The sequence below is a fragment of the Homo sapiens genome, chromosome 12 (assembly GCF_000001405.40).
Source record: "Homo sapiens chromosome 12, GRCh38.p14 Primary Assembly".
In the NCBI taxonomy this organism is placed as follows: Eukaryota; Metazoa; Chordata; class Mammalia; order Primates; family Hominidae; genus Homo; species Homo sapiens.
The window spans coordinates 42,267,168-42,555,525 of NC_000012.12; the positions used below are offsets into that span (position 1 = coordinate 42,267,168).

The 288,358-nt window shown below is 40.3% G+C and overlaps 3 protein-coding genes, 1 long non-coding RNA gene, 1 other non-coding gene and 3 pseudogenes across 62 annotated transcripts in view, besides 18 other annotated features; 3 read left to right on the forward strand and 5 right to left on the reverse strand.

Moving 5' to 3' along the window:
- IGF2BP2P1 (IGF2BP2 pseudogene 1) lies at window positions 19,663–23,162 on the forward strand (annotated as a pseudogene).
- Window positions 32,291–32,380: an enhancer, noted in NCBI's record as "active region_6210". NCBI's record gives its function as "activates an Ori minimal core promoter by ATAC-STARR-seq in GM12878 lymphoblastoid cells {active_cell/tissue: GM12878}" and the evidence as "EXISTENCE:reporter gene assay evidence [ECO:0000049][PMID:35858748]".
- LOC124902921 (uncharacterized) lies at window positions 35,988–39,385 on the reverse strand. The gene is made up of 2 exons (XR_007063280.1): window positions 39,307–39,385; window positions 35,988–36,230 (listed from the first exon to the last, which is right to left on the reverse strand). It is a non-coding gene; the product is annotated as an uncharacterized LOC124902921 (long non-coding RNA).
- A 5,533-nt stretch (window positions 39,386–44,918) lies between these two features.
- On the reverse strand, window positions 44,919–58,927 carry ZCRB1 (zinc finger CCHC-type and RNA binding motif containing 1). 2 transcript variants are annotated; one of them, NM_033114.4, is made up of 8 exons: window positions 58,757–58,927; window positions 56,852–56,937; window positions 55,251–55,279; window positions 50,620–50,731; window positions 50,173–50,280; window positions 46,707–46,819; window positions 46,523–46,598; window positions 44,919–46,031 (listed from the first exon to the last, which is right to left on the reverse strand). In NM_033114.4, the coding sequence occupies exons 2-8, from the start codon at window positions 56,933–56,935 to the stop codon at window positions 45,900–45,902; spliced, it is 654 nt and encodes a 217-aa protein (NP_149105.3). In that variant the 5' UTR covers window positions 56,936–56,937; window positions 58,757–58,927; the 3' UTR covers window positions 44,919–45,899. The 2 variants fall into 2 exon arrangements, with proteins under 2 accessions (NP_149105.3, XP_016875613.1); XM_017020124.2 differs by lacking the exon at window positions 56,852–56,937.
- MIR7851 (microRNA 7851) lies at window positions 56,533–56,692 on the reverse strand. Its single transcript, NR_107005.1, has one exon. It is a non-coding gene; the product is annotated as a microRNA 7851 (primary transcript).
- Window positions 58,623–58,672: an enhancer, noted in NCBI's record as "active region_6211". NCBI's record gives its function as "activates an Ori minimal core promoter by ATAC-STARR-seq in GM12878 lymphoblastoid cells {active_cell/tissue: GM12878}" and the evidence as "EXISTENCE:reporter gene assay evidence [ECO:0000049][PMID:35858748]".
- A 72-nt stretch (window positions 58,928–58,999) lies between the features above and the next one.
- On the forward strand, window positions 59,000–181,454 carry PPHLN1 (periphilin 1). 41 transcript variants are annotated; one of them, XM_011538459.2, is made up of 14 exons: window positions 59,000–59,062; window positions 65,493–65,535; window positions 68,716–68,807; window positions 84,718–84,882; window positions 87,994–88,055; window positions 107,696–107,907; window positions 117,773–117,829; window positions 120,289–120,368; window positions 126,403–126,522; window positions 131,687–131,827; window positions 174,148–174,262; window positions 175,474–175,574; window positions 178,806–179,123; window positions 179,425–181,454. In XM_011538459.2, coding segments are annotated over exons 2-14 (1,491 nt in total). In that variant the 5' UTR covers window positions 59,000–59,062; window positions 65,493–65,534; the 3' UTR covers window positions 179,452–181,454. The 41 variants fall into 41 exon arrangements, with proteins under 41 accessions (XP_011536761.1, XP_016874928.1, XP_016874923.1 ...); XM_017019439.1 differs by having other exon boundaries at window positions 178,824–179,123; XM_017019434.2 differs by having other exon boundaries at window positions 178,806–181,454.
- Window positions 82,027–83,023: an enhancer, noted in NCBI's record as "OCT4-NANOG-H3K27ac hESC enhancer chr12:42742996-42743992 (GRCh37/hg19 assembly coordinates)". NCBI's record gives its function as "activates a minimal SCP1, AML or CMV promoter by ChIP-STARR-seq in naive and primed H9 embryonic stem cells {active_cell/tissue: H9 hESC(naive and primed)}" and the evidence as "EXISTENCE:reporter gene assay evidence [ECO:0000049][PMID:30033119]".
- On the forward strand, window positions 131,383–131,484 carry RNU6-249P (RNA, U6 small nuclear 249, pseudogene; annotated as a pseudogene).
- On the reverse strand, window positions 163,652–166,189 carry LOC100132797 (FMR1 autosomal homolog 1 pseudogene; annotated as a pseudogene).
- PRICKLE1 (prickle planar cell polarity protein 1) overlaps window positions 189,590–288,358 on the reverse strand; it is a 132,990-nt gene continuing 34,221 nt past the window's right edge. For 2 of the 17 annotated variants that reach the window (NM_153026.3, XM_017018840.2), the window contains exons 2-8: window positions 205,218–205,397; window positions 203,079–203,192; window positions 202,283–202,420; window positions 201,459–201,662; window positions 199,027–199,213; window positions 197,228–198,091; window positions 189,590–193,498 (exon numbers count right to left, since the gene is read on the reverse strand). In NM_153026.3, the coding sequence (NP_694571.2) occupies window positions 192,642–193,498; window positions 197,228–198,091; window positions 199,027–199,213; window positions 201,459–201,662; window positions 202,283–202,420; window positions 203,079–203,192; window positions 205,218–205,349 (2,496 nt within the window). In that variant the 5' untranslated portion in view covers window positions 205,350–205,397 and the 3' untranslated portion in view covers window positions 189,590–192,641. Of the gene's footprint in view, window positions 193,499–197,227; window positions 198,092–199,026; window positions 199,214–201,458; window positions 201,663–202,282; window positions 202,421–203,078; window positions 203,193–205,217; window positions 205,398–215,617; window positions 216,449–216,590; window positions 216,844–217,106; window positions 217,154–257,697; window positions 257,880–257,981; window positions 260,717–288,358 lie in introns of those variants that run through there. The other 15 variants (XM_047428327.1, XM_047428335.1, XM_047428334.1 and 12 more) reach the window with 15 other exon arrangements.
- Window positions 197,598–198,797: an enhancer, noted in NCBI's record as "BRD4-independent group 4 enhancer chr12:42858567-42859766 (GRCh37/hg19 assembly coordinates)". NCBI's record gives its function as "activates an origin of replication core promoter dependent on BRD2, P300/CBP, MED14 and CDK7 cofactors, and independent of BRD4, by STARR-seq in HCT116 cells {active_cell/tissue: HCT116}" and the evidence as "EXISTENCE:reporter gene assay evidence [ECO:0000049][PMID:35650434]".
- Window positions 202,337–202,436: an enhancer, noted in NCBI's record as "active region_6212". NCBI's record gives its function as "activates an Ori minimal core promoter by ATAC-STARR-seq in GM12878 lymphoblastoid cells {active_cell/tissue: GM12878}" and the evidence as "EXISTENCE:reporter gene assay evidence [ECO:0000049][PMID:35858748]".
- Window positions 202,447–202,496: an enhancer, noted in NCBI's record as "active region_6213". NCBI's record gives its function as "activates an Ori minimal core promoter by ATAC-STARR-seq in GM12878 lymphoblastoid cells {active_cell/tissue: GM12878}" and the evidence as "EXISTENCE:reporter gene assay evidence [ECO:0000049][PMID:35858748]".
- Window positions 208,174–208,243: an enhancer, noted in NCBI's record as "active region_6214". NCBI's record gives its function as "activates an Ori minimal core promoter by ATAC-STARR-seq in GM12878 lymphoblastoid cells {active_cell/tissue: GM12878}" and the evidence as "EXISTENCE:reporter gene assay evidence [ECO:0000049][PMID:35858748]".
- Window positions 212,011–212,100: an enhancer, noted in NCBI's record as "active region_6215". NCBI's record gives its function as "activates an Ori minimal core promoter by ATAC-STARR-seq in GM12878 lymphoblastoid cells {active_cell/tissue: GM12878}" and the evidence as "EXISTENCE:reporter gene assay evidence [ECO:0000049][PMID:35858748]".
- Window positions 213,596–213,796: a silencer, noted in NCBI's record as "peak1687 fragment used in MPRA reporter construct". NCBI's record gives its function as "represses an SCP1 promoter by STARR-seq MPRAs in K562 erythroleukemia cells {active_cell/tissue: K562}" and the evidence as "EXISTENCE:reporter gene assay evidence [ECO:0000049][PMID:32103011]".
- Window positions 214,110–214,721: an enhancer, noted in NCBI's record as "OCT4-NANOG hESC enhancer chr12:42875079-42875690 (GRCh37/hg19 assembly coordinates)". NCBI's record gives its function as "activates a minimal SCP1, AML or CMV promoter by ChIP-STARR-seq in naive H9 embryonic stem cells {active_cell/tissue: H9 hESC(naive)}" and the evidence as "EXISTENCE:reporter gene assay evidence [ECO:0000049][PMID:30033119]".
- Window positions 215,746–215,815: a silencer, noted in NCBI's record as "silent region_4364". NCBI's record gives its function as "represses an Ori minimal core promoter by ATAC-STARR-seq in GM12878 lymphoblastoid cells {active_cell/tissue: GM12878}" and the evidence as "EXISTENCE:reporter gene assay evidence [ECO:0000049][PMID:35858748]".
- Window positions 215,936–216,055: an enhancer, noted in NCBI's record as "active region_6216". NCBI's record gives its function as "activates an Ori minimal core promoter by ATAC-STARR-seq in GM12878 lymphoblastoid cells {active_cell/tissue: GM12878}" and the evidence as "EXISTENCE:reporter gene assay evidence [ECO:0000049][PMID:35858748]".
- Window positions 216,206–216,255: a silencer, noted in NCBI's record as "silent region_4365". NCBI's record gives its function as "represses an Ori minimal core promoter by ATAC-STARR-seq in GM12878 lymphoblastoid cells {active_cell/tissue: GM12878}" and the evidence as "EXISTENCE:reporter gene assay evidence [ECO:0000049][PMID:35858748]".
- Window positions 216,326–216,585: a silencer, noted in NCBI's record as "silent region_4366". NCBI's record gives its function as "represses an Ori minimal core promoter by ATAC-STARR-seq in GM12878 lymphoblastoid cells {active_cell/tissue: GM12878}" and the evidence as "EXISTENCE:reporter gene assay evidence [ECO:0000049][PMID:35858748]".
- Window positions 216,772–217,680: an enhancer, noted in NCBI's record as "OCT4-NANOG-H3K27ac hESC enhancer chr12:42877741-42878649 (GRCh37/hg19 assembly coordinates)". NCBI's record gives its function as "activates a minimal SCP1, AML or CMV promoter by ChIP-STARR-seq in naive and primed H9 embryonic stem cells {active_cell/tissue: H9 hESC(naive and primed)}" and the evidence as "EXISTENCE:reporter gene assay evidence [ECO:0000049][PMID:30033119]".
- Window positions 218,470–219,209: an enhancer, noted in NCBI's record as "OCT4-NANOG hESC enhancer chr12:42879439-42880178 (GRCh37/hg19 assembly coordinates)". NCBI's record gives its function as "activates a minimal SCP1, AML or CMV promoter by ChIP-STARR-seq in primed H9 embryonic stem cells {active_cell/tissue: H9 hESC(primed)}" and the evidence as "EXISTENCE:reporter gene assay evidence [ECO:0000049][PMID:30033119]".
- Window positions 243,471–244,218: an enhancer, noted in NCBI's record as "OCT4-NANOG hESC enhancer chr12:42904440-42905187 (GRCh37/hg19 assembly coordinates)". NCBI's record gives its function as "activates a minimal SCP1, AML or CMV promoter by ChIP-STARR-seq in naive H9 embryonic stem cells {active_cell/tissue: H9 hESC(naive)}" and the evidence as "EXISTENCE:reporter gene assay evidence [ECO:0000049][PMID:30033119]".
- Window positions 286,018–286,517: an enhancer, noted in NCBI's record as "H3K4me1 hESC enhancer chr12:42946987-42947486 (GRCh37/hg19 assembly coordinates)". NCBI's record gives its function as "activates a minimal SCP1, AML or CMV promoter by ChIP-STARR-seq in primed H9 embryonic stem cells {active_cell/tissue: H9 hESC(primed)}" and the evidence as "EXISTENCE:reporter gene assay evidence [ECO:0000049][PMID:30033119]".

Here is a 288,358-nt window from a genome sequence, read left to right on the forward strand (position 1 = left end):
TCTCCTTCTTGTCGCCCACAACGTGGCCAGTGGGAGGAGAGGGGGTGTGTTACAGCCCTGTTTGTGTTACAGCCCTTTCAGTCCCACCATTCAGCAGGCCCGGAGTTCTTGTCCTGTGTCTAGGAAGAATGAGGTACGGGGACAACTGGAGGGTGAGCAAGGCAAAGAGGTGCTTTATTGAATGACAGTACAGGTCTCAGGAGATCTAAAGTGGGTAGCTCTTTCCACAGGCAGGTCATCCCAATGAGTGCAGCTCTCAGCGGAGAGGAGTCCCAAAGTGGGTAGATCCTATTGGCATATGGGTAGATCCTATTGGCATATCCGCAGGCAGGTCGTCTAGACATTTCCCTGAGTCTGGCTGAGTCCAGGGTTTTTAATGGGTTCAGAAGGGAGGAAGTGCATGCTAATTGGTCCATGGGTAGGCCTGGAAAAAGCACCAGTTCTCACTCCCTGCTGTGGACTCCACCTTAAACTGACAGTCCGGCCCCAGGCTTCAGGCTGTCCCTGGCTTGAGGGTGGGGCTTCACTGGGGACCCATCCCTTTCTGCCCAGGAACCTGTCTGCCTCCTGCCGCCATCTAAATGTCACCCATGGCACCCAGGATGTTTGTACCCAACACTGAGCCACCCTCAGCCCCCCTTGGCCTCCCTCCCGTGCTTGTTGGCACCCAAAGTCTGGAGGAGGCTGTGGTGGCAGGGGACTGGTATGTCAGCTCCTGGGCTTGGCCTCAACTTTGCTTTGAAATCGGAGCAGCCACCAGGGACAGGGAGAGGCCAGGCAGCGGGAGCAGGCACTTTTGAGCCTGCGGGGGCAGGGGGCTTCCTGGCCCCCGAGAGCACGGGATGCCTGGGTCCGCAGCTGTGGCTGAGTGGCTGCAGCTGCGCCCAGGAAGGTGGGGCTCCCACCTGTTCCCAGCTCTCACTGGCTTCACGGAGCATACAGCCCTGACCACACCTACCCCACTGCAGCCAGTGTCTTTGCAGCGGCTGCTCCAGATGAGCCACTGCTGCCATCACTTACACCACTACTGGAGCTGCAGTATGTTCACAGAATCATTATTTGCTTTCTAAAATTCTAATAATGTCAGAGATATAGTCAGCATCTGAGTTTATTTTTTATTTATTTATTTTTTTAGACGGTATCTCGCTCTGTTGCCCAGGCTGGAGTGCAATGGTGCAATCTCGGCTCACTGCAACCTCTGCCTCCCGGGTTTGAGCAATTCTCCTGCCTCAGCCTCCCAAGTAGCTGGGACTACAGGTGTGTGCCACCACACCCGGCTAATTGTTGTATTTTTAGTAGAGACAGGGTTTCACCAACATGGTTGGCCAGGCTGGTCTCGAACTCTTGACCTTAGGTGATCTGCCCACCTTGGCCTCCCAAAGTGCTGGGATTACAGGCAAGAGCTGCTGCACCTGGCCAGAATTTTTTTTAAATTTAATTTTATTAGTATGCAAAAATAAAATCTAATATTGCAAATTCCTTAGCCCTGGAAAGGAAAAGTTTTGTACCAGGTTTTTAAAAAATTAACAATTTCTTTAATAACCATTTTATGGCCTCATTCAGAATTTACCAGAATGCTATTTTTAAAAGTTTATGAAGGCTGGGCATGGTGGCTTATGCCTGTAATCCCAGCACTTTGCCATCATGCCCAGCTAATTTTTGTATTTTCTGTAGAGACGGGGTTTCACCTTGCCCAGTCTGGCCTCAAATTCCTGGACTCAAGGGATTCTCCTGTCTTGGCCTCCCAATGTGCTGGGATTACAGGTGTGAGCCACCGCATCCAGCCTATCCTATATTTTGAAGTACCTCTTTGTACGTTCTCCTCAATAATTCCCTCTCCCAGTGGTGGTTGTCCACCCACCTCATCCCTTACCATGCCTTTTGGAGCACTCTCCACAAACAAACCAACCATTTTCTCAAGAACATTGCATTTCCTTTAGAGTGTTTTACTCTTTGAATTGCCTGCTAGAAAGCTCAGGGCCAATTTTGTGAATAAATTTTACTTTCTTCTTTGTCTTATAATCTTATTCTCCCTTCTTCTTTGCTTTGTCTCTAATACTTTAAAAAAAAAAACTTTGCTGTGTTGTTAACATATTTGTAAAACCTCCTTAGTACCTTTTAGAACAACACGAGATTATAATGAATGAATACTCTGGCACCAGCTGCTAATTGTCTATCCAAAATCTTGCAGCCATAAGAAAAAAATGAAATCGTCCTTTGCAGCAACATGGATGCAGCTAGAGGCCATTATCCTAAGGGAATTAATGCAGAAACAGAAAACCAAGTATCACATGTTCTCACTTATAAATGGGAGATAAACATTGGGTGGTACACACGGACACAAAGATGGAAACAATAGACACTGGAGGCTCCAAAAAAGAGTAGGGATGGAGGAGTGCAAGGGTTAAAAAGCTAACTATCAGGTACTATGTTCACTGCTTGGGTGATGAGATCATTCGAAGCCCAAACCTCAGCAGCATGCAATATACCTGTGTAAGAAGCCAGCGCATGTACACTCTGAATCTAAAATAAAAATAAATAAATAAATAAATAAAATAACCCCCAGAGAGCCAGATAGCTAGCTGGCTCCACTATGTGAGAACACAGTGAAAAGGTGCCATCTGCAAACCGGAAAGCAGGCCCCCACCAGACACTGAGTATGCTGGTTCCTTGATCTTGGACTTCCAGCCTCCAGAACTGTGACAAATCAATTTCTGTTGATATATATAACCTTTCTTTCTTTTTTTTTCTTTTTGAGACAGAATCTCTGTCTGTCACCCAGGCTGGAGTGCAGTGGCACAAACTCTGCTCACTGCAGCCTCTGCCTCCTGAGTTCCAGCAATTCTCCTGCTTCAGCCTCCCGAGTAGCTGGGACTACCGGTGCCTGCCACCACACCCAGTTAATTTTTTTGTATTTTTAGTAGAGACAGGGTTTCACCATGTTTGCCAGGCTGGTCTCAAACTCCTGGCCTCAAGTGATCCATCTGTCTTGGCCTCCCAAAGTGCTGGGATTACAAGCATGAGCCACCATGCCCAGCCATCTTTCTTTACTAATGGAACGCGATTTTGCTCATTTATTTTGATCAATGTGCCCTAAATCAAACATAAAGTTGGGGGTGGTCATAGTTGACATGACTTTAGCCAATGAGATATAAACAGAAGTCTACTTCAGAGTTTCCAGAAAAACTATTGTTTTACTATTAAAAGGGGGCAGAGTCAGGCTGAGGGTGGTGGCTCATGCCTGTAATTCCAGCACTTTGGGAGGCTGAGGCAGGCAGATCACTTGAGGTCAGGAGTTCAAGACGAGCCTGGCCAACATGGTGAAACCCCATCTCTACTAAAATTACAAAAATTAGCCGAGTGTGATGGTGTGTTCCTGTAGTCCTGCTACTTGGGAAGCTGAGGCAGAAGAATCACTTGAACCCAGGAGGCGGAGGTTGCAGTGAGCTGAGATCGAGCCACTGCACTCCAGCCTTTGCAACAGAGTGAGACTCTGTCTCAAAAGGAAAAAAAAAAAGGGTGGGGAGGACGGGGAGGGAGGCAGAGTCAAGTAGGCACACACTTTGCCCTTTTCTCCACCTCTTCTTCCTGTCCATATCCAGAACATGATGCTTGGCTTTACAGCCTTGGTACCATAAAATTGAAAGCCACATGCTAAGAACAGTATCACAGGAAGCAAGCAGGATGTTTCCCTGATGATCTCAGGAAACTGCAGTGCCAACCCTGAAATGCTTATTCTTAGACTTTTTATTTCATAAGGTCAGTAAACTCCCTATTTGATTAATCTGCCCTAGGTCATGACTCTATTACATACGACCAGATACAAACCTAACTCTTACATATTCTCTATCTCAGTTTTCCCCTGAATGTGTCTCCCCTGCTCTTGTCTTCACTGGCTGCCCTCTTATCACACTTTGTCTACAACCCATTGAGAAGACGTTGTTCATCCTCTCACACCCTATGAAACAAAGGCCACGGAGGGGGTGTCATCAATCTCCTTTCTTTTTGTCAGTTTTAGACTTTTATTCTTCCTCTCCTATGTAAAATCACTTTCTTCTTCAAGGTTCACACCATTGTTTTCATCTTTCAACACTCAGCAGCATTGTGATTACCCGACCTCTCAGGAAATGTTCCTCAATCTTGCTCTCTATCCAGAATTTCATAATCATTCTAGACAGTTGCAATATTGATAGTCAATCTTTTTTTCTTTTTTCTCCTTCCTTCCTTTTGTGTGTGTGTGTGGTTTTTTGTTTTTGTTTTTGTTTTTTTGAGATGAAGTTTTTTGCTCTGTTGCCCAGGCTGGAGTGCAGTGCCACCATCTTGGCTCACTGCAACCTCTGCCTCCTGGGTTCAAACAATTCTCCTGCCTCAGCCTCCCAAGTTGCTGGGATTACAGGCACCTGCCACCACACCCGGCTAATTTTTTGTATTTTTAGTAGAGATGGGGTTTCACCAACATGGTTGGCCAGGCTGGTCTCAAACTCTTGACCTCAGATGATCCACCTGCCTCAGCCTCCCAAAGTGCTAGGATTATAGGCATAAGCCACCACACCCGGCTGGCTCGCTCCTTCCTTCCCTCCCTCCCTCCACTCCCCTCCCTCCCCTCCCTCCCTTCCTTCCTTCTTTGAGACAGGGTCTGTCTCTGTCACTCCAGCTGGAGTGCAGTGGCGTGATCTGGCTCACTACAGCCTTGACCTCCTCCAAGCTCAGTTAATCTTCCTGCCTCAGCCCTCTGAGTAGCTGGAACTATAGGCACAAGCCACCACACCCAGCTAATTTTTTAACTTTTTGTAGAGACGGGGTTTTGCCAGGTTGCCCAGGCTGGTCTTGAACTCTGGACTCAAGCAACCCTCCTGCCCAGGTCTCCAGCAACCCTCCTGCCCAGGTCTCCCAAAGTGTTGAGGTTACAGGTGTGAGACATCACACCCGGCCTGATATTCAGTTTTGATCTTGAAGTTTCTTGACTTCCTTCAATCATTCCAACAGCCTGTTCTCAAAGCCACATTCTGGGCTGTGCCACCTCCTTGAGCTCCCATCTGTGATTTTTTTACATAAAGATCTCTTAGAAATTCAGTATAAAGTTAATTTTTAAAAAGATTTTTTTAAATCAGCAAATATTTGCTTACAATGTTTGCAGTTGTGAGAAGTGTGGACAAATCTTACCATTTATTTATTTATTTTGAGACGGAGTTTTGCTCTGTCACCCAGGCTGGAGTACAATGGCGCGATCTCCGCTCACTGCAACCTACCCCTCCTGGGTTCAGGGGATTCTCCTGCCTCAGCCTCCCGAGTAGCTGGGATTACAGGCATGCACCACCATGCCCGCTAATTTTTGTATTATTAGTAGAGATGGGTTTTTGCCATGTTGGCCAAGCTGGTCTCAAGCTCCTGGCCTTAAGTGATCTGCCTGCCTTGGCCTCCCGAAGTGCTGAGGTTACAGGCGTGAGCCACTATGCCCAGCTTTACTGTGTCCGGAATTGGTGGGTTCTTGGTCTCACTGACTTCAAGAATGAAGCCATGGACCCTCGTGCCGAGTGTTATGGTTCTTAAAGGCGGCGTGTCCGGAGTTTGTTCCTTCTGATGTTTGGATGCGTTTGGAGTTTCTTCCTTCTGGTGGGTTTGTGGTCTCACTGGCTTCAGGAGTGAAGCTGAAGACCTTCACGATGAGTGTTACAGCTCATAAAGGCAGTGTGGATCCAAAGAGCGAGCAGCAACAAGATTTATTGCAAAGAGTGAAAGAACAAAGAACAAAGCTTCCACAACGTGGAAGGGGACCCCATCAGGTTGCTGCTGCTGGCTTGGGCAGCCTGCTTTTATTCTCTTGTCTGGTCCCACCCGGATCCCGCTGATTGGTCCATTTTGCAGAGAGCCGATTGGTCTGTTTTACAGAGAGCTGATTGGTCCGTTTTGACAGGGTGCTGATTGGTGCATTTACAATCCCTGAGCTAGACACAAAAGTTCTCCACTTCCCCACTAGATTAGCTAGATATGGAGTTTTGATTGGTGTATTTACAAACCTTGAGCTAGACAGAGTGCTGATTGGTGCATTTACAAACCTTGAGCTAGATACAGAGTGCCAATTGGTGTATTCACAATCCCTTAGCTAGACATAAAGGTTCTCCAAGTCGCCACCAGATGAGCTAGACACAGGGTGCTGATTGGTGCATTTACAAATCTTAGGCTAGACACAGAGTGCTGATTGGTGCATTTACAAACCTTGAGCTAGATACAGAATGCCGATTGGTGTATTCACAATCCCTTAGCTAGACATAAAGATTCTCCAAGTCCCCACCAGATTAGCTAGATACAGAGTGCCCATTGGTGCATCCACAAACCCTGAGCTAGACACAGGGTGCTGAGCAGTGTGTTTACAAACCTTGAGCTAGATACAGAGTGTTGATTGGTGTATTTACAATCCCTTAGCTAGACATAAAGGTTCTCCAAGTTCCCACTAGACTCAGGAGCCCAGCTGGCTTCACCCAGTGGATCTTGCACCAGGGCCACAGGTGGAGCTGCCTGCCAGTCCCGTGCAGTGCGCCCGCACTCGTCAGCCCTTGGGCGGTCGATGGGACCGGGCACCGTGGAGCAGGGGGCAGCACTCGTTGGGGAGGCTGGGGCTGCACTGAAGGGGGAAGGGAGGCACTCAGGCATGGCGGGCTGCAGGTCCTCAGCCCTGCCCTGCAGGGAGGCAGCTAAGGCCTGGCAAGAAATCAAGCGCAGCGCCGGTGGGCCAGCACTGCTGGGGGACCCAGCACACCCTCCGCAGCTGCTGGCGCGGGTGTTAAGCCCCTTGCTGCCCAGGACCAGCAGGACCGGCCGGCCCCTCCGAGTGTGGGGCCCACCAAGCCCACACCCACCCGGAACTCCAGCTGGCCCGCAAGCACTGGGTGCAGCCCCAGTTCCCGCTCATGCCTCTCCCTCCACACCTCCCCGCAAGCCGAGGGAGCCAGCTCCGACCTCGGCCAGCCCAGAGAAGGGCTTCCACCGTGCAGCAGCAGGCTGAAGGGCTCCTCAAGCGCAGCCAGAATGTTCGCGGAGGCCAAGGAGGCACCCAGAGCCATCGAGGGCTGCGAGGGCTGCCAGCACGCTGTCATCTCTCATTACCACTTTATTTTGTATTTGCTATGTGTGTTTTTCTTTTATTGTTTCTTCTTCTCCCTATTTTTCTTTTTGTTAGAGTAGTTGGAGTCTATTAATTTATTTTTATTTTAACTGTTTAGGGGTTATAGATTCTACTTCTGTTTTAGTAGTAGCCAATAAGGTTTTTCTTCACAGTTTTATTGAGGTATAATTATATATTGTATGATTTACTCATTGTAAGTGGATTATTCTTCAATGAGTTTTATTACATTTATACAGTTGCACAACCATCACTACAATTCACTTTTAGAACTCTTCCATTGTCGGCTGGGCGTGGTGGCTCACACCTGTAATCCCAGCACTTTGGGAGGCCTAGGCGGGCAGATCACGAGGTCAGGAGATCGAGATCATCCTGGCTAACTTGGTGAAACCCCGTCTCTACTAAAAATACAAAAAAAAAAATTAGCCAGGTGTGGTGGTGGGCGCCTGTAGTCCCAGCTACTCAGGAGGCTGAGGCAGGAGAATGCCGTGAGCCCAGGAGGCGGAGCTTGCAGTGAGCCAAGATCGTGCCACTGCACTCCAGCCTGGGCGACAGAGCCAGACTCCATCTCAAAAAAAAAAAGAACTCTTCCATTGTCCTCTAAAGTTTCTTTGTGTTTGTGTTCAATCTGCCCTCTGCTCAGTCTTAAGCACACACTGATTTTCTTTCCATCTCTACAGTTTTGCTTTTTCTAGAAATTTCATATAAGTGGAATCATACAGTGTATACTCATTTGTGTCTAGCTTCTCTCATTTAGCATAATAACTTTTTTTGAGACAGAGTTTCGCTCTTGTTGCCCAGGCTGGAGTGCAATGGTGCGATCTCAGCTCACTGCAACCTCTGCCTCCCCAGTTCAAGCGATTCTCCTGCCTCTGCCTCTGAAGTAGCTGGGATTACAGGCACATGCCACCAAGTCCGGCTAATTTTTTGTATTTTTAGTAGAGACAGGGTTTCACCAGTTTGGTCAGGCTGGTCTTGAACTCCTGACTCCAGTTGGCCCACCTGCCTCGGCCTCCCAAAGTGCTGGGATTACAGGCGTGAGCCACCACGTCCGGCCTTAGCATAATAATTTGAGGTTCATCCATGTCATTGGCTGTATCAGTCATTCACTCCTGTTTATTGCTGAATAGTATTCAGTATGGATATACCATTCTTGTTTATCTATTCATCAACGGATGGATATTTGGATTTTTTTCCAGTTCTTGGCTATTATGAATAATGCTGCTATGAATGTCGCTATAGTTTGGATATTTGTCCCCCCAAACCTCATGCTGAAATTTTATCCTCAGTGTTAGAGATGGGGCTTGACGTGCAGTGTTTTGGTCACAGGGGAGGATCCCTCATGAATGTCTTTGTGTCATTCTCATGGTAATGAGCGAATTCTCATTATATTAGTTCCCACAAGAGCCGGGTGTTAAAATGAACCTGGCACCACACCCCACTCCCTCCTCACCTTGCCCTCTCTCTTCCTTCTCCCTCTATGTGATCTCTACAATGCCAGCTCCCCTTCACCTTCTGCCATGAGTGGAATTGGCCTGAGGCTTTTGCTGGATGCTCAGTCTTCTATCCAGCAGAACTGTAAGCCAAAAATACTCCTTTTCTTTACCCAGCCTCAGGTTCCTTTATAACAACACTAAATGGTGGCTTGGTTGATAGGCCTGAGGAATTGAAAGATGAGAACCTATTGCAACTGGCTGAGGAGGCAGGGCAGAGATGCAAGAGAGATGCTTCTGCTTTGAGAAGTAACTGCATTCCCCTGTGACAGAAGCCAAAGGCACATGACTGTCAGGGATGAGGTGTGGAGCCCTTGGGAGGACTATCAGCCAAGGGTCATTTAAAAAGTGCTCTGGTGACTGGGCACGGTGGCTCACACCTGTAATCCCAGCACTTGGGAGGCCGAGGCAGGCAGATCACTTGCGGTCAGGAGTTCAAGACCAACATGGTGAAACCCCGTCTCTACTAAAAATAGAAAAATTAGCTGGGCATGGTGGTGAAGACTTGTAATCCCAGCTACTTGGGAGGCTGAGGCAGGAGGATTGCTTGAACTCAGGAGGCGGAGGTTGCAGTGAGCCGAGATTGCACCACTGCACTCCAGCCTGGGCGACAGAACAAGACTCCACCAAACAAAACAAAACAAACAAACAAAAAACGTGCTCTGGCCTGGGAGGGCTTCTGTCAAAGGTAAAGGAGGTTCTCCCCCAGCCCCAAGAGATGGTCTGTGTGAGTGGACTGAGAATCTACAGAAGAAGCAATGGCCACTGAGGAAAACAATTTCATCATAGCACAGGCAGTTGAGTAAATATAAACCTAAGAACCTAAAAACACGCCCGCGAGAGAATCCGCTTTAAACACTTGCAAGCCTAGAGAGCATGCTGTCATCCTAGAGTAGTATCAGTCACATAAGAATTCTCCACACCCCCTTTCCTTTCATCTCTTCTTGTGCCTCAACACTCAAGGGGCCAGAAGCTATGAGTGTCAAGTTGAGGGAGAAGAAACAGAGAGAAACTCATCACATCTCCTCTTCCAGGTGTGGGGAGGCTGGCCTGAAGTTGGCTCTAACTGTAAGAGTGAAGATTTCATTCTAAATCAACTTTAGATTATAATCTTACCAAAAAACTGGAGATGCTAATTTCCATATTCGGACTGTGTTTTGCGACTTAAAAGTGGGCAGAAAACTGTCTATTTTCTAAGGGATACCTAAAAAGTCCTGGGGGCCTCTTGGAGCTCTCAAGGGGGCAGCAAAACTACTTTCCTCATTTAATAAATGTTAAAGGGATGGTGGTAAACTACATAAAGCTAGGTCATCAATTACAACCCTTGGGTTGAGCTTGTTAAATAATATGGTTACAATTTCCGTATCTGTTGTTATTTCTAGAGATTTAAAAATGGAGGGTGTTACCGCTCATGAGATGTATTTTTTAAAAAATGAAGGAGACGCTGGAGGATTTAAATAATCTAATCTTTTTACCTCTGAAATCTTATTTTACTCTGATTTCTGAAAATACCTTCCTAATTTTCCAGGATTCTTACCCTTTCTCTATTTTTACTTCTTATCTACCAGCCTAATAAATCTTTGTTTTTCCTCAACTTGGACTCGACTTCTTTCTTTTCCATCCAAGATGCTCTAGTGCATTATTCCGACTTACTATCCCATTTCCAGAATTCAACCAGCTGTTGTATCTCATCCTTGCATTAATTCTGCAATCTGCCTTTTCTAGTCTACATGCAGGCTACTGTACAACACTAAAAGAAAAAAAAATGTATTTAATCCCACATCTGGCAAATTCCTAGTCTCCAAACTCAGCTGGACTCCTAGTAATTATTTGCAGACATTTAATACATTCTTGGATCTGTTCCTTCCTCCACTCACTTTCATAGCTATTGTAATTTTTTCCCACTCATTTCAAGCTCTGTGCCCTGAATGAATTTGTATTTCATAGAAAGCACCGAAGTGGCTAGGCGCAGTGGCTCATGCTTATAATCCCAGCACTTTGGGAGTCTGAAACAGGCAGATTACTTGAGACCAGAAGTTCAAGACCAGCCTGGGCAACATGGCAAAACCCTGTCTCTACAAAAAAATACAAAAGAACTAGTCTGGCATAGTAGTGTTTGCCTGTAGTCTAAGCTATTCGGGAGGTTGAGGCGGGAGAATCTTGAGCCTGGGGGGCTGAGGCTGTAGTGATTCACGATTGCACCACTGCACTCCCACCTGGGCAACAGAGCAAGACCCTGTCAAAAAAAGAGAGAAAGAGAGGAAGGAAGGAAGGAAGGAAGGAAGGAAGGAAGGAAGGAAGGAAGGAAGGAAGGAAGGAAGGAAGGAAGGAAGGAAAGAAGGGAGGGAGGGAGGGAGGGAGGGAGGGAAGCAATTTTTGTGACCAAGTTCTCTCCTTCTCAGTTCTATCTACAAATGTATTAATATTTCCATCTCCTTCCCTATTCCCTCTTGCCTCAGCTGGACATTATTTCCCCCTGGATGAATCTATTCTGTTCACTTGTGCTCTGAGTCAGTCTGCAGGCATTACTAGTGGTTCTTATTAAAATGCAGATTTTGATTCAGTAGGTCTAGGGTGGGGCCTGAGATTGTGCATTTCCAACACATGATGCTGATGCTACTGGTCCATAGACCACATTTAGAGTAGAAAGGCTGTTATTTGATATTCCCTTATCTCCTTTTGCTCTACCAATTATCCTTTCTCCTTGCTTTATTTCCAAATTCTCTAATGGCTTTTCAGGATATAAAATGTTTGAATTTGTCTGATCTTAAAAAGTCTGTCTCCAAAATAGGAACACTTTTACACTGTTGGTGGGAGTGTAAATTACTTCAACCATTGTGGAACACAGTGTGGTGATTTCTCAAGGATCTAGAACCAGAAATACCATTTGACCCAGCAATCCCACTATATACCCAAAGGATTATAAATCTTTCTACTATAAAGACACATGCACACATGTGTTTATTGCAGCACTATTTACAATAGTAAAGACCTGGAACCAACCCAAATGCCCATAATGATAGACTGGATAAAGAAAATGTGGCACTATACACCATAGAATACTATGCAGCCATAAAAAAGAGTGAGTTCATGTCCTTAGCAGGGACATGGATGAAACTGGAAACCATCATTCTCAGCAAACTAACACAGGAACAGAAAACCAAACACCTCATATTCTTACTCGTAAGTGGGAATTGAACAATAAGAACACGTGGACACAGGGAGGGGAACGTCATATACTGGGGCCTGTCTGGGGGTGGGGGGCAAGGGGAGGGAGAGCATTAGGACAAATACCTAATGCATGAGGGGCTTAAAACCTAGATGATGGGTTGATGGGTGCAGCATACCACCATGGCACATGTATACCTATGTAACAAACCTTCACATTCTGTATATGCATCCCAGAACTTAAAGTATAATTAAAAAAAAAAAAAAAAGGCTTTCTCCAAAACATTTTCTAAAGTCATCACCCAATCTCGCACTTTACCATCTGGATTAGTTATCCATTGCTGCATTACAAATTACTCTAAAGTTTAGCTGAAAATTAAGTTTCTGTAGGTCAAGAATCTGGGTGTCAGCTGGGCGCAGGGGCTCACACCTGTAATCCTAGCACTGTGGGAGGCCCAGGCAGGCGGATCACTTGAGGCCAGAAGTTTGAGACTATTGTGGCCAACATAGCGAACCATGTTTCTACCAAAAATACAAAAATTAGCCGGGCGTGGTGGTGCATGCCTGTAATCCCAGCTACTCCAGAGCCTGACGCATGAAAATCGTTTGAACCCAGGGGGCAGAGGTGGTTGCAGTGAGCCGAGATCGCGCCACTGTACTCCAGCCTGGGCGACATAGTGAGACTCTGTCTCAAAAAAATAAATAAAATAGAAAATAAATAAATAAAACATGTCTAAAAAGATGGAAGCTAAAAAAAAAAAAAAGAATCTGGGTGTGCCTTAGCTAGGCACTCCACCTTGGAGTCTCTTACAAGACTGCAATCAGGATGTCAGCTGGGGGTATAGTCATTTCAAATTTGTCTAAGGGAGGAACCATTTCTGAACTCATTCATCTGGTTGTTGGCAGAACTGAATTCCTTGCAGGTTGTTGGACTGAGGGCCTTAGTTCCTCATTGGCTATTAACTGGAATTTTCTATCAGTTCTTTGCCATGTGGGTCTCTCTAGGGCAGCTCACACTGTGGCAGCTGGCTTCCATCTGAGTGAGCAGAGACTGTACGAAAGGGCAAGCAAGATGGAATCTAGTCTTCTGTAACCCTTGGAAGTGACATCCTATCACTTCGCTGTAGTCTATTCTTTTTTTTTTTTTTTTTTGACAGAGTCTTGCTTTGTCACTCAAGCTAGAGTGACGTGGTACAATCTTGGCTCACTGAAACCTCCACCTCCCGAGTTCAAGTGATTCTCCTGCCTCAGCCTCCTGAGTAGCTGGGATTACAGATGTGCACCACCACACCTGGCTAATTTTTGTATTTTTAGTAGAGATGAGGTTTCACCATGTTGGCCAGGCTGATCTTGAATTCCTGACCTCAAGTGATCCACCCACCTCAGCCTCCCAAAGTGCTGGGATTACAGGTGTGAGCCACTGCACCTGGCCATCCACTGCCACTTCTTATGCTACCATCATGCTTGCTACCACCTGCCTTCTCCTCCTTTCAAATAGGTTACTTCCATGTTACTTCTACAGGCAGGGAAAACAGGGACTGACTGAAAATCAAAAGGGCTGTCTTTTCAGCCAAGTTCATGAGCATTAGTGCAGAAATATTACAACTTATCATTTATCACAGCGATCCCCCTTATTTCCTACTTCTTGTTTATATTATAGAGAAGAGAAGTTGTTGGACCAAAGTCTTTTAGACAAGTGAAGTATAATCACATACTGCAATAAAAAAAAAATTTATGTCAGCTATGGATATAGTTTCTATGTGGGGAACTAGACTATATATAAATCAATAATCCAATACTTAAATCTGAATAAGTTATGAATGACTCTCTCATTCATCCCATTTTCCACTTTACCCCCAGCCCTTTCTTATCCTACTTTTCTATCACTGCAATCTCAAGAATAAAATAGTGGGTGCAGGTTATTGTATATAACTGTAAAAGAGAAGACTAGACAAAGTGTAACCCAGCTGGGTGTGGTGGTACACGCCTATAGTCCCAACTACTAGGGAAGCTGAAGTGTGAGGATCACTTGAGCCTTGGGGGTCGAGGCTGCAGTGAGCTATGACTGTGCCACTGAAGTCAAGCCTGGGAGATGAAGTGAAACACTGTCTCAAAAAATAAAAATAAAAAAGAATAAGTATAATGCCTTTACTTTCCTATCTAATAATATTTAGTGGCAAGATCATGTGAAATCAGTTGGCTGGGTATGTACTTGTCCCTCCTACCCCTGATATAAGTTTACTGAAATAGGAATATATTTAAGTAGATATATCACTTATACTTTTTAAAGGTCTATCACAAGCTACTTGACCCCTTCCTGAAATGAAAACAGAAACTAAATCCTATGGACAACCCTATATGCAAGTGAGCTGATTAGCTCTGCTAACATAGGGCAAATAGTTTTTGGAAACATCTTAAGTGACAATATTCTCAGGAGCTGTCCATTAGCCTAGGTAAATGTGAAGATACAGACACAAGAGAAAAGCAAATAACCAATTAGAATTGGCTGTGAGAGCCTCGTGTGGACAAATGCAACAGAAGCAGTTTCCACTGGAACTGAGGTTTGTTTATTCTGCTTATCTGGAGGCAGAACCAATAATCCCAATGATCCCAGAATGATGATAACTGTTTTTCTACATTTAAAAAGAGCCAATTAGGGCTGGCACAGTGGCTCACGCCTGTAATCCCAGCACTTTGGAAGGCCGAAGCAGGTGGATCATGTGAGGTAGGGAGTTCGAGACCAGCCTGACCAACATGGAGAAACCCCGTCTCTACTAAAAATACAAAATTAGCCAGGGGTGGTGGCACATGCTTGTAATCCTAGCTACTCAGGAGGCTGAGGCAGGAGAATCATTTGAACCTGGGAGGTGGAGGTTGTGGCGAGCTGAGATTGCACCGTCGCACTCCAGCATGGGCAATGAGCAAAACTCCCTCTAAAAAAAAAAAAGGAGCCAATTAGCAGAACCTTTGCAAATGGGCCAATTCCTGCTCTTAGTATCAGAATACAAATAAAGCTTTGCTGATTTAATGCTGATTTGTCATGTGCCTTGAATTGTTTCATATTAGCAGAGACAGATTTACATCCTTTCTTATGCTTTCTGGCTCAGTGCTTTTTGCAACCACCTGAATGCACTTAAGAGACAGAAGGGTGACGTTCATATTTTGAGAACAAAACCAAGTGACCTGACCTTAGCTTCTGTCAAATGTCTCTGTCAAATGCCATGTTTGCAACCTTTAAAACTAGTGGAGGAACATCTATAAGGCTTTATGTACCAAAATTGGGGCTGCTACATAGCACATCTTTGTTGGATTTCACAGAGACCTCTATTCAGCTCTCCCTTGATTTACTTCTTTTAGCTCAAGCTGATCTAAAGCTTAATTATCTTTAAGGACTCTGCCTTTTCTACTTATCTCCACTAGTTTTTATTGTGTCATTGTGCAACTTGGTTTCTGTCCTTGGCCAATCTCAGATTCTGCTTTTGCTTTATTTTACTAGGTCTCATTGACCTGCTTATACCCTCCTCTGTATCTGGTTTCAACTTTTGACCTGCTTTTGTTTTGGCTCTTCCCTAACAGTCTGTAGAGACTTTGATCCATCATGTAGCACAAGATTACGGGAGCTACGTTAGAACACTGTCAGCTGGTTTATCAGCCCCTCTGACCTCCTATCTTCTAAAATGATTTTATTTGTAGGCTTGTTAGTTGAAGCTGGCTGACAACCTTGTATTATGACCTTTAAGTAAGAATCTTGCTATGGGATTGGATAGAAAGTAATGTTTCTTCCCTCAGTTCCCATCCTTCACGTTTTTTACCATGAACGCTGAATACCCATGGAAGATAGTGTTTAATTTACTAAACGAATGCAAGCTGAAGCAGCCTTTTTGAAATAATTTGGAGTTGTTATTTCACAAAAACAAATGTGGAATGATAGACCCATTAATTAAAAGATAGAAATTCAAGAGAAAAAAGTCTCAATATTTTTTCTTCAAGTAATTAATGACACCATATGTGAAGCTAAGTGATTTCTATAATTTGCAGATTTGGTCTCAGCTAAGAGCTAAAACTGTTCATAGCAGCACTAAGGAGGCCTATACCCCTACAGGGAAATTATAAAATTTTATATATTTTAACTCTTTCACTACTGCCAACATTCAGCACATAGTGTTTTCTTCCAATCTTAATGGTTTATTTCATTTCATTGTGTTTGTTGTGGGGATTATTAAAGCAGTCACAACAGAGCCTAGCACATAGTATATGCTTTTGCAACTTTTTTTTGAGGGGGAGTCTCCCTCTGTCACCCAGGCTGGAGTACAATAGGGCAATCTCAGCTCACTGCAAACTCCGCTTCCCAGATTCAAGTGATTCTCGTACCTCAGCCTCCTGAATAGCTGGGATTACAGCATCTGCCAGCACGCCTGGCTAATTTTTGTATGTTTAGTAGAGATGAGGTTTCACCATGTTGGCCAGGCTGGTCTCGAGCTCCTGACCTCAAGTGATCTGCCTGCCTCAGCCTCTCATAGAGCTGGGGTTATAGGCGTGAGCCACCACACCCAGCCTGCAATTTTTTTGAGACTGGGTCTCGCTTTGTTGCCCAAGCTGGAGTGCAATGGCACTGTCACAACTCACTGCATCCTCAACCTCCCAGGCTCAGTTGATCCTCCTACCTCAGCCTCCTGAGTAGCTGGGACTACAGGTGCACACCACCACACCTGGCTAATTTTTAAAATTTTTTGTAGAGACAGGGTCTCACTATGTTGCCCAGGCTGGTCTCGAACTCCTGGGCTCAAGTGATCCTCCTACCTTGGCCTCTCTCAGTGCTGGGATTGCAGACATGAACCACAGCACCTGGCTGATCTTTGCTATTATAATATGTTAAAATTATAAAAATGGATTAGCATCAAGATAGTGCTGAAAGGTATTTGACTAGGAATGTCTGAATTTGGTCTTGGGCCTGTCACTCCTTTCTGTGACAGTGTTGAGGAAGCTATTGCACAATGGGGGCAAATCAAGACAAAGTCATATTTCATTGTTAGCTGTATCTTTGGCTCCAAACCTTAATGCAAAACTCCAGAGAGCTGGACCAGAAGAAGTGTAGAATTCCACTTCCTTAGGCTGGAGGCTACAAACACCAACACCCAAAGCAAGTCAAATGGCACATCTAGTCTCTCCTTCCTGCCTCATCATCTCATTCACCCTCAAGTTTTGAAATTTGCCTTTCCAGTGGTATGAAAAGGACACCTGCCAGATCTAGAGAACAAGGGACAAATACGAGCAAAAAGTTGTTCACTGAAAATAAAGGTATCTATCCCAGACCTTCCTGTGTCAGGGCAAAACACTAAGTTTGTGTGAAAAAAAAAAAAAGCAAAAAAAAAAAAAAAAAAAAAAAAAAGCAAAGAGAACAGAGAAAGGGGAAGTGGTTTAGACTTCTACCAAGTCCTAAGTGTTCCTTCCACATCCACATGGGTGCAGAATTGAAAAGAAGGGAAAGAACCAAATTCAGTTTTGAAAATATAGCACTAGCTCTTATTGCCATCCCAGTCTTCTTAGGGCATTTGATAAATGGCCATGCACCAAGCTGCTAGCTGCAGATCATGCAATGTTCATTAACCAAACCAAATCAAACCATAGAAAACTGCTCCTTGCAGATTGAGTTAAAGGACAAAGGAACAGAACAAAGAGTACTACCTTCGCCCATGGGCAATAACTGTCTTCCAGGATTGTGAAGCTGATTGACAATAATGTATGTAATGTACATGGCACATAGTAGGCTCTCAAATTGTAGTTATTTTTCTTTGTTTTGCTATTATTATGAAAGAAAAATCTGTATGCTAGATACAGAAATGTACAAAATTGAATGAAAAGCAAAATTTATATAGTGCTTGATATAATAATTATATCTCCCAGAACTATAGCAAAAAGTGATTGACTACTTAGAACTTAAAATTTTAAGAGCGATTTTAAACTGTTTTCTCTGAAATTGGTAGCTACGGGTGGTCAAATACAGTACTTGGGTATAGATTTAAGAAACTTAAAATGAATACAGAGTTTGACAGTTATGTTCCATGTAGAATTAAGTCATATTTAGAATTTGACTGGGATGTTAGCCAAAGAAATTTGCTATAGTTTCATGAGATAAAATTATAGCATGAATCATCATCTCTCTAGCCTCTTCAAGTAAGATTTTTTTCAAAGGATATTTTAAAGACAAACACAGTTCATAATTTGATGTATATGTGTTTCTGCAATTTGAGTCTTTAATTTCAAGTGATATGGTAGAGAAAGCATACCTTTTCAAAAGCACATTTTTGGGCTTATTAGATGAGAACTAAGTAAAGGCATGCAAAAACATAATTTTTTTTCTATTTAAAAGAAGACAGGCCAGGCATGGTGGCTTATGCCTGTAATCGCAGCACTTTAGGAGACCAAGGCTGGGGGACTGCTTGAATCCAAGGGTTCAAGACCAGCTGTGGGAACATAGCCAGACTCCCATCTCTACAAAAAAAAAAAAAAAAATTGGTTGCGCATGGTGGCATATGCCTGTAGTCCCAGCTATTTGGGAGGCTGAGGCAAAAGGATCACTTGAGCCCAGGAATTTGAGGCTGCAGTGAGCTATGATTGCACTCCAGCCTGGGTAACAAAGCAAGACTCTGACTCAAAATGAATAAATAAATAAATAAATAAATAAATAAATAAATAAATAAAATGAAATATAAGGAGGCAAAGGTAATAGTTTGACATTTTTCCAGGCTAAGCTATCATTTAGACAATATAGAACATAAAAATATAGATAGTTTGACGAAAACTCAGATACAGGTAGTTTGGCCAAACTATCTGTATTTTTATGTTCTATATAAACATGGTTATGAAAGAAAATATAGATAGATATCTTTATGAGCAAAGATTTTTAAAATGAATTATCATATTTTTGACAGTATAAGACAAGTACAGAACGTTGGGAAAACTTATTCTGAGATCATCATCTAATACTGCAGGCATAAGACATTTAAATCCAACTTTAGAAGTCCTGATGTTTGTGTTGAAGATGAAAATACAGGTTTTAAAAGATTAGTCGAGTAAGATTGTATCAGCGTTACTAGATATTTTTTCATTTATACTGGAATTTTTGGTTGGCTAAACTTTCACAATAAGTCAATTTAATCTTTCTTTCTTTCTTTTTTTTTTTTTTTTGAGACGGAGTCTCGCTCTGTCGCCCAGGCTGGAGTGCAATGGCACGATCTCGGCTCACTGCAAGCTCCGCCTCCTGGGTTCAGGCCATTCTCCTGCCTCAGCCTCCCGAGTAGCTGGGACTACAGTCGCCCGCCACCACGCCCGGCTAATTTTTTTTTTTTTTTTTTTTTGTATTTTTAGTAGAGACGGGGTTTCACCGTGGTAGCCAGGATGGTCTCAATCTCCTGACCTCGTGATCCGCCCGCCTCGGCCTCCCAAAGTGCTGGGATTACAGGCGTGAGCCACCGCGCCCGGCGAGTCAATTTAATCTTTAATCTTTAAAGTTATCATAACCTCTGAGTAATAGCATCTGTCATTGTGCTGAAGTTAATTGTGGTTCCCTTAACAATTGCTTTTTTAAAAAAAGTATTAGAAAAAGAGACTAGTAAGATAAAGCCCAATCTAACTCATACAGTTTAAATAAGATGAGTTATTTAGACTGATACTGCATAAACTTAAGCGTCATCTGATATTGCAGCCATAAAACATGTAGATGACTTAACTTCTCTGTGACTTGGTTTCCTCATTTGTAAAATGGACATACCTCATTCAATTCTTGTAAAGATTAAAGTAGAAAACACGTTTAAAGTGCTTCAAGAGGGGAGCCAGGCTGAGGGTGGGGGTGGGTGGCGGGGAGGCGGGGCGGAGGAGGAAGAAGAGAGACTAGGGCAGCAGAGGAGGCGAGGAGCGCAGGGTATCGGGCGGGGGAGCCGCCGGCCCTCGGGGAACAGACGGATGATGAACAAGCTTTTCATCGGGAACCTGAGCCCCGCCGTCACCGCCGAAGACCTCCGGCAGCTCTTTGGGGACAGGAAGCTGCCCCTGGCGGGACAGGTCCTGCTCAAGTCCCGCTACGCCTTCGTGGACTACCCCGACCAGAACTGGGCCATCCGCACCATCGAGACCCTCTCGGGTCAAGTGGAATTGCATGGGAAAATCATGGAAGTTGATTATTCAGTCTCTATAAAGCTAAGGAGCAGGAACATTCCGATTCGAAATATCCCTCCTCACCTGCAGTGGGAGGTGTTGGATGGACTTTTGGCTCAATATGGGACAGTGGAGAATGTGGAACAAGTCAACACAGACACAGAGACCGCTGTTGTCAACGTCACATATGCAACAAAAGAAGAAGTAAAAATAGCCATGAAGAAGCTAAGCGGGCATCAGTTTGAGAACCACTACTTCAAGATTTCCTACATCCCGGATGACGAGGTGAGCTGCCCTTCGCCCCCTCAGCGAGCCCAGCGTGGGGACCACTCTTCCTGGGAGCAAGGCCAAGCCCCTGGGGGCTCTTCTCAGGCCAGACAGATTGATTTCCCACTGCGTGTCCTGTTCCCCACCCAGTTTGTTGGTGCCATCATCGGAAAGGAGGGCTTGACCATAAAGAACATCACTAAGCAGAGCCGGTCCCGGGTAGACATCTATAGACAAGAGAACTCCAGAGCTGCAGAGAAGCCTGTCACCATGCCACCCCAGAGGGGACTTCTGAAGCATGCCGCATGATTCTTGAAATAATGCAGAAAGAGGCAGATGAGGCCAAACTAGCCGAAGAGATTCCTCTGAAAATCTTGGCCCACAATGGCTTGGTTGGAAGACTGATTGGAAAAGAAGGCAGAAATTTGAAGAAAAATGAACATGAAACAGGGACCAAGATAACAATCTCATCTTCGCAGGATTTGAGCATATACAACCCGGAAAGAACCATCACTGTGAAGGGCACAGTCGAGGTCTGTGCCAGTGCTGAGATAGAGATTATGAAGAAGCTGCGTGAGGCCTTTGAAAATGATACGCTGACTGTTAATACCCACTTCGGATACTTCTCCAGCCTGTACCCCCATCGCCAGTTTGGCCCGTTCCCGCATCATCACTCTTATCCAGAGCAGGAGATTGTCAATCTCTTCATCCCAACCCAGGGTGTGGGCGCCATCATCGGGAAGAAAGGGGCACACATCAAACAGCTGGCGAGATTCGTGGGAGCCTCCATCAAGATCGCCCCTGCGTCAGCGGAAGGTCATCATCACCTGGCCACCGGAATCCCAGTTCAAGGCCCAGGGACGGATCTTTGGGAAACTGAAAGAAGAAAACTTTTTTAACCCCAAAGAAGACGTGAAGCTGGAAACCCATATCAGAGTGCCCTCTTCCACCGCTGGCCGGGTGATTGGCAAAGGGGGCAAGACCGTGAATGAACTGCAGAATTTAATCAGTGCAGAAGTCATCGTGCCTCGTGACCAAACGCCAGATGAAAATGAGGAAATGATCGTCAGAATTATCGGGCACTTCTTTGCTAGCCAGACTGCACAGCGCAAGATCAGGGAAATTGTACAACAGGTGAAGCAGCAGGAGCAGAAATACCCTCAGGGAGTCGCCTCACAGCGCAGCAAGTGAGGATCCCACAGGCACAAGCAAAACAACGGAAGAATGTAGCCCTTCCAACACCTGACAGAATGAGACCAAACACAGCCAGCCAGATCAAGAGCAAACCAAAGACCATCTGAGGAATGAGAAGTCTGCGGAGGCGGCCAGGGACTCTGTAGAGGCCCTGAGAACCCCAGGGGCCGAGGAGGGGTGGGGAAGGTAAACCAGGTTTGCCAGAACCACCGGGCCCCTCCTCCTGTCCCCCAGGGCTTCTGCAGGCTTCAGCCATCCACTTCACCATCCACTCGGATCTCTCCTTAACTCCCATGACGCTATCCCTTTTAGTTGAACTAAAATAGGTAAACATTGTTCAAAGCCAAGCAAAATGCACGCCCTTTTTTGTGGCAAATAGTCTCTCTACACGTGTATACATATTAGAAGGGGAAGATGTTAAGATATGTGGCCTGTGGGTTACACAGGGTGCCTGCAGCGGTAATATATTTTAGAAATAATATATCAAATAACTAACTCCAATTTTTAATCAATTATTATTTTTTTCTTTTTAAAGAGAGAGCAGGCTTTTCTAGACTTTAAAGTCTTTCTTTAGAAGGTCTCACCGTGTAGAGAGGACCTTCGAGGCCACCCACACAAAATTCACCCAGAAGGAAATTTTGTCGGAAGGACACTCACAGCAGTTCTGGATCACCTATGTATGTCAACAGAAGGGATACTGTCTCCTTGAAGGGGAAACTCTGTCACTCCTCATGCCTGTCTAGGTCATACACCCATTTCTCTTTGCTTCACAGGTTTTAAACTGGTTTTTTGCATACTGCTATATAATTCTCTGTCTCTCTCTATCTCTCCCCTCCCTCCCCTCCCCTTCTTCTCTATCTCCATTCTTTTGAATTCCCTCATCCCTCCATCTCAATCCCATATCTACGCACCCCCCTGACCCCCCTCTGCCAGGCAAAGCAGTGCTCTGAGTATCACATCACACAAAAGGAACAAAAGCGAAACACACAAACCAGCCTCAACTTACACTTGGTTACTCAAAAGAACAAGAGTCAATGGTACTTGTCCTAGCATTTTGGAAGAGGAAAACAGGAACCTATCAAACCAACCAATCAACCAAACAAAGAAAAAATTCCACAATGAAAGAATGTATTTTGTCTTTTTGCATTTTGGTGTATAAGCCATCAATACTCAGCAAAATAATTTCTTTCTTTAAAAAAAAAATGTGGAGGAAAGTAGAAATTTATACAAGGTTGTTGACCCAGGGCGTTAAACTTACAGATTATTTTAACGAGAAAAACACACAGAAAAAAGCTACCTCAGGTGTTTTTTACCTCAGCACCTTGCTCTTGTGTTTCCCTTACAGATTTTGTAAAACTGACAGTTGGAGCATTTTTAAAATTTTTTTAATAAAAAGGAGTTGAAAAAAAATAAGATATCAACTGCCAGCCTGGAGAAGGTGACAGTCCAAATGTGCAACAGCTGTTCTGAATTGTCTTCTGCTAGCCAAGAACCTATATGACCTTCTTTTGGACAAACTTTGAAAATGTTTAAAAAAAAGATGACAAAGAAAAACAGAGAGAGAGAATATTGGAGATCCTGAATTTTAATAGGATGTGCGCCATTAGGGCTTTTTGCGCTAAAGGATGAACATGTACTGGTTTATATGAACAAGCCATTACGCCACCAGACTGCAATGCCAGTTTCCTCTACGGCAAACAGTGTTTGTTCTGTGACAAAAAAAAAAAAAAGAAAAAAGAAAAAAGAAATATATCCAGCTAACAAGAAAAAATAAATAAAGTGCTTAGAATGGTTCTTGGCACGCTGTAAGCATTTAATGTAGGATATATGTTATAAGTAGCAATAATAGTATACGGGAAATAATGGCTTAATATATAGTTATATGAATGCAAACAAAGGGCATATTGTTTTATAATTTATCCACCTAAAATTTGAAGGACCCATTTATATTTCCCAATCAACAAAATAAAATTTCTGAAAAATACCCAATGCATGATTAATATTTAGTGAATATTCAGTAATACGTAATTAATGCCCATTAAGCATAGAAAACAAAAAAATAAACTTAAGATATTATACATAATACATAAAGTACTGCTTATCATTTTATCTCACTGATTTATTACTTTGTTTAAGTAATGGGTCAAATAATGTTTCCCTGAAAAACAAATATTAAAATATTACAGTGTTAGGCTAAAAGAGGCATTAATCTTCCTCCCCAACGCCAGGATTTCCATATACTTTTATATTTGGTAAGGCAAATAATTTCCAATAAACTATAGCAGTATAATAGGCATAATTATTTTTCCAGACTTGCATAAGTTATTAATCACTCTGAAAAAAAATTTTTAAGAGACAGAGTCTCACTCTGTCATTCAAGCTGGAGTACAGTGGTGTGATCATAGCTCATTGTAATCTCAAACTCCTATGCTTAGGAGATCTTCCTGCCTTAGCCTCCAGAGTAGCTGGAACTACAGGCACTCATCCCCACATCTGGCTAATGTTTTTATTTTTTGTAGAGATGGGGTCTCACTATATTGCCCAGGCTGATCTTGAACACTTGTCCTCAAGAAATTCTCCTGTCTTGGCCTCCCAAAATGCTGGAATTACGGGCATAAGTCACTGTTCCTGGCGATTTATTATTAACTCTGCAGGATAACTTCATAAATTTTGGTCTTAAAACATGGTTTTTTGTCCATTCTACATACATTGTTTTCTCTCATTAATTCCAACTGTATTAATATGCATTCAGCCCCATTTCTTATCCTCTCTTTAGAGTCTAAAATGGATTCTTTCATGTCCAGAGGGAGAAGAATAAAAGAGTGGCAGCTTGCTGGGTGCAGTGGTTTATGCCTGTAATCCCAGCACTTCGAGAGACCAAGGCGGGAGGATTGCCTTAGCCCAGGAGATTGAGACCAGCTGAGCAACATAGCAAGACCCCATGTCTAGAAAAAATGAAAACATTAGCTGGGTGTGGTGGCATGCACGTGTAGTCCCAGCTACCTGGGAGGCTGAGGTGGGAGAATCACTTGAGCCTGGGAGGTTGAGGCTGCAGTAAGCTATGATTGTGCCACTACACTCCAGCCTAGGTGACAAAGCAAGACTCTGTCTCAAAAAAAAAAAAAAAAAAAAGCAGCAAAAGTGATAGAAAAATGGGGTTTCCAAAACTCCGGGGATTAATAAGAAGAAAAAAAACAAGAAGGGAAAATGATGGCATAAAACAGAGAGTAGAAAGAAAAGCACTGAGTACAACCCAGTACTGATCCTAATCTGCTCTCATGTCTGACTACAAACCTTGGAATTGTCTGCTGGAGCGACAGTTATCTGAAGATGTAAATGGATTAGACATACAAAATAATTCATTTGCATGGCTTCATGTAGTAGTGTTGGCTCTCTGCTGGGAGCTCAGCTAGAACTTTCCACAAGTGCCTACATGTTTCTTGCCTTTTATAGCAAGATAGCTGGGGTCCCAAAGAGAGCATCTTGAGTGCTGGAATTTCCACAAGCATTTCAAAAAGCTCAGGTAGAAGTCATAAAACTTTTATGATCTAGCCTTGGAAATCACAGAACATCATTTCCGATGCATTCTATTGGTCAAGCAAATCACTAAAGTCAGCCCAGATTCGTGGAGCAGTTGGACTCCATCTCTCAACTGGAAGAGTGACAAAGAGTTTGCAGCTATCCTTAACCAACTGCAAATATGAAAAAAAAAAAAACCTCTAGAAATGAAAATCATTATAATCAAAATTAGGCACTCAGTACAGGAGTTTCACAGAATTTTTGACAAAGTTGAAGGCTGAGCTCCCAGAATATAACATCCCAAAGATTAAAAAAACAAAAAAAATTTTTGGCTGGGTGCAGTAGCTCACGCCTGTAATCTCAGCACATTGGCAGGCAGATCACTTGAGGTCAGGAGTTCGAGACCAGCCTGGCCAACATGGTCAAATTGCCGTCTCTACTAAAAATACAAAACATTAGCCAGGTATGGTGGCGGGCGCCTGTAGTCCCAGCTACTGGGGAGGCTGAGGCTGGAGAATTGCTTGAACCTGGGAGGCAGAGGTTGCAGTGAGCCGAGATCATGTCACTGAATTCTAGCCTGGGCAACAGAGCCGGACCCTATCTCAAAAAAAAAAAAAAAAAAATTAAAAAGATGATGGAAACCAGAAAAGAATGAAATAATTTTTTCAGTGAGCTAATAATAATAATAATAATAGTAATAATTGTCAACAACATTTTATGATGAGAGAAAATATTCTTCAAGAATGTTTTACACAAACAAAAATTAACATAGTCTATCACCGGCAGACCCAAATTAAAGGAAATACTAAAGGGTATTCTGTAGGCAAAAAACAAAATGATCATAGATACAAAGTTCCCAGGTGCAAGAAGGAATGAAGAGCACAAAAGTGGTAGATATATGGGTAGATCTAAATAAACATGGACTACATAAAACAATGATAAAAATTTCTTTCCTCCTTTATTGGACTTACAAGAAACAATATGCAGGAATGGAAATGCATGATAACACTAGCGTATAAACAAGGGAGGTTTGGAAGGCCGAGGTGGGCAGATCACCTGAGGTCAGGAGTTTGAGACCAGCCTGACCAATATGGAGAAACCCCGTCTCTACTAAAAATACAAAATTAGCCGGGCATGGCGGCTGCATGCCTGTAATCCCAGCCACTCTGGAGCCTGAGGCAGGAGAATCGCTTGAACCTGGGAGGCAAAGGTTGCGGTGAGGCGAGATCGCATCATTGCACTCCAGCCTGGGCAACAAGAGTGAAACTCCCTCTCAAAAAAAAAAAAAAAAAAAAAATTAGCCAGCCATGGTGGTGGGCACCTGTAATCCCAGCTACTCAGCAGGCTGAGGCAGGAGAATCGCCTGAACCCAGGGGACAGAGGTTGCAGTGAGCCGAGATCGCACCACTGCACTCTAGCCTGGGCAACAGAGCGAGACTCCATCTCAAAAAAACCCCAAAAAACATAAACAAAATAAAACGAGGTAAAGTACTAATTACCATTAGAATATGGTATGTCATTTTTCAAGTCCAGATATAAGCCGTTATACTTACTGTAAATTGATTTTCAACAAAGGTGCTGAGGTGATTCAATAAGAGAAAGGATAGTTTTTTGTTTTTGTTTGTTTGAGACAGAGTCTAGCTCTGTTTCCCAGGCTGGAGTGGTGCAGTGGTGTGATCTCAGCTCACTGCAACTTCTGCCTCCCGGGTTCAAACGATTCTCCTGCTTCAGCCTCCCGAATAGCTGGGATTAGAGGCACCTGCCACCACACCGGGGTAATTTTTGTATTTGTAGTACAGTCGGGGGTTTCACCATGTTTGCCAAGCTGGTCTCGAACTCCAGGCCTCAGATGATCTGCCCGCCTCTGCCTCACAAATTGCTGGGATTACAGGAGTGAGCCACCGTGCCCAGCAGAATAGAATAGTTTTTAATCAACAAATATTGCTGGAACAATTGGATACCCACATGCAAGACAATGAATTTAGACCCTTGCCTCATACCATACACAAAAATAAATTCAAAATGGTTGGGCACAGTGGCTTACGCCTGTAATCCCAGCCCTCTGAAAGGCCGAGGTGGGAGGATCTCCTGAGATCAGGAGTTCGTGACCAGCCTGGCCAACATGGTGAAACCCCGTCTCTACTAAAAACACAAAAAAATTAGCTGGGCCTGGTGGTGCCCACCTGTAGTCCCAGCTAGTTGGCAGACTGAGGTTGGAGAATGGCTTGAGCCTGGGAGGCAGAGGTAGCAGTGAGCCGACATTGCTCCACTGCACTCCAGCCTGGGTAACAGAGTGAGACCCTGTCTCAAAATAAATAAATAAATAAATAAATAAACTCAAAATGGATCATAAACATAAATGTAAGAGCTAGACCTATGAAAATTCTGCAAGAAAACATAGAAGTAAATTTTCATGGTCTTGGGTTAAGGCAAAACATCAAAAGCACAAATAATAAGATAAAAATACTAATAAACTGAACTTCAAAGTTAAAAACTTTTGTCCTTCAAAGGACACAGTAAGGAAGTGAAAAGACAAGCCACAAATCTGGAGAAATATTTGTAAATCATATACCTAAGAAGGGACTCATAACCAGAATATATGAAGAACTCTTACACCTCAGTGATAAGAAGACAAATAGGCTGGGCGTGGTGGATGACGCCTGTAATCTCAGCACTTTGGGAGGCTGAGGCTGGCGGATTACGAGGTCAGGAGATCGAGAACATCCTGGCCAACATGGTGAAACCCCATCTCCACTAATAATACAAAAATTAGCTGGGCGTGGTGGTGCGTGCCTGTAATCCCAGCTACTTGGGAGGCTAAGGCAGGAAAATCACTTGCACCAGGGAGTCGGACATTGCAGTGAGCAGGACGTTGCAGTGAGCCCAGATCGTGCCATTGCACTCCAGTCTGGCAACAGAGCGAGACTCCAGCTCAAAAAAAGAAAAAAAAAAAAAAAAAAAAAGAAAAATTCAATCATCTTAACTGTACAATTGAATAATTTCTTAGTGATTTTACAGAGTTGTGAAAACATCATATTGGCATTGCTTCCACTTTTCAGCCACTATGAATAACGTTTCTATGACCATTTATGTACAAGACTCTGGGTGGACATACATTTTTATTTTGGGGGGTAAATATGTAGCAGTAAATCTGCTGGGTAAAAGATAAATCTAGGTTTGATATCACAACAGATAAAATAGATAAATCTATGTTTGATATTTTAAGAAATTGTCAGACTATTTTGTAAAGTGATCAAACCATTTTACACTCCACCGTGCCCGCCAAAATGAGTGAATTTTATGATATGTATATTTCACCTCAATAAAGCTGTTAATACCCGGCGCGGCACCCGTAATCCCAGCACTTTGGGAGCCTGAGGCGGAAGGATCCCTTGAGTCCAGGAGTTCGAGAGAAGCCTGGGCAACATAGGGAGACCTCCTCTCTGCAGAAAATTTTAAATAATTAGCCAGGCGTGCTGGTGCAGGCCTGTAGTCCCAGCCACTTGGGAGGACGGCTTGAGCCTGGGAGTTCCAGGCTGCAGTGGACCAAGATTGTGCCACTGCATTCCTACCTGGGTGACAGAGGAAGACCCTGTCTCAAAACAAACAAACAAAATCAATAAGGCTGTTAAAATTTTTTAAGGAAAATAATTATTCTATAATCTAGAGGATAATATCTAAAACAGAAGCAAAATAATGCATATTTTCCAGGCTAATAGAGGAAAGGAAATAGAGGAAAGGAAATTACAAAAATAATTTTTATTTTATATTTATTTATTGTTACTATTTTTGAGACAGGGTCTAGCTCTGTTGCCTAGGCTGGAGTGCTGTGGCTGATCTTGGCTCACTGCAACCTCCACCTCCCAGACTTAGGCGATCTTCCCACCTCAGCCTCCTGAGTTGCTGTAACTACAGTTGTGCACCACCACAACCGGCTAATTTTTGTATTTTTGGTAAAGACAAGGTTTTGTCACGTTGCCCAGGCTGGTCTTGAACTCTTGAGCTCAGGCAATCCACCTGCCTCCACTTCCAAAAGTGCTGGGTTTACAGGCGTGAGCCACCCAGTCCAGCCTACAAAAATAAGTTTTTTTAAAAAGGCGGCCAGGTGCGGTGGCTCATGCCTGTAATCCCAGCACTTTGGGAGGCCAATGTGGGCGGATCGTGAGGTCAGGAGATGGAGACCATCCTGGCTAACCATGGTGAAACCCATCTCTAGTAAAAATAAAAAAATTAGCCAGGCATGGTGGCGGTCGCCTGTAGTCCCAGCTACTCGGCAGGCTGAGGCAGAAGAATCGCTTGAACCTGGGAGGTGGAGGTTACAATGAGCCGAGATCGCACCACTGCACTCCAGCCTGGGCGACAGAGCCAGACTCTGTCTCAAAAAAAAAAAAAAAAAAAAGCAAGAAAGGGGACTAAAAGGAACATAAAACAAGTAGGACAAATACAAAACACATAGATTTAAGATCAAATATATTAGTAATAATGTTAAAGTATAAATGGACTGTGTGTTATTTATCTATGGGCTCTCAGCTCCAAATTCACCCTGTTTTCTGCTCTGTGAAAATGGTTCTGGGCCTTTTAAGTTTTCTCTTGCCAGATGGCACAGAAACTATCAGTAGAGGGCGCTAGAGAGACATTGCAAAAAGAAAAGGTTTTAACTTCCGGGGGCCCCTGCACTCCATCCTGAGGTTCCTGCAGCATGCTCCCCTTCTTAGCATCCAGCTTCTGTGGCATACATCACCTTCCCCCTTTCCCTGGCACCCTGGTGTGAAGAATTCCAGTAAGTTCCAGAAGGTGGATTTCTAGAAAGTTCCACCCATCTGGCACCAGAGAGACTTTTTTTTTGCCATCTGATGAGCCATGGCCATGATCTCTTTGCCCTAGAGTGGCAGGGGTGTGAGTTGTACTTTTCCTTGGATGTTCTACCCCGGGGTCTAGAGTAGTGGCTGTTCCTTTTTTTTTTTTTTTTTTTTGAGTCAGTCTCACTCTGTTGCCCAGGCTGGACTGTAATGGCGCGTGTTGGCTAGGCTGGTCTTGAACTCCTGAACTCAAGTGATCCACCTGCCTCAGCCTCCCAAAGTGCTGGGATTACAGGAGTGAGCCATGGAAACTGGCTGTGGCTATTCCTTTAACCTGCTATATTTATGAGAATTATCTTTGCTTCTTACTAATCAATCCCTTTTACCCCAATTTTATTTAGTACCATTAAATAACATTTAATAGTAGTATTATTTTGGGACAGGGTCGGCTCTGTTGCTCATTTTATTTAATACTTCTTTATATTATATTTCCTCTTCAAATTACCATCGTGGTCTCTGACTCTTGATAGGACCTAGACTGATACATAGACTAAAATGTTCTAATTAAATACAGAATTTTTCAGAACCAATTAAAAAAAATACCCAAATGTATTTTGCATACAAGAGGCATAGCTGAAACATCATAATACAGAAGGATTGAAAGTAAAAATATGGAAAAATATATAGTACAAAATGGCTGACCGAAAGAAGCTGTTCTAGCTGTTAAGCAAAAGTAACTACCCTTATAAAGAGGAGCACTTTATAATGATAAAAAGGTTCAATTTACAGGAAGGTATAAAAAAATTCTGAATTTCTATGGTGACTAGTAACATGGCCTTAACAAAATATAAAGCAAATATGGACAGAACCATAAGAATAAATAGATACATCCTTAATCAGAATGGAAGATCTTAATACTCCTCTGTCAGTAATTGATAAACAGAAAAGAAAATCAGTTCCTAGATTCAAAAAATATAATTAACAAACTTGCTTTTATTACTTGCTTTAATTGCTTGCAGAATTCACATTTTTTTTTTTCTTTTTCTTTTTCTTGTTTTTGAGATGGAGTCTCACTCTGTTGCCCAGGCTGGAGTGCAGTGGCAGGATCTGGGCTCACTGCAGCCTCTGTCTCCCAGGTTCAAGTGATTCTCCTGCCTCAGCCTCCCGAGTAGCTGGGATTACAGGTGCCAGCCACCATGCCCGGCTAATTTTTGTATTTTTAGTAGAGATGGGGTTTCACCATATTGGCCAGGCTGGTCTTGAACTCCTGACCTCAAATGATCCACCTGCCTCCATCTCCCAAAGTTCTGGGATTACAGGCGTGAGCCACCACACCCTGCCCTCACATTTTTTTCAAAGATGAAAAGATCATTTATAAAAGTTGACTATTTGTTGTGCAGTAGAGCCTAAACACATTTCAAAGGACTGAAATGATATATAGTACATTTTCTGACCAAAATTAACCCAATCTAGCAATTTATTATACAAGATAATAGAAAATACTCATATGTTTGGAAATTTAGAAATACATTACCAAATAACTCATAGATCAAATAAGAAATCACAGTGGAAATTAGATAATATTTTGAACTGAATTATAATAAAAATACAGCTTATTAAAAGGTTGTGTGATGCAGCTAAAGAGTACTTAGAAGTTAATTTATAAGCTAAATGTGTATATTAGGAAACAGGAAACGAATCTACTCATTCATTTCAGGAAGTTAGGGAAAAGGACGACAAAATAAAGCCCAAAAGGTCAGAGTAGGAAAAAATGCAGATAAGAGTAGAAATTAGCAAAATAAAAAATCCCATAGAGTTGAAAAGATCGACACAGCTAAAATTAAATGGATAAACCTCTGGTGAAACTGATAAATAAAAATGAAGAGAAGACACAAATAACCTTTTGTTCTAAGCTTTTAAAAAAGTCACTAAGAGGAAATTATGAACAATTTTATACTAACAATTTTTGGAATGTTAGAAAAAATGATCAAATTCCTAGAAAAATACAACTTATCTAATATGATACAAGAAAACTAGATAATCAGGCCAGGTATGGTGGGTCACACCTGTAATCCCAACACTTTGGGAGGCTGAGGCAGGCTGATTACTTAAGCCCAGGAATTCAAGACCAGCTTGGGCAACATGGTGAAATCCCATCTCTACAAAAAAGACAAATATTAGCTGGGTGTTGTGGCACGTGCCTATAGTCCCAGCTACTAGGGTGGCTGTGGTGGGGGAGGATCACTTGAATTCGGGAGGTCAAATCTGCCGTGAGCCATGTTCGTGCCACTGCACTGTAGCAAGACTCTGTCAAAAAAAAAAAAAAAAAAAAAAGAAAAAGAAGGAAGGAAGGAAGAAAGGAAGAAAGGAAGGAAGGAAAGAAAGACAGACAGACTAGATAATCAAAATAATCTTATAGCTGTTAAACAAATTGAGCCCATAATTAATTGCCACACAAAAAAAGCTTCAAGTCAAGATGGCTTTCCTATATACTTTCAAGCAACATTTAAGAAAGAAATAATGCCTATTAAAAAAAATCTGTATTAGAGGATGTAAGACCAATATAATGACCTTGACACCAAAACTCAACAAGAACATAATGAGAAATGAAAATGAGAAGACTATTATGAGAAACTAGAAACCTTTCAGAAAGTAGGTGAATAAATTTTTTTTTTTTGAGACCGAGTTTCATTTTGGTGCCCAGGCTGTAGTCTAAGATCGCGCCACTGCACAAAGAAAAACAAAACAAAACCATAGACTGGGTGGCTTAAACAACAAACATTTATTTCTTACAGTTTTGGTGGCTGGAAGTCTGAGATGAGGGTGCCAACATGGTCAGGGCCCTCCCACTTGTTCACAGACAGCTGCCTTCTTGCTATATCCGCACATGGTGGAGAGAGAGAGAGCAAGCGCAGGTTCCTTCATCTTCCAAGGGTACAAACCTTATCATGGGTGCTTTATCCTCATAACCTCGTCTGACCCTAATCACCTCCCTAAGGCCCCACCTCCAAATACCATCACATTGGGTGGGGGCTTCAACACATGAATTTTGGGGCGGGGGACACACACATTCAGTGCACAGCAAAAAGTATAGGGATTAAAGTATGCTGGTTATTAAGGTATTGTCTTTCACCTTGAGACCTGTTTTGTGATGTTGGTTCTGGGATTTTGCAAACCACATTTCTTTGCCAGTTGCTTTTCTGCTGGGGTCTGTCTGCAAGAGTCCCTGAGTCATATGGAAATTCTGTGTATATGTCTCTCTCTCTCTCTGTGCTGTCTGTGTGTGTGTGTGCATGTGTGTGTGTATTTCTGAGTCATCTTGTACTCGTCTGGTAAGTAGTTTTCACACATAGAAAGCCCTAATTTAGAAGAAACCTCTGAATTCTTATTTTCAGTATTATTAGAGATAAAGAGAATAAGAGATAAAACATTTTTAAAGGATCCTCATTACTTCTTTTTAAAATATATAGCTGGGCATAGTGGCTCATGCCTGTAATCCCAGCACTTTGGGAGGCCAAGGCGGGCGGATCACCTGAGGTCAGGAGTTCAAGACCAGCCTGGCCAACATGGTGAAACTAAAAATACAAAAAATTAGCCAGGAGTGGTGGCAGGTGCCTATAATCCCAGCTCCTCTCTGAAGGCTGAGGCATGAGAATCACTTGAATCCAGGAGGCAGAGGTTGCAGTGAGCCGAGATCGCACCATTGCCCTCCAGTCTGGGCAATAAGAGTGAAATGCTGTCTAAAAAAATAAATAAATAGGCTGGGTGTGGTGGCTCAAGCTTGTAATCCCAGCACTTTGGGAGGCCGAGGTGGGCGAATCACCTGAGGTCAGGAGTTCAAGACCAACCTGGCCAACATGGCAAGACCCTATCTCTACTAAAAATACAAAAATTAGCCCAGCATGGTGGCTCATGCCTGTAATCCTAGCCACTCGGGAGGCTGGGGCACGAGAATCGCTTGAACCCTGGAGGTGGAGGCTGCAGTGAGCAGAGATCATGCCACTGCACTCCAGCCTGGGTGACAGAGAGAGACTCCATCTCGAAAATAAGTAATAAATACATAAATAAATACAAATAAAATAAAATACACATATAAGGCTGGGTGCAGTGGCTCATGCCTGTAAACCCAACATTTTGGGAAACCAAGGCGGGAGTATTGCTTGAGGCCAGGAGTTTGAGACCAGCCTGGGCAATGAAGCGAGACCCTGTCTTTATAAAATTTTTTTAAAAAGCTGGACACAGCAGCATGCATCTGTAATCTCAGCTACTCAGGAGGATGAGGTTAGAAGATCACCTGAGTCCAGGTGTTCAAGGCTGCAGTAAGCCGTGATCATGCCACTGCACTCCAGCCAGGGTGACAGAGACAGACCCTGTCTCAAACAAACAAATACATCAGATGACATCTCCTGAAACATGTTCTGTTCTAAGGAGTAATTTACACTCACTAGGATTAATCTGTTCAACCTGTTAAACTACTAAGAGAGCAGTAGACAGGTGTGTTAGTCCAGGTTTATATTACTGTGTGACCTCATCCCTCTATTTTGGATCCAGAGATGTTTCCCCTCTGGATATGATCAGTTTCTTTGCAGTTGGCTTGAATTTCAAACCCCAGATTCTGCCTGTAAAGTTAATAATACTCTGCTTCTAATTGTATAAGTTTTCTCCATGTGGGAACTTAGTATACAGACTTTTCCCCATAACTACAACTGAATACAGAACAGTGATCATGCGACTTCTATATATCCTGACCACACTTCTGCCTTTGTAATTTGAATTATTTGGCACTATGAACAGCATTTAGCATAGTATTTTTCCATTTTTTTCCTTGGGGAATGAGACAAAGATGAGGTTGTGAACCAAGCTGACAAGGCTACTCTAGCTTACTTAATTAAGTACAGATGGTCCCCAATTTCCAATGGTTCAACTTAACAATTTTTTGATTTTATGATGGTGCAAAAGTGATACTTATTCAGTAGAAACTATACCTCAAGTAACCATACAACCATTCTATGGTCTTTCCTAATAGTCTAATATTAATTGAGAACTTTTTTGAGTTTCTAGAAATCAAGGCGGTATTAATAGGAAACAGCTATGCTTCCGACAACTTCTTGAAAATACTGTCAGGGTCGAGGTGGCTTCCTCATGCTGCCTGGGCAATTCTTCTTGAAATGCCATGGCTTGCCACACTTGTAGCAGTTAACAGGTGTACCCTGGGAATTCTGGACTTAGTGGGCTTGTCTGGTGGCCATTAAAGCCTCTGTCTCTTTCCTGTATTTCCTGTCTCTCTCCTGGGCCTTCCTATCTCTATCATAAAAAACCGAGGTGGCTACTTTCAGGAGGTTCTCCAAAGTACTATCTGGTCCCAGGGCCTGTTTCTGCAACTTCCTCCTGATATCAGGGGCTGCCTGAGTAATAAATTTACCCTTTAGGATAAGTTATCCCTCGACAGAGTCAGGAGATAGAGAGGTGTGCTTTACAAAGGCCTCTCCTAGCCTTTCCAAGAAGGCAGTGGGATTTTCATCAAATCCTTGGTCTATCATGGATAACTTGGTATACTTAAGAGGCTGGCCGGGCACAGTGGCAGGGTCTTGGGAAAGAGGCAGATCTGACAGTTTAACTTTTGTTTGTTTGTTTGAGACAGAGTCTCGCTCTGTCGCCCAGGCTGGAGTGCAGTGGCGCGATCTCGGCTCACTGCAAGCTCCGCCTCCTGGGTTCACGCCATTCTTCTGCCTCAGCCTCCCAAGTAGCTAGGACTACTGGTGCCTGTCACCTCGCCCGGCTAATTTTTTTTGTATTTTTAGTAGAGATGAGATTTCACCATGTTAGCCAGGATGATCTCGATCTCCTGACCTCATGATCCCCTCACCTTGGCCTCCCAAAGTGCTGGGATTACAGGCATGAGCCACTACTCCCAGCCTAGTGTCACATTTTAACTCACCGTTCTTCAACTGTATCCTGGACAAGCCCCCAGATGAAACTGGAGAATTCCTTGACCCCCCTCACAGGACATGCGACAGGGTATGGCTCATCTGTTCAGTCACTGCCATGGCTAAACCCCTTATAGGAAGGGGAGCACACAGACAGACAGGTGCAGGAGCCCAAGTGGGTGTGTGTTACAGTGTGCCCTTTTGGCCTTGCCGTCCGTGGACAACTTCAGTGTTAACCAGCTCAGTGGACCCTCTGCCTTTCTGCAAGGGCACAGGGCCAGTGTGACAGCTCTCTATATGCCAGGCTCTTGTCCAGCGTCCCAGAAGAATCAGGTCACACACGAACTTGAGCGATGAATGCAAGGGTTTTATTGAGCAGTGGAGGTGGCTCTCAGTGGGATGGATGGGGAGCCGGAAGTGGGGATGGAGTGGGAAGATGATCTTCCCCTGGAGTTTGGCCATCCAGCTGCTGAACTCCTGTCTGACCACCCCAGCAGAACTCCTCTTGGCATTCAGAGATTCCTCTTCTCTTTCTCTGCCATGTCGTTCTGCTGTTCATCTGGTTGTCTTGTCGTCTCCTCATGTAATTCTGGGGTTTGGGGTTTATATGGGTAGAGGATGGGGGGCATGGTGGGGAAGGGAGGAAGGAAGGAGGAAGGAAGGAGGAAAGAAGGAGGGAATGAAGGAGGGAGGGAGGGAGGAAAACAAACCAGGAGGAAGAATGCTTAAACTGACTGTGCAGCTATTGCAAAAGTTCTCAGGTGGGTGCCTGCCTGTCTGGTGAATGTGAGAGACAGTAAGGAGGCCACAGTGGCTATAGTAGACAAACCTAGGAGGTGAATTGTAGGTGATGAGATGAGAGAGACAGAGCCCTTCTTTTGGAACTTTATATATCTAAGTCATTGTTAAAACTTCAGCTTTAACTCTGGGGAAGATGAAAAGCCAGGGGAGACTTTTGAGTGGAGGGTTATATCTGTCTTACTTTTTTTGAGATGGTGTTTCGCTCTTGTCTTCCAGGCAAGAGTGAAATGGTGTGATCTCGGCTCACTGTAACCTCCGCCTCCCAGGTTCAAGTGATTCTTCTGCCTCAGCCTCCCCAGTAGCTGGGATTACAGGCACCTGCCACCATGCCTGGTTCATTTTTGTATTTTTTTAGTAGAGATGGGGTTTCACCACATTGGCCAGGCTGGTCTTGAACTCCTGACCTTAGGTAATCCACCCACCTCGGCCTCCCAAAGTGCTGGGATTACAGGCATGAGCCACCGCACCCGGCCTGTGTTACTTTTAAAAGGATCACTCTGGCAGCTCTATGCAGAGTACTTAGGAGGCAACTGCAGGTGGGGTACAGTGGCTCATGCCTATAATCCCAGGAGTTTGGGAGGTTGAGGCAGGCAGATTACGAGGTCAGGAGATTGAGACCATCCTGGCCAATGTGGTGAAACCCCATCTCTATAAAAATACAAAAATTAGCTGGGCATGGTGGCGCGTGCCTATAATCCCAGCTACTTGGGAGGCTGAGGGAGGAGAATCCCTTGAACCAGGGAATTGGAGGTTGCAGTGAGCTGTGATCACACCACTGCACTCCAGCCTGGCGATAGAGTGAGACTCTGTCTAAAAAAAAAAAAAAAAAAAAAAAAAAAAGCAATTGCAGTAATTCTAGTGAGATGGTGTCATGGGCCAAGGTGATTGCAGTAGATTAACTCCATATAGCTGAACATATTTTAAAGACAGAGCCAACAGCTTGTGACTTAGTTGTGGGGGTATAAGAAAAAGAAAGGAGATGGCCTGGCATGGTGGCTCATGCCTGTAATCCCAGCACTTTGGGAGCCCAAGGCAGGCGGATCACAAGGTCAGGAGTTCAAGATCAGCGTGGCCAACATAGTGAAACCCCATCTCTACCTAAAAGAAATACAAAAAAAATTAGTTGGGCATGGTGGCGGGCATCTGTAATCCCAGCTACTTGGGAGGCTGAGGCAGGAGAATCTCTTGAACCTGGGAGGTGGAGGTTTCAGTGAGCCGAGATCATGCTACTGCACTCCAGCTTGAACAACACAGCGAGACTCTGTCTCAAAAAAAAAAGAGGAAACGAGGATAACTCCAAATTCTTTGGCCTCGGCTAATGGAGTTAACATTAACAGAAATGGAAGCCAGGCATGGTGGTTCAAAATTGTAATCTCAGCACTTTGGGAGGCTGAGGTGGGAGGATTGCTTGAGCCCAGGAGTTCAAGACCAGTCTAGGCAACGTAGGGAGACCCCAACTCTACAAAAAAAAAAAAAAAAATAGGTGGGAGTGGTGGCACGCAGGTGTAGTCCCAGCTTCCTGGGAGGTTGAGGTGGGAGGATCACTTGAACCTGGGAGGTCAAGACTGCAGTGAGCTATGATGGTGCCACTGCATTCCAGCCTGAGCAACAGAGTGAGACTCTGTCTCAAGACGAAACCAAACAGAAATGGGAAAAGTTGGGAGTATAGCTGGTTTGGGAGACCAGGGATTCAGTAGTGGACAGATAAGTCTGAGACCTCATTAAACTTCTAAGTGGAAATTATTTTTAATTTTTTTAAAGAAAGCACTAGGGCATGATAGATTTAGTCTTTTAACTTTAAAATTTGTTGGTTATTCCAAAAATGTTTCCACCTACAGAAAAATCATTAAGATATAATAAAACAAATTGTTATTCTTATGCACGTAAAATGAAATTTAAAACCACCATCTCCTAGTTGATAAGGCAGTACTATATATATATATATATATATATATATATATTTTTTTTTTTTTTTTTTTGAGATGGAGTCTCGCTCTGTCACCCAGGTTGGAGTGCAGTGGCACGATCTCTGCTCACTGCAACCTCCACCTCCTGGATTCAAGGGATTTTCCTGCCTCAGCCTCCTGAGTGCTGGGACTACAGGCGCGTGCCACCATGCCTGGCTAATTTTTGTATTTTTAGTAGAGACAGGGTTTCGCCATGTTGGGCAGGCTGATCTCAAACTCCTGACCTGAGGTGATCCATCCCCATTGGCCTCTCAGAGTGCTGGGATTACAGGCGTGAGCCACTGCGCCTGGCCAGTCATATAATTTGAGTACTTTTTTAGAGAAGCATCATAGCATAGAGATAGTATATCGACTCTAGAGCAAGTTTGCTTGGCTTTATTTCTTTTATTTTTAAAAATTTTCTTTGTATAAATTTATGGGGTACAAGTGTTACATGTATATATTGAGTAGTGGTGAAGTCAGGGCTTTTCTTCTTCTTTTCTTTTTTTGAGACGGAGTTTCACTCTTTTTGCCCAGGCTGGAGTGCAATGGCCCGATCTCGGCTCCGCAACCTCCGCCTCCTGGGTTCAAGTGATTCTCCTGCCTCAGCCTCCCGAGTAGCTGGGATTACAGGCATGCGCCACCACACCCAGTGAGTTTCTACTTTTAATAGAGACGGGGTTTCTCCACGTTGGTCAGGCTAGTCACGAACTCCCGACCTCAGGTGATCCGCCCGCCTCGGCCTCCCAAAGTGCTGGGATTGCAGGCATGAGCCTCCGCACCTGGCCTTTTTCTTTTATTTTTAAATTTTATTTATTTATTTATTTTTGGTAAGTCATGCATAGGGCTTTTTTGTGTATCCATCTCCAAAATAACATACATTGTACCCTGCATTTAAAACGTTATCGTGCTACTTACTGGCTGTGTGACTTTGGGTGAATTACTTTGCCTCTCTGTGCCTTAGTTCTGTCATCTGTATAATGATGAAAACAATACCTAAAAGGGATTCAATTATTTCATATTTATAATGTGTTTAGAACAGTGCCTGAAACATAGTGCTAAATATGTGATATAATTTGTCTTTCAGATAATTTGTTAAAAGCCATTTTTAGTATTTAACTTATCTTAAATATACTTATGAGGCTCTAACCAAACTATACCATCTCTATGAAAAAACAAGATTATGTGTTTCACATGAAGCCATGCATCTTGCAAAGATGTGCTGATGAAAAGTGCAACATGCACTTCAGGAATCTGCTTTCTATAAAAGCTTTTATGTTTCTGGTCTGCTTATTTCTAGGTGCCATATCTTAACTAAAAATGTTAACTGGTTGTCTTTATCTATAGCAGTATATAAGGATTCTTAAAATTTGGATCTTATAGATGGAGTGTTTTAAAACAATTGATAGTGGCTTACTCCCATTCTCTGGACTGAGGGCTCAGTCTGACTGCCACTGTTCGCATTGTTAGTTTAAGTAATAGTGCTGATCACACTGCTTTCCAAGGAGGTTTTCACTTTCTTCCATATATATTTCTTTTCTTTCTTTTCCTTTTTTTCTTTTTCTTTTCTTTTCTTTCTTTCTTTTTTTTTTTTTTTTTTTTTTGAGACAGAGTCTCTGTTGCCCAGGCTGGAGTGCAGTGGCATGATCTCAGCTCACTGCAGCCTCCGCCTCCTGGGTTCAAACAATTCTCCTGCCTCAGCCTTCCAAGTAGCTGGGATTACAGGCATGGGCCACCACACCCGGCTAATTTTGTATTTTTAGTAGAGACAGGGTTTCACTATGTTGGTCAGGCTGGTCTTGAACTCCTGACCTCTGGTGATCCACCTGCCTCAGTCTCCCAAAGTGTTGAGATTACAGGCGTGAGCCACTGCGCCCAGGCTGAATCTTTATTTTCTTTGTGTGCTCTGCTCAGCCGTCTCAGTATTCTGCCCTGGGAAATGTTGAAAGGAGGGTTTTAAGCTTAAGATTCTTTTTACAGGATAATTTCCACATTGATTCCAAACTGAAAATAGATCCCGCGTTGCATAGGAACACTTTCACTCTATGTAGTCGGGGTGGGACTGACTCTCTTCCTTATTTCCAGGAATGGGGACTGTGACAGAGACCTAGCCAATCAGGGCTTTCTTGGAACTTTTGCTGGGACCACTGGGAAAGGGGTTTTCTTTGTTGGGATTCCTACCTTTAGAGATACTGGTGGTCATCTCTACCACCATATGAAGAAAGCTTGTTGAGAAATAAAGGAAGTACAGAGGAAAGCGGTGGTAAGACAAAGAAAAATAGATTTCTAATTATATTTTTATCTCTTTTATCCATTTCTGAAGCTGAATGACTTAGTTATATGATCCAATAGTTTTCTCCCCACTTTAAAAATTACATTTCCAGCCCTCCATCAATGATTGAACCTAAGTTACTGATCTATGGCATATTCTATGTAAAGCTTTCAAGTACTTTTCTAGGTATGGTAATCAAGGTTTTAATATTTAAGCATTTAAAACATAGTTTTTAATTTTTTAAATTAAAAACAGTTATTTTTTATTTTTATAAAGTCAGGGTCTCACTTTGCTGCCTAGGCTGGTCTTGAACTCCTGGCTTCAAGAGATCCTCTTGCCTTGGCCTCCCAAAGTGCTGGGATTATAGGCATGAGCCACTACACCTGGCCAAAAATATTATTTAAATTCACTTTTATTTGTTTTTTAGAGACAGGGTTTTACTCTGTTGCCCAGCTGGACTTAAATTCCTGGTCTCAAGGGAACCTCCCACCTTAGCCTCTCCAGGAGCTGGGACTACAGGTGCATGCCACCACACCTGGCATATATAAACACACATCTTTAGCATATAAAACAAAGGAATAAATTAACATGCAAAATTTATAAATGTCATATGTGGGCATAATTGAATTTCATGATAATCTGAAAACTGTAATTGACAATTTCAGAATAAGGCATCTAGTCAAAAAAGCAATGAGTAAATAAATGACTGCAGAAGGAAAAAAAAAAAACCCAAAAAACCATTAGTCATATCCAGCAAGAAGGGCATTCTCTGCTAGACAAGTACTTATTAGAAACTACCAAGTTGGCCTGGCACAGTGGCTCAGGCCTGTAATCCCAGCACTTTGGGAGGCCGAGTCAGGTGGATCAGTTGAGGTCAGGAGTTCGAAACCAGCCTGACCAACATGGTGAAACCCCATCTCTACTAAAAAAATAGAAAATTAGCCAGGCATGATGGCACACACCTGTAATCCCAGCTACGTGGGAGGCTGAGGCAGGAGAATCGCTTGAACCCAGGAGGTGGAGGTTGCAGTGAGCTGAGATCATGCCATTGCACTGCAGCCTGAGCAACAAGAGTGAAACTCTGTCAAAAAAAAAAAAAAAAAAAAAAAAAAAAAAACAAAAAAACGGCCTGGCGCTGTGGCTCACGCCTGTAATCCCAGCACTTTGGGAGGCCAAGGCGGGCAGATCATGAGGTAAGCAGATCGAGACCATCCTGGCCAACGTGGTGAAACGCCGTCTCTACTAAAAATACAAATATTAGCCGGGTGTGGTGGTGCGTGCCTGTAGTCACAGCTACTTAGGAGGCTGAGGCAGGAGAATCGCTTGAACCTGGGAGGCAGAGGTTGCAGTGAGCCAAGACTGTGCGACTGCACTCCAGCCTGGTGACAGAGTGAGACTCCATCTCAAAAAAAAAAGAAACTACCAAATTTACAGGTTCGGTCTCTTTTTCTGAAACCGTAGGGGATAGATAGATTTTCAAAGCCAGAATTGTTCTTAAAGCTCTCTTTTGTGGTATGCTTGTTTGGGTTTCCGTTGTATTAGAGGCTTTCCTCAAATGTTTGTTGATGCTTATGTGTCTGTTCATATTTGAATGTGAAGCACTGAAAAGCTGAGCAGAGCATATTTCACTAGCACTGCCTTGGGCATATCAACTTGGAGGTCTTTATTACTGAACATTTTCTTTAGGGCTAATATCTCAAGCTGTATGTATTTTCTCCTGGGGAAGGACCCCTCCAATCCCTTGCCTGAGGTGGGAAAGCTATCTTAATCTTATCCTGGACATAGATCGCAGGGAAGGGGCTTGCAGGTGTGATGGTTCAGCATGACTTGGTGGGCTGTGGGGAGGGCTTGTTGGCCTAATTATACTTCACAAAAAATTTTTAGTTATGTTTGCACATTTTTTTCTATGCAGTCCTGTCACTTGAGGCATATTTTTTTTTGTGTGTGATAAAATATACATCACATAAAATTTACCTTTTTTTTTTGAGACAGAGTCTCGCTTTGTCGCCCAGGCTGGAGTGTGGTGGCATGATCTTGGCTCACTGCAACCTCCATCTCCCGGGTTCAAGCAATTCTTCTGCCTCAGCCTCCCAAGTATTTGGGACTACAGGTGCACACTGCCACACTCGGCTATTTTTTTCTATTTTAGTAGAGATGGGGTTTTACCTTGTTGGCCAGGCTGGTCTCGAACTCCTGAGCTCAGGCTGTCTGCCTGCCTCAGGCTCCCAAACTGCTAGGATTACAGGCATAAGCCACTGTGCCCGGCCCATTTTACCCATTTTTATGTGTACAACTTAGTGCCATTAGGTACATTCACAGTATTGAGCAACCGTCACCACTAGCCATTTCCAGAACTTCTCATCAACTGAAACAGAAACTATGCATTAAATAAATAGCCCCCCTTTCTACCTCCCTTCAGACCCTGGTAACCTCTATTTTCTGTCTCTATGAATTTCACGTTGCCTATTCCAGGTGCCTCATGTAAGTGGTATCATACAATATTTGTCCTTCTGTGTTGCTTTAACCTTCTTAGTTTTCATATAACTCAGGTTAAGTAAATCGTCTACGATCAGCAGCTTTAAGTGGCAATATGGCCATAGAAACCTAAGTGTATCTGTCAAAAAAAAGAGCATACTCTTAACCATTCTGCACTGCTACTTTAGCAGTGAGCATTTCCCCCTTCCATATGCAGATATGTATCCATATATAGCAAGTGTTTTACACTTGACATTGTATCTGGAATGTTTTCTCATACAATTAAAAATTCTTTGAAACATTTTAATGCTTCCTAATAATCTATTATTGTGAATGCATCATGCTTTAATTTGCTGTTGACAATTCTTTTTCTTTTTTTCTTTTTTTGAGACAGAGTCTCACTCTGTCACCCAGGGCTGGAGTGCAGTGGTGCGATCTGGGCTCACTGCAGCCTCTGCCTCCCTGGTTCCAGCGATTCTTGTGCCTCAGTCTCCTGAGTAGCTGGAATTACAGGCATGTGTCACCATGGCTTGCTAATTTTTGCATTTTTAGTACAGATGGGGTTTCACCATGTTGGCCAGGCTGGTCTCGAACTCCTGGCCTCAAGTGATTCACCTGCCCTGGCCTCCCAAAATGCTGGGATTACAGGTGTGAGCCACCGTGCCCGGCTGACAATTGTTTTGAATTTTAAATAATATGTTTGTACATAAATAAATACCTGCATTTCTGATTAGAACCCTAGGATAAAATAGAATGTAATTTCTAGTTAAAAAAATAGAACATACTTAACATTTGATATTTATTGTTAAATTACCCTTCAGAATTGATCCAGGGCATGTATGCGATACCACAAGTGCTTTTAATGCCATCCTCACCAACACTGAAGTGTTTTTTTCCTAATTAGGTTAAAATTGATGTATCACTGGTTGTAATAGATTTCCTTAATAAGTAATGATAAACTTTTTTACTTTTTTTTTTTAAAGACAGGATCATGCTGTTTCCCAGGCTGTCCCGCCTCAGCCTCCCAAGTAGCTAGGACAACAGGTGTGAGTGGCTAATGTTATTTTTTGTAAAGACAGTCTCCTTATGTTCCCCAGGCTGGGCTCAAACTCCTGGCCTCGAACACTCCTCCTGTCTTGACCTCCCAACGTGTTGGGATTACAGGTATGAGCCACTACACCTGGCCTATTTTATCTTCTAACTATTCTATTTGTCACTAATTTATTTCCTATTAGAGTCTGTTTTCAGGTATTCATAGAAACTTTTATATATTTGTGGCAAATCTTTTCCCAATTATTTGCTTTAAAATGGTAGGCCGGGCACAGTGGCTCATGCCTGTAATCCCAGCACTTTGGGAGGCCGAGGCGGGTGGATCACAAGGTCAGGAGTTTGAGACTAGCCTGACCAACATGGTGAAACCCCCAACTCTACTAAAAAAATACAAAAATTAGCTGGGTGTGGTGGCACGTGCCTGTAATCCCAGCTACTTAGGAGGCTGAGGCAGGAAAATGGTCTGAACCGGGGAGGTGGAGGTTGCAGTGAGCTGAGATCGCACCACTGTACTCCAGCCTGGACGACAGAGTGAGACTTCGTTTCAAAAATAAATAAATGAATAAAAATTAAAAAAAAAAAACAAACCAAAACTGTTGTGGTATTTGACTAATGGCCAAACAGATGGTTGAGTACTGCATTCAATCATTGTCTTGTTGCAATCTGGAAGATTCTTTGCTGGTGGGTGGTTAACACTTTGTAGTTTTCAAAGTGGAAACACAAGATTTTATAATGAAATTTCAAATATCTTTTTAATATATTTTTTCTTGGGATGACAATAATAATATTACTATGATAGTATTAACTTATTTCTATTGCTTTTACTAGTTAAAAAAGTAATGGGCATTCTTACAAAGTTAAACAATATAGAAATATACAAAGCAGAAAATTAAAGGCTCTCTAATCCCATTACCATATACCCACCTGCAGACAGAATGGGAAGATTTAGTCATAAATACAAAGACAATACATGGAAAAAAAATAGACAATTATTAACTCTAGGAAAAAACGTAATCATAGCATATTCCTTGGCTCAGAAATGAAAAGTATTTACTTGGTTATTAAAAAAGATATATATGGATTCCCCCAAATTTTTAATACAGCCACATTGGGAATATTGAGGAAGGTAGGAGAAGTATAAGAGATTGAATAATTCTCCTTTATTCTTTTATTAAGTGACTGAAATATATGTACTTTATTTAGCTACATGTGTGCACATGTAAGTAGTTTCTTCTAGGGAATGGAATTTGGTGCTATGGGTAGGGCAGACAAATAACACCTGTGTTTGATTTTAAGCCTTTTAGAGCTATGTTACTTTATATTTTATAGGTATTTATAATTTATTTTATAGGTATTTACAATTTATCCAGATTGGGATAAAGCTACAAGAAATATGATGACAAAACACCCATATTTAAAGACAAAATTCTCTTGAAAAGTTTATTAATATAAGTAACAATAAATCATTCAACTTTTCGGTCTTCAGGAAGTTTGTTTTAAGGATTAATTTCAGAAGTCCTCATGTAAACAAATCAGGCATGAATAAAGCCCTTATAATGAACTTTTCAAATAAATTTTTAAAATATCTTTTTTCTTGGGATGACAATAATAGTATTAACATGATAGTATTAATTTTTCTTATTTTTATTAAAATTAGCTCTTCAAGATTGTTACTAACAAATCTTGATTTTTATTACTGTGCTGGGGCAAGATTTTAATCACTAAGTTCTTCCTCATCACTGAAATATGTGCTTTTCTTTATCCTTGGGCGTCTTGAATCATCTGATGTTGAGGGGACTCCTGAACTGGGTTTCCATTTTTTTTGTTCTTCTTCAATTTTGGCTTGCTGTGATTCAAAAAACAAAACAAAACCAATAACCTGTTTAATATTATTTATGGTTCATTAATTCAAAACATGGCAAAAACATACCACAAATGCCATTACTTCCCACCCTCCCAGTCCATGCAGACAATAAGATCTGCTCCCTTCCCCTGAGTTCTGTCTCATCTCAAAATCTTACACAAAATTATCCTAGGCAATTTCTTAAAAAAATCTTTTCTGTTGGGCTATATTCACTTTGAGCAAATAGTTCTGCTCATTTCTTTAATGAAAAAAGATTAAGATAGTAAGTGTTGTGGGGCCCTTAAAATCTAGGAAGAACCAATGGGAACTTTTCATTCACACTGGCTAAGTACCTCAGAGAAACAGCTTGTCTCCTAAGGCTTAGGAGGTTAGGGGGAAAAAGAGAGGTTGCCATGAGGTGATCAATGAAGTAAGCAAGCACTATAAACCAAGTCAACTATTGTATGATGCCTTTTAAAAGAACAATTTAATACCTGGAATGCTATGGCCTGACTGAGGCTGTCAAGAGCAGGATCCTCCCCTTCATCTTCACTTTCTTCTACTTCCTCACTTAAATAAAGAAAAACAAATTGGAATGTAACCAACCAATAATCAAAAGCAACCAACCAAAAGACAAAAGCAACATGATGATGTATTTAGTAAGAATAATATACATACATTTCTTCTTCTGGTTCAGGAGCTTTCTTTTTTTTCTTTTTTTCTTTCTTCTTTGGAGGCTCACGTTCTCCGAGCATATTTTTCGGACAGGCATAACTTAAGTGTCCACTTTCCTTTTGTTTCCCATTAAAAAGGAAAGGAAAAATACCATATTTGATGTTATTTATAAAAACTTGCCTGGTACCTTATTACTAAAAAGTTTTCAAATTTAAAAAGGAATATTCCCATACTGGGACTATACAGAAGACATTAATGATAAAACCCAGTACTTTAATATTTAGAAGGTGATATTATAACTCTCAGTTATTTTAACATTTAGGACTATTTAGTAGTTTTACTAAGAGTAGTGGTAGTAGTCTTCTTTCAAACATTTAAATCTCAAAATTCAAGATATAAAACAGTTTGGTCGGGCGCGGTGGCTCACGCCTGTAATCCTAGCACTTTGGGAAGCCGAGGTGGGTGGATCACCTGAGGTCTGGAGTTTGAGACCAGACTAACCAAAATGGTGAAATCCCGTCTCTACTAAAAAAAAAAAAAAAAAAAAAAAAAAAAAAAAAATTAGTTGGGCATAAGTGGCACACACCTGTAGTCCCAGCTACTCAGGAGGCTGAGGTAGGAGAATTGCTTAAACCCAGGAGGTGGAGGTTGCAGTGAGCTGAGATCATTCCGTTGCACTCCAGCCTGGGTGACAAGAGCAAAACTCCGTCTCAAAAAAAAAAAATCAAAATTTAAATGGATCATTTACCCTAAATGTAAACATCTTAAGTTATTGATAAAACGAGGATAAAACTATTCCTGTTAATTTCCAAGATGTTGCTTAATACTCTGTTGGGCTGGGCAGGCTGAGGCAGGTGGGTCACCTTAGGAAGTGAGTTCAAGACCCGCCTGGCCAACATGGGGAAACCCTGTCTCTACTAAATATACAAAAATTAGCTGGGCTTGGTGGCATATGCCTGTAATCCCAGCTACTCAGGAGACTGAGGCACAAGAATTGATCGAACGCGGGAGGCAGAGACTGCAGTGAGCTGAGATTGTGCCACCGCACTCCAGCCTAGGCAACAGAGCAAGACCCTGTCTCAAAAAACAAACAAAAAACCAAAAAACAAATGGAAAATTTCTTCCTCACTTTTCCTATGAATTACTTCCGTTTTTTCCCTTTTATATCCTGACTACACTTGCACTATCCAATTACAGTAGTCACTAGCCAGCCAATGTGGCTACTGAGAACTTGTCTGAATTGATACGTACTGTAAAGGTAAAATACACATTGGATTTCTGAAGACTTAGTAACATACGTGGCTTGCATTATATTCTCATTTGACAATGCTGGACTAGGCTATTATTCCTACTTAGCTAGAACATTGATTTGTAAAACATAAGAGCTCAACTATAATCTGGACATCAGCTCACTACAATTCCATTTAAGAGGTTATGTCAGGGTAGGGTGTGGGGACTGAGCCAAGGTTAGAACAATAGAAGGGAACAATAATCATGCTTTTCCAGTATATTTGACAGAGCAGACAGACTGTGCACTTTGTATACCTAGGACATAGCCCAACTTAAAGAGGTTACTTACTGTTAATGAGCTGCTGAGAAAATAGAGACACATATCTGAAACTGTTTTGGAATAATATTATAGCAAAAAAAAATTAACATATCCCATACTAAAAAAGGATTTAATGAAATAACTTGAGAAAAACCAGGCTAGGTCAATATAAAAAAGTTTTTTTTGGAGGGAGGGAAATTAAATATAAAAATGTAAAAAATATAACAACTCTATGGATCCATAAACCAAAAGGAACCGATTAACAGATTCATCTAGGATTTCTCAGATAATTTAATATTTACTGTGAATATGAAGATATATACTAATCTGAATATAACTACCTTCCCTCCCTCCCTTTCTTTCTTTTACAAAACTCAAAACTTTGGAAAAGTTTCTAAAGTGTTTACTTAAGAGGTTTTAGAATCATAGGAATTGACAGAATCAGTATGTATCCAAGCAACTGCTTGCTCACTCTTTCTATTCATCCATCCATCAGTCTGTTTATTTAGTTATCTTTTTTGTCGGGGGTATGGGGAGTGACAGTGGGGTAGAGGACCTCAAGCCATTTCCTTGCATCTTCCATGTGATTTTGTAGCCAGGACGGTATCTTTCAGTGATTCTCTCCCCAGTTCCCCATTACTACCTCTGGACTCTGTTTTTTAAGTATTTTATTTTATGTTTATTTTTATTTTTGAGACAGAGTCTCCCTCTGTTGCCCAGGCTGGAGTGCAGTGGAGTAATCTCGGCTCACTGCAACCTCCACCTCCTGGGTTCAAGCGAGTCTCCTGCCTCAGCCTTCCAAGTAGCTGGGATTACAGGCACCTGCCACCATGCCTGGCTAATTTTTTTTTTGTATTTTTAGTAGAAACTCAGTTTCACTATGTTGGTCAGTCTGCTTTTGAACTCCAGACCTCAAGTGATCCGTCCACCTCAGCATCCCAAAATGCTAGGATTACAGGCGTGAGCCACTGTGCCCGGCCTGTTTCTTAAGTATTTTTATGGTCATTTTACAAACTTACACCTGTGAGAACCAGACTAAAATTCTCTTGGTACCAATACAGACCTTATACAAAATTATTCTATGGCTGTCTCTCTCTCTTCATCACCAAAACTTTAAATGGATAATGACAGATCATGAAGAGAACCAAAGAAGAAAATGTGGGGATAGTTCAGTTACAAAACACTAGCAATACTAATAGGAAAAAATAAAAAACTTCAAAACACAATATCCCATAGAGGATAAAGTCACATGATAATGTTGCTATTGAACTGTGACTTAAAAACTGTTAAAGAAACAGGCAATATCCTATTAACAAAAATTTATGAGTTACGAAAATCTTGCAAGACAGTGACATAAGTAATCAGTCTAACACTTTTAAAACTAGTGATTTTCAAAGATTTAGGAACTAGAGAAAATACCACTTTGTATTACCCAACTCAGGTTATCTTTACACATTGCATTTCAATTGAATTTACTTTGATGAGTTTAGAGACCCTAACAACTAGGCCAGGCACCATGGCTAACACCTGTAACTCTAGCACTTTGGGAGGCTGAGGTGGGAGGACTGCTTGAGCCCAGGAGTTTGAGATTGGCCTGGGCAACATAGGAAGACCCTGCCTCTACAAAAAAATTTAAAAATTAACCAGGGTGTGATGGTGCATGCCTGTGGTCCCAGCTACTCAGACACTGTGGTGGGAGGATCAGTTGGGCCCGGGAGGTAGAGGCTGCAGTGAGTTGTGACTGCATCACTGCACTGGGTGACAGAGGAAAACCCTATCTCAAAAAAATAAATATTAAAAAATAAAGCATTTTCATAATCTGGTTTAGCCAGTCAGAAGTTTTGGTGAGCAAAAATAAAAGACTGATGTGAAAAGTATCTTAAACTATGGAAAGTTCCATTAAGTTTTAGGTTTACTTACCCCACATTCATAACACTTAGATTTATCAAAGTAGTTTCGCCTTCGGATGAACTCAGCTGCTCTTCCATTGTCAATAGCAATGCTTGCTTTTATCACTCTACCAAATAACTAAACAAGAGAAAAATGTAAATGTAGAATGTATTTCACTGAAACCTAAAATTAATTATTTAATCAATTTTCTCAAATCTTCAATTCCAGTTTATTTTGGATTTTTTAGCAATTGTCACTTAGGTGTGATAAATTCTATTCTGTAGTATTCTTATTCCTGAGATTCCACCAATGTTTTGAGAACCCAGTAGTTTGACCTCTTTTCTTTCTATAAGTTAGATATCTTAAGAATCTACTGATATCTGCTAGACCTGATGATCCACTATATCCCCACATTTTTGGCCTGGATGAGCATAAAGGCTTTGGGGCTAAAAACCTTGATGGAGATGAATAGCTTACCTGTTTGTTGTTTATTGCCCTGGTACAGTTTTGTGCAGAGTCTTTATCCAAAAATAAAATAAATGCAACCCCTTTACTCTTCCTGGTATCTTTATCTTTCATGATGGTAACCCTTAAAGCATAAACAAAGAGTTAAAAATGAGGCAGCAATAAATAAAACAGATACTAATACTTGAAAAATTCATTTTAAAAAGGGCTAAAAATTTATAAGATAAATTAATACATTTGAAAAATCAGCTATCTCTTCAAAGTCAAGGGATATCAAGAATGGAAATGGGAAAGGGTGATACTGATTTAACAGAAGTGAGCACAGCTATGATTAGGAGTTAATCAGAGATTGAAGGGTGAAGTAAAGAAATTACAGAGACAATGAAATCTTAAAGTGTAACCACAATCCCTCTTCCATGCTAACTCCCTCACCTTGCAAAACAAAACAAAATAAAGGTATACTTTACACAAAAAGTAAAATGATTTATTTATTTTTCTAAGTGTTAGAATCAAAGTATATTCTTAATATTCTTTTAAAGAATCTTCAGAAAAATAAGGAAAAAAACCCTCCAGAGCTGGTTGTGGTGGTGCGCACCTGTAGTTCCAGCTACTTGGGAGGCAGAGGCAGGAGGATGCTTGAGCATGGGAGTTTGAGAACAGCCTGGGCAACATAATGAGACCCCGATCTTTAGGGAAAAAGAATCTCCAGTTCTGTGGTTTTTAGCCATACCACCCACCAGGGTGTACCTGAGTGACAAGGAGAGTTATGAGAGCACAGAGCCTGCTCTTTCTCCTGCCCCATCCACATCCCTAGTCATGGAGGCCCTTGCCCACCGTATGTCATTTAACATAGTTTAAAAACAATGTTCAACAGGGCTCTTTGGAGAAATAGCGGATTCCAAGGCTACAGCAGGGCAGGTACAAGAGGAGCTTGGAACATCTTATGCCAGAAGGTAAGAGAGTGCAAGAGTGCGTGAGCGAGTGAGAGAGAGAGAGACGGAGGGAGGAATGAATGAATGAATGATGGGGCCAAGAATACAGCAGCCAGCTGGAAGGAGCTCCCACTGGCCAAATCAAGGACAATTTGAGCATCAAAATAATTCATTACAGTAATAAATTATAAGCCACAGAGAAGGTAGGAATTTATAATTCTTACTGATAAAAGACCAATAAATAAGTGGAGGAGATGGGAGGGAAGGCTCTTGCTTACAACAGAATGCCAAGGGATGACTGGTGAATGTAGAGGGAATGCTGGAGTTGGAAAAATCACCAATTTGACAGAAATATTGAATAAGGTAGTTGCTTTATGTTTTGGAATTTTTCGTAATGTTTGTGAAAGTTATCAGTCTTTTTTTTTAAAGTAGTATTTCAAAAGAAGTATTGGCTTTCTACATCATCCTCAATTAATGATCTCTCATCTGTTGCCTCTTTTCCAATTCCACTGCTTTTTTCTTGTCCATAGGGGCATTACTGTTTTAACAGTCTATTCTTATTGGTTCCTTTATGGTAATTTTTTCTCTTATAATTTTCTCATATCCTTAAGTAGTCTTCTACTTAAGGAATAAATAAAATCACACCATTCCTTTGTTCAAAAATCTTTGGTTCTGTAAGTTGCCTATTCTTTGTCCCACTGTCAGTATCCTTGATGATTTGGCTCCCATCTCCTTCATCTTTCACTGCTCCTTCCCACGCACACACTATGAAGTCTACCCAAAAGAAACCACTCAATGCTCCAGTAGCATGGCCTGTATTTCCCCAAATTTGTGCCTTTGTTCATACAGCTTCTATCTTCTTCCACCTCTGAATCACTGCTCATTAAAATTTTCCTCATTCTTTCGGGGTTCAGGTCAATGTGTCAGTTTCTAATAGCTTCAACTGGATATAATTTCTCCTCCGTTATGCTAGTCTCTGCTGAATTGTGTTATTCATAAACAATGCCTCATCTCATCTATTTTAATGTAAACTCCTTTAAGGCTGTCTCTGTAATCCATATGTGCCCAGCTCAATATGTTGATTGATAGATATACCTTTATATTCAATGGGAAAGACAGACCAAAAAAATGGGAAAAGTAGTTTCTAAAAGAGTACATTGTGTGTGTTCATTCATTCGGTCACTCAGTCACTCTGTTAGCCTCAAGCCCATGTGCTAAGCACTAACAGTAGTTTTTACCCTCAGGAGAAATCTTACAGTTTAGTGGTAGAGACAGACCAACAAACCAACTATCATACAATACTTTGATAGAGATACCTTCTGTGGTAACAGAAAAAAAAAATTACATCAGAGATTTAAAAGGACAAATCTACTGTGACTCCCATGTTTCTGGCAAGGGAAAAGAGGTAGATAATAGCACCATTTCCTAATATAAGGTATATGATGTACTTATTTAAGCACATAATATGAAGCATACACTATTTTGGGAAACCTGAATGTCATCCATAACACCTCCTTCTTGTTCACAAAGTCCTTATACGCAAAGTAAGCATATCACTAAATAGTACCCACTTTGCTTCCTATACACATCACTATTACCCACTTTATTTCATAATGATCTCTGAAATCTGACCACCTCTCAAATCTGACCAGTCTCTATATCTCCACCTGTACTATTTTAGTACACATTTCTCCCCTGGGCTACAGTTTTAGATTCAGACTGGTCTCACTGCATTTGCTTTTTTCTTTTTTTTGCGATGGGGTCTTGCTCTGTCCAGGCTGCAGTGCAGTGGTGTGATCTTGGTTCACTGCAACCTCCACCTCCATCCGCCTCCTGGGTTCAAGTAATTCTCATGCCTCGCCTCCCAAGCAGCTGGGATTACAGGTGTGTACCACCAGGGCCGGCTACTTTTTGTATTTTTTGTAGAGATGGGGTTTCTCCATGTTGGCCAGGCTGGTCTTGAACTCATGACCTTTCAAGTGATCCTCCCACATCGGCTTCCCAAAGTGCTGGGATTACAGGTGTGTGCCACTGCACCCAGCTGCATTTGCTTTTGTTCCCCTCCAATCTAATTTCTACATTAAGCCAGAATAAACTTTAAAAAATTTAAATCATGTCACCCCTCACTTAAAATTCTTAAATGATTCCTGATATTCTTAGAATGAAAACCAAATACCTTGGTAACCTGACCAAGAAGTAAGATGAGGAACCTGCTTCCATCTCTGGAGCCACCTTGTGCTTTCTCCCCCTTACTCACTCATCTCCAGTCACATTGGCCTTCTTTCTATTTCTTGATCTCACTTTATTTTCTCTTGCCACAGGGCCTTTGCACAAGCTATTCCCTCTACCTGAAATATTCCTCCCTTATTTTTGCCTACTTAACTCTTACTCATCCTTTAGGTTTCCACTCAAAAAATACTGACCTAGGTAAGCCTTCCCTGGCTCTCTAGACTAGATAGTCTTCCCTGTTTCTAGGTGCTTATAACTCTCGTGTCTTTAACTCCATTGCAGTTTCATGGTTTAGGACTATATATTTATATGGAGATCCATTCAGAGATTCTAACAAAGTGGAAAAAGAAAAAAGGTAAAAGGGAGTGGGCTCTGAAATCTCACTGTTGGATTCAAATATTTTCTCCACCACTAGCTAGCAAGATGACCTTAGGTTTACTGTGTGCTTCAGTTTCATCATGTATAATACTGAGATGATAATAGTACCTACCTTAAAGGGTAGTTGTGAGAATTAAATAATACACATAAAGAGATTAGAACAATGCCTGGCATATATATGTGCTCATTTAAGTATCACATACCATCATCATTACCAGTGTTTGGACTGATGACAATGACTTTTTAAAATCTGAACACCCAAAAATTTACACAGAAGCATTTTTGATAATGCTTTTTTAATAGCAAAGTAACTGTAAAAGAAGTTAGTAATTTCAAGATGCAAAAGAGCTTCAACTGTTTAATATCCATTTATGGAACACTAGAAGAAATTAGCCAAGATAAATATGCTCAAAATTCTTGGGATTTTAAATTTATATCAGAATCTATATTGGTTACAAGAAAGTTAGGATGACAGTATCCTGTTACTTTTTTGCCCCATAATATAGTTGCTTGATTTAAAACAGTGAAATACGAGAAGTTCAAGTTCTTTTTATTGTTCCTAACCCTCAGCCCTGTTATCATCCATTACCATTTTTGCATGTTTCTAGTCTTTCCAACGATCTCCAAGCTATCTCTGAAGGAAGATAATATGTTTTCTATTTAAAAGACTCATAGCATCCTGCAAGTCAGATGCACTGAAATATTTGTTTTTACACTATTTATATGAAAAAAAACAAAACAAAAAACCACCTATTTATTTGAAAGTAGGTTACTTATAGTATACTTGATAACACACTTCCTAGTAACCAAAATATTTGTTTACCATTAGCTATGAGGATGTATCTTTATAGCACATGGAAAGACATTTATGGTATGTCAAATTAAAAAAGAAAAGAAAATTGTATGTATGTAATAGTCTTTAAGAAAAATTGTCTACATGTTTATGTACATGGAAAACCAACTAAATTGTCATAAAAATGTTAATAGTATTTTCTTTATTATATCAAGCATGTTTTATTTTTAAAAATCTGTCATTAAAAAAATGTAGAAGCAAATTCAGATAAACTTTTAAATGAAGTTACAAAATTTAATGTGAATACTTACTTTACAACTTTGCCATACTTGGAAAATATCTGAAACAAAAGACCAAATATTTACAATTTATTTTAAAATCATAAAACATCAAATTTTTAGGTTGCAGACATTGACCAAATTCTTTGTTACAGTTTATGAATAATTTCAGCCTTCAGTCTATAAGACAGGCCCTAGGAAAAAGTTTTTTTTGGTTACTAGAATAATATACTTACTGTTGTTGGAGTCACATGTATCTGTCTGTTTCTAAATTTGACAATGGAGTAAATACAGAGAAAAAAACTCACTCTACACATGTGGTAGATCTAAGGCATACATACTGGACAGCTGCTGTGTTCCTGAGGTATACCCATGGCAACTATCAACTCCATCATAGTGCCAGATACACCTGTGCTTCAAATGTCAATCTTATGGAGCAGCACTTTTCCAATTCTACCCTCACCACTACCTTGTTATTCCTATTAAGCAATCCCTGTTTGAGAAGGCAAATCCTTAGACTGCTTTATTTAAAAAACAAAACAAAACCTCATAAAATAAGCTTTTATAATGAAAAATCCATTTCTATCAGTCTTCTTCCTCTGCCCACCATTAACATGTTGGTGGAACTTTATACTTGGCTCTCTCTTCTGTTACTTTTACTTTATCCTATGCAATCTCATTTATTTCTACAGTTCCAGCTCATTACCCATATACTAAGAGTTCCTATTATATAAAAAGTCTTTTAGAATGTGTTAGTATATGCAACCAATAATAACGAATTTTTTCGTTCTATGATTAAGCTGTATAATGCTGGAATGTAAAATAACTGGATAGCAGTGTTAGCAACACTGGGTTCTGAAGGCCAGTACAGTCTTCTATATAATACTTACTAATGGCTTCTTGTTTCATGCAGAGTGAAAGCCAGAGTCCTTACCATGATGTAAATAGGTCGTATAAGGCACCTCGAGTGGGCTTACCTAAGATTACCCCTCTTTTTCTGAAATGTTTGTCCTCTAGAATTTGCACAGGTGCCTCTTACTCGTTTCAGGTCTTTATTCAAAAGTCACCTTCTCAATAATGGCATTTCTGACCGCCCTATGTAAAATTTCACTTCCATTCCCAACTTAACGTTCAATAGCCCACCTTTCCTGCGTTATTTTTTCTCCTTAGCACCTAACATCTTAGCATCTCCTTAGTATCTAACACATAATTTGACTTAAATGTTCAATAAATATAGCTTCTATTTTTTTTTCTTTTTTTTTTTTGAGACAGGGTCTCATTCTGTCACCCAGGCTGGAGTGCAGTGGTGTGACCTTGGCTCACTGTCGCCTCGACCTCCTAGGCTCAAGCAATCTTCCAACCTCAGTCTCCCAGGTAGCTTGTAGAGGCATGGTGGCACACACCTGTATTCCCAGCTACTTGGGAGGATGAGGTGGGAGGATCACCTGAGGGGGCGGGGAGGCTGCAGTGAGCCATGATAGTGCCACTGCACTACAGCCTCGTGCCTCAGTGACAGAATTAGACTGTCTCAAAAAAAGAAAAAAAAAAAAAGGAAAAAAGAATTTGCCAGGGAGAACTATTTGCTTAAGGTTATCTGTATCTCAAATAGCAGTCACTCGATAAGATTTACTTACCCGGTACAAGTCATTGTTTGTCAGGGAAAAAGGCAAGTTGGATACATACACTGTGCTCTTACTTGGAGCCAATCCACCACTCATTTCTAAAAGTGAAAACAAACTTATCAGCAATCAGTCTAAACCAGGATTCTTTTTTTGTTGTTTGAGACGGAGTTTCCCTCTTGTTGCCCAGGCTGGGGTGCAATGGCGTGATCTCGGCTCACTGCAACCTCTGCTTCCCAGGTTCAAGCAATTATCCTGCCTCAGCCTCCCGAGTAGCTGGGATTATAGGCATCCACTACCATGCCTGGCTAATTTTGTATTTTTAGTAGAGACAGTGTTTCACCATGTTGGTCAGGCTGGTCTTGAACTCCTGACCTCAAATGATCCACCTGCCTCAGCCTCCCAAAGTGCTGGGATTACAGGCATGAATCACCACACCTGGCCTAAACCAAGTATTATTAATTCCAAATAAAACCAATACATCAGACCAGTCTGGGTATTATTTGGAAAAAAACAAAAAACAAAAACCAATAAAGTATTAACAATCACCGATTTAATTATGCCAGATGTGTACACCTTCCTTACATTTTAGGAAGTTAGGAACAATGACTCCAGCAGGCTGAATTAAGGAATTCCTTTTTCCCAGTCACCACTTAAAAAAAATTCTTTTTTGGTTCTTCTTCTTTCAAGTATTCTTTATACCAACACTTTCAGTGCCAGATTGTATGGGTAGGGAGACGGGTTTTGAACAGATGAAGGAAAAACCCTGAGGCTACTCCTAACTTCCACTCAGACCATGAGCAAAAAAAATGCTCTATTGAATATGTACTGTATATGTACATTACCTGCACCTTGCTCACCCAGGTCAGAAAGAGCATGGGGACTCAGACAGAACCTTAGCCACTGATTTTTGCTAATACACAGTCATGCTATGCTTAATGAAGGAGGTATGTTCTGAGTGTTACGTGATTTCACAGTGCAGACATCACAGGGTGTACTGAGACAAACCTAGATGGTCTAGCCTATTGCTCCTAGGCTACAACCTGTACAGCATGTTAATGTAGTGAATAATGTAGACAGTTGAAACACAATGGTAAATATTTACATAGCTAAACACAGAAAACGTACACTAAAAATATGGTACAATGTATTACACTCTTAGGAGACCACTGTGGTATATGTGGTTTGTTGTTAATCAAAAAGTTGTTATGCTGTGCATGCCTGTACTATGGCTGGGTACCTTTTTTGCTTGTCTTAATATTTTTTTTCTCTGGAGTGGTGTGTTAAGAGGAAAATTTTCTTTTCCCCTTTTAGTATGATGTTAAGGAGTAAATTTAAGCTTTATGTATCGACAATATAAACTTCTTTCGAAACGCTAATTTTGCTTATTGCCAAATTATGAAATGATACATTATATAAATAGGCTTGGTGCCTCGAAGAGACAGACCTGTAGGTATGTGTGTATATGTATATAAAGTTTACAAATGTAATCAGTAATTTTCACATCTTATCTTACAAAGTCAGCAAATTACCGTGAAAATATCAGGCTCAACCAAATTCAAATTTCTGATTTAAAAAGAGCGTGCGGTGTGTATTTGAGATGGGAAGATCAACCATCACAAATGGAAAAATACTGACTCTATGGCATGCCAATTCGTGAAGGAATGAGAAAACTGCCTCATGTTTGGTGTTATGGGGGAATTATTTAGAAAACTTCAGGAACTCAACATAGATACGTCGCTTTTTAAGTTTCTCATTTGAAACTATGCGTTACACGTTCTGCTGAGAGCCGCGAAGGCAGGCAGAGGTTAAGGTCCTGGAATAAAAAGGGTGGCGGGAGAGAGGGGCAGAGCGTTTTGGCAGCCGAGTCTGGGGAGGGGGCCCCGCAGGAGAGAAGGCCGCAGCTGAGGAGGCGTTTACCTTCAGGTGGGTTGGGCCTGGGAGACCAGAAGAGTGCGAGCCCTCGGCTCAGCTGGGGCTCAACCCCGACTCTTCGTAGCCGCTCGCAGCGGCCTTGGCATCACGAGTCCTGGGAGGGGTCAGGCGCGGAGAGCAGATAATAGCAGCCACGGTGCTTCTTCCCGACTGTTTGAGATCCGGGCCCCGAAGGCGGGCCCAGAGGCGAGCGCTTCGCTAACGTCATTGCGCGCGCCGGAAGTACCTACCTGGGATAACGGCGGCGAGCGGACGGCTGCATTTACGGGGTCTCCCGGAGGGCCAGAGTCGGTGAGCGCTTTTTACCTTTCCCAGAGATGGATGCAGAGCGTGTGCGGGCTGCTAAACGGGGGGGAGTGGGCGGGAGTTTTCTGTGTCGGGTCCTGGATTCTCCTGCCTTTGAATTGTGTGACAATTCTGCCCATGCGGTTGAGGGTGGAGAGACGCAGTGGAGTTTGGAATAAAGGGAAGTATTGAGTCTAAGATAGGGGTTCGCCTCTCTGTAGCGCCTTAATATGCAAGAAGACGACTGAGCTAGGTAACTTCAGTGACCCGAGAGGAGTCAGGAAGTCGGTAATTTTACTGAAGGTGTTCACGGTACCCAGCTATTAGGCACTTTGGGAACTACAAAATAAACAGACCTTTTATGTTTTGTTTTGTTTTGTTTTCTGGTGAAGATCTCAGTCTAGTTGGGGAGACGAGGTCAACTTGGGGAGAGTTGGATTCACAGAATGACTCATCTTTAGTATGGGTATGGACAAGTGTTGATCTTCTTGGCACCTTTTCTCTTCCTGTAAATCTATAATGGCTACGCACTGCTTTTTCTCTAAGAGGCCATAACATGCCCACCATTCCTACAGAAAAATCAGAACGTAATGCAAGGTAATTTATACTTCTGCCTACCAGCACATACAGACCAGGCCTCTAACCACTCCCTGGGAGCCTGCGTTCCAGCAGCCTGGAACCCACAGCCTCTCCTGGAGCCTGCACAATCAATCCAGAGTGAAGCCGATGTCTTCTATAGAGACGGAAGTACAATCCATCCAGGGCGCAGCTGAATTTTGAGAGGCCTGAATGCCTCCGTGGCCGACAGGAGACCGCTGGCACTAATTCTCTAGGCATACTTGTGGCCAGCCAAACTTACCATGCTTTACATCTCTGTTATCCTTGGTTACCGCCCAAGATGTAAGCTTCTGTGGTCTTCTGTGCTATAGTCTCATTTCCATGCTGCTTTGTGCTTTCTTTCGACTTAGGCTATCACTGCTTCTTCGTTTCTTCCCCATTTAACCCCTCAACACCCCATCTGTGCTTTCTGAAACCTCTATTTCCTGCTTAAACTATTTTACATATTCAACTTCTTTAGTGAAATTCTCCTTCATCTCCTAACCTTAACTATTGATAACACGTAGATTTTCCTGCCAGCCATTTCAGTTGAGCCCTTTCTCTGACCCTGCATTTAAAGGTTGGGCATGGCTGTAGCCATGTTGAACGGATTTCAATTCCTCAGAATACTTTCTTCCCTCAGTATCTTCACAAAGGCTCTTTTCTCTCTCTGGGACATTTGAGCTCCCTGTTTCCTCCTATCTTTTTCTGGATAACTTCTATTAAAGATCTGAGTTTAGCTGTCACTTTACTTGAGGGGTATACCCTAACTTCCATAGAGTTAGGTATTTTTGCTATGTACTCTTAGCTGTCCTGCACTTCCCTCACGGCATTTATCACATGTATCTTAATTGCTTCTTTGCCATCCCTACTAAGCGAGACTGTCGGTGAGGGACTGTGTTTGTCTCGTTTATCTTTGTAACTCCAGTAGCTAATACAGTTCTTGGCACATAAGACAGTCAGTTATTTCTTGAATGATTGCAGGTGCTGAAGGTATGCTGCAGAGATCAGGCAGTTAACGTTAATGAATACTTCACCCTTAGAAGGGGTCACCTGCCACTCAGCTACAGCTGATTGTGGCTATGTGAGAATATGATCCCAGTTTTGCCAGAACATCTAATTTTTTCAAAAAAAGTTGGAAATACCATTTTTTAAAAAGCATCCTCTCCCAGTTTTTAAATGTTGTCAGTGGAATAGAATTTTATTAAAAAAAAAAAAGTGGGTCAAACACAAGTCTCATATGGCCTATCAGTCACTAGTTTGGAATCTGTTTTAAGTCTTGTAGGGTTTATATAATGGGCTTTGTGGAGAATAATAGGTTTTGAGTTGGGCCTTGATGGACCGTTGGATGTTGAATGAGAGAATGGAAAAAGATATCCCGTTTGGAAAATAAACAGCTCCGTGGTAGTATGTGTTAGTCTGTTTGTGGCACAGTAAGGAAACAGGCATAATTATATGCTTTTGGAGAGAATAGAAGGTTAGATATAATAGAAGGAGGCATATGGAAGATAGAAGTTTGGATTTATTATGGTTAATAAAAAACCTCTTGGATTCTTGATCCTGGAAACTTCACATTATGAATATGCGTTAACAGTTGATTATCCTTTTTTAGGGTAAAATGGAGGGTAAAACACTGGAAGGAGGCTGACCGGTTAAGGCCTTAACTTCCATCCATATATGAAATAAAATTCAGATTTATAAATATTATATGTAGGCAGACATCTGGCATTTTTGTTTACTTGTGTAATTTCAGTTAATTGATCAATTATAATGGACAATCAGGGATCTCCTACTAAGTTTAGTGCAGTACATTCGGGCTTATAAAAGAAGTATCCTTAAAGCGTTGGAAAGTCAAGTGACTTGTGAAACTAGTAGAGAATGCAGTACTTTTTATTTTTTTATTTTTTGAGACGGTGTCTTGCTCTGTTGCCCAGGCTGGAGTGCAGTGGCACGATCATGGCTCACTGCAACCTCCATCTCCCAGGTTCAAGGGATTCTCCTGCCTCAACTTCCTGAGTAGCTGGAATTACAGGCATGTCCCACCATGCCTGGTTAATTTTTGTATATTTTTTAAGTGGAGACGGGGTATTACTATGTTGGCCAGACTGATCTTGAACTCTCAACCTCAAATGATCCGCCAGGCTCAGCCTCCCAAAATGGTGGGATTACGGGCATGAGCCACCGCACCCAGCCCCAGCATCAGTTAATTTTTTTTTTTCAATGACCTTAACTAATTATGTTCTAAAATTTATGTTTAGTTGTCTGGAATTTCAATTTTTTTTTTTTTTTGTGTGTGTGTGTGACGGAGTCTCACTCTGTCACCCAGGCTGGAGTGCAGTGGCGCGATCTTGGCTCACTGCAAGCTCCCCCTCCCGGGTTCATGCCATTCTCCTGCCTCAGCCTTCCGAGTAGCTGGGACTACAGGCGCCCACCACCGCCCCCGGCTAATTTTGTTTTTGTATTTTTAGTAGAGATGGGGTTTCACCGTGTTAGCCAGTATGGTCTCGATCTCCTGACTTCGTGATCCGCCCCCCTCGGCCTCCCAAAGTGCTGGGATTACAAGCGTGAGCCACCGCGCCCGGCCTGGAATTTCAAATATTTTCTAATAGAAACATTAGAATATTAATTCACTCTGAATACTGAGCACAGTGTGCAAATTGTTCTAGGAGCTTAATATTCATCAGTGAACAAATAGACATTCCTGCTTTTTATTATTATTAGCATTAATAATCTAAGATACTATATAGTGTACTTTTAATACAGATTAAACCCTCACTACTAGAAATACTACTAGTAGAAATATTACTAGTGAGGGACTAATGTGTATTAAAAGTACATTATGTGGTATCTTAGATTATTAGTGCTAATTAAAGATAGCACGATTGGGGGATCTGTTATAAGTGACATTAAGAAGGTGACATTGAAGGGCAGGAAAGTTAATTCCACAGATACCTGGATGAAGGGTGGCCTGCCCCTCCACACCTGTGGGTGTTTCTCGTCAGGTGGGACGAGAGACTGAGAAAAGAAATAAGACACAGAGACAAAGTATAGAGAAAGAACAGTGGGCCCAGGAGACCAACACTTAGCATATGGAGGACCTGCACCGGCACCAGTCTGTGAGTTCCCTCAGTATTTATTGTTTACTATTTGCACTGTCTCAGCAAGGGGAATGCGGCAGGAGAACAGGGTGATAGTGGGGAGAAGGTCAGCAAGAAAACGTGAGCAAAGGAATCTGTGTCACAAATAAGTTCAAGGGAAGGTACTATGCCTGGATGTGCACATAGGCCAGATTTATGCTTCTCTCCACCCAAGCATCTCAGTGTAGTAAAGAATAACAGAGCAGCATTGCCACCAGCATATCTCGCCTCCAGCCACAGGGTGGTTTTCTCCTATCTCAGAATAGAACAAATGTACAATCGGGTTTTATACCGAGACATTCCGTTTCCAGGGGCATGCAGGAGGCAGAGGCCTTCCTCTTACCTCAACCGCAAGAGGCCTTCCTCTTTTACTGATCCTCCTCAGCACAGACCCTTCATGGGTGTCGGGCTGGGGGACGGTCAGGTCTTTCTCGTCCCACGAGGCCATATCTCAGGCTGTCTCATTGGGGAGAAACCTTGGACAATACCCGGCTTTCCTGGGTAGAGGTCCCTGCAGCTTTCCGCAGGGCATTGTGCCCCTGGTTAATCGAGAATGGAGAATGGTGATGACTTTTACCAAGCAAACTGCCTGTAAACATGTTGTTAACAAGGCACATCCTGCACAGCCCTAGATCCCTTAAACCTTGATACCATACAACACATGTTTCTGTGAGCACAGGGTTGGGGCTAAAGTTACAGATTAACAGCATCTCAAGGCAAAACAATTGTTCAGGGTACAGATCTTTTTTTGTTTGTTTGTTTTTGTTTTTGAGATGGAGTCTCGCTCTGTCACCCAGGCTGGAGTGCAGTGGTGCAATCTTGGCTCGCTGCAACCTTCGCCTCTCGGGTTCAAGCGATTCTCTTGCCTCAGCCTCCTGAGTAGCTGGTACTACAGGCACGTGCCACCACACCTGGCTAATTTTTTGTATTTTTGGTAGAGACGGGGTTTCACCATGTCAGCCAGGATGGTCTCAATCTCCTGACCTTGTGATCCGCGCGCCTCGGCCTCCCAAAGTGCTGGGATTACAGGCGTGAGCCACCGTGCCCAGCCATGGTACAGATCAAAATGGAGTTTCTTATGTCTTCCTTTTCTACATAGACACAGTAACAGTCCGATCTCTCTTTCTTTTCCCCACATCTGGAGAAGAATATTCTGTGCAGGGAATTGCCAGTGCAAAGACCTATGTTCATCTGAAGTTTGAGGTCAATGTGACTTTGCTGTTCAGTAACTCTAGTTGGCTATCAATAGTTGTTGAAAGAATATAAAAAGCGAAGGAATGAGTTTTGGTGGGGAGGGGAAGCTATTTATCCTGAGTGTATTTAATAATGGAAACTGACTAGATTGGAATGCAGAGTTACTATAGCCTAAGTTGCTACTATAACCAGTTTGGTTAAAATGAAAAAACAGATCCATTATCTTGACTTTGGATTCAGAGTGTTAATGGTTTGACAGAAGGATATTGCCTATGACTTTGTTTTCTCAATTTCCATGACACTTTTGCTTAGAGTGCAAGTCCTCCATAATCTCTCAGCCCTCAGTTGAAGTTAACATAACAGTGGTTGGATAGCCCAGTGGAGTGCTCTAAGAAAGGCTTCTTTTCTTTCTGGAATTAAATATCCCATGATGGTATATTAAACATACCGTCTTCATTGAATATGGCATAAGAGAAAGAGATTTTTATAATCCATAACCAGTTATTAGCGCACTTCTGAATGAAGCTTGTATTCTCCACACTGAGTTCTAATTCTGTTCTTTGCCTAATTGTGATGTAGAGGGTCCTTCTATTGTTCTGTTGATTCTTCAGTTTGAATATCTTGTTGGCTTAGATAACTTTTCTGGAGTACCATCGAAACTGCACTGATATGAGGAGATGTAGTGATGATGTGGCAGGTAACATGATCACTCACTGGGAGTCTGAACACCTTTGTATAAATGTAACTGATTGGTCAATTTCCTAAGCCTGGATAATATCATAAACAACATATGCCGCTAATCAGGAAGCTTGCTGTACTTATCAGCTATTTTTAAATCCTTTAAAAATTACAAGGTTCTAGCATGGGGGCAACATAGTAAGACCATGACTTGATAAAAAATAAAATTAGCCAGGTGTGGTGGTATGCCTGTGGTTCCAGCTACTAGGGAGGTTGAGTCGGGAGGATCACTTGAGCCCAGGAGGTCAAGGCTACAGTGAGGTGTGTTTGCCCCACTGCATTCCCGCCTGGGCAACAGAGTGAGACCTTGTCTAAGGAAAAGAAAGAAAAAGAAAATTGCAAGTTTCCATTTGAATATAAGGTGATATTAGTGTATTCTGTCTTCTAATTACCATAGGAGATGGTAATTTTCATCATACTAAACTATGGAGGTATTTTGAAGTCATTGTTTACAATAACAGCTAAAAACAACCTTAAACATCTAGTACAATCTCAGAGATAAGGATAAGAGAGATGACCTGCCCAGCTCTCAACTGGCAAAATTCTAGACTAGACTTCTAGGACTAGAATTCTGTTATTATAATTTTGTTCTTATGAAACTTGGGTGGCCTCTGGTGGCCAAAATGATATCTTCTATTTTCAAGAGTGTGTTTGAAGCGAGTTTGGCCTGAGAGTTCTGTTTATACAATTAATGAAGATTTAATTATTTCTCTATATTGGTTGGTTTATACAGACACAAATCTTTACGTCTGTATTTCCCCCCCTTACAGGAAATTGTTGAAAACGTTAAATTTGATTCCTAAAAGGACTCAAGTAAGTATAGTATAGTAGTATTTAATATAGTAGTTATTGTTACATTTTTTGTGGGACACCGGTAAATTTTAATATTTCAGTATTAAACTACATACTATTTCTTTAGAACTCTTATTGTTTATTTTTCTCATTTATTACAAAACCTTATTTTTATTTACATTCTCCTTTAGTATATTAATTTACATTCATCATTTTTATCATCACTTCACATGTTATGCTTATTGAATGATTTTCAGGAACTTTAAAAACAGTTACATACTTTTGTAATACATAATAGTATATATACATTATGCAGTAAAATATTCATCCTCTGCCCAGCTACCTAGTTCTCCCCAGAGGCAATTGCTGTTGCATTCTCTTGTTACTCCCAGGAGTAGTCTGTACATATGCATATATATTCATACCTGGTCTTTTTACTGTGCTTTTCTTTGCTTAGCAGTATATCTTGGCAGTCTTTTCATATTGTTACTGGGGTTACTTTTCTTTGAAATGGTTTGCAAAAATACTCCTTTTGTATAAATATAATTGATCAATTTACAAAAGGAATACAAAATATTCCTTTTGTATAAATGTAACTGATTGGTTCAGCAATTTAATTTGTGCTATTTTGATGGATATTTTAAGTTCCTTTCAATCTTTGCTATGCAAGTGTACAAGTATACCTAGAAGTAGAATTGCCAGGTCAAAGCATATGTGTTTTTAAAATTTTAATAAATATTGCCAAATTCTTCCCAATCTGTACCAATTATACTTCCTTTTTTTTATTTTTTATTTTTTATTTTTATTTTTATTTTTTTTGAGATGGAGTCTCACTCTGTTGCCCAGGCTGGAGTGCAGTGGCACAATCTTAGCTCACTGCAAGCTCCGCCTCCCGGGTTCATGCCATTCTCCTGCCTCAGCCTCCCGAGTAGCTGGGACTACAGGCGCCCGCCACCACGCCCAGCTAATTTTTTGTATTTTTAGTAGAGACAGAGTTTCACTGTGTTAGCCAGGATGGTCTCGATCTCCTGACCTCGTGATCCGCCCACCTCGGCCTCCCAAAATGCTGGGATTACAAGCGTGAGCCGCTGCGCCCGGCCAACCTCCTTTACTAACCTATGTAAGTGTTGCTTTCCTTAATCTCATCACTGCAGTTGGATTTTTGCAGAGCTTTTGGATGAAAATAAGTATGCCATTATAGTTTTGGTTTTCATCTTCTTTATTTTGAAGGAGGTTGAACATCTTTTCAAAAGATTTTTAAGAGCCATTTGTATTTTTTTGTGAACTGTTTGCTTATATGTCTGTTTTTCTTCTGGGTATAGCTATTGACATTTTTCCCCTTTGATTTGACTTTACTTCATTGCTGTTACTATTTCTCTGTACTGTATCTTAAAAAGGATAAAATCTAACTCTTTAGACTGAAACCTTTAGTGGATTCAGTAAAGGTGGGGGAGGAGGAGTAATGTTGACAATTTACTTCCCTTTCAAGCTTCCATAGTTCTTGCACCTAAAAGACTGATTGCTTGGAATCATACATTATTAAATGAGGTCTTATTGTAGACAGAGAATTCAGTTTTATTCATGCATAATGTTAAAAGCTAATTTTTTTCTCTTGAATGTGTGTCTTGAGAAAAAGTTAATTTTTAATTTAAAGTAAGATTTCCTAGGCATCTTTGGCTAGTTAATTCATTATATTGGGTCTGTTTGTATTAGAAAATATTATAGTTGTGTTTTTGCAGAGAAAATTGGTTGCTTTGCTATAATAATATCAAGAAAAAAAGTTGCACCCTTCTTCCAGCCTTTAATTTTTCCTTAACTTAAACTAACTGAACCATTAGAATTCTATAGCTGTTCTGTACTGTCAAAATGGAGTAGCTATCTGTTTGCCCCTCCCTTAGTATTACATTATAAGGAGCCACCAAAAATCTTTTGACATTAAGTCTTTTTTGAAATGTGTTTCTTCTTCACATATCTGTGCCCTACTTTCTGTGTACTGAAAGGTACTAACTTACTACCTGGACCATTTTCATTTTTTGCTCATGGTGGTTCTTCTGTACATCAGGATGGTTCACAGTTCTTGGCTTAGAACCTGCTTCATGATTGCTTCACTTTCTCCTGGTTCTTCTCTGTTAACCATTTGTCATCCACTCCAGAAGTTGTGAAGCTACTGCCTGCAAGCGCTAGCCTGTTTTTGTAAATCCAGTTTACACACTTATACATTTATGTGTATTGTCTATGGGTGGAGATGTGAGTAGTTGTAAAAGAGATCTGTGACCTACAAGGCCGAAAATATTTGTCTGATCTTTTGAAGAAAAATTTGCCAACTTCTGATTTATAGTATTGCCATTTCATATAAATGGTCTCTTTTCCCCTACCCTATTCTCATTTTCTCTTGTTTGCCTTGTTTACCTTGTCTTTTGTCTGTTCAGTTTCTATTTTCATCTCTTCTTGTGGCTATATACCCTTGAATTCTTTAACACCATATTCACCTTCCTCAAAGTAGGAAGCATTTATGAAAAGAATACACCGTCCCACCCCCCCCTTCTCTGAATCCCAAACCTGAAAAATGTTGACAGAACTTTTAATTTCACATTTTGTGAGGTGGCTTTTGCATTAAAATAAATTTATAGCGTTAAAAAAATCAGGAGTGGTTTCTTTCAGGGATTGTTGAGTGTGTTTTTGCAGGATTGTTCTTTTAACACTTTTTTCAGTTAAAAACACATTATTTAACATAGAGAGAGTAGATATATATTAAATGAAGACTGTAGAAAAGCAAAAAACTAATGTTATTTATACGAACTATTCACCAGGAAATAGGAATAACTTTGCCGATCAGCCATTTAAACGATTCATTAAAAAATGAATCGTTTCTGTTTTTTGCTGTAGGAGAATGAAGAAGTATTTGTGGTCTGAAGTGTGCCACCAATTTCCTCCCATAATTGATGGCAACAATCTCTTTGAAGCTTTAAATAGTCTTGCCTAAGAAGGAAGATAGGGCTTTCCGTGTTTTTTTTTTTTTTTTTTTAAAGAAAATCTCAAAATTGTTTGGAAGAAACATTCTTTCTTTTGGTCACTTTCATTTTTTTTTTTTCTCTTAAGATCTCTGGAAAATATTTGTGTTGGAAAGTAATCATTTACTCCTTCCTTACCTTTTCTGTTACTTCCTAGTATAAAATCCATAATTCTTTTTTTTTTCTTTAGTGGCTTACAGAAGAGACGAAATGTGGTCTGAGGGACGATATGAATATGAAAGAATTCCGAGAGAACGAGCACCTCCTCGAAGTCATCCCAGTGTAAGTTACTCCTACATATTGAATGATTCAAAAACCTGGTGTCTGAATTAATTTGATACACCAAAGCTAGGCCTATTAACAAAATCTTCAAGTGTCAGAAATTTACCAGTGTAGTTTACAAAAGAGATCAAGCTTATCTTTTAAAAGTTAAAAGTTCAAAAATAAAAGACAACATTTTATTTAAGTAGAAAACTTATTATTTATATTTCTTGTTTAAATTTCTAAAATGAAGGGTTTATATTGAATTTAATTTGTGAACAAAATTACAGATTTTATAAAGATTATACCATCAGTTAGCAAAGAAGTATTTGAGTACCTGCTCCTGCTGTTATTGGCTGTTACCTATTTTTTTCTATATTCCTAAAAATGTTACAAATTGAATATATGAAATTCTAAAAGTAGGCTTTCATTCTAAGAGAGGAGAACTCTTCCTAGAGTGGAAACATGTTAATATCCCTTGTTAGGATTCCTGCAGGTGTGCTGTCCTGTGGTCAGGCAGTCTGACTGGTAAGTAAGAATGCCTGGAGGCTCAGGGTCAGGCAGACAGGCAGCTTCTGGTGTGCTGTCCTACTTCTTGTCTCTCGTTGCTCTGGGAATTGGGAATTTTGAGCCAAGCCTTTTCTAAGCCCAAAGAACTTACTGTTTTGTTTACTATTTCCAGTGCTACATCTAGTACTTAGCAGGTAATAGAAGCTCAATATTTATTTGAGTGAATATGTGTACTGACTCCCCAGAATTCCCTGTGGAGGTCTAAAGGAGGGTTTGGGGAAGGTTAAAAAGCTAACTTAAACTTTTGCACAGACCCATTCTAAGCACCAAGGGACTAAGGTTGTGGTGATAGTATATGAATATATTATAGATTCATTATATACCATCAAAAGCCACAAATATTTATGTCTACGTTAGTTATTTTTTACTTATGTAACATTTAATCCTATAGCCCACTTAGATGGGTGGTATCGTCTTTAGGTTTGTCGTTGTCCTAGATTACAATCCAGGTTGGGGTTGATTTAAAATGATTTAAGATGGAAAAAATAAAGATGCCCATTATACTTCAGGATGGCCAGACTTAATTATTACTATATGTCATTTATTTCCAGGTGAATTTGTAGACTTCATGTTTTCAATCAAAATCCCAATGTTTTTATTTATATTTTTTACTTGATAAGGTTATTCTGTAGTTTACCTGTAGGGAAAAGGGATGACTTTTTTCTTTATCTCCCCTCTCCCCTCTGCCACTCTGCCAAGGATATATCCCATTAGGAATTGTTCTGTTTTTTTTTTTCTTTTTTCTTTTTTTTTTTTTGAGATGGAGTTTCACTCTTGTCACCTCAGCTGGAGTGCAATGGCGCAGTCTTGGCTCATTCACTCTTGTCGCCCAGGCTGGAGTGCAGTGGTGCAGTCTCGGCTCACTGGGTTCAAGCGATTCTTCTGTCTCAGCTTCCTGAGTAGCTGGGATTACAGGTGCCCACCACCACACCTGGTTAATTTTTGTATTTTTAGTAGAGATGGGGTTTCACCATGTTGACCAGGCTGGTCTCGAACTCCTGACCTCAGGTGGCCTGCCCACCTTGGTCTCCCAAAGTTCTGGGATTACAGGCATAAGCCACCATGCCTGGCCTCTTTTCTTTTTTTTGAGGCAGTCTTACTCTGTAGCCCAGGCTGGAGTGCAGTGGTGCGATCTTGGCTCACTACGTCCTCTACTTCCCGGGTTCAAGCGATTCTTGTGCCTCAGCCTCCTGAGTAGCTAGGATTGCATGCCACCATACCTGGCTATTTTTATTTTATTTTATTTTATTTTATTTTATTTATTTATTTATTTATTTGGAGATGGAGTCTAACTCTCTTGCCCAGGCTGGAGTGCAGCGGTACAATCTTGGCTCACTGCAACCTCTGTGTCCTGGATTCAAGCGATTCTCCTGCCTCAGCCTCCTGAGTAGCTGGGACTACAGGCACAAGCCACCACGCCTGGCTAATTTTTATATTTTTAGTAGAGACGGGGTTTCACCGTGTTGGCCAGGCCGGTCTCGAATTCCTGACCTCAAGTGATCCACCCCCCTCAGCCTCCCAAAGTGCTGGGATTACAGGCATGAGCCACTGCCACTGCACCCGCATCTAATTTTTGTATTTTTAGTAGGGACAGGGTTTTGCCGTGTTGGCCAGGCTGGTCTCGAACTCCTGGCCTGAAGTGATCTGTCCACCTTGGCCTCTCAAAGTGCTGGGATTACACGCGTCAGCCACCACTCCAGGCCCCATTAGGAGTTTTAAATTCTGTGTTTTGAAGATACTTAAAAGGGTTTTCTGTGTGGTTATGCCATCAACTGGGCACCAGTCTGTAGGATTGTGTGCTTTATTACTTTGGGACTGGGGAAAGCAGGTTATTGTATCGATTTAAGATTGTAAGATGAGTAGTGGATCCAGGGGATAAGGATGTTGAAGGTGCTGACCCAGAAAATTATTGAAGTAATACACCATTTGGTGTTGGCTGATAAAGAAAGAGAGTGAGGCTGAGAGGGACAGGAAATTGAAAGAATGAGTGGTTGAGGGACAGGAAAGGCTTAGGAAAGGCTTTGGTATGGTAGAAAGATAGGCAATCGGTATTTTAGAGTGTGGGGTTTCCAAGATGGAACAGTTTTGAGTGAAGTTCAGTGTGTGACAATGAGAATAGAGAGCTAGTGTAAGTTACTGGAGTTGAGAGCAATGAAACTATTAGGATAGACTTTAGATTTGTGATTTAGATCAGAAGCTCTCAATCCTTGTTGTACGTTAAAATTTCCTAGAGAGCTCTTTAGTAACACTGTATGGGCCCCGTCTTAGATAATTAAATTATTGTCTCTTTGGGTGTGATGTGGACCTCAGTATTGTTTAAAAGTTCAAGTGATTCTTACATGCAGAATTTAAAAAATACAGATGTATTTGAATTGAAGTCATAGTGACAGGAGTTGAGGTAAAAATGACAGGTGATGGAAGTCTTTAATGAATCAGCATATTGCGGAAAAATCTAAACAAAACCATTTTCATTTAATATTATCTGTGTTTGTGTAAATATGAAACAGAGGCTTCTTATCCCTCATAAAATAATTTTATCAGAAGCAAGCAGGTAGGGAGATATTGTCCTTAAAATCAGACTAGATGTATTCAGCTGTCTCTTAAATGCCTAAAGGTAAACCTTACTTCCTTAAGTTAACTGGCTGCTTGGTTCCTCATGGAGGAGCCTAGATTGTTTTTCTCTTTTTGAGAGCACAGGACCTGACCAGACCTTGTACAGGTTCATTTCTCTCCTTTTTCTTCAATTCCATTAGATTGGTCTTTCTGTTCCCCCAATCAGCCTCTCCTAGTTTATACAAATCCTTCTTTCTGTATATCCATATCCCTCCTTCCCAAGACTCAGGTGCATTTTTTTTTTCTGGTGCACTTGGCCTTATTTTGGTTAGTAATTTAAAGCCTTCTCTTTCCCTCAATACATTGTACCCCTTAGATGGCTCTTGAAAATTATCCCCTGTGCCTTCTGTGTTACACCTGCATCTTAGTTAAATAAAGTGTAGATTCTTAACCTTTTTTTGTGCGATGGATCCCTTTAGCTGTCTGGTGAAGCCTATGGATCCCTTCTCAGAATAACATTTTTAAACCTATAAATAAAATGCACAGAACTAAGTGCACTTACATTTGAGAATGATTATCAAGCTATTAAAAACCAAATTTGTGATACAGTAATACATAGTTCTTTAGTAGGTCATTAAATATCAAAAGCTACTGGTGGTGGTTTCATTGCTGTAATTTCAAAGTAGTGATGAGTGTTACAAATGATATTTTGCAATACCTGTAACAGCTAGATGTAACATGGTATAAAATTATCTGTGATCTCTTTTGGTAACAAAGTCACAGATACATCTGCTGTTGTTATTATCTAAAGTTAGTTGAAAAAAGTAATTTTGTGTTCACATCTCATTTAATGGACCCACTGAATCTTTGGGTTAAAGTAATTGAACTAGAAATGTAAATAGTTATACTTTCTTACTTTAATAAAAATATAACTTATTAAAAGCTTAAGGCTGAATACAGTGGCTCTTGCCTATAATCTGAGCACTTTGGGAGTCCGAGGTAGGAGGATCACTTGAGCCCAGGAGTTTGAGACCAGCCTGGGCAACAATGTGAGACCCTGTCTCTACAAAAAATTTTAAAAATTAGCCATGCATAGTAGCGCATGCCTGTAGTCCCACCTACATTGGGAAGCTGAGGCAGGAGGATTGCTTGAGCCCAGGAAGTTGAGGCTGCAGTGAGCTGTGTTTTGTGCCACTGCGTTGAAGCCTGGGCAACAGAGGGAGAGATCCTGTCTCAAAAAAAAAAAAAAAAAAGATTTAAAAATATTTGCTTAGATAATCTAGTTATTTTAAAAACCATATTAGCATATCATATTGATGTATATGAGAAAGTTCATAAGAAGCATTATTTGTAAGAGCTTCAAACTGACAACAAACCAGATGTCCAACAGTGAAGTTGATTGTTTAAATTATACACCAATGAGAATCAATGGGCTACTGCCAAGTGCAACAACATGGATAAACTTCACAAATATAATATTAAAAGAAAGAAGTCAGTCACAAGAGTTTATTCTGCGTGTTTCATTTTATGTAACATTCCAAAACAAGTGAAACTAGCTGGGAAAGTGGTTTCTTTTGGGAAGAGGCAGTAGTGACTGGGAGACCGCACAATGAACGATTTTGCTGCGCTGGGAATATTCTCTTTCTTAATCTGGGTGGTACTTACACCTTGTGAAATTTATCCATTTGTGATTTGTACACTTTTTTATATGTATGGCATACCTCAAAAGTTTTGAAAAGGCAGATTTTTTTTGCAAAATATAAAACTAGTTAAGTTGATAACCCACTATCGTTAGTGCTTGGAATAGAGGAAGGTAACATTCTATTTTGTTTTATGTATTTGAATCCTGTTCTTTATCAAAAAACAATTTTACAGAATTTCTCTCCCTTTTTTTCTTTCTTTCTTTCTTTTTTTTTTTTTTTGAGATGGAGTTTTGCTCTGTCGCCCAGGTTGGAGTGCAGTGGCATGATCTCAGCTCACTGCAACCTCTGCCTCCCAGGTTCAAGCGATTCTTGTGCCTCAGCCTCCCTGAATAGCTGGGATTACAGGCGCCTACCACCACGCTTGGCTATTTTTTGTATTTTTTAGTAGAGGTGGGGTTTTGCCATGTTGACCAGGCTGGTTTCAAACTCCTGACCTCAGGTGATCCGCCTCGGCCTCCCAAAGTGCTGGGATTACAGGCGTGAGCCATCGTGCCCGGCTTCTCCGTTTTTTCTTAGTACACTCTTTGCCCCATTTATGATCAATTCTGATACAAAATAAATGTATTTGAGGAACTACTAGATGTGATATAAAGTGCAACGTGAAGTGGTGACTGTTGGGAAGGTAAGGTACCTTCTGTAGTAGTATGACCTCGTTAATAAAAGCAGCTGTTTTCTGAGTTTCTAGCCTTGATAAACCTGAAAAGACAATTGAACACTAATATACTTTGGTTTTGATGTTAAATTATACTTAATTTGAGTTTTGGCAAACTTATCCTCAATATACAGCTTAACAAATGTACCAGTCATTATTTTAGCACTTTATGGTATGCTTTTAAATTATTATTATTATTATTATTTTTTGAGGCGGAGTCTGGCTCTATCGCCCAGGCTGGAGTGCAGCGGGCGATCTCGGCTCACTGCAAGCTCCGCCTCCCGGGTTCACGCCATTCTTCTGCCTCAGCCTCCCGAGTAGCTGGGACTATAGGCACCTGCCACCACGCCCGGCTAATTTTTTGTATTTTTGGTAGAGACGGGGTTTCACCGTGTTAGCCAGGATGGTCTCGATCTCCTGACCTCGTGATCCGCCTGCCTTGGCCTCCCAAAGTGCTAGGATTATAGGTGTGAGCCATCGCGCCCAGGCGCTTTTAAATTCTTTATGTATAAATAGTAAGTCACTTTTATAAGGGGCTTTCACAGAAATTTTTATTTGGCCTTAAACTTGGGTAGGTAGGTAGCAGACTAAAGTTCAAAGAAGTGCACTACAGAGATTTTGTATGTAAATATATATGCTTCTTCTATAGGAAGGAAATCAGTCACCACAGAATATCTACACTTCTAGGTACCTGTAAAGCTCTTGTTTTTAAAGCATGCTTTCTGTCTTTAAACCTATAATTTCTATGAGCTTAGTTATCTGATTTCTTAACCTTTATCAAGTTTTGTGACAGAATGGCATTCATTCATTCATTCATTCATTCATTCGTTCATATGTACATACACACAGGGTCTTGCTATGTCATCCAGCTGAAGTGCAGTGGAGCAGCCACAGCTCACTGCAGCCTCAGACCCCTGGGCTCAAGTGATCCTCTCACCTTGGCCTCCCAGATCGTTGGGATTACAGGCATGAGGCACCATGCCCAGCCCAGAATGGCTTTTAAATACATGTAAACTTCCACTTATGGGGTTCCAGCTTCTTAGCCTGTTGGAGAACAGTTAGGTAATATGGAACATTTTAATGAAGCTGCAACATAAAATGTCGATTTTTTCATTAGCTTATTTGAAAATGGGAGAGAAGTTCCAGTTTCAGAATTTTTAAAAGTTGTAATGTTTGGAAATTAGGATCAGAGCACTAGCAGTTTATATTCTGGGCAATTACAACAGAGCTGGGGCTGAAGCAGTCCTATCTGCTTATCCCTGCTTCATTTTTCTGTTTCTTTAACAAATACATTATTTTGCATTAAAAGATTTTTCTGGTTTTGGCAGCAGCAGGGAGAACAATATTGACTAGTAGTGATGTCAAGAACAGCAACACGTTATTTTTCTGTCACATTTGTGGTAAATATGAGTTACATAATTAGTTTTTGTAATTAAGTAGTTAAATAACAATATTTACTTCCTTAGATTAATTGAATCTTTTTTATAATTCTTGTCATTGTTTATTTCTCTCTCCTAGAGAGTTTGGCCAATCAAAAATAAATCCTTTAGTAAATCCAGAACATGATTTTGTTAATATCTGAGCCTTTATAGGGAATAGATGGGATGCATATCAGTTCCACCTGTTCTCAAATGTAAATGTACTCAAACCATAATCCAGACATTTTTCTTTTGACTAACTTGACAGTCAGGTCTACTTAATTTAGTAATTCAGTTATATACATATTCCATATAACATTGTTTAAAATGTATTAATGTTGAAATATTTTTTCTTTCCATTCTTATTTCATGAAACACTTTTATTCAAAATCTTCACAGGCATATTTAAATTTCTGTTCTTTTTATGCCCCACATATTATTATTGTTTTATACAGTCATCAGTGTTCATGTAAATTTTCCCATGTAAGTACAACTTCCCAATATTTTATTATGGAATTTTTCAAACATACATCAGTCAAAAGAATTTTTATAGTGACCATCCATATACTCCCCATTTAGACTCAACTATTAACATTTTACTAAACTTGCTTTATCATGTATTTATTCATGCAATTAATCCATCTATGTTTTTGAATACATTTCAAAGTAAATTGTGGACAACAGTATCCTTCCCGTTAACTACTCAAGCATATGTATTATTAGCTAGAGTGCAATTTTTTAATAGTTTTTTTTAATGGGAAAATTACATACATGAAATGTAAAAAAAGTGTTTCTTTGCTGAGTTTGATTTAGTAATGTTCCCTTCTGTAGAGTTGCCCTAAGAGGTGTTTTACTTTCTTTGCTGACAGAATTGCAAGGACTTAACTTTCTTTTTGTTGTCACTGTTTTCAGAAGAAATGTGATCAATTCTTGGCTACATTCTCGAATAAGATGCCTTAGCTCTCTGGGTCGATACCAGTTTTTATGTTTTTGACACACTGTCACCAAAAGACGTTGGAATGACTCAGAAACACCAATATTTCATTCAAGAATCAGTGAGTGAAATAAATCAACAAGTGCTAAAATAAGAATGTATGTCATAGACTATAGGGATCAGAGTTAGGAAATTACAAGCTTATGAAAGCAAAAGCCTACCAGCCTGTGTAATAGAATATTTTAGTTAGGTGTGGTTTGTATGGTACTTTTCTGTAAAAAGCATGTGATGCCAGAAGTAAAATAAAATTGAGATAGCAGGGTATAATATATATATTATGGATGTGGTGCTTACTGTGTGCCAGGTGCTGTTCTAGGTGCTGGGAATAGAGCAGTAAATAAGACCAATAAAGGTTTTGTAGGCTTACATTTGCATTGTAAGTTGATTGTGATAGGACATAATGGCATTGATTATTTACATATGCCATCGTATTTACTTCTTTGGTAGGTTAGTGTGTTTTCGTTGTTATTTGATGTTTTATAAGGGGAAATATCAAGCATATAATAACACACATTAATGTGATCAACTCCCAAAGGAGAAATCGACTATCAGCTTCATTGCCAATCTTGTTTTGTCTATGCTTCTACCACTTTCTTCCCTCCTAGATTATTTTGAAGTAAAACCATGATATCACACTTAAAATGTCAATAAGTATTTCAATATGTGTTGCTAGAAGATAAAAATGTTTGGGGGGGATGGGCTTAATACTTTTACTTTTATATTAATACTTTCATTTTAAATTAAATGATTTTATGTGAAAATGAGTAAATTTTAATGACATATTGGAAAAGAAATATTTTTAAAGAAACATGGTAATTCATACAATTTTTACCTAGTTACTTATGAGATTTAACAACAGTGTGGATTTTTTTTTTTTTTTTTTGAGACAGAGTCTTGCTCTGTTGCCCAGGCTGGAGTGCAGTGGCATAATCTCGGCTCACTGCAACCTCTGCCTCCCAGGCTCAAGCAGTTTTTGTGCCTCAGCCTCCCATATAGCTGGGATTATAGATGTGTGCCACTAAACCTGGCTAATTTTGTGTATTTTTAGTAGAGATGGGGTTTCACCATGTTAGCCAGGCTGGTCTCGAATTCCTGGCCTCAAACTGATCTGCCCCCCTCAGCCTCCCAAAGTGTTGGGATTACAGGTGTGAGCTACCGTGCCCAGCCAGTGTGAAAAATTTGATACAGATTTTTATATTGAATCAAATAACCATCAACTTGGTGCTTTTACTTACTAAAATGAAAGCATTTCCTGTAACCGATAGGTATATTGGAATGTATGGCAAATTAAGAAGTAGCTGATTATTTTCTAACAAAACCATTTCACCAGTTGGAAAACTAGGTATTTTATTCTGACCAGATTCTCATTAACGTAAGCAAACCAAAGAATTCTTATTACACACACTTAGAGGGTCTTGTAGTAGTAATCTTAGGGGTGAGACCTCATCCCTAAGATGATGACAGATTTGAAAGTTTAAATTTCATTGAAGTATAACTTTCCAAAAGTATTTAAGTTTATGTGCAAGTTTTTTTTTTAATACCCTGCCAGAGTAGGTAAATTATCATTAGATAGACCTTTCATTTTAAATGAGCTACATATACTTTTTATTTTTGGTCTGACTGATCATACCATTAATACTAACACCATTAATACTAACTTTGGAGTAGCAAATCCAATAAATTCTATGCATATTTTTTGGAAATTCTAGTAACATCCACAGAAAATTCTGATCTTTTTAATAAGGATACTTATATAATCATTAATATGTAGATATATATTAATATTTATATTAGTATGTAGATATTTTTAATAAATAGAAGCAGTGAAAATTGATATCATTGATTGAGTAAATTGAGATTTTATATTTAAATTCAAGATTTGAAATATCTGCATTTGAAATAATAGAAATGTTTCAACTCCAATGAGTTTATTTTTTGATTACTTGAAAATGACCCTGTTAACCTTTTAAGATAGTCTTTACAAGTCATAATTTTTTTTTCTGGTTTGTATATTATGGTGCCATTGTTTTTCAAGGTATTTTCCTCTTTTTTCTTTCCATTTTTTATTTTTGTTTACTTATTTTTAACATTAAATTTTATTGTGTATATTTGAGATTCACAACATGATGTTATGGGATACATATAGATGCAGGTACACATGGATGCATATTCATAGTACAGTGGTTACTGTAGTGAAGGAGACAAACATATTCATCATCCCACATAGTTACCTTTTTGTGTGATAAGAACACCTAAAATTTGTATATTTCACAAAAATTTCTAATGCAATACAATTTTATTAATTTTGGTCCTCATATTGTACATTAGATCTCTAGACTTATTCATCTTACTTACCTATTTTGTATTCCTTGACTTACCATTCCCCATTTCTTCCCCTACCCGTGGTAACCAGTTTCATCCTCTATCTCTGTGTATTTGAGCTCTTTTTTGTTTTTTTTAAATTCCACATATAAATGATTATCATGCAATATTTTTTTGTGTGTGTATCTAGCTTATTTCACTTAGCATAATGTCCTTCGGGTATATCCATGTGTTGTAAATAGCAGTATCTCCCTCTTTTTATAAGGATGAATAATATTCCACTAATATATTTATATACCAGATTTTCTTGATCCATTTGTTCATCCATAGGAACTTAAGTTGTTTCTAAATTTGGCAATTGTGAATAATGCTGCAGTGAACATGGAAGTGTGAATATCTTGAACAGGTGGTGATTTCATCGCCTTTGGGTATACAGTATACCCAGAAGAGGGATTACTAGGTCATGTGGTAGTTTTATTTTTACTTTCTCTAGGAATTTCCATACTGTTTTCCATAATGGCTGTACCAGTCTACATTCCCACCAACAATGTATTAGGGTTCTCTTTCTCTCATACCCTCACCAACATTTGTAATCTCTTGTCTTTCTGACCATAGCCATCCTTAAGGGTGTGAGGGGATATCTCATAGTGGTTTTAATTTGCATTTTCCCTGTGGTTAGTGATGTCAAGCACCTTTTCATATAACTGTTGACCTTTTTTTAAAAAAATTATTATTACTTGGAGATGGCATCTCACTCTGTTTTCCCAGGCTGGAGTGCAGTCACCAGTCAGCTCACTGCAGCCTTGAACTCCTAGGCTCAAGGGATCCTCTCACCTTAGCCTCCCAAGTATCTGCGATTACAGGTGTGAGCAGCTGCACCCAGCTGGCCTTTTTGTTTGTTTGTTTCTTTTCAACTAGCATCCTGGTGTAGTCAACATAGAGGTGGCATGAACCAGGCCAGAATGCCAATCAGCTATTGGCTACTGTTCTCCCAGAAGTGTAATGCTTGCCTAGGTACAAGGCAACCTAGAAAGCTGCCTACAGCTGGGGAGCTGGCCATTTTTATGTCTTCTTTGGAGAAATGCCTGTTTATGGTCTTTGTCCATTTTTAAATTGACTTTTTGCCAATATCTTTCTAAAATGGAGGTTCCGAACATTTCAGTAGTACCTTAAGTCTGTGTACCTATGTTAGCATACAGAAAGGAAAATTACATGTTTACAGCTTAATGTAAGATTTGCATAAGAATTTCAGTGTTATTATTTGTATTCATGTCTGGCAATGCAGGTAATAAAAATACTGTTTGAATTTCAACAATATAATCTTTTTGAAAGGGGCGGGCGCAGTGGCTCATGCCTGTAATCCCAGCACTTTGGGAGGCGTAGGCAGGTGGATTACCTGAGGTCAGGAATTCGAGACCAGCCTGACCAGTACGGTGAAATCCTGTCTCTACTAAAAATACAAAAATTAGCTGGGCATGGTGGCATGCACCTGTAATCCCAACTACTCGGGAGGCTGAGGCAGGAGAATCATTTGAACCTAGGAGGTGTAGGTTGCAGTGAGCTGAGATTGCACCACCGCACTGTAGCCTGTGCCGCAGAGTGAGACTCCATCTCAAAGAATTTGAAAGGGAAATTCTGAATTCTTTGCCACTCATCATAGATTTTATTGGGAACAGAAATCCTTGAATGATATACCTGGATAAGACACGAACGCTTTAAAAATACAGTCCTCTTTGCTACAGGCTCCTGCAGTCATCTTTGTTTCCTTAAATCTTTTCATATAGCTAGGGAGTTTTCTTTAAGATCAGGTATCTACAGAGCAGAGATAGTATAATGTACATATATTTGAACACTTTCTCGAAATACCAACTTGGTCTTTATAGCCAGGTATAAGAGCTGTCATTGAATTTTTGTTTTCTTTTGCTGATTAAACAGCTTTTATTTTTATTTTATTTATTTTTTTGAGATGGAGTCTTGCTCTGTTGCCCCAGCTGGAGTGCAGTGGTGCGAGCTCAGCTCACTGCAGCCTCTACCTCCTGGGTTCAAGCGATTCTCCTACCTCAGCCTCCTGAGTAGCTGGCACTACAGGCATGCACACCTCACCTGGCTAATTTTTTTTTTTTTTTTTTTTTTTTTAGTAGAAACGGGGTTTCACCGTGTTGGCCAGGCTGGTCTCAATCTCCTAACCTCAAGTGCTCCACCTGCCTTGACCTCCCAAAGTGCTAGGATTACAGGCATGAGCCACCATGCCCGGCCTTAAACAACTTAAAGAATGATTGTTTTCATTTACCTCAGTTGGTAAAGCAATTTTTCTAAATAAGTAACTAAGTGTGATTTGAATTTTACTTCTGCCAAAGTTTTACCAAATACATTTTACAATCCCCAGATAACTTTCTAATAACTGGGGCAGTTGAACAAAGGAACAGAGTGCTTTGTAAAATAATAAGCTCTCTATTCATAGAAGTGTTTAGGCATGCATAGTCACCCCACCATCCCTCCAAATAATCGTATACAAACAAACAAGGATATTGTGTAATGGATTGTTATGGTTTATTGGAATTTGGAGAAGTCAGTTATTCTGATTTTATGAGTGACAAATTTTCAATTAGAAATGATGTAAATTGTAATTTTACTAATTTTGGCTTAATGTCAGTTTTTTTTTTGGGCAGCTTAGTACTTAAATTTAATTGAAATCTCTGTGAAAGGTAGTTTGTAGAAGAATGAGTCAGTATATTCATTTGTGTATCATATTTTATGTAAATGTAGAATATATCTTATAATTTAATATCTAACATACTAAAGGAGGTAACCACCTTACATCCCCATGGGAAAAATTAGTTAGATCTTTTAAGCTCTCAAATAAATACAAACTACTGATTTTATTTTTTCCTGACCCATTGACAAATTTCCTAGCTATTGAGAGATTTGAATAGTATATAGTCATTTAATAACAATTGAATTGTTGTAGTCATTAGGGCTAAGAAGTAATTTAAGGAAACAGTTTGAGATACTTAGTATTTTTTTCCGTAGATTTGCACAGTAGTAATGAATATAGCAAACATTTTTTGAGCACTTAGTGTGTGCCTGAACACGGTACTAAACACTTTGCATTCCATTTCTCATTTAGTCCTCACAGTGCCATGAGGTAGGTGTTAGTATTAATTTCATTTTACAGGCTCAGGGATGATAGATAAACAGCTCTGAAGGTTGGGCTTTATATTTTGTAAGTTTTGTTTTGTTTTTTAAATTTTTTTAGTATTTATTGATCATTCTTGGGTGTTTCTCGGAGAGGGGGATTTGGCAGGGTCATAGGACAATAGTGGAGAGAAGGTCAGCAGATAAACATGTGAACAAAGGTCTCTGGTTTTCCTAGGCAGAGGACCCTGCGGCCTTCCGCAGTGTTTGTGTCCCTGGGTACTTGAGATTAGGGAGTGGTGATGACTCTTAACGAGCATGCTGCCTTCAGGCATCTGTTTAACAAAGCACATCTTGCACCGCCCTTAATCCATTTAACCCTGAGTTGACACAGCACATGTTTCAGAGAGCACGGGGTTGGGGGTAAGGTTATAGATTAACAGCATCCCAAGGCAGAAGAATTTTTCTTAGTACAGAACAAAATGGAGTCTCCTACGTCTACTTCTTTCTACACAGACACAGTCACAATCTGATCTCTCTTTCTTTTCCCCACATTTCCCCCTTTTCTATTTGACAAAACCGCCATCGTCATCATGGCCCGTCCTCAGTGAGCTGTTGGGTACACCTCCCAGACGGGGTGGTGGCCCGGCAGAGGGGCTCCTCACTTCCCAGACGTGGTGGCGGGGCAGAGGGGGCCCTCCCACCCCCCAGAGGGGGTGGCCGGGCAGAGGCGCCCCCCACCTCCCAGACAGGGCGGCTGCCGGGCGGGGGCGCCCCCCACCTCCCAGACGGGGCGGCTGCCGGGCGGGGGCGCCCCCCACCTCCCAGACGGGGCGGCTGCCGGGCGGGGGCGCCCCTCACCTCCCAGACCGGGCGGCTGGGGGAGGCGCCCCTCACCTCCCAGACGGGGTGGTCGCCGGGCAGAGGCGCTCCTCACCTCCCAGACGGGGTGGTGGCCGGGCAGAGGTGCTCCCCACATCCCAGACGATGGGCGGCCGGGCAGAGACGCTCCTCACTTCCTAGACGGGCTGACCGCCAGGAAGAGGCGCTCCTCACTTCCCAGACTGGGCGGCCAGGCAGAGGGGCTCCTCACATCCCAGACGATGGGCGGCCGGGCAGAGACGCTTCTCACTTCCTAGATGGGATGGCAGCCAGGAAGAGGCGCTCCTCACTTCCCAGAGTGGGCGACTGGGCAGAGGGGCTCCTCACATCCCAGAAGATGGGCGGCCAGGCAGAGACGCTCCTCACTTCCTAGACGGGGTGGTGGCCGGGCAGAGGCTGCAATCTCAGCACTTTGGGAGGCCAAGGCAGGCGGCTGGGAGGTGGAGGTTGTAGCGAGCGGAGATCACGCCACTGCACTCCAGCCTGGGCAACATTGAGCATTGAGTGAGCGAGACTCTGTCTGCGATCCCGGCACCTCGGGAGGCTGAGGCGGGCAGATCACTCGAGGTCAGGAGCTGGAGACCAGCCCGGCCAACACGGCGAAACCCCATCTCCACCAAAAAATACAAAAACCAGTCAGGCATGGCGGCGCGCGCCTGCAATCCCAGGCACTCGGCAGGCTGAGGCAGGAGAATCAGGCAGGGAGAGGTTGCAGTGAGCCGAGATCGCGGCAGTACAGTCCAGCCTCGGCAACAGAGGGAGACCCTGGAAAGCAGGAGACGGAGAGGAGGGAGAGGGGGAGACCATGGCAAGCGGGAGAGGGAGAGGGGGAGGGGAAGAGGGAGAGGGTTTTGTTTTTTTCCAGATTAGTTAATTCATATTGATCTTATGTTATATCAGGCTTTACAGTTTTTTTTTAACATATATCTCATTTGATATTGATTGATGTGTCATGAATGCCCAAGACCAGATTATGTACAGATATATGTTCTGTAGCTCTCTACTTCTTTCTGTGGATAATCGTTTTTGTTATTTTATAGCAGCTACTAACCTAAGACATATGTTCTCCCTGCGTCCAATTCCCCAAGTCTCACAAAAAACCTACTCATTTTTTAAAACATTAACAAGGTATTCCAGTACTTTGAAAATTAGTTCAAATTTTATATCAGCTTTTATTTTGCTTCTAGACCTGTAAAGCCAATCTCCTCCCTCCATTACTGCTGGAAAAATAGCAAAATGTTTCCTTTTGATCATTCTGGCTCAATATCATCATTAGCTGTTGCTTGTGGGTAAATAGCTTATATTTCTTCTAAATAGTATAGTAGAACAAATATGAGAGCTGTCTTACATAATTTTATTTCTAAAATTGTTAGGCAATTAGGGATAGAGCTACTGTAACATTCTGTCTTAAGTTTATTTTTTACTAAAATGATAATATTGTATTTTTTCTTTTACTTATGATTGGTTTTCGCATTGCTGCATGTCATTTTGAACACCTGGCTTTCTTCGTTGAACAACTTGATTTCCTTTAATCCATGTGAAGACCTTAGTATTAGTTATATTTATGTTATTTCATTAACGCTTTTGTTTATACATTTAGCTCATTCGATTAAGGGTAAGAACTCCTGTGCTTTTTAAAAACCTTTCCAAAACCAAATAGAGAAATTAGTCATTTGTATATATTTCTTTTTGTCTGTTTTAGGATGGCTACAATAGACTAGTTAATATTGTGCCAAAGAAACCACCACTGCTAGACAGACCTGGTGAAGGAAGCTACAATAGATATTACAGTCATGTTGATTACCGAGACTATGACGAGGGCCGCAGTTTTTCTCATGATCGAAGAAGTGGTCCACCTCACAGAGGAGTATGTAAATTTCCCCCATGTACTAATTGTTATTTCTTATAAGTTTAAAATTAATGTAATTTAAAAATTTATGTGACGGCCGTGAAAGCAGTTGAATAAACACTTTCTGCTTGATGCTCTCATGTGAATTGCCTGCTGGAGCTGTCAGATGGGACCTAATAGTCAAGAATCTTGGGGTACTGGACAAAGTAGGTAAGCACTCTGGGTGGCACTATCTAAATGAAATTAATTCCAACCAGCCTGCTTTTTTTATTCCCCTAAATTGGCAGGGATTTGCAAAACCATTTAAAGGTAATCTGTTGTCTTAGTACTTAATAAGTGATGAGCAGGTGGTTACCATTTCTTACTAGATAACCCACTTAATTTTTTTTTTTTTTTGAGACAGAGTCTTACTCTGTCCCCCAGGTTGGGGTGCAGTGGCGCGATCTCGGCTCACTGCAACCTGTGCCTCCTGGGTTCAAGTGATTCTCCTGCCTCACCCTCCCAAGTAGCTGGGATTACAGGCACGTGCCACCGTGCCTGGCTAATTTTTGTGTTTTCAGTAGAGACAGGGTTTCACCATGTTGGCCAGGCTGGTCTTGAACTCCTGACATCAAGTGGGAGGTCACTTGATGATCAAGTGGGAGGCCCACCTTGGCCTCCCAAAGTGTTAGGATTATAGGTGTGAGCCACCACTCCCAGCCTAAAGTCTATTTATTAACTGAGATTAGAAAGCACTCAAAACATCGTCATAGGAAGCAATTTAAAAATGTTAGCTGGCTGGGCATAGCGGCTCACACCTGTAATCCCAGCACTTTGGGAGGCTTAGGTAGGTGGATCACCTGAAGTCAGGAGGTCGAGACCAGTCTGGCCAACATGGTGAAACCCTGTCTCTACTAAAAATGCAAAAATCAGCCAGGTGTGGTGGTGGGTGCCTGTAATCCCAGCTACTTGGGAGGCTGAGGCAGGAGAATTGCTTAAACCTGGGAGGTGGAGGTTGCAGTGAGCCGAGATCGCGCCACTGCACTCCAGCCTGGGCGATAGAGCGAGACTTTGTCTCAAAAAAAAAAAAAGTTAGCTGCTATTATTACTATTACAACTCGCTTCTCTTGAGCATTCTTAATAATGTAGAAGTATGTATTTAATGATGCAGTAATCTGTAGTTGAACTTAATACTATTCTGTGATGGAATTCCTCTGTCCTACCTTGCATGTTTTCAGTATTCCTTAGCTAGGTTGTTTTCCCACCTTTTCTCTTTTTCCCCCTTTCCTACTGTATAATATGACAATTAACAGTACATATTCAAACCCTGTTTATAAAATAATTTGACCTCACATTGGCTGTTGGAATTAGTTTTCATACTTTACGCTTGAAGAAATGGAGGTAAGGTGATTTACTTAGGATCGGTATGTATGGGAGTCTGGTTTCTCTTACTACTGCATCATAGTGACCCCTAACAATTCCAAAGTTGTAATGAGACTATTCAGTGTTTTCTCGTGTTTGTTTCTAAAGTTTGGGGTTTTATAGCTTTCTTAGTTTTCACAGAATTGATTTTTATTTTATTCAGCTTTTGAATGTCATGCTGCTTTTTGTGGTCCTCATATTTATTACATTTTTATTTTATTTCAGTAGCTTTTGGGGTTCAAGTAGCTTTTGGTTACATGGATGAGTTGAATAGTGGTGAAAGTTTGAGATTTTAGTGCACCGTCTCAGTTGTTACCACTTTTATGAAAATCCTATGTGAGTTTTCTATTCATTGGACCAGTTTGTATTTGAAACCTCATGAAAATGATTTTTTTTCTAAAAACTTGTAGCATAATAAAGCTTCAATGGCAGTTTTTTCTAATATTGTTACCAATTGTGTTTGTCTTTATACTTTTGTGTGTATAACATTTTTTCTTTAAATTCTCTTCAAACAAACAACAAGCATACTTGTGATCCTTAAGAGTCTCATGACACTAATTCTTATATAGAGTTCAGTTATGTAATGCAGATTACTTGATTTAATATTTTATTAGCACTGTTAAGTTTTGAATTGTGTTTATATTTAATATTGAGATGGAAAATGATTATATTTTATTTATATAAGAATAGAGTGTGTGATGCTAAAGAGGAAGATGAGGATATTTATTTTAGACGAATCCGTTTTCCTGATACGTAATTTGCATATTGTATTATTCTATGTATAATTTTATTTATTTATTTTTTGAGACAGAGTCTCATTCTGTTGCCCAGGCTGGAGTGCAGTGGCAAGAACTTGGCTCAGTACAACCTCCGGCTCTTGGGTTCAAGTAATTCTCCTGCCTCAGCCTCCCGAGTAACTGGGACTATAGGTGCACGCCACCGTGCCCGGCTAATTTTTGTAGAGATGGGGTTTCACCATGTTGGCCAGGCTGGTCTCGAAATCCTGAACTCAAGTGATACACCCTCCTTGGCATCCTAAAGTGCTGGAATTACAGGCGTGAGCCACTGCGCCTGGCCAATTCTGTGTGTAATTTTAAAGTAATTTGGTGTGGATTGCTATATGGTTCTTTTTTATGTACCTTTGCAAATATGTCTTAGAGAACAAAATGTGCTTTGTTTGATTAATTTTAAATTTATTTAAACTTAAATAAATTTAAATCTTATTCTGATATAGATTATCAATAAGTGACAGTTTCTTATATTGTTTCCAGTTTGGTTTTTAATTGAAAATAAGGTGAGAAAATAAAACTTGAGCAGGAAAAATGGGAAAGTAGCAAGTTTTTCATTGGGCTTGAAACTGAAAATTGGTGAGAGAACTTGACAGAAGGAAAAATGTGAGGTTGAGAAATGTGTGCTTTATTAAATTTAGACTTTGTTCTCAAATAGCCCTTTACTGTTGTGATATTGATATATGTATCTTTGGCAATTAGCTTGTTTGAGTCTACCAAAGAAATAATTTAAGCATTTTAATAGAGATAAATGGTACCACAGGTTCTCAGTCAGTCTACTCTTTCAGTTGTTGAAATGGATGACTTGCTGAATGTTTTTCCCTTTTTATGCCTTTGAAGTTTAGGGAAATTCGGTCTAGTTTCTGGTAGTATTGTTAGATATGTCCCACTTGTCCAAAATAATGTAAACAAATAGCTAAGTAGCTTTTTTATGTTACAGGATGAATCTGGTTATAGATGGACAAGAGACGATCATTCTGCAAGCAGGCAACCTGAATACAGGTAAAAGGATAAAAATAATAGCATAAGTACTTTGATACTTGACTCACTGTGATGTCTGCTTTGGAAATATAGACTCAAGGCACATAGATGAAATATTTTACTGGGATTTTAAATTTTGAAAGCAACAAGCATTATATTCTTTTTGTGACTATGTAGTATAATAGCACTGATAACTAGTGTTCCACATCTCTTGGCATTTTGTAACTCATAAAAAAATATTTAAAAATATTTGGGCCTGGTGCGGTGGCTCACACTGTTAATCTCCGTGCTTTGGGAGGCCAAGGCGGGCAAATCACTTGAGGTTAGGAGTTTGATACCAGCCTGGCCAACATGGTGGAACCCTGCCTTTACTAAAAATACAAAAAAAAAGAAAAAAAAATTAGCTGGGCATGGTGGCAGGTGCCTGTAATCCCAGCAACTAGGGAGGTTGAGGCAGGAGGATTGCTTGAACCTGGGAGGTGGAGGTTGCAGTGAGCTGAGATCGTGCAGCTGCACTCCAGCCTGGGCAACAGAGTGAGACTCCGTCTAAAAAAAAAAAAAAAAAAGAACTATTGTGATTTAGTTTTGCAATCTAATTATTAAATTATTAATGTGTGGTATGGATTATGAGGTTTGCTTAATTAGTATTTGATTTGATAGGTTTGCTTAATTAGAAAGTAAGGCTTTTTTTCAGAAGTATTCTGGGTTCTTACAAAGTCTATTATAAGGCATCTCAGTTTCTTTAATTAGTGAAGTCCTTTTGGGAAACACATTTTGCAAGGGCCTCAATCGTTGGCTTTGATTACTTACAGAGGGCATCTAATAGAATAGTTGTGGGAAAGAAACGATGGACACATTTAAATTGATTGATAGTTTTTGTTTTTAAATGACATCACAGTGGTGGTATCGAAAGTTGTAAAAGGAGCCTTGTAGAGATTTCTTATGAACTATCAGGGAAAATAACCCCAGTCTCATAGAGAGTGGCAAGGCATCAACTGTCACAACTCCAAAGATGCCAAAAGTAGACAAGATTCAGTGGATCAGAGCAAGACAGATTTTTATTCACAGCACAGCAATCAGCAGGAGGATCAGCATTGTAGTGTAGGTTCCCTGTCCCCAAATCCCACAGGGCGATGTGATAGGCACAGATGGTGACTGTGCACACAGTGGGATACACTGTGGCTGTGGAACCCAGGGTCAAGAGCTTGGTACCTTTTGTAGAAAGCAGAAAGCAAGCTAGTCCTCCTTTCCCTGGGAGTGACCTGCCATAGTAGTCACATTGTGGTCACCTTAACCTATTTAATTGTCTCTGTAACCAGCTACAGAAACTGTTCAGTGTCAGTGGATAGTTAGGTCTTGGAATTTGGCATACATGGCAATTATGTGCAGGGACATTCAGAACCCATGGCAGACTGTTTCTTCCAAAAGAAGCAATAGAATAGATGCCGAAAAAAATGCTTTGATAAAATTAATCACCAAGTAGTTATAAAAATAGCCAGCTGGGAATGGAAAGAGAATTTCCTTGACCGGGTAATTGGGCATTTGCTGTACTGAATGGTAAAATTAGAAACATTTGCTTTAAAATCAGAACAAAACAATGACATCTAGTCACTGCTTCCACTCAACATGGTAACAATGCCTACAGTAAAGCGAAAAATAAATAAGTTGTAGGAATTAGAATGAAAAACGCAACTACTTAAAGATAATATAATTATGCAGAAAATCTAGGAAAGTCTATAGACTGTAAGAACTATTATGAAATTAGCAAGGTCCAATGTAATAAGATCAACTATCAGCATAAATTAGAAAATTTGTTTTCAAAATACTATAGCATGAAAACTGTAATGAGTGATAGGAATAAACTCACCAAAAGAGTATGAGGCCTATACAAGGAAATTACAAATCATTTCTAAAGGAAATAAAAGTGAATCAGAGTAAAAGGAGAATCATGACATCCTTAGCGAGGAAGACTCAGTATCATATAAGTGTCAGTTCTCCTCAAATTAAGGTGGTAATTCAATTTGGTTCCAGTCAAAGATCAAAATTTTTTTTATTTTTTATTTTGCACGGAAGTTGACAAGTTAATTTTAAGACTAATATGAAAGAGTAAAGGGCTAAATGGCAAAAATGCCTTGAAAAAGATGTGAAGACTCAAGATACCATATGTGCATAATTATAAAGCTGTAGTGATGTAAACAGTGTTGTACTGTTGATGTCAAATAGACCAGTGAAACAGAATCTGCAAATAAACCTAGATATATCTGGAGTTTGGGGTACAGTAGCAGTGGCATTACAAATCCAATGGAGAAAGAATGAACTTTTCAATAAATAGTGTGCTGGGACAAACATTTCAAAAACATGACATTGGAAGCTGATATATCCAAATAATATCTGACATAATTAAGACCTATGTGAAAGGCAGAATTGTAAAACACTTTTAAAAACTAGATCAGCTAGTGGCTTATCTTTCTCCTCCAAAGAAATACCTCCCAAGAAATTTATTTTAGCTTAATTGTTTTTATTTATTTATATTATTTTTTATTTGTATAAATTTGATGGATACGAGTGTAGTTTTGTTACATGAATATATTGTGTAGTGGTGAAGTCTGGGTTTTTAGTGTATCCACCACTTGAATAATGTATATTGTACCCATTAAGTAATTTCTCATCCCTCACTCACCTCCCACCCTTCCAAATCTCTGTCTCTCATTCCACTATGTCCATATGTACACATTATTTAGCTTCCACTTATTAGTGAGAAGTGAGAACATTCAGTCTCTGACTTTATGTTTCTGAGTTGTTTCACTTAAGATAATGGCCTGCAGTTCCATGCATGTTGCTGCAGAAGACATGATTTCATTCTTTTTTTATGGCTGAATCGTATGCCATTGTATATATGTACTACATTTTCTTTATCCAGTCATCCATTGACGGACATTTAGGTTGATTCTATATCTTTCCCATTGTGATTTTTCAGTTTGTAAAATAACAGTTTTTATGTTAATTTTAATTTTCTCTTCCTGTCTCTTTTTTATAACATTTTGTGTATGTATATAACATTTTACATAAATGAAATAAAAACATATATATAAATCTCTAATCCCCACAGCCATGATAACATCTTGGTATAAGTTCTTCTATATTTTTCTCTATATTCATAAACATTTAGGGTTTTTGATTGTTTAATTGAGTCTTTTTTTGTTGTTTGTTTTGAGACAAAGTTCTGTCACCCAGGCTTGAATGCAATGGTGTGATCATGGCTCCCTGTAGCCTTGATCTGTCAGGCTTAAGCATTCCTCCTGCCTCAGCCTGCTGAGTAGCTGGGACCACAGGTGTGTGCCACCACACCCATCTATTTTATTTTATTTTATTTTTTAACTATTTTGTAGAGATGAGGTCTCACTTTATTGCCTAGGATGGTCTTGAACTCCTGGGCTCAAGCGATCCTCCTGCCTTGGTCTCCCAGAGTGCTGGGATTATAGGCATGAGCCATTGTTCCCGGCCAAATTGAATCTTTTTAATGGTCAAGTAATAGTCCATGGTGAGGATATGTCAAATAATTTAGCTGGTCACTCTGTTTACAGTACAAAACAGTGCTGCAGTAAATTCTAGTACATAATATTTTCATGAAATAGTACTTTAGTTTTTACGAGATAGGTTACTAGAAGCAGAATTTCTGGGTCAGTGGGTATATATATGTATTTTAAATATTAATAGATGTCAGTTTGCCTGCTAAAAATGGTTTAACATGTGTGTTTAATTTTTTTTAATAAAAATCTTAACATTTTAATTTAGATAATTATTTTTCTTTCTTATTTACTAATATAAGTAGTTTGAAATTTCCTTTAAGTAGTGCCATGACAGTATCCCATGATTCTGATATATAGTAATTTACACAGATTCTGACATACTGTATTCTAATTATTCTGTGATCACAATGTTGCCTGTACTGTAATTTTACTTTCAAAATCCATTGATTATTAATGGTTCATTAGTTGATCAGCTTCCATAACTGTACCATGGGCATTAAAACAAGGTATATTCTCTGTTTTCAGAGTATGGAGTTCATTCTGTATGGTATATTCATTCATTTATTAAATATTTCTTGTGGTATCTAATATGTCAAATGCTCTTCTAGTCTCTGGGAATATAAAGCCTCTGTCTTCATGTAGCCTACATTTTAATATGAATTATACATATTTAACAAATAACAAAACATAATTTTTACAAAGAAAAAGCAGGGAATAGAGAGTATTTGTACTGTCCACACCTGCTTGTGTCTTCACTTGACGTCTGAGTTATCTTCAATAATGTCTCAGGTTTTATGCTATCACAGTAGCTATAGCTTTTACTGCCTGGCATCTATCTGGCTTCTGTAAGCTGTTCTCTGTATCAGGTGGGCTCATTGACGATTTCCTACTTGAAAGACTTTGTGAACAGAAAATAGCTGTTGTTGTAGAAAAAGATTTAATGCATTGTGAACCGTGCAAAGAGAATTGTTACATCTATTGGTAATGTTCTGAGCAGTTAGGAAAGCCATGTCAGTATTTTTGTTTTTGTCAGTGGGGTGTACAAAGTGATTCTTTGTGCTGTAGGAAGAAAATATTAAAAGATTTGAAAAATTGACCAGGTGTGATGGCTCACGCCTGTAATCCCAACATTTTGGGAGGCTGAGACAGGCAGATCACATGAGGTCAGGAGTTTGAGACCAGCCTGGCCATTATGACAAAACCTTGTCTCCACAAAAAATACAAAAATTAGTCAGGCATGGTGGCAAACACCTGTAGTCCCAGCTACTCGGGAGGCTGAAGCAGGAGAATCACTTGAACTCAGGAGATGGAGGCTGCAGTGAGCTGAGTTCACCCATTGCACTCCATCCAGCCTGGGTGACAGAGCAAGACTCCATCTCAAAAAAAAAAAAAGAAAAATTGCAAGAATAACTGAAAACTCCTGTAACCCTTCACTAGAGATTTCATTAATGTCTCCAGAAATGTCCCCAGTAATGTGCTTTATAGCAAAAAACTTGAATCTGGGCTCATAAATCACATTTTCATAAGCTTCTTCAATCTGGAACAGCTCCTTAGTCTTCCCTTGATTTTTATGGTTTAGTGTTTTTGGCAAGATGAATACAGGGCAAGTTTTTTTTTTTTCTTTCTCAGTTTAGGTTTGTCCAGCGTTTCTTCATTTCTTCATGATTAGAGATTAGGTCTAGGTTATAGGTTTTTGCCAGGACAGTTCCTGAAGTGATGCTGAATTCTTTTTTTTTTTTTTTTTTTTTTTTTTTTTGAGATGAGGTCTCACTCTTGTCACCCAGGCTGAGGTCTCACTCTGTCACCCAGGCTGGAGCGCAATGGTGTGGTCTCGGCTCACTGCAACCTCTGCCTCCCAGATTCAAGTGATTCCCCTGCCTCAGCCTCCAAGTAGCTGGGACTACAGGCGTGTGCCACCACCGCTGGCTAATTTTTGTATTTTTAGTAGAGACGAGGTTTCATTATGTTGGCCAGGCTGCTCTTGAACTCCTAACCTCGTGATCTGCCCACCTTGGCCTCCCAAAGTGCTTGGATTACAGGCATGAGCCACCGCGCCCAGCCGCCGAATTCTTTTTCTTCCTATAGGCTGCACATGTTGTTTGTGTCCTTATTGGTATAGTTGACTTTTATCACTTGTTTAAGATGGAGTCTGCAAAGTTTCTTTACTGTTAAGTTGTCCTTCCCCCTGAAATTGCTTTGTGTGGAGATACTTTGAAACTATGTGATTGAATCATTTCCTGTTCCACTTTCAGCTGCTAGTTTTAGCATCCACTGATGGTTTTGCCTGAGTTAATTATCAATATTATGGACATAGTATTTATGTCCCCCCAAATTCATGTTGAAACCTTAGCCCCCCATTATGATAGTATTAGGAGGTTAGGCCTTTTAGGAGGTGAGATTTGGTCATAAAGGTGGATTCCTCATGAATGGGATTGGTGCCTTATTAAGAAGAGACATAAGAGCTTGCTCTCCACCATGTGAGGATACAATGAGAAGACAACCATCGTCAGACCAAGAAGAAAGTCCTCACTGGACACCAGATCTGCTGGTACCTTGATCTTGGATTTCCCAGCTCCAGAACTATGAGAAATATAAATAGTTTGTTGTTTAAGCCTATGATAATTTGTTACGGCAGTCCAACCCTACTAAGACAAATATAATGGGTTTTAATGGGTGGTTAGCCCATTCTTTCTATATTTATTATGCTGGCATTCTATTGTAAGGAAGAACATTCTCCTCACCTCTTTACTCCCTTAAAACAGACAAAATTTTGTTTATATATGTATGGACTAATAGATGCCTATTTTATTCAGTGAGTTGTAATTCATTGCTGTCACTATTTTGATGCTTAAATTTGGCCAGTGAGAGTCCCTTCAAGTTAGCTTCTGTGGTTGGTTGGTTGGTTGGTTTTGTTTTTCAAATATTTGCTTGTGACAATATATGTAACATAATAAAGTATGCCATTTACACAATTTTTATGTACACAATTCATGAGCATTAATTCTATTGACAGTGTTGAATAGAATTAATTTAATTCTGGTGAGTACAGAAACCCACATTTGAATTGTTTTCAACTTTTGGCATTGTGAATAATGCTACAGTGAACATTGGCCTACGAATACCTCTTTTGAGTCCGTGTTTTCAGTTTTTTGGGTACATATGTAAGAGTGGAATTACTGAATCATATGGTAATCTATGCTTATCTTTTTGAGGAACCATCAAGCCATTTTCCCTAGTGGCAGCACCATTTTACTTTCCTGTTAGCAATGTATAAAGTTCCCAGTTGCTCCACGTTCTTGCCAATGCTTGTTATATTCCATGTGTTTGTGTCTGTATGTGTGTAACCATCCTCAAGAGTGTAAAGTCATATCTCATTGTGGTTTTGATTTGCATTTTCCTAATGATGACTAGTGGTGATGAACATCATTTCTTGTGCTTATTGTTCATTTGTATATCTTTGGAGTAATGTCTGTTTTGAGTTTTTTGATTTTTTTTAACTGGGTTTTTTGTCTTTCTGTTGTTGAATTTTAGGAGTATGATATTAAACTGTATGTGATACATGATTTGCAATATTTTCTTCCATTCTGTTGATTGTCTTTTTACTTTATTGATAATATTCTTTGATGCACATTTTAAATTTTGATGAAGTCCAATTTATCTAATTTTTTTCTTTTGTTACTCATGCTTTTGGTGTCATATCTAAGAATCCGTTGCCAAACCAAGGTCATCTGTGTTGTTTTGACATGTCCACGTCATTCTTTGGTCACCTCTTTCTGACACAAGATGTTTCAGTCTCTTCTTAGGCTTCTCTGCCTCACTCTAAATTCAGGTGTTTCTCCAAGGAGCACGGGCCTTCTATAGTGGAGAGTGATTTTTTGAAGCTAAGAATCTGAACACACAGACACACACACAGACTTTTACTTCTGCATTTATTTTTATACAGTGTTTATGTGTATTCATGACTATGAGATCATGGCATTACCTTTTCTTTTATTGCATACTTTTATCTCCTTTTTCCATCTGTGGGAAATCTGGCTCCCAGTTGTTAGGAGAGACAGTCCTCCATGGGTGTCTTGCACTCCTGCACATCTTGCCAAGATATGCAAGACCCTGGTCACTCATTATTCAGGGTAGTTCTCAGAGATGTGTTTGTAATGAGCAATCTTGAAGGCCAGAGTAATGTCTCCCTGTTTGTCAAACAGCAGGCTTGCTTATTGCTTGGTGTAAAAATGGTGGGTTCCTTAAGTTCAGTGTTCCTCAGTTGTGACCCACACCCACTGCATGTGCCACATTTATCTAGGCTTATATCATGTTACCCCTGGACTTGGTACCAGAGAGAACTGACACAAACATGCCAATGCTTGTGTTGCTATGCTATGAGTGATAAAGTTTTTTCTCTGACCCAGAAGTCTGCTAGGATCCAGGAAACAGTAACAGTCTTAATTTATAACCTTGTAGGTAAGGCAAAGTCAAATTCCAGACCTGACACCAGTATCATCACTGTGTTTGTTCACACCCCTAAATGTGATTATTATCCTGACCCCATGAGTCTTTCTTATTGCTCTCTCCAGCACCTTTTTTAAAATTAATTAATTAATTTAAAAAAAAATTTTTTTTGTAGTTTGCCACCACTGGGTGGGTGTTACAGGGCCACCTTGCATTCACACCATCTTCCACAGGCCTATTACTGGCAGTGGAACTTTATACTCTAGCTATTTTTTTTTCATTTTGTTATGTGTTTCATGCTGTGGAACATACTTTATAAATCTAGTATACGTGTATTAGTGGTTTATATTCAAATGTGTTTTACTAATGGAAGCGTGGAATCATTGGAAGCAACTAGATTAAATAACAGCTAATGGAAGAAAAGAGAATGTGTCAAGTTTTCTGTCATTTTCCCTGATGCCCACTCCCCACTGCCCTGCCCCGCTCTGAAAGTGATCACTTTCATATTTGGGCATGCCTGGTGAAGTTATCTACATTTCAAGTGTGTCATCACCTGCTCGTCTTGTTTCTGTATTTACACAATGATTATATTGTCTATTTTTTCAAAACATACTTATAGATGAAATTCAGAATATATCAGGATTTATTTCATTTTGTATCAAAGAAACATGCTATACTCTACCAAGAGTTAGTGACTTAGAATGAGGTTGTTTTCAGGTCATTTTTTCCCCCTGTAGTTATGAGATCTTATAATAAACCTTAGCGGTCGGGCTCAGTGGCTCACACCTGTAATCCCAGCATTTTGGGAGGCTGAGGTGGGCAGATCGCTTGAGGCCAGGAGTTTGAGACCAGCCTGGCCAACATGGCAAAACCCTGTCTCTACTAAAAATACAAAAATTAGCCAGGCATGGTGGCACGTGCCTGTAGTCCCAGCTACTCAGGAGACTGAGGCATGAGAATTGCTTGAACCTGGGAAGCGGAGGTTGCAGTGAGCCAAGATTGCACCACTGTACTCCAGCTTGGGCAACAAGAGCAAAACTCTGTCTCAAAATAAAATAATAATAGTAATAAATCTTAGGATGGAACTGATTTGAAGTATTATATAATGTTGAAAAATATGGAACAAGAGTGTCATCAAGTGGCCAATATACTTTACTTTTAAATGCTAGGGGCTGGGTGTGGTGGCTCACACCTGTAATCCCAGTACTTTGGGAGGCTGAAGTGGGAGGATAGCTTCAGCCCAGAAGTTCGAGACCAGCCTGGGCAACATAAGGCGACCCCATTTCTACAAAAAAAATTAAAAAATAAGTTGGATGTGGTGGCATGCGCTTGGTACCTTTGGAAGCTGATGTGGGAGAATTGCTTGAGCCTGGGAGGTTGAGGCTGCAGTGAGCTGTGATCACACCATTGCACTCCACCCTGGGTGACAGAGTGAGACTCTGTCTCAAAAAATTTTTAAAAAGGCCAGGCAGGTGGCTCATGCTTGTAATCTAAGCACTTTGGGAGCCCGAGGTGGGTGGATCACCTGAGGTCAGGAGTTTGAGACCAGCTTGGCCAACATGGGGAAACCCCATCTCTACTAAAAGTACAAAAATTATCTGGGTATGGTGGCATGCTCCTGTAATCCCAGCTGCTCGGAAGGCTGAGGCACGAGAATCACTTGGACCTGGGAGGCGGAGTTTGCAGGCGAAGGCGTGCTGTTGCACCCCAGCGTGGGCGACAGAGGGAGACTCCGCCTTAAAAAAACAAACAAAGTTCTAGTTGGAAGATCTCTTAGTCCATATCTTATGCCTGGAATACTTTCGTTTGTTCTACTTTTTCTAGAATGCTTTTAACTGTAAACATGTGATTTTGTGGAAACAGCCTTGAACTTGACCACCAAACTTCTAATCTGAACTCAAGCAGGCAGACAGGTGTTTGATTTTTTGATAGGATAGAAGAAGAGGTGATATGGAAAATTCCTCAGCTTAAGTCGCAGTGTCTGTGGTTTTCCGTTTCCACATTTAAAATAAAAGATATTTGAGGTTGTACTTCACTTATTCTTAAGCTTGCCTTGCTAATTACCTGGCTGCTTTCTCAAAATAATTCTTGAAATCGTAATTCTTTTTGGAAGTCCCTATTGACTAGAAAGGAAGTAGCCAATATTTTATATGAATATTTGTGTATATTTGGATGTGGGAAGGAGAGAAAAATGAGGTTCAGAATAAGAAGTAAATGCTTTCCATCTCCCCATTCTTCCCTTCCCTTGTATCCCTTTCTCCCACTTTGTCGAATTTTACTCATAACCGGTGAACATATGTCTGCTGACACTGAGGGTTCTATCACCGCTTACCTGGTTTGACTGATGTGAGGGGCGGGAATTACCTTGGGGATTTGTATTAACAGGAGAATCTGAGCTTCAAAAATCTGCTTTTCAAATAAGCATCTAAAGTAATCTGCAATCACAGATGGTTCAAGGACCACATTTTGAGAGACAGTGCCTTATGGGGTGTTAGTTCTTCCCTTCCTCCATTCTCCTGATGACTTTGCGTCTTTTATATGCCAGCCAGTATAGCTGGAGTGTTTGCGATATAGCCAAAGACACTGTCCTAACTCTCAGGCTGTGTACTCTTTGATAATAAAAAGCATCAGTTTCGTCAGATGTGTTTTTTGGAGGCCTCATAATCCTGGTTGTATTGTTATTTATATTTCTTCAAAGGCCCTTTTTGATTCATCGTATAGTTCATTGTATTGAATGCATTGTATCATATATGTTGATACCTTCATTTCCAACATAGCTAGAAACCTATAGTTTTGAAAGCTTTTGTTGTAAGTTTTCTCTCCATGGTAAATGGACCTTTGTCTTACTTGCAGTTTTTACCTGGTGATTTATGGAACAGTATTAAAAATATGTCCAGACTTTAATATACTGTTTCTCTATTTAGCATGCTTCAGGGTTATGGATAAAACAACAAAAAAATCCTTAAAATCGAGATGATACTTGCACAAAGAAAATTATACTAGTTGATACTGAGTGGTTTTTACAGCTAACCACTAGTACCGGACACTTTTTTTTTTTTTTTTTTTTTGAGACAGAGTCTCACTCTGTCGCCCAGGCTGGAGTGCAGTGGTGCGATCTCGGCTCACGGCAGCTTTCACCTCCCAGGTTCAAGTGATTCTCTTGCCTCAGCCTCCTGAGTAGTTGGGATTACAGGCGTACGCCACCATGCCTGGCTAATTTTTGTATTTTTAGTAGAGACGGGGTTTCACCATGTTGGCCAGGCTGGTCTGGAACTCCTGAACTCAGGTGATCTGCCCTCCTCGGCTCCCAAAGTGCTGGGATTACAGGTGTGAGCCTGCACCTGGCCTTTCTTGTTTTTTTTTGTTTTTGTTTTTGTTTTTGTTTTTTTGAGACAGGGTTTCCCTGTCCCTGTGTTGCCCAGGCTGGTCTCTAACTCCTAGGCTCAAGCAATTTGCCTGCCTCAGCCTCCCAAAGTGCTGGAATCACAGGCCTGAGCCACCGTGCCCCAGTGAGTTGGCATTTTAAACACAGGTTTTAGAACTTTCCTGGAGGCTGAGTGAATATTTTTAAAGATTAAGTGTCTCCTTAAGCTTTATCATGAATAATATGCAACACTTGGGTTTGGCTAGAAATCACTAGGGATTTAATGGTCCTAAAAAGGGAAATACTACTCTGGCCCATAAATCAAGGTTAAACTTCTAGGGTCCACACAGAGATAAAATATTAGATAGGACTGCAAATATGACTGTCAGAACGCCTTTCTTATCTTCATGAACAAGTTTTTTTTCTCTCTCTGTACACAGCCATACATTCATGTCTGTAAATACCTGGCTTTTTTAGGCTCAGTTTCACAAAATGTTGCAGAATGCTTTTAATTCTTTCTCATTCTTCTCATCACAATTAACTGTTGAACATAGTTTGCACTAGTTTTCAAATGTCAACCATGAGAGTTTCTATCTCAGGGAAAAAAGGAGAGATTATAAAAGAATTCCACTAATCCGTAAATGAGAAAGGGTATCTTGATGTTTATTACTGTTTAATTTTCCTTCCAACACTAACAGAGGTACATATACAGCTACTATGAATAATGGTGAGTACTCTGTGAATACTCTTAGGTACTAGTGCACATGATGTTAGTTTTACAAAACAGTTGAGTCCTATTTCTGTTAAATTTTTATCCCCTAGTATAAAAACACAATTTATGATAAATCAGGTAAAAATGAAAAATCAAAGTCTTAGTTTCTTTTTTTTTTTAATTAAGACACCATGGAAAGGTCAAACTAAGCAACCTTATGTCTTACCTTATATCTAAACAAAACCCTTTCCTAGATGTAATTCTTTGGCACAGTAACTGATTAGAGGAGATCATTTGCCTATTTAATAGAGAAAACTTATTTTAACTTTGTTATCTTAAATATTAATATTTAGTGAGGTGATATTTTTCGTCTATCTTCCATTGAATTATCTTCGTATCGTTTGTCTGTTTTTTATTAGTGTGTTCATCTTATTCTTAGTGGTTTTGCTAGCATTCATTAAAAGATTAAAAGTAAATCATTATTATTATTAAGTTTTTGAAACAGAGTCTCGCTCTGTTCCTCCAGGCTGGAGTACAGTGGCGTGATCTTGGCTCACTGTAACCTCCGCCTCCTGGATTCAAGCCATTCTCCTGCCTCAGCCTCCCGAGCAGCTGGGACTACAGGTGTGCACCACCATGCCCGGCTAATTTTTGTATTTTTAATAGACACAGTGTTTCACCATGTTGGCCAGGCTGGTGTCGAACTCCTTGAACTCAAGTGATCCATCCCGCCTCGGCCTCCCGAAGTGGTAGGATTACATGTGTGAGCTACTGTGCCCAGCCAAAAATAAATTATTAAATATTAATATTTAAGACTGGCATTGATGTTGAAATTTTCTCTTTTAATTGGAAATGTACTTTAAATCTAATTCTAATTTTCACCTTAGAGGCCTTTCTGTATATAGTTTATACTTGGTATTTTGATACAAAATGGCTCTTCCTGCATACTTACAAATTTTTTTTTCTTACAGTTGTTTTGGGTGGGTGGGGGATCTTTTTATTCTGTCTTTTCCATCCAAACATTTAGCTTTTCAATTCACCTGAATTTATCATGATATGCGTTATAATAAGAATTGATTGCTGTCCTCCCCAAATTGTCTCAGTTATATAAAATATTTTAAAGCTTGAGAGTCCATGTATTCATGTAAGGTTAAAAATGAGATAACTGATGATGAAAAGACTAAAACCTGAAATTGTAATATAGATACCATTCATGTCAGAATTGCTATGTCTGGAGAGGTTAGGAAAATGAAGCTCAGAGAGGTTAATTATAATAAGGTCAAAAGGCCATATATAAGTAGATGAATTAATTGTTGAATCTGTATCTGCCATTAAGGAGTAATCTGAGATGTGGAACTCTAAGTAAATGTGTTTCTCAAAGTTATTTACTCACAGAACCCCCTTTTATGTTTTGTAGTAGAATGGGAAATACTAATATTTTGTGGATTAGTGTTCTATGCAACATATTTTAAGAAAGGCTTTTTGTCAGATCTCTGGTAGAGAACAAAATATGAACCAGCCAAAACATTTCTATCATTATTTAATTTTTCTTTCCAAAATACAATTAAACTTTTAAAGCACAAAAATTTTAAGATATTGGTAAAAGATGGGGTGAAAAAGTCCGTACCTTTCTTGATATTCTGTGGGAAATATGAAGCTGTAGGTAGCCTCTTTCTTCTTTAATAAATTGTGCTTGAAAACTTTCAGGACGTGCGTAATTATTTAGATTGGAGGTTGACAAATTACAACCCATAGGCCAAATCTGGTCAGCTGTCTGTTTTTGTAAATAAAATTATATTGGAACACAGCCACGCCTATTTTTTATATGTTATCCGTGGCTGCTGTTGTGTGTCAGAGGAATGTTGAGAAGATGTGATGGAGACCATATAGCCACAGTGCCTAAAATATTATTTGGCTTTTGAAAGAGCAAACATTTTCTGACCCCTAGTTTAGTGAGCTGCATTTTTGCCTACTTTACTTCATATGTTTTATCTGCATAAAGATTCTTTTACTGAAGTTCTCGGCATTTCATCCTCTGTAAAGTAAGTTCCCTGGGAAGTCAAGCTGAAGTCTTTTTCTAGAAGCTTTATTATGGCTTGGTTTTAAACTCTTAGAGACATGCAAGATTCCATAGTTTTGCTTTCCTGAATGACATACAACTATCAGGCACTTGTATTGGCATGCCTGGCTCTTTCTTGCTGCAAACCTTTTACTGGTTTAATGGAAGTAATACCAGGGTATAGGGTAAATAGACATAGCTAACATCTTTTGAGTGCTATATGCCAGGTTCTGTTCTAAATTTTTAACATATATTATTTTGTTTATTCCTCACATCAACTCTGTGAAGTAGGTATTATTATTATCCCCACTTTATAGTTGAGGGAACTAAAGCGTAGGGAGATTAAATAACTTGGTCAAGGTCATCCAGTTGTTAAGGAATGCAATGAGATTTGAAACTTTCCCCCCAACTTACTTGCCTCCTAATTCCTTGATTCTTGAGATGAGTTCGGGCATATTTCTTCCTCCTCATTACTTTCTCCAAGCCTCTGTTTCCACGTCAACTTTGAACGTCCTCATTTACACCACCCTGTCTTATTGTATTCTCTGATGAATTTCCAGGAGACCATTCCTTCTTCCTTGATGATTACAATTTCTGACTCACAATCTTCTCTATCCAATCTGCCTCTGTATCGTGATTTAATGCCATGTTTAACTCTAGTTGTTTCTTGTATTTTTCAACTTTATATATCCACAGGCATGGCCAGGCCTTACTTTCATCACTGGGAATTGTTTTGCCGTTATCATGAACTCTGAATTTCTGCTTTCTGACTTCTGAACGGTTCACTTACATACAGCCCTTACATGCTAGTGAGCTTCTTTAATTCAGTCCTTTTTAACATTTCGTGTGCATAGGAATCACCTGGAAAGCCTTATGCAGAATCCTGAGTCACACCCTTAGAGATTCTGATTCAGCTGGTGAGGGTTGATGCCCATGAATTTGCATTTCTATCACCTTTCCTGCAAATGCTGAGGCAGGTAGGTCTATGGACGTACATTTTGAGAAGGATTGCTCTAATTAATACTTTGCCCCAGAGGATCAGTAAAACTTTCTAATTTGCATAAAGCCTCCATTCACATTCTTTCTTTACTTTTTTGATGACTTCTGTAATTACTGAGACAAAGGCCTTTTGATGAGAACTCTGTTGTATTTTATTTTCTTGAAATAAGAGTTTTTCTATTTATTCTTTTCATATTCTTCTCTTCTACTTAGTCCCTTTGTCTCACTTTCTCCAGTTGACTTTTGGCTCCTTCTTTACCATTAACATTTTTGTGTCTTGCGTTATCAGTTTCCCCTTTTATAGTGAATTGGCTTTTTTCTATCAGCCTTCAGTAGTGGTCAAATAAGCCCCTTTCCTCAAAATACCATTCCTTCCCATCTTCCCTCCTTCAGCCTGTTTTGGAAGAAAAGTTACAGCTTTTAACTTCTTCACTAGCTATATCTTAATTTCTTGCAATCTGCTTTGGTTTCCAGAATTTTACTGGACTCTTGGACTGACAGATCAAATGACTTCTAGGTGTTTTTTGTTTTGTTTTGAGACAGGGTCTCACTCTGTTGCCTAGGCTGGAGTGCAATCTCTGCCTCCTGGATTCAAGCAATTCTCCTGACTTAGCCTCCCGAATAGCTGGGACTACAGACACACACCACCACACCCAGCTAATTTTTGTATTTTTAATAGAGATGGGGTTTCACCATGTTGGCCAGGCCTGTCTGGAACTCCTGCCCTCAAGTGATCCGCCCTGCCTCGGCCTCCCAAAGTGCTGGGATTACAGGCGTGAGCCACCTCGCCCAGCCTGGTGTTTTTTTTTTTTTTTTTTTTTTTTTTTGAGACAGAGTCTTGCTCTGTCACATACACTGGAGTGCAGTGGCACGATCATGGCTCACGGCAGCCTCTCCTGTGGGGCTCAAGTGATCCTCCCGCCTCAGCCCCCTGAATAGCTGGGAGTACCAGTGGGTGCCACCTCGCTCAGCTATTTTTTAATTTTTTGTAGAGACAGGCTTCTCTATGTTGCCCATGCTGGTCTTACACTCCTGGGCTCAAGCAGTCTTCCCACCTCTGCCTCCCAAAATTCTGGGATTGTAAGCATGAGCCACTGCACCCGGCCAACTCCTAGGTCTTAAATGCATAGTCTCCTCGAGACTTGCAGTGTTTGATACTATCATTTCTCTTTTTAAAAGTTTTCTACCTTTGCTTTTTACTCACTGCTTTTTTAAGGTCTTACTGTTCTAACTACTTCAGTTCTTGTTCACATAGTACTTTAATCTGTTACTGCTTTTTCTAAAGTTTGTGATGCTTTTCCCACCATCTAAATCTATGCTGTCCAATATGGGAGCTACTAACCGCATGTACCTTTTGAGCACTTGAAATATCGTCAGGTTAGACTGAAATATTCTGTAAGCATAAAATGCACACTGGATTTTTAATATTTAGGTTGAAAAAGAGAATGTAAAATAGCTTACCAAATTTTTTTAATGCCAATTACATGTTGGTAATACTTTGGATATATTGGGTTAAGTAAAATAAAATGCTAAAATTAATTTGACCTGTTTCTCTTTACTTTAGATATGACTACTTCTTCTGTGGCTTGGCTATATTTCTGTTAGATAATATTAATCTAAATCTCATCTTTCCTTAAGACCTGGATCAGTTTTCCATCTATTTACAAAGTTACCTTTGTAGCTTTGTACCAGCCTTCTTAAACATTTGGTCCTCACCCCCTCTCACCCTACTCCCCCTTCCCAATATACTTAGCTTCTTCAAAGCAAGAGTAATTCCCTATAGTGCTGTTCATATGGTGGACACTATATACATTATATAATACACACACACATATCTGAAAAAATGGCTAATATTACCACTTTATCAAAAAGGATACTTATGAAAATTGAGGCCTGTTGTGATGTTTTTGCTTAAATTGGTGGGGAGCAGAAGAAGGATTGATGTGAAGGGGAGAAGAGACATTATTCTACTCTGAGCTATTGACATTTGACACTTGACATCCCCCAAGTGTATCCTGCCACCTTAGGCCACTGATAGCTCTGTACTGCTGTGATTTTACTGCCATCTGGTGTCAGATTAGGAAACTGTAGTTCAGCATTTTGTCTCTTCAATAGAGGAAGGTAGGCAATCTTTCCTCTCTATCCTGTAAGCAAGTTACCAATAAGAGCTCATATAATTTCAATGTAGGAAACCTTTATTTTCCTTGTTGGAATACTCTTTCCTTGGCTTCCATGATAAATGCATTCTCCTTTCTAATGTTTCTCTGTTCTCCCATTCTTCGACAGCCCATTTCTCTCTTCATGGTAGAGTTTTTTTAGCCCCACGTTCTAGGCCTGCTGTTCTTTTTTTCCTTTGCTTTCCTCTATACCAGGCTTTAAGTACTGCCTATTTACAGACAAATTTATATTGATAGCCAAAAATGTCCTCTGAGTTTGAGACTAGTATCTTTAGTTGCTTACCTAGATATTACACAAACATCTTAAATATAACATGCTCCCATCAAAATGTGGACCTCTCACCTGCATCCTCATTTCTTAAATTTATTTTTCTCATTTCATTAATCTATCATGCCAGAATTATGGGAATCAGCTTGGCATCCCGTCTTTCACACTTTATTAGTAAAACGTTAACTACATCCCATTAAGTCTAGAGGGTATATTCTTGTATATGTAAAATTTGTGACCCCTCACCTGCTCCTGTCCCATCTAAGATACCACTGTCTCTTGCCTGGACTAAGTTAGGTTCCTCGTTAGTCTCTCTACATCCATTCTTGACTGCATTCACATGTTTTATGTATATTTGTCTAATGTCAGCCTCTCCTATTAAACCGAGAGTTCTGTGATGGCAGGGACTGTGTACATTTGGCTCACCATTGGGTCCCAGCACCTCACACAATTTCTAAAACCTGTTTATTTAATACCCATATCACCACTCTGGCTAACCAGTGCTGTTGGTATGACCCTTGTAGTTTTAGTGACTAAACTAGTGCTAGAATTCCTTAATGCTCTATTTCATTATTAGTGTTCTATACCAGTTCATTTACCATAAATGAATTTAAGCTATTTTCTGCTTTTTCCCAGGGAAACTTACTTGTGTCTGAAGGGACAATATATTTGGGGTATTAATCAGCTAGTGTTCAAATGAACTTTAGGACAACAGCCTGTTTATATCCTATGGACTGCCAATCAAGATGCTGAAATGATTTTCCAAGCACTTGAAATTGTATGCTATTGGTATGTCTCTTAGCACTCTTCTGTCTGAAATTTAGTATTCTTTAATGTTGCAGTACATTTGTTAAATCATGGATTAAAACCTGTTTGACTCTTAAGTGTTCTTTTATTAGAGGCTTAGTTGATGATGGTTTCATTTAGTAATTTTGATTTGGTTTGACATTTTAAAATGGTTTTGCTTTATAAGGTTTTACTACTAGGGCTTACTTGGTGCTTTGAGTTGATGGTATTTCTCAATAAAGAAATTTAATTTATAAAAGTAGAGGTGATTTATAAAAAGTAGTTATTTAGAGATGGGCAACAATCTATGTACTGAGGATGCACACTCAGCAAGAATTTAATAGGTATATAGCAGGGTTTCTCAGTGTTGGCATTATTTACATTTTGGACTGAAGAGTTTTTTGGTGTGTAGTGTTGGGGGGCATGTCCTGGGCACTGTAGGAAATTAGCAGCATTCCTGGTCCCTACCCATCAATGGTACTCTCCTCCCCAGTTATGATAATCAAAAATACCTCTAGACAATGCCACATTGTCCTGGGGGTGGGTGGGCAAATTGCATATACCTTGAAAACCAGTAGTTTCTATACTTAGAAGGGGATAATTGGCCATGAAATGTCTTACTTGGGAAATCTTTGGCATTTCTAAGTGTTTTTGAGAATGTGGTAGCTGTGTGGTGTATTGTTAATGGCAAAGAGAAATGGAAACTATATGACAGTATGTTTTTTACATTTTAGAATTTGTGCTTGCCTAAAATAAAATAACTTTTGCATTAGCCACCTGGTTCTGTTCCAAACTGAAAAAGGGTACATTCTAAATCATATTTCACTGATACTGTTTCATTTTGTTAGCTGACTTCAACAGTTAGGTAGTGATAGAAAAAGAGAACCAAGAGTACAAATTTTTTTTTCTTTATTTTTGAGACAGTCTCGCTCTGTTGCCCAGGCTGGAGTACAGTGGCGCGATCTGGGCTCACTGCAAGCTCCGCCTCCCAGGTTCACGCTGTTCTCCTGCCTCAGCCTCCCAAGAAGCTGGGGACTACAGGCACCTGCCACCACGCCCAGCTAATTTTTTTTTTTTTTTTTTTTGTATTTTTAGTAGAGATGGGGTTTCGCCGTGTTAGCCAGGATGGTCTCCATCTCCTGACCTCGTGATCTGCCCGTCTCGGCCTCCCAAAGTGCTGGGATTACAGGCGTGAGTCACCGCACCCGGCCCCAAGAGTACAATTTAAAGGGTAGCTTATAAGCAGAGCTTTTGCCATTGTGCTTGTATATAGAGGATAGAGTATAATTAACTTATTTTATGTTTTTTTTTTTTTCAAAGGGACATGAGAGATGGCTTTAGAAGAAAAAGTTTCTACTCTTCCCATTATGCGAGAGAGCGGTCTCCTTATAAAAGGGACAATACTTTTTTCAGAGAATCACCTGTTGGCCGAAAGGATTCTCCACACAGCAGATCTGGTTCCAGTGTCAGTAGCAGAAGCTACTCTCCAGAAAGGAGCAAATCATACTCTTTCCATCAGTCTCAACATAGAAGTATGTATTTTAAGACTTTATTTTTTTCTCTCACAGTCTCCTCTGATGAGAATGTACTGAGTCAGATTTCCTTCTAGGTGTAAGAGATTTATTTTTTAAACTTTTTATTTTGAAAAATTTCAAACTTACAGAAAAGATGGTAGAATAGTATAACAAACACCATACACACACATTTTTTTCAAACTATTTGAAGTGGCATTCTGCATGACACTTACCTTTAATTTCTTCAGCATGTAAAAGGTTTTTTTTTTTTTTTTTTCAGAGTCTCGCTCTGTCTCCCAGGCTGGAGTGTAGTGGCACGATCTTGTTTCACTGCAGTCTCCGCCTCCCGGATTCAAGTGATTCTCCTGCCCCAGCATCCTGAGTAGCTGGGAATACAGGTGTGCACCACCATGCCCGGCTAATTTTTGTGTTTTTAGTAGAGACGGGGTTTCACCATGTTGGTCAGGCTGGTCTCAAACTCCTGATCTCGTGATCCGCCCACCTCTGCCTCCCAAAGTGGTGGGATTACAGGTGTGAGCCACTGCTCCTGGCCAGCCTTGTAAAATTTAGAGTGAAAACCTCTCTTACTCTTTTCCAACCCCCAATTTTATTTTATTTTTATTTTTATTTTATTTTATTTTTATGTTTAATTTGTCATGCCTGAACCTACATGACATTCTGTACAATCTTAGCATGTCATGCTGGCTGAGTTGCTTAGTATGTGTTTGAATAAATTAATGACACAACTACTTTTCTAGAGAAAGCATTCTTATCTTTCTAGACTCTGCAGCCTGCAGTAGAGCTCGTTCACATAACAGTTCCTTGTGCCTTCTATGTGCAAGGCACTGTGTTAATATTATACAATGATGTCCCTGTCACTAGGGAACTAGAATATATGTTTATATTTCTCACCAGCTAATACCAACTTTATCAATATGTTTATATATAACTTTGATACAATAATTGATATGTCATAAATGAGTTGACATGAGCATGTCAAGGTGAGAAAAATTAATTCACACTCTGAGGATGTAAGAACATGTCATAAAGGAGATGACATTGGGCTCAGCCTTATTTCAGATTTCTACAAGTAAAGAATTGTCTTCTAGTTAGAAGGAATTATGAGCCAAGGTGCAGAAATCAGAAAAGTCCAGGATATTTCCTTTTCAACGTCCTTCTCATTAACTGTCTTTTTTTCAAATAATAAGAGTTTTAATTTAACAGCCTTTGCCTCTTACATGATGAAAGTGATGGAAAACCATTTGGAGTCATCAGATTGTCTTCCCTTGAAGCTGTTGCAAGATTCTTGAGTTTAGCAAACATTTATTGTCTACTCTTTGCAGAGATAGATAGAGTGGGGCTTCCCAAAAAACATATTTTTGGATACAGGTATATTAATGATGATGCAGGAGATAAGAAGGTTATTTTAAGGATTTAAAACAAACACAGGCTGGGCACAGCAGCTCATGCCTGTAATCCTTGCACTTTGGGAAGCCAAGGTGGAAAGATTACTCGAGCCCAGGAGTTTGAGACCAGCCTGGGCAAACATAGTGAGACCCCTGTCTCTCAAAAAAGAATTTAAAAATTAGCTGGGTATGGTGATGTATGCTTGTATTTTCAGCTACTCAGAAGGCTGAGGTAGGATTGCTTGAGCCCAGGAGGTTGAACCTGCAGTAAACTGTGATCACGCCACTGCACTCTAACCTGGGCAACAGAACGAGACTATGTCTCTAAAAATAAATAAATAAATAAGTAAATAAATAAGCCACTTCCATATATATATCTGATTGTCCAAAATGTGCTTGGGACAGTTCTGGGTAACTGAAAGTTTTATTGTGGAGATTAATGTTAACAAGTATACAAGTATTTTTTCTTTTGCTTCTATATACCCCATCCCTACCACATAAAAAAAACCTTAAGAAGATAAACAATCTGTAAGCCAAGCTTGTCCAACCCCCGTCCTGCAGGCCGCGTGCAGCCCAGGATGGGTTTGGATGCAACCTGACACAAGTTTGTAAACTTTCTTAAAACATGAGGCTTTTTTGCGATTTTTTTTTTTAAGCTTACCAGCTATTGTTACTGTTTGTGTCTTTTATGTGTGGCCCAAGATGATTCTTCTTCCAGCACACCCCAGGGAAGCCAAAAGATTGGACACCCCTACTCTAAGCACTAATGAATGCTCACATGCACAGACATATCCAAAATTAGCCAGATACCATCTAAGACCCTTAAAATTTTTTCTTTCTTTTTTTTTTTTTTTTTTTGTCTGAGACGGAGTCTTGCTCTGTCACCCAGGCTGGAGTGCAGTGGTGTGATCTCAACTCACTGCAACCTCCACCTCCCAGGTCAAGCAATTTTCCTGCCTCAGTCTCCTGAGTAGTTGGGATTACAAGTGTGCACCACCACGCCCAGGTAATTTTATATTTTAGTAGAGACAGGGTTGCACCATGTTGGCCAAGCTGGTCTCGAGCTCCTGACTTCAAGTGATCCACCTGCCTCAGGCTCCCAAAGTGCTGGGATTACAGGCATGAGCCACTGTGCTCTGCCCTTACGACCTGTTTTTGGGATGTGTATGACTTAAATCCATATCCAATAATGATTTTCATTAAAGAAGAAGAAAGTATCTTTGGAAACTGATTATGAAAACTTTTTAACAAAGCATGAGTAAAAGAAGCTTGAGGTTCTTACTTGAAAGCTTGTAATGAAGTTATTAAAGATAGTTATTAGTGAATTAGTCTTATTTTTTATCCTCAAAAACAGAAATTTTGGGGGCGAGCATCTTCTCTCTGTTGACCTGCTTTGGGCCTCTTAATGGCCAAAACTCTAAGATCTTGAGATGAAATGTGGTTGAGCCGTAACGTGATGCTCCTGTCTTAGGATCTCCAATATCCTTCACTCATCCTTTGAGAGCTCATACCTTTAATATTTGGGGTAATTTAAAAATAAAGTTGGTAGACTAAAATATGGGGTAAATTGAATGAAACAGAGCATATGACTTTATTAATGCCTGCATCTAGCTATCTATCTATCTTTCTCTTTCTTTCTTTCTTTCTTTCTTTCTTTCTTTCTTTCTTTCTTTCTTTCTTTCTTTCTTTCAAGTTATTTAGCTTTGAAAGTAAAGTTCTTTGATCAAGAAAAAGTTTGTTCTGGGAAAACTCCATTTTCAAGTATTCCTTAACTACTTGGGCTGAACTATGAAAATTTTTTCTATTTTCCCTTCCTGTTTTCAGAATAGTTACATAAGATAATCTTGCAAAAAAGTGAATGGAGGTCATATTTTAAACAATAAATGGGAAAAGTAATTATTTTACCTATTTCAGATACCAGTTTTTGCTTTAAATGTCACAAATATTGCAGCACCTGGCTTTTTTTCAAAAGAGGACTGAGACACGGGGTTCTGCACTTATCAGTCACTTAAGCTGGGATAATTAGCCACGTGTTAAAATTAAGTTTTCTAGTATAAATTGAAATTTTGAAAAAGACGTAAAATATTATTATAAGTATAAATAACAGGTTAAAATAATTATGCCCTCATTAAAAAAAATTAATTTTTTCCTTTTTGTTCATACTTTTAGATTAATTTTTCCTATTTTAATGATCATTATTGGTTTGTCTATAGTGATTTTACTACATTTTTAAATTCAACTGCTTATTTCCCATTTTGTGCTCACATACATACACACACATTTAATTAAATCTCTTCTAAGCCTTTTGAGTTAATCTTATGGAACTTTGAACTACTTCAAACTAATTATCCTTCTACATCCAACTTGTTTTCATCCTGTACTTTACTTGCAAGAATATTCTTACTATAACTTAGTTGGGCTGACCTGGATATGCAATATTATTTTTAGTTCCTTTTTGTTGTCCATGTTCACATGCTAGCAGTGCAGATTGTCCCAGTTAACCTCATGTCCTTTCTCCCTGTGTATTATGATACTTTCCTAGGTAAAATTGTTTTTTTTATATTTACCTTGTATATTTTTCACTTGAAGTTTATTTTTATTATAATTAATCTAAATATCTCCACATTTGTCAATTCTAATACTTATTTTCTTTTTTTCCCTCTTTGAAATAATCCCATGTTTTCCTATCTTACCCTTTGTCATTTGCCTTTTATTTAAGCTATAACATTAAAAGTGATGAAAAAAATCACTAAGTTCAGTCTCCCACACCCATTTTTTGTTAAACTGTTAGTATTTCTTTTGATAAATTTACTAAATCACAATCCAGTCCTTTTATGTAGCTCATTCTTTATAAAAGAATTAAAATCTTCTTCAGTAACATCTACTTAATACTAGTTATTCTTCTTAGAGCCATATATAAAGATATTTCTTCCTTTTATGTTGTAACCTGTTACATATTGGAGGAGTACTATCATATTCTTCATGTTTTTTTTTTCCAGGTTTAAATATATTTGGTTTATTTTGCTGTTCCTTTTATTTGTCATGGTTTCCAGACCTTTTGCTTTCCTATTTTTCCTTCTGTTTCCTGTAATTTGTAACACCAGAAGTGAATTTTTATTTTAGCAACCACATTTCATTACTGGATTGTAGGCAACTGAAGCCTAAGCTATTTTCACATATAATACCATTAAACAAAATGCCTCTTAGGCTGTACTTTTTCAGGTGCAATTGTATGTGTGTAGTTAATGCATTGAAAAAAAAACTAGAAATACTACATTTTATCTAATTAACTTTGGCTTATTCTGTTTTATAGAATTCTCAAAATCTCATTTAGTGATTCTGTATATTAGCACCTGATAAGAACAGCTTGTATTATCTGCAAATTAAGTATGCTGGATGTGTTTTGTATCAGTTGTTAATAATTTATGTTGAGGAGCATAAGGCCAACTGTAGAAACCTCTAGAGATCTGTTAACCTGAACCTTTTATCAGCATTGTTTGTTGCTATTCAACAATTATGATCCTTCATCTTTACTATTATCTTATTTTCATATCCACTTGAGAATCTCAAGGAAGACCCTGTCAGGTGTTTCTTGAAACTCTTAAGTTATAAAATATTTCTTCTATCAAAACAGTGACATAAAGATTATCTTGCTTTGTTGTTGTAAATCCCCGGTGGCTCCTAGAGATGAAACTACCTCTCTGTTAATTCATTCTAAACATTTGCTAGGGATTAATCCCAAATTTACCAGAGATGCTTACATATTTAGGTTCTGTGACATTTTGGTTGAATTTTAAAATACTTTTACTTTGCAAGATTTGCAAGTTTATTGTTTATTTTGTTTGTTTGGCCTTTGTTTTTTCTGTAGCTCTAACTTTGGGCCTAGCTTCCCTTATTTTTCTTACGTCAACAGCCATTATTAAGAATAGAAGATATTTTTTAAAAAATACTGTTAGTCATTAGTGTTTAATTCTTTCAAAAAATACATCTAAGAGAACTGAAAGTGTACAGTAATTAAAAGTACTGTTTTGAGACAAGTATATTTGGAAGATAGAGTCCATTTTTGAATGTCAATCTAATAGAAAAAGACATACGTCTTAAGAGCAGTTGGCTATGAATAAAATTTGAAGTCTCCATGAATTTTTTGATTATAGCTGAAATTCTTTTTTTAAAAAAACTATTCTAGACTTATTAGTAATGTAGCCGAAATTCTGATAAAATCTTGAAATTTAGTTCTGCTTTTAGGTGAAGGCTTTTCTATGCAGATTTGAAGAGGTAATAGGAATATAGAAATAAGGTTTTATCATCAGATCATGTATATTAGGCAACAGGAAGAGAGGATAAAGTCATTCTCTTAGCAACAAAATATCCTAGCATTTCTTGGTTTGAAGCCCACTATGCTGTGTTCAATACTTACATCTCTTAATCAACAAACATATATTGAACATAAATTGTTTGCCAAGCGAGACAGATTCAATCTCTGCCTTCTGAGTTTATGATCTAGTCAGAAAGACAAACAAGTAATTAAATAGGAATAAACATTTTAGGTGACATCTGAAGGGTTAGTAGAAGGTGAAGGATGCTAGTGGAGAAGGTTTATGGGGATGAGTTACATCATATGGAGTCCCTAAAGTATAATTTAATAGTTCCCTGAAACATTTTAGGCCATCACTTGATCTAGACTATTAATGCACTGTTGAATTAGATTCTATAACATATTCTTCTTGTTTGAGGATCCATTGTTTACTCACAAGAGAGCTTTGGCTATGAGTTTTCTAGCTAAATCCTAGGATTATAGCTATAGCTTTTCTGGCATCTTAATGATCAAGGTTCTAAAACAGAAATCAATTAATGCCATATGCATAGGCATTTTATTATATCCCTGTTTTAGGACTTAGTATATTCTGTCAGTAGCAAATGTTCATAATGTGTGCAGATGATGTTTTCCTTATATGTTTAAAAATGAGCTCACGTGGTTTTTAGCTGATGTGTTAAAGGAGAACTCTACTCAGAAGTGTGCTTCCAAGTATTCAGTCAGTTGGCCTTTGCTTTAAGTTGTTGCAACTCTGACCTCCCCAAAAGTTGGATCTTGAGGGAAGCAGAGGTGATGCAATGCTTTCTCTGCCCCTCTACCTGTTTCTTTTCTCTCATTTTTTGGTGTCTTTAACATGAGAACATTTTTCTTGTGTCTCTCCATTTTCTAATTCATATGTTCTTGAGTAAATCAGTAGATCTCTGAGAAACATGTTCTTCCTAACCAGAAGTCCCAAATTCCCACATCTTCATCCATGATCCAGTAAAAAATTTTCTTATCATCTGTGTAGCCACATTTTCATTTATTTATATCTTAATTTCTCTTCATATCTTCAGCTGTTGAAGAAGAGATGAAAGTACTGTCTGTGTTGGTGAAGTTTGTTTCTTGATGAGACTTGCACTCAAATATACCTGTTTTGTCCCTGTTTGCCAAGCACTGCGCTAAGAATCTGATAGTTTGCAAGACATAGCCCCTAACTTTATCATCTCTTATGATTATGCTGTTTTTTTTCCCTGCAGTGTCCTTTTTTTCCTACCTGGGTTATCAGTGATGAATAGCACTTGATGTAGGAGGATTGGATAAATTTGGTTAGATTTATCATTTCTTTTCGCAGGAAAACACAGCAGCAAGAAAGTGTATTTCTAAAAGATCCTGTTAGATTGCATTCAGCCATTGCATTCAAGGAGTCACCAAATACTTTGAAACTCTTGCAGAACTTCCTGAGTGTGTTGTGTAATGTTAAGCTGCTTCTCCAGCTTTTGATTTTACCTCAATAGGAAAAACATTATATGGAACCAGTATTTGAAATTCCTTTTTATTTCCTTTTTTTCCATTTATTCTTTCACTCATCAATATATAGACAGGGATTTTGATTTCTGTACTGCCACTTTCAGAATTTTTTTTCTGGTTTCTTTCCTCCTTCCTAATGTGGAACCCATTTTCTTTTGCAAGTCACAACAAAGGCAGGAATGTTTTCAACCTTTTTACCTTGCTCTCAAGCAGGGAGGTAGTGTCTGCTTACAAAGATCATGTGTGAGATGAATTTGAGGTAATGGCTAAATAGCTAACGAGTAGCAAGCCTGTTAGTTAGAAGGCAGAACAATGAGTGAAAGAGGCAGATTTTAGAGACTTTTATATTCATTGTATTTGTTGGAGCCAAATAAAAATAGAAAAAAAGATTAAGGTTAGTAGCAACACTCACATTTAAGGAACAATAACCAACAAAAACGAAAGAGGAAGGGGTAGCTATGAAGATGTAAGGGTGCAAACAGAAGTACAAAGATACGAAAAACAAATAGCAAAATATTAAGAAAAACTTGTTTATAAATCATTAAAGTGCTATAGTAGAGGATAAGAAGAATGAGACCTTTTAGTTTTACACGAGCACATCAGCGGAAACTTTGGGATGAAGAGTTTTAAGTACAGTGGTGGTGTTTCTATTATCTCTTGTTGTGTTACAAAAAACAAAAACAAAACAAAAAAAACAAACAAACCCCAAAACTTAGAGAATTAAAACAATAATTACTTACTTGTTCATGACTGCAATTTAGCTGGGTAGTTTTACTAGTCTATTAGAAGATTGTTAAATAGTCCAAGCCTACCTAAGACAATACTAATGGGAATCTGTAATTATATGTGGTAATACCTACAGTGTCTCTGAAGTTTGGAATCAAAATCAAACACATCCACAGCAGTGTGTTGGTAAACTGACTCTCCAAGGTTAAAAAGATAAGATTTGTAGCATTTGCTGATATCTGTGGAGTGTAGATTCTCATCATAGTTCAGCTACCAACATGGAGTAACTGAACACAAAGTTTCAAAGGGATGCATGCAATTCACTCTCAGGAGCTAATATGAATTGGCCTAAGGCTCCAGTAGCTTTCTCTGAAATATCACCATTATCTCTTGATTCAAGAAAGAATTTGAGGCAGCTTAATGAAATAAACACTTAATAAAATAGGATTAAATAAGTGGAGGAGGAATTTTATGTAAAAGGAAAATAAGAATAGGAAAGTAAAAGTAAGAATAAAGTTGGTAGTACATGAAATAAATGCCCATTATAAGGCTCTGAACAGTTGCTATAGGTGAACTAAGGGTTTGGCCAAAACAAAGCTAAAAGAATCAAGAATAAAGTTAGTAGTGCATGAAATGATTGTCCATCATGAGGCTCTGAGCAATTGCTGTAGGTGAACTAAGGGTTTGGCTGGTCGTGGTGGCTCACGCCTGTAATCCCAGCACTTTGGGAGACTGAGGCGGGTGGATCACGAGGTTAGGAGTTCAAGACCAGGCTGGCCAAGATGGTGAAACCTCGTCTCTACTAAAAAATACAAAAAAAAATTAGCCAGGTGTGGTCGCAGGTGCCTGTAATCTTAGCTACTTGGGAGGCTGAGCCAGGGGAATTGCTTGAACCCGGGGGGCGGAGGTTGCACTGAACTGAGATCACGCCACTGCACTCCAGCCTGGGCAACAGAGTGAGACTGTGTCTCAAAAAAAAAAAAAAAAAAAAAAAAAAAAGCAAGAATCAAGAATAGTGTTGACAGTGTACCTCACATAAAAACAAATCAGCTTATCAGGAGAAACAAAACTTGCTGGATGCCAGAGAAAGATAGTGAATAATGAGAAAAGGATACTGCTTCCTCAACATTATTGCAAAAGTAAGATGGCAATATTTTCATGATGTTTCTTGAAACATTTTAAGGCAAGATGCTGATAGTGCCAAAACAATTCAGAAAAAATGTTATTTTCTCAGAGAAAAAAAAAAAGTAAAATTGGCAACTTGGGATCTGTAGTAGAAGGATTTGAAGTCATTGTTATGGAGTTTGTATCTTACTGGAAAAATACCTGGGAGCCCTGACTACTAGTATATTTAGGCTGTTTAGAAAGATGATTCCATCCATGTCATTAAGAGTTTGCAGACAAGGAAGCTAACAAAATATATCAAGATTCTAAGTGTGGGATAATTAGGGGCTCAACCAGTGTCCTTTTTTAACTGGTAGGGGTGATCCATCTTTCATTTTTGACTGTGTATGCAGGTGTACTCCTTTCTCAGGCCTTCCAGTGTCAGCTTTATGGATGGAGAGAATTCGACTAGGTACTTTCAGTGATGAATAAGATGTGATCTTTGTCTTCAACTTTCAATGTCTTGTCTTTCTATGAACCTTTTCTCATTCCTTTCTGCCCTTGTTATCCTTGACTGGTCTTATCCTGACAGTTCCCCTTGGCTTCTTGCCTTAAATGGAGATTTTTTTCTCCCATTATTTATTCCCCTTCACTGGTGATTGCTCAGGCAGCCCAACTTGAAAGTAGGGTAGGAAAGAGTTTAGGGCCACCAGAAAATGCTCAGAAGCCCCTGTTCTCATCACTCCTACTTCTGAGTTCTTCTCTTGTTCCTCTTGGGCACAGAGGTGCTGCTGTTAATTCCTCCCTGCCCACCTTTCCATAGAGTCCGTGCGTCCTGGTGCCTCCTACAAACGGCAGAATGAAGGAAATCCTGAAAGAGGTGAGTTTTGAGCTAGACTCTGATTTGGGATTGTGAAGGGGTGGGAGACTTGAACTGATAGCGGTTATGGAAATGGGGAAAGTGTATAACTGCTCCATTAGTCTATTGTGAGAACCACAGTTAGCAGTAGACCTAGGTACTAGGATTTGGGGGGCATTTGTGGGCTGGTATCTGGGCTAGCCATTCCTGGATGGGAATAGCCATTCTGTAGGAGGCTGAGATCTGTAGAATAGACAGGCCATTGGAAGATAGGACCTGACAACAGTAGGATCAAGTGATTTCTGTTTACTCTTTTTGTGTTCTTTCTTTTGCCATTTGTATCATTGTTTTCTTTATCCTTTGCTGCTTGCTTTCTGCTCCCATTGTTGCAACAGGGACATATGAATATATGTGGGTATATGATAAACCTCCTGCACCACCCTTCAGTGTTCCTTTGCTTTTGCACATGAAATTGGTTGATAACGACTTAAATTAGCCTTTGGGCAGCTAAAATCAGGAAAGGTCCAAGACTATACTTCGGGATGATATGTTTGTAAAGGAAACACTAAGCAAAAGATCAACAGCTGCTTGTGACAGGTTTTTTTCCCCTCTGTGTCTAGCTGATAAGTGCTAAAGAATTGAGCCTGTAATTATGCCTTTAATAAGCATAATGTGCTATGCTGATTGGTCCAGTGCCTTGTCTCCTTTGAAGGGATTGCTTATCTGAATAGGATTGGGAGGTCATTGCATCTTAGGTATAGAAAAGTGAGGTTCATCTTTTTATCTGATTTTCGAGTGCCTACCCTTTTCTTGAAGGACTTGAGCTAAGTAGGCCACAGATATTTGGAAATGAATAAGCTATAGCACTTGTTCTTCTGGGAGCTTTTGGTGTAATGGGATACACTGACACTATCACACTATGATGTGAAATTTGCCACATGCAATGGAAATACAATAAGGAATGACTTAAGTATATCATGTTCTTGGCCATTTGGGATACAGTAGTGGTGCTTTTGAGTTTTAAGGTCTACAAGAACTTTTAAAGTTGCTTAGGGTGAAAGCCTCTTGTAGTACCACAAGTTAAAAGACTCTAGGGCTGTATCGTTCTAAAGCTGTTGGAGCTTAAAAACTGGAATACTCAGCCTAGGGCAGGAGTCCTCAACCTCTGCACAATTGACATGTAAGGCCAGTTAATTCTTTGTTGTTGGGGTGTCCCCCATAGCAGGACATTTGCCAGCATCCCTGTCTTCTACTAAATATATGCCAGTAGCCCTCTCCCACTTGTGACAGTCAAAAATATCTGCACATACTACCAAATGTCTGTGGAGGGGAGGTGCAAAATTGTCCTCAGTTAAGAACCACTGGGCTAGAGAAAGTGTTTTGGGTCTGTAGGACATTAGAAAGGTGTTATTCACCACTTTCCTAGGTGGTTGGAAGTCTTTGAGCCTCCAGGACCTTATTTATCTATCTTGGCTGTGGCAGGAAGAGCTTAAGAGGCTTTTTGACTGAAGCTGGCTTTGCCTCAGTTTCAAAGTCGTTTTATCTCTGCTTTTGCTCTTGACTGCTTTGCTGTTAATCCACTGTCCAGTCTCGACCAGCTTCTGTGTGACTCCAAATTTTATGCCACTTTCTCTTCTCATGTTATTAATTTTGTTAGTTTTTCTAGCAACAAAGGGCAGAGGATTATATATTTGGCACATATAGACAATTTAATGAAATGTTTTTCTGTAACAGCTCACTGTTATTAATTTTTAAGAGTATATTTAACTAAACCTATCTTTTAGGGAGTTGTTGAACCTGCTAAAGTACTATTGTTTAAATGTATTTTCTGGCTCAAGTTTCTATAAAAAATAATATACATACAGCACTATGTGAGTAAAGTGACTAAAGGTAAAGATTAGTGACTTTATCTCATACAGGTTTATTTTTAACCATTTAACAAATATTTGGGCATTCATTAATGCCAGGCACTGATTAGTGCTCTGAATTATAGCTTTCTAACTTTATGTTTAAAACTGTCTAAACATTTCAGGAATATCTGCTAAAGTTCCTATGTAGATCCTCTTGAGCTACCCCTTGATTAACTAGTTCTCCTCGGTATCTATATAATAACTACCTTTGTATTTTTATTGTGATATATCAAAAATTAGCATTTAGGAGCATGGAAGAAGTAGCATTCATGGTTTTAAAATATGTTTTGCCTTTCTTGAAGTCTCTGTGGCTCCATGTTTACTTACTAGCAGTGCTGTGGCCTAGACTGGCTTCTATGATATCCTTTGGTTCCAGGTTATTTCAGATTGTTGATGGTGCTTAGCCTCTGAGAGGTAGTTTTAGATATTAACCTATTTAATGTAATAATGTAATGAAAAGTTTTAGTACTAAAATAAGTGTATGACCCCCACATTAATTCCATTACAAAATTACTTTATCAAAAACAAATTAGCTAGAAAAAAAATTACATCTTATGTTTTCTTATATAGATAAAGAGAGGCCTGTCCAGTCTTTGAAAACATCAAGAGATACTTCACCCTCAAGTGGTTCAGCAGTTTCTTCATCAAAGGTTTGTTATATTTCTAAAATCAGTTTAAAGAAGAATTACAAATTGAGATGGACTGACTAGTACAGATGCTTTTATTCTTTACTGTTATGCCAAGGGAGCTAATTTGCTGCATTTAAAAACTTAAATTTTTGGCTAGGTGTGGTGGCTCATGCCTGTAATCCCAGGACTTTGAGAGACTGAGATTGTAGGGAAAAGAAAGAGAGATCAGACTATTACTGTGTCTTTGTAGAAAGGGAAGACATAAGAAACTCCATTTTGACCTGTACCCTGAACAATTGCTTTGCCCTGAGATGCTGTTGATCTGTAACTTTGCCCCAACCTTGAGCTCACAAAAACATGTGTTGTATGGAATCAAGGTTTAAGGGATCTAGGGCTGTGCAGGATGTGCCTTGTTAACAAAATATTTACAAGCAGTATGCGTGGTAAAAGTCATCGCCATTCTCTAGTCTCGATAAACCAGGGGCACAATGCACTGCGGAACGCCGCAGGGACCTCTGCCCTGGAAAGCCAGGTATTGTCCAAGGTTTCTCCCCATGTGACAGTCTGAAATATGGCCTTGTGGGATGAGAATGACCTGACCATCCCCCAGCCCAACACCCGTAAAGGGTCTGTGCTGAGGTGGATTATTAAAAGAGGAAAGCCTCTTGCAGTTGAGATAGTGGAAGGCTACTGTCTCCTGCCTGCCCTGGGAACTGAATGTCTTGGTATAAAACCCGATTGTACATTTGTTCAGTTCTGAGATAGGAGAAAAACCACCCTATGGCAGGAGGCGAGACATGCTGGCGGCAATGCTGCTTTGTTATTCTTTACTCCACTGAGATGTTTGGGCGGAGAGAAACATAAATCTGGCCTACTTGCACATCCAGGCATAGTACCTCCCCTTGAACTTAATTGTGACACAGATTCCTTTGCTCACATGTTTTCTTGCTGACCTTCTCCCTATTATCACCCTGCTCTCCTACTGCATTCCTCTTGCTGAGATAGTGAAAATAACAATAAAAACTGAGGGAACTCAGAGACCGGTGCTGGTGCAGGTCCTTATTATGGTGAGCGTCGGTCCCCTGGGCCCACTTTTCTTTCTCTATACTTTGTCTCTGTGTCTTATTTCTTTTCTCAGTCTCTCGTCCCACCTGACGAGATATACCCACAGGTGTGGAGGGGCAGGCCACCCCTTCATGAGATGGGAGAATTGCTTGAGGCCAGGAGTTCACAACTAGCCTTGGTAACGTAGCAAGACTTTATTTTAAAAATTAAAAATTAGCCAGATGTGGTGGCATGCACCTGTAGTCCTAGCTATTCAGGAGGCTGAGGTGAGAGGATCACTTGAGCCCAGGAGGTTGAGCCAGCAGTGAGCTATGATTGCACCACTGCACTCTAGCCTGGGTGACAGAGCAAGATGCTGTCTCTGAAAAATAAAAACAGGCCGGGCATGGTGGCTTACGCCGGTAATCCCAGCACTTTGGGAGGCTGAGGCGGGTGGATCATGAGGTCAGGAGGTCGAGACCATCCTGGCTAACACAGTGAAGCCGTGTCTCTACTAAAAATACAAAGAATTGGCTGGGTGTGGTGGCTCATGTCCGTAATCCTAGCACTTTGGGAGGCCGAGGCAGGCGGATCATGAGGTCAAGAGATCGAGACCATCCTGGCCAACGTGGTGAAACCCCGTCTCTACTAAAAATACAAAAAAATTAGCTGGCCGTGGTGGCAGGCGCCTGTAGTCCCAGCTACGTAGGAGGCTGAGGCAGGAGAATGGCTTGAACTTAGGAGGCGGAACTTGCAGTGAGCCGAGATCACGCCACTGCACTCCAGCCTGGTAACAGAGTGAGACTCCGTCTCAAAACAAAAACAAAAATAAACAAACAAAAAAAAAAACAATTAGCCGGGTGTGGTGGCACGTGCCTGTAGTCCCAGGTACTTGGGAGGCCAAGGCAGGAGAATTGCTTGAATCCGGGAGGCGGGTGTTGCAGTGAGCTGAGATCACGCCACTGCACTCCAGCCTGGGCGACAGAGCGAGACTCTGTCTCAAAAAAACAAAAAACAAAACCGCTTACATTTTAAATAACCACAGCTTGAAAATAGCAACCCGAGTTTCTATGAGGAAAAATGGGCAGTTTTCTCACTGAATTTTTAACACAGTCTATGCCAAATTTAGTACTTATTGCTGCAACCCATATTCTCATCTTGACCATAAGCAGGTTGGATGGGTTATATCTGGTGGATTGTGCTTTTATTTGGGGAGTTGGGAGTGTAGGCAGATACCTAACATGTATGGTGTATTTTTTCTTTTATTCATACAGAAATCTTAGTAGGTACATATCTCTATTCTATAGTAGAGTGAGGGCTCAGGAGTTATTAATTTCTTAAGGACATAGCTACCCCTCACTATACCATTCTTCTCATTCCTACTTTTCTAGCATCTCAAAACATAAATCCTCAGAAATTAAAAACTTGACAAGTTGCTGTTTCCATCTGTTCTCTCCAGTTAGAAGTTCTCTTCACAGATATCATACCCTTTCTCTTAGCCATAACGGTTGTTACATCTGTTACCTGCTTTACTTCTTTTCATTCTGCCTTTTATACTTTTTGGCTTTTTAGGAAGAGTAGATATCACCTAGCGGTATATACTGGGTGTCTGGGGGGCAGCTGCTTCCCTGCCTCAGGAGGAAAAAAACAGCTTCTTTGTGACAACTTGTATCTTTGGAACTTTCCCAGAAGTCTGAGGGTTCTGGGATTCTGGATTTTGAATAGCAAAGACCAATTGGATTATGGTTCTGTCTTAAACATATCAAGGGTGCTTTACCCACCTGGAACACTGCCTTGGTTTTCATGTCAGGTAATAGATGAAAGAAGAGTAAATAGTACCTGCCTATCAAAGTCACTACAAAAATTCAAATTATTATATATGAAATATTTTCTCTGAAATATACTGCTATCTGAATATAAGTTACAACATAGAGTTTTGTGCTACATGTTAAAAGTTTTAGTGGAAAACAACCATGTTGAATTTTTAACTACTTTTGTCTGATAGTTTCATGTAGATCAAGCTTGATCTACATGCAACTGTGGCCCAGGATGGCTTTGAATACAGCCCAACACAAATTCCTAAACTTTCTTAAAACATTACGTGATTTTTTCCTTTTTTTTTTTTTTAAGCTCATCAGCTATTCTTAGTGTTAGTGTATTCTATGTGTGGTCCAAGACAATTCTAACGTGGCCCAGGGAAGCCAAAGATTGGATGCCCCTGATGTAAATGTTTGCATTTTTTTTTTCACAGACCGTGAAGTTTTTTTTTTTTTTTTTTGTATATAAAAATAGAGATGGGGTCTTGCTATGTTGCCCAGCCTGGTTTCAAACTCCTGGTCTCAAATGATCCTTCCACCTTGGCCTCCTAAAGTGCTGTGATTACAGGCGTGAGCCACTGTGCCTAGCCAGACTATAAAATCTTAAAATGGAATCAAAATATCACAATTTTAGATCCATAGTTATTTTACATATTCAGAAGGTAGCGCCCTCTTTGATTTGCCCAAGGTCACATGGTAGCTGTGGGGAGCTTTATGAGCTAGATTTCCTGATTTGGTGAACTCTTTGATGTAACATTATGGCTGCCCATATGTTGGGATACTTTTTCAGAGTTTGTTAGTTTCAAATGATAGGTTTTCGAATGTGCAGAGAGAATGACAATAAGTTATAGTAGGCTTTTGCTTCATTCTTTTTGAAGGGCAGAACGGAGTTTCACTCTGTCGTCCAGGCTGGAGTGCAATGGCATAATCTCGGCTCACTGCAACCTCCACCTCCCAGGTTCAAGCAATTCTCCTGCCTCAACCTCCCAAGTAGCTGGGATTACAGGCGCCTGCCACCACACCTGGCTAATTTTTGTATATGTAGTAGAGATGGGGTTTCACCGTGTTGGCCAGGCTGGTCTGGTCTCACACTCCTGACCTCAGGTGATCCGCCCGCCTCAGCCTCCCAAAGTGCTGGGATTACAGGTATGAGCCACTGCTCCCAGCTGCTTCATTCTTTGCTAGAGAGAAGTCATATAATTGTTTTTGCTCTTTAATTTTCTCTTAAATAGGTATGCCCCCTCACCCCCTGGAAAAAAAAACAACTTTCTTGGATATATTTGTGTTTGTATATGTGTTTTCTTCTTCTAACTAGCTTTTAAAAAAACCTTCTATTACTGAGTAATAATAAAAGTATTACTTATAATACCTTTTTAACCTTATATATGGACACGGCTTTGGAATGAGCTGTTTAAGCTTCCTCAATGGCTGTAGAATATACTTCATATAGATATATTGCTATAATATTCCAGTAAATGTAGATGGCTAGCCAGTAGTTTGATGAATTTAACAAGGTGTAGAAAAACATCAAATGACCTTTTCAGTTAAAAAAATGTCTAAGCCAGGCACGTTGGCTCATGCTTGTAATCTCAGCACTTTGGGAGGCCGAGGCAGGCGGATAACCTGAGCTCAGGAGTTTGAGACCAGCCTGGCCAACGTGGTGAAATCCTGTCTCTACTAAAAATACAAAAATTACCCGGTTATGGTGTGCGCATTTGTACTGTTAGCTACTCGGGAGGCTGAGGTTGGGGAATCGCTTGAACCCAGGAGGCGGAGGTTGCAGTGAGCCGAGATCGCGGCACTGCACTTGAGCCTGGGTGACAGAGTGAGACTGCATTCCCCCTCGCCCCTCCCAAAAAAGCCTAGATTTAAGTCCCAGCTCAGCATTTATTAATGACTTTGAGCAGGTCACCATCATTCAGTTTTTTAGTTTATGAGTTGGGATAATAAAGCCTCTCTAATCACCTTCATGGAATTCTATTTAATTAAAGTACTTCTTTTGGTTCATAGATAAAAGCACTTTATAAATGGTAGTGCCCCATAAGTTCAGTGCCCAGCACTGTCATCCACAAGAGGTATATTTGGAATCAGTGATGTGACTTTAGAGAAGTAAAGCTTAGTAATAGAAGGTTTTTTAAGAAGAGATGGTTATGCAACTAAGCATGGCAGGGCAAAGCTGATGAAAATGTATACCAAGGAAGTAGAATGGAATCAGAGAATTACCTTAACGGCCCTAAGGAAATAATTTTTAAATTTGTGCTTGACAATTCATATCTTATTTACAAAATAAGCCTTTAAACAGTACTGGGGGAATTATATCTGATCCAGAAAAGACATTTTACTTTCTTCATTTTTATATTGAGCCCATTGGCTGATTGATTTTCAGATATGTTTTAGTATAATAGATTCACATCAGTGAATATGGAAAAGAAAGAAACACTAAGGTACCAAGCATTATTGTGGATACTTCCAGATCTATTACCTCCTTCAATTCTCACAACTGCTTTGCAAAGTGAGCATTATTAACCCCTATTTTGTAAATGAAGAAACCAAGGCTCATGGTGTCGTAAGTTAGGTGTATAAAGTCATCTACCTAGCAAGTCATTAAACTGCGATTCAAAGCCAGGTCTGTATATAACTGCAAAGTCCATACCTTGTTTAGTATTGTGTGCAGTTAGATAAAGGAACTAGTAGTAGGATCAAAAAATGAAATTTAAGTTTAAAAATTTTGTGTAAGGAGTAGGATTTATGTAACTCACTGTACACTGTAATAATAGCATATCTGTACGTTTCTGTTGTATTAGGAGTTTGCTTTACTGAAATTTAGACATTACTTATTTCATTAAATATGCTTAAAGGCACAAAGTTGAAATCAGTATGATGTCTTTTATATTCTAAATATAATTATTATATGAGTTAATTGTCAGTGTCTTTTGCTTTGTTACTTAGATGAATTTCTAGAGTCTTATGTAAATGAAATTAAGAATTAGATCTGGTCTATATGTCCCAAAGGAATTGCTACTTAAAGTAATTCCATGTTGAATATTTTTGAAGGAGGAAATAAAGAATGTACCTGTTCTCCATAGAAATTTGGAGGCTTATATGATTTTAAATGTAAGTGGAGTGTACTTCTTGGTGTATTTGAAGTTTAAAAGCCCTTGAGAATTGTAACAGAAATGTTCTATTTTTATTAGGTGTTAGACAAACCCAGTAGGCTAACTGAAAAGGAACTTGCTGAGGCTGCAAGCAAGTGGGCTGCTGAAAAGCTAGAGAAATCAGATGAAAGTAACTTGCCTGAAATTTCTGAGTATGAGGTAAGGCATAATGTCTCCTTTATGTTTCACATCTGAAAGTTTTGTCTGGATTTTAAATTATGGGCGAAAAATATTTGGTTTATTCCTATACTTCAAAATATATCCTTATGGATTACAGGTATTAAAATTACCACACAGAATGATAGTCAGAATATGAATGACTCTGAATTCAGTAATCACGCTTTGTCTGAATGTTTCCTGTAGTTTTGGTGTGTAAGAATAGTATAAATATGGAGTATAAGAAAAATGCGTTATTTATATACTTCTTTTAATGGGCTTTGCTGTTAAAAGTATCTCAGGAAATCATGCTAAGCCACTAGTTATAAACCAGTGAATTCAGAACAGAAATCTAATTTGACCTTGGATTGTGGACCATATTTATATTGCTTGTTATACTTCATGCAGATTATCTCATAAATATCCCAAGAAATAAAATTATTCATTGTCTGGGCAACCCGAGACCTTGATGAGTCTTGAATACCGAAAGATGGGAACATTTTTGGGACCATAGAAAAAGGTTTATGACACGTTTGTATTAACATATTTTGAAATGAACTGAAAAATTTCTGTATAAACTGTAACATCTCTAAAAGGGAAATATAGAAATTCTGTGGTCACAATTAAGCTTTTAGATTCAGGATTTGATACTATAGGAATTCTTTGACATGACAGGTAGAGAATATAAAAATCCGTCCCGTGACAAATTATTTTTATTTGAAGGAGCATTCTGGCTTTTTGATTTACTTTTGGAATGACTTTTATAGAATGTTCTTTGATAAAAGGGATCAAGCATTGATATTGTATGTAAAAATAATACTTAACTACATCTTTATACAGTGAAAAGATCCTTTCCAAAGTAACTAATGTACACTGCTCATAAAAAGTATAAACCCTATCAGAACTTACGCAAATAGAGCCTTTCTTTTTAAAAATGCTGATCTGTCTTTTAGATATCGATTGTTCTTAAGTGGGTCAAGGTTTCCTCCTTATTGTAGCTATAATAATAGATATTTATGCATATTCTCCAGTAAATGTATCAAAAACACCAAGCTGTTCCTTCTTGGTACTTTTCCAGCACTATTTAAAAGCATGAACAATACTTTTCAGTAATACATTTAATTGGATTATTTTGGTTATTTTCTCTAATAATTTAGAATAATGTTTCTACATTAATCATTGATATTTATGCTTCAAAATTGCTGCTTTGGAATATTGGTAGTTTGTTTTATGGAACCAAAAACTTTCAAAAAGAATAATTTCTTAATACTTCATCTCCAATTAACAAGGCTTTATTAATTTATGAACATTAATAGTATATTTATCCTCCCTTCTCCCATCATTTTTTATCTCAGGTTTTTATAAAAGCTCACTACTGTTCTCAAATTTAAATATTCTGCTTGGGTTCTCTCATTTCTTGAATGCATCTTGACACTGAATAATCCATGAGTGACTTCGGATCTAGAAAGACTTTTTAAACATCTTTTTTTTCCTCTAAAATTTGCTCAGAATTCGCTAGATTTCAAATTAATGAAAAGTAAATAACCCTAAAAAAAATCTGTAAGTTGAGTCATAGGTCAGACGTGTTCTTTTGTTGGATCAAAGGCAAGATATGTGAGAGTAGCACTGATAACCATAATATGTTTATTTCTGTATGTCATTAATGTTGAACAGCAGCATCAATTTCATCCCATTCTCTAAAATATTTTTCTACTTAGATTGATACTTTTTCGTACTGGAAATCATTTGGGAAATTTTTGAGATAATTTTTGTAAACTTAGTCCCATATCATATTAATATTTTTCTCTTATTAATACTTTAGCTTATTAATATTTTGCTAATTTGTTCTCAGGCTATTGTTAAATAGTTACTCATTTCAGTGGTCCGTGCTTTTTGAGAAATATAATTTTGGCCTTGGTCCTGTAAACTGATATCTAATTTGACAGAATAGCCTGGAAAGAAGAAAGGCCTTTGATGCCAAGCAAGAGTTTGGCAAAGTACTGTGTATGTGTGTGTGTGCATGTGCGTGTCTGTTTAAATCTAATTGTGGCAATATTTTATTTTATATGAGCCTTTTAAGTAATGGTTCATGTACTTCAGAAACATTGTGTAAATTTCATTATTATGAGCTGAGATAGATAGAATGAATGCTTAAGTTTCCACCTTGTCTTCACTTGCTGCCCTCATTATAGTTCTAAGCAATTTGTTTGGGAAAACGTGTAGTTCATAGAAAGTCCAGTGAAATTGAAGGTAAATTCAATAATATACTTAAATATTCAGGCATGTTGTGGTTCCTGCCACTTTTCAGTTTTATACTTTCATCTTCTGGGCTCTACTACAGCATTTCCCAAGGTATTTGACAGCATATCTGAAGGGTCTTAATGGTCTGAGGAAGAAAAAAAAAGATTCTAGTAGCCAGTTTATTTGAGATGCTAAGTTTAAAAGAGTTAGGTTGGTTTTGATATTTCAGCACTTTTTAGAGATTTTAATTTATTATTAATATGTTCATCGGTGTTCAGTAAGAGGATAATAAAAGAGTTTGCATAATTTACCAAACTTTTGACTATGTAATTTTTTTCACAGCATGTATTTCAGGATTAGTGTTTTAAGGCACACTTAAAAAATACTGTACTAGTTTTCTTATAGTTTATTTAAATTCACTAAATATGCATTGTATATCCACTTGTGTCAGACATTGCTTTTGAGGTACCATCCTAGCCATCAAGAAGGTTGCAGTCAAGTTTTGTAGAGATATAATTTGCTGTCCTTAAACAAATAGCTGTGAGAGTTTTCTTTTGGTTGTCAGAATGAAAAGAAAATTGTTTGAAGGATATTAGAATGTCCTGGTAGATGAGACCTAGGCAGGAAGATTGTTTGAGGCCAGGAGTTGCAGACCAGCCTGGGCAATGTAGTAAGGTCTTGTCACTACAAAAAAAAAAAAAAAAAAAAAAAAAAAAAAAAAGCTGGGTGTGGTGGCCGCTTAGTCCCAGCTACTCAGGAGACTAAGGTGGGAGGATCACTTGAGCCCAGGAATTGAAGTTTGCAGTGAGCTGTGATCACACCATGGCCCTCCAGGCTGGGTGACAGAGCAAGACCCTGTCTCAGAAAAAAAAGAAATGGGGACAGCGGGGCAGGTATGCTGGCTTACACCTGCAAAAATAGTGGGACCCCATCTGTACAAAAAAAAAAAAAATCCACAAAAAATTAGCTGGGCATGGTGGCATGTGCCTGTAGTTCTAGCTGTTCAGGAGGCTGAGGTGAGAGGATCTTGCTTCTGGATGATTGAGGCTGCAGTGAGCTGTGACTGCATCACTGCACTCCAGCCTGGGTGGCAGAGCAAGACCTAGTCTCAAAAAAAAAAAAAAAAGTCTCAGTAGAACAGGTCACTTCCTGCTGTAGAGGAAAAATTTAAAATTTACGACTTATGTTGTTTTCACATATAGGGTGTTATTTTTGGCTTCAATGTCTGTGCTTATTCTGTCCCTAGTCTAGAATGACCATCTTCCATGGCTCTCTTTCAAATTTATACTCATTCAGTGGAATCACTAGTGTTGGAGATAATACAACTCAAGATCTTGATTCCACTTTTCTACCTACTATAACATTTTATGCCACTTTATATTTCATTGATGACCTTAATTTTTTTGCCTAGTGATATATGTTGAATGTATCTCAAACACTTGCTTTGTTTTCTGTACAGTACCTCGGACATATATATCTAATTGAAATACATTTAATTACTAATGAGCTCTTTTAAATTAACTGTCAGTTTTTTTTCCCCTTTTTCACTTGCTTTTTGTTTCTGAAAGCTCCTGTCTTCTCTGTTGTACTTTCTTTGCTCACCAGTTTACACATTGTGTATAGGCCTATGTCTTAGTTTTACATATTGTGTATAGGCCTATGTCTTAGTTTTGTGTTGCAGTAACAGAACACCAGTGACTGGGCAATTTACAAAGAATGTTGCTAGTGGAATTCTTTTCTTAAATGATTTTTATGCTTTTGGTATAAGTCCCTTAACATATGTAACTCAAACTTCTTTAAAAAAAAAACTAGGTTTGTTTGTTTTTTGAGACAGTGTCTGGCTCTGTCGCCAGGCTGGAGTGCAGTGGCGCTGGTGTGATTTTGGCTCACTGCAACCTCTGCCTCCCGGGTTCAAGTGATTCTCTTGCTGGGATTACAGGCACCTGCCACCACACCCAGCTAATTTTTGTATTTTTGGTAGAGACGGGTTTTCACCATGTTGGCCAGTATGGTCTTGATCTCTTGACCTCGTGATCCGCCTGCCTCGGGTTTTTTTTTTTTTGGTAGATCATACATGTATGTGTCAGAAATTCAAATGACACCAAAGTATTTACAATGTGGCTCTTCTTTGCTACTTCTTCTAAGTTGTTACTATTGAGACAACTCCTTTGATAATTTTTTCTGTAGTGTCCTTCCAGAGACAGTCTATGCATATATGTATTCCAATACTTAATCTCCCACCTGACCGTTTTAGACATAATTCACAGTATATTTATTCATTTTTAATTATTGGTCTAAAACTGAAGTGATCATTATTGATTTGTGGGGTTTTCTTTTTAATGATTTCAGTGAATTATTAGGCTACAGGAGCAAGGTGATTTAACTTCTAAAAATACAGCCTTTTCTCATATTCCCTTTAAATATATTTCTTTATTTGTGTACAACACCTCTCACTTCCATTTGGACTTTTTCTCCTCAGTATTTCGTAAACTGATCACTTAAGGAATAGTCAAGGGACAATAATTTTTTATCTGTATCTTAATATAATGTGAAATAATATTTTGGAATCGAATAGGCCTAGAGGCTTTGTCTTACCTAAAATTTAAAAAGTAACAGCCTCACTTGCTTCGGCAGCACATGCACTAAAAATTGGAATGAAACAGAAGATTAGCGTGGCCCCTGCACAAGGATGGCACGCAAATTCATGAAGTGTTCCATATTAAAAAAAAAAAAGTAGCAGTCATTTCTTCTTTAATCCATTTCACATATGCTCATTATGCATAGTGAAATGGAGAGAGTTTTCTTTTCTTAAAACATGTTAAATCTAGCACTTAATATAATTTGCCAGTTAGTGCCTATACACAACCATCTGAACTGCTCTATGTTTTTTAAGAAAATAATTAAAGATTTCTAATTCCTTTTCAAGGCGGGATCCACAGCACCATTGTTTACTGACCAGCCAGAGGAACCTGAGTCAAACACAACACATGGGATAGAATTATTTGAAGATAGTCAGCTAACCACTCGCTCTAAAGCAATAGCATCAAAAACCAAAGAGATTGAACAGGTGAGAGTCTAGTTGTCTTCATGTACATAATTTTTGTTTGTGTTGCTTTGCACATGTAAACATTTATTGAATAAATATGCTTCATTTCTTTTTCCACCTGTAACTCTAAAACTACAACTTAAAAAATTATAAAAATTGTTTGAGTTGACTTCACAGTCAGTTTGATCAGTATGGTCCCCCACCTGGATTGTTTATTTTTAAATAAAAAACAGACTTCTTTTTTACAGAATATTAATATTCTAGTTAGTATGAAGCAATTAAAAATTATTAAAGTTAATAGGGATGGGATGGAAGAAATGTTCAATGTAGCAAAATGTTAGCAAATGTTATTTTTGAATATTGGGATTACAGATGTTTCTTATGTTTTTTCATTATACTTTAAGGTAGTTTCCAAATATTAAAGGAAAAATAAAGGATACTATTTAAGTCTAGTTTTTTAGTGAAGTCATTCTGAAAAGCAGGACTTTGTTTTTAATGTGCAACTATTATGGGGTTATTTTCATTTTATGAGGATTAAATGAAGTAAATGTGAAAGGGTTTTATAAAATGTAACATTTTGTACAGGTGCTTATTGATGTTGTTACTCTCTAGTGCGTTGAATAAATGTAATTACATTGATAATAATATTCTAAAACCTATTGGAAATTAAGAACAAAGTGAAAACTTTTCTCTAGGTGCTGTCCGATTTCTACATCAATTAAATCCGTTTCCTTTTGTTGGATAGGGAATGGTCTCAAATCCTAGATGTGACCGTGTAGCTTATGTTAATGTCACACTAATGTGAAAAGATAAGAACCAGAATAGGAAATTTGTCATGCAAACCATTGGAGTTTCAAAATGAAGGTGGTGAGCAGTATCAGATGCTTAGAGGAATATAAGGAAAATGGAGACTGAGAAAATTCTGTTTAATTTGGTGATTGGGAGGCAGTTGGTACCTTTCAAGATACCAATTAAATGAGAGCATAAGTAAAAGGTTTGCTCAGTATATCTATCTTTAACACAAAGATGAATGTCTTTATTTTATATAAAATTACTGTCCTTTTTTTTCTTGACATGTTTTTATTTCCTTTTCTCCCCTTACCATAATGGATGCTCTGTGAAAACAAGGGCTTTGTTTTATCTTGTTTTATTTACTGCTACATCTGCCATCACCGAGAACAGTATGTGTAGCAGGCTTACAAGAAATACTTGTGGCCGGGCGCGGTGGCTCACGCCTGTAATCCCAGCACTTTGGGAGGCCGAGGCGGGCGGATCACGAGGTCAGGAGATCGAGACCATCCCGGCTAAAACGGTGAAACCCCGTCTCTACTAAAAATACAAAAAATTAGCCGGGCGTAGTGGCGGGCACCTGTAGTCCCAGCTACTTGGGAGGCTGAGGCAGGAGAATGGCGTGAACCCGGGAGGCGGAGCTTGCAGTGAGCCGAGATCCCGCCACTGCACTCCAGCCTGGGCGACAGAGCGAGACTCCGTCTCAAAAAAAAAAAAAAAAAAGAAATACTTGTTGGATGGATGACAGGTGGAGTCATAAACCTGCAAGTGACCTTCGAGTAGTCCCTAACTACTGTATAGAATCTCACAGCCTGTTGCTCAGGCTGTTCTCAAACTCTTGGCCTCAAGTGATCCTCCTCTCTGAGCCTCCCAAAGTGCTGGAATTATAGGTGTGAGCCACTGTGCTAAGATGCAGTTCTTAAAAGGAGAGGTTCTCTTAAGAATGTAACTGGTAGAAAAACTTGATTGAAATAACAGGGGAGAGCGAGACCCTGTCTCTCTCTCTCTCTCTTTCTCTCTCTCTCTCTCTCTCTTTCACACACACACACACACACACACACACACACACACGTGCACGCAAGTGGCTATACTCTGTATGCTGTTCGGTATTCTTAGAGATCATTCCATATTAGCCCATTATTAATAGATATTTACATCTGTTGTGAACCATGTTTTCAAATACAGTCCCTGATTTCTCCATATTTTTTAAAAGATATGCATGTATATTTTTAATGAGTAAAGCATTACATTTAAAATGAACAATTCTGGGAGGTTTTTGGTTTAATATTGTGGATGTCACATGCCAGGTTTGAGAGTAATCAGAATGTGAGTTTGCAGAGAATCTTAATTTCTTGCTTGTACCAGTCACCGTCAACCTTTCTTAAAAATTGTGTTTGTAAATACAATTAATAAAGCCTAAACCAAAACAATTGCAGGGATGTGCCTGAAAATATTTTTTAAATATATTATACTCTTCAAATTACAAAAACTTGCCATCTGTAGAAGGACGAGTCTCTCTCTTTTTATTTTTATTTGGTAGATAATAAATGAGAAAAGAACAAGTACCATGAATTCGTTTTTAAACCTCTTTGGCTCTTTCAGAACACTCTCCTAATATAATGCTGTTTTATGAAAATGTTTATTTTTCTACCTATAAGCAGGGGTCCCCAACCCCTGGGCTTGTGGACCGCTACTGGTCTGTGGCCTGTTAGGAACTGGGCGTCACAGCAGGAGGTGAGTGGCCATGGGGAGGGGGGAGGGAGGACAGGGGAGTGAGCATTACCTCCTCAGCTCTACTGCTTGTCAGATCAGTGGTGGCATTAGATTGTCACAGAAGCGCAGACCCTATTGTGAACTGCAGACACGAGGGATCTAGGTTGTGTGCCCTCTCACTCCTTCCGTGGAAAAAATTGTCTTCCTCAAAACTGGTCCCTGTTGCCAAAAAGGTTGGTGTCTGCTGCCTATAAGTATGCTATCTTTTGAAAAAAGAGCTGATTATATATTCATCAGGTAATTTATAGTTAAAATATAGATAGGAATCATTTTAGTTATAGGGAAGGTACCATTTTGAGGTGTTTTTTGTTGTTGTTTGTTTATTTGTTTGTTTTTTGAGACAGGGTCTTACTCTGTCGCCCATGCTGGAGTGCAGTGGCACGATTACACCTCACTGCAGCCACCACCCCCCAGGCTCAAGCAATACTCCCACCTCACCCTCCTGAGTAGCTGGGACTACAAGTGTGTGCCACCACTCCCAGCTAATTTTTTTTTGTATTTTTTGTAGAGATGGGATTTCACCTTGTTACCCATGTTGGTCGCCAACTTCTGGGCTCGAGAGATCTACCCACCTATTACAGGCGTAAGCCACCGCACCCGGCCCATTCTGAGGTTCTTAAACATAAAGAAATAGAGTAATCAGGGACACTTGGGGAAAGGGATTGATTATTTTGGTGTTCTTTTCTTTCTTTTAACTTCAAAACACTTATCCTGAATATTTTTTGTTTCTGTAAAGACAATTTTTATTATAGTCATAGCTATGCCAGCTTTGTTATGTGAAACTTTACTTCTTAGCCATTTAGGAACCCCTTTCCTTATTACAATTAGCTAAGAAAAATTGAGTTAATTCAGACTTTATTTTGTTGATTGTTATTAGCTTTATTAAGAGTCTGTTGTAAGTCTAAATCTACTTAATATATTTTTTATTTTGAATTCCGTACTATCACCATTTGTGCGACTATATGGGCTACTTTACTAGCTTTTCTTCGCTTTTCCCTCCAAATAAAAGGGTTGGGCTGAATAATCTTAGGTCTCTTCCTGATCTAAATCATACTGAAAATTAAAAGTTAAATATTACTTTTTCTGTACACAGTTGTGTGTAGTAATTTCATATTTAACTATAGAATTTTAAGTTTTTTTTTTAAACCTTCTTAAGGACACAGGGCTCTTAAATTAAAATAAGTTTTTAAATAACCTTCGAATATACCACTGTTATGTGTCAGTCAGTAATTAGTATTTGTTGAGTTAATGAATTGTGCAGAGCAGGTTTTCTTCCGTAGATAGGGTGTTAGATTTAATTGTAAGTGTTGTAGCTGTGGCCATTTTCTCTTCTTACAGTGTCTCATTTCAGCTACTACTCATTGTCTGATGATTCCCAACACTCACTAGCTCTTGCTGTTTCTCATATATAATCTGTTTTTGTTTTACATTTAAAGAGGCTAGAAGTAAAGATTAGTGAAATGTACAGTCTTGAAAATGTTAACTAGAGTTGTGGACATGGAAAATAATCAGCTTTTAGCATATGATGCATTCCAATGAAATTGTTTTCAAAGTAGTGGCAGCTGTATCTATTGTTGTAGGTTCAAGATCTAAGCATTTCATAGTAACCTTACATAATAGAAACATTCTTTGTTTTTCCTTTTTATCAGAGCAAGTAACCAATGTTCTTTAAAGTGCAGCTCTCACCACTATCTTGTCTAGACATCAAGTCTACCCTACTGTATTTAACAATCCATTATTACCAACCACTTGTTCAGATTTTACATACATACAGTTAGTAAAATATACTCACATAAGATGTACCTCTGAAAGTCTGGATTCCCAAAACAACTTGAAAAGAGATGATTTATTTTGACCAAATTTCAAAGAGTTTGAAAGTTACAATTTACCAGATTCTGGTCATGCTGTTACTGCAGAAGCTTGTTGAAGTAAAAGTATAAAGTTTTTATTTTAAGAGAATCTAAAAGCTATCTCTATAAGATAATTTGTATCATATTTAAAAGGAAGCATCTCTTAAAGGTAATTTAGTTATTTTGTACCTGATATCTCTTTAAGTGGGAAGCTTGATGAATCTGTTAAGATGTTATATTTACATCAAATATAAAATCTAGATAGTACAGATACCAAGTCTTATTAGAACCATACTTAAAATGATATGAGTACCTTAAGGGATGAGGCCATCTTGCACCTTATCCTTGGGGATGTTACCACTGAAACAAAAAATACCCAGTTATAAAGCAGTTCCAGTAAAGGTAATCCCCATGGCATAAACCCAAGTATAAGCTTCATTTTCTTACCTCTTCTCCTCATCCACTCTCTACCAGTGTTAGGTAAGGATTTTACCTAGTGGTTCCAAATTACTGTCCCATGCTACTCAATTTTGTTTTCTTAGGTCAACAATTTTTTTTAGTCTCTGAGTATTTTATGGTAAGGACATTTATAAATGGCATGGTATAATGAACACTTAGTGTTTTCACATCTTAGAGACCTTTTCCTCTTTTTTTTTTTTCTTTTTTTTGAAACGAGGTCTCACTGCATTCTCTAATTATAAGTTCTCTCACAGAATTGACAACCTATTATATGTGAAAGCCGTTTATGTATGAAAATTACCATACAGGTGGTTAATGGTAGTGTTAAGTAATACTTTCTGCCTGTTTCTTTGCAGCTTTGCAATATTGATTACTTTCAAATTACTTCTTAAGAATATTTTAGGCTGGGCACAGTGGCTCACGCCTGTAATCCCAGCACTTTGGGGGGCCCAGGCGGGTGGATCACTTGAGGCCAGGAGTTCGAGACCAGGCTGGCCAACATAGTGAAACACCATCTCTACTAAAAATACAAAAATTAGCCCAACATGGTGGTGGGTGCCTATAATCCTCGCTACTTAGGAGGCTGAGGCAAGAGAATCACTTGAACCTGGGAGGCAGAGGTTGCAGTGAGCCGAGATTGCGCCCTTGCACTCCAGCCTGGGCAACAAGAGCAAAACTCCGTCTCAACAACAACAACAACAACAACAAAAATATTTCATAGCAAGTTTGTGATATAGGTTTACCTCTGAAAGGTGATTTTCTGGTCAGTGTCAAGGTTTCGACTATTTGCCTCTTACCTCTTCACTTCTTTTGTTTTGTTGTTGTTTATTTCCTTTTCCCCACCTCCTTCCTAATTTGTTCAAAATGAAATGTAAAAATACTATTAAAAAATATTTGTTTTGCAGCCGGGTATGGTGGCTCACACCTGTAATCCCAGCACTTTGGGAGGCTGAAGCAGGCGGATCACAAGGTCAGGAGTTCAAGACCAGCCTCACCAACATGGTGAAACCCTGTCTCTACTAAAAATACAAAATTAGCCGGGCGTGGTGGCCCATGCCTGTAATCCCAGCTACTCAGGAGGCTGAGGCAGGAGAATCGCTTGAACCCAGGAGACAGAGGTTGCAGTGAGCCAAGATCATGCCATTGCACTCTAGCCTGGGTGACAGAGTGAGACTCCGTCTAAAAAAATAAAAATAAAATAAATTTTTTTTGCTTATTTTGGGGGACTTTGTGATTTTGCTTTCACATTTTTCATTTGGCTTGCTCTTTTTATCTCAGTGTTCCTTATCTGTTTTGCTTGTATACACATAGCATAAAAAGATTAATGTTTCCTCCTTAGAATTCTCTACCGTCCTTTTCCTAAAGCATAAGTTGTTCTCATACTTTCCCCTTCATCTGTCATCTCTCATTTTTAAGATGTGATCTGTCTTGAAACATCTGCTGTCCTCTCTTAACTATTGTTTAATTCAGGTATTGTGCCAGGAGAGAACAAATGTGTATGTTTTATATGCACTTGAGTGCTGACTACAATTACAGTGTGAGTTAATTGATATTCTCAGTCCATTTATAAGAAACATTTTAAAAGCTGCACTAAGAAAATCTCATGTTTTACTTAAAGGTAACTTGAAAGTAAACACTAGAAGTGAATTGATGATTGTCTAATGTCTGGTTTATTGGGAGCTAATTATGTTATCTTTCGTTGTTTTTCTTTCCTTACTCTTCCTCTTTCTTTTTGCATTTTTTATGTTTTTGGGGTTTTAAAAAGAAAACCATTATAGGAAATCAGACAATGCAATATATGTTATTTCTGTTTTGAATACTTATTTACATGAGTTAGCTGGGGGAATATTTGTAGGGGTTTTTTGGTCTGCCTGAAAGCCAAATCTTAAGATTTTTAATCCCTCAATTACTGGAACTTGGGGGAAAAGTGAGCAGTTCAGTGTAATTTAATTTTCCAGTTGGCTGAAGTTAGCCATGCTAAACTCTGCTATGTTTGTTATTATGTTTTGCTTTTTTTTTAAAATCACTTTTAGTGATGTATGTAATACAGAAAGAAGAGTGTTCAGAACCTAGTTGTTAATCTGAGTGATTTTTTCTACAAAGCAAATACTTGTAAGAACTACCATTCAAGGCAAGAAATAGAATATTACCAGCACCCAAGAATCCGTTCATCTCCCCTCCTAACCTTTACCCCCTTCAAGGTAACTACTAAATTGATTCTTAACATTATAGTTTAGTCTGGTTTTTTTTTTTTTTTGAGACAGAGTCTTGCTCTGTCACCCAGATTGGAGTGCAGTGGTGCGTTCTTGGCTCACTGCAAACTCCACCTTCCGGGTTCATGCCATTCTCCTGCCTCAGCCTCCCGAGTAGCTGGGACTACAGGCACCCGCCACCATGCCCGGCTAATTTTTTGTATTTTTAGTAGAGATGGGGTTTCCCGTTAGCTAGGACGGTCTCGATCTCCTGACCTCGTGATCCGCCTGCCTCAGCCTCCCAAAGTGCTGGGATTACAGGCGTGAGCCACCGTGCCCGGCCTCTGTTTTTGAACTTTATACAAATAGAATCATATGGAATATAGTATTTGTGTCTAGCATCTTTTGTTCAAAATTGTGTTTATGAGATTCGTTGATGTTGTTACATGTTATGTATCTCCTTATGGTTTTAATTTGCATTTGCCTGATTAGTGATGCTGAGGACTGTTTCCTGTGGTTATTGGCACATGAATATCCTTTTTTTGTAAAACGGCTATTGAAATTCTTGTCCATTTTTCTAATTAGTTATCTTTTTTTCAGTTGATTAGTAGAAGTTCTTTATATATTCTGAATACAAGGTGGTTATATGTGTTGTGGATATTTTTCCCATTTTGTGGCATTCTTTTGATATCTTTGGGGGAATAAAAGTTCTTAATTTTATTGTAATCTATACTTTTCAATCTTTCCTATTGTTATTTGTCTTACTATTTAAAATTTCTAGAAGCTTTTTTTATTTTATATTTTACATTGAGTTATAGTCATCTGAAAATGATTTTATGTATTGTTTGTATCAAATATAGCAGGGATCAAAATTTTTTTCCACTTGGACATCAATTTGACCCCAAACCATTTGTTGGAAAGATCATATGTTTCTCCCTACTCTGCATTGACCCCTGAGTTATAAGACATCCATGTAAGTCTGTATGAATCTGTTTCTGGACTCCATTCCATTGGTCTGTTGATCCTGCAACAATACTACCCCATCTTCATTATTATAGCTTTTATAAGTCTTGATATATGTAGAGGTAGTCTTCCTACCTTGTTTTTCTTTTTTAAGAGTGTGTCTGTACTTGGAGCTTTGAATTTTGTAGAAATTTTAGAGTCAGTTTTTCAAACTCTCAGAGACAATAAACAAAGCCTGTTGAGATCCTGGCTCAGGATATCTCAAGAAGTTGTAGTTCAGCTGGCAGCCAGGGCTACAGGGTTACAGACATGACTGGAGCTGGTAGATTGACTTCTGTGCTCATTCACATGCTGTTGGCAGAAGATTTTGGTTCCTTTCCTTGCCATATGGGCCTCTCCACAGCACTTGCTTATGACATGGCCTCCACTAGAGCTAGTGACCTAAGAGTAAAAGAGTGACACCTTAATGCTTTCATTGGTTTAGTCTCCAAGTCACATACCATCACTTCTGCCTTGTTCTGTCCATTAGAAGTGAGTCACTAAGCCCAGCCCAAAATCAACTGGAAGGAATTACACAAGGAAGTAAATGTAGTGATTCCTCAGTATCCGTGGGGAATTGGTTTCAGGACACCTCAGAGATACCAAAATCCATGGATGCTCAAATCCCTTATGTAAAATGGCCTTGTATTTGCATATAACCTACACACATCCTCCTGTATACTTTAAATCATCTCGATTATTTATAATACCTAATGCAATGTAATGCTGTGTAAATAATTGTTTGTAAATAATTGCTATGTAAATAATTGTACTGTGTTGTTTAGGGAATAATGAAAAGGAAAAAATTCAGTACATGTTCAGTACAGATGCACCCATACCCATTCATTTTTCTCCCCCAAATATTTTTGATCTGTGGTTTGGCAGTCCATGGATGTGAAACCCATAGATACTCAGAGCCAACTGTACCAGAAGGTAGGGATCACCGGGGGCTATTTGGAGAGTTAGCCATCATATCCTCCCATGATTAGTGTTATTGAAGTTAGCAGGTTTATTATTCTTTTCAAATAACTAACTTTTGATTTTATTTATCTCTTTCTTCTTTAGTATTCTTTATTAATAATTTTCTATTTTGGGCGGGCTTAACTTGCTATTTAAAAAAAACATTCCTGAGCTGGATGCTTATTGATCTGCAGCTTTTCTTTTAACATATAAATTCTGACTCTTGGCCAGGTATGGTGGCTCACGCCTGTAATCCCAGCACTTTGGGAGGCTGAGGGAGGAGGTGGATCACTTGAGGTCAGGAGTTTGAGACCAACCTGACCAACGTGGCAAAACCCTGTCTGTACTAAAAAAATACAAAAATTAGCCAAGTGTGGTGGCTTTTTTTTTTTTTAACATTACTTTTAATGGCAAAAACCACAATTACTTTTGCACCAGCCCAGTAGATTCTAGTGCATCCACACTATGGAATTTTATACAGGCAGTAGAAGGATTAACAGAGAATTACCAAAGTACATAATGGTGTATTACTTTAGTAGTTAGGTAAGTAGCATAGGAACTTTGGTGTTAGGGGATCTGGCTTAAATCTCAGTTCAACTGCTTAATAATATGTGTCTTTGGGAAAGTCACTTAACTTTTCTGAGCCTTGCTTTGCTCATCATTGTAATGGGATTGGTGACATTACCCACTTCATAGTAATGTTAGAATGAAGTGAGTATGTATATTTATGTTGCCTAAGACATTGTCAGTAATCAAAATATCTGCTATTATTGTTTTGTGGATTAGCCTGGGATCTTGAAATAAGGCAGAAATTTCAGTTAAGTAACTGATAAGTCACACTGAGAAAAAACTATTCCTTTGGTAATTCCTTGTATTGTAAATTACAGTAGTTCTCCCACTTAACTGGGTTCTAAGACACCCAATGGTTTTCTGAAACCACAGATAATACTGAACCCAATATTTTTCCTATACATACATATTTAAGATAAAGTTTAATTTATAAATTAGGCACAGTAAGAGATTAACAACAATAAGTAAAATAAAATAGAAGTATTAAAATAATGTAAAACTTGTGTGAATGTGGTCTACCTTCTCTTTCTCTCAAAATATCTTATTGTACTATAATCACCTATTTTTGGACCATGGTTGACCTTGGATTACTGGAACTATGGAAAGCAAAACTGCTGATTGGGGGTGAGGGGACTACTGTATAGTCTTTGTGAGTGGATTAAAATTTACTTCATTAAAACCAAAAAAAATGGACAACTCCTGTCACTTTTATCTAGTGATTGTTTCTTAGTAGAAGTCAAAGAAAAGGGCAGTGCAGATACTGGAGAACTGAAATGTGCAGGTTGGTGATAATATGCTGTTATATTGTCATCTCCATAATTAACCTATGATGGTAGTGATTGTATTGAGGATAATGAGACCTGATTTTTGTACAGATGTCTTTTAAAGGTTAATGTGCTTGGGAAACAGTCTTTAAAATATATAACAGCAGTGTTACTTAGGGATAGGGATTTTGTCTTTCATTTATTATTTTAATCATACAATCCCCTTGTTAGAGTGGTAAGGAATGTTTTCTTTCATGGTACCTTTGAAATAATCATTTATGGTATGTAAATTCCTTGCCAGCAAATATAGTGTATTTCCTCCCATTGAAAACTTTCCTCCCATTGAAAACTGCTTTAAGGTTTTTTTTTCTGAACATTGTCCTGAACGTATCCACTCCATTGTCTTTTGCTGTTAAAGAGACTGTACTGAATTGTGTTGCTTATTTCTATCTTTAAGATAATTGACGATTATTTATCTATTATGTGTCTGTTTTCATTAGTTTCATTGTCTTCTATTGGGGGTCTCAATTATAATTCTTGCCCCAGAGTTCTGACAGTTTTATATTGTTCTCCAGTTTTATATTATATCTCTGACAGCTTTATATTGTTCTTCAGAAGTTTCAGATCATATGAAGTCCTAATTTTATATTGTTCTCCAGAAGTTTCAGATCATATGAAGTCCTAATGATAATAAACATTTTTTAAATCTAGAGGGTTTAAATAGTACTCATTGTAAATCTCTAATTATCTGCTTTAGAAATTCTTTGTAGCTTTGGAAAAGCTTAAAGAAACACTTAGGATTCTGTCAGTAGAGGCTTTCTTACATACAAATATGTTTTCATTCCATGTTTTTTTTTTTGCAGTACATTCTCTATTGTGATTGTCAAAACTGTAAGGACCCCATGTAAAGCAAAAGAGTAAATAATGTTAAATTGACTTTTTACTTGAATCTGGCATTAAGGGAGGGTAGTTTGAAGCATGTCTGATTTTTTTAAACTTTGTTTTATTTATACTAAAAATATATTCTTATTCACTGAATTCATCAGTTGCATAGTCAACTGTGTACAACCAGAAGTTTAATATCTTTTCTTCCTACCAATAGCTGGCATGTGTTCAGATAAGATACTGCCTACCTTATTAACAGGCTGAAAGGAAAATTACCTAGTTAATCATCTTTGCATCATTTGGAATTCCTTGCATATCGTAGACTTGCTGTAAATGTTTGTTTAGCAGTTATGAATGGTACTGGAAAGGGTGCTTCAGTCTCATGTAGTTTGGCTCTGTCATTTGCTAATTCCAGCTAATGAAGATAAATATTACAGTGAGTCTTCAAGAACCTTTGCTTTTAAGCAGTTAGAAAGTAAAAGAAGCAGCAAAACTGTTTCATTCATTTGGATGCAAAAACACAGCCAGCCAGGCTGTAATGGTTTTCAAAACACACAAGATTGAGAGGATTTCTCATAAAGTTAGTACATATGACTAAAATATTTATTGAGATTTATGTAAATTATGTATTCTCATTAGATCTTTACAACAACCTGAATTGGGAAAGAAAGAAATTATTTTTATTTTAAAATGCATTTACTTTTGATATGCAGTTTCACCATAATGTATCTAGGTATGGATTGTTTTTGAAATTTATTCTGTTTAAGGTGATTTATGTTAAATTACGCCTTCTCTATCTGAGAGTTTATATTTTTCATTAGAGCTGGAAAATTATAGTGTTATCTCTTTGAATATTTAATATCCTCTATTTTCTCCTATTTTTATGTCCTCCAGTTGAAATTAGGTCGATTTTTTTTTATCCTTTCATTTTCCTTACACTTTTTTGTTTCTTTCATATCTTGTGAAAGACTATCTCTAAGTCTTTAATTGTATTTAATTTGCCATGTAATTGATCCATTGAGTATATAATATATATATATTTATTTCAATAGCTTTTAGAGTACAAGTGGCTTTTAGTTATTTGGATGAATTGTATAGCCACACTTGTGGCTGACTGCCGCAGTTACTACTTGAGATGGTCACTACAGCAGTTACTACTGTTACTACTTGAGACTGTCATTACAGCAGTTACTACTGTTACTGCTTGAGACCGTCATTACAGCAGTCACTTCTGTTACTTCCTGAGACCATCGTTACGAGACTGAACGAAGGGACGAACATAGAAATGATAACAAAAAACAAAAGAAACTGTTTTAAGGAAAGGCAACATGGGGAGAAGAAGTCTGAGATTTTATTGCATCCATCACCAAGCAGTGTATATTGTATTCAATAAATAGGTTTTTTAGGCTGGGCGCGGTGGCTCATGCCTGTAATCCCAGCACTTTGGGAGGCCGAGGCGGGTGGATCACCTGAGGTCAGGAGTTCAAGACCAGCCTGGCCAACATGGTGAAACCCTGTCTCTACTAAAAAGACAAAAATTAGCTGGGTATGGTGGTGCATGCCTGTAGTCTCAGCCACTCGGGAGGCTGAGGCACGAGAATCGCTGGCACCCAGAGGTGGAGGTTGCAGTGTGTGGAGATCGTGCCCTTGTACTCCAGCCTGGGGGATAGAGTGAGACTCAGTCTCAAAAAAAAAAAAAAAAAAAAGGGCTGGGCGCGGTATCTCACGCCTGTAATCCCAGCACTTTGGGAGGCCGAGGCAGGCGGATCACGAGGTCAGGAGTTCGAGACTACCCTGGCCAATATGGTGAAACCCCGTCTCTACTAAAAATACAAAAATTAGCTGGGCGTGGTGGCACGCATCTATAGTCCCAGCTACTCGAGAGGCTGAGGCAGAAGAATTGCTTGAACCCAGGAGGCGGAGGTTGCAGTGAGCCAAGATCACGCCACTGCACTCCAGCCTGGGCGACAGAGCGAGACTCTTGTCTCAAAAAATAAAAAAAGAAGTAGTTTTTTATCCCTCACCCACTCCACCCTCCTGCTTGTGAGTCTCCATAGTCCATTATACCACTCTGTCTGCCTTCGCATACTCAATAGCTTAGCTCTCACTTGTGAGAACATATGGTATTTGGTTTCAGTTTCCTGAGTTACTTCACTTAGAGTATTGGCTTCCAGCTCTATCAGAATTGCTCCAAAAGATATTATTTCATTTTTTTTTTTTACAGCTGAATAGTATTCCGTGGTGTATATATACCATATTGTTTCATTGGTTGATGGACACTTAGGTTGGTTCTATATCTTTGCAATTGTGAATTGTGCTACAATAAACGTATACATGCAGGTGTCTTTTTAATTTTTTTTCCTTCCGTATTGTATAAACACATGTCTTTTTGATATAATGACTCCTTTTCCTTTGGATAGATATACAGTAGTAGGATTGCTGGATTGGATGGTAGATCTACTTTTAATTCTTTAAATCTCCATACTGTTTTCCACAGAGGTTGTAGTAATTTACATTCCCACCAGCTGAGTAAAAGTATTCCCTTTTCACTGCATCCACACCAACATTATTGTTTTTTGACTTTTTAATAATTGCCCTCCTGGCTAGGGTAATGTGGTATCTCGTTGTTTTAATTTGCATTTCTCTGATGATTAGTTATGTTGAACATTTTTTCGTATGTTTGTTGGTCATTTGTGTATCTTCTTTTGAGAATTGTCTATTCATGTCATTTGCCCACCTTTTGAGGAGATGATTATTATTTTTTCTTGCTGATTTGAGTTCCTCGTAGATTCTAGATATTAGTCCTTTGTCAGATGCATAGTTTGCAAATATTTTCTCCCTTTCTGTGAGTTGTTTCCTCTGCTGATTATTTCTTTTGCTGTACAGAAGCTTTTTCATTTAATTAGGTCCTATTTATTTTTGTTTCTGTTGCATTTGCTTCTGGGGTCTTAGTCATAAATTCTTTGCTTAGGCCAATGTCCAGAAGAGTTTTTCCCAGGTTATCTTCTAGAATTTTTATGGTTTCAGATGTTAGATTTAAGTCTTTGTTCCATCTTGAGTTGTTGATTTTTGTATAAAGGTGAGAGATAGAGATCCGGTTTCATTCTTCTATATGTGGCTATCCAGTTTTTCCAGCACCATTTATGCATAGGGTGTCCTTTCCTGAATTTATGTTTTTGTATGCTTTGTTGAAGAACAGTTAATTGTAAGTATTTGGCGTTATTTCTGGGTTCTCTATTCTGTTCCATTGGTCTATGTGCCTTATTTTATACCAGTACCATGCTGTTTTGATAACTATATATATGTATATGTGTGTGTGTGTGTGTGTGTGTGTGTGTGTGTGTGTGTGTGTGTATTCTTTTGAGATGGAGTGTCACTCTCTTGCCCGGGCTGGAGTGCAGTGGCGCCATCTCGGCTCACTGCAACCTCCACCTCCTGGGTTTAAGTGATTCTCCTGTCTCAGCTTCTGGAGTAGCTCGGATTACAGGCACCTGCCACCACACCCAGCTAATTTTTGTATTTTTAATAGAGACGAGGTTTCAGCCATGTTGTCCAGGCTGGCCTCAAACTTCTGACCACAAGTGATCCGCCCACCTCAGCCTCCCAAAGTGCTGGGATTACAGGTGTGAGCCACTGTGCCCAGCCGATAACTGTAGTTTTGTAATATAATTTGAAGCCAGGTAATGTGATGCCTCCAGATTTGTTTTTGGCTTAGGATTGCTTTGGCTATTTGGGGTCTTTTTTGGTTCCATATGAATTTTAGGATTGTTTTTTCTAATTCTGTGAAAAATGATGTTGGTGTTTTATTTTATTATTATTTTATTTATTTATTTTTTGAGACAGTGTTTCACTCTTGTTGCTCAGGCTGGAGTTCAATGGCACCATCTCGGCTCACTGCAATCTCCGCCTCCCTGGGTCAAGCGATTCTCCTGCCTGTCTCCCGAGTAGCTGGGATTACAGGCACCTGCCACCATGCCCGGCTTATTTTTGTATTTTTAGTAGAGAGGGGGTTTCACCACGTTGGCCAGGCTGGTCCGGAACTCCTGACCTCAGGTGATCCACCAGCCTCGGCCTCCCAAAGTGCTGGGATTACAGGTGTGAGCCACCGCGGCCGGCGATGTTGGTATTTTAATAGGAATTGCATTGAATCTGTAGATTGCTTTTGGCAGTATGGTCCTTTTCATTATATTGATTCTTCCAATCCATGAGCATGGGATATGTTTCTTTTTCAGCAGCTTCTTGTAATTCTCCTTGTAGAAATCTTTCATCACTCTGGTTAAGGATATTCCTAGGTATTTTATTTTATTTTATTTTTTTGCAGCTATTGTAAAAGGATTGAGTTCTTGATTTGATTCTCAGCTTGGTCGTTGTTGGTGTATAGCAGTGCTACTGATTCATATACACTGATTTTGTAACCTGAGACTTTACTGAATTCGTTTCTCAAATCTGGGAGTCTTTTGGAGGAGTCTTCAACGTTTTCTAGGTATATAGTCATCGTTGACGAACAGCAATAGTTTGACTTACTCATTTTCAGTTTGAATGCCCTTTATTTCTTTCGCTTGCCTGATTGTTCTGGCTAGGCCTACTCCATTGAATTCTTAACGTTAGTTATATTCTTCATTTCTAGAAGTTCAATTTGGTTTTCTTTGCAAATTTACCTAGAATTAGATTGTTTATCGCTCATGTTATTCTCTCTTATGTATTTAAACGTTTTATAATCTGTAACTGATAATTTTAATATTAAGGTGTCAGGGTTTTAATTCAGCTGTTGTCTCTGCTGACTCTTACTCGTGGTAGCAGGTTCCCTTGCATGTATTATATTTTGCGGTTGTGAGCTTATATTCAGAATTTTAAGTATGTGTGAACGTGGACCTATGCTTACAAATACTCAAGGGCGACTGCATGTCTTTACTTAAGACCACAGGCCAAAATCTGTCATTTTTATTTTTGTTTTTATTTATTTGTATTTTTTGAGACGTAGTCTTGCTCTGTCGCCCAGGCTGGAGTGCAGTGGCGTAATCTCAGCTCACTGCAACCTCTGCCTCCCGGGTTCAAGCAATTCTTCTGCCTCAGCCTCCCGAGTAGCTGGGATTACAGGCGCATGCCACCACACCCAGCTAATTTGTATGTTTTTAATAGAGGCAAGGTTTCACCATCTTGGCCAGGCTGGTCTTGGAACTCCTGACCTCATGATTCACCCGCCTCGGCCTCCCAAAGTGCTGCGATTACAGGCGTGAGCCACCGCCCCTAGCCAAAACCTGTCATTTTCTTTGACCAACAGGCAGTTTTTGTTTTCTCATTCATCTTTTCACAGAGATCCTAGCTTTATGTAGACCCCTCAGATCCAACTCACTCTTACATGAGCTCGAGGTAATGTCTGTCATCCCTACCAGGCTCTGATTCGTGGCTCTTTGGGGCAGCCATGGCTTCACCACTGTATTAGCGTATCACTCTGATTTTTTGCTTTCTCTTCATCAACAGCTCCTGACAGTTTAAAAGAATGTGTTTCCAAAGTTTTTGACTTTTAAAAGAATGTGTTTCTAAATTTTTTGAGGCAGAAGAATTTTCTGAGAAATGTAGTGTGTTGTTTGGTCCTATCTTCATTTTACATGTTTAAAAAGCTCAAGTGACTTGTTCAAGTTTATGCTAGAAGTGGTAGAACTGTGACCACTTCTTATTTATTGCTTTCTAATATGCTTATTTGCCTTAAACTGAGATTTAAAAATTAGTTCCAGTTAGAACCAAAGAAGGCCTTTCTGTGGAAGTGACATTTGATCAGACTCTTAAAATTCAGGTAGGATTCTCATAGGTAGAGATAGGAGGTAAAAGGTTCTACATAAAGGTGAATGACGTGCATGCAAGTAGGAAAATAGGGAACTATAGGGAATAATCAACAATTATCAGTCGTTTAGTGTGGGTAAAATCATCTTACATGTGTATTTTTAAAATCTCGCCTCCTGTACAAATCTCGCCTCCTGTACCCTTCATTCTCCCATTCTACTTCCCAGTCACAGCATTTATTGCATTGAATTCACAGAGTATGAATTTTTATTTACTGTGGTAAATTAGAAGGAGCTTGAATAGTCTTGAATAATGATCACAGAAACTTTGTCTTGACTTGGTAGAAATTGGAAGGAAGTGTTCTGTTTCAACCCCAACAGGTGTAGTGCAATTCAATTCTGGCATTAACCACCTGGAATCAGTGCATACACACAATTAAAGGGCACAGTGTCCAACAATACTGCCCTTACTTCAGACTTCAGCCTCACTTTGAGAATCCCCAGATCACCTGCACTTCTGTCAATTGGCTACAAATCCAGGGTTTTCCATGACCCTGTAAGATTCAAGAATATGCTAGAACAACTCACGGAATTCAGGAGAGTGTTATACTTATGAATACAGTTTTATTATAAAGGGTGCAAATCAGGAAGGAAGTGTTCTGTTTCAACCTTAACTGGTCTACTGCAACTCAATTCTGGCACTAACCACTCAGAGTTAGTACAGACCCTACAAGTTAAAAGGCACTGTCTTCAAATAATGACTGAGAAATTAAGGTAGTATGGAAAAGGATGGGATTATATAGATTGTATTTTACTGAAATTTGTAGATTTATATTTTACTGAATTTTGAAGGTAGAATAAAGATAATAGATAGCAATGCAGTATCATTTTATGAGATAGGTGGATCAGAGCCAGATGGTTGAAAAATTTGAAAGCCAGAAAAAAAGTGTTTGAATTCTATGATGGGCTTGTGGATGAATTTTGAATACATGAGTATTATGATTAAGATGTTTGTTGGAGGATTAGATTGGCTATACAGAAATGTTTGGCTACTTTTTGAGGGAGGGATAATGAGAGCCTAAGTTAAATTGGTAGAGTCTGAAATGCAGAAGAATAAGTGCATGAGAGTTTGTGGCAGGCAAGTAAGTAAAACTTAGCGACCGATTTGTCTGTTCATCTGTTTACTTTTGGGCACTTGTGAAAGAAGAAGGGTAGAATGAGAGACTGAAGAGGAAAAACAGAATAACTGATAAAGCAAGAGGGGCTATCAGTAGCACAGATATAGGAACTAATCTTGAAAATTCGGAGAAACACTTTTCTGAGATAGGAGGAAAGGAAAATAAAGGACAACATTTTTGAGGTGGATAGGAGATGAGTTTGGGAAAGAGGCAGTTTTGCTAAGAGTAGGGGGAAATGGGATAGGGAGGAGGGGGAGTCCTATCAGCAGTTGGATTTCCTGAATTGGGCGTGCAAAGGGCTTAGAATACCCCATATGTTACATGTTGGTATGGAAGTCAACAAGAGAGACTAAGGAGTTAATAGTGGATCAAATAATTGCAGTTTTGGACTTTTTCCAACAATTCACAGCCTCCTTTAAGTAAGCGTAGAAAGGCAAACCGGATTATTTATCCATAATTGACCAAGTAAAAACACTTCAAATGTTATTAAATAAAAGTTGCCCCCTGATAAGGTGGTGAAGATGATGATTTTATAGAAAAAAAAAATGACGCAAACTTAGTCTCTTTTACTTTTTAACTCAGTGTTTATTTGCCAAGAAGTTCGACCAGTTCTGAGTAACTAGATTATTGGGACATTTCAAAATTAAAAAGACAAGTGATAATAGTTAAACTTATATCCATAACTCAGCTGAACTATTGATCATAATGCTTCTAAAGAGGGAAAAAAGAAAAAAAAAAGCCCTAGTTTTTTTTTTTGTTTTTTTTTTGTTTTTTTTTTTTTTGAGACAGAGTCTCGCTCTGTCGCCCAGGCTGGAGTGCTGTGGCGTGGTCTCAGCTCACTGCAAGCTCCGCCTCCTGGGTTCACGCCATTCTCCTGCCTCAGCCTCCTACGTAGCTGGGACTACAGGCCCCTGCCACCAAGCCCAGCTAATTTTTTGTATTTTTAGTCGAGACAGGGTTTCACTGTGTTAGCCAGGATGGTCTCGATCTCATGACCTCGTGATCTGCCCCGCCTCGACCACTGCTCCCGGCCCTCTTTTTTTTTTTTTTTTTTTTTTTTTTAATCAACGCAGGAAATGGGGAACGTATTTAAAATTTCCCACCTAAAAGGAATGAACAATACTATTTTAAAACAAAGATGAGCACTGCAGAATATTTTGAAACTCAGCCTCCGTAACCAAATGGAGTATTGCAATAATTTTTTTTTCCTGACGTGTAAACGTGTTAAATGCAATGGCTTCCCTATTTGAAATCCTCCAGTGGTTTCCCATTATACTTAGAATAAAAATCCAAAGTCTTCACCATGGCTATAGAGACCTGCTAACACTGTATACTACCTCACCCTCCAAATTTCTTTCATGTTACCCTCATGGCTCACTGTTCTGCAGTCATAGTGGCCTCCTCTCTACTGGGCATGCATTTTCCCCTTCTTGAGAGCCTTTCTTGATTATGACTTCTACTAAGCATTCTCTCTCTGGCCTCTGCTAAATGTCACCCTTTCCCTAAAATTTTTCTTTATCTCCCTGACCAATCTAAGTAGTTCTCCATCATTGAACCTACTTTATTTCCTTTATAATAACTTATCACAATTATACATTTTTTTTGTTTTTATACATTTTAAAAATATCTTTCCAGCTAAAAAGAGAGTTTCCTGAGGATAGGCACTACATGTTTTTTTCACCACTTGTACTGAGCCTTCACTTAGTAACTCCTCAGATGTTTGTTGAATGAATTAATGCTTTCTAAGTATTAAGTGCTTTATTACATTCTCTCATTTAATCCTCACAAAAGGTAAGATATTATTATAATTCCCGCATTACAAATAAGGAAACTGTATCCCACAAATATATAAAATCATTATTTGTCAGTTAAAAATAAAATTTAAAATAAAAACAAAGAAATTGGGGCTTTGAGTAGGGTTACCTAGCACCCCAAACTTAGGGCTTCATGACCATAAAATCTTCATCCTTCTGCCACATTTCCCTGTCAGCTCATTAATAGTTTAAATTCTTTCATATGTGTGTTTTAAAGTAAGAGAGAATGACATTTTAAATGCTTAGAGCATGTTTTTCTTTTTTTTTCTTGAGATGGAGTCTCACTCTGTTGCCCAGGCTGGAGTGAAGTGGTGTGATCTCGGCTCACTGCAACCTCTGCCTCCCGGGTTCAAGTGATTCTCCTGCCTCAGCCTCCCGAATAACTGGGATTACAGGCACCCACCACCACACCTTTTATATTTTTAATAGAGACGGGGTTTCACCATGTTGGCTAAGCTGGTCTTGAACTCCTGACCTCAGGTGATCCGCCTGCCTCAGCTTCCCAGAGTGCTGGGATTACAGGCGTGAGCCACCACGCCTGGCCTTTATACTTTTCTATATAGTAGTTGCATCTATGGAAATTAAAAATTGAAGAGTAGGGTGGTTTTTAGTTTCACTTTTGAAGATTGAATTGTAATTAAGTTATATCTGTGTTGTTTAGTATGAATAAGAAGTTACTTGTGTTGGTCATTTTTGGCCTAAATAGAAAGAAAATAACTTATACCTGTGGTAATATTTTTACATTTTTTCCTTTCCATGTGGCATATTTGTGGATATGAGTGGCTAATTTCCCAAGATTATAACAAGTTGATTCTTATTGTACAAAGTAGTTGAATTTGAAACCTTCATGTGTAATTATATCTGTACATGATGACTTGAATGCTAAGAAAGCAATTTAACCTGATTTCTATATGGATAGTTGCGAGTGTGTTCAGTATGTGAGGAGAATGATTGTTGCTGCTTCTGCTGCTTCTAGCAGAAATATAGGATATCATAGTCAAAACTGACTTTTAAAGTTATATTTAGGTTGTTCCAATTTAATTAACATGACTTCTTTGCCATCAAAAAATAGAGTACAGAATGCAGCTGCTACACAATTGAGCTATATGGGGTAAATACTGGCTTGAATCACTGGAGAGGATTCAGTGTTTAGAGGAAAAATTTAGAGCTTTCCTGTCACACCTACACAATGGACTGAAAATTTTTCCTTTTGTTTTTACATATAATATGTTTACCTTTTAATTATTGCTTCATCTTAATAATATACTTCTTAAATAGTGTCATCTTGAATGGTACAACTCTTGGACTAGTTTTGTTTGAGAGTGTGTGTATACTTTTTTTTTTGAAAAAGACAATATAAATAGGTTTTTAGACATTTTGAAACTTGTCTCTTTGTGTGTGTGTGTTTGTCTCTTTTGGTGTTTATTGTTTTCTGGCAGAAATTGTATGACTGTGCAGTGAAGCAGGGTATCTCTAAATGATTTTTTTTTTTTTTCTGAGATGGAGTCTCACTTTCTTGCGCAGGCTAGGGAGTGCGGTGGCACCATCTCAGCTCACTGCAACCTCTGCTTCCCAGGTTCAAGTGATTCTCCTGCCTCAGACTCCTGAGTAGCTGAGATTACAAGTGTGTGCCACCACACCCAGCTACATATCCTTCCTTCCTTCCCTCCTTCCCTCCCGCCCTCCCCTCCCCTCCCCTCCCCTCCCCTCCCTCCCTCTCTCTCTCTCTCTCTCATTTTGCTAAGCCAACTGTCAGCAAGATTCTGTGTGTATTTTTCATATATGAATAATTGGTACTAAATACTGAGAAGTTTTATTTGTCAAAAACAAAACAGTGATAACATTAGATTAGCTTTCAGGATACTGTGTTTTAGGCTTTTCACTATTTTGAAATGACATTATAATGTCAACTGTCTTCCCTGGTTGATTTCAGAACTTGTTTGTTACAATTCACCTTCCATGTAATTCTAAATCTATTATGGTTTTAATTATAATCTTAACCAAGGAATAATTTTTATTGACCACCTCCTTTTGAACAGATTTATTCACTGATATCAGTTTGCATGTGGATCAGTTGGTTAGGATGATCAAAATGTCTAATTAAAATTTGAGCCAAAGCTAGAATATTTGATTTTATAGTTTTAGATAAATCAGAGATAATTAAAAATCAACTTTTTCTCAGCCTTACACTGGGAGGCTCTGAGGTAGTTAAAAAGGAAGCAAAAGAAGTGGTTCTGTCCTCAAGATAATGGAGGAGGTAGGAAGGACAGAAAAATACATACATTTCTTAAATATTTAGAGTAACCTGGAAAAATTGATCCAGAAAGACTCTGTGAAAACTATCTTTATTTTATTGATTGATTGATTGATTGATTGAGATGGAGTTTTGCTCTGTTGCCCAGGCTGGAGTACAGTGGTCCGTTCTTGCCTCACTGCAACCTCCTGCTTCCCAGGTTCAAGCGATTCTCCTGTCTCAGCCTCCCTAGTAGCTGGGATTACAGGCATGCACCACCATGCCTGGCTAATTTTTGTATTTTTAGTAGCGATGGGGTTTCACCGTGTTGTTCAGGCTGCTCTCGAACTCCTGACCTTAGGCGATCCACCCGCCTCAGCCTTCCAAAGTGCTGGGATTACAAGCATGAGCCATTACGCTGAGCTGTGACAAATATCTTAAACAAAATTTTGAAGAAATTAGAGAAGCAGCCAGGGAAATGCAGATGGCATATGAGAGAAGGTAAAATGCTTTAGAATGTATAGTAGATAGTATTTTAATGGGTGATGAGAAAGTTTTAGTAGCTAAGATTTTGTTGAATTTAAGTGGATCAGATCAGAAGCCAGAGGAGCAGTATACTGGGAAGGTTGGAGTTTTTTTTTTTGGTGTAGGATTTTTGTTATTTTGTTTTTATTTTAATTTTACTTTAAGGAAGATGGCACCTGTGAATAAGAAAGTTTAGAATAAAAATAGGCTAGAAGCAAAACTGCTAGAAAGAAAGCTGCTGTGCTGTGATGTAACAGTGCTGTATTGGTTAGGTCTGTGCTAGTGTTATGAGTGTAGAAATAGTAAGACCAGAAGTAAGAGTGCACAGGGTCAGATTTCAGCACTAATGGTACCTCTAAAGGCATGTAATCATCCCTTTTAAAAATACTACAATAATTTAGCAGTTAATTTTTACAAATGATTTAGTGTTTTTCAGAAAATAAGTCAAACCATAAATAATAATTTCTGGACTTTTAAATACTACAACACAAATAACACTAAACCCTCAGAGAGCAAAGCCACATTTTGATGTTTATGCTTTTTATTGTGATAGGACACTGAAAATGTGTATGAGGAGAAGAATGGTTTAATGCCTTTTTCCAGGATGTGTTTATATGAAAAATTTCTGTCTATGTTGTATCTACATGAGCACATGGTAATTTTCCATGAAGTAAGGTTAAAGGGGAAATGACAGCGTACTGTTTCTTTTGGCTCTTGTGCTAAGTTGGTCAGCCTTCTGACTCTTATCTGAACCAATCAAATGTTCAGCACTGCTAAAACAAAGATTTTTATTTCTGGCTTTCCCTGTTATTCTTTCCTAAAATTGACGAGTCATTCCAGTTTTAGTGATTTTACTAACCAAAAAAGTTACAATGTTGTAAACTAATAGTTCAAATTTAAAAAATCAATTTTAATAAACATGCTACGTACTGAAAATATGTATGGCAAGGTTCATTTGATTTTTAAGGATTTCAGTAGAATTTCTTAGTTATAACACTACCATTTTTGCCCTTGTAATTTCTAATAAATAGAAATACTGAGTTGTGTTCCTTAATACTGGCTTACCCCAAATTATTTGCAAACAAAACATTAATTTGACTGGATTCCTACCTCAAATCCTTGGCTGTAGGTAAATTCTATTTCAAAAAGACTTCTTGAAAACAAGATTGATATCTTCATTTACTAAAATTTAATAGCACTGTGCTTAGTAACTAACACCCGGTATTTACCTTGAGCATAAAGTGGAAGTAGCAATATGACTAGTTGATGTAATAATGACAGCATGGTTCTAACATTAGTATGTTCATTTTTGTGCACAGTATTATTCTAAGTATTTCTCTGATTCTTGGAAGGAACTTAATATCATTTGAGAAGTCAGTAGCAGTTTATATTTGTATTGCCAACTGGACAAATCAAGATTAATTTTAATTCATATACCAATTACTCTATGAATTTTGCTTATATGGACTAGAAAATATCTACAGACAGATCTTGAAAATATGGACTTCCATTTATATATAATAGTATTTATGGATTTTCCCCACTGTACATAATGCCTTCAGAGATAAAAGTAAAATAATGAATTATTTTAAATATTAATTAATTTTAGCCTACTTTTAATCTACCTGATACCACAGTTCCTATTTTTAAAATGAAACTGTGCTATTTATATTAGTTATGAGTAATACCTTTCTTCTGGAAAGAAAAAACGCATCTTGGAAGTATTCAGAGTGGTATTGTATGTTACCTAATTGAAAAGTCCGTCTCTGGGAGAAGTATGATTAAGTAGACTGATAATATTCTATTATCCTACATTTCTATATGATGAGCTGAAAGCAGATACATTATTCTTTTTTCCAGTAGAAGTAGCAATAGCTATATTTTCAAAGGAAACTTTAAGGATTAGTAATTGTTTAGCTTTTAACATGCAAATTTTTTTTTTTTTTCTGAGACTGAGTCTCACTCTGTTGCCCAGGTTGGAGTGCAGTGGCATGATCTCAACTCACTGCAACCTCTGCCTCCTGGTTCAAGTGATTCTGCTGCCTCAGCTTCCCAAGTTGCTGGGACTACAGGCATGAGCCACCACACCCAGCTAATTTTTACATTTTTAGTAGAGATAGGGTTTTACCATGTTGGCCAGGCTGGTCTCAAACTCCTGACCTCAGGTGATCTGCCCACCTCGGTGTCCCAAAGTGCTGGGATTATAGACGTGAGCCACTGCACCTGGCCGACCATGGAAAATTATAGCCTATCTTTAATTATGTTGAATAGAGGCTTGTGAAGCACCTTTGATGGGTTTTGCAATTACATTGATGAGAACATAGATCTATAACATCATGATGGCGTTTCTGCCAATGTTAAAGCACTGCTGATAGGCAGATAGGCTGCAGTGCAAGTATAATTGCACAGGCCTGCACTGCTCCCAGAAGGCCAGGTAACATCTATTCCATGAAGCAGGCTATCATGGTAGGTATCTGGAGAAAGTTTAAAAACATTATAAAACCCACTCAAACTACCTTCAGCAAGTAAAGGCAAAGTATTGAAAATTTGCAGGGTTTCTCATGTAACAGGACAGAAACCAAATTTAGAACCTGGAACTGGAAGACCACGAGGCAACTTATTTTCTTCCATAATTTCCCTTTCTTCCCTTGCCTCCTTTCCCCACCTTCCTGCCATCCCTGTTTCCTAGGTATTCCTTGGTAATGTCAACATCAAACCAGTTTTTTATAAGTTAGTGAACTCTAGGATTCATCTTTATTACTAAAACTCTTAAATCCTGTCTTCTACAAATACATATTTTTCAGTTGGCATATAATGTAAATACAGCTTCAGGGGCTGGCCTATCTTAGGAGGTTGAGGAGGGAGCAGCTAAACAGAAACTGCCTATTTACTGGAGCTGTAGGTAATCCTGACCACCCTGCACTAGCACTTTCTGATCCTGTTTACCTCCTAGCTACCCCCACTCGCTTCAGCCACAAAAAAAGAGATTATGGCATACATTTTGAAAGTCTCCCAGAAATACTGCATGAGCAAAGACTTATTTTTCTTGGGCTGAAAAGTCACGATACCTGGATACTATAAAAAAATGAAAGTTTTTCTAAGCATACAGAATATTTAAACTATTTACAAAATTGTTACAGAAAACAAAAAGAAAAAAAGCATAATAACACGTGTAGTAACATAATACAGTGTTAAGACATGGAGAAATTTCATAGTAACAAAAGTAACTTCTACTAAAATCAGCTTTCCAATATAGAATTTTTTCCTCAGGTTTTTATTTTTATTTTATTTTATGTATGTATGTATGTATGTATGTATGTATGTATGTATGTATGTACTTGTTTATTTTTGAGATAGAGTTTCGCTCTTGCTGCCCAGGCTGAAGTGCAGTGGCGCGATCTCGGCTCACTGCAACCTCCCCCTCCCAGTTCAAGCAATTCTCCCACCTCAGCCTCCCAAGTAGCTGGGATTACAGGTGTGCACCACCATGCCTGGCTAATTTTTTTTTTTTTTTTTTTGTATTTTTAGTAGAGACAGGGTTTCACCATGGCCAGGCTGGTCTTGAACTCCTGACCTCAGGTGATCTGCCTGCCTCGGCCTCCCAGAGTGCTGGGATTACAGGCGTGAGCCACTGCGCCCAGCCTATTTTATTTTATTGAGATGGAGTCTTGCTCTGTCGCCCAGGCTGGAGTGCAGTGGTGCTATCTCAGCCCACTGCAACCTCTGCCTCCCGGGTTCAAGCAGTTCTCCTCCCTCAGCCTCCTGAGTAGCTGGGATTACAGGCGCATGCCACCATGCTCAGTTAATTTTTGTGTTTTTTTAGTAGAGATGAGGTTTCACCATGTTGGCCAGGCTGGTCTCGAACTCCTGACCTTGTGATCCACCTGCCTCGGCCTCCCAGAGTGTTGGGATTACAGGCGTGAGCCACTGTGCCCAGCCTCCTCAGGTTTTTAAAATGACTTTTATTTTTAAAAAGTTAATATGTGCATCATGGGTAACAAAAAACACAGGAAGCAAGGGACAAAGTCATCCATAATTACAAGCAGTTTACAGTTTGATGTGTCCTTCTAGGTCCTGTGTGTGTATACACGATACAGGATTTTAATATTGAAAGAAATGGGATAGTAGAGTGAATGTGCCTGGTCCACTGGATCATCTGTCAAAAGAAACTAAGGAAGAACTTGCCGCCTCTGCAGGATAATTTGAAAATGTCCCATTTCAACCATAAAATGCTCTTTAACCAACCAAAGCATAAGTAGCTTACAGAATAATAATGCTTTTCCCAGCATGGGGCAGATGGCTGATCTGACCTATTTATTTCTATCTTAGTGGCATCCCTGAAGCTATATGGAAAAATAATCCACGTTTCAAATTTCACTAGAGGAATGACTTGAATAACTTAAAGTACAGTATTAGACTTGACACCACACACACACACACACACACACACACACACACACACACACACACACACACACACACCCTCATGCATTGTCTCATGGCAGTTAGGAATCATAATCAGATGACCTGCCTTCCAGACCCCTCCAAACCAGTTTCTTTACACTACTCTTCAAAACCAAGCAAGTTCATTTATCTTTGCTAAGGATTTAGTTCAGTCAGGGCTTCATTTCTATTTTGGATTTTAATAATTATCTTGAGTTTGTAGCAGCAGTATGATAAGGAGTGAATTTGAAATCTAGGCTATGAATGTTTATTGTATTTCTTACAGTTAACTCCTTTAATCTCTCTGCTTCACTATTTTTATAAAAAAAGGCCAATAACTCCAGAGTGCTTTTGAGGATTCTGGTACATAAAATAATACAAAGGTCTATATGAAAATGTTAAGTTAGTAACTTAATACTTCTAATTTGCCAGGAATTTTTAAATGTCATTATATTTGAATAAGCAAATAAAAAGACCTTTAGAATTGTAACCCACAGCCATCCTTAGACATGGAGACCTTTGCTAGGATTCCTCCCCATTCTCCAAAAATTGTTCTTAGGTGGTGAGGCCTCCCTGAATTGAGAACTCAACTCATTGGACCCAGTAACAGTTAAAACTTCTATGTTCTGAGACATAACTTCTGTATCTTCAGAAGATAATGCGACCTATATATTGAATTGTCTCTGACCTCTTTGGTGGTAGATGAGCTGGGAAGGAAGTGGAGGGGGTGGGTCTTGAAATAGCTAAGCTGCTTCCCGCTTAGTCATTCCTGCTGACAAATTTCTCTCCTGTTGGAGAGTAACTGGGTGGATCTCGCGCCGTGCAGGTTTCTCAAACCAATGTAAGACTTTTTTTCACTTCGAGAACTGGCTGTTGCCAGTTAATTACTTTCTTTTAGCCTTAGTCAGATCTAAAATGTGACCTTTTGTACAGTCAGGACATTGCACTTTTCTGATAATATTAAATTATTTCATGAAGACTGGACTACCTCATCTGTGAAATTGTAAAAAGATTTATTTGAAGTTATTGTGTTTAAAATTTTTCTTTGGATAATTCTCAAATATTTCTTTTGTAAGAAATAGCTGTATATAAAAATTAATTCAGTGTTTACATAAGAATTTTGCCTTTTTAAGCAAAAAGAAAAGTCTGGAGGCATCACATTACCTGATTTCAAACTATACTGTAAGGCCATAGTCACCAAAAACATCATGGTACTGGCATAAAAACAAGCACATAGATCAATGGAACAGAATAGAGAACCCAGAAATTAACCCAAATACTTACAGCCAACTGATCTTCGACAAAGCAAACAAAAACATAAAGTGGGGAAAGGACACCCTATTCAACAAATGGTGCTGCCAATGTAGGAGAATGAAACTGGATCCTCATCTCCCACCTTATACAAAAATCAACTCAAGATGGATTAAGGACTTACTTACATCTACGACCTGAAACTATAAAAATTGTAGAAGACAACTTAGGAAAAACCCTTCTAGACATTGGCTTAGGCAAGGATTTCATGACCAAGAACCCAAAAGCAAATGCAATAAAGACAAAGATAAATAGCTGAGACTTAATTAAACTAAAGAGCTTTTACACAGCAAAAGGAACAGTCAGCAAAGTGAACAGACAACCCACAGAGTGGGAGAAGATCTTTACAATCTGTACATCTGACAAAGGACTAATACCCAGAATCTATAACGAACTCAATCAAATCAGCAAGAAAAAAAACAATCACATCAAAAAGTGGGCTAAGGACATGAATAGACAATTCTAAAAAGAAGACATACAAATGGCCAAAAAATATATGAAAAAATGCTCAACATCACTAATGATCAGAGAAATGCAAATCAAAACCACAATGCAGTACCACCTTACTCCTGCAAGAATGGCCGTAATCAAAAAAATCAAAAAACAGTAGATGTTTGGCATGGATGTGGTGAAGAGGGAACACTTCTACACTGCAGGTGGGAATGTAAACTAGTACAGCCATTATGGAAAACGGTGTGGAGATTCCTTAAAGAACTAAAAGTAGAACTACCATTTGATCCAGCAATCCCACTACTGGGTATCTACCCAGAGGAAAAGAAGTCATTATATGAAAAAGATACTTGTACACATATATTTATAGCAGCACAACTTGCAACTGTGAAATCATGGGACCAACCCAAATGTCCATCAGTCAACGAGTGGATAAAGAAACTGTGGTATGTATATATACAATAGATTACTACTTAGCCATAAAAAGGAACAAATTAGTGGCATTTGGAATGAGCGGGGTGAGATTGGAGACTGTTATTCTAAGTGAAGTCACTAACTCAGGAATGGAAATCCAAACATCGTATGTTCTCACTCATATGTGGGAGCTAAGCTATGTGGGGTGCAAAGGCATAAGAAAGACACAGTGGACTTTGGAGACTCAGGGGAAAAGAGTGGGAGGGGGGTGAGGGATAAAAAAGACCACATATTGGGTGCAGTGTATACTGCCTGCTCAGGTGATGAGTACACCAAAATCTCACAGATCACCACCATAGAACTTACTCATGTAACCAAACATCACCTGTTCCCCAATAACCAATGGAAAGTTTTAATACTTAATTAAAAAAAATGAAGTTTGCCTTTTTAACTTCTTTTTTTTTTTTTTTTTAACTTAAGGGACTTTCTAAGTGACAGATATCGTTTAGGGAGCTGAATTGCCATCTTAAACTGTGATCTGTTTCATTATGATGGATGTTTTGGACATGACTTGGGAAATGTGCAAATTAAGCCTACTCCTCCTTGCTTTTATTAAATAATTTTTATTATTCTCAGACACGACAATATCAAAAGCCAAATGAAATTTTATCATATTGCACAATATTTGTACCCATTTTCTCAGCATTTAGAACTTTAAAGCCTATTTTATTATGTATTTAATTGCCTTTCATCCTGTGTTCATTATGAATATTTTTCTTTAGATTTAGCCTTTTTATATGTTTTGCATCTTAGAAATTCTTTTCCCAAGCCAGTAATTGACATTGAATACAAAATTACTTTTCTCAAAATTCACTGAGCAATGAATACATTGGTTTTTTTCCTAATCAACAGTCTTTAGTTGTTTGTTTATTGCCTTTTGAATGAGAGAAAAAATGTCTACAGTGTTTCTACCATAAGTTATTTTAAGTCTAAGAATTTGGTCTTTGCCTTACCTGCTCATGTCTAGCTCCATTTTGATTGCAGTCTACTATCTTTCCCAAAACTTCCCTATATTCCAAGATTCATTACTGTTTAAACACTCTATGCTTTTTTGCTTCCAAGGTGCTTAGAACAGTTCACGCTGTCTTAGTGCTCCCTGCAACTCCCATGATCTTTTATTTGGAATAATTACAACACTTTATATTTATTTTATGGCATTTACCATATTCTGCCTTGTTGTTTGGTTATTTTTAATGTGTTGGTCTTTTTACTAGAATGTAAAGTCCTTGAACAGAGCTTGTTGTACTCTGACCAATTCCAGTGCTTTAACATAGAAGGTGAGCTCTAGCTGTGTGGCAGGCACATTTATCTGTCATTCACACTCATGTCAGCATTTGCAGATTCATTAATATCTAACCCATATCGAGAAGATGCAAAGCTCATCCTCCAGGGTCAAAGCAGAACAGATCCATCTTCATTTTATTTTGAAAATTTTTGTATACCCATCACCTGGATTCTATAATTAAGCTTTTGCTCTATTTGTTTTGTCACTTATCTTTCCATTTCTGGATGTAATAAGAAATATATATTTGGCTTCTGCCCCCATTTCTTGGCACACAGCTTGGAATCTTAAAGTGATGTGTCTTTTTGTATGTGAATGAGGTAACCAATGGCCGGGGGAGCTCCTGGATAGCCTCTGTTTAGGGGCTGATTGCCCAGGGAAACCAACCATGTGTTTAGAGAGTTGGAACTTTCAGCCTACCCCCTTGACCTCTAAAAGGGGTGGAGAGGGACTGAAGGTTGAGCCGCTCACCAAAGGCCAATGATCTAATCAACTGTGTTTTTGTGATGGGTCTTCGATTTTAGCTGCTCTTCTCTCTCTGTCTCTGACACAGACACACACCCCTACAGTCACACACACACACACACACCCTTACAGTTGATACTTGAACAACTCAGGGATTTGTGATGCTGTCCCCCCGCCACCCTTAACATTTGAAAATTCAAATGTAACTTTTGACTGTCCCAAAACTTGACTACAGATAGTCTGCTGTTGACCTATCAATAACATAGTCAGTTAACACATATTTTGTATGCTATACATATTACATATACTATATTCTTTTTTTGGTTTTGTTTTGTTTTGTTTTTTTGAGACGGAGTACCCAGGCTGGCGTGTAGAGTGCTATGGTGTGATCTTGGCTCACTGCAACCTCCGCCTTCCCGGTTCAAGCAATTCTGCCCCAGCCTCCCAAATAGCTGGGATTACAGGCACCCACCACCACGCCCAGCTAAATTTTGTATTTTTAGTCGAGACGGGGTTTCACCATGTTGGCCAGTCTGGTCTCAAACTCCTGACCTCAGGTGATCTACCCACCTCAGCCTCCCAAAGTGCTGGGATTATGAGCGTGAGCCACCGTGCCTGGCCAATACACTGTGTTATCTCTTTTTTTTGGAAGATCAATGTTTATTTACTATCTGCATACAAAAACATATTGCACATCAAACAACTGAAATTAAACAAAACAAGATAAAAAAGATACTCTACTGAAGACTAACATGTAGTTTATATAGAATAAGCCTTCTGGAAATTAGTATTTTCAGTAGTTCCAGTTATGTCTGAATGGACATGACTAATTCAGCTTAGTGTTTTAACTAAAGCTATGTTTTATTTTTAAATACTGTACACTTTAATAAATAAACCAAACAAACCCTCAAGGTGGAACAGTCACTGCCAAATATCACCCAGTGTCCCTGCAGATGAGAGTTTAATAAATGTATTCCAGTGGTCTGCAGATTTTTCTCTATAAAGCATTTAAAAAACATATTAAAACAGACCAGTTTCCAAACTAAACTAATGGAGAAATTACAGTTCAGTGCAAAATATTTTAGACTGCATTTTATTCTAGTTTTCCTCAGATGAAGAAGTGGTTGCATATTAAAAATGTAACAAAAGCAGCCAGTGCTTTCATAAAGAATATTATGTTAGGGATCCCACCTCACCCACCACCCCCCATCTGCCATATTTTGAAAAGAAAATAACATTTCTTATAGCCAGCAACTTTTTTTTAATGTTACATATACTATTCTCAAGGAACATCTGATGATTTATAACCCAGTAGGTGTCAAAGTATGTTTAACATATGATTTATTCAGGATCCCTCCCCTTTTTGAATTCCAAATGGTAGAACTGAAAGTGCGATGCAAAGACTGGCGATCCATATTCTATCTTTGGCAAGCTTGTACAAGCACTGTTGTAAATGTAATGTAAAAGAACTGTAAACTAGGAACTTCTTCAGTTTATGAAACACCATTCAGGACTGCTACTTCTTGACTGTTTTCTTCTTTTAAGGTATTAATCTTTTCTTCTCCTGGAGTATGCTGTAGCTTAGAAATGTCATTGCCAGAAGCACTAGTCGGGCTATTTATTGCCTTTTCTGAAGGACCATGCTCTTCAATCACATATTTTGCCTAGCCCATTTTCAATAACTGAAGCTGTATCAGATTCAGTCATTCCATCCATCAGAACAGCATCTTCATCAGTCCTTCGTCTACGAGACCTCGTATGACGATTAGTACTGTGATGAGATTTGCTGGCATCAGTGTCTGCAGTCTGATCTGATTCTGATTATCAAGTACGCTGTATGGATTGCTGTCTGGATCTTTGGGCACAGAACTGATGGAGGATTTGCCACCACGTGGTCCACCACGACCTCGACCCCCTGAAACACTTCTGCATCTTCCTCCTGGGCATCTCCTGCTGTCACGCTGATGTCGGCTGTCTCGATCATCTTCTTCAATGACCAATCACTCAGCTTGTCTTTACCCTCAGATTCTATTTCAGAGGGGTTAGACAGCTTAGAATTTGTACCATAACTGGAGGTGTAATTAGGGCCCTGACAACCTCTGCCTCTTCCACTATGAGACCTAGAACCAATCTGTTATGGCTGCTCATTAATCTGTAGGCATTCCATTCTTAGCTGTTCTACTTCCTTTAGATAAGCAATATGGTACTCTAAAAGAACTTGCACATTTCCAATGGTTTCTTTAGTGCCAACAAATACAAATGGAATCATACTGTCTTCTCTGGGTAGTTTATTTTCACTGTCCCCTTCAATTCTCACCGGAACCATATCAGATTTGTCCACTATTTCTTGAATAACTTTGCCATTTTTTCCAATTACTTTTCCAGTGAGATTCTTAGAAACCTGAATAAAATCCTCCACAAATTCCAAGAAACCTCTAGCCTTTTTTACAGCACCAGCACTCTCTATAGATTCTAAATGTTCCAGTGTCTTCATCTAGCTCAATGCGGTAACTCCAGGAACCTTCCTAGCTTGCTGAATGTTACTACCATGTGTTCCTATTGCCACACCCATTAAATTTTCTCTCACAACAAATTCCTCAGGAAAAGCTGCTGCAAGTTGTTTTGTGCATTCTGAATGCTTAGTGATCTCTTCATTTCTGGTCATAAGCATCAGCTTCATACAAATACTTCACAAACGCATGTCACTCAAGATGTTTACTTTCTTCACAGTTGCTTCACTGGCAGACAGTGTCATTAGCTGTGTTGTTTCTGGATGGTAAAAAATTCTGCATGCTCCTACTGCTTTCTTAAAATCTTTATGTGCATTTTCATTAGCACACGCCTCTCTCATATCCTCAGGAAAATCCACTGTGCATTTAAAGACGGTATTTTTTTTTGACAGTTTTATTTTTATTGACAGGCCAAAGTTGTTCAAATGTGACTATTTCATTGTAAGTAGCGTCACAAGCAGTATATTCAATGACATAAAATTCTCCTTTCATCATCCAAACTTTAGCCACCCACCATCCACATGGCTCTTGGTCATTTGCTCTTGAATATACCTCTACTTCATCTCCTTCACTAATTTATTTTTTTATATCAGATGGTGGAGGTAATCTAACCTCATTAAATGGAACCTGGCATTCTGGTTGCCAATTATTTTCAAAAGCAACTGTAAGGGAGTTGCTTACTTAAGGGAGAATGCAGTGGTGCGTTCTCTGCTCACTGCAAGTTCTGCCTCCCGGGTTCATGCCATTCTCCTGCCTCAGTCTCCCGGGTAGCTGGGACTACAGGTGCCCACCACCATGCCTGGCTAATTTTTTCTATTTTTTAGTAGAGACGGGGTTTCACTGTGTTAGCCAGGATGGTCTCGATCTCCTGACCTCGTGATCCACCTGCCTCAGCCTCCCAATTGCTGGGATTACAGGCGTGAGCCACCGCACCCGGCCCACACTGTATTCTTAAAGTAAGCTAGAGGAAATAAAATGTTATTAAGAAAATAATAAGACAGCATATATTTACTATTCATTAAGTGGAAGTGGATTATCATAGAGATCTTCATCCTCCTTGTCTTCACATTGAATAAGCTGAGGAAAGATAAGTTGGTCTTGCCATCTTAGGGGTGGCAGAGGTAGAAGAAAATCCACATATAAGTGCACCCACTCAATCCAAACCTGTATTGTTCAAGGACCAACTGTGTGAGATGATAGATATTACTATCTATATGTATCCCATAACATGTTGTAAACCTTAAATACACACAATAAAATTTATTTTAAAAAAACATAACACCACCAAAAGTTCAGGGTTTGGAGAGCTTCTGGGTTGCTGAACAGGTAGAGCTGCTACAAAGGTGGTATACTCAGAGTGGGCACAACAGCTCCATACCTGTTCCCCCATACCTTGCCCTACATATCTCTTCTATCTGGCTGTTCCTGAGTTGTATCCTTTTATAATAAACAGTATTTGTGGAGCTGGAGACCATTTTCCTTAGCAAACTAACATAGGAACACAAAACCAAATACCACATGTTCTCATTTGTAAGTGGGATCAGAATGATGAGAATACATGGACACAAGCGGGGGAACAACACACACTGGGGCCTGTTGGAGGCTGGGGAATGAGGGAGGGAGAGTATCAGGAAGAATAGCTAATGGATGCTGGGCTTAATACCTAAGTGATGGGATGATCATAAAAGTTGGAAATAAAAATAAATAAATGGTATTTGTAAGTAAAGCACTTTCTGTGAGCTGCTCTTGCAAATGATTGAACCCAAGGAGGGGCTTGTAAGAACCCTCAGTTTATAGTTGCCTGGTCAGAAGTTTTGGAGGCCTGGGACCTGTGAATTGGTTTCTGTATTGGGGGTTAGTCTTGTGGGACTGAGTCCTTAGCCTATGGGATCTTAACCCAGTTGGTGTCTGCTGGGGAACTGATGTGTGGGCATGCCAGAAGTGAAGTGTTGAGTATTATGAGTGAGGGTACAGTAGGAGAGGAAATAAATTACTGTTTCTTTATGTTTTTGTTTTTGTTTTGTTTTTTGAGACGGAGTCTTGCTCTGTCTCCTGGGCTGGAGTGCAACGGCGCGATCTCAGCTCACTGCAACCTTGGTCTCCCGGGTTGAAGCAATTCTCCTGCCTCACCCTCCCCAGTAGCTGGGACTACAGGTGCATGCCACCATGGCTGGCTAATTTTTGTATTTTTAGTAGAGACAGGCATTCACCATGTTGGCCAGGCTGGTCTTGAACCCTGACCTCAGGCAATCTGCCCGCCCTGGCCTCCCAAAGTGCTGGGATTACAGGCGTGAGCCACCGCGCCCAGCCCTGTTTAGGTCTTACATTTAAATTTTGTGGAATCTGGTTTTGGCATTAACTATTCTGCAATGATTACATTATTTGGAATTATTTCTTTTTTATATGTGGAATTATTTCTTTTTGTCTAGTATATTATGATTGAAAAAACTAATAAGCTGAAAGGGATAAAAAAGTCATAATTAAGGATTAATCTTTGGTTGAATTCTATATATTTATAAATTGGTCTGTATTTGTGTATGAGAATTCTATAAACATTGATTGCTGAGGCTTTTTAGCATGTCCTTAATTTATAATTGGTTTTGCAGTTGCTTCCTTTTGTGGTTGTAATAATTTCACTCACATATTGAATGTAGGCACTATAGCTCTGATCCATGTGTTCATAATGCATTTCTTAGCAACCACCAGTGTTCTTTTTAGGAGCTGTGTTTTTAAGAGGCATTGGGGCTGCAGCTTTGAGGAGGACTCAAAAGATATCTTTTTCTATTAATACAGCACAAGCAGCAACATAGATTACAATAGTTTTGACACCTTCTGCATTACTATAGACCAAAATTAAAGGGTTTAAATTTATCTCCAGTATTTAATATCAATGTGTTATCGCTTTTTTCCTGGCCTCATCAACACATTAAACATTATGAATGGTTCCTTGTATATTACGCCCCAATTGGAGTTTCTTTTTTTTAACTTATTTTTATATACCTTTCATTAAAAGTTGTAGAACATTTTACAGATGCTAATTATATTTCACAATGCTCCTTTAAAAGTTGTAAGCTTTTATTTTCCACTTTAATGGTAAAATAGTTGCAAATATGTATTTAATTTACTAGATCACCACTTAACCATGACAACTTTCCCTTCTTTTTACTCCTCAGTCCTCCATGACAACTCTGCTAAATAGAATTGTCTGCAGTGATGAAAATGTTTTATATCCTCATGTCCAGTATGGCAGCCACTAGCGTTTGAAATAGAGCTAGTGTGACTGGGAAACAGAATTAATTCTATTTCACTAATTAAAAATAAAATATAGTCACATATGGCTAGTGGCTACTGTATTGGACAGCACAGCTCTCCAGTCTCCACCATCCCAACAAACTGCTATTGTGGTTTACCTGCTAATTGCCAAATCCAGTCAATATGTTTCTTTGATCTTTCTCTGGCATTTGATTGACTGTGTCCTTATTTTATAAACTCTTTCTTTGGCATCTGTGCCTTCACTGTCTCTTGATTCTTAATTTTTCTGCGGATGATATCGATGGTTTTAGATGTCTGCACTTGGCTCTTACATTGTCTTAAAGCACACTTTAGCTATTCATTCAACATTTACTGGGTATCAGTTTTGTGGTGCTAGGAAGAACTTACTCCCTCCTTCAGGAAATTCCCCTGGCCTCAGCTGGCATTACTGCTAAAGATTATAAAATCAATCTCTTCCTCACTTGCGTTTATTTCTTCAGAAGTCCAGACTCATGTACTTAACTTCCTATTGATAGTTGGTTCTGGTTGTCTCATGAGTGCCTCAAGTGACTACTTAGTACTGAACTTATCTCCACTCCTATATAAAAGCAAAAAACCTTCCACCTATTACTCTTCACATTATCATACATCTACTGCTTCTTAATTATAATATCCCCCCCTTATCCTTAGGGGATATGTTCCAGGATCCTCAGTGGATCCCTGAAACTCAGATAGTACTGAACCCTGTGTATACTCTGTTTTACCAATCCGACAACTGAGAGGGCTACTAAGTGACTAACAGGTGGGTAGTATATAAAGATTGAATATGGGACAAAGGGAGGATTTATGTCTTGGGCAGGATGAAGCAGGATGGCACAAGATCTCATCATACTACTCAGAACAGCATGCAGTTTAAAACTTAAGGATTGTTTGTTTCTGGAGTTTTCCATTTAATATTTTTGGACTGCAGTTTACAGCAGGTAACTGAAATCTCAGATAAAGTGGGGACTGCTGTACTTGTAAAGCCTCTAATCTCATCTTTCTTTCACACATCTTGTCATATTTATTGTCCTGGCTCTCAGGAGCAGGAACCCAAAGCATAGATTCTTGCTCATTTTTCTCTTCCTGATACATCCAAAGGTTCCAATTTCTACTTGTAGCTCTTTCCCTCTTTGTTAATTTATCAGTTGATGTCTAAGCTCCTTGAAGGAGCTCTTCATGATCTCGTTTCAGGGTGAATATCCTATGCTCTAGGTGTGCTAAGCCAATAGTATTTCCCCCAAACACCGTTTCCTTTTCCTTTTCTTTGTTTTCCTAGAGAGAACTTATCAACTCTAACACCATTTTCTACTACTCCCTTCTATAGACAAAGTCAGAACAGTTGTTTCTCCTCTTTCCATCATCATCACTATAGCTGCCTTAGATTAAATGCTTCCTATGTGTCAGGCACTATTCTGAGTGTTCTGTATTATCTTATTTAATTCTTAAACAGCACAGTCAGCTGTAGGTACTGAAACTCGGGCACAAAAGTTAAGAAACCTTTTTTTCTTTTTTCACTTTTGTGTGATTATTTTTGGGAAAAAAATTTAATTTTATTTTTTGGAGCTGTTTTAGATTTATAGAAAACCTGCAAGAGCATAGAGAGTTCTTATATGCCCGTTCTCCCTACACAGTTTCCCCTATTATTAACATTTTGCATTACTGTGATACACTTGTTATGATTGATGAACCAATATTGATATATTAATATTAACTAAAGTCCATAGTTTACATTAGGATTCACTCTTTGTCTCCTACAGTTCTGTGAATTTTGACAAATGTATAATATATCATTCAGTATCCTACCATACAGTCCCATACAGCATAATTTCATCTGCCTAAGAAATGTCCTATGTTCCACCTGTTTGTCCCTTCCACTTTCCCCTGGCAACTTATGATCTCTTTAGTGTCTATGGGTTTTTGTTTTTGTTTTTTTAATAACCAGAATGTCATATAGTTGGTATCATAGTGTATAACCTTTTCAGACTGGCTTCTTTCACTTAAGATTCTTTCGTGTCATTTTGTGGCTTGATAGCTCATTTCTTTTGATGAAAAATATTCCATTGTATGAGTATACTGCAGTTTGTCCATTTATCCATTAAAGAACATCTTGGATGCTTCCAATTTTTGGCAGTTATAATAATGTTGATATAAAGATTTGTATGCAGGTTTTTGTGTAGACATAAGTTTTCAACTTATTTGGATAAATACTTAGCAGTGGGATTGCTGGATTGTATGGTAAGACTGGGTTTTGCTTTGTAAGAAACTGCTGGACTGTCTACCAAAGTGGTTGTACCATTTTATATTCCCACCAACAATGAAGGAGAGTTCTGTGGCTCTACATTTTTGACAGAAATTGGTGGTGTCAAATTTTTTTGTGGATTTTAAGCTGTGGATTTACATTTAAATCAAATTTAAATTTAAGTTGTGGATTTTAAGCATTCTAATAGATGTGTAGTGGTATCTCACTACTCATCATCGTTTTAATTTTCAGTTTCCTAATAACAAATGATGTTGAACAATTTTTCATATGTTCATTTGCCATCTGAATGTCTGCTTTGGTGAGGTGTCATTCAGTTTTTTGCCTGTTTTATAATTGGGTTGTTTCTTACTGTTTTTTTGTTTTTTGTTTTTGTTTTGTTTTTTGAGACAGAGTCTCACTCTGTAGCTCAGGCTGGAGTGCAGTGGCACGATCTCAGCTCACCGCAACCCCTGCCTCCCAGGTTCAGGTGATTCTCCTGCCTCAGTCTCCCGAGTAGCTGGGATTACAGGCATGCGTCACCACGCCCGGCTAATTTTTCATATTTTTAGTAGAGATGGGGGTTTCATCATATTGGTCAGGCTGGTCTCAAACTCCTGACCTCGTGATCCGCCTGCCTCAGCCTCCCAAAGTGCTGGGATTACAGGTATGAGCCACTGCGCCCGGCCCTCTTATTGTTGAGTTATAAGTTCTTTGCATATTTTAGATACTAGTTTATCACATACGTGTTTTGCAAAGATTTTCTCCGAGTCTGTAGCTTGTTTGTTCATGCCCTTAACAGTGTCTTTCACAAAGCACAGATTTTTAAATTTTAATGAAATCCAATTTATTGGGGTTTTTCTTGGATTGTCTTTGATGTTATATTTAAAAGTCGTCACCAAACTCAAGATCACCTAGATTTTTTCCTCTGTTATCTTCTGTAAATATTATAGTTTTGCATTTATATTTAGGTCTGCGATCCATTTTGAGTTAACATATTTTTGAAAGGTATAAGATCTGTGTCTAGATTATTTATTTTGCATGTAGATAGATAACCAGTTGTTCAAGTACTGCTCAACTTGTTGAAGTTCAATGAAGTCTTGAACGTAACTGTCAAGTTGAAGACTATCTTTTCTCCATTGAATTACTTCTGTGCTCTGTTTTAAAAGATCAGTTCACTGTATTTGTATGGGTCTGTATCTGGACTGTCCTGTCCTTGATCTTTCTGTCTGTTCTTCTGCCAATGGCATACAATCTTGATTACTGTAGCTTTAAAGTAAGGTGTGTTGTTTTTTGTTTGTTTTCTTGTTTGTTTGTTTTGAGACAAGGTCTCGCTCTGTCACCCAGACTGGAGTGCAGTGGCACGATCTCGGCTCACTGCGACGTCTGCCTCCCAGGTTCAGCTATTCTCCTGCCTCCGCCTCCTGAGTAGCTGGGACTACAGACAGTGCCATCATGCCCAGCTAATTTTTGTATTTTTAGTAGAGACAGCGTTTCACTAACACTGTCTGTTTGTTGGCCAGGCTGGTCTCAAACTCCTGACCTAAGGTGATCTGCCTGCCTCAGCCTCCCAAAGTGCTGGGATTACAGGCGTGAGCCACCTTTACAGTAAGTTTTGAAATTGGATAGTGTCAGTCTTTTGACTTTTTTCCTTTTTTTCTTCAATATTATATTCATTATTATGGGTTTCCTGCCTTTCTGTATAAACTTTAAAATCAGTTTGTCAATATTCACAAAATTAATTACTGGGATTTTCATTGAGACTATATTGAAATTTATGTAGGTCAAGTTGGGAAGCACTTGTATTTTAACAGTATTGACTCTTCCTGTCAATTCTTGGGCTATCTCTCTATATCTTATTTATATGTTACTTATATTTATTTATATTAATACATATTTATATAGTTTATATTTTATTTATATTCTATTTATTTATATCTTCTTTCATTGGTATTTTATAGTTTTCCTCATATAAATCTTGTATATATTTTGTTAGACTTATACTTAAGGGTTTTTTTCCAGTGCTAATATAAATGGTGTTGTGTTTTAGTTTCAAATTACATTTGCTCATTACTGGTATATAGGAAAGCAATTAATTGACTTTTGTATATTAAGAAATCCTGCATCCTGCAACCATGCTATAATCACATATTAGTTCCAGTGGATTTTGTGTGTTATTTAGAAGTGTGTTGTTTAATCTTCACATACTCTGAGATTTTTCAGCTAGCTTTCTGTTGTTGAGTTCTAATTCCATTGTGATCTGAAAGCATACTTTATATGATACCTATTATTTCAAATTTAAGGTTTTATGACCCAGAATGTTGTCTAACTTGGTTAATAGTCCATGAGAACCTGAGAATAATATATAAAGTTCAAAACAGGTTTCACTGGACCCAAATCAGAATGTCTGCAGGGCTGCGTTTACTTTGGAGGCTCTAGGGAGAATATATTCCCTTGCGTTTCCCAGTTTCTAGAGGCCGCCACCTTCCCAAGTAGCTGGGGTTACAGACACGCGCCACCGCGCCCAGCCAATTTTTTGTATTTTTAGTAGAGATGGGGTTTCGCCATGTTGGCCAGGCTAATCTGGAACTCCTGACCTCAGGTGATCCACCCGCTTCCACTTCCCAAATTGCTAAGCTAACAGGTGTGAGACACCGCACCCGGCCACTAAACAGAATTTGTTATCTGATCATGATTCAAACAAAGAATCTAAAGTTAGGGGCTCAGAAACTTTTTTCTTCCAACAAATAAATGAACAAAGTCATTGATATGTCTTCCCTAGCCTTTGTTCTTATTCTCATCTCTAGTCTGATGTCCTTTGAGTAGACTGCCTTACACTGACAAATGCCATGCCAAACTTCTATATTCAGTAATGTAGTTTGTTAATGTTTTCCTTCTCATTCAGGTATTGTCAGCAGATCTCATGGATAGAGGTTTAAATGGCCTCTGGTAATAGTGACAATGCAAGGGCGAGAAAGGTTCCGCTTTCTTTTTTGTGTCTCTCTTTTAGATGTCAGCATCATAATTCTGCCAACTCAGTTAGCTAAGTATTTGGCTAGTTATTTTCATTCTCAGCTAACCAGAATGTGTTTTACCTTTTAGGTTTACCGACAAGACTGTGAAACTTTCGGGATGGTGGTGAAAATGCTGATTGAAAAAGATCCTTCATTAGAAAAGTCTATACAGTTTGCATTGAGGCAGAATTTACATGAAATAGGTGAGCGGTGTGTTGAAGAACTCAAGCATTTCATTGCAGAGTATGATACTTCCACTCAAGATTTTGGAGAGCCTTTTTAGATTTTTCTGCTCAGGCTAAAAAAAAAAAAAAACAGTTTCTAAAAATTTTTTTTCCTGGATTGTGTAAATCCTTAATATATGGAATTTTTGTGATGCAGAGAAATACTTTATGATAGTTGACAACATTTCAGTATTAAATAAACATCTAAAATAGTCTGTTTAAAATGTTTGATTCAAATTTTTGTATTTTTTGTAGAGATGGGGTTCACCATGTTGGCCAGGCTAGTCTCTAACTCCTGGCCTCAAGTGATCTGCCTGCCTCAGCCTCTCAAAGTGTTGAGATTACAGGCGTGAGCCACCGCTCCCTGCCCAACACATATACCATCTGAAAATGTTAGAATTCTGAGTTGTGATTTTATTGACTTGTTGCTTGCTTTTTCTTAGGCTTTGTAACTTGTAATATGTTAAAGTGTACTATCCTAATAAACTGAATACTTTGGTATCTTAGAGAATATTTGCTTTGAGAGTAATTCTCATTCAATGATAAAATAGAGCACTTAAATCTCTGAGAGATACCTCAGAAAAAAATCCGTTTTTCCAAGTAATGAACTCAGTGTCTTCTATTACAATAATCCTGAAACTCCTGACTCTCTCACTGATGTATGAGTCTTAAATAATATCATATACAAGACTAATAAATAGAAGATGCAGTTTGAGGTGGAAGGTGAGGGATATTTTAAGTTTCGGACTGTAGGAAATCAGTCAGGGTGGTAGGAGAAGCTATAAGGAAAGACGCAAACCTTCTTGGAAGGCTGGGAGGTTTTGCAAAGCTTCAGAGAGAATAAAGCTGAAGGCAGCTAATTCTCTTACCCCGAGGCTGAGGGCGAAGAGTAGGTAACAAGGTAGTGTAAAGAAATTTATCTAGATAAGTTTGTTTACATATGTCCTCCAGAAACCAACCCTTGATCAGTGCAAGACTGCTCCCTGCAAAGGGGGGCGACAATGTTCATTACTCACAAATTGTGTTGGCTTCAGGCCTTTGGCGTTCTGTCTGTACCGAATAAATACAAGCGGCTCCAGCTTATCAGGACTGCACTCTCTTTTGGGCTGCGCTAAAGCCGGCAGTCCCCTAGCCATTCTTACACAAAATACCTGCGTCTGAATACTCCTTTCATCCGGTCGCTCGGCCAGAGTCTGCAGGACAGACTTGGCAGCAGGTACCCCCTGTGAGGAACACTGAAATGGATCACGACGGAACCCCCGAAAACGAAGGCGAAGAGACTGCGCAGTCAGTAAGTCATTGGTGCCCGCTCGGGATTTCCAAGTTCAGGGGAATTCTCAAGCTAGGGTTTCATCATGGGACAACAGCTATCCACACAACAGAAACAGTATATAAAAGTATTGAAACAACTGCTTAAAGCTAGCAGAGCCTCGGTTTCGCAGGCTCAATTAAGGGACCCAGTGCAAACTGTTGTTTCCCATAACCCATGGTCCCCAGAAGAAGGCACGCTGGACCTAGAGCTTTGGGAAAAAGTGGGGAGAAATCTTAAACGATATCATGCACAAGGGCAATGGGTCCCAGTAAAATCTTTAACGTTATGGGCCTTAGTTAAGGCTACTTTGGCCTTGCTCTACACAGAAGAGCCTAAGAAGGGAAAGGAGGAGGAACCATCACCTTATCGCCTCCTCTTCCTCCCTCAGTCCTGCCGTTACCAGATAAAGATACCAAAGAGGAAACGGAGGTTTTCCCTGAGCCCCCTCCCCCAATAAATTGGAAAAAAGACAACAGATACACTACAGCTATGGGACCCTGTTTTAGGCAAGCGGCATTAGAAGGGGACCTCTTGGCCTGCCCAGTGATACAAAATTGACAAGGCAATCAAGTATATGAACCCATTACTTTTTATGCTTATAAAGAGATAAGAAAAAGCATTAGAGAAAATGGAGCTGCTAGTAGCCCATTTACGAAAGGATTAATTAAGGCCATAGCAGACAACTTCCATATAACCCTATAGGACTGGTCAGTGCTAGCTAAAACAATTTTAGAGGCCAGTCAGTACCTCCCCTGGAGGACAGAATTTGATGAATTATATAAACAGCAAACCTCTTTCTAGTAGTAGAACACTGGCCTTTAAAGGGAGAGAAATTACAACTGAGCCAGTAAATTAGTTGAGCAATTAAAAGCCGGCCATATAGAACCATCAAACAGCCCTTGGAATTTGCCCATTTTCGTCATTCCCAAAAGGTCTGGCAAATGGAGACTTTTGCATGGCTTACAAGCTATCAATGCTAATTTGCAATCTATGGGGCCCCTTCAACAGGCTCCCTTCCCCCGCAGCAGTTTCTCAAGATTGGCCTATAGTTGTTACTGACTTAAAAGACTGCTTTTATACTATTCCCCTTGCAGAACAGGACAGAGAAAAATTTGCATTTACAATACCAGCTATCAACAATGAAAGGCTAGCTCACCTATTTTATTAGAAAGTACTTTCTCAAGCAATGCTGAACAGTCCTACCATGTGTCAGTATTATGTAAATCAGGCTTTGCTCCCCAGGAGAAAAGAATATCCTAGTTGCAAGATTATTCATTTTATGGATGATATTTTACTAGCAGCTCCAATGGAGCCAGTACTTTTGAGTTTATATGCCTCTGTCATAAGGAATACACAGTTAAGAGGTTTAATCATAGCACCTGAAAAAGTACAGATGTCCTCACCTTAGAAATATCTTTACATACTAACTTCCTGGTCAATAAGACCTCAAAAGGTTAAATTAAATACTAGCAACTAACATACCTTAAATAATTATCAAAAATTGCTAGGCGATATTAACTATCTTTGCCCCACCTTGGGCATAACTACTGATAAATTACAGAACCTGTTTTCTATCCTAAAAGGCAGTATAGCCCTAGACTCTCCTAGGTATTTAACCCCCACAGCAAAAAGAGAAATTGAGGAAATCAAGCTATTTCTCAGAGGCAACTAGATCACATAGACCCACAATACTCAGTCCAATTGTTTGTTCTTCCTATTAAACATTTCCCCTACAGGATTAATAGGACAGATGGCCCCAGGGCTGCACTTCCTAGAATAGGTTTTTTGCTCACATACCAGGACTAAAACACTATCTCCCTATATCCAGCTAGTTAGTAAAGTCATCTATACAGACAGCGGATGATGCCATCAGTTGCTAGGTTATGACCCTGATGTCATAAGAATTCCCTTGAGTAAAAAACAATTTGAAGCAGTCTTGCCCCTATCTCTAGACCTTCAGATAGCACTCTCTGATTATGCAGGCCATATAAAACATGCCCTTCCTGCTGACAAACTACTTCAGTTCTTATCTAGTACTTCTGTAGTTATTCCTACAAAGGTAGTTTCCTCCCCCATACCTAACGCTGTAATGCTTTTTACCGATGGCTCTCGTAAAAATGGAAAAGCGGCTATCTGGTGGAAACCACATAACTCCCTCACTCCATCGAGATTTACTAGTACTCAGAGAGCTGAGGTTGGAGCCCTAATATTGGCCCTAGAAACTTTTTCTGTTCAGCCCATCAATATTGTTAGTGACTCTGCTTACTCTGTTTATTTATTGCAGAACCTTGAAACAGCCCTCATTAAGTCTACTCTCGAGCCGGCCCTGTGTGCCTTTTTTCTTTGACTTCAGTAATTGCTAAATCAATGTACACATTCTATTTTTATCACACATATTTGAGCCCACAGCTCACTGCCTGACCCACTGGCTTATGGCAATGATCAAGCAGACCTGCAGGTTATGATGTCACTGCTTAACCAAGCCACCCAATCACATCAATTTTTCCACCAAAATTAGAGAAACTTAACTAAACAATGTCAACTTACCCAGAGACTAGCTAAACAAATTATCCTGCAATGCCCAGATTGCCAGCTCACAGGCACGTCCCCTCCTTCAACAGGTGTTAACCCTAGAGGACTAGAACCTAATCAGTTATGGCAAACAGATGTTACACATGTCCCTGAATTTGGAAAACTAAGATATATACATGTATCCGTTGACACCTATTCTCACCTAATTAGCGCACATGCTCTTCCTGGAAAGTCCACCCCATCTGTCATTAAACATCTTTTAACTTTTATGTTTATGGGGCAGCCCACAAAAATTAAAACTTAATAATGGTCCGGCTTATGCCAGCTCACTCAACAATTTTGTCACACTTGGAGCGTCCAACATTCCACAGGCATCCCGTACAACCCCCAAGGACAGGCCGTAGTAGAACGTGCCCACTTCACCCTTAAAAATATGCTCAGAAAACAATGGAGAATATGAGTAAAGACCCTGCAACACTACTAGCACAAGCCTTACTTACCCTTAATTTCTGAAATTTAGATGATAAATTTCAGTCAGCTATAGAAAAGCACTTTGCTAAAACCTCTCCAGACATAAAACTGCAGTTTTATGGAAAGATGTAAATAGTAATATATGGCATGGTCCAAATGTTTTGCTAACATGGGGAAGAGGATATGCTTGTGTTCACATCCCCTCAGGCCCTCTTTGGATTCCAGCACGACGCATCAAACCATACCATAGTGGGGCTAGGACCCAACCAAGTACCAGAAATGAAGGAAACGACCCTGCAGGCCCCGCAGCCCCCGCAGGCCCCGCAGCCCCTGCAGCCCCGGAAGAAACGGGTTCGTCGGACGACACAGCTTCGTCGGACGACAGGAGCCCCAGACATTACCTGGGGGATGCTGAAGAAGACAACTCAGGAGGCTGAGAGGATCCTGCTCCGAACACAGACACCATTCACTCCAGAAAATTTGTTCCTTGCTATGCTCTCTGTTGTACATTGCAACTCACGCAAGGTATTGGTCCTTTTTATTCTCTCACTTTGCCTGTTACCCGTACCTACTATACCCTATTAAGCCCATTTTCTAAATCTGCCTTTTTTCAGCCCTATTCCCTTCCCAGCGTCTAGCAGTGTGACTTTTTAGCTAGGAGGGACTAACATACCCCCAGTGGGGTTCCTCAGTAACAGCCATATGGAAGGATATGCAAAAAAAAATCTCTCCTAGAAAGACCCCCACTCCTGGGGGTCGCTTCTTAGTTAGAAAAGAATATTACTAATTATACTCATGTTTGTCTCTTGTTGTTTACTAATTCTAGGATGTAAAGCCAGAAAACAAGCAGTAACTGCTATGCCTGACAAAACTGTTGCTGCACACATCTGTACTCGTCAATCAACAAAACCTGATGCAAAAAACAGAAAAGGGGTGATGTAGGAGATGGTCAGGTTGGTAGGAGAAGCTATAAGGAAAGACGCAATTGGAAGGTCGGGAGGTTTTCCAAAGCTTCAGGAGAGAATAAAGCTGAAGGCAGCTTTATTAATTAATTCTCTTACCCTGAGGCTGAGGGCGAACAGTAGGTAGCAAGGGAGTGTAAAGGAATTTATCTAGATAAGTTTGTTTACTTATGCCCTCCGGAAATCATGCAAGACTGCTCCCTGCAAAGGGGGGCGACAATGTTCATTACTCACAAATTGTGTTGGCTTCAGGCCTTTGGTATTCTGTCTCTACTGAATAAATACAAATGGTTCCAGCCTATCAGGACTGCACTCTCTTCTCGGCTGCACTAAAGCTGGCACTCCCCCAGCCGTTCTCATGCAAAATACCTGTGTCAGAATACTCCTTTCATCCATCACTCAGCCAGAGTCTTCAGGACAGACTCCGCATGGGACTTGTCCAAAAAAACTCTAATCAAAAGAGGAAAATTTTGGAATATGCCAGGAATAGTGGAATTTTATTTTTTAAATTTTTTTATAGGCCCATATGCTCTATCTCAAGAAACAAGATGATTGTAACATGTCCATGATTAAACTATTGGCAGATTATTGCTGTGTTAATCTCTGTAGTCTAATGAGTTCTTTGTTCTGTTCTGCTGCCTTTTACGTTTTCTTGTCCTTTCAAAAGTGTTCTTGAAAGAAACAAAGCGAATAGGCAGTTAGCACAGCACAGCTACCCCTTACCAAGCAGTCTATGGAAACAACCCCTCATCCAAATCATGGGTTAGTTAAGAATCTAACTGGGGCAATTAAGATGAATTCCACTCACTTCCTGGTCACTTCAGCAGCCCAGCGGCATTGAGCCAAAATATACAATTCTGTGTTATTAGTGAGGAAACTTTAAAACTCATGTTTGTTATTACTTACTACCCAATTTCATTATCCTCCCTTCCTCTTTCCATTTCTATTCTCTCTCACTTGAATTCTGGCATTATTTTTAGTGGCCTCTACTGATAATACCTACCCTAGAGTACATAAAAATTATATTAAAAGAGGAAGTAGCAGTATGCATAATTTTAACAGATTCTATAATGGGTGCCTCAAAATATGTATTGTGCCATTCCGCAAATTTAAAAGCTAATTGAGGACAATTTTTTTTTAATTTCCTAAATGAGACCACCTTGGATTTTTATTTTTGCCATTTAGATGTTTATACTTATTTAGCTTTTATAAAACATAAGCCAAGCTAAATCCCACATAACAACTCTGGTATTCTTCCCTCATATGAGCAGTGATTTTATTTGTTACCCACCTTAGATAGACTAAGAAAGTTCTAGTCTTGTTTCTCCTTCTCCCCGCTTCCCTGGGGTTTTTCCTTACCATAAGTATTCTGGTCCGAGGGTTCAGTTCCTTTAGTCAAGATGTCACAAGTTTAAAAACAAAACTTGAGAAACTACCAAAGGCTCAGGAGTTGTCCACTTTGTTGAAATCCATTAAATTAGAGAAGTCTCACTAACAGATGTATTTAAATATAGGTACAACAAATAATTTCTTTTTCTCCCCTTCCCCAAATTACAGTCAGCATTTAAAGCTGTTTATGGCTTGCCATCAGCATTATTCTGGTAGGCTTGTTAGTGTTAAAATCTATTTGATTTTTTTTTTTTTTTTTTGCCTCTTAAAGTCTAATTTTAGGATGGATGAATTCAGATGTTTACCAGAGTGTGTATTTTACATAATGTTCTTGATTAAAAAGACTTGTTTGTAAATTATCCGTTGTTTTTGCATATGCCCAGTTGATGTGATAAAATTTTCATTGTCTTGCCATATAAAGCCTTGGTTATCAACAGGTGGAATGTAGATATTGTAAAGCTTTTTGTGAATTAAAAGTGCAAAATAAAGCAACCACATTTAAGTAGATTGTCTTTTCTCTTATTTTAACAGGGTTAACGTATTTTGCTAAAATGTGAGCTTTATTACTCTGTACTGCAAGATTACTTCTTAGTCTTCAGTTCACCTACTCAGCAGCAGGATAGAGGAAGTGTGAGAATTGAAAAACTACAGCAGTGCCCCCTCATCTGTGGTTTTGCTTCCCATGTATAAGTAAACCATGGCTACCATTGTCCAAAAATATTAGATGGAAAATTTCAGAACAACTCGTAAGTTTTCAACTGTGTGCCGTTCTGAATGAAATCTTGCAGCACCGTGCTTTGTCCCACGTGAATCATCCATTTCTCTAGTGTATCCACACTGTATACACTACCCACCTGTTAGTCATCTGTACCATTTACTCCTGACATCCAGCCATTGACTATGTCATGGTTCCATGATCCAGGATCACCCAAAGCAGATGATCCTCCTTCTGATGTATCGTCAGAAGGTCATAGTAGTGCTCATGCCTGTAATCCCAGCACTTTGGGAGGCCAAGGTGGGTGAATCACTTGAGGTCAGGAGTTTAAGACCAGCTTGGCCAACATAGCGAAAACCCCGTCTCTGCTAAAAATACAAAAATTAGCCAGGCGTGGTGGTGGGCGCCTGTAATCCCAGCTACTCAGGAGGCTGAGCCATGAGAATTGCTTCAACCCGGGAGGCTGAGGCTGCAGTAAGCCAAGATCACTCCAGCCTGGGTGACAGAGCCAGACCCTGTCTTAAAAAAAGGAAATCAATAGTAGCCTCACGCTGTGTCACAATGCCTGCATCATCCACCTCACTTCATCTCACCATGCAGGCATTTTACCATCTCACATCCCATCATCAGAGGAAGAGTTGATTACAGTATATTGTTAAAATTGTTCTCTTTTATTGTTGTTAATCTCTTACTGTGCCTAATTTATAAATTAACCTTTACCATAAGTGTATATGCATAGGAAAAACCTGGTATATATAGGGTTTGGTATTATCCATGGTTTAAGGCATCCACTGGGGCTTTCGAGCATACCCTCCACACATAGGGGGTGCTACTGTATTCACTCTGGGGACTTAGGGAGTCTTCTGAGAAGTAGTTAAGAAAGGTGGCGCCTGATACAGTAGTACTCAATTGTTGTGTAATTATGAATCTGAATTTCAAAGAATTGTAGGATCAAGGTCCTCTATCTTTGTAATAACTCCTGGAGGGCAGGAAACTTGTCTTTGGGACTCCAGTTCTTAGCATAGTTTAAAACGTAGTAGATACTCATATTTGTTAACTTAAAGGGGGCTTCACAAAGGAAATTATATTTGACCCCTGGGTCTTGGAGGAATATGACTTATTCAGGCAGAGAGGGGAAGCATTTATTAGAAATCCAGGAGGAGGAAAAGGTGTCCTGTGTCCTGAAGCTGTGTGCTGAAGATGACAGGGGACGAAGGTGGGAAAAGGTAAGTTGAGAGCAGAATGGGAAGGATGTTGAATGTTTATAGCTTATTTACCCTTTCTCTCCTACTTAATGAAATTTGGAAACGTTATCTATGTAGTATTCTTGCAAGAGATGTGGATTTCTCATAGCCCTCAGCAACTTCACAGATCTAGAACCTCTTGAAGGAAGGGGAAGCCAGATCTCCTTAAGGAAAGACTCCGCTGTACTGCCAAAATATATTTTGGTTTCAGCTTCACTTCCAGACTTTCCTGTAATGGATCCTGAGTTCCAGGGAAGTCTCTGACAGTTCTTTGGCAACAGTTTTGGAGATGATGATCTGATCATCTCTGAAGTATTCATTCTAGACAAGATTCAGTGCTGCCAGCAGCCAGCCACCCAGGTTGCTTTATAGCTGTAACCCTGCTCAGGCTGGCTCGTGGAGTTCCTGAGAGTAATGGCCACTCTCTGCTTGCCAGGTCAAGGCTTGTGGGTTATGCATGATGTATTTGTCACCTTCTTCCTGCCTGTTCTCTTGAGAGCACTGATGTATCAGTTACCCAATTCAGTGGAAAAAAAAAAAAGGGTAGGGGTGGACCAGTAACTGAGGTAGTTAACACAATCTGTTCTCCCATTTTTTTCCATGGTAATAGGGGTTGACATTGAATAACATGCCTGCCTAACTGGGACTGTATTTGCTGTTTTCCTTGTAGTTTTAGGTGTGATGAAGCAACTAAGTTTTATGGAATTTGAGTGGAAATGCTGCTAATTCCAGGTTGGGAACCTGACAACAGTGACTGTGCCTCCTCCATGTTCTTTTATCCCCTCCCAAAAGTAGCAATAGCAATGCAGCCTTGATTTTTTTTTTTTTTTGCAGAGCCACAAGATGGAAGGAACCTGCATAACCACATGGAATAGTGAACTGTTATGTGAGAGCAGAATAAATGCCTTTATTCTTTAAGCCACAGTTTTGTTTGGTTTCTTGTTATAGCAGCTTACTTTTTGCTCAAACTTATTGATTATTTTTGTCAAATAACATCTAAGCATTCACTTCACCAGTGTAGGCCCTGAGCAGGCCGCACCACTCCTGCTTTTCCATTGTAATGGAAATCTTGGGGTAAGGGACTGATTCTAAAAAAGGCTTTGAATTAAGAATTTTAAGCCGTCTTTTAAATCTTGGTAAGTATTGTTACAGCCTTGTGAACATTTGTATAGCAGCAGACACAGCCTCATTATATAGCATGTTTTTTTTTCAGCTCTGTTCCCACAGATTGATGGTTTTGTGTGTGTGTGTGTGTGTGTGTGTGTGTGTGTGTGTGTTTGTGTGTGAATTTTTTTGAGGCAGGGTCTCACTCTGTTGTCCAGGCTGGAATGCACTGGCGCGATCTTGGCTCACTGGAACCTCCCCCAGGCTCAAGCAGTCCTCCCACCTCAGCCTTCCGTGTAGTCTCAACTTCTCTTTTTAGAAAAGAAATTTCACATCTCTATTGCTATATGCAGAAGGTGCTGTTATGCCAGCTTTCAAAACAACTTGCAACCTACTGTCAAATCATTAGATTCCAGACAATGGTAATAGTACCATTAGGAATACGAACCTTAAGACAGGCATGGTTGCTCATGCCTGTAATCCCAGCACTTTGAGAGGCTGAGGCGAGTGGATGTCTTAAGGCCAGGAGTTTGAGGCTGCAGTGAGCTATGATCACACCACTACACTGCAGCCTGGATGACAGAGACCCCCATCTCTTAAAAAAACAAGTATGAATCTTTTTTTTTTTTGGAGACAGAATTTCACTCTTGTTGCCCAGGCTGCAGTGCAATGGCGCGGTCTCAGTTCACTGCAACCTCTGCCTCCTAGGTTCAAGTGATTCTCCTGCCTCAGCCTCCCAAATAGCTGAGATTACAGGCACTCGCCACCACACCTGTCTAATTTTTGCATTTTTAGTAGAGATGGGGTTTCACCATGTTGGCCAGGCTGGTCTCAAACATCCTGACCTCAAGTGATCCACCCGCCTCATCCTCCCAAAGTGCTGGGATTACAGGCATGAGCCACCGTGCCCGGCCGAAAGTATGAATCTTAAATGTTAATAATTGTTTTAGCACTTTTCAATAATGGAACCAAGCAATTGCCATCAGGAAAGCCAATTCCTAGTCTGATAGAAATCCACCACAAAGCTGATCTTGCAGAGTGGCTAGTGTGAAGCACACTGGACTCCAGGATTCAGATGTGGGTTAGGAGACCCTCCTCTCTCATTAGCTCATGCAGGTTAAGTGCTCTATCTCCACTCTGTAAAATGAGAGTGCCAGACCAGCTCAAAGGCTTCCTTCCAGCCTCAGTGTTCTGTGGTGACTGGACTGAATTTATTAGGTTAGCAGGAGCCTTCCTACTCAGCATAAAGTGTGGTTTCTCTTTTCCCTTTCACTTACCAACATATTTGCCTGGCAAGGATTCCTGAAAGGATGGAACCCTACCCCCACCCCCAAAGACCATGGATTATGGGAGTTGGGAACTTTAAAGAGAGCCTTTTAAAAATATATATTAATGTTTGGGACTTGGGGTGGGCAAGAGGTTAAACTAAATAAAGAAAAAGCAGCAGGCCGGGCACAGTGGCTCACGCCCGTAATTCCAGCACTTTGGGAGGCCAAGGTGGGTGGATCACTTGAGGTCAGGAGTTTGAGACCAGCCTGGCCAACATGGTTAAACCCCATTTCTACCAAAAATACAAAAATTAGCCAGGCGTGGTGACACATGCATGTAGTCCCAGCTGATCAGAAGGCTGAGGCAAGGGAACCGCTTGAACCCGGTGGGCAGAGGTTGCAGTCAGCCAGGATCACACCACTGCACTCCAGCCTGGGTGACAGAACAAGACTGTGTCTCGAAAGAAAAAAAAAAAAAAGAAGGAAAAAAGAAGCTTGAGGATGGTTATTTCCCTATCAGTGCATATGCTTCAGGTTTGAAGTTGGCTTTATCGCCATTAAGTAGACAGTTTGGAGACAATTACAGAGTATGTGGAGGGCAAGATATTTTACTCCACGTTATTTCTCCCCGGTTACCAGGATGAAAAGTAAGATTTTTTTTCCCTACCTCTCAGAGTCCTATCAGCAGCAATCTTAGTCTTGAATCTCTGAACATGTTGTAAGCAAAGCTGAAAAGGTGCTATGTTTAATTAATGTTGGTTCCTAAATAGGAGAGTTAAATTACCAGGTTCATTCTACTTAAACGGCTCTTCTCAAACTCCACCATGTGTACTGGTGCAGCAGCCAGAGACTGAGTCCCTGGCTGCGCTGTGGTTTTGGGTGCTGAAGTCCCTGTTCTACATACCCCCAAGCAGCTCCTCCTTACCAATCACAACGGTGTTTTCTAAAACAGCTCCAGCCCAGGCATGGTGGCTCACGCCTGTAATCCCAGCACTTTGGGAGCCCCTCTCTGGGAGGCCGAGACAGGAAGATCGCTTGAGCCCAGGAGTTTGAAACCAGCCTAGGTAACATAGCAAGATTCAGATAGTGAAATAATGGAAAAATTTGGTGCTTCTCAGAGTTCTATGAAATATTTAGTGTATTAAACCTAAAATTAAAATATTTTAAATGGCATCCAATATAGTATACTAGAGTCTATTCTACAAAAGTAGCAGAATATAAGTGTGTGGTTTTTGGTTTTTTTTGGTGAGACAGTCTCTCCCTCTTCTTGCCCATGCTGGAGTGCAGTGGCGCGATCTTGGCTCACTGCAACCTCTGTCCCCTGAGCTGAAGTGATCCTCCCACCTCAGCCACCGTGCCCGGCCGCCTGGCCGATGGTATTCTAACGCTACAGCATTATCACTAAAATTATCTAAGGTTTTAAAGTTTTTTCCCCATTAAAAAAAAAAAAAAAACTTGGCTGGGTGTGGTCACGCCTGTAATCCCAGCACTTTGGGAGGCCGAGGCAGGCGGATCACTTGAGATCAGGAGCTCGAGACCAGCCTTGTCAACATGGCAAAACTTCATCTCTACAAAAAATACAAAAATTAGCCGGGTGTGGTGGTACGTGCCTGTGTGAGCCACTGCACCTGGCTAAAGGTCACATGTATTTCTATAAACAGGAATTAGTTGTGCCTCCCCTCAACAGCTCTAAGAGATAAGGGAATCAGCTCTTAGACTACTGAATTTATAACTCAGGGGTTGGAGACTGGCTAATGACAGGCTCATTTTGTTCAACAATGTTTCAGAAACATTTAAATTTGTTGCTAGCATTTAAAAGCTGGGAGATACCTACAAAAACCCAGATTCCTGGCATCTGTTGAAAAATCTGATGGTCAAGCAATATTGTTTTTCCATGGCAGTAGTCGGGAGTTTATTAGAAAACAGCACCCCAAGAGACCAAAATGTGCCCACACTGTTAAGAACTGTTCTGAGGCCAGGCGCGGTGGCTCACGCCTGTAATCCCAGCACTTTGGGAGGCTGAGGCAGGTCAATCGCCTGAGGTCAGGAGTTTGAGACCAGCCTGGCCAACATGGTGAAAGCCCCTCTCTACTAAAAATACAAAAATTAGCCGGGCGTGGTGGCACACGCCTGTAATCCCAGCTACCTGGGAGGCTGAGGCAGGAGAATCGCTTGAACCCAGGAGGCAGAGGCTGCAGTGAGCCGAGATTGCACCACTGCACTCCAGCCTGGGCGACAGAGACTCCATCTCAAAAAAAAAAGTTCTGAAATCGGCTGCTTCGAGTGCAGTGGTGTTTACAACTAATTGATCACAACCAGTTACAGATTTCTTTGTTCCTTCTCCACTCCCACTGCTTCACTTGACTAGCCTTCTTAAAAATAATAAGTGGTTCTGAAATCCTCTGGGCACTGCTGAAATATGTCCACTCAATACTTCCAGCACAATTTAAAGCCCTGGGTCCCATCACCCAAACTGAAAGGGACCCATGCCATACATGCAGATCTAGCAGTCTCAGGTACCCATTGCAATTTCACTACCCTTTTCATAAGGCACATGATTTGTGTCTAAAGTGAGAGGGTTAGACAGCAAATGACATCTCCTTTCTCTTCTGGTACTTTTATAACTCAGGAACTATTTAATAGAAAGCAGAGTATAGGCCGGGTGCGGTGGCTCATGCCTGTAATCCCAGCACTTTGGAAGGCCGAGGCGGGTGGATCACAAGGCCAAGCATTCGAGACCAGCCTGGCCAACATAGTGAAACCCCGTCTCTACTATAAATACGAAAAATTAGCCGGGTGTGGTGCCAGGCTCCTGTAATCCCATCTACTTGGGAGGCTGAGGCAGGAGAATCGCTTGAACGTGGGAGGTGGAGGTTGCAGTGAGCCGAGATCGCGCTACTGCACTCTAGCCCAGGTAATAGTGCGAGGAAAAAAAGAAAAAAAAAAAAAAAGAAAGAAAAGAAAGCAGAGTATAGAGATCAGCAAATGCACACACAAAATTAACCCTTTTTTTTTTGGAATCCTTTTAACCAGAGCTGAAAGGAGTTCCCAGTGACTTTTTGCCAGTATTCTTCCATAGGCCTTCAGCAAAATGTTCTCCGGTGACTGCTGAGAAGTGAGGAAAATGCAACCGTTAAGGTTCTGCTTCACCCATGTAGAGATTAGATGCAATGTTTCTTATTTTTTCTTTTTATTTATTTATTTATTTTTGAGATGGAGTCTCACTCTGTCACCTAGGCTGGAGTGCAGTGGCATGATCTTGGCTCACCGCAACCTCCACCTCCCGGGTTCAAGTGATTCTTCTGCCTCAGCCTCCCGAGTAGCTCAGATAACAGGTGCCTGCCACTACGCCCAGCTAATTTTTTTGTTTGTTTTCTTAGTAGAGACGGGGTTTCACCCTGTTGCCCAGGCTGGTCTCGAACTCCTGACCTCGTGATTTGCCTGCCTTGGCCTCCCAAATTGCTGGGATTACAGGCATGAGCCACCGTGCCCGGCCAGATGCAGCATTTTAACATTTGATATTTATCAGGCTGGGTGCAGTGGCTCACACCTTTAATCCCAGCACTTTGGGAAGCCTAGGTGGGCAGATTACCTGAGGTCGGGAGTTTGAGACCAGTCTGACAACCATGGAGAAACCCTGTCTCTACTAAAAATACAAAATAAGCTGGGGTGGTGGCGTATGGCTGTAATGCCAGCTACTTGGGAGGCTGAGGCAGAAGAATCGCTTGAACCCAGGAGGCGGAGGTTGCAGTGAGCCGAGATCTCGCCACTGCACTCCAGCCTGGGCAACAAGAGCAAAACTCTTTTGTCTCAGAAAAAAAAAAAAAAAAAAAAAAAAAAAAATTCCTATTTATCTCAAGACCCAATTTTGGAGTTTAGTGACTGACCAGATACTTTGAACTCTTGTTAAGTAGATCTAGTAACAACTTTTAGAGCAACTGGGATGGGCCAGGGTGGAATGATATGGTTTGGCTCTGTGTCCCCATCCAAATCTCATCTCGAATTGTCATCCCCACCTGTGGAGGGAGGGAAATGATTGGATTATGGGGCCGGTTCCCCCACTCTGTTCTCATGATAGTGAATTCTCACGAGATCTGTTGGTTTTATAAGGGGGCTCTTCCCCCTCTGCTTCCTTCACAGGGTCTCTCCACCTGCTGCCATGTAAGACGTGTTTGCTTCCCCTTCTGCCATGATTGTATTTCCTAAGGCCTCCCTCCCCAGCCATGTGGAATTGGGTCAGTTAAACCTCTTTCCTTTATAAATTACCCAGTCTCGGCAGTTCTTTGTAGTAATGTGAGAATAGACTAAGTCGGCAACTATAGGCTTTATTTTCTTGCCAATTCTTTACAGAACTGTAAGGCAGTTGCTTCTTTCTTCCGTTGTAGATAGTCTTCTGTTATTGCTACAAACTGGGATTAATTTTTAAGCTTCAAAGTTACATTATTGCCAGACGCAGTGGCTCATGCCTGTAATCCCCTGCACTTTGGGAGGCTGAGGCAGGTGGATCACCTGAAGGTCAGGAGTTCGAGACCAGCCTGGCCAACTTGGTGAAACACTGTCTCTACTAAAAATATAAAAAATTAGCCGAGCATGGTGGCAGGCACCTGTAATCTCAGCTACTCCGGAGGCTGAGACAGGAGAATTGCTTGAACCCGGGAGGCAGAGGTTGCAGTGAACTGAGATTGTGCCGTTGCGCTCCAGCCTGGGCAACAGGAGCGAAACTCCATCTCAAAAAAAAAAAAAAAAGGAAAAGAAAGTCACATTATTATTGTGAATAAATATCTGCATTTCCTTAAGCCTTTGGCAGGCTATGTTACCCCTATCTTTTGAGAATGTACTTGAAAAGTGAGGGCAGTACCTTCACCTTATACCTGCATTTCTTCAGGCTAAGTATCACCTGTTTACTATTTATTATCCATCCTTTATAAGCAACATATTGCAACAGTCTTTTCTAAAAGGATGCCCACTTGTGGCAGCACAGGTTCTGAAAATTTCTTCAAAATCAAGAAATCTGCTAATACATTGAGAGGTTGTGATGGAACAAACACTCTCATTTACATTACATTAATGTAAATCAGGAGAATTTCTTTTGGAGGAAAATTGGCAATATCCATCAGTCTTAAATACGTAACCTTTGTCCCAGTAACTACGCTGCTCCCGATTTATGTGCACATGTGCCAGTGTAGCATAATGTATGAGGAAAGTCAACTCCATCATTAGGAGTAGGCTATTAAGCAGTCACTGAAAGAATGGGTAGACCTATATGCACTAACGTGAAATGTCCACATACAAAGGGAAAAAAGCATGTCACAGCACATATAGGTCACTACCACTTTTAAAAGACACATTTATACGAATGTGCTTTGAATGTCTGAAGGAGACACTAAAACTGGGTAAGAGTGGTTACTTCTGGGGAGAGGACCTGGGGGACTGGGATGAAGAATGGAAAGGAGATGCTGTCTCTGACTTTTGCCCTATTTGAATTTTTTTGTCATGTGTATGCACTTCCTTTTCATTGCTGATGGTTTTTTAAAGGCACCAGACCAGGGAATGTAAGTTACTGAGTGAAGAACTCTCTCACCATTGGTGCTTTTCTGAAGGGAATCTGTGTAGCCCAGATACAAACCCTTGTGTGGGACGGCTGTCCACCTACTACTCGCTGGTTTACCCATTGGACTTGTGTCTGTCCTCCCTAAGGCCAAATTTTCCCCACTCCAGTCTATATGGAAAAAATAAGCCTCTGTGTCTGAAGCCCTATTTCTGGCCTACAAGTGGGGCGTGTGGACACACGAGACAAATGGAGGTCTGTTAATGGTAGGGCAACTGCAAAATAAATCATGCCTGAACACAGGCACAAAATGGAAGTTATCTGGATACATTTGCAAAGATTTATATTCAGAAAGGTAGTTTTGTTATTTATTAAGTGTTTATTAAATGCCTCCCTAAAGGTCCTGGATGCCACTAGAACCTTTAGTTAGGACTGAGATGTATATGCAAGAGTGGCACATATCAAAATATCTGCTCATTGGTTCAGATCCAACGTAAGTTTTCCTTGAACCAGAACCTCATATTAACTTACAGTACTCAATGGCACAGCATCCTCTAATTTAAAGATTTTAAAACAAAAACATAACCAGAAGACCCAGTTTTCAAAATTGCTGTTAAAGGCCAACAAATTAGTGGGAGGGAAGGAATAAAAAGGAATAACCTCTCTTAAAATAACAAATCTACAAAGTCCTCTGCCACAAAAGCAGATCTTTGTCATTTCCCATGAGATAATCATCACCTTGCTGAAAATGAGAAAGGCACCCCCCGCAGGCAGGGGGAAAAAACCCACTCGCTGAAACAGCTTCTACTTGTTTTTACCATATATTCCAGGGGTTATGTGTGTGGAGGGGTTGTTTTTACATTTATACAGTTTACATTGCTTGACCCATAAGTAACACTTGTAAGATTAATAGGGCCATAGTTTTAAAGAGTACTTACATAGCCCCACCATGCATACAGAGCCTTTTTTAATATTGGAAAAAAAAATCAAAAAAAGTTGAATTTTCCATCACTAGGCAATGTAAATTTGACCATCTACATTTATAAACCCTGACTAAAATATAAGCAATCAGTTCATCCATAAATTCTGGTTCCCTGGCAAATCTAGCACTGCAGCGTAACAAACGGCTTACAATTCAGGGATATAAAAATATCAGCTTTAAAATCTGAACTGTACAGTATATACATTAATATTTGCACCGTTAAATTAGGAATACACTTAAGTCTATGAAATACTAAGTTATAAATAGCAATGTTTTTTGTTTTTTTTTTTCAATCTGTAGCTGGCGCTGATACAATACAATGTTTACCTGGCCAAAGAGGGTTCGAGGGGACAAGCTGGCCTCACAATAAGATGCACAGTGTTAGCTAGGTCATCGTGACAGGCATGCCTCACACCAAGACGGACTATCAAGACCTGAGCCGACCTGACTTACATAAATGACAAACACTAGTGCTTTACAAAGGTGGCTGGAGTTCTCCATCTTCTAAAATCAACATCCAATCCCCTTCAGTCAGCATCTTCAGTATTCCCTTGAGGACTGGAAAACCAAAGCAGCTACGTCCATCTGTAACGCACCCGCACCGGACAGGCACGAGATGTCACGTCCACCTGGCACCATCCAAAGAGGGTAAATTGGAGAAATCACACCTTTCAAATGTTAATCTGACACTGTAAACAGCAGTTGAGTTCTCATTTACATGGGCAAAGAAAGCACTTTAAACTATTTTCACAACTTTCCTACGGAAGAAAAGGAAACGATTCAGACGGTTAATGGCTAAGTTTTAAACAAATGCTCTGCATCACTACTTGGTTAAGAAATAATACAATTTTTGCCCTTGTGTCCCTTTTTCTTCTTGGATTTTGTTGTCCTCTGACCAAACTGAGGGGTGGGAAGTGCAGATGGTGGACTAGAAAGGTCATCTGTATAGTAGGCAAATCTCTGTGGCCGGGGTTGAGGGATTGGTTGTCCAAGAAAATATCCTTCTTCTTCCGAGTCGGAAGAGGAGGAGGAGGAAGAACACCAGGAATCATCATCCTCGCCGTAGAGTCCCAGAAACCGATTCATTCCTGGGTTCTGCAGGCCATAATCGGAAGTGGCATGGGCGTACTGTCCGTAGAGATCAGCATTCTGGATGTATGCTTGGATCTCCCGGGCACTTTTATTCTGTATAAATTTCTCATAGTTATCGGGGGTGTACAGCCGCAGTCTGTCCTTGGGAGAGTATTTTCTTTCTGTAACAAGATTCAGGGCATTGTCGGAGCGGGACTTTCTACTTCTCCGGCGGCGGTGGTGATGAGACCTGGATCCCCTCTCTTCAAAATTGTAGACGCGTCTCCGAGTCCTTTCACTCATCGGAGGCTGCCGGATTTCAATGTCATAGTTCCCATTGTCAATGACATCATCAGAAAACTTGACCTGCTGGGGTCTGGATTGAGACTTGGACCTTCTGAGCACTGGCAGATGTACTGGCTTCTCTTCAGGCAGGATTTTCTCTGGACACAACTCTGAACTTAGACTCTTTAAGGACTCTGCACTCCTGTGCAGCATGGAAGAGTTCAAAGTTCCCATATTGCTCATCTTCTCACAATCTTCTGTTTCCATCTCCTCAAAATTTTGCAGAGAATACAATGATGGCCTTGGCTTGTTTTCTCCATCCACCGAAGCCCCTAGAAGAGAGGCCAAAACAAGATGTGCTTCTCAATCATCCTAATATTCGACAGTACTTAAAAGTAAGCTACTGAAAGGAAATATTTCAAAGAAAATTTCCAATCTCAATATTTGATTAAAACCCATAGGGAAAGCCAACATGTATCTATGCCAATTGAGAAGTGGTATAAATGCAGTTATTGTTATAAGGGGTGGGCACAGCCTTTTTTGTTTTGTTTTTTTGTTTTGTTTTGAGACAGAGTTTTGCTCTAGTTGCCCGGGCTGGAGTGCAATGGCGCTATCTCGGCACACCACAATCTCCACCTCCCAGGTTCAAGCAGTTTTCCTGCCTCAACCTCCTGAGTAGCTGGGATTACAGGCATGTGCCACCACACCTGGCTACTTTTGTATTTTTAGTAAAGACGGGGTTTCTCCATGTTGGTCAGGCTGGTCTCGAACTCCCGACCTCAGGTGATCCACCCACCTCGGCCTCCCACAGTGCTGGGTTTACAGGTATGAGCCACTGCACCTGGCCTGGGGCACAGGTTCTCTTATAAGCCTGGAGTCAAAGATTAGTTAAGTAGTTACGGCACATGGCATGAGCAGCAAAACTTTAAGAGCTCTTCACAGCAGCCTGTTCATTCATTAACATAAGATGTAGAAGCTTCTGCTCCTCAATTCATTAAAGCCACACTGCTTCATTTGGAGATCTTTCACATCAGTCCCTCCTTGGTCTCCATCATGAGCTAGTCTTCCTCATCTTATACTGAGGCTAGTGGTCAGCAAACTACAGCTCAACAGCTTGTTTGTGTATCAAGTTTTATTGGAACAGCCACACCTATTTGTTTACATATTGTTTATAGCTGCTTTCTACAGTGGCAGAGCTAAGTAGTCACACCAGAGACCGTAGGCCTAAAAAGGGCTATCGAGCCCATTATAGAAAAGGTTTGCTCAACCCCTGACCTAGATCTTCATCCAGTCTTTTCTGCCTTCAACGTGTAAAATATGCCACTTCCAGATTAATCTTCTATTGAAACATTTAACAAAACAGATATTGATCTCTTTTGATATAATAGGACCCAGGCATGTTAAGATAAATACATATAGCCCTATAGACAAAGTGATACTGTTGTCAACTGGAGACTACATAACTTCGTACTTATTTTTTTTTGAGATGGAGTCTCGCTCTGTCGCCCAGGCTGGAGTGCAGTGGCACCATCTCAGCTCACTGCAAGCTCCGCCTCCTGGGTTCATGCCATTCTCTCACCTCAGCCTCCCGAGTAGCTGGGATTACAGGCATGCGCCACCACGCCTGGCTAATTTGTTGTATTTTTAGTAGAGACGGGGTTTCACTGTGTTAGCCAGGATGGTCTTGATCTCCTGACCTCGTGATCTGCCCGCCTCGGTCTCCCAAAGTGCTGGGATTACAGGTGTGAGCCACCGCGCCCGGCCCTATATAACTTCATACTTTTTAAAGGGGGCCTATTTTTCAGCTTATTATTGTCAAGGAATGTCAGCCCCTAACACTTAAATGTGTACCAAGTTATGTTTAATTCTTTTATTTATTTTTTTTGAGACAGAGTCTTGCTCTGTCACTCAGGCTGGAGTGCAGTGGTATGATCTCGGCTCACTGCAACCTCCGCCTCCCAGGTTCAAGTGATTCTCCTGCCTCAGCCTCCCGAGTAGCTGAAATTACAGGCACATGCCACCATGCCTGGCTAATTTTCGTATTTTTAGTAGAGACAGGGTTTTGCTATGTTGGCCAGGCTGGTCTCGAACTCCTGACTTCAGGTGATCCACCTGCTTTGGGCCTCCCAAAGTGCTGGGACTGCAGGTGTGAGCTACCACACCTGGCCAAATTATGTCTATTTCTGATATTAAATTTAAAACTCCTAGCACTGGGCCTGGCAGACAAAAGGTGCTTACTCAGTCTCACCCACCATTCTTCCTCAACTCCCCTTTATTGCCGGCCTTATCTTTGACAAGTCCACAGAAGCCGGGGGGGTAGCTTTGCCGTACCCTTCCTTGTCACTGCAGTGTCTGGCACAAGTTATTCCTGGCAGGAAGCAGCTACTAAGCCTTTCCTGTCTACATTACAGAAGCATTACCTTCATCAAAGGGCTGGATGTCAGTAGTTTGACTATAAAACTAGCCATGCAACAGCAACATTTCTATAATCCAAAGACTTGTTGCAAATAATTTGCATAATGTCCTAGGTTCTAGGCCTAATCTTGCCTTTAGAACCTATGTAATGTTTGGCATTTAGCCTTTTGGTAATTCAAGTTTCCTCATTTGTGAAATGCAATCATATCATCCACTCTATATAGCTCAGGGTCATTTTAAAGATAAAATGTGGATAACTGGTATGACTGTGCTTTGAAAACATTAAAGTAGGCCAGGGGCAGTGGCTCACACCTGTAATCCCAGCACTTTGGGAGGCCAAGGCAGGTGGATCACCTGAGGTCAGGAGTTTGAGACCAGCCTGTCTCACAAAAATTAGCTGGGCGTGGTGGCAGGCGCCTATAATCCCAGCTACTCATGAGGCTGAGGCAGGAGAATCGCTTAAACTCAGGAACCTGAGAGGCAGAGGTTATAGTGAGCTGATATCGCGTCATTGCACCCCAACCTGGGTGACAAGAGTGAAACTCCATCTCAAAACAAAACAAAAAACTAGGAAAAAAAAGAAAACATTACAGTAATATTTTAGAATCTAAATAAAAAGTATTCAGCTGTTTTTGAGCTACTGTCACAGGGAAATTCAGGAAGATGTTTAAAAAAAAAAATGAGCTTGTGGCCAGGCGTGGTGGCTCATGCCTATAATCCCAGCACTTTGGGAGGCTGAGGCGGGTGGATCACCTGAGGTCAGGAGTTCGAGACCAGCCTGGCCAATATGGCGAAACCCCATCTCTACTAAAAATACAAAAATTAGCCAGGTATGGTGGTATGCACCTGTAATCCCAGCTACTGGGGAGGCAGAGGCAGAAGAATCACTTGAACCCGGGAGATGGAGGTTGCAGTGAGGTGAGACTGCGCCATTGCACTCCATCCTGGGCGACAAGGGCGAAACTCCACCTCAAAAAAAAAAAGAGCTTGTAAAGTGTGTGGGCCAATTTTGGTATCTTAGAATACATACAGAATAATTCAAGCGTACAATATCTTTCAGACACAATCCAGTTGTACACTCCTTCCTCCAATCAATTTCCTTCTCTTCAAAACAGGGTAATAAAACCTATCCCTAAAGACTGCACTGTAAATATATTTTATGCACATGCACTCACCTCACACATGTGTTTGTTTTGCTAGTGTTTGGTATTTAAGTGAGGTTCCTTCCTTCCCTTGATCCATGGTTTTGAATAACACACAACTCCTACTCATGCTGAATTGCAATTTTTTTTTTTTTTGAGATGGAGTCTTGCTCTGTTGCCCAGGCTGGAGTGCAGTGGCGCAATCTTGGCTCACTACAACCTCTGCCTCCTGGGTTCAAGCAATTCTCTTGCCTCAGCCTCCCGAGTAGCTGGGATCACAGGCCCATGCCCAGCTAATTTTTGTATTTTTAGTAGAGCCGCGGTTTCGCCATGTTGCCTGGGCTGGTCTCGAACTCCTGACCTCAAATGATCTGCCCACCTCAGCCTCCCATAGTGCTGGAATTATAGGCATGAGCCACTGCGCCTGGCTTGAATTGCAATTTTTTGAATACACTTTTTAGTAGCTCCTTTTTTCAAATACCCCATAATCCCTAGATTACGTACCTGTGATATTGGACAATGCCAAAGAATCCATCGAATCCCGAACACTTTGCTCTGGTTTCAGGTCTGACAGACACTCCAGGGAATCTTCATACCACTGTGTTTCATCATGATTATACCCTGAAGCCCCATGGTCCAGTTCCAATTCCTGAAGCCTTCTACTGCTTGCAGGGCCTGGGTGGCTGCCATAAGCAGAATCGCCCAGTCCATCTTGTGACTGTGCCCAGTACATATCAGACTGGTATTTTTTACTTGCAAGGCTCTGGTTATTTTGCTTTAACTCGGTCTTACTTTTAACCATGTTATCAGATATCCAGTGCTCACTGGCTCGAATATCCATCTCATTGGGCTGTGGCTGAAAGAGGCTTTTATCACCAAACTTGAGGAGGAGCTGCGTCATATAATCTTCATGATCAGCCCATTCTTCAGGGTCTTCTGGAGTTTCCTGCTCTACTCTGCCTTTCCAAAATTCTTCACTGGCAAAACTTGTTCCTTGTCTGGAGAGACTCAGATCATCCAATTTTCGAGAAAGGGTGTCATCAGCATTGCCTGAGAGGCCAGGAAACTTGTAGTTCAGAGCAGGCGATAAGAGGAGAGACTGTCTACACTGATCTGCTGACCGGCTGCTCTTGCCCATTCGGACACTTCTTCGGGAGTCTCTTGATCGAGCTGACTGAAATGCAGAGTCGGAAGAATCAGAGGCATGGACGTCTTCACCAAGACTGCACGTTTTTGAGCAGTAAATCTGACCCTGTTTGGGAAGGAAGGGACATCCCAACAAAGAGGCTTTACACTGGGCACAAGAAAAGCAGGCTTCCGTGGCGTGCCAGTGCTGCCCGTCATAGGTCATCTGTGCATGGTCCACACCTGTTTTGAAAAGGATAGAATAAATAACAGGTTATGGTTTAATGCCTGAAACAAGGTATAAGGAAGAAACGAAGAAAATAAATAAAGATTATGGGTATGGGGGAGCTGTGTGGGTGACACAGATATAATTAATCCTCATTCTTTGTGGATTCTGTATTTGTGAGTGTGCCTACTCATAAAAATTTATTCACAACTCCCAAACTAATATTCGCAACAGTTTCATGGTCATTCGCAGATGTGCAGAGTGGTAAAAATACGAACTGAACCAACATGCACTGATCCAGGAGATGCTCAGCTTTTTGTTTCAGCTCTCATACTGTAGACAAGTGTCCTATTTCTGGTCTATCTACTGCCGCGTTTTCTGCATTTTTGTGCTCTTTGTTGGTGAGTTTACTGTTTAAAATGGCCCCCAAGTGTAATGCTGATAATGCTGAAATGCTGTCATGTTGCTAAGGGCAAGAAGGCTGTGATGTGCCTTACAGAGAAAAGACATGTATTACGTAAGCTCCTAATCTTGAGTACGGTACCACTGGCTGTGAGTTCAATATTAATGCATCAACAATGTACATTCAATAAGGCAGTGGCTTTAAGCAAAAACACACGTGAAACAAGGTTATGTATTGATGGGTTGATGAAACTGCTGTGACCAGAGGCTCACAGGAACCTAACCCTGTATTCCCCCATGAGCAATGGTTCAGTGTTCACTAATCCAGTGTTTGCAGTAACGTCACAGAACACAACTACTGCAAGTAACAAGAATCAACTCTCTGTTCATTTGTCAAAGCTCATCAGCTGGAACATTTAAGATCTGTACATTTCATTGTATGTAAATTATATCTCAACTTTAAAAAACAGAAAAAGAAAAAATAAGACTGGATAATCCAAGACAGACTAATGGCTAGGTGACAGGGCAGACGGGCTGGCTGTGGACTTACCAATATGTTCCCCACAGGTTTCACAGTACTCCGCATAGAGAGACTCAAAACAGCCACAGCAGAAGGGGCGGCCGTCCTTCATGATATACCTCTGTCCTCCCAGGACCGTTTCACACTCAAGGCAGCAGAAGTGTTTCATGTGCCAATGGCGACCCTCAGCTTCTGTGCACTCATCAGCAAAAATTATCTTCAAAAAGAAATGTGAAACCAGAGAATGAAAGAAAATCATTAGGAACTATTTTAAAGGCCAAGTAACTGCATGTTTTCCGGGCAATGGACAGACACTGGCTCTTAAAAAAATCAGATAGCTAACCTTGTTTCTTAGAGTCACAAGCTTAAATCTAACACTTGATTTAGCTACAAACTAGAGCATAAATTGACAGTGCTGAGAAAACAAACTAAATAATAAATGCTTGCTTTGACTTTAAAAAAACAGAATTCTACACCGGAGGTAATTCATTTGGTCATATTTTTGCTCCCCAATAACATTTTCTTGGCATAATCTGGCAAAGAACACATTAACACGGAAATAATTTAGTGAAATAATTTGGTGTTTTAGTAGAAAGAAAACTCATAAAAATGTCTGTGGACTCAACACAGTTATAGCTACACAGATGCTGGAATTGAGTGAACAGCATTTGTGTTGATAATGCTTTATTTGACTTGGTGGCCATCTCTAGATTAAGGACTCTTTATTTTTTTGAGACAGGGTCTCACTTGTAGCCCAGGCTGGAGCACAGTGGCACAATCATAGCTCACTGCAGCCTCAAACTCCTGGGCTTGAGCGATCCTCCCACCTCTGCCTTCTGAGTAGCTGGGACCACAAGGGCACAACCACCATGCCCAGCTAATTTGAAAAACATTTTGGGACAGAGACGGGGTCTCACCATGGGGTCTAGTCTGGTTCTTTTTTTATTTTTATTTTTATTTTTTATTTTTTTGAGACAGAGTCTCGCTCTGTCACCACGCTGGAGTGCAATGGCGTGACCTCGGCTCACTGCAACCTCCGCCTCCTGGGGTTCAAGCAATTCTCCTGCCTCAGCCTCCTGAGTAGCTGGGACTAAAGGTGCATGCCACCATGCCCAGCTAATTTTTGTATTTTCAGTAGAGACGGGGTTTCACCATGTTTGCCAGGATGGTCTCTGTCTCTTGACCTCGTGATCTGCCCATCTCGGCCTCCCAAAGTGCTGGGATTACAGGCGTGAGCCACCGAGCCCGGCAGGTTCTTTCATTTTTTTTATATTTTTGGTTTCCAAAATATGTTCAGCGGAGCATGGTGGCTCACCCTGGTATTCCCAGCATTTTGGGAGGCTGAGGGAGGTGAATCTCTTGGGGTCAGGAATTCGAGACCAGCCTGGCCAACATGGTGAAGCCCGCCTCTACTAAAAATACAAAAAAAAAAATTAGCTGGGCGTGGTGGTGGGCACCTGCAATCCCAGCTACTCGGGGGGCTGAGGTGCAAGAATCACTTGAACACGCGGGGCGGAGGTTGCAGTGAGCCAAGATTGCACCACGGCACTCCAGCCTGGGCAACAGAGAGCAACTCCATCCCAAAAAAATAAATCAAAACAAAACAAAAACAAAAATATGTTCAAATAGAACATTGTTGAAAAAAATGTATAAAGTAAATGAATGTATAAAAATAAAAACAAAGTTTATTGTCATAGATTGAAGGAGACTAAGAAGATACAACGAGTAAATGCAATGAAGCACCCTGGATTGATCTTGGATAAGAAAAGGAGCATCTGTTAAAACACTGGGAAAATCTAAACAAAGACTATGGTTTAGTTAATGGTATTACACTGCTGATAATTTCTTAGTTTTGATACATATATTATGGTTATGTAAGACGTTAGTGTCAGGGGAAGCTGGGAGAAGGGCATGCAGGATCTCTCTGTAATAGCTTTGCAACTCTTCTGTAAATCTAAAATTATTTTAAAATAAAAAGCTAAAGGGAAAAAATTTTTCCTTTCAAGCCATCATCCATTCCCACCTTCCCCGAGGGTAACTACTATTAATTTGGTATTTGTCTTTCCATACCTTTTCTGAGCATAAACAAATACATATATCATATTGTTTTTTAAATTCTTAACAAAAATGAGACCATCTACTACATGCTCTTCTGCAGCTTGTATTTTCTCACAACCCACTGAAGACATAATACTTATCAAAGTACAAAGACATCTGCTTCCCTTTCTATCAGGAAGGTGAAAAATTAATTGCGGTTTTGACCATTATGGCAAAAAACCGCAATTACTTTTGCAGCAACCAAATATAGATCATTTCATTGTATGAATGTACAGGATTATGTTTAAAACATGCACACAGAACAAAATCCAGGAAATTTTAGTATTTTGCTTGATGTAAACAGTGGAATATTGGCTTAATCTAAGCTTATTTTTCCCAGTGTGAAAGGATGAACTTTTTTTTACCTCGTCACATGCTGAGCACCGTGGTTTGAGCAGTTCTGCATGGTGCCTGCCACAGTGAATTTTTCCATCCTGATAAAAATAGATGAGGTCGACCAGCAGCTCATTACACGTGAAACAGACAAAACAGGATGGGTGCCAGCACACACCAGGGCCCGCACGGGAGGCGAACACTGCAACTTCACCTCCATTTATCTTCAAACCACACTACAAACAAATGGGTTTGAATGTAAAAGGATCATTTTTTAAAGACAGGATTCTCAGGCTTTCCTACTTTAGGATAAATCTCGAATTTGTCAGGAATGTATTTATTTTTGCTACCTCTTTTAGTGATTAAATAGCTCTTTAATGCTGGATTACTGGTGATTCTCCACTGTAAGGCACGTGTCTCAGACATACTACAACTATTTCTAAGGACGGTGTAATCTGATTCACACAAATAGTGGTTTTCCTGTGCCAGCCTCCTGCTGGATACATTTCCTACTCTGAGAACTGCCAGCAAAGATCTGAATGTCTTCATTATGTTTCTGCATCTTTTGAATACGAGATGTATCCTAGCACCTACCTCCATGCCAGGATCCTACCAAAGGCAGGATTTCACCCAATGTTTGCATAAGGGTGACTGACTCCTGCTGTCATACACAGCAGTGTAGCTAGTTACAAATATGAAACATGATTTGCTATTTAATAAAAAGCTAGGCTGTCTTTCTCTCATTTTCTGGAGGCTTTCAGGACCCACACCTCTGCTAGTCCAGTCACCTACCCCCGACTGTCCACCCCATCCACATCACTGCCACAAGCTACGCATCAGAGAAGGGGCTGCTCACCTGCTCACACACAGCATGCATGACTGCTCTGGACAGAAGCTTAATTGTTCCTCTTCCCAGTGCTTCTTTCTTCCGCTGAGCACTGAACACCTGCAACTCTTTTTTCTCCTCTTCACTCAAAGACTGGCAATACCGTACCTTCACAGAAAGCAAAACAGAAACACCACACTGAGTGCACAGTCTTTCTCACCAGTTCTCTACTTCCAGAGTTAGGGTTTCAGGAAGTGAAACAGTAAGTTTAGCTCGCCTGTGTCACACCCCCACGATTTTAAAATGACACCATATCTGAATTTTACAGCCTCTCTAGAAAAAGGGAAATGCAATGTGAAGGAATACTTTTTTTTTAAATAAGAAATGTTTAATTGAAAACCCTTATCAACACAGAATTAAAAAATATATATAGGACATTAACCTTTCCACAAAAGGTTTAAACTTGTTAATTGCCACTTTTACTCTCCATTCTACATGCACTCAACTCAACTGCAGGCCTGAATGACCATAAAGCATTCACTCTGGATGCAGGGGCTGGGAAATCTCAGGAATTTGTAGGTTCCTGATCATTGGTGGGTGGCTGCAAACACTATAAAAACCAACTTGTGTTAAGTTTATTACACTGATACTCTTTTCTCTCTTTCTCTCAAAGAATGGAAAGCTGTATTCTCTGGCCAAATTTTAACTAAAGAAAGGCAAAAGGGAGCCCTCGCCAGTGAGGAGTTGGGGTTTATGAGCAGCATCTCAATGCTTCTCATGCATTTTTTCTTCTTTTTTCTAATTAGCCTTCTTCCTGCTATTTTACCTCATTATCATGTGGTGGTAACTGGTACAAAAGCTGTTTAATCCGATGCTTCTCTCCGGGGCTGTTAACGTAAGGAACTTTTTCCTCTGGTAAGCAAGCAAAATAGAGCTGGATCTGCAAAAGAGACAGTGAGAATGGCATCAACATACAGAACTGAGCATCTCAGCTCACTTAATCTTTAAAAGTTACCTTTCCCTAGGTACAGGGTTTGGCCTCTTGTAGCTAATGAGAAGACCAGCTGAGCCAACTCAGCAGAACTGCAAACCTTCAGATAACTAGCACCCAGCTGCTAAATTGCTCTTCAGGAATGTAATTTGTAGTGACAATTAGGGACATCATAAATTATGCACCATAAAATATGCACATTTAAGACCACTCTTCCCGGTGGTGTGGCTCACGCCTGTAATCCCAGCACTCTGGGAGGCTGAGGCTGGTGGATCACCTGAGGTCAGGAGTTCGAGACCAGCCTGACCAACACGGTGAAACCCTGTCTCTACTAAAACTACAAAAATTAGCTGGGCGTGGTGATGCACGCCTGTAATCCTAGCTACTCGGGAGGCTGAGGCAGGAGAATCGCTTGAACCTGGGAGGCAGAGGTTGCAGTCACCCAAGATCGCGCCACTGCACTCCAGCCTGAGTGACAGAGCAAGAATCCGTCTCAAAAAAAAAAAAAAGACTACTCCTCCTCAGCCAGTCTTCCAAGGGGTCAGACAAGAGATCAGCAAGAGAGAGAGTCCTGGGTGAATCCTGCAAATTACTACACAGACTGTGTGAAATGGTCCAAAATCCAGCCACTACACGAACACATTTAATTTGCTCTCTGAATTTTACACAACACAAAGACAAAGGCTGTTTTGCTAAATGTTGTAAACTCTTCTTTATCAGGTTCTCTCAAACATCAGCTTTCTTTGCTTCCATGAGTGCTATTTTCTGAATACCTGAAGTCAGCCTCCCCAGGCAAACTGGAGAGAAGCCACATTGAGCTGTACTTTGCTCACTCTGAAAGGAAAACTTAATTTCTGCTTGTTTGTTTTTCTGATGTCTTTAAAGGAACATCCCTTAATGAGTACTGCAAAGGATACTGCAGAGCTGAGAAGGAATAAAAGAAAAAAAAGACAGGAGACAGGAATTTAGGGCCTGTCTACTTCAATACCTTAGTACCACACAAAACCTACCCACTCTAAGTTGTAAGAAGGGATTCTCTCTAAGTAGTTTGTCAAAATATTGCTTTTCTAACTGCTTCACCAGCACTCCACCCTCTCCCCATTCTATCAGCTCTAGAAGCTTTTTACAGTTATAAACACTTACTGAATATCAGCTACATGCGTGCCAGGTACTGTGCTATGCCATGGATAAATAAGGATACCCTATTCTCATAAAACGTCCCACCCTACAGGAAACAGAACCCTAACATCAGAAGCAAAGCAACCACATACCCCACTGTCAACTTTATTTTCAAATGATGCCTCTGCTCTTTTAATAATATCGCCAGTGATTTTCAACAAGTTAATCATTGTAAAGATATTGGGAAAATTAAATAGGCATATGGAATGTTCTCATCTTCCCTAAAATAACAATACAAACAAAGCATAAAATTAACTCTTTAATTTTTTTTCCAATCCCTGTGGTGTAAGTGACAGGCTCTTTTATATGCAAAGTTATCAAAGGTCAAACGTCTAAGCAGTAACACTTCAGAGGGTTTCTGATAGCTCACTATCTCGCTTCCAAAGCAAAAGCATTGCTGAGAACTGGCATGGAAACTTTTCTCTTTTCTTTTATTGCCTTTTTGTTGTCACAGAAGTTTTTTAAAAGGGAAATTCCTCTCACTCTCAAGAGGGATTCATCCGAAATACACATAACCAATGCATATGTAGTACTCTGGATTTCATTCATTAGAGCAAAAATGGGATCCTTATGAGGCTTCTGGAACCATGGGTACGACGAGATTGGAAACTTCCATTGAGAAACTAAATATGACCTTCAAAAGTAAAACTTCAAAGCCATACAAAGAAGAATAAGGACTGAGGAGGGTGGTATTCCAGCATCTCAGTGATGTTCTATCCATTTACAAAATAATGTTCTAAAGTCTGAACTCACACTGAAAAACAAAGAGTAAATATAGGATGATGAAGTTCCTACCTGCTCTGGTCTCAGGCCCGGGGGGACCCAGGCGTACTCCTCCAATGCACAGCCAGAGTCATCATCTGATGTGGAACTTCTCTGACAGCCAAAGGCCAGTTTGCTCATCTTGGGCTCCATCTCCAAAGGCATAAAGTTTAAAGCCTGGTTTCTCAGTCACAGGACATCAAACAATGGCTGCTGTGAACAATATAAGAAAAAACAAAGACATCTAAAACCTGAATGCATTTCTCTTACCCCCGACCCAGAGCTTTTATTGAATGCTGTTAACAGACAGCTGGGCCCAGAGAAAGTAACCAAATTACTACTGTCACCACCCCCAGGCCCCAGGCCCCCTGAAATTTAAAATTTAGAGCTATATAATTTGGTAGTAGTCTCTTTGCCAGCTCAGAATTTCAGAACATGCCACCAAAGCTAGTTTATTTCCAGGAGCCTTTAAAAGGTGCCTCTCTACAGTCGATTCCTTAGAAAAGTTCTCAAGAAAGTTGATGTGTTGACTTTCTAACTTGCCCACAAATCCTTGTGACATACTGTAAGTTGTAGAAAGAAGTGTCGGGGTCAGGCTACCTGCCTTGCCCACTACTATGCCCCAGGAAAAATGGCTCAAGACCCCACTCGGCACCCCTGTATTTCCTAAGCAATTTTTCCAACTGAGGCAGTGCTGCCTCCTGAGAGTGGGTCCACTCAGCCAAACTGCTTAGGTTTCAGATTTCTAATTATGTTTTGTAAGACACTAAACTGAGTTTACACACAAAATAGAAATAGCACAATTAAATCCTTATACTGCACATTAAATCCTCAAGCCTTTACTAAGGGCTAAAGTCAGTCAGACATTCATCAGTGAGTTCCTTCAACAAACAGTCACTGAATACAGTACTATGTGAAAATAAAATCCAGCTTGGTGACTGTTAATGTTTAATTGCATCATAAGCAGGCATTCGCTGAAAAGTTATGCAGTCAGTGCCTAGTATGTGTGAAATGTCATCAGCCTGCTATGGGCAGAGTAAGATGTAAATCCTCCTCTGAATAAAAAGCCTCCTTGGATGAAGGGCTATAAAAGTGTCAAGACAACATTCCCTGCCCTAGAACCCAGGAACTTTGCTATCACCATTTATGTTCTTTGTATCTTCTGATTATTAAAATCATCCCTCATCCCAGGGCACAAAGAAAAAAATAATAATAGCAGAACTTTCAGAACCAGATGGAGAGATGGAGCTTTTTTATACCTGGGCCTTTCACCCACAAAAAAATGATGTAAAGAAAGAAAATTATAGATAATTATCCCGACCCAATGATTTTAGAGAAAACAAGATTCAGGAAAGTCAAGAGACTTGTCCAAGGTCATATGGCTAAAAGCCAGAGTCTAGTCACACATACACACTGACATGTCAGACTTCCAAAAATTCTTCTGCCTCAATAAACATTCTTCCATCTCAGGAAGGATGTCAAAAAAAAAAAAAAAGTTCTCATTTGCTTAAACAAGTGTAAAAGGCAGTGAAAAGCCATACACTTTCAGCCTGAGACTAAGTCATTTTTCAGTGACTATCTCAATTCAACTCTAAATACTGAGTGTTGGAAAATACTACCTATTAAAACCTTTGATTATTGGCCGGGCGTGGTAGCTCACACCTGTAATCCCAGCACTTTGGGAGGCTGAGGCAGATGGATCACAAGGTCAGGAGTTTGAGCTCAGCCTGGCCAACATGGTGAAACCCCGTCTCTACTAAAAACACAAAAATTAGCCAGGCGTGGTGGTGGGTGCCTGTAATCCCAGCTACTCGGGAGGCTGAGGCAGGAGAATCGCTTGAAACCGGGAGGCGGAGGTTGCAGTGAGCTGAGATTGCACCCCTGGACTCCAGCCTGGGCGACAGAGCGAGACTCCGTCTCGAAAAAAATAAAATAAAATAAAACTTGATTAAAATTTATGGTTTTTCTTTTATAAATGATAGGACATTGAGAAAATTAACATTGTAACAGTTCATAAATGAAGGGCAAGCACCTCATAGCTACAATCTTTATTAGCAGTAGGAGCAATGCCACACATATATTATTCCAACTAATAAATTTAACTTTCATTCACCCTGAACAAGAAGTGAAGATGACCTCATTTCCTACACTACCATTGGGAGGTTATGACCTTTTAAACAAGGCATCATTTCACACAGGTGCGACTCATTCATGTCTTGACTAAGGAAAGGCTTTCTAAACATAGGCGTATTCCTCTGACTCCTCAATAAAAAAGGATGTGTTAATGAGTCAGAAAATGTCTTGGATATTTTGAAAAAACCACTCCCACATGTCAAAGGAAGAGAACCAGAGGTTAAGAATTTAATTAGTAACTCTAAAACTCCTACCAGGAGAATGAGTGCCTTCAATGAAATTTAACCCAAATCATGAAATATGAACATCTGCCCCCTGCTAAATCAGGCTAAGCAGGGAGACACTAAGGTATTTGCTCTGCAGATTTACAAAGAACATAAATATTAAATAGAACCTAAAAATTAAATGTCACTGGATTATAAAACAAGAGAAAACATCACAAATTAAGACAAGCCATGGATTTTCCAAGCCAGCACAAAGATACAGATTGCCGAAGATGTGAATTACTTTTACAGCTGTACTCCCTGATTAGCCTTTTTGTGAAAAATGTGCAGTAAATTACTATCCTAATCAAGGTAAATCAACGTTAGCACTACATGCCACCATCCCACCATCCCCTCCTCCCAATCACCTGGAAGTTCTGGCCACATCTCAATCTTACAATTCCCACAAGTTCATTCCAGCCTTTCAACAAATTACACTGAGGATTGACTGTCATTCATGCACAAAGTAAAGAGTCCAACTGAAGGACATGAGTGACAATACCCTTTTCATTACAGGCATGGCTTTCTGTTTCATTTTTTAGCAGATGGCTAACTTACTTCTCCATGCCTGGCTGGTACCATTAGTGTTACGGCATTTAATCACTGCATCAAGCAACCCACGGTAAGTGGTGTCTCATTTAACAGATGGGGAAACTGGGCCTCAGAGCAATGTCCCTCAGGGTCAATTGCCCAAGGTCAGTAAGTGGTCTTAGGACCGGTCTTGGCTGTGATCCTAAACCCCTGCAACCCCACACTGCCTCCAGGGGGGGAGTGCTGATGGAGCCAATTCCTTTTTCTTTGGTGAATCAGCCAAGCTACCTGCGCTGCAGACACACAAAATGACACAACTGGAAGGTAGTCCACTTTACCCACGGAAGGCATTTTAAGGATATACAGTCAAAAAGGATTGTAAAAATTCAATGGCCTCATGAGCACTTGGTTCAGAGTTTATTCACTGACGAAAGTTTTTCTTTTTCCTTTATATCAGAGAATACTTAAAATGACAAAACCATTCACTCGCAAGTTCTCAGAGCTCATCAAAACACAAACATTAAAAAAATGTTGGCTGGGTGCAGTCGCTCACACCTGTAATCCCAGCATTTGGGAGGCTGGGGGGGGGCGGGGGCAGACCACCTGAGGTCAGGAGTTCAAGACCAGCATGGCCAACCTAGTGAAACCCCAAATCTACTAAAAATATAAAAGTCAGCTGGGCGTGGTGGTATGTCCCTGTAATATCAGCTACTCAGGAGGCTGAGGGAGGAGAATTGCTTGAACCGGAAGTTGCAGTGAGCCAAGATCGCACCATTGCACTCCAGCCTGGGTGACAAGAGCAAAACTCCGTCTCAAAAAAAAAAAAAAAAAAAGTTATATGGCATGGCCTCCACTGGGACCAGGCTGTGCTAAGAGTTGCTACATCATCACTAGCAACTTCTTTTTTCTTTTTTCTTTTTTTTTTTTGAGTTTTGCTCTTGTTACCCAGGCTGGAATGCAATGGCGCCATCTTGGCTCACCGCAACCTCTGCCTCCCAGGTTCAAGAGATTCTCCTGCCTCAGTCTCCCAAGTAGCTGGGATTACAGGCATGTGCCACCACACCCAGCTAATTTCATATTTTTAGTAGAGACGGGGTTTCTCCATGTTGGTCAGGCTGGTCTTGAACTCCTGACCTTAGGTGATCTGCCCACTTCGGCCTCTCAAAGTGCTGGGATTACAGGCGTGAGCCACTGCACCTGGCTAATTTTGTATTTTTAGTAGAGACGGGGTTTCTCCATGTTGGTCAGACTGGTCTCAAACTCCTGACCTCAGGGGATCTGCCCGCTTTGGCCTCCCAAAGTGCTGGGATTACAGGCGTGAGCCACGGCACCTGGCTTCTAGCAACTTATTTACCTGATAACACGAAAACTTCAATTTAGATTTTTCTTTTTCCTATTTATCTGTCACCCAGGCTGGAGTGCAGTGGCACAATCATGGCTTATTGCAGCCTGTCTACCTCCCAGGTCCAAACAATCCTCCTACCTCAGCTTCCCAAGTAGGTGGGACCACGGGCATGTGCCACCACACCAAAGTTTTTTGTTTTTGTTTTTTGTAGAGATGGGGTCTCCCTATGTTGCCCAGGCTGGTCTCAAACTCCTGGACTCAAAATATCCTCCTGCCTCGGCCTCCCAAAGTGCTGGGATTACAGGCGTGAGCCATGGCACCTGACTTCTTTCTTATTTTTAAAGATTGCTTGTACTTGCCAAGAGATCCTGAGAGTCTATTCTTAAGTATATCAGTCGGGTAAAGCAGTGGCAGCTAAACACAGTTCTTACGCTTGTAAAAAGTTACACTAAAAATTATAAAGACGTGGCCAGGCGCAGTAGCTCACGCATGTAATCCCAGCACTTTGGGAGGCCAAGGCGGGTGGATCACCTGAGGTTGGGAGTTTGAGACCAACCTGACCAACATGGAGAAACCCCGTCTCTACTAAAAATACAAAATTATCCAGGTGTGGTGGTGCACACCTGTAATCCCAGCTACTCGAGAGGCTGAGGCAGGAGAATCACTTGAAGCCAGGAGGCAGAGGTTGCGGTGAGCCGAGATCACACCATTGCACTCTAGCCTGGGCAACAAGAGCAAAACTCTGTCTCAAAACAAAACAAAACAAAATATATATATATACACATATTATATATATGTATATACATATGTATATATGTGTATATATGTATATACGTATATATGTGTGTGTGTGTGTGTGTATATATATATATATATATATATATATATATATATATATATATATATATATGACCTCACAAATAACCCTTCCTTAGGCATTTAAAACACTATATGGTATTTACTTTTGTAGCACAGAAGGAAGAAGGGAGCCTGGCCATTCCTTCTGCTCTGGGTCATGGCTGAAGGTCTTCCTGAGGATACCTAACCATGGTTGAATGTGGTCTGCCAAAACATCATGCTTTAAGCCAAGCATATGAGACCACAGGTAAATCAGACCTAATAGAAAAATTCTAATAACTTTATTTTCAGGTATTGTCTCTTAAGGTTGATCACATGAAACGGGCAGAATCAGGTTTAAAAGTAGGCTGCATTATAATGGAAATAGAACTATTCAAAGTTGGGGTTATGACAGAGTAAAACTTTTTTTATGATGCTTCTTTTTTCTTTTGTAGAACCATGCTTAGATGAACTAACAGTGGCCCTGCCCTATACTTTTTTTTTTTTTTTTTTGGTACAATTTTATTTGGACGTTACTTTAAACTTCCAAAAAGTTGCAATAGTAAAAGAACTCTGATGCATCCCTTACCCAGACTCATCAATGGTTTACATTTTGCTCCATTTGCTTTTGCATCATCATCCTCCCTCCCTCTCCCTCTTTCTCTCTCATATGTATACACACTTCTGTGGGATCCATTTGAGAGTGTATTTTTTTACATTCTTTTACCTAACCACAGCTCAAAACATCAGTATTCTTGACTATTCTAAGGCAGATTTATTGTCTTGGTCTTAAAATGCTGTAGCAAACTTAATCATAAATGAATGTCAACTATGCATTAACCAATCCTGTGCTAAGTTTGGAAATAAATCAATAGGCATCCTATTTCTCCAGTGTCTCTCTATAATTTTGAATGTAAATAAACCTCATAATGAAGGAGAAAGAAAAGCAAAACAGTTTTCAGAGATGGGTTTGTTCAGGTTCCAAATAGTCTGACCATTAAGGAGGTGTGTGGAGGGCACAAAACCTTTTAACAGCTACCACCACCATCAAAGATGGCATTGGGAGGGGGTGGTCAAGCACAAGGAACTGCTGTTAGAACTTAATTCTCTAGCAGGTTCATGAGTTCTTTGCAGACACTATTTTGAAAACTAAAAGCCTACTATCAGAGTCAAGTAGAGAAATAAATGTCAAACAGAAAAGAAGGGTATGGTCACAAGGGAGGTGAGAAAGAAGCCCAAGGTCATGTAGAGAGAGCTGGGATACTCTTTTTTTTTTTTTTTAGAAAGGCAAGGAATATCATGGGGCTATTCCATGCAATAGAAAATGGAACAGTTCCATTTCCCTCCTTTGTCCTTTCTCTCGCCTCTTCCTTCAAAATAGTTAAATAGCTATTTCTCATCATTAAAAACAAAGACAAGCAGCTAACAGATGTAAGACTTCTCAATCATCATTGTCAAGAGAACATCTGACCCAAAGGATAAGGGCTATACTTAGGGAATGGAATCTGATGCTCTCAGCATTCAGTAAACTTGGTCCTGATGTCTTCAAAGCTTTGACAAGTCAACAAACATCTTGAGACCTGATTTTAAAAAATAGCCACTATTTGCCTTCCAAAGATGGTCTAAGGATGTTTTAAAACAGAAAAGAATTTCACGACCATAAAGAATTAAAGCTCCTATTGCAACGTACCAATTGGCATTGCTGCTTCCACTGGGACTAAACAGACTTTCTTGAAGCTAACCAGTGACAAATGGAATTGAAACAATATGTTAATAACAAAACCTGAGTTTCATCTTCTTTTTGAGCTTGCGAGAGCTCTAGCCTTCTGAACGGCAGACAATTTTGCCAAGTTATTGACCAACGTTTCCAGCTGCTTCGGTAGCAGCTTCTAACCAGTCCCCACATAAAGCCTCCAATACCATACACATAGCGTGTGTGCGTGCACACATTCGCACACAGCATGTGTAGTGGTCTATGGAGCATGACAGTTTTTCTAGGTAAAGCTTGTTCCCCAAATTCAAGTATGGCCTTATTCATATAACACAGTGATATAATGAGGGGTTCCTTTGTGAAATTTACTTTCTAGGTTCATTCACTGCATTCATTCATTCATCCTTATATTTAAAGTTGTTATTGAACGGTTCTGGGGAATGCCAAAAGGAGCCAACTGACATTTATTCCATTAAAAGCCAGAACTTAGAAAGAAATGTAGCCACCGGGTGCAGTGGCTCATGCCTGTAATCCCAGCACTATAGAGGCTAAGGTGGGTGGATTACTTGAGGTCAGGAGTTCGAGACCAGCCTGATCAACATGGTGAAACCCCATCTCTACTAAAAATACAAAATTAGCCGGGCATGGTGGCGCATGTCTGTAATCCCAGTACTTGGGAGGCTGAGGCAGGAGAATTGCTTGAACCTGGGAGGCAGAGGCTGCAGTGAACCAAGATCATGCCATTGCACTCCAGCCTGGGCAACAAGAGCGAAACTCCATCTTAAAAAAAAAAAAAATTCCATTATTCATCTCCTTGCTTTCTTTCGTGGTGGCACGTGTAAAAATTATATGTGATTTAGCCTTCGGCTGATCATTTGTTTTCATTTTGAGCACAGTAGAAAACACTGGCTTCGGGATTCAAGAAACAGAATGGCCCCTGACCCATACATTTATGATAACTAGCAAACTTTTTGTAGGTTTTTTTCTCCCTGCTCTCATAATGTTTTGATCCCTGCTACCTGTCTCTTATTAAGGTGCCTTTCTCTTTTGCCCACAGCCAACAACCTCCAAACCTTTCAAAATTTGTTGCTTCCGGTATTAGGCAACCATTCTTTGAAAAAGTTTGTCTAAAAGTACACAGAAGCTGGGCATATGCCTATACTCTCAGCTACCTGGTGGCTGAAGTGGGAGGATTGCTTGAGCCCAGGAGTTTGAGACCAGCCTGGGCAATACAGCAAGACCCTGTCCCAAAAAAAAATCTATGTAGTAATTATGGCATGGACAAGGGCTTAAGGACTTCTCCTATAAGCACAGTAACCACTGGTGAAATAAGATAGCATACAGTGTGAGAAGGTGTTATTCAAACTAAAGAGAAGGTTTATTATTTCGTTATGCTATTTTGGCCACTTGGGGATCATTTCATTTTCTACTGGTCTGTATGCTGCTTCCAGGATAGCTAAGGATTATTATCTTGATTGACCTTGACATATACATAAATGAGCCATAACTATGTTTCTGTAAAGAGCTTAATAAGTCAGCACAGTATATGAAGGTCCAGAGGCAGTGAAGAGTGGACGGTTTTGCTAGAAGACAGATTCTTCCAAAGAAGCAACAACAGATGGCAATGGTGTCTGAATCCTATTTTCAAGAATTACACATTTCAGGCAGAAAACTGTGGGCTTATCACTACAGGCAATGGGAAGCTGCAAAAGACATGAATGGAGACTGCCACAAGATACTTCTGGGTCTTAAAGAAGATTAATATGGTAGTGATGGTCAGGAAAAAGATAAAGAACCTGAGAGGGGCCAATTAGTACACTGTCCCTAAGAAAGCTTACACATAGTGACTTGGGGAGGGAAAGTAAAAGGAACTAATAGGAAAGGAAGAAATTGGGCCAAAGACAGTTTTGAGTATTAGGTGATTGACATACCAATACATAAGTACCTTAGGGCAACTCAGAAGGGGAGTGAGGATTTGAGGGATTTCAGGAGAATGAGTTTAATCAGATACATATTGAGGTTGTAACTGTATATCAGGTCTGGTATGATTCCTATTATTCATAATTTTCTTGAACCAAGTCACCAAATCAAAATCATGCAAATAGAAAACAGTAATTGTCAGGGCCTGCCATTGAAAATGAAGTATAAGGTCATATCCCTAATTACATTTTTTTCTCCAATGCAATCCCACTCTAGTTCCTATATGAAGACTACCATGGCATTGTAAGATCCCTATGAAAAAGTATTTCTTGTGTGAACATGCCCAGGGAAGTTAGAAATCCTCTGATCACCAAAAGCCAGAACAGATACTGATTTGTGAAGTCAGTTAGGCCAACATTCCCTAGGTGTCCCCTGCTGCTAAGTGCCATCCGTGGGCTACAAACTGCTTAACAGCTTCTTTGTTAAACTGCTTGTTAACAAGGCCTTAGTGCATGGAAGATGCAGATCACAGGTTCTCCATTCAAAAGCTACTCCAATTCTCCCAGACTACATATGCAGGTGAATTAAATTTAACTACAGACTAATTTAGCAGTACAGAAACATGTCACACATCCATTCTTTTCACAATACAAAATATACCACCCTTATGGATATACACATTTCCTTGTTTAGGATGTCCTTAACTTCAATCGAGATGTGAATTTTCCAGTAAAAGAGACACTAAACTGTCATTTCTTTAAAGGTTTCACACACTCAAGGGGCATTCAGTGCTTACTGTCTACTAAAGACAAAGTCACTGCCAACAAAGCCCAATTCAATTTCACTTATTTGAAAAATAAAAACATAATGAAGTTATCAGGAGATATTGTTTATGAAACATTCCTTTACTAAGTTTTCCATACGAGCAATTAGTGGCATTAGGCCATATGCCCTTTAGTATTTTCTGTATTTTCCAGGTAAACCTCCGTCCAGCATTTTCGAGGTAAACCTCCATCCAGCTTGTACATTTCCCAACAGCTGAGTGGGCTATCACACATCACCCAATGGTCAAGAAACTATCCATTTTTCCAAGAGGAAATGTGGAACTCTTTCAAAGCATTCTAATTTCATGCACAAGTACATTCCATGACAGTAAGAAACAAAAGGAGGAAACATGACGACAAAGCCTGGTCCTCCGCCAGCGCGGCGCTTCTAGGGTCAGATTATCCGCACACGAGTATGTAAAGACAAAATCCAAAATGCATGCCATGGAATGAGGGGCACCACACAAGGCGGTGCTCTAATGAGCCCATTATTTTCCATAATGGGGGATGCAGATATTTTCTCAAAATCGTGTTCTCCTCAGTCTTCTATTGATTTTTTGGATTTCTATTTTCAACAGTGGCCCGAGGAAACGGCAGCCAGACTTGACTCCAATGTACACACAGACTCAGGTTTCGCCCCGTCACCTGTTGGCTCCTGAACAACACTCCTCTTTGTGAAACTTACAGCACCCATTTGAAACAAGTTTCCAGAGAAAACACTTCAAGAAAGTGTTTGAGAAGTCACAAGACTCGAGTTGTAAAAACAAATTCCACACATAGCCTGGCTTATAAGGACACAGACTAACGGGAAAGGCCGAGCTTTTAAAAATGGGGCTGGAGGAAGCGAGAAGGAAAGGATGTCACCGTACTTTGGGAAAACTCAGCCGGCCAATTCTTGATGGGGCTGCCAGTGATGGCTGCAGGGGGTCCCCTGGGTCGTCCCCATCCCCGCCGCCGCAGCAGCAGAGACGCCTCAGAGCGGGCGTCGGCGCCCCCTGGGCCCCGCAAACTCTGCGCTCCAGGCGGCGGCCGCTGCTTAGGCCGCGAGGGGGCGCCCTGGGCCGTGGGTCGACCGGCTCCAGCCCCTCTCTGCGTCCCCGGCCCCAGGAGCCAGAGGCCGAGCTCAGGACGCAGAGGCAGCGAGCGAACCCCTCCTCGGCGCCGACGCGAAGCCCCGAGAGAACAGTGCCCCTTGTCCTCCAGCATAGAACAGTCGCCTTCGAATTCCCCGTTACCCTCCTCCAGCAGAAAGCCTCGCGCCGCTCTTGGCGCCGTGTCACCTCCACGGAGCAGCACTCGCCCTGCGGCTGGACGGTGGGGCCGAGCAGCCACGGGTCCCCACGTCTGTCCCTCAGCTTCCAACGAGAAGCCCCTCGCCGGCGCGCACCCTGCAGCCCTCCCGCGTTCAGTCCCCGCCGCCGGCTGCCATCCAGCCCTGGGACCCAGACAGCGGCTCCCACCTGCGGCCCGGACAGCGGCCGAGCGCGGCCTGCAGCCCCTCGCGGCGCCGGCCCCTGAGCCCTCGGCGCGCACTAGCCGCCCGCCCGCTCTGCGTCTGAAGGAGGCTGGCGGCCCGGAGCGGGAGCGGAGGACTCCCGAAGGAACAGAGGGCTGGGTGCCCTACGAGTCACCCGCACCCACTCATTTCCGGAGGAGACCCCAGCAGGGTGGGGCAGCAAGCACCGGGTCCCCACTACATTGCAGCGGACCGCGCCCCCGGGTCGCGTCCCGGTGCTGGCCCCGCCTGGCGGGCGAGGGGTCGCCCCCGCCCCGCCGTGACGCACTTTCCCCCCCGGCCGGTCCCCGCCGAGCTCCCTGGCGGCGCAGCGCGGCGATCCTCACCCGCTGCAGCCCCTCAGCAGCCGTGAGGCATCCCACAAAAGGTCCTCCAGCTCCGCAGAGACCCTCGGTCCCTGCCGGCGTGACGGACTCTGCTCCCCCGGGTTGGAGTCACCTCGTCCAGGCCACTGCATCCCCCAAGCCCCAGCTCCGCGTCCTTCCAGGATCCTCCTCTGCGGGGAGAAAAACTCGTCTCCGCTCAGCGCCGGGAGCCCGCCTGGGGCCGGCGATCTTCAAAAGTAATCAGAGCCCGCAGTAAAAAAAAAAAAAAAAAAAAAAAAAAAAAAAAAAAAAGTAACCATTTCGTTTCCTGCCGATCCCGCCCTTCGATCCCAGCCGGACCCAGCTCCCCGCTCCCGCCCGCGGGCGGCGCCTGCCCAGCCTGCTCCCGCCGCCGCCCGCTTTCCAGGAACTGTCACTGCTGACCGTGCCCCTGGCCGATCTCCACGAGGTCCCGCGCGCACAATTCCTCGAAAAGTTACCCACCCCCTTGGCCAGCCTAGCGGCTCGAGCACCTACCGCCGCCCGCCCGCTCCATTCTCCCGAGCCCAGTGAGTGAAGCCGCTAAGATGCAAATACCCTAGGACGCTTATGTAAACTTCCCCCTCCCGCAGGTGCACGCGCGGGCCACGAAACGCTGGGAGAATATGAAAGGCCACCTCTTAAAGAAATCATCTCCACTCTGCCCATAACAATGATGTCAGCAAATGGCACATTTAAGCAAGTTCTCACTTAGAAGGGCTCATTAGCATATGAATTCTCTTAGGACTTTCCCTGCATTTCGGAGTGATTCCTACTGCTTAGCGCAGGAGATTTATTTTTATCAGTAAATAACAGCAAAGAAAAGGAGCCAGGTCACGCGATGTACTAACTCAAGTACACTACTGAGAGTTTTTACAAATAGGTTAAGTGAATATCATTATTCAAACACAAGGAAGTGTCCCATACTGAAGCTAATCTTGTTTCTGAGCTATTTGTAGGTACACTGAGAGAAAGTGGAGTTTGGCTTCAGTTGTCTACAGAAAGGGTCAAGAGAAGCAAAACATATCCTCAAAGCAAGCCCAGAAAAAAAATGATAGATTAGTACTCATCAGTAGAGGTCTAATCTCTTCTGAACTACAAATTTTAGTTTCCACTATAGCCTCCTTATCACAAGGTGATAGAAATACCAAGAGAATGAAGGGGAAAATGCAATATTTAAGAGCTTCATCAATTTGTAAAATATCAGTAAATAAAAGCAATTTAAAGTGGTCACCAGTTCCTTTGGTATCTTTTTTTTTTTAAGCTAAAAAATAATCCTGTACCATCAGGATTCCTTGGGATTGATTTGCAACCTATGTGGTTCTACAGTATACACGTGAACAATAGCTCATTGTAACTGTGATTTAAAAATACATAAACAAGTTGCCATAAATAGATCAGTCAAGTAAATCACTCTGTGGCCAAATTCTGTTATCTCAGCTACAAAGTAAGGCAGCTGAGAAGTTTTTTTTTTTTTTTTTTTTTTTTTTTTTTGTTACTCTCTTAAAGTGGCAGAAACAGAAAAGTTGTGGCTCTGCTGGTAGACTAGTTTGGAAACACTGATTCGGACAACACAATTTGTAATTCAAATAGACTCTTTATTGGCCAAATGGATTCCGGTTTTGAAGACGATTCCCAAAACGTTCTGATATAGAACTCTTCTGGCCTTAGGCCTAGTTTAGGGATTTGTGGGAAGACTTCAAAGGTTACCATTTTCCTCTGTGGATCTGTAAAATTAACCATGAATACCTAGGTCAGATTTCCTTTTTCCTACTTCACTCTGTTTGGGCTTCCTCAGGGAAGATTTCAGCTACCTACCTATAGGAGAAATGCGCAATCAATTATTGATTTAAATCAAACTCTGAAATATCATATGATTATGATAAAGGGAGTATCAGCAGGTGAATACATTAAGCCAGGCAGACCCTTTTTGGAATAGCTTTTAAAGGACAGCTACATTAGGCAACAAAATACTTCCAACTACAAACTATAGCAGCACTTATCACTATTAAATGTCAGCCATTGTAAATGTGCTTCCTCTAACGCAGTTACTTGTAAATACGTTTTGTTATATTTTCAACAGGTACTGTCATGGTTTATTACCCATTGTAAGCGTTTTTAGTGATGAAGCAGTGTGGAGACAGTTGCAAGCTTCCTACAAAGGTTCAATCTCAATGAAACAGACTTTAGTCTGGTCTGAAAGGGGTTGTTATTGTCAAGGGTGAACTTATGCAGAATGGAGAGCAAGGCCCCCAACCAGCATCCTTTTGTTTCAGCCAGGTGGAATATTCATGCTTGCAGATCACACTTTAGGGGCCAGTTGAGAAAGGAAGCCCAAAAATTCACAGGGCTTGGTTCCCTCGCTCCATCCTGGTCTTTGCTCTAAGGTCATCTCTACAGAGAAGGCTTCAACTCCCTAACTAAAATATCACCCTCCCTCCATTTGCAATATTTGTCTGCAAAGCACTTAGCATTGCCAGGTATTTACATGTCTATTTGTTTATCGTTCGTTGTCTTTCTCCTTTCCTAGAAGCTGGGGACTTTGGGGACTCACTACTGTATTCTCAGCACCTAGAATGATGCCTGGCACATAGCAGACAAATTTAATAAACATGAGTTAAGTGAATGAATGATTCTCAGACATTATTCTTCTCAGGCCCTCATAAGTATACTATACCTGTACAAGTCTGTTTCTAATCTAAAGTCAAGCTGAACTACAATGTCCTAATGGAGGAGAGGATAATAGAAAATCAGAAATATGCCAAAGGCAGAGAAATAAAGAGGCAGCATTTTGTTTGTCAAATGTCAGCCAGCTGCGTTGGGTCTGGTAGAAAGAGATAAAGGACACAGTACAAAGCCAACTTTGGCGCTAATCCCTGGTTCTTCCATGTTGTGTATATAGTGACCCTGAGGTCTTTTCTGCTCCTTGCCTTCATTTTTTCCCTTCTAAAAAGACCTCCTTTTTAGTTTTAAGGGTAAGAGTTAGTTGCTCTTGGTATCAGACATTTGAAAGGATTTATAACTACTGTAAGTTCCAGCAATCTAGGAAGAATGTATTTAAATGATTAGATGTCTTTCAGGTTTCTTAATAGAAATGAGAGATCAAAGGCTCTGATAATCACAAATGACATCTAACCTAAATTTGAGGGGCAGTTGGCAGATGTAGTATTAAATAGGGTGGCAGTTCTAGTTTTCAATGCGAGCATATTCCAGAACAGCAGTTTGGTTGTTCTGACTATGTAGATAGGTATCTAAAAGAATCACAAAATCAATCATACAAATGTAGAGTTCACAAAACCCTTGGGATCCTACATCTTACCCAGATGAAGAAACTAATATCCAAAGGAATCACTGTAATGATATTTTGTTTCTTTCCAAATTTGTTACTGCTGAAAGTTTATGCCAAATGTGTTACTTTCTTGTCAATTTTAAACATTTCTGTTGTATCCCCGATTGGTCATTATACCCTGGTGGGTCATTGAACATTTGCAAATTCTAGTTACCATTACCTGGGTCTGTGGCATCCCCAGGGAAGGGCCCCAAGGCAGATACCAAGCTCTTCTTAGGGCTAACAGGCATTATAAAGTTTTATAATAGGTTGCAGTTTCCCAAGGTCTCCAATTACTCTTTCCCCTTTGATTATATTTAAAGCAATGTGATTAGAGAGCACTGGTTCTTTAACGTTTTCTACACCCAATCCCTCTTTAGATTTACTACTCCAATAATCCTAGGCACCCATCCCCTCCCTGACCCTCCTTCCTTTGTGAGGGAGGTAAACTCTCCCTTCACAGTACCCTGATGCACTGGGTTTGAAGTTAGGAGACTTAAATGTCTATTATCTGTCAATTACTATGTGACAATGGGAGGAATCACTTCTCTAAGGTGTTGTGTTTTTCATCTCTAAAAATGCTGGAGTTTGGATTAGGTCAATGTTTAGAACTTTTGAGGAGAGAACACAATCCACTTTCCAACTAAAACAAAAAATCTCGGCCAAGCGTAGTGGCCCACACCTATAATCCCGGCACTTTGGGAGGCCAAGGCGGGTGGATCACTTGAGGTCAGGAGTTCAAGACCAGCCTGGCCAGCATGATGAAACCCCATCTCTACTAAAAATACAAAAATTAGCTGGGCATGGTGGCGGGCGCCTGTAGTCCCAGCTACTTGGGAGGCTGAGGCAAGAGAATTGCTTGAACCCAGGAGGCAGATGTTGTAGTGAGATCATGCCACTACACTCCAGCCTAGGTGACAGAGTGATACCCTGTCTCCAAAACATAAATAAATAAAATGAAATAAACATCTCGATATAGAAACAGAAGTGTCACTGCTTTGTTGAAGTTCTGGACTGGCTTCCTCCTGACACTCTCCCACAACTCTCCTCACCCCTGTTGTTCCAAGGCAGCCCCCAGGCACCTCCCTCTCTAACTAGATGCTCCCAGAAGCTCCACCAGTTCTAGTATTTCCTGGGTCTCTAAAGACTCAATAGCTGATTATGACACTAATACCAGATAGGTGTTTACAGCTGTGCTGTCTGGAGTCCACAGCCCAAGTTGTGTGGGAGAATATAGGACCAGGTCCGTTCATTGACCTTGTTCAGGGTTGTTATCTACTACTGAAGACACACTGCCATCTTTGCCCACCCTAACCCTTACTCCCAACTATTCTGAAATACTCCTTCCCCCAACCCAGGAAATGTTTGTTACTTTTCATGAACAGATAATTAAACTAGCATTCAGCTTAATTGAATAAAAAACTTTAGGTTCTGACCTTAGGCTCTGCAACCCTCTCAACACCTGTCCATCTGTGGTTTGATACACTCTTAAATTTCACTACTGAAAAGCTACCAAAATGTTAAGAAACTAAGAAAATATATTCCAATAAATATTGAGAGAGCTGTACCATGGCAACATATCCAACATTTATTAAATTGCAAACCCCAGTATACAGTATAATCATATTGTTATAAGTAATATTTGGTAAGCTGACATATACATTGCAAAATTATTTAGATACTATAAATACCAAACCAGTAGTATGGTTTCCAGGGGAGGGCAGATTATAGGAAATTATCATTTAAAAATTATATTGATAAAATAAGTGAATTTTTATATTTTCACATTATATGTAAACCTTTTCTCTATCAATCTATCTTTTTTTTTTTTTTTTTTAAGACAGAGTTTCGCTCTTGTTGCCCAGGCTGCAGTGCAATGGCACAATCTCGGCACACCACAACCTCCGCCTCCCAGGTTCAAGCGATTCTCCTGCCTCAGCCTCCTGAGTAGCTGGGATTACAGGCATGCGCAACCACGCCTGGCTAATTTTGTATTTTTAGTAGAGATGGGGTTTCTCCATGTTGTTCAGACTGGTCTCGAACTCCTGACCTCAGGTGATCTGCCCACCTCGGCCTCCCAAAGTGTTGGGATTACAGGCATGAGCCACCACGCCTGGCTGTATCTATCTATCTATTTGAGATAGGGTCTGGAGCTGTCACCAGACCCTATAAATATTTATTTATTTGAGACAGGGTCTCAATATACTAAAATATACTACAATATTAATATATGGAAGAAAAGTTTGAAAGCAGAAATTAACATTCCAAATTTAAGGCCGGGCGCAGTGGCTCATGCCTGTAATCCCAGCACTTTGGAAGGCCGAGGTGGGCAGATCACTTGAGGTGAGGAGTTCGAAACCAGCCTGGCCAACATGGTGAAACCCCGTCTCTACTAAAATATACAAAAATTAGCCGGGCATGGTGGCAGACGACTTAATCCCAGCTACTTGGGAGGCAGAGGCAGGAGAATGGATTGAACCCAGGAAGCAGAGGCTGCAGTGAGCCAGATTGAGCCATTGCACTTAAACCTGGGGGATAAGAGCGAGACTTCTCTAAAAAAAAAAAAAAAAAAAAAAAAAAAAATTCCAAATTTAAGTATTAGTTGGTATGAGAAGATACCTGAATGCATACTTCCTCTCCATGCTTTCTTCCTCCCAGTCACAAGCTTCAAGAGTGGACTCTCTGCTGCATTTACTTATAATACTGTGAGAAGGAGGGTGTCACCAGTCCCACATTTCCATAGAGCCAGACATAGTGGGACAGGGGCTGTCTGATCCCTCATGCATCCATCCATGGATTCACTGATAGATTCTTTGGCTGAGATGTAGGGTATTACTTGTTGAAGGGCACCACTGTTCGACCTAGACCTTTCCCTTGACTTAGAGACTTCGCATTCTAAATCCATATTCTGTATCTTGATTTATTCCAAAAAGAAGACAGAGAAAAATACACAAAAAAGTGAGGAAAATAAATGACTGGTCTAATTTTCAGAACTACAGAACAAACCATGATACATGGTGATTATAGGAATATTTGAGGTATGGTTAAATTTTAATATAGGAATAAAAGGAAATATTGATACGTCAATTCGGTAAGAAGTCAAGATTCAGGAACCGTGAAGGTGGGGTGACATTTGAGCTGCATTTTTAAGGACTAAAAGGATTTGATCAGAGTGATGAATGGAATGGGTTTGGGACAGGGAAGGGGGCCTAGTCCAGGCTGAGCCGGTCAAAGTTTGAGGGCCAAAAGAGCTGGAACACAGGAGGGAGAGGCTGGAGACTGCCCAAAGGCAGCCAGGCCCAGGCTGTGAATAGCTGCATAAGCCATCAGAAAGATGCCAAGTTATTCTAGGGGTAGTGGGGAGCCACAGAAGCTTAAGCAGAGAAGAGTGACATGGTCGTATTTATGCCCTAATTAGAGGGAGAGTGGAGAAAACCCTGCAGAGAAACCAGATGGCAAGAGTCTCAAAGCTGCCACAGTAGTCAAGGGGAGAGAAGATAGTCGGTGTGTCTGAGGACGTGATTTCTCAGGGTGGATAAACTGGACTTGTGGCTGCCCGGGGTGTACAGTCTGGGTAGGGGCAGTGGAAGGGGTGGCAGGAGGGACCCAGACATTCCTAAATGAGTCAGTATATCCATGGTTTACTTGAAAGACAACCAACAGCTTAGCCCTGATGTAAGCTCTCACTTGGAATTGCCATTTTTTTTCACTGCCCATGGGAGACACAGTAACTGAAGGACTTATATTTCTAAGCTCAAACTTATTTTTTTATTTTTATTTTTTTGAGACATAGTCTTAACTCTGTCACTCAGGCTGGAGTGCAATGGTGCGATCTTGGCTCACTACAACCTCCACCTCCGGGTTCAGGCAATTTTCTTGTCTCAGCCTCCTAAGTAACTTAGCTGGGATTACAGGTATGCGCCACCGTGCCTGGCTACTTTTTCTATCTTTAGGAAAGACAAGGTTTCACCATGTTGGCCAGGCTGGTCTCGAACTCCTGACCTCAGGGGATCTGCCCGCCTCAGCCTCCCAAAGTGCTGGGATTACAGTTGTGAGCCACTGCGCCAGGCTTCTAAGCTCAAACTTTATCTTCCTGTTGATATTCACCTTTAAAATAGAGTATTTAAAAATATTACACTATTTACATGTAATGTTAAAAAGCTCAGTGGCCGGGCGCGGTAGCTCACATCTGTAATCCTAGCACTTTGGGAGGCCGAGGTGGGCGGATCACCTGAGGTCAGGAGTTCAAGACCAGCCTGGCCAACATGGTGAAACCCCATTTCTACTAAAAATACAAAAACTAGCCAGGCATGGTGGTGGGTGCCTGTAATCCCAGCTTCTCGGGAGGCTGAGCCAGGAGAATCGCTTGAACCTGGGAGGTGGAGGTTGCAGTGAGCCGAGATCACATCATTGCACTCTAGCCTGGGTGACAAGAGAGAAACTCTGCCTCAAGAAAGTAAAAAATTAAAACATTAAAAGAGCTCAGGGGCCTATCATTATAAAAGAAGTAGGCACATGATTTTTAGGTTGGAATGTAATCCATGTGGAAGAACTACCCAACTAACTCCTACTGCAGAGATCAAAATGTCATTGGAAAGCTAGTATGTTAAATGAGGGTGTGCAATCTAGTAGTTAGGGTTTTATACAAAACTTTGAAATAATAGACACTGCTCCATCTTTTTTTTTTTTTTTTTTTGAGCCGGAGTTTCACTCTTATTACCCAGGCTGGAGTAAAATGGCATGATCTTGGCTCACTGCAACCTCCACTTCCCCGGGTTCAAGTGATTCTCCTGCCTCAGCCTCTCGAGCAGCTGGGACTACATGTGCCCGCCGCCACGCCCGGCTAATTTTTTTGTATTTTTAGTAGAGACGGGTTTTCACTATATTGGTCAGGCTGGTCTCAAACTCCTGACCTAATGACCTGCCTGTCTCGGCCTCCCAAAGTGCTGGGATTACAGGCGTGACCCACCGCGCCTGGCCTGCTCCATCTTAAATAAAAAAAAAAAAATTTATTCAGAGACAGGGTCTTGCTCTGTCACCTAGGCTGGAGTGCAGTGGTGCAATCATAGCTCACTGCAGCCTCTACCGCCCAGGCTCAAGTGATCCTCCCATCTCAGCCTCTCAAGTAGCTGTGATTACAGGCGTGAGGCACTACACCCAGCTAAATTTTAAAATTATAGAATATTTGCTGCTTTGTTTCATGAACTATGTGCTCAAAACTATTTTGCTCACCAGGTATTTTCTTTTTATATTTAAACTCTCCACCAACTAGGATGGTTGGTTCTCCACAAGGGAAAATCTGGGCATGCCAACTTTTAACACTGTTACCATGTGCTATAACTAACCAAGGTGTTCTTAGAGAGGTGTCAGTAAAGAATTATTTCGAGCAGCCAGAAGCCTCCTGGAAGAAGAAAACAGCCAGCAAAGCTTTCCATAACATTTCTTTATCTTATCTGAGATTCCAAGACCCTTTCTGCAACTGTAGGAATTTAAAGGAGGTGATTTTGTAGTGAAGACTGGTTTACAAGCTTTAATTAGACTGCACCAGGGCCAAGATTTGGAATTCAAATTGTTCTGCTGATCTTGAATCACACGCAGCTCTAGTAAGTAACTGTCTTTTGATCCAAGTTACTTTTAATATTTATTTTCTCCTTTATGTTTGGAGAGCTTTAATCTCTTGAACATTGAGTCTGCGCTGGATTATAGAGGGACTAGGGAAGGGATCTTGTCTGTTTTGTTTAATGATATATCCAAAGTGCTGAGATACTCTGGCCTGGTACATTAGATACAGCAGATACTTTACCTGGCATCTAGGGGATTCTCAATAGATATTTATGGAGTGGTGAATGACTAACTTGTTCATATTTTATCCTCCACAGAACCTGACTCAGAATCTTGCGCATACTAAGTCTTAATTATCAGTCCATTTATTTATTTTTTTTTAAATTTTTATTTGGATTTTTAAAAGTGAGTCAACTCATTAGAGTTTCAATGTTCCAATTCAAATATTTAAAGAAATCTCAATAGTTAGGAAGAATGAATGAGACCTATTATTTAATAGCACAACAGGGTAACTATAGTCAATAATAATTGTACATTTAAAAATAACTAAAAGAGTATAACTGGATTGTAACACAAAGGATAAATGCTTGAGGTGACGGACACTCCATTCTCCATGATATGATTACTATGCACTGCAAACCTGTATCAAAATATCTCATGTACCCCATAAATATATACACCGTCTATGTACCCATAAAAATTAAAAATTCAAAAAATTTATTGTTTAGGTCATTTGCTCTTTTTGGCTTATAAGATCTGATAGGGTAATGGTTAACCAGAAAAAAAAGATCTGACACAAATTCAAACGAATTGACTAACTTGAAATCTCTTTAGAAAGCCTGAATTTCTAAATCATATGATCCATCTACCTCCAAACAAATATTGTCCTTCGTCTTCTATTCCCAGTTTGTTTATGAGACCACTAATACTCTGAGTAAACTAGAAACCCAGTCATCACAGATGCCTCCTTTACTCAGGATACCCTCCTTCTTGCCTATCATCATTCAGTTACGTATTAGATCTTTCTATCTTTTAAATTTTTCTCCACTAGGCACTGTGTCACGTGCCTACAGTCCCAGCTACCCAGGAGGCTGAGGTGGGAGGATCATCTGAGCCCAGGAGTTGGAGGCTACTGGGAGCTCTGATTGCACCACTGTACCCCAGCCTGGGCAACAGAGTAAGACCGTGTCTAAAAAAAAAAAAAAGAAAAGAAAAGAAAAAAAGAGAACGAAAGAAAGAAAAAAGAAAAATTAACTATTGACTCTGTACAGGCATACTTCAGAGATATTGTGAGTTCACTTCCAGGCCACTGCAATAAAGCAAATATTGTAATTTCCCAGTGCATAGAAAAGTTATGTTTACACTACACTATAGTCTACTGAGTGTGCAACAGCACAATGTCTAAAAAAACAATGTACATACCTTAATTAAAAATATCTTACTGCTAAAAAATGCTAATGATCATCTGAGCCTTCAGTAAGCCATCATCTTTTTGCTGGTGGAGGGAGCCACCAATGTTGGTGGCTGTTGCGTGATCAGGATGGTAGTTGGTAAAGGTTGGGATGATTGTGACAATTTCTTATAAGGAAATGATGAAGTTTGCTGCATCAATTGACTCTTGCTTTCACAAAAGATTTCTCTGTAGCATGTGATGCTGTTTGGTAGCATTTTACCCGCAGTAGAATTTCTTTCAAAATTGGAGTCAATCCTCCCAAACTCTGTTGCTGCTTTATCAACTAACTTTATGTAATATTCTAAATCCTCTGTGGTCATTTCAACAATGTTCACAGCATCTTCACCAGGAGTAGATTCCATCAAGAAACCACTTTCTTTGCTCATTTCTAAGAAGCAATTCCTCAGGCCAGGTGTGGTGACTCACGCCTGTAATCTCAGCACTTTGGGAGGCTGAGACGGGTGGATCACTTGAAGTCAGGAGTTTGAGACTAGCCTGGCTAACACGGTGAAACCCTGTCTCTACTAAAAATACAAAAATTAGCCAGGCGTGGTGGCACCCACTTGTAGTCCCAGCTACTCAGGAGGCTGGGGCAGGAGAATCTCTTGAACCTGGGAGGCATATGTTGCAGTGAGCCGAGATCATGCCACTGCACTCCAGCCTGGGTGACAGAGTGAGACTCTGTCTCTAAAAAAAAAAAAAAAAAGCAATTCCTCGTCTGATAAAATTCGATTATGAGATTGCAGCAATTCAGTCACATCTTCAGGTTTACTTTTTTTTTTTTTTTTTAATTTTTAAGACAGGATTTTGCTCTCACCATGGCTAGAGTGCAGTAGCGCCACCATAACTCACGGCAACCTTGAACTCCTGGGCTCAAGCAATCCTCCTGCATCAGCCTCCCAAGTAGCTAGGACTATAGGCATGTGCTCCATGCCTGGCTAATTAAAAAAAATTTTTTAAGAGATGGGGCCTTGGCGTGGTTGCTCATGCCTGTAATCCCAGCACTTTGGAAAGTTAGGGTGGGTGGATTACTTGAGTTCAAGAGTTCGAGAGCAGCCTGGGCAACACAGTGAAATCCCATCTCTACAAAAACAAAACAAAACAAAACAAAACAAAAATTAGCCAGGAATGGTAGTGTGCACCTATAGTCCCAGCTACTCGGGAGGCTGAGGCAGGAGGATCACTTGAGCCTGGGAGACAGAGGTCACTGAGATTGTGCCACCACATACTCTAGCCTAAGTGACAAAGCCAGACCTTGTCTCAAAAAAAAAAAAAAAAAAAAAGAGAGAGAGAGAGAGAGGTGTTGCGTCACCTCACTATGTTGCCCAGGCTGGTCTCAAACTCCTGGCCTGAGCCTCTCACCTCAGCCTCCCAAGTAGCTGAAATTACAGGTGTAAGCTACCTTACCTGGCTTCCACTTCTAATTCCAGTTCTCTTGATATTTCTGCAGTTACATCCTCCATTGAAGTTTCTTTTTTTTTTTTCTTTTTTAGATGGAGTCTCGCTCTGTCGCCAGGCTGGGTGCAGTGGCACAATCTCAGCTCACTGCAACCTCCGCCTCCCGGGTTCAAGTGATTATCCTGCCTCAGCCTCCTGAGTAGCTGGGACTACAGGCACGTGCCACCACGCCCTGCTAATTTTTTTTTTGTATTTTAGTAGAGACGGGGTTTCACCGTGTTGCTCAGGCTGGTCGCAAACTCCTGAGCTCAGGCAATCTGCCCACCTCGGCCTCCGAAAGTGCCGGAATTACAGGCGTGAGCCACTGCGCCCAGCCCCACTGAAGTCTTGAACTGCTCAAAGTCTTCCATGAGGGTTGAAATAAACTTCTTCAAAATGTTGATATTTTAACATCCTCCTGCGAATCATGAATGTTCTTAATGGCATCTGGAGTGGTAAGTCCTTTTGCAGAAAGTTTTCAGTTTACTTTGCCCAGATCCACCAGAGGAATCATTATCTATGGCAGTTATAGCCTTAAGAAATGTATTTTTAAAGTAAGACTTGAAAGATGAAACCATCCATGATTCATGAGCTGCAGAATGGATGTTGTGTTTGCAAGCATGAAAGCAACACTAATCTTGTGCATCTCCATCAGAGCTCCTGGGTGACCAGGTACCTTGTCAATGAGCAGTAATATTTTTAAAGAAATCTTTTTTTCTGAATAGTAGTTCTCAACATTCAGCTTAAAATAGTAAACCATGCTATAAACAGATATGTTGTCATCCAGAAGCCATATGGATGTTGTTCCATTTAAGACCACAGACAGAGTAGATTTAGCATAATTCTTAAGGGCCCTAGAATTTTTTGAATGGTCAGTGAGCAATGGCTTTAACTTAAAGTCACCAGCTGCATCAGCTCCTAACTAGAGAGTCAGCCTGTCTTTCAAAACTTGGAAGTGAGGCATCAACTTCTCCTCTCAAGCTATGAAAATCCTAGATGGCATCGTCTTCCAGTATAGGAACTCAACTGCATTGAAAATCTGTTGTTTAGTGTAGCCACCTTCATCAGTGATCTTAGCTGGATCTTCCAGATAACTTGCTGCAGCTTCTCCATCACCACTCGCTACTTCACCTTGCACTTTCATGTTAGAGAGATGGCTTCTTTCCTGAAACCTCATGAAGCAACCTCTGCTAGCTTCCAACTTTTCTTCTGTAGCTTCCTCACCTCTCTCAGCCTTTGTAGAATGGAAGAGAGTTAGGGCTTTGCTCTGGATTAGGCTTTGGCTTAGGGGAATGTTGTGGCTGGTTTGATCTTCTATTCAGACCATTAAAACTTTCTATCAGCAATAAGTCTGTTTCACTTTCTTATAATTCATGTTCACTGGATTAGCACTTTTAATTACCTTCAAGAACTATTCCTTTGCAGTCACAACTTGGCTAGCTGGTTTGGCACAAGAGGACTAGCTTTTGGCCTCTCTCAGCTTTTAACATGTCTTACTCACTAAGCTTAATCATTTCTAGCTTTTGATTGAAAGTGAGAGATGTGTGCCTCTTCCTTTCACTTGAACACACAGGCCACTGTAGGGATATTAACTGGCCCAATTGCAATATTGCTATGTCTCAGAGGATAGGGAAAGCCAAGGAGGAGGAGAAAGATGAGGGAAAGGCCATCTGGGAGAGTAGTCAGAACACACAAAACATTTATCGATGGCCGGGCGTGGTGGCTCACGCCTGTAATTCCAGCACTTTGGGAGGCCAGGGCGGGCGGATCACGAGGTCAGGAGATCAAGATCATCCTGGCTAACACGGTGAAACCCTGTCTCTACTAAAAATACAAAAACAAAATTAGCAGGGCGTGGTGGTGGGTGCCTGTAGTCCCAGCTACTCGGGAGGCTGAGGTGGGCGAATGGCGTGAACCCGGGAGGCAGAGCTTGCGGTGAGCCAAGATCGTGCCACTGCACTCCAGCCTGGGTGACAGCGAGACTCCATCTCAAAAAAAAAAAAAAAAAAAATTCGATTAAATTTGCCATCTTATATGGGCACAGTTCATGGTGCCCCAAAACAATTAAAATAGTAACATCAAAGGTCACTGATCACAGATCACTATCACAGATATAAAAATAATGAAGCAGTTTGAAATATTGCTAGAATTATCAAAATGTGACACAGAGACACGAAGTGAGCACATGGTGTCAGAATAAATGGTGCTGGTAGACTTGCTTGACACAGGATTGCCACAACGCAGTATCTGTGAAGCATGATACAGCAGTGTGCAGTAAAACGAAGCATGCTGGTATCTTTCCTCCCTACTCCTACGGCTGCTGCCTGCCCATGTCCCCACCCTGGACACGACCGCAGCCTAACTCACTCCCTCAGGTCTGCCCATCCCTATGTTCATTCTTCACTGGACACCACAAATCTAATGATGCCATTCTCTTTTAAAAAATTATTATTTATTTATTTATTTCTAATAGAGATGGGTCTCACTATGTTGTTCAGGCTCATCTTGAACTCTTAACTCTTAGCCTCAAGCGATCTCTAGCATCAGCCTCCCAAAGTGTTGGGATTATAGTGTGAGCCTCCATGCCTAGTCTCATTTTCTTTTTTTCTTTTCTCTCTCTCTTTTTTTTTTTTTGGAGACAGGGTCTTGCTCTGTCACCCAGGCTAGAATGCGGTGGTGCGATCATGGCTCACTGCAGCCTCGACCTCCTGAGCTCAAGTGATTCTCCCACCCCGGCCCTGCTGAGTAGCTGGGACTATAGGTGTGTGTCACCACCCTGGTTAATTTTTTGTATTTTTAGTGGAGATGGGGTTTTGCCATGTTGTCTAGCCTGGTATCGAACTCCTGGCCTCAAGCCATCCTCCCACCTTGGCCTCCCAAAGTGTTGGGATTACAGGTGTGAGCCACTGTGCTTGGTCTCATTTTCTTTTAAAATCTCTTCTGCGGGCCAGGCATGGTGGCTCATGCCTGTAATTCCAGCACTTTCAGAGGCTGAGGCAGGAGGATTGTTTGAGCCCAGGAGATCGAGACCAACCTGGACAATAGGATGAAACCTTGTCTCTATTTAAATTAAAAAACAAAATCCCTTCTTCAGTTTTTCCAAAACCTTCGTGAGATAAAATTAAGACTCTTTACAAAGAAGCCCGTCCATTTCCAGTCCCTACTGATCCTCTAGCTCTGTCTCCATCATTAGTCAGACCTCACTTTCAGGCTGTAGAACTGGTAGTTTCCACCCATATGTTTCATTCTGCTGTTTCTTCTACTTGGAGCCATCTAATCACTTGCTTTTGTTAACCTAACTCTTACTTCAAGACTTTGTTCAGGATGGATCCAGGAAATGTTCCCTGAAGCCCCATCAGACCAAGGGCTTCCACACTGAGCTCTCACTGCTCCAGAACTCTCCATCAGTCCCAAAACTAACAGCATGAGAACTCAAGTATGTATTAGAATTCTGAGTCATTTTTCACATACAGTGTGATGTCACTACTTTATCTTTGGTGATAGATTGAGTAAGAACACAATAGTGCCAAATGAACCTCTCTCATTATTATACCTGCTATAACTTATGGAGTACTCATATGCTAGGCATTGTACTAAATCATGTACATTTAAAAAAAAATCCTTATAACAACATAAGGTGGATCTTATTTTCCCATTTTACAAAGGAGAAAAGTAAGATAAATTGTATAAAGTTATCAGGTAATTTGGGAAGGAGCCTATATTCAAACCTTGGTCTGACACCAAAGCTGATGCTCTAAATGACTATTTGTTTTTAAAGTAGAGCTTCCTATAAATAGCAAAATAATATGCTTTGCTTTTCCTGGCTTTTCTCTTGGCAGCATCACAAGAATGTAAGTAGAATAAATCTAGAATTTTTTTTTTTTTTTTAGAGTCTTGCTCTGTTGCCCAGGCTGGAGTGCAGTGGTACGATCTCAGCTGACTGTAGCCTCCACCTCCCAGGTTCAAGCAATTCTCCTACCTCAGCCTCCTGAGTAGCTGGGACTATAAGCACATGCCACCACACCCGGCTCATTTTTGTATTTTTAGTAGAGACGAGGTTTCACCATGTTGGCCAGGCTGGTCTTGAACTCCTGACCTCAGGTGATCCATCCACCACGGCCTCCCAAAGTGCTGGGATTACAGGTATGAGCCACCGTGTCTGGCCTAGAAATTTATTTATTTATTTATTTGAGACAGAGTCTTGCTCTGTTGCCCACGCTGGAGTGCAGTGGACTGATCTTGGCTCACTGCAACCTCTGCCTCCCGGGTTCAAGCGATTCTCCTGCCTCAGTCTCCCAATTAGCTGGAATTACAAGGGCCTGCCACCATGCCTGGCTAATTTTTGTAGTTTTTTATTCTTATTTTTATTTTTTTTAGTAGAGATGAGTTTTCACCATGTTGGCCAGGCTGGTCTCGGACTCCTGACCTCAAGTGATCCACCTGCCTTGGCCTCCCAAAGGGCTGGGATTACAGGCATGAGCCACCGTGCCCATCCACGGCCTAGAAATTTTTAATACCATATTATTTCAGCCAGAAATGAAGCAATGATTGTCAGTCTCATTTAGGGGAGCTCAATGACAATATTTTGGCTTTGCTGGCCTTTCGGACCAAAGAGTTATACAGCACAAAGGCCAAAACATAGGGGACCCTCCAACACACACACCAACCCTGGAGATAATCAGACAAATGACACCCTGAGCTTTCTGAAGCAGTTCATTGTACCATCTTAATTTCTATAGATACAAAATCATTTTATTGTCCAAATACAACAAAACTAGCCTGTATTTGAAGATCTTTATATAATAGTTGCTCTGTTGCCTATTAGGCATTACCAGTATCAGTACGTACTAAGCACTTAGTCAAAGACAGCACTCTTGGATGAGTTCAGCAACCCAACCATCACCTCTTCCACTTAAATGCAGATTATGCTGAACAAAAGAGAGACCATGAGCATGGTTCAGTTGTTAGTTTGTGTGTAACGCATTCTACTGAACGTATCTCACATGATATCCTGAAGGCAATGAAGTAATGCAGCCATTAACAAACTTTTCAGACAAAATTGATTATAGCTCAACTCATAGCACTATAATACATTTTTCATTAATTTTCTTTTTTTTTTTTTACTAAAATCTTTCAGTTTCAACAAATGAAAAAAAAGCAATAGAATTAATATTCTTTCTAGCAGCATATCTGGGCAATTCTAACAATATGTCCCCAAACAAAAATTTATTGCAGATGAGCTCAAATAATAGGAGACTATTAGAACTCGTATCACATGGGCTTGTAAAGACAATCTACTTTCTGCTGAAGACCAAACATTTTTACTTAACACAAACTCTAGTTCCAATTAAAGACAGCTGAGTACATTGTTACTTTTATAATAGACTAGATCACATTTCCATGGTCAACCATTTCTGAACTTATCAGCTTTTCTTTCAAGAAATTCTAACAAGATTCCAGCAATCTCTGAAATGCTTCTACCTATTGGAAAAGTGGGTTTGGTGGGAGCGATTTAATGAAGACTAAAAGTATGATTTAGGAAATCATTTTATGACATCACATTTTAAGGATCTGAACAGTCTAAAGGTTTTTTGAAAGAATCCAATGATATGGCTAGACAATCTCTGTAAATGGAGCCACCGCTCAAAACATAAAAGAAGAGAGCAAGGCCGGGTGCGGTGGCTCATGCTTGTAATCACAGCACTTTGGGAGGATGAGGCAGGCAGATCATGAGGTCAAGAGATTGAGACCATCCTGGCCAACATGGTGAAACCCCATGTTTTGTATTTTGTAAAAATACAAAAATTAGCTGGGCATGGAGGCGCGTGCCTGTAGTCCCAGCTACTCAGGAGGCTGAGGTAGGAGAATCGCTTGAACCCGGGAAGGGGAGGTTGTAGTGAGCCAAGATCGTGCCACTGCACTCCAGCCTGGTAACAGAGTAAGACTCCATCTCAAAAAAAAAAAAAAAAAAAAAAGAAAAGAAAAGAGGAGAGCAAATTCCTATACAAGCAACATTTATGATCATCTTCTTGCCTTTCCAGTAACCTTTAAAATGACCTTCCCTAACATGCAACTGATTCCTACGAATATCTTTCATGAAGTGGCTTTTTTTTCCCCCATACAGTCAGGCAAATTAAAATCTACTACAGAAAAATGCTTGTCATTCAGTTTCTCATGCCTAATTAAGAGATTTCTTAGGGAGAATAAATATGATGATCACACACATAAATATTTGGGATCCTTGAAACATCCAGGCATTATGATGCTGATGCTATATAAATAACAAATTTAATTAATAGTGGAATTATAAGGGGAAAAATAATTCAAGACAACTGCTAGTGCATTATCTGTACTGCAAATTTTCTGTGCTTGTGAGGAAAACACTCACTGTTGCCATCAACACTGCTAGGAGCAATTCGAAGAAGGTGGGCTGGGACTTTTGCCATGCTACTTCTAGAAGCCCGTCAATAGGTGTGACAGTTAATTTACAGAATGGCCTGGAATGAATGGACATTTATAGTTTTCTGTTTGTGTTTTGTCTCAGAAGGGTAAATACAAGGCCTACTTAACCGGAGTACTTTATAGGTATATATGTATATACACCTATATATATATACACACACACACCTATACATATATACACACACACCTATATATATACACACACCTATACATATACCTCTATATATATACACACCTATATATATATACCTACATATATATATATAGATATATATTTGTTTTTCTTTTCTTTTCTTTTCTTTTTTTTTGAGACAGGGTCTCATTCTGTTGTCCAAGTTGGAGTGCAGTGGCACGATCAAAGCTCACTGCAGCCTCAAACTCCTGGGCTCAAGCAATCTTCCTGCCTCAGCCTCCCAAGTGGCTGGGACCATGAGCACACATCACCATGCCTGGCTAATTTTTGTATTTTTTTTGTAGAGACAGGTGTCTCACTGTCTTGCCCAGGCTGATCTTGAACTTGTAGGCTCAAGCAATCTTCCTGCCTTGGCCTCTCAAAGTGTTGGGGTTACAAGCATGAACCACCATGTCTGGCTTGTGTGGTTTTTTAAAAAAAATATTTATTCTCTTCTCCTTTCTACTTTCAACTACCAAGGATGCACATTTTACACTGGAATGTATTTTCAGAGCAGACGCGGGAAAGGGCCGAGTCTTAGATGTCTTTTTTTCTCTATTTCTTTCCTTCCCTGTAAGGTTTTTCTTTATGGAGCTTTCAGTTTTAGGTTTCCATAACCTCCTAATGCAAAACAGGCTAAGAAGAGCAACGAATGTAACAAACCACATGTTGCTTTGCTTCTCTCTTTTTGAGGAGGAAAAATCCAGCTTCCAAGAAGAGTATGCAAACTTGCAGTTAAGCTGAAATTAAAGATGTTTTAAAGGTTTCTTAACCCTGGTCTTGGCCATCTTGTAATATTTTAAAATGTAAACGGAAACATATGATTACGATAAACTCTGATTCTACTTAAGAACAAACAGAACATGTTAAGTCCATGGGTAATAGTTTACTAAATCAATTTGGACTTGTGGGGCAATCTGAATATTTTCACCTAGGCCAAAGATAAGAGACGCAATACAAAAATTAACTTTTAAGCATTTCACTGTGAAATCAACACTTGTGCATTCTGAGCCTTGGATTAACAATCTATATCTGGGCTCCTGCAGACTTGCATAAATTATTTAAAAATTTTATGGCTCAATTCAGCTGTCAAAGAGAAGAGCCTTTTGACAACATTTCACACCTGTTACTTATCTAGTAAAGTCCTGGGCTTAGTTACTCCCACCTGGGATGAGCATGTCCAGACTTCCCGCACACTCATTGTACACAAGGGGATAGATTCTTTGCAGTGCTGGGTAGTAAAGAAATTAAGACACACTAAAATCCCCGGAATTTTCCCAAAATAGACTATCACAATACAAATCTTAACTAAAGTAACTACTGAGAAAAGAACACAGACCTTACAGAATGATCATGAGAGATGGTCTATTTGAGCTCTTCAGTGTAACATACACACACAAAACAAACAAGAGCCACTGACTTCAATACTTGTTCTAAGGAAAGCACTAAAGTAAAAATTAAGAAAGCTGATTTCTCTTCTGAGTCTTATAGTCATAGAAGGGTGAATGCACAAAAATAATTCATATATGAATATCCCTAGCCATTGGGGTAATTCTCAGCTATGGGAATCTGATTTACCTCCTCACCTTCTTTATACCTTTTCCAACTCACTTAATAAAGGGATGAATGCTAGGTCACACCTGAGGTTCCTGTAATCTCCCGAAATTCCTCCCAGTGTCCTCCCATCATGAATCTGCCTATAATTCAAAAAGCGGGTTCTGGTTATTTAGTTAAGTAGCAAAGGGAATTCTTGGGGAAAAGTGGTTTGAGACCAACTTTAGCTTAAATTCTAGGTCTGTGGCAAAAAAACAGAATCAAAAACCCACTTCCTCACAAAAATCATATGTGGATTTTAGAAGTTCTAAATGATACCAGAATATCAACTCTGTGGATGGTTTAAAAAAGGGAGGAAAATGAGATATGAAGAAGAGCGAGGTCTGAGGAAAATTCTGTATCATAAAACGTGAGGACCCGTAACAAGCAGGGGATGTTAGCAGTTGATTGCAGATTTCTGAAAATAGAGGCCAGAAAAGGCTCAGAGGCACCACTCCTGGATGTGAGTCCTGGGCATGGTGCCAAGAAAAGAAACTTCTTACTCAGGAATATTTGGTGGGCAGAGTACAGGGAAACTGCTTAGTTATAATTCAAGTGACTTTAAGGAAAATACTCTGACTGGGGAATCAAAGAATACCTGCCTCCAAAAAGCACATTTAGTGGGCAGAAAAATCTGCACGGAACTAGCGTTGCTCTGGAACTGACTCTACAAATGTGTTGCTTCTCTCCTTTTGCAGCACCCAAGCTTAGTAGGTGTATGAGGGAGCTACTGTTGATGTAAAATGAGTTTTGTTGAAACTGCTGAATGAGATTTGTATTAGTTAGTGCTCTGTGGCTGTAAGTAACAGAAACCAAAGTAACTTAGGGGGAAAATGGTGAGGGGCAATAATTCATTGGAAGGATACAGAGGTGTCTCAGGCTAACACAAGGGCGGGAATGCAGCTGAGCTTCAAAAAATGGCTATAATTCAGAAATGGAAAACCCCCGGACATTTAGACAGCATTCTTTCTCCATTCCTGTCTCTGCTAATTTCTGGTTTAACACTTTATTTTTCTCTCGTTGCAGACAGACAGGACTTTATGGCTCATTGTTCTGTAAGGTTAAAACATGGTCACTTAGCTGGGCACGGTCACTCATGCCTGTAATCTAGCACTTTGGGAGGCTAAGGCGGGTGGATCACCAGGTCAGGGGTTTGAGATCAGCCTGACCAACATGATGAAACCCGGTCTCTACTAAAAATACAAAAATTAGCCGAGCGTGGTGGCGGGCACCTGTAGACCCAGCTACTCGGAGGCTGAGGCAGGAGAATCACTTGAACCCAGGAGGTGGAGGTTGCAGTGAGCCTAGACTGTGCCACTGCACTCCAGCCTGGGCAACAGAGTGAGACTCCATCTCAAAAAACAAAAAACAAAAAACAACAAAAACACGGCTACTTCACAGTTCTGGGGTTAGGATCCATTATGATTGCAAAGGGTCCACCCCTTGGCCATGTATCTGTGTGGGTAGATGGATCTGGATTTGTGTGAGTGTTTGGGCTGGAGGCCAGTAATTCAGCAAAGGTGGAACAGTTTTGTCCTCCACAGGTATTCTAAAAATGTCATTTAAATGGATTAAAACATTCTATTTGTAGAATAAGGCAACAGCACTTGCTATTAGATATGATGCATGGGAATTAGGTTGCCTTTGTTTTTTTGTTTTTGTTTTTGTTTTGAGACAGAGTCTCACTCTGTTGCCCAGGCTGGAGTGCAGTGGTGTGATCTCGGCTCACTGCAACCTCTGCCTTCTGGATTCAAGCAATTCTCCTGTCTCAGCCTCCAGAGTAGGTGTGACTACAGGCACGCACCACCATGTCCAGCTAATTTTTGTATTTTTAGTAGAGATAGGGTTTCACTATATTGGTCAGGCTGGTCTGAAACTCCTGACCTCAGGTTATCCACCTGCCTCAGCCTCCCAAAATACTGGGATTACAGGTGTAAGCCACTGAGCCCGGCCCAGGTTGCATTTGTTAGTTGTGCTCCAACAGCAATTGATGCTGAGTGGACTGGCAATGTAAGAATCACCTGGAAAGCCTCTTAAACTACACAGAAGCCTCAATCATATCCCTACAGATTTTGACTCAGTAACTCTGAATTAGGATCCAGAAATTTGCATTTAATGTAGTCTCCATAGATAACTGCAATTTGTACCTAGGTGTAGGAACTACTGGTCTACAGACATCATTCACTTTGGTTACCAGCTCTCCTAAAAAAGTGGTAACGTTGTGGAATAAGAACAAAAAGTTATTTTAAGTTTTCATTCATTAGTTGGTTAAGGCGAAATTCTACCCGGACATCGCAAAGTCTTCAAGGTTGCGTATCAAGCACCCATGTTGCTGAGTGACTCTCAGGACTTTTATGAAAAGTTCCGAAGGGGAAGTGATTTTAGGGATTTGACCCATCTGAGCTAAGATGTCTTTCTCAAATGAAAGTTAACTTCATTAATTATATAAGTAAAAAATGTTCTTTTTTCTTTCTTTCTTTTTTTTTTTTTTTGAGATGGAGTCTCTCTCTGTTGCCTAGGCTGCAGTGCAATGGCGTGATCTGGGTTCACTGAAAACTCTGCCTCCTGGGTTCAAGCGATTCTTCTGCCTCTGCCTCCTAAGTGGCTGGGATTATAGGCACCCACCACCACTCCCAGCTAATTTTTGCATTTTTAATAGAGATGAGGTTTCACCATGTTGGCCAGTGTGGTCTTGAACTCCTGACCCCAGGTGACCCACCCACCTCGGCCTCCCAAAGTGTTGGGATTACAGACGTGAGCCACCGCGCCCAGCTCAATAGTGTTCTTTTTTTTTTTTTTTTTTTTTTTTTTTTGAGACAGTCTCACTCTGTCGCCCAGGCTGGAGTGCAGTGGCACGATCTTGGCTCACTGCAATCTCTGCCTCCCGGGTTCAAGCAACTCTCTACCTCAGCCCTGAGCAGCTGGGATTATAGGTACCCACCACCATGCCCGGCTAATTTTTGTATTTTTAGTAGAGACGGTGTTTCACCATCTTGGCCAGGCTGGTCTTGAACTTCTGACCTTGTGATCTACCCGCCTCGACCTCCTAAAGTGTTGGGATTACAGGTGTGAGCCACCGCACCTGGCCATGTTCTTTTGGCATAGCTTGTGGTACTGGTTTTGAGCCACAAAACCTTTGAATATTATGGTTTCTCTAAAATGTTTGTAGGAGGGGTTAGAAAAACAAAATGAGAAATATAGAAATCAAGGCCATTTCATCATCTAATATCTAAACCCATTATTTGGGGGACATGCAAGGCTTAATTTTAATTATGCATAGTTTCTGCAATTTCAACACATTTCTTATGCAAAAGCTGTATGTTCATGAAGCTTTTGAGGTGAGTGCTGCTCCCCTGGATGTAAATTAACTGCTGTCCTTCTGGGTAGGGCTGTTGAAACTTGAAGGCTGCTGGGCAGCTGCTGTCTCCCTGCGTTCTGAGTGTTCATTAGTGTTCCGGCACACGGACTGACACATAGCAGGCAGATCACGTGTCATTTGGGGGATAGGGGATAGTTACTGAAAATACTAAGCAGATCAAGTTGTGTAGACAAAGCAGAAAAACAATTAAAACAATGACTCTTACAGACAAAAGATGGAAAGGGTTTTGAACCCTTTTGAACTAAACATACCCTAACTCACTGGGACACCACAACTTGTTATTTGCCCTAAAGTGACCACTGACAAATGATTCCATCTGTTCACAATTGTATCTCTTGCTCCTCTCTGTTGTAACATTATTCCTTTCTCCTTGCACCAGTTCTATAGCTTTTCACTTGCTCAGTCTTCTGATTTATTATATGGAAGAACTTTTTTTTGAGCTGTTATGATCACATTATTGTAAGGAAGAATTCTTCTGGAGGAACTAACCTCCATTCCCCATCATACAGTCAATGAAGGTTGCATTGCACTGAGCAGGCGGCAGAGCCTAAATGATGTTGACTGACATTTATAAAGCCAAAGCATCTGTGTTGATTTAATGCAGAGAAACAGAAGATGACTATAGTCAGTCATGTGATAGACTAGACATAAGCTTATCTCCAGCTTCAATCGCAGTATTGACAATGTTAATTTTTCCTCATTAGCCAGAGAATAAGATAAACACATATTGGAGGATACACAGTATAAGATTATAGCTCCTGTTCCTGTGTGATTTTATCAGGATATAAAATGCAACGATGTCAATCTCATTTGGATTAATCCATCAATTTGCCCTTTTTGGGGTTTTATAAAAGTTAACTACACAAACAAGCAATAGTGAACATATATTTCAATGGCGATTTAGATACCATTTTTATATTTTTAAGAACTCATGAAAAGATAATTCTTTTATAAGGGCTCTAGTGGAAAATGGAAAGAATAGAGAATGTGGCTTTGAGAAGGAGGGGGGAACAGGAAAAGGGAAAGGGGGTGAAATGTTGGCCTTAGACTAAGTATTTTTTATAAAGGATCCTCCACGCTCATACTGCTTCAAGGCACTAGGAGCTTTATTATATCGGCAATAACCTTAGCACAACATCCCTTCCTATTAGAATATCCTATACCATTACTTTAAACTTTTTTGGCTTAAAATTCAAGTAGGCCTGAACATTATGTGCAATGTAATTCTCACAAGTGAGCTACTGTTTAAGAAAAAAAGAAGGCAAGTGGTAATAAATCTGTAAATCCCTACTGCAGTTCTCAGGATAACATTTATTGGTCTGGGCTCAACTGTTTTATACACGGGTATATAACATACACCAAATTAGAAATGTAAAATTCATCAACAGGACTCATTGATAAGGAACTGCTTCATAAATAGCTTTATTTCTTAGAGGTAAAAGAAAAAATACATATATATATGAAAAGAAATTTGCTTTAGGTTGAACACATAGAAAGTATTTCAAAATTGCCTGGCTTTAGACACAGGTGGGCAGACAGGTACCAGAAGCAGTGGAAAGGAAGAAGGGGAGAGGGATGCACTTTCAGGGTGCTTGGAGATTGTGGCGCTCTATTCTGATTCTGGAATGGAGACGAACAGGGCTTGTCACTGTAGTTCTGCTTCTACCACTAACTGGCTAGAAGACCTTTACCCTGGGGACCTCAGTTTCTCATCTACACAGCGGCAGATGATCTCTAAGTTCTTTTGGCTATGAAATCCTATAATTCTCTGATTCCTTCAGTTTATAAACCCTAGGAATAAAGGTCAGTTGTATATATAGGGGCCAGTTTAAACCCAAAAGCTATTTTAGAACCTGTTGCTCCACCCCAGAGTGATGAAGTAGAAACAATTGCATGTGGTTCCTTTGAGAACAGCAGCCTGCCAGTCTTCTGGGCCCTGTACTCGCAGAGGAGACCACAGCCGGTGATGGGCCTGACAGTCTGAGCAGCCACACAAGGACTTTTTGTCTCCGTGGGGTTTAGACAGTATTAAACTTCAAATGCAAGTGCTAAGGCATTTACCCTAAATTCTCGATCTCATCTGTAGTTCCTTAGTCTGAAATGGAAAATTCTATTTTGGGAAACTGCCTAGAGACGCATTTAGGCTAACATGAAGGAAAAGTTGGAAAGCAAAATTGAATATAAAACATGGAAACTCTCAAAGAACTATTGAAAAAGGAAAATAAAATTCTTCCTTTAAAGCACACTCCAGAATTAAGTTCCAAGGGTCTTTCCATATCAAAAAGGATGCTCCCACAGCACCATCACTTCCCTGCCTTATTCTGCTCACCCTTTATTTTAGTTGTCTGTTTGATGTCTGTGGTCTCTGCTGGGTGGGACGACTTTGGAGGATGGAGAACCAGAGCACCATGCTCAGTGCAGCAACACATAGAAGGAACTGGACAAAGGTTTGTTGAGTACCTGAATGACTGAATGACCAGCTTGGGCAACATAGCAAGACCTCGTCCTTAATAACAATAATAATAATAATATAAGACTACCACTTACTATATTTTTCTACTTACTGCTCTACTAATGGCCTTTACTAAGAAATAGCTCATGTCAATTTGTCCAAAAGATTATCAAAATCATGGCCCGGCGAGGTGGCTCACACCTGTAATCCCAGCACTTTGGAAGGCTGAGGCAGGCGGATCATGAGGCCAGGAGTTCGAGACCAGCCTGGCCAACATGGTGAAACCCTGTCTCTACTAAGAATACAAAAATTAGCCAGGAATGTTGGCACACACTTGGAATCCTAGCTACTCAGGAGGCTGATGCAGGAGAATTGCTTGAACCCGCAAGGTGGAGACTGCAGTGAGCCAAGATCATGCCACTGCACTCCAGCCTGGGTGACAGAGCGAGACTCTGTCTCAAAAAAAAAAAAGATTATTAAGACAATTTTTTTATTTTTTGAGACGGAGTCTCCCTCTGTCGCCCAGGCTGGAGTGCAGTGGCGCCATCTCTGCTCACTGCAAGCTCCGCCTCCTGGGTTCACGCCATTCTCCTGCCTCAGCTTCCTGAGTAGCTGGGACTACAGGCGCCCGCCACCAGGCCCGGCTAATTTTTTGTATTTTTAGTAGAGATGGGGTTTCACCATGTTAGCCAGGATGGTCTTGATCTCCTGATCTTGTGATCCACCCGCCTCTGCCTCCCAAAGTGCTGGGATTACAGGTGTGAGCCACTGTGCTCGGCTATTAAGACAATTTTTAAAGTCTGGGCACAGTGGCTTATGTGGGCAATCCCAGCACTTTGGGAGGCCAAGGTGGGAGAACTGCTTAAGGCCAGGAGTTTGAGGACCAACCTGGGCAACATAGCAAGACCCTGTCTTGATTAAATTTTGAAAAACAAACAAACAAAGAGCATTTTTAAGGGAGAAAGCATAACTTTTTTTTTAAAGGTTTTTAATTGGCTTTCATTTGTATTTTATTCCTGGTATAATTAATCTTTTTTAATGAATAACTATCAATGAATTCCCAAAATTGATGCTATTTTCCCAAAGATCTTTATTGAGATGGGCAATTGGAAGGTTTGCATCTTCGTAAAAATGGAGGCTATGTCCTATGTCTGTGTTATTACGGAAGAGCTTGAAAAACCTTTATGTATGTGCCTAGTAAGGACACTAACCTGCTCTGTTAAAAGCTCTAATAAAAAGTTGTGTGATAAAAATGCCAAGGCTTGCTTATCTGAAAAGGTTCTTCCTAGTTCAAAGGGTCAGTTTCACACCAGGGTCCCAAGTCTTATCAGCTGGCTCTTCAGAGCTTTGCCATTGTAAAACAAAAGGACTCCTCCAACTGGCATGACAATGGTACAATCACCAGACACTTCAAAAGAAGCAGGCCCAGCACAGGGGATGCCCTGGGTGTGCCCCTCACTGTGATGTTTACACACAGGTTCCAACAGCTCTCCCACAATAAAACCAGCCAGAAGAGTCAAGGGCACTGTGCCTGCAGGGCAGTCAAGGATTCTGTCTTTACCAATAAAACCAGAGGGAAACTTCAGTTTAAACACCATTTACTTTAAACACTGCACTCTCAAAAGACAGGGTCTCATTATTCTACAAGGGTGAGGAGACTGCTGGAGAAATGGAAGTTGAGCTTCAGGGGCTGCATCCTTAGCACGTAATTAGAGAGAGGGAAAGAAAGAAGTATGTCTGCAGATAACCCAGAGTAATCTGCAGGTGTCCACATGAATTTTGCAGATGTGGATAAAAATAAGAATAAAAGACTATACTGGCTTGCAGGATGCAAAGAGAAAGCCTCCAGGTATGAGATTAACAGAAAGTAGTATTTATTGAATTTCCTCTGAGGGTCTGGCCTTGTGGTGGGTGCTCTGATCCATTGGCCTTGTTTGTTTAACTTCCCTGAAAATTAAAAATGAAAACCTACTTTCCCAAATCAGGTTCCACAGGAGAGGGGGGTATGGAAATCCAATGTCTGTGAAAATTATTGAAGGCTTACCCTTGAGTTTTCCTAGCCCTTGCTTGGAGATGTGTATTAGAGACATGTATAAAGAGTATTATTTCCAAGAAACCCAGCCACCTAGATGCTGGAAGCAGGGGATGAATAGGGAACAGCTTGATCTCTTCTGGAACAAAGGTTTACTTGAAAGGTTTTCTTTACTTCTCAAAGCTAGATATTGTGCTCTGTACATTTCTAGGATGCAAAGAATGCTTGAAAAAACAAGGAAACAGTCTCCCATTATTATAGGGAATCTTTTGTATTTTGCAAAGAGCTTGGCTTTGCTAAGGACTAATGGACTGTGAGGACTGTGAGGCCGTGATCTGCATCTGACTCCCCTTACACCATCATTCTACCCCTCTGGGGTTGTGCTATTCAAGCAACCTTCCCTAGTTCTTTCCAGGTTCTTGTCCTTGCTTCAGCTCCAGTGATGTGCCTGAATGCCCCAAAGGATGGTCCCATTACAAAAAAAAAAGATAGGGTTCAGACAAAGTTTCCAGATATGGACAGATATGTGTTTTGGTTTTTTTGGAGACAGAATCTTGCTCTGTCACCCAGGATGGAGTGCAGTGGCGTGATCTTAGTTCACTGCAACCTCTGCCTCCCAGGTTCAAGCAATTCTTGTGCCTCAGCCTCCTGAGTAGCTGGGACTACAGGTGTGCGGCACCATGCCCAGCTAATTTTTTTTGTATTTTTTGTAGAGACAGGGTTTCACCATGTTGGACAGGCTGGTCTTGAACTGCTGACCTTAAAAGCGATCCACCCGCCTTGGCCTCCCAAAGTGCGGGGATTACAGGCATGAGGCACCGTGCCCAGCTGGACATTGTGTTTTTATCAAGTAATAATTTCAGCAAGCATTTTAGTGTGCCTATTATGTGTCTACCTTATTTAAAACTGTATCCCCTGCCCTCTCCCTATTCCACATTCTTCATCTCTCTTTCCTGAGTTATTTATCTTCATAGCACTGATTTCTATCTGACATAGTATGTATTGTATGTAATCATTTTGTTTTTTGTGGGGGATGGAGTCTCACTCTGTTGCCCAGGCTGGAGTGCAGTGGTGTGATCTCGGCTCACTGCAACCTCTGCCTCCCGGGTTCAAATGATTCTCTTGCCTCAGCCTCCCAAGCAGCTGGCATTACAGGCATGTGCCACCACGTTCGGCTGATTTTGGCCCTAACTAGAGAGTCAGCCTCTCTTTTGAAGTTTGGAAGTCAGGCATTGACTTCTCTTCTCAAGCTATGAAAATCCAAGATGGCATCCCAATGCCTTAGAGCCCACTTTGCCCTAAGGCATTATTATTATTATTATTATTATTGTTATTTTTATATGTAGTTTCACTCTTGTTGCCTAGGCTGGAGTGCAATGGCACCATCTTGGCTCACTGCAGCCTTCACCTCCTGGGTTCAAGCAATTCTCTTGCCTCAACCTCCCGAGTAACATTACAGGCGCCTGCCACCATGCCTGGCTAATTTTTGTATTTTTAGTAGAAAGGGGGTTTCACCATGTTGGTCAGGCTGGTGTCGAACTCCTGACTTCAGGTGATCCGCCCCCCTCGGCATCCCAAAGCACTGGGATTACAGGGGTGAGCCACCGCAGCCCAGGCTGTCATCATTTTGTTTGGTCCCTTTCTTCACCTCCCACCCCACTAGAATGCAAGCTCTACATAGGTAAGGATCTCTATCCATTTTGTTCACTGATGTAGCTCCAATACCTGGTGCATAGTAGGTACTCAATTAATATTTGTTAAATGAATACAGCTGGGCACTCTTGTAGTCCCAGCTACTCAGGAGGCTGAGGCAGAAGAAGTGCTTGAATCCAGGAGTTCTAGGCTGCAGCGTGCTATGATAATGCCCGTGAATAGCTGCTGCATTCCAGCCTGGGCAACATAGCAAGATGCTGTTGGGCTGGAAAAAAAAAAATGAATAAGAGCTGCTCTTTGCCCTTAATTAATTCACTGTCTACTCCCTCTATTTACATATCTTCAATGCTGTCCCCTATGTCTCTCTCTTTTTAAAGTTTTGGTGTCTCCTTTAAAAAATTATTATATAATAGGCTGGGTGCAGCCTATTATATAACCTGCAATCCCAGCACTTTGGAAGGCCAAGGCAGGTAGATCACTTGAGGCCAGGGTTTTGAGACCAGCCTGGCCAACATGGTGAAACCTCGTCTCTACTAAAAATACAAAAAATTAGCCAGGCGTGGTGGTGCATGCTTGTAATCCCAGCTACTTGGGAAGCTGAGGCAGGAGAACTGCTTGAACCCAGGAGGCGGAGGTTACAGTGAGCCAAGATTGCACTATTGCACTCCAGCCTGGGCGACAAGAGTGAAACTCTGCCTCCAAAAAACAACAACAAAAAAGATATTATACAATAAAACATGGATACAATCTCATTGTATATTAGGAAGCTATTCAGTTTAGTACATGCAATAGCCCCAAGACTATAACCATCTCAAAATTCATTTGGTGCTTTTCAAAATCCTTTGAGGCATCATCATTGCAATAAAATAGTCCAACAGTATGGTATACAAATACATCCCCAAATCATGAAACATTAATGAGCTAATAAAAACAATTAGTTTCAGTTGCAGCAACTGAAACTATGTCTTCTATTCTGGGATTTAAAATCCTTTTATTTTCTGCATTTCATACTTTCCTCTGTGTATGCTTGTGTGTCAGAAAATGATTAAACCTCCACCTGCTAGTTCTCTTATCTCATGGTTCTTCAGTGGAAGAAGAAAGATCATCATCTTTTTTTTTGTTTTTCCTGTGGATCTCTTGTCAGTGTCCCCATAAGAAATAGTTATCTAAATATAACTTAATTACTGCTACAAAAGAATGATTTCACTAATGCATGCAGACCAACAGAAACACCTTGGGAAACTCAAAGGCTGATGAGCTAAAATTAAATCTGAACACTTATCCATTATATGCTGTCAAAGGGCTTGTCAGATTGAAAGATCCTTATTATCAAACAAAAATGAAAAGAAAGTTTGTTTGCCCCTCGTGACCTATTCCATTTTTTCTTTTTTAAACCTAATTTTTTTTTACAATTATACAAGCACATCGTTTAAAAACCAAACAGTCCTAAAAGGCTTGTTTTGAGAAACAGCAGTTCTCAGTTTCTTCCCTTTTCTGCTTCCCCTCTGTTAGTTGATTCTTTTAGTATTTATCTCCATTTCTCTAGATAACATACTGATCTTACTACTCTAACTTTTTTTAAGGCTCGCTCTATCTATCTATCTATCTATCTATCTATCTATCTATCTATCTATCTATCTATATTTTTTGAGATGGAGTCTTGCTCTGTCCCCAGGTAGGAGTGCGGTGGCATGATCTTGGCACTGCAACTTCCGCCTCCCAGGTTCAAGGAATTTTCCTGCCTTAGCTTCCTGAGTACCTGGGTGCAAGCCACCACGCCTGACTAACTTTTCTATTTTTCAGTGGAGATGGGTTTGCATCATGTTGGGCGGGCTAGTTTCCAACTCCTGTCCTCAAGTGATCCGCCCACCTTGGCCTCCCAAACTGCTGGGATTATAGGCATAGGCATGAGCCACCACACTTGGCTCTAAGGCATTATCTATTTTTTTTTTTTTTTTGAGATGGAATTTCGCTCTTATTGCCCAGGCTGGAGTGCAATGGTGCCATCCTGGCTCACTGCAACCTTCGCCTCCCAGGTTCAAGCGATTCTCCTGCCTCAGCCTCCCAAGTAGCTGGGATTACAGGTGTCTGCCACCACGCCCGACTAATTTTTGTATTTAGTAGAGACGGAGTTTCACCAAGTTGGCCAGGCTGGTCTCGAACTCCTGACCTCGGGTGATCCACCCGTCTCCCAAAGTGCTGGGGATTACAGACGTGAGCCACCGTGCCCAGCCCCTAAGGCATTATCTGTTAACTTCTACCCACACTCTATCCCATGTACCTTTTCATGGAAGGTAAAATTGTTGAAAGCTTACATATCTGAAAATATATTTTTCTATACTTAACCTCAAATGATACTTTGGTGGACTCCTGAATTCTAAGCTAAAACTGATTTCTCTTTAGAACTTTGAGGGTTCTGCTCTGCTATCCTCTGGCTTCCAGTATTGCCATTATGATTTTCATCCTTCACATGAGAACTTGTTTTCTTCCTCTCTAAAAGGCTGTAGAACCTACCTTTTATGTTCCAGTATTCTAAAATTACCTGATGATGTACATTGGTATGAATCTACTTTCAAACACTGTACACAGTACTTGGTAAGCCTTTAAATCCAGAAATTCATGTCCTTCTGTTCAGGAAATTTTCTGTAATTATTTATTTGATGACATTCTTTCTTCCATTTTTCTCCTGCTATTTAGATACTGGATCCCTGGACTGGACTTCAAATTTTCTCATCTTTTCTCTCCGATTTTGCATTTCTTTGGTGTTTTTACTTTCTAGGCAATTTCCTATACTGTAGCTTCCAAGACTTCTAGCAAATGGCCTTCCATTTCTTCTTTCACTTTTTTTTTTGAGACAGAGTCTCGCTCTGTCGCTCAGGCTGGAGTGCAGTGGTGCAATCTCGGCTCACTGCAAGCCCCACCTCCCGGGTTCATGCCATTCTCCTGCCTCAGCCTCCCGAGTAGCTGGGACTACAGGTGCCCACCACCACGCCTGGCTAAGTTTTTGTATTTTTTAGTAGAGACGGGGTTCAATCATGTTAGCCAGGATGGTCTCGATCTCCTGACCTCGTGATCCGCCTGCCTCGGCCTCCCAAAGTGCTGGTATTACAGGCGTGAGCCACCGTGCCTGGCTTCTTCTTTCATATTTTTAATATCCAAGAGTTCCTGTGTCCATGAAGGTTCCTTTTTTGTAGCATCCTGTTCTTGTTTACAGGGTATCTCTTCTTTCTCAGACAATATCAATGATATGTATATTTTAAGTGTTCTCCTTTGTATCTGTTTTAACTGTTATTATCTTTGTTTCTCTCTCTCTGTTCATCCTCATCTACCTGTTCATATTTAATAGTGAGATACTAAAAAGCTACTGGAAGCCATCTGTCTGTGTTTGGGAGGATGAGGACAGGGAAAGGGAGGTTTTTGACTCTGTCATCTAGACTAAGATGATCTAGGTTGGGCCGTTTCCTTGGGAAACCCCCAAAGTCAGAATTCTTAGCTTTGTTCTCACCGCATGCACCCACACCCCCTCTCCCCACCCCTTGCCTTTGGCTAACCAGATTCTTCAGATAATACTTTTCCCATCTCCTGCCTATGGGGTGGGTGATACCTGGCTGAATGATGTGGCAGCCAAGTTGAGGTCTGTTACCTGATTCTTTTGGTTTTGTTTAGGTACCCTCTCCCTCAACTGTGCCTGTGTTTCATAGTGTAGAGAACCTCTGTTCCACCCTTGACAAAGGATAAACCTTCTTGAGCCTTTTGGAAGTTCTAGGGAATAACTCAGATTGCTTCTCAACTTGCTTCTCAATCTGTACTTCCAGATTAGGATCTGCCTCTTTGAGTCTCCTAAATTAGCTGCTAATTATCCTGTTTTCAGATTCCAAAGTTTTGTTATTTTCTTCTTTCCCATTTTATTCATCTTTGTGGGTTACTTCTTTTTTAAAAATACTTTTACTGTCACTTTAATGAAATTTTGCAAGGGGACAGAACTAAATGTGTGTACTCAGTCTGCCATTTTTTTTTTTTTTTTTTTTTTTTGAGACAGAGTCTTGCTCTGTAGCCCAGGTTGGAGTGCAGTGGCATGATCTCAGCTCACTGCAACCTCTGCCTCCCAGGTTCATGCCATTCTCCTGCCTCAGCCTCCTGAGTAGCTGGGACTACAGGCGCCCGCCACCACGCCCAGCTAGTTTTTTGTATTTTTAGTAGAGATGGGGTTTCACCGTGTTAGCCAGGATGGTCTTGATCTCCTGACCTCGTGATCCGCCCATCTTGGCTTCCCAAAGTGCTGGTATTACAGGCTTGAGCCACCGCACCTGGCCCAGTCTGCCATCTTTAACCAGGGGTTCCTAGATCAGTTTTTCCACAGGCTGGTCTTTAAGGCCATCCTCAAATACTGTACCAGCCTTATTGCCTCCTCCTGGCTTTAAGGACACCCTACAACCCTTGAGGTCCCTAGTCTAAAGGGAGAGGAGAGGAATTTCAGTTGATAAAAAGCAAATGTGTCTTTAAATAATTAACTGGGTACTTAACAAGAAAAGTGGGGGTATTTCCTTTGGTAGTCTGAAAGATTTTTTTTTCTGTATAATAGATGGGTTTCTTTCTCCACACTAGATAGGCATGCATTTATCGAGTTTGAAGGGGGAATTAAAAGGTCTCAGAATGTCTCTCCCAGGCCTGGGTTTATAATTCCAAAGATAACATAATTTAAGAATTTAAGACCCAGTCTAATGCAATTCCTTCATTTCATTAGCAAGAAGACTGGTTTTACTGTAAAAGTTGGTTAAATTAAGAAGATCAGAAGTTTCTGAGGATTTTTTTTTTTTTTGAAACAGGTCTTACTCTGTCACCCAGGGTGATCCTACTGCCTCAGCCTCCTGCGTAGCTGGAAACACAGGCATGCACCACCATCCCCAGCTGATTTTTAAAATTTTTGTAGAGATGGGGTTTCAACATGTTGCCCAGGCTGGTCTTGAACTCCTGGACTCAAGCAATCCTTCTGCCTCAGCCTTCCAAAGTGCTGGGGTTACAGGCATAAGCCACAACAACCGGCTGAGGATGGATGTCTTGATAAGACTATGATCACTTGTCTACTAACAAGGATGGTTTTTTTATACCCTGGAGAATTTCTTATTTTTTCAACTGAAGTATCTTTCCCTAATAAGCACAAACAATAAATTCACAACATGCTGAAATTCATATGTTGTGAATTTATTTTTTAACAAAGCAAAGTTATTTAAGTCCTGACACTAACAACAGCTGCCAACCTAAATTTGAAAGTGTTAAAAATAGCTCAATGATCCTTAATTTTCCTATGTTTGTCCCCCTTGCATCTGTCTTCCAACCTTAAAACTAAAACATTATTGAATTTATCTACATAGAAGTTGTAAGATGAAATTTAATCCCATTGTAATTTAAAACTAAACTGTGTTCAATATTAATGTTCAGTTACATGACCTTGAAATTTATTTGGCAATACCTACTGATTGGTGCAGGAGTAATACAGCTTATATTTCTCAAAACACTAGCAATAATATCCCTATAGCCTTCTGATAAACTGCAAATTACACTTATTAATTAGATTTAAGAAGTGTAAATGTTATAACATGGTTATAATGCCACTATCAGGTACACTTTCCAGTTTATTGGAGGAAGTAAAAATGAAATGCACCATGGCTTGAGAATTGATTAATTCTCAGTTTTATTTAGGAGAGTCAGACCTGAAATGTTGCAAAGAAGGGTTACATTACTTCTCTCTTGGCACATGACCCTCAAGTAGTAATCGTTACCATCTGTAATGCTGAAAAATGTGTTCAACATGAAGAATTCTTAGGTGGCATTATTTAGGGAACTACCTGTTCCCTCCACAGTGTTGCTTTACTGAATTTCCTTTCCTTTTTTTCCTTTTTTTTTTTTTTTTTTTTGAGATGGTGTGTTGCTCTTGTCACCCAGTCTGGAGTGCAATGGCGCAATCTCTGCTCACTGCAACCTCTACCTCCTGGGTTCAAGTGATTCTCCTGCCTCGGCCTCCCGAGTAGCTGGGATAATAGATGTGTGCCACCATGCCCGGCTAATTTTGTGTTTTTAGTAGAGATGGGGTTTCACCATGTTGGCCAGGCTGGTCTCAAACTCCTAACCTCAGGGGATCCATGCGCCTCGGCCTCCCAAAGTGCCGGGATTATAGGCATGAGCCACCGTACCTGGCTTTACTGAATTTTCAGCACCAGCTTTAGACTTTACCAGATGCAGGAGATAATCCAGACTTTTGTGCCTCAACATATTTGATCAACTCCGACCCCTTCTCTGATCTTGGAGACTGAATATTAATAAATGGTTAGTAAAATGGCCTATTCTTTTGGTTAATTCACAGGTGGATGAATGCTTACACAAATGCTCTTCATAATTCTAGACCAGTGATGGGGTAGGTGAGGAAACACTTCTAGAAGGAGTGGCTAAAAGGGGTGGGCTGAGGCTGGGTAGCTTGAAAGCAAAGCAGAAATCTGACCTGTGACTTTGAGTATTTGTTGTTGTTGTTAGAGATGGGGTCTCATTCTGTAGCCCAGGCTGGAGTATAGTGGTAAGATCATGGCTCAGCACAGCCCTGAACTCCTAGCCTCAAGCCATCCTCCCACCTCAGCCTCCAGAGTAGTTTGGCCTACAGATGCGAGCCATTGCACTTGATGGCTTTGAGTGTTTTAACGGTAGCCCAGGATGGGGTATTTCAACCCCCTCCATACAAGTTCTGATAAGGCATGCCTTCCCTGAGACCACTGCTTTATATGGGGTAATCTTATATGTTCCATTCTGCTCTGGAAAATCCTAGTTTGTGCCTCTTTTTCTGGTAAAAAGCACCCTCTCAAGTGTCCAGGTTTGGATGATAAATTATCCAGGCCACCAGATCTGTGGTGGATGTGGGATAGTTATATGTAATCTCCACTGGAGAACAGGTGAGTCCCTAATACACACTGCGACTAAATTTCTCTGTGCTTTTCCAGCATAACCTAAAATGTGGAAAAGAAAGATGTAAGACCGTGGTGGTCAATGCAAATGAGAATAATATTAACAGGTAGTGGACTTTGGAGGTAGACAGCCCTGAGACAGAATATGACTCTCCCATTTACTAACTTTGTGATTTGGGGCAAGACATTTCATTCTCCCTTAATCTCATTTTCCTCAACTATGCAATGGAAATGCAAAATTTACTGCACTGAGTTGCGATGGGGATTAAATGAGATGCTGCATAGACAGAGCTTTGCACAGTGGGGAGTTACTGTGAACAAGCTCATTGCCAAACAGTCTATTATATTGTTTTAATTTGATTGAGGCTTCACTTTATGTGTTATCTACATTAACCCCCAAATACACTTACACTTCAAACAAATTTTTAACTTTTAAAATGTTCTTTAATTTAGGCAGGGCGTCAAACTGTTGATTAGATTTGGTTGGCTAGCAATACAGTGAGGTGTTGCAAATGTTACAGTCTGAATGCAAGCTTTAAAGAAATGTCAAAATGTGTCCATTTTAATCAGATATGTCATGATGTGAGAGTCTGTGCTCACATCTATTGACAGAGGGATAAATATGTTAAAGACATACCTTAGCCAGGCGTGGTGGCTCACGCCTATAATCCCAGTATTTTGGGAGGCTGAGGCGGGCAGATCACTTGAGGTCAGGAGTACGAGATCAGCCTGGCCAACATGGTGAAACCCCATCTCTACCAAAAATACAAAAATTAGTTGGGCATGCTGGTGCACGCCTGTAATCCCAACTACTCAGGAGGTTGAGGCAGGAGAATGGCTTGAACCTGGGAGGCGGAGGTTGCAGTGAGCCAAGATTGCGCCACTGCACTGCACTCCAGCCTGGGTGATAGCACAAGACCCCGTCTTAAAAAAAATAAAATAAAATAAAAGAAGACATACCTTAGAGTCTCTGTAGGCAATTTATATTTTATTAATGTAAATATTGATTATATAATTGAAAGTCCAAAGAATAGTGGCAAAAACTTTAAGACATTATTTTGAGAAACATTGTATTTCTTTACTAATTATATATTTAGTAGATAAAGGAAAATACCTTTAACTGTGTTTGAAAATGGTTACGAATACAATACAGTTAAAAGCAGTTAATAGACCTACTGCAGTGGCTCATACCTGTAATCCCAGCACTTTGGGAGGCCGAGGTGGGAGGATCACTTGAGCCTAGGAGTTTCAGACCAGCCTGGGCAACCTGGTGAAACCCTGTCTCTACAAAAATTACAAAAATTAGCCTGGCATGGTGGCATGTGCCTATAGTCCCAGCTACTCTGGAGGCTGAGGTCGGGGGGATCGCTTAAGCCTGCTAGGTGGAGGTGGCAGTGAGCTGAGATTGCACCACTGCACTCCAGCTTGGGTGACAGAGTGAGACCTTGTCTCAAAAAAAAAAAGCCATTAACAGTAGAAATTAACTAACCAGTTAAAACCGAGAACAAGCCACCTTCTTCTAATCTGTCCCAGTTCTCCCAGCATTAAGAATGTCTCATGTGAAGAACATGTCTACATAAAGCAATAGTGAAGAGTGAAACCACTCCTCTTAGAACGACTTAATTTGCTTTTGGTTTTAGTTATCTAAATATTTCAAGTGAAATCAGTTTGTTTGTTTTTGGTGTGTGTGTGTGTGTGTGTGTGTGTGTGTGTGTGTGTGTGTTTAACTTCTTTTTTTTTTTTTTTGACAGAGTTTCGCTCTTGTTGCCCAGGCTAGAGTGCAGTGGCACGATCTCGGCTCACTGCAAGCTCCACCTCGCGGGTTCAAGTGATTCTCCTGTCTCAACCTCCCGAGTAGCTGGGATTATAGGCACATGCCACCATGCCCAACTAATTTTTGTATTTTTAGTAGAGGCGGGGTTTCACCATGTTGGCCAGGCTGGTCTCGAACACCAGACCTCAGGTGATCCACCCGCCTCAGCCTCCCAAAGTGCTGGTATTACAGGTGTGAGCTACCATACCTGGCCTTAACTTTTTTGTAAGAGACAGCATCTACGTTACCCACACTCGTCTCAAACTCCTGGGCTCAAGCAATCCTCCCACTCAGTCTACTCAGTAGCTGGGACTATAGGCACACATCATGCTTGTCTGAAATCAGGGGTTTTAGGGCTATTTTCTACCATGCTTATACAACTAGAATGATGCAGAAGTGAATGACTATTGTCCATTTGCAAGAGAACCAGATCAAATCTGGTTTCTAAATTATATAAAAATATATTTATATGAAAATGTATCTTGCTTAAATAAGTTTAACACAGAGTTTTAAAATACTCTAAAAATTGGAAAATGAGATCTGTGTACATTGGCTGTGTGTGGGCCTTGGTCACATTAACGTACTTTTCCTTAGTATCCTATGTGGCACTTTGCTATGAGAAATGCACCATTGCATCAAATAAGTTTTATTACTTTGGTGGCTAGACAAAGTTTTGTTTTTTCCATTAGCAAATAGAATCTTTTTTAAAGCGGAAAATTGGCAGTTATTTTTAAAGTGGATATATTACATAAATTTGATCTTTAGGGATCTAGGAATTTTTAGTGGACTCTCATGAAGAAAGCAAGTTTTGTGCCATGCATTTTATCCTTAGTCACTTTAATTATAAAGACTACCCATGTCCCAAAGCAGTTCATGTTAGTTGAAAGGTGATTCTAACATATTTTTTTTTTTTTTTTTGAGATGGAGTCCCGCTCTGTCGCCCAGGCTGGAGTGCAGTGGCACGATCTCGGCTCACTGCAACCACCGCCTCCTGGGTTCACACCATTCTCCTGCCTCAAACTCCCAAGTAGCTGGGATTACAGGCACCTGCCACCATGCCAGGCTAATTTTTTTGTATTTTATTTTTAGTAGAGACGGGGTTTCACTGTGTTAGCCAGGATGGTCTCGAACTCCTGACCTCATGATCCGCCCGCCTTGGCCTCCCAAAGTGCTGGGATTACAGGCGTAAGCCACCGCGTCCAGCCAATTTTTTGTTTCTTAATCTCCTTTAAACTTGGAATAAGCATTAAAAGGTTAACCAAGATGCTCATTTTCTGAATTTTTCTGCAGCCAAGTTTACATAGGGGCAACTCTTGAATTCTGAACAAGACATAGGGAACTGGTCTTTTCACAAAGAGGCCATCTTGCAGTTATGTCAACAAACTTTTTCACACTAGTGCATCTGTTTCCAAAGTTTGTGGTTTGAAAGAATAGACTGATATTAACTACTTCTCTTGAGTCTTCAAACGACCAAGAAAGGAAAGAAGGAAGACTGGTAGCAGCAATGAATTTTCACAGACATGCAAACTCAGTATTTCAGATGGCTTAACAGATGCACAGTTACAAATAAGAGCCATATGGGTGCATTAAAGGGTAAAAAATCTGGGTCACATTATACAGTACAGGTGGAAATGCAGCTATAAACACAGTCAGAACAGGTGATTTGGATACCTGTCACTTATATCTATATACAGACTTATCCAGTAAGACTCTCCTATCCCATACTTAAATGAAATTAAACCTTGTCAACCATAAAGTTCAGTATAAAGATCTTTGATGTCAAACACAGCATTCTGAAGCAAGGTTTTATTAGCTAGGTGTTTTGTAAATAACATTTATCTTCAAAGCACCAAACACAGTACACATTCCCAGGTAAATAGTAAGTGCTTAGGAACAACTGTGTTGAATTCATTTATGACCCTAAACATTCTTTCCTCTGAAATATTTGTTAACACTTTAATTGAACAGACCATGGCTTTACTGAGCTAATAAGGCACTTCCTATCTTTAAGCTAATTTTCTTTCCATTAAAATGGCCTGTGCAATACAGGTAATTTGAAACAGCAAGCACATGTACAAGCCAGCAGCTCTACAAAGTGTTGTTTTGTATACAATATTTGATTATAACAATCAAGGCTGTCTTGAAGCACTGCATATTATAGAAAAATAAAAGGACAGTAAGTCCAAGCATCTACATTTTAGCTATGTAATCTTGATTGTTTTTTCAGAATATTTTTCCTACTAATCCAATGGTAGATTTAAAGTTTTCCTGAAATAATCAAAGGACCTGAAATAATCAAAGGACCAAAATTAAACCACAGGGTAAAAATTGTTGGTAATAATCACTGTATTTTTATTTTATTTTATTTTTGAGATGAAGTCTCACTCTGTCACCCAGGCTGGAGTGCAGTGGCGCGATCTTGGCTCACTGCAACCACCACCCCCTGGGTTCAAGCGATTCTCCTGCCAGCCTCCTGAGTAGCTGGGATTACAGGTGCCTGCCACCGCACCCGGCTAATTTTTGTATTTTTAGTAGAGATGGGGGTTCACCATCTTGGCCAGGTTGGTCTTGAACTCCTGACCTCATGAACCACCAGCCTCGGCCTCCCAAAGTGCTGGGATTACAGGTGTAAGCCACCACACCCGGCAAATCACTGTTTAAATATTTACATTTATTTAAAAATCCCTGTATATCAGTTATGATTGTCTTTAGAATATTTGTTTTTTTGGAAGATAGTGAGGCATAGTGGTTAAGGACACGAATTCTGGAGTCATCCAGCCTTGGTGCCAGCTTTGCCACTTACTCGTTCTGACATCGTGAAATGTATAGTTGGTCTTTGTCCAGGTTTCCTGGCACACAACTCCTAAAATCCTTGGAATGTCCAACGTGATTTCACATGATTCCAACATGATAGTCTTTTTTGTATGCTAATGAGATGACTGCTAGCTGGCAGCCGCTGGGTAGCTTCAGCTTCTAGGCTGGTCACTGGAAAGACCAAGGCAGGATCAGAGAGTTAGAACTTTGAGCCACACTCCCCAGCCACTGGGGAAGGGGTTTCACCAACTTAGTAAATTTAATCAATCATACCTACATAATGATAAAAGCTCAAAAGGACTGGGTTCAGAGAGTTTCCCGATAGCTGAACACATGGAGGTTCCTGAAGGGCAGTAGAGCATCGAAGCTCCATTCTCCTTTGCAGGTGCCTTGCCCTGTGCATCTCTTCATCTTGATCCTTTGTGATATCCTTTATACAAATGTACTGATAAAAGTAAGTCAGTCTTTTCCTGAGTTCTGCGAGCCAGTACTAACAAATTAGTCAAACCCAAGGAGAGGGTCGAGGGAACCCCAATATAGAGCTGGTCAGTCAGAAGCACAGGTAAAACAACTTGGGGCTTGCTACTGGCCTTGAAAGTGGGGAAAGAAGTCCTGTGGGCCTGAGCCCTTAACCTATGGGATCTGCTGTTCTCTCCAGGTAGCAGGAGTGTCAGAATTGAATTGAATTCGAGGACAATTCTGCAGCTGGTGGCCACTGCAGAACTGATTGACTGGTTGTTGGCAGGGAGAAATTTCCACACACTTCCTGGTGACCAGAGGTCCCAGAAGTCTTCTGTATTGATTGTTGTGAGTGAGAGAATAGCAAAAGCAGCTTTGTTTGCTTTTTTTTTTTTTTCCCTACATCCTCAGACTAGTTATGTCATCTTTCTGTGCCTCCATTTCCTGTTCTCCAAAACTGAGGGAACAGAACCACCTACATCATAATGTTGTTGATGTAGGCAGTAAAAGTGATAATACATACAAAGCACCATGTTTGCCACATACTAAGTGTTGAAATAGATGTCATATGTCATTATGATCAATGGACCAAAATCCATTGCAAAAGACAAAGAGGAGATGAATGCCTCTTTCCAAGAAGGTAATATAGGGCATTTGAGCTGTCTTCTGTTGAAAACAGAATTAAGGGATCTTACGTGTTTGGAAACATGGAGCAGAGTGCTCTAGGATTACAAAATGCTAATGTATTCATTGTGAAGCTAAAGTGGCTGTATCTTAATGAAACCTCTGAAGTGGATTAAGCTCAGCCGGTAGAATGTGTAGGCAAAAACTCAGGCCAGAGGTGCATTCACGATTCATGGGTATTTCTTGGCACTTTTCTAGACCTTAGAGTAACAAAAATCTTTTTTCTTTTTTTTTTAAATGCTGTATTTGAAAAGCTTTACAACCTGGTAGGGGAGAGGGACAACTGTATGCTTGTATGCTGATGCAATAAGTTACAGAATGGAGGTATGAATGAGGTTTGAAGAAAATGCTGAGGAGTTGGCGGGGGCAGAGGTTGAGGTTTGTTTGGGGGAATTAAGAGAAACTTCACAGAGGACATCTGATCTGGAGCTGGAAAGTGAATAGTAATACACAGTGCAAAAAAGTGATGGAAGTGTCACTTAGGAGTGGGGAAGATGTACCCAGCAGCTTTTCTGCCTTGAGAGTGGTGAGAGGTTCTGTGTGGCTGAGAGTGCACATGGGGAAATTGGATAGAGAGTCCTGGAGGAGCCGACTGGGACCAGTTTGCAGAGGGCCTTGCATGTGAACACTGATGAGAAGTGGTACACATTTTAGCACAGTCAGGTCATGAGCAGAATTGCCTTTTGGAACAGTGACCATGGCCACTGTTCCCCCTTAAAAACACTCCTCTAAGCCAAAAAAAAAAAAAAAATGCTTAGAGGAGTGCTGAAAGAGGCTGAGGCAGAAAGATCAGTTAGAAAAATGTAAAATAATGATGACGACGATGATGATGATGATGTCTCTAGCATGGCAATAGGATGAAACAAGGGCTTAGATTCAAGGGAGAATTACCAGATGGAATCAAGAGACTATGTATGCTGCTTGAATGATATAGGGGTGACGGTGAGTGGGGCTTGTCCAAGGTGATGTGCCCAATGTCACACTGTGGACCAGCACTATCGCCACACATTCATATGACTAGAGCAGTTGATAAAGGAGAAGTGAAGAAGTCAGATGGTGTCAGTGGAAAAGGGTACAATTTAAGAGTGTGCTTTCTTTTTTTTTTTCCTCTTTTTTTTTTTTTTTTTTTTTTGGGACGGAGTCTCACTCTGTAGCCCCGGATGGAGTGCAGTGGCACAATCTCGGCTCACTGCAATCTCTGCCTCCCAGGTTCAAGTGATTCTCCTGTCTCAGCCTCCTGAGTAGCTGGGACTACAGGTGCGCTCCACCATACCTGGCTAATTTTTGTATTTTTAGTAGAGAAGGGGTTTTGCCATGTTGGCCAGGCTGGCCTTGAACTCCTAACCTCAAGTGATGTGCCTGCCTTGGCCTCTCAAAGTGCTGGGATTACAGGCATGAGCTACCATCCCCGCCCAGCCTAAAGGTGTGTATTCTATAGGAAAACTGCTTCCTTTTCTCCTTCCAGCATGGAAGTCAAGATGCAACTCAAAAATCCACTTAGCAGGCAATGAGATGAAGCACTGCTAGAAGTCCCATTTCATGACAAGGCCAATTACTCAGACTTTACTGGGAGCCCATCAAGACATGGCATATGCCTGGCACAGAGAGGGTACTTAACAAATGCTTGTCCATTCAATTTGTTAAGCAGGAAGTGAACAAAGTGGTGGGCTGGGTCTCAGAATTACATGCATCTTCTAAATCCCTCTGTGCCCTGATTTCTTCATTTATAAAATGGAGAGTAAAATGTTAGGAATTAAAAGAAAAAAAATTCTTTAAATAAGACATGATCAAGAAGCACTGATATTGGGAAGAATGGGCAGCTATCTGAGATCCGTATGTAATGATAAGTAATCTATTAAATAGGGGCTACCAACTGGAGTTTATATATACTCTTTATAATATATATATATATATATATATATATATATATATATATATATATATATATATATATCTCCAAAGTTTTATATACTATCTTTTAGCCATAAGGCAAATAAATAAAATAAAATGCAAACATCATAAAATTTACATGGTAAAGCTAACCTTCTTTATCTTCTTTATGTATTTAACTTACTTATTTGAGACAGAGTATTGCTCTGTCAGCAAGGTTGGAGGGCAGTGGCAAGATCACAGTTCACTGCAACCTCTGCCTCCCGGGCTCAACTGGCCCTCCCACCTCAGCCTCCAAAGTAACTGAGACTACAGTTGTGCACCACCATACCTGGCTAACTGTTTTGTAGACATGAGGTTTCATCATGTTGCCCAGACTGCTCTCGAACTCCTGGGCTCAAGTGATCCTCCCACCTCGGCCTTGCAAAGTGCTGGGATAATAGGCTTGAGCCACTGAGCCCAGCCCGAAAAACTAACTTTTTATGGAAGTCTTACTGAAGCAAAAATAAATATATAAATAAAATCGTGTTTAAGGAGAGCTCTTAATTTTGAGAAAAACAACATTTGCAAGAAGTCTTCATTTTAATAAAAACAACCTAAAAATTACAGCATAGGTTTACATCTGCCTTTAAATGTCATTTCATAATAAAACATTATTGCTTTAAAAATATTAGCTTATTAAATAGGTAAGTTCAATAAGTTATAAAGGAGTTAAATGTTTGTATTAAACATGTGAACCATCAGAATTTTTCATATTCTGTCAATCAGGCAGAAGTTGATGTAATTAGAAATGTTCAGAATATGCCAGTTTGTGAGACTCCACTGGATATCCTCACAGTCAATGCTCAAAAAATATCCACTGACTGAATGAAATAAAGAAAAATAATCACATATATAACATGTATGTGTAAGCTAGACAACAAACATGTAAATGAACTGTACCATTTAATTTTTAAAACAGACTACACAGCTTCTCTATCATACTAGTTAGAAAATAATCCTTGTAGCACCTCAAATAATTCTTCATATGGAAACCAAAAGATGACTCTTTGCCTCTAAGCCACCACCGGCTAAGGGAAGGCTCCCTTGAAAATGGCCCCTGTCCCTCTACTGTTTTTATTTTTTATTTTTTTATGAATGGATGTATCAGACTTAGACTTTTAGCTCTGTGGCATTACACATGGAAACACTTACAAAATTATACTAAGTAAATGACAGGCTTTCAGTTGTTTTTTAATTAGGAAAAATACCTAGTCCTTCAAAACTAGATATTTTATTTTGAATTTTATTTGTAATCAAAATGTTGTTCTGGAAGCCTTTTCTGTAGTCTTAATTACTCAAACATGTTCCTATGGGACTTGATGTCACCACTGTATAGCAATCCTGCAGATGGCAAAAGTTTAAAATAGAATTAAACTAAGCTATTAATTATGTAGACAGGGTAAAAGAAATATAAATGAATAGCCTTTAAAATAAATTTTAGTACTTCTAACTGCCAGAATGGCAGCTGTTTGTCTACTTTCTTGGGAGACAGAAGAGTCAAGTTAGCTTATGCTTTGCTATTGTTTATACAAAATAAAATATTAGTTCTCTTGTTTAAAATGCCAAAGGATAGAAATGTGATTCTTACAGACAATCCTGCTTACAGTTTTGCTTAGTGAGGGCAGGGTTGATTTTTCAAATTCTTTAGATCAAAAGTTAAGAAGGCCGGTGCAGTGGCTCATGCCTGTAATCCCAGCACTTTGGGAGGCCAAGGCAGGCAGATCACTTGAGACCAGGAGTTTGAGACCAGCCTGGCCAACGTGGTAAAACGCCATCTCTACTAAAAATACAAAAAATTAGCCAGGTATGGTTGCGCATGCCTATAATCCCAGCTATTCAGGAGGCTGAGGCACGAGAATTGCTTGAACCCAAGAAGCAATGAGCCAAGATTGCTCCACTCACTATATTCCAGCCTGGACAACAGAGTGAGACCTTATCAAAAAAAAAGGAAAAAGGAAGAATTTTCTTTTCTCTTTTCCTTCCTTCCTTTCTTCCTTCCTTCCTTTTTTTTTTTTTGGTGGCGTCTCACTCTGTCATCCAGGCTGGAGTGCAGTGGCACTATCTTGGCCACTGCAACCTCCACCCCAGGTTCAAGCAATTCTCCCACCTCAGCCTCCCGAGTAGCTGGGATTACAGGCACATGCCACCATTCCTGGCTAATTTTTGTATTTTTAGTACAGACGGGGTTTCACCATGTTGGCCAGGTTGGTCTTGAACTCCTGACCTCAAGTGATCCGCCTGCCTCGGCCTCTCAAGGTGCTGGGATTACAGGCATAAGCCACTGCGCCCGGCCTATAAGGAAGAATTTTCAAGTTGGATTAAATTATAGATTTTTATTTCTTCTTCTTCCACTGGCAGACAATGTAATTTTTTATTTCATATGAAACACTAATGGTGAACTGGAAACTCTTCATTTTATACTCTAGAAATGCCATAAAACATTCCCCCTAAATTATATTCAAGTCACTGTTCAGTCCACTAAATCCTCAATAACACTATATTGCCTCATCAAACGTAAGCTCGATTTCTTGAATCAGCATTTTCTTTAATACTACTCAGGGGATATGAGAGTTCAGCAACTCCTAAAGGTTCCCAACATTTTTTCTATGAATCCCAAAGACATTAGAGAAAAGTACAAAATGCAAAAATTCTAAGAAAGACACAAAGGAAGGTTTTACAGAGGCTCTCTTGGCCATTTTAGGCAAAAAGTCAGTGTATTTTATCAAATAATTTTTTTTTTTTTTTTTTTTTTTGAGCAGAGTCTCACTGTTGTCAGCCCAGGCTAGAGTGCAATGGCATGATCTCAGCTCACTGCAACCTCTGCCTCCCGGGTTCCAGCAATTCTCCTGCCTTAGCCTCCCAAGTAGCTGAGATTACAGGTGCCCGGCACCTGTAAAACATGGTGAAACCCTGTTTCACCATGTTGGCCAGGCTGGTCTCGAACTTCTGGCATCAGGTGACCTACCTGCTTCGGCCTCCCAAAATGCTGGGATTACAGGCATAAGCCACCGTGCCCAGCCATCAGATTAATTTTATAAGAAAAGTACAACCTTGTTCATGTGGTATTGCCCTATTGCTAAAGATGTTAAGGGCTTTTTTTTTTTTTTTTTTTTTTTGACGGAGTCTCGCTCTGTCTCCCAGGCTGGAGTACAGTGGCACGATCTCGGCTCACTGCAAGCTCCGCCTCCCAGGTTCACGCCATTCTCCTGCCTCAGCCTCCTGAGTAGCTGGGACTACAGGTGCCCGCCACCACGCCCAGCTAATTTTTTAGTATTTTAGTAGAGTCGGGGTTTCACCGTGTTAGCCAGGATGGTCTCGATCTCCTGACCTTGTGATCCACCCGCCTCGGCCTCCCAAAGTGCTGGGATTACAGGCGTGAGCCACCGCGCCTGGCCAAGGCTTTGTTTTTATTGTACAATAATAGTGTTAAAATGTTAGGTTATACATTCACACAGATAACAGATCAAATATTCTGGACCTCTGATAAATGATCTCTTAGGCTCACAACTCCTTTGCCTACACCTTTCCTCCATCGTAGTATTACAAAGATAATTCAGAAAGGCTTAAAAATATGCCTACTGTTAATCTTTTCCATTTCATAATTGTGTGCAATCAATAAACTAAAAGGTGTGTAGTTTAATTCAGGAGAAAGGATAACATTGAGCTCCAATCTTTAATACTTCGTAATTCACATAAAACAGGACAACTCAGAGTTGACTTTTCAAAAACAACTTAATGGTAGCTACCATTAATTAATTTGAATACAGCTGAAATGGTGCTTTTGATTCACTGTAAAATGAACAACTGCTAATGATCAGAATGATACTCTCTTTCTAGAGAAAGATAATTGAATAATGAAGAGAAAGAGCATTATTTTTTACTTTCTTCATTTATTTATAACATTATTTCTCATTTAAAAATTTTTGCCCAGGTATGGTAACTTATGCTTGTAATCTCAGTACTTTAGGAGGCCGAAGTGGGAAGATCGCTTGAACCCAGGAGTTCAAGAGCAGTCTGGGCAACATAGGGTGACTTCATCTCTACCAAAAAAATAAATAAATAAATTAGCCGGGCATGGTGGCATGTACCTGTAGTCCCAGCTACTTGAAAGGCTGAAGTGGAAACGATCGCTTGAGCCTGGGAGGTTGAGGCTGCAGTGAGCCATAACTGTGCCACTGCACTCCAGCCTGGCCCACACAGCAAGACTCTGCCTCAAAAAATAAATAAAGAAAGAAATAACAATTTTCATTTTCCTAGCAATTCTACTTCTAACAGTAAATCCTAAGGAAACAATCAGAGATATGTAAAAAACATCTCTATGTACAGGTGGTCAATGAGTAATTTTTAATACTAAAAAATAAGAAGTATCTTGAGGATTCAACAAGATGGTGGTTAAGAACCGGTCAAATAATTTTACTCACATAATAGAAAATTATGCAGCTATAAAACTATAGACCAGTGTTGTCTAACAGAAATAGAATATGACTGACATTTGTAACTTTAAATTTTCTAGTAAGCACATTAGAAAAAGTAAAAAGTAACGAGTGAAATTAATTTCGTTAATATATTTTATTTAGCTCAACTTATTTGAAATATTTCAACATGTAATCAATATAAAAATTAGTAATGAGATATTTTACTTTTTAAAAATGTGTTTCTTGTTCCGGCCGGGCGCGGTGGCTCACGCCTGTAATCCCAGCACTTTGGGAGGCTGAGGCGGGCGGATCACGAGGTCAGGAGATCGAGACCATCCTGGCTAACACGGTGAAACCCCGTCTCTACTAAAAATACAAAAAATTAGCCGCACGCTGTGGCGGGCGCCTGTAGTCCCAGCTACTCGGGAGGCTGAGGCAGGAGAATGGTGTGAACCCGGGAGGCGGAGCTTGCAGTGAGCCGAGATCGTGTCACTGCACTCCAGCCTGGGCGAGAGTGAGACTCCGTCTCAAAAAAAAAAAAAAAAATTGTGTTTGGAATCTGGTGTGTTTTTTGCACTTACAGCACATCTCAATTCAGACTAGCCACAATTCTAGTGCTCAACAGCCCATGTTGCTAGTGGTTACAGTATTAAATAGTGTAGCTATAGATAAGGCTTAGATCTAGAAAATCATTAATGAGATATTAAAATTTAAAAATAGATCATGACATAAGTACAGTATATTTCTAATTGTATGCTTTAAAAATCCATGAATAAGAGAAAAAAACCTAGAAGGGTATATACCAAAATGTTTACCATGTTATTCTGGGGATAGATTTTTTTTTCTTCTTTTTTTTTTTTCTGTATTTTTTACCCGTTTGACAATAAATCTATATTATTGTGAAGTTAATGAATCGTTATGTTATTTAATATTTTCCAATCAGCACTGATTAGATTTATGATGACTTAAACATTCAACTCCAAGAACCTTATCCCTGAAAAATTACTGTACTTGTCTTTGTTCTGCGTTTCATACCAGTGAGTACTAATTTCATTGTCCATAGAGAATAATTCACTGCTGTGAACAAGACTTACATTTTGAGCACAAGCCCTAACATTTGCTCCTTAAAAGTGGTGTGTGTAAATATAGTATAAGAACTGTGGGAAAATTATTTCATTGCCTGTTAAATAACCATTTGTTAAGTCTAGACAACAGTCATAAATGGTCATTATTTATAAAGTTGCCAAAGTGCTTGGGGGAATTGTATAATAAATAGGCAACGTGACCAACACCTCCTTGTACTGCCATACCCCACAAAAAATAAAGAGAGAGAGAGAGAAAATACATAAATTGGCAAAGATGCTAAATATAGACTAAATTTACTCTGAAAAGTAAAACAAAACAGAAAGGAATGTCACACGCATGGCACTCACTTCACACAGCAGAGGCCTTGTTCTTCTGACACTCTTCATCTTGTGCCCTCACAACTCCCCTCCCACACAAAAACGCCCCTAACGACAAAACTAGCCCAATTTCCTTTTCAACATTTTCTCTCAATATTCCCCCATCACTAGCTCTGCACTGTCTAGCTATTCTGACATTCCTCATTGTATCCTCAAAAAGGTTCCTATTACTGTCAAGTAGGCCCAGGAAATATTTGACCTAGATTTATTTTATTGAGAAATAATGATCAAAACTCCTACTTATTGTATAAAGTAGGGCTTACGGTCAGTAATAGAAGCACTCAAAAACATGTAGATAATTACAGATGGTGGTCAGGGCAATAAAGGAAAAGATGAAGAAAGAAAGAAAGAAAAGAGCAGATCCGGATGCAGAAGGGGTCAGGAAAGTCCTCTCCATTGACAATGGACAATCTCCACTGAAGATGAGCCCTTAGAGATGAGAGCCCGCCAGGAAGAATGGGAATAAGCATCTTCCTGCAGAGGTGCGGGTACTGGTCCAGGGTGGATGGGGACTCGGGTGAATTCCAAAAGGGCAGGCCAGTGTTGGCTGGACTATGATAAGGGAGTGGGAGGATGCCAGAGCTATTTCAGCCTTGGGCATCCAGCACAGGGGCCAGCAACAGTGTGTGAGCTGTGGCTATTATTATTATCATTAACAACAGAAGCAATAGGTAAAATGCATTAAGCACTTTTGATGAGCTAGACACATGCTAAGAACTTTACACATAAGAATGGGTTAATTCTCTACAGTAGCCCTTTGAGATAGATATTAAGCAAGAGGTTAATAATTTGTCTAAGGCAGCATGCCTTGAAAAGGGCAGAGCAGGGATCTGCTGACTCTGGAGTCAGGACTCTTCCTCTCTTTGGCAGAGTCTCTACTTCCAAGTGTTACACCCAGATGTTCATTACCCCCACAATGGTGGGAAAAGGAACAGTTTTTTGAAAGGGGATACTAAAAAAAACCCCAAAGAAACAGATTTATTTTCCTAGAAAGATAAACCTACCTATGAACAAAATACAAATCATTCTTGTCTAAAGCCATGGAGTAAGGACAAAGAAAATATGTATAGTGTGCTGCAGTAGATATGTATGGTTTTTGACTTCCTGACATTTATTTTCCTTTTCTCTAATAAAAATAATTTTTCTCTGGGACACCATCTCTCATCCACTCTCAGTTTGTGACAGTTTTGGTGGGGCAGAACCCACCCTCGGGTTTAGGGTGGGACACATGACCCTGTAAACCTAGCCAACTGGAACATTCCATACCCATGGCCAGTAACTGGTTCAGATATGGTATATGACTGATGGCACATCAGCTCAATTCTGGAACTTTCCTGAATTATTGAGGAAGATACAAACTTACAGCTGCTGGTGTGCACACCTGCTCCATCTTGGACAATATTGCCTGACAATGAAGCCAGCACAAGAGAAAGACATGCTGAAGAAGAAGAGATGACAGTCCTTAGGAATCACAAAACATATAGATTCCACCACGCTAGCACAAGATTTAGTCCTGGACTTTTCAACTGAATGAACCAACACATTTCCTTTTCTCAGAGAAGCTATTTTGAGTTGGATTTTTCAAACAGAACAGACCTGGTGTGGATCAGAGTCAGTATAGAGGAAACTGATATGAGGGTCAACAAAGGCCAGTGTTAGCCAAAATAGCAGAAAGGTGGTCAGAAAGATCCTAAATTTTATGACCATTGAGAAAATTGTTTGAGAATCCCAGTGGTTAGAATGAGTTTGCTCTTCCTTAGGGGCAGGCAGCCAACAGAGTAGGAAGCAGAACTCTGAAATGCAGGTGCAAGCTGGATATGGTTACACACCCTCTAGTCCCAGCTATTGGGGAGGTCGAGGCAGGAGGATTGCTTGAGCCCAATAGTTTGAGGCTGCAGTAAGCTATGATTGTGCCACTGCACTCCAGCCTGGGCAACAGAGTGAGAACCTGTCTATTTAACAAGAAAGAAAGAAAAGAAATAAAAGAAAATAAATATAGATATAAACAGCCAGGAGTCAATAAATAGTTATTGGTTGTTTAATGTATATGACGATCTGTGCTAGGTGTAGGAATATGATAATGAACAAGAGATAGTCCCTTTCCCCCTTGGAGTTCATCAGCTACTCTAGAGGGCAAAGGAAGGAAGCACAGGCTGGTACACTCACATCATAATTTACCCACAAACTAACACAGTACATTCAAAGCAACACCCGAGTAAAAGAAAAGTCTTGGTTCTCTGGTCTGCACAGAAATATCACCCACTGAACAGTGTGATGAAACGCTCAAATGTGCAAAAGCCAAAAGATAAAGAGAATGGAAAAGATGAAAAGATCAGCATCTGTAGTAGTAGCAATTATGGGCAGAAAGACTTAGACACTGGAACTGAGGGACTCCAAGGGGACTTTTGTCTATTTCCAGAAATGAAGATGCTAAAGAAAGAAATTAATCCAGGAAACTGGGGATAGAATGTAAGGAGGGACACCACAAAACAGGGCCAACATTAAAAATGCCTCTTGGTGATGCAAACTAATGTTAGGTCTGGGAGCTTTTCCTGGTTTTCACCACCCCTAGATCCTCCAGCTGATTTCTCCTTCCAACCAATTCCTGTTTCCTCAGATCAATTCTCCATCCAGCTCCCTCTTCAGCGGAGTTGGACATTAGCTGCCTTCCTGAACTCACAGTCCCGTGTCCTGAAACTAACCAAGGGCTCCTGGGGTATGGTTTCCTATATTCTTTTGTGTCCCAGTCTTCAGACCTGGACTTTTTCTTTGGTTCCTGCTACACTGCTTAGTTCTAACAGCTCTCTCATCTGACTCCCTGAACTTATGTGTAGAAGTTTCTCATTTCTGAGTTCCTGAACTCTGCTCACCTGGGCAAGATGCTGCCACTTTCTTTGGGTCATCTGATGCCTGAATAGCCCCTGAGCCCATCACTGTCTTCTCCTACCTCTTCCCATCCCTCTTGTCCACCCTTTCATCTTGAAGAGCTTTTCTTCACTTGGTGTGCATAGTTTTTGCTCCATTTGCTATGAGGACTCATTAAGTTTCATGTTCATATAATGGCAAATTTTATCCATCTTTGGGAGGGTTACTGGTACGTATACATATTATAATTAGCAATGCTCTTAAATTAACTCTTTGGTAAAACTACATGTAATCCACCTATAGAGTTGTTTTGGCTCCTCTTGATTCTTACATTTACAAAAATTTCAACATAAAGATCCTATTTAGGTGTTGCTAAATTAAAACACCTCACTCAACACAAATATGCCTAATAAATTATCTGTTTTGCTTTACCTGGGGCCTAAGTAGAGACTTTTTTTTTTTTGAGACAGGGTCTTACTCTGTCACCCAGGCTGGAGTGTAGTACTATAATCATGGTTCATGATTCATCACAGTTCATCAATGTAGCCTCAACCTCCTGAGCTCAAGTGATCCTTCTGCCTCAGCCTCTGGAGTAGCTGGGACCACAGGTGTGCACCACCATGCTCAGCTAATTTAAAAAAAAATTTTTTTTGGAGAGACAGGGTCTTGCCATGTTGCCCAGGCTGGTCTCGAACTCCTGGGCTCAAGCGACCATCCTGCCTCTGTCTCCCAAAGTGCTGGTATTATAGGCATGAGCCACCATGCCTGGTCATCTGAGACTATTCTTAAACAAATCTGCCAGGGAACAAAAACCCAAACCAAACAAAACGCAGTAATATTGACCATATCAAACAGGCTTGAATACCAACTCTGTTTTACTGAATATTTAACCATCACTTTGATTCAATCATTCAACAAATATTTAATGAGTGTTTACTGTGTACCAGACAGTGATTGAAGCCTTGGAGATTTAGTGGAAAACAAGACATTTTCTGAATATTTCATATGTGCTGATTAGCAAACTACGCTCTCCTCCTTTGTGGAACCACTACTTGGTAAATTCAACTTTTATCCCTTCCTGTGCTTTGGGGACTCTGCCCAAGATACACTCCCAAAATGGCATGTCCATCTCAGGACTCACTTGTTCAAAGAAGCATTCTTTCAACCAAACAATCGTGTAACAGTAATACTGAAATAAAACAATGACATAATGCAATGAAACCTATCACCTATAGATAACAAAACTGAGGCAAAGGGAAGTTAAAAACACTTTCCCAAGGTCATCCAAAGAGTGTCTGTTGGGAGAAGTATTAAATCTCTTGACTCTTAATCTAGTGCTCCTGGCTGGGTGTGGCTCACATCTGTATTCCCAGCACTTTGGGAGGTTGAGGAGACAGGATCGATTGAGCTCAGGAATTCGAGACCAACCTGGGCAACATAGGGAGACCCTGTCTCTAAATATATATATCCAGTGCTCTTTCTTCTCTTTCATTGTCCAATATAGTAGCCATTAGGTCCATGTGGCTATTTAAATTTAGATTTAGAAATAAGAATCCAGTTCCTCAGCTTCACTAGCTACCTATCAAGTTGCTCAACAGCTAGTAGCTTCATACTAGGCAGCAAAAAAAAATAGATGGTCTCCATCATTGCAGAAGGTTCTGTTGGATAGTGATCTGGGGTCAAAAACACAGTGCTTGTATTGTTCTGACTCAGCATTTCTCAAACTTAAATGTGCATAGCATTCACCTGGAGATGCTGTTAAAATGCTGATTCTGATACAGAAGGTAGGGGTGCGGGGGTGGAAGTGTTGACATTTTACAATACTAATAAACTCTGAACAACAGAACTGCTACCGGTCAGAGGATCACTCCATGTCCCGAGCATGGAGTATCAAGATTCTAGCTCATCATTCTTTTTCCCTTCTCTGAACTTCTACTAGAGTTAATACCATATGGTTTAATGCCCTAATAGTTTGATGTGTATCTTTTTTGTCTTCCTAATTAGATTTTAAGCTCATTAAGACACAGAACCACATATTATTGCTCTTCACATCCCTAATTAGGGACCACACAGTGTAGGGATACAAGGGAAGTAAGTTTTCCTATCTTTAAGTGCATTATATATGATGCAGTTTGTTGCAAATTGCTGCAATGTGACACATAAATACAGTTTCTTGTTTCTTTTTTAAAGACATTAGGTCTTTTATCTAACCATTTATTGCCTTAGATTTCCCAAAAGTTAGAGAGTGGTAGCTATGCTAGCTCAACTTCAAGAAAAAAACATGGGAAGTAATTCTGTTTAGCAGATTTAAAATGAATTTTAAATTTTAATATAGCATACATCAAATAATTTAAGAAATAGCTGGAAAATATAATGTAATTTGATAGCTGAAGGAATGCTGAATAGTATCCTGAAAGTACAAAAACTTGAACGTCAAAGTTCTGTCTTGAAGTTAGAAAATGATTAAAATATTCACAAAAGTAATACAATCTGGCTGGGCACGGTGGCTCACGCCTGTAATCCCAGCATTTTGGGAGGCCGAGGCGGGTGGATCACGAGGTCAGGAGATCGAGACCATCCTGGCTAACACGGTGAAACCCTGTCTCTACTAAAAAATACAAAAAATTAGCCGGGCGTGGGGGTGGGCGCCTGTAGTCCCAGCTACTCGGGAGGCTGAGGCAGGAGAATGGCATGAACCTGGGAGGCAGAGCTTGCAGTGAGCTGAGATCATGCCACTGCACTCCAGCCTGGGTGACAGAGCGAGACTCTGTCTCAAAAAAAAAAAAAAAAGTAATACAACCAGAAACTTTATCTGTGTTCTTATATTACTGAGACCTTCTATTTTACCCTGAAATAGAGAGCAATGTCTTTGAATAAGACAGCTGCTGTCTTGTTATGAGCACAATTCTTATGATGGCTTTCCATCCAAAATTTCCTATTTTTCTAGAAATCTCAGCAATCACTATTTGTAATCAGTTATTAATTAAAAGCTTTAGAGTTAGGTTTATAAAGTCAGTCATTTTTGTATTTTGAAAAGTCACATATTTATGCATTAAGTTTTTTTAAAGAGTCCTTTGTGCCTTCTTAAATGTATTCCTGACAAAGCAACAAGAAAAAAGTTTTATTAATGCACAAGACTGAAAGAAATGTCAAGTATGCTAGGGTTCTGGTTTTGATTTTGGACTTCAGAGAAAGTTAAAGAAACAGTGGAACACTGCCTTTAATTACAATCTAATGTCCTGGAGAATACTTGATATCTCTCCCAGTGGGCATTCTAGGCGGTGTGAGAAGAAAATCAACTGTGATCAGTACAACATAGACTCATTCCACCTAGTCAAGTTAATCAGGGATTATATTGTGTGTACATCATGAACCTCCCTGGTTTTGTTTAAGATGGTGTTTTTCACATTAAAAGATGGAAATGTTTCAAGAGTTAAATCCATAGCTTTACTCATGCTACATAACATAAGCCAATAAAAGTTTGTGCTAAGATTCCTCAAACTCCCACTTCACTGTGGAGAGGATAACTGATAGAATGTTTCCCTCAGGAGGAGATAAGCAGCTCTGATAGAAAGATGGCTGCAGTGTCACAGTTAAGAGTTTGGGTCTGAAGTTGCTACCTGAAAACAAATTCTCTACTCAGCCTCCTCATCATGTTGGTCTTAGGAAAATTATCTCTTTAAGACTCAGTTTCTTCATTGGTGAAATGGGAAGGCAAGGAGGATTGTTAGGAGCATTAAATGCAATACTGACCATATGGCACTTATAGTAAACAAATATTTAGCATATAGTAAGCTTTAAATGAATGCTAATTATTTTTTATTATATCTGAAAGATATTTATCATAGCTTGGTGGTCATGAAATACATATATATATATAGTTTTTGAGATGGAGTTTTGCTCTTGTTGCCCAGGCTGGAGTACAATAGTGTGACCTTGGCTCGCTGTAACCTCCGCCTCCCGGGTTCAAGCGATTCTCCTGCCTCAGCCTCCCAAGTAGCTGAGAATACAGGTATGCACCACCACGCTGGCTAATTTTGTATTTTTAGTAGAGATAGGGTTTCACTATGTTGGTCAGGCTGGTCTCAAACTCCTGACCTCAGGTGATCTGCCCACCTCAGCCTCCCAAAGTGCTGGGATTACAGTTGTGAGCCACTGCGCCCAGCCAAAATATTTTCTTCTACCTCCATCAAGCCTCCTTACTCCTTAAGATCCTCTCACTTTGTGGTTGTATTTAGAAATCTTTCCTCAAATTATACAACATATCTATTTATGGGTAGAATAGAGAGGTATTTGGTTTTTTTTTCATTTAAACAAGTATGTTAGCTGCTCACTTGGAATTGCTCTATAGCCCCCATTCAGAGATAAATAATTCAAAGAACTGAAGTACAATTTCAAGAAATATATTAATATACAAATACAGTTGGTAACATAAGATGCACTTTTCCAGAGGAAAACTTTTAGGCATCGGTTGCTGAAATGAGGTCCAGATAGCTCAGAACAAAACAGAAGTTGGCGATTATATGCATAATTTATACTATATAAGGAAAAAATTACTCAGATCACAAAGAAGATTGTTTTTGTCCTCAATTATCTGGTTTGGTTGTTGTTTCCTATGCAAAAATCATGCCAACTCTACTCTTCTCTTTTTTTTTTCTTTTTTTTGAGACAGGGTCTTGCTCTGTTGCCCAGGCTGGAGTGCAGTGGTGCCATCATGGCTCACTGCAGCCTCGACCTCCTGGGCTCAAGCAATCCTCCCACTTCAGCCTCCCAAGTAGTCAGGACAGGTGCACACTGCCACGCCCAGCTAATTTTTACATTTTTTGTAGAGATGGGGTCTCACTATGTTGCCCAGGCTGGTCTCAAACTCCTGGGCTCAAATGATTCTCCTGCCTCAGCCTCCCAAAGTGCTGGGATTACAGGCATGAGTCACCATGCCTGGACCCCCACTCTTCCTTTTTTGAGCACAGAACTGTTTTCCTCATCAAAGTCAAGAGACAGCAGTCCCAGTAACATCCTCCAAGGCTGGCCAGGTGACTGTCACTAGCCAAAGAGCTTGTGTATCAGCACAGTCAGGTGAGAAAGGATCAGAAGTGCTTGTTCCCTACATTAGGCTGACCTTTCCTTGAAGGTAGAATAGTGAGCATGTTCACGTTTAAGATCATGTTTATGACAGAGCAAGTCAAGAAGGGGATCCATGCTCCCCTCTAGCCATAGGGTTCAGGAAGCACAGAGCCAGGAAGAGAAACGGGCTTGCAACATCTCATTTGTGTAGTCCTTTCAAGTTTATGAAGTCATACTAGAACTCACTCCGAACATAGTCCTCAGGGGGCTAGTATAATTGTTTTATCTTACCAAGAAAATGAAGCTATGAGAGGAAGATGGCTTGCCCAGGAAATTTCAGCAGCCTAGTAAGGAGCAGAGCTAGAAGCTACTCCCTCATCACTCTACGAACAGGGTGTGAGAAGACAGCTAAGGGGGCAGAAATGCCAAGAATTTTGATATGATGGTGTAAGATGTCACCAAGATATGGCTTGTGTGGTCTTTGGTTTTTTTTTTATGCTGTCAAAGAAAGTAAGATAAAACTAGGGCTTTTATATGATTTTTTTTCATAATGTTATTACATATTTAATCTATATTCAATATTCTCAATTTGTTTTAAAAATTTATTTTGCGGCCAGGCACGGTGACTCATGCCTGTAATCCCAGCATTTTGGGAGGCCAAGATGGGTGGATCACCTAAGGTCAGGAGTTCAAGACCACCCTGACCAATATGGTGAAACTCCGTCTCTACTAAAAATACAAAACTTGGCTGAGTGTGGTGGTGCATGCCTATAATCCCAGCTACTTGGGAGGCTGAGGCAGAAGAATCGTTTGAACCCAGGAGGCGGAGGTTGCAGTGAGCCGAGATCATGCCATTGCACTCCAGTCTGGGCAACAGAGCAAGACTCTGTCTCAAAAATAATAATAATAATTTGTTTTGCCTTTGTTGTATTAAAAAATGTTTTAATAGAAGCTATTTCTTTCTCCTAACCAGGATCCAATAAGGTTGTATTTTGCATTTTGCAGGACAGTTGTCTTACAGAAGGGCCCACATTCAAGATTTGGTTGTTTACGTTAACTTCTAACATATTCTGCTAGCCCCTTGCTATGGTCTGAATGTTTGCGTCCTCTAACCCCCAAATTCATATGGTGAAACCTAATTACCAGTGTGATGGTTCTAGGAGGTGGGCGATTGGGAGGTGATAGGTCATGAAGGCAGAGCTCTCACAAACAGGATTCATTGTCCTTATGGGAGAGGCCTCAGAGAGCTGCCTTGCTCTTTCCACCATATAAGGACACTGCGACAGGCATCATTTATGAACCAGAAAGCAAGCCTTCACCAAATACCAAATTTGCCAGTGCCCTGATCTCAGGCTTCCCAGTCTTCAGCCCTGTGAGAAATACATTTCTGTTGTTTATAAGCCAGCCAGCCCAAGGTGCTTTGTTACAGCAGTTCAAATGAATGAAGACACCCCTTTATTTCCTATAAACTGTGTAAGGCTTGCTAAGATTCAGGCTAAATGTTCTTGAAAAGAAGATTTCACTGGTGACACTGTGTACAGTTGACACTTGAACAATGTAGGTGTTAGGGGCGCTGACTTCCTGAGCAGCCACAAATTCATGTATAACTCTTTTTTTTTTTTTTGAGATGGGGTCTCACTATGTTGCCCAGGCTGCACTCGAACTCCTGAGCTCAAGTGATCCTCCTGCCTCATTCTCCCGCAAGGCTGGGACTATGGGTATGTGCCACCGCATCCAGCTCTACATGGAACTTTTGACTCCTCAAAACTTGTTTTTTTCTTTTGAGATGGAGTCTCGCTCTGTCGCCCAGTCTGGAGTGCAGTGGCGCGATCTTGGCTCACTGCAAGCTCCACTTCCTGGGTTCACGCCATTCTCCTCCCTCAGCCTCCTGAGTAGCTGGGACTACAGGTACCCACCCCCATGCCCAGCTAATTTTTGTATTTTTAGTAGAGGTGGGGTTTCACCGTGTTAGCCAGGATGGTCTCGATCTCCTGACCTCGTTATCTGCCTGCCTCAGCCTCCCAAAGTGCTGGGATTACAGGCGTGAGCCACCGCACCCGGCCAACTCCTCAAAATTTAAATAATAATAGCCTGCTGTTGACCAGAAGCCTCACTGATAACGTAGTTGATTAACACATATTTTGTATAAGTATTATATACTGTATTTTTACAATAAAGTAAGCTAGAGAAAAAATGTTAAGAAAATCATAAGGAAAAGAAAATACATTTACTATTCATTAAGTGGAAGTGGATAATCATAAAGGTCTTCATCCATGTCATCTTATGTCAAGTAGGTTGAGAAGAAGGAAGAGAAGAAGGGGCTGGCCTTACTATCTCAGGGGTGGCAGAGGTGGAAGAAAATCCACATATAAATGGACCTGCACTGTTCAAACCTGTGTTGTTCAAGGGTCAACATTGCTGCCCATCAAGAAACATACTAGGCTGCCTCACTATTTACAAATTTACGAGTGATCACTTGATTATGTTGGTCAGCACCAGATTTTTCCATTAGGAAGGTATGTATTTTTCTTTATCAGTATATGTAAAGTATAGCTAATTATATAGTAGATGTAATTTTTTTTGTAGTCTGTCAATGCACTATTCCTCAACAATCTTCCCACTTTTCCAGCTAATTTTTGTTGTATTTGTCATCTATCATCACTAACAATTAAAATCCTCTGCAACTTTCAGGATTTGGGCTGGGAATCTGCTGAGGCAAAATCTCCCCTACTCCCATCTTCCCATCTCCCATAATGTTAACATTTATGGACCTAACTTCAGGCCCCTAAAGATAAGCCAAGTAAAAGTTAGTGAACATTACCCTTTGCAGGACAGGAGAGTTCCATCAGGAAGTTCCCTCTCTACCAAAAACTCTAAAGATAATGCTAACCCTCTGATAGAACTAGTTATGCTCTTAAAAATTTTTATTTTTTATCTTATCAAAGTAATATATAAGTACTTGTTTTTAAGAGCAAAATAGTGAGGGCTAAAAAGTCTTACAACAGAAATGGTAGTTACCTGGCTGCTGAAGGCAATCACTTTTGTCTCTTTGTGCTATTTCTTCTGAGATTTACCTCTACATTTCAAAATAATATGTAGAGACTACCACAGTTGATTTTACAACTTGAGTCTGGTCTGACCTCCTGTTATCACATATGAGGATTAGCTGCTTTCCTTCTCCTTGCTTTGCAGGAGAAGTGGAAAAGAGCTCCTAGGACTACCACGCTGAATTTTTTTTTTTTTTTGAGATGAGGTCTTGCTCTGTCACCCAGGCTGGAGTGCAGTGGCAAGATCATGGTGCAGTGGTATGATCATGGCTCACTACAGCCTCAACCTCCTGGGCTCGAGTGATCCTCCTGCTTCAGCCTCCTGAGTAGCTGGGACTACAGGTGCGCATCACCATGCCCAGCTAATTTTTTTATTTTTTGTAGAGATGGGGTTTCGCCATGTTGCCCAGGGTAGTCTAGAACTCCTGAGCTCAAGTGATCTACTCAGCTTCTTCCCCTCAAAGTGCTGGGATTACAGGTGTGAGCCACCATGTCTGGCCTCACACTGAATTTTAACAGCACCTAGCACATAGTTAGTAGGCACTGAAAAAAACTTGTTGAATGTCATTCAATGAATGACACACATATCCAAATGCACAAAGCCATGCTGCATTCTGCAGTTTCTCATTGTAAGAATGTACTGGGCAGAATGGAAGAGAAATACATAATTTCCCAAAGTCTCATGCATTAAATTGTTTATTTGTATCTTGTTTTAGTATGTTCTTGGAAAACATTAAAACTGAACACACTAAAATATTTTGGGACTGGGTGCGGTGGCTCACGCCTGTAATCCCAACACTTTGGGAGGCCAAGGCAGGCAGATCACTTGAAGTCAGGAGTTTGAGACCAGCCTGGCCAAAATGGTGAAACTCTATCTCTACTAAAAATAAAATAAATTAGCTGGGCATGGTGGCATGTGCCTGTAATCCCAGCTACTGAGGAGGCTGAGGCAGGAGAATCGCTTGAACTCGGTAGGCAAAGGTTGCAGTGAGCCGAGATTGCGCCATTGCACTCCAGCCTGGGTGACAGAGCAAGACTCCGTCTCAAAAAAGAAAAAAAAAAAATATATATATGGAAGGAAAAATATATCCATATATATATATATATGGAAGGAGGGAGATTCTTGAAAGTTATTTGAATGACTTAGTAAAAAAAAATCTATAGTCAAAAGATTTTTTTCAAGTAATTTCTTAATCAGCAATAGAGAAAAGAATTTAGATGTAAAAAAGCAATCTTTCATAAACACTGACGAACAAACATGCCAGAAAATATATAGGAGATCTTCCCTGGAGTCAGGTAGGCTCAGAATTCAGACCTTTGCCTTGTAGAATTTCAAAGCCTGATGCCAAGCCAAAAAATGAAAGAAGGATGTATAAGTTATGAATACTCTGAAAAGACTCCCACCTCATTAATATGTCTCAAAACACATTGCTTAAGGGTAAAGTTAATTAAATCACAGTACACATAAATTTGAAAAGGACTGGTAATCAATCACAGACAAAATTATGTTATATTGAGACAAAATGAGAATAGTGGACATAAACAAAAATTAAGTGAAAACAGATTCACACAATGGAAGGAACTTTTCACCTGACTTAATGCTGACTCTCTATGCTATCCAGCTTTCAGGGATATTTGAGGCAAACTGAGTAAAGAATTAAATATTATTCTTCACTTGAGATCTTTTAAAGTAGTGAATCTCATTTTGGGAGGCTGAGGTGGGAGGATCACTTGAGGTCAGGAGTTTGAGATCAGCCTGGCCAACATGGCGAAACCCTGTTTTTACTAAAAATACAAAAATTAGCCAGGTGTGGTGGCATGTGCCTGTAATCCCAGCTACTCGGGAGAATGAGGTGGGAGGATTGCTCGAACCTCAGAGGTGGTGGTTGCAGTGAGCCGAGATCATGCCACTGTACTCCAGCCTGGGTGACACAGCGAGACTCCATCTCAAACAAAACAAAATAAAATAGTGAATCTTCCATTTAGCACTTGATAATTTCTTAAGCTGGCTATAAAACTCTTAAATTTACTGGCTGAATTATGCAGTTTTGTGGCTTTTTCGAAACCTTTATATGTGTTTTCTTGTTGTCTGTCCTTGGGCCTTTCACTTTCATTTCAACTATTTTGCAAGAAAAGAAAAGAAAGAAACTTGAACCAGCCATTCTTATTACTTGTTAACAGTTCTGACAAAATATACCCCAAGTTTTTGCTTGTTTTGTTTTGAATTAGCTGCAAGTTCCAAGTATTCATGCATTCTCACTAATATAGGAACAATCAACAGGAGGTGTGAAGTTACCTTCTGTAGCTGGAATAATTTCTATCCCTGAAAAGTTATTTCCCTGATAAATCTTCCTCCTATAACATAGAAACTTAGAATTGGAAGGGTCTTAGTAATAAGCTACTTCAAACCTTTACTGAGGCATCTTCCTAGCAACTACTACTAGGAGGAAGTGATGTATGGTGGAAAGAACAAAGGTTTGGGAGACAGACAGACCTAATTAATAACCCTGGTATGCCATCTAAAACTTTTGAATTTCAGTTTATTTATCTGTAAATGAGGCTAGCAAAAGGTATTCATGAGGCCCTTGGGCAGATTATGTAATATAACAGATGTACAAAGGCCAGCAGCACCATGCCATGGATAAACCGCAGGACTTGGAGTTGGAGCTGAACCCAGCAGGGTCCTGTCCCAGCTTTGTCTCTTCAAGGCTGTGTGTTTCTGGACAGGTCACTTATCTTCTCTAAGGCCCAGTTTTCCTATCTGTAAAATGGGAAAAAATACACCTAATTCTTGATACTATTTTTAAAGACTGAATGGGATAACGTATACTATGCTCAAATAATATGATCTATTATCATTAGGTCAATTCAGATTAAAAGCTAGGAGCTGGATAAACCCACTTCCAAGGTTCTCGGATTAACAATGTTATATACATAATAAAGGCAGCTATGTTTATAACTGATAATGTTAATTTACGAGAGGAAAATCAAGGTTACACATTCATAGTACAGGTTAAGTATCCTTTATCTGAAGTACTTGGGAGAAGAAGTGTTTTGGATTTTTGATTTTTTGAATTTTAGGATATTTGCATATATGTAATGAGATATCACGAACATGGAACCCAAGTCTCAACATGAAATTTAATTATGTTTCATATACAACTTATACACATAGCCTGAAAGTAATTTTCTACAATATTTTAAATAATTGTATGCATGAGACAAAGTTTTTAAATTTTGTTTGTTTGTTTTGTGTTTTTTAATAGAGATGTGGTCTCACTATGTTGCTCACACTGGCCTCAAATTCCTGGGCTTACGAGATTCTCCTGCCTCAGCCTCTGAAAGCACTAGGATTACAGGAGTGAGCCACTGCGCTCAGCTGAAACAAAGTTTTAACTGCAACCAGTCACTTGAGGTCAACCAGTTACTTGAGGTGTGGAATTTTCTATTTGTGGTGTCATGTTGGTGTGCTCAAAAAGTTTCAGATTTTGGAGCATTTCAGATTTTGGATTTTTGAATTAGGGATGCTCAACCTGTATATGCAGTAGAAAAAACCATCCTATATTTTAAAATTTCTCGAACATATTAACACATATATATTTATTATGTGCTTCGTAAGCATAAGTCAATATAGAAGACAAAAAGCGGGGAACCCAAAGAGGGTCATAGGGTACTCCTGAGAAGACACCCATCTAGAAGGGGGTTGAAGGCATCTATGCACACTGGAATAACTAACTTCACAAGTAGCAAATGCTAAATGGTAAATAAAGGGTGCAAAATAATAAACACTACAGGAGTTCCGAAGAGCAAAGCTAGGCTCACTTTCAGAAGGTACAGTCAAAAGAAGAGGAGGTGGGATTTGTGTTGAGTCTTTGAGGTGGGATTTGGAGAGGAGGTGAGTAGCATGGAGGTCATTATTTCAGATGGAGAGAATGTGCTATCCTGTCCATCCCTCACCTCCAATTGAAACTGATGACAAGGATGCAAATATGAGTCTCAGAAGATTCCATCACTTGGTTTAAGAAGAAGGGTGAGGCCGGGCGCGGTGGCTCATGCCTATAATCCCAGCACTCTGGGAGGCCGAGGCAGGTGGATCAGTTGAGGCCAGGAGTTTGAGACCAGCCTGGCCAACGTGGTGAAACCCTGTCTCTACTAAAAATACAAAAATTAGCTGTGTGATAGCTTGTGCCTATATTCCCAGCTATTTGGGAGGTTGAGGCAGGAGAATCGCTTGAACCTGGGAGGCAGAGGTTGCAGTGAGCTGAGATCGGGCCACTGCACTCCAGCTTGGGCAACAGAGTGAGACCCTGTCTCCAAAAAAAAAAAAAAAAAAAAAAAAACCTAGATAAAGATCACCTCTCTCCATAGAAAGCTAGGAAAAAAACCATTAGGGGCAATATTAATGAACAATTTGCTACCCGCCCAGCGTTCCTCATTTCCCAGATGTGTATGTTATCAAACTGCTGAAGCTTGGTTAGGGGTAAGAACACACATCAAACTGGCCATAGCTGAATCCACATCCTAAGGAATTCGCATGACTACAACATAAAAAGTTAAAGAAACAAGAAAACAAAGGTGGAAATACCTGTTGTTAAACTTATCTTGACATAGTTTCAGGAGTCATGTGCAGAGTTCTCAGGTTAGGGTTTACTATGACTCAAAGCCACATCTTTCCTTTAGGGTCCGGGATCATGGAACCCACCCCTACCTCTCACTGACATCTCCACCTCGATGACTCAAAGGCACCACACATTCCCTATCTCTAGAATGCACAAGCCTCCTCCCAACAATTGCCTAAACCCAAACCTACAAGTCCCCATAGACCCTTCCCTCTCTTCCCTAGCTTGTGTAATAGATGGCTCACTTATCTCTCCAGTCCGTTTCCACCTCCTCTAATCTATCCATACACCACACTGCTGCCACATAGAGTATCATCTACAGGATAAAATCTGAACTTCTTAGCAAAGCTCCAAAGGGCATCATTATCTGGCCCCAGCCTATCAGTCTGACTTGAGCTTCCAACATGCTTCCCTTGAAATTTGCATTCTGGCAACATCTAATTACCTAAGAGGTCCTTGAGCTTAACCTGCTTTGGGGGCCTCCCTGTCTTGCACACACTCTTCCCTCTTTACTATACTAACAACTTGGGAAACTTCCACTCATCCTTCTAGCCCAAGCTCAAGTAGCATCTCTGCTCTGATTCTTGTTTGACACCTTTGCACATGCTGAAATGCTCCACTGTCCATGTACCTCACAGTATTGCTATTGTTCACAAGGTCAGACTTTGCACCCACATTGCAAGCCCCTTGAAATCAGGGACAAAATATTTTTCTCCTTCTGTCCTCCAACCTGGCACACAGCAGCTCACCCAAACAAAAATCTGTTGAGTATAGTGGCACATGCCTGTGGTCCCAGCTACTCAGGAGGCCAAGGTGGGAGAATCGCTTGAGTCCAGGAGGTCGAGGCTGCAGTGAGCCATGATCGCGCCACTGCACTCCAGCCTGGGCAACAGAGCGAGACCTTATCTTAAAAGAAAGAAAGAAAAAATCTGTTGAGTAAATGACTGAACTTTAAAATGAGGAAAAGAAGAAGCAATATCATTTGGTTAAAACCAAGAAGTTTGAAGAAATTCACTGGAAACATTAGTTTATTTACTGGAAGAGAAAGGGTGACTTGCATAAGGGTATTCTCTATCAGTTTATCCTTTCTTTGAAACTGCCAACAAAATAGTCTCCCAAATGTCGTATTATAGGGCAAAGAAACACAGTGGCATTTGTGGAAAAGACATAACCCCTATAGTACTACCTGAATTTACAGAGTTTTTGAACTGTTTTCAACTGCTACTCAGATTTATCTAGAATATTTCCAATCCTCTTCCTACTACAAAACAACAAATCAACAGAAAACACCATAAAAACTTAGAACCAGCAAGTCAACAGAGATTTAGCAGTAACTTAGCTTTGAGAACGCTCGAAGTTACTTTCAAAGCCCATCTATAAAGGAGGAGACATTATAAAATTGTCAAGAGAGTTTCTCCTTTTTGGCATACCTTGACTAACAGGGTGACACACAGATTCCTGCCTGAAGTACTAGGGCTGAACTCTAAAATCCTCAACTTTTGAGTGTTTGGTTAATTGCAATCATTTACTTTCCTTGGGAATTAATAGAAACCATCTGCTTAATGATAAAGCTGAGCTCTGCAATTATTTGAGGAAAAATGTGCCACAGTCAGCACAAAAAAGCCTTATTGAGGAAGCCTGCTAGACTATGTATTTTTTTAATAATTAAAGCCAATTGCATTCATTAATTTTAAAATGCCATTGTGATCAGCTAACTCTTTTTAAAAATTTATCAGCACCACCCTTGTTAATATGCACCTATGCAACCTTCAATTTTAAACTTACGGTAGCTTAAATAACTATAATTGTACAGATGGTTGTGATCACACATCAGAATGTTGAGGTGATCATGAGAAAAAATAAAGATGGAGAAATAAATGTCTACTGTGAACCACATATCTGCCTTCTGGGTCTGATACCTGTGTGTAGCAGAGTTATTTTACTTCCTAGCAAACAGGAAGATTGTTGTAAGCACTCCAAACAAACTGACTTTGAACTGGTCATCAGTCAAAGCTCCCAGTAATACTAACTGCAGTTCTGCTAGCAGATGTGGAGGGTCCCAGAAAAACAGGCAGCTTTTGTTACACAGCAGCCTGCAGAACAGGAAGAGCCAACAAAGTCCCCACTGAATGGCTGTAAATATTGATCCACCTGTAAAGAATAAGGGTGCCATCTCTGTATGATGGCAAATAAATAAAGAAGGAGGAGAGTGGAGGAAAGAGAAACACACACATTAGGGCCAATTGCTTGAAGCTGGTTTCTTCTCCCTGTGTGTGGCCCAAGGGAAGAGGAGACGTTTATTTGGACATCCTCTCTTCCAAAAGGTTGGCTGTCTGATTTTCAATGGGTCCAATGCTAGAGTCCAGTTAATTTCATAAGCAGACACCATATAGTTATGAAGCAACTTAATAAGGATTTTGAATTTTTAAAAGCCAGTTGGTGGGAAGCAGCTGATCCACACCACCTCAACCAAAAAACAAAAAGCCCCACTATATTTCTATGATGTTTAAAACTACTACAGTCCTTAACCTACAGTATGGCATGGAAGCTAAGAAGGTGGATTTTGTCAAGTATGACAAATACTGACTGAAATCTCCATTAGCCATTCACAACCTGTACACATTCAAGAAAGTTACTTTTTTTTTTTTTTTTTTTTTTTTGGAGACAGGCTCTCACTCTGTTGTCTAGGCTGGAGTGCAGTTATGCAACCTCGGCTCACTACAACCTCTGCCTCCTGGGCTCAAGTGAACCTCCCACCTCAGCCTCCCAAGTAGCTGGGACCACAGGTGCATGCCACCACGCCCGGCTAATTTTTATATTTTTTAGTAGAGACAGGGTTTTGCCATGTTGCCTAGGCTGGTCTTGAACTCCCGGGCTCAAGCAATCCTCCCACCTTGGCCTCCCAAAGTGCTGGGATTACAGGTGTGAGCTCCCGTGCCAGGCCAAGAAAGTTCCTTAATGTCACTCTACACTATTTCCTATTTCTGTAAAATGGAGGGAATATTAATAACAGGAAACTAAGTAAGACAATGTATGAAAAGCACTTAGTCCAGAGCCCCGAACAGAGCAAGTGCTCCACAAAGGTGGGTTCTATTTGCTTTTTTATTCTTATTGTCATTACAGCCAAAGTCAGAGAATTAGCAATAAAGTCTCAGGAATCACCAATGGGGGTCCCATCGTCAGAAGGAAGGCATCTCCTCTCTTCTTTCCAGAGGGACTTGAGGGAGGAAGTTAAGAGTTGGGCACAGAGCGCTGTGAGTAGTAGTAGCAAGCAGCACTTGTATTAGGAACGTATGTAAAGACCCTGTTTTAAATTGGAGTAAACACAATCACATTTCTGACAAATAGGGAAGTGGTCTCTTAGAATGGCCGTCCCCAATCTTTTTGGCACCAGGGACCCGTTTCATGGAAGACACGGAGGTGGAGTGGGAGTGGATGTTTTCATCAGGCAATAGATCCTCATAAGAAGCGCGCAATCTAGGGAGGTTAGATCCCTCTCCTGCGCGGTTCACAATAGAGTTTGAGCTCCTCTGAGAATCTAATGCTGCAGCTGATCTGACAGGAGGTGGAGCTCAGGCTGTATTGCTCGCTGGCCGGCGGCTCACCTCCTGCTGTGCGGCCCGGTTCCTAACAGGACAAGGACTGGTACTGGTCTTTGGCCTGGGGGTGGGGACCCCTGTCTTAGAATATGAATATTTATGTGTCATCCCCAGGTTCTTAAATTTTTTTTTTTTCTCGGCCGGGCTTGGTGGCTCACGCCTGTAATCCCAGCACTCTGGGAGACCGAGGCGGGCGGATCACCTGAGGTTAGGAGATAGAGACCATCCTGGCTAACACGGTGAAACCCTGTCTCTACTAAAAATACAAAAAATTAGCCGGGCGTGGTAGCGGGCACCTGTAGTCCCAGCTACTTGGGAGGCTGAGGCAGGAGAATGGCGTGAACCGGGGAGGCAGAGCTTGCAGTGAGCCGAGATCACGCCACTGCACTCCAGCCTGGGCAACAGAGCGAGACTCCGTCTCAAAAAAAAAAAAACTGTTTTTCTCCAAACAATAAGTCCATTGTGTTGTGTTACTGAAAGGCAAATTGGCTCTAGAATCAGGGGGTGGGTGGGGCGGGGGGGGTCTGAGTGTCCCTCCTATTCCATCATTGCCCAGGGTAACGTCACCTTGGGCAAGTTACTTAACCTCTCTAAGCTTCAGTTTCCTCATCTGTAAAATACAGATAATAGCAGGCACTCTGAATGTGATGGAGGGAGTGGTACTCTAGCAAGTTAAGACAATGGCTTGTAGGGTCGCACTGCTGGGGTTCAAGTCTGGTTCTGCTGCTTACACCAGGTGACCTGCAGCAAATCACTGAACATCTGCCTCAGTTCTCTCCTTTAAAAACTGGAGACAAATGCCGGGCGCAGGGGTTCACGCCTGTAATCCCAGCACTTTGGGAGGCTGAGACGGGCGGATCACCTGAGGTCAGAAGTTAGAGACCAGCCTGGCCAACACAGCGAAACCCCATCTCTACTAAAACATGTAAAAATTAGTGGGGCATGGTGGCTGGCGCCTGTAATCCCAGCTACTGGGGAGGCTGAGGCAGGAGAATTGCTTGAACCCGGGAGGCAGAGGTTGCAGTGGACTGAGATCCCACCATTGCACTCCAGCCTGGGCGACAAGAGTGAGACTCTGTCTCAAAACAAAACGAAACAAACAAACCAACAACAACAAAAAAACAAAACAGGAGACCAAAACACCCATCAAGCTGTGGTGACATTAAATAAGCTGATACTATACAGGGTCTTAAAACAATTCATTTTGTTTATTGTTGTGAAGATTAAAAGAAAGAACGCATGTAAGTCTTGATATGTTATGTGCTCATTACATAGTGTTCCTCATTCTTATTGTAAAGGAAATAGAAAATACAAATGACTAAAAAAAGGAAAAAGTAAAATAACCCATAATTTTACATTGAAAACTTAGAATTCAGCAAAGCCGTATACAAATGACCAAAATGGTAGTTGGAGAAAAATTCTATTTCCAAGAAAACTATGGCCATTGATTTCCCTCGTTATCTTTTTAAAAGGAGATGGAATAGACACTGATGTCTTCCAAAGGTGGGAGATGACTTTTGTATTTCCCTTTTAGACTCGTTTGCAGTTTACAAGTTACTCAAAGGGCGAACTGGAAACCTGTGAGGAAGAAAAGCATCACAAGAGGTGAGGCAAATTCTTGCTAGAAAAAAAGGAAGTTTCAAGTTTAAAAAAGGACTTTTAACCAAACCCAAGAGAATAAAGGAGTGAATTTGCTAATGCCAGCAAAGCCCAATTCTCTTCGTGGTGAAGGTTATAAAACACAGAACTTTCCCACTAAAACCGAGGCTCACGTTCTCTTCACCAACTCTTTCCCTAAGGTACTGGGCAACAAGATGAAAATTCCTCTAGTTTAAATAAAACAAAATGGACTAGAACTTATTTTTTTTTTTTTTCTTACACGAGTACCTCACTAGGTAGTGCAATATGGACACTTAGATGGGATGGTTCATTTAAGTGTTGCTTTGGGTGGGTAGCTATCAAAATTCTTCAAACTCCTTTAAAATACATAAATTCTCAGGCCGGGCGCAGTGGCTCATCCCTGTAATCCTAGCGCTTTGGGAGGCCGAGGAGGGTGGATCACCTGAGGTCAGGAGCTCGAGACCAGACTGGGCAACATGGTGAAACCCTGTCTCCACTAAAAATACAAAAAATTAGCCAGGTATGGTGGTGCACGCCTGTAATCCCAGTTACTTGGGAGGCTGAGACAGGAGAATCACTTGATCCTGGGAGGCAGAGGTTGTAGTGAGTCGAGATCACGCCATTGCACTCCAGTCTGGGTGACAAGAGCGAAACTCCATCTCAAAAACAAAACAAAGCAAAAAGCAGTAATTTCTGTTAGACTACAGAGGAAAATGGAATAGACTTGGCCCAACTATTTTGGGGTTAAATAGTATTATTGTGGTTATAGATGCGAAAAACAATAATCTTTATGTAAGAGTATAAAATCAGTTTAGCAATGTTTCTTTTCATTGCTTTTCTTATTCCCACCTTTAAAATTTAAAACCTTTCACAACATATATTT

Coding starts and splice junctions, on each gene's coding strand:
- PPHLN1 (XM_017019434.2), top strand. Junction 84,883..87,993: donor GTGGTCCACCTCACAGAGGA/GTATGTAAATTT, acceptor TTTATGTTACAG/GATGAATCTGGTTATAGATG. Junction 107,908..117,772: donor CCATCAGTCTCAACATAGAA/GTATGTATTTTA, acceptor ACCTTTCCATAG/AGTCCGTGCGTCCTGGTGCC.
- ZCRB1 (NM_033114.4), bottom strand. CDS start 56,935: ATGAGTGGTGGATTGGCTCCAAGTAAGAGCACAGTGTATGTATCCAAC. Junction 50,281..50,619: donor GGGCAATAAACAACAAACAG/GTAAGCTATTCA, acceptor TCTCTTGTTTAG/TTATTTGGTAGAGTGATAAA. Junction 46,599..46,706: donor CCTGAACCAGAAGAAGAAAT/GTATGTATATTA, acceptor TCTTTATTTAAG/TGAGGAAGTAGAAGAAAGTG.